This window comes from Catharus ustulatus, chromosome 3 (assembly GCF_009819885.2).
Source record: "Catharus ustulatus isolate bCatUst1 chromosome 3, bCatUst1.pri.v2, whole genome shotgun sequence".
In the NCBI taxonomy this organism is placed as follows: domain Eukaryota; kingdom Metazoa; phylum Chordata; class Aves; order Passeriformes; family Turdidae; genus Catharus; species Catharus ustulatus.
This window is the reverse complement of record NC_046223.1, coordinates 13,540,368-13,820,855: the sequence shown is the minus strand read 5'-3', so window position 1 is coordinate 13,820,855 and position 280,488 is coordinate 13,540,368. Positions and strand designations below refer to the sequence as shown.

General features: G+C 45.9%; 13 protein-coding genes and 1 non-coding gene across 27 annotated transcripts; 4 read left to right on the top strand and 10 right to left on the bottom strand.

Moving 5' to 3' along the window:
* Positions 1–64,210: 64,210 nt before the first annotated feature.
* On the bottom strand, positions 64,211–76,528 carry DTD1 (D-aminoacyl-tRNA deacylase 1). Its single transcript, XM_033054802.1, has 6 exons — positions 76,418–76,528; positions 74,528–74,618; positions 72,344–72,579; positions 68,807–68,904; positions 66,195–66,360; positions 64,211–64,821 (listed from the first exon to the last, which is right to left on the bottom strand). The coding sequence occupies exons 1-5, from the start codon at positions 76,458–76,460 to the stop codon at positions 66,205–66,207; spliced, it is 624 nt and encodes a 207-aa protein (XP_032910693.1). The 5' UTR covers positions 76,461–76,528; the 3' UTR covers positions 64,211–64,821; positions 66,195–66,204.
* Positions 76,529–77,445: 917 nt separating this feature from the next.
* On the bottom strand, positions 77,446–78,735 carry SMIM26 (small integral membrane protein 26). Its single transcript, XM_033054803.1, has 2 exons — positions 78,601–78,735; positions 77,446–77,917 (listed from the first exon to the last, which is right to left on the bottom strand). Exons 1-2 carry the CDS (start codon positions 78,716–78,718, stop codon positions 77,733–77,735), a joined length of 303 nt encoding a protein of 100 aa, XP_032910694.1. The 5' UTR covers positions 78,719–78,735; the 3' UTR covers positions 77,446–77,732.
* Positions 78,736–79,018: 283 nt separating this feature from the next.
* Positions 79,019–93,754, bottom strand: SEC23B (SEC23 homolog B, COPII coat complex component). Of its 4 annotated transcripts, none has more exons than XM_033055816.2 (20): positions 93,709–93,754; positions 91,405–91,684; positions 90,328–90,385; positions 89,655–89,741; positions 89,239–89,475; positions 88,815–88,900; positions 88,243–88,387; positions 87,557–87,715; positions 86,752–86,867; positions 85,713–85,836; positions 85,129–85,209; positions 84,723–84,812; positions 84,361–84,467; positions 84,073–84,226; positions 82,645–82,722; positions 82,193–82,354; positions 81,882–81,968; positions 80,706–80,861; positions 79,814–79,879; positions 79,019–79,272 (listed from the first exon to the last, which is right to left on the bottom strand). In XM_033055816.2, exons 2-20 carry the CDS (start codon positions 91,623–91,625, stop codon positions 79,183–79,185), a joined length of 2,304 nt encoding a protein of 767 aa, XP_032911707.1. In that variant the 5' UTR covers positions 91,626–91,684; positions 93,709–93,754; the 3' UTR covers positions 79,019–79,182. The 4 variants fall into 4 exon arrangements, with proteins under 4 accessions (XP_032911707.1, XP_032911706.1, XP_032911708.1 ...); XM_033055815.2 differs by lacking the exon at positions 93,709–93,754 and adding an exon at positions 93,421–93,525; XM_033055817.2 differs by lacking the exon at positions 93,709–93,754 and adding an exon at positions 93,480–93,502.
* A 4,900-nt stretch (positions 93,755–98,654) lies between these two features.
* Positions 98,655–105,023, bottom strand: POLR3F (RNA polymerase III subunit F). The gene is made up of 9 exons (XM_033056725.1): positions 104,955–105,023; positions 104,383–104,500; positions 103,496–103,563; positions 103,317–103,384; positions 102,956–103,068; positions 102,232–102,375; positions 100,796–100,903; positions 99,887–100,078; positions 98,655–99,324 (listed from the first exon to the last, which is right to left on the bottom strand). The coding sequence occupies exons 1-9, from the start codon at positions 105,008–105,010 to the stop codon at positions 99,247–99,249; spliced, it is 945 nt and encodes a 314-aa protein (XP_032912616.1). The 5' UTR covers positions 105,011–105,023; the 3' UTR covers positions 98,655–99,246.
* Positions 105,024–105,106: 83 nt separating this feature from the next.
* On the top strand, positions 105,107–125,220 carry DZANK1 (double zinc ribbon and ankyrin repeat domains 1). Of its 4 annotated transcripts, none has more exons than XM_033055635.1 (21): positions 105,107–105,160; positions 106,134–106,258; positions 106,517–106,670; positions 107,706–107,823; positions 108,198–108,294; positions 109,052–109,164; positions 109,714–109,799; positions 110,469–110,586; positions 111,212–111,325; positions 112,279–112,371; positions 114,341–114,463; positions 115,182–115,343; positions 115,958–116,186; positions 119,444–119,547; positions 120,728–120,799; positions 121,707–121,803; positions 122,586–122,674; positions 123,655–123,735; positions 124,270–124,397; positions 124,754–124,828; positions 124,998–125,220. In XM_033055635.1, exons 2-21 carry the CDS (start codon positions 106,150–106,152, stop codon positions 125,116–125,118), a joined length of 2,283 nt encoding a protein of 760 aa, XP_032911526.1. In that variant the 5' UTR covers positions 105,107–105,160; positions 106,134–106,149; the 3' UTR covers positions 125,119–125,220. The 4 variants fall into 4 exon arrangements, with proteins under 4 accessions (XP_032911526.1, XP_032911525.1, XP_032911527.1 ...); XM_033055634.1 differs by lacking the exon at positions 105,107–105,160 and adding an exon at positions 105,287–105,375; XM_033055636.1 differs by lacking the exons at positions 105,107–105,160; positions 114,341–114,463 and adding an exon at positions 105,287–105,375.
* A 349-nt stretch (positions 125,221–125,569) lies between these two features.
* Positions 125,570–127,040, bottom strand: LOC116994158 (baculoviral IAP repeat-containing protein 5-like). The gene is made up of 4 exons (XM_033055638.2): positions 126,897–127,040; positions 126,710–126,819; positions 126,459–126,576; positions 125,570–126,237 (listed from the first exon to the last, which is right to left on the bottom strand). The coding sequence occupies exons 1-4, from the start codon at positions 127,008–127,010 to the stop codon at positions 126,157–126,159; spliced, it is 423 nt and encodes a 140-aa protein (XP_032911529.1). The 5' UTR covers positions 127,011–127,040; the 3' UTR covers positions 125,570–126,156.
* Positions 127,041–127,774: 734 nt separating this feature from the next.
* KAT14 (lysine acetyltransferase 14) lies at positions 127,775–149,440 on the bottom strand. 2 transcript variants are annotated; one of them, XM_033055484.2, is made up of 10 exons: positions 148,935–149,440; positions 147,152–147,270; positions 142,112–142,233; positions 140,249–140,430; positions 139,304–139,720; positions 136,565–137,136; positions 135,926–136,062; positions 135,250–135,425; positions 132,027–132,217; positions 127,775–129,604 (listed from the first exon to the last, which is right to left on the bottom strand). In XM_033055484.2, the coding sequence occupies exons 1-10, from the start codon at positions 149,188–149,190 to the stop codon at positions 129,431–129,433; spliced, it is 2,346 nt and encodes a 781-aa protein (XP_032911375.1). In that variant the 5' UTR covers positions 149,191–149,440; the 3' UTR covers positions 127,775–129,430. The 2 variants fall into 2 exon arrangements, with proteins under 2 accessions (XP_032911375.1, XP_032911374.1); XM_033055483.1 differs by having other exon boundaries at positions 139,304–139,723; positions 148,935–149,439.
* Positions 132,378–132,540, bottom strand: LOC116994840. The gene has a single exon (XR_004417591.1). It is a non-coding gene; the product is annotated as a U1 spliceosomal RNA (small nuclear RNA).
* Positions 149,441–149,449: 9 nt separating the features above from the next.
* On the bottom strand, positions 149,450–153,135 carry LOC116994071 (protein PET117 homolog, mitochondrial). Its single transcript, XM_033055485.2, has 2 exons — positions 153,004–153,135; positions 149,450–149,610 (listed from the first exon to the last, which is right to left on the bottom strand). Exons 1-2 carry the CDS (start codon positions 153,097–153,099, stop codon positions 149,461–149,463), a joined length of 246 nt encoding a protein of 81 aa, XP_032911376.1. The 5' UTR covers positions 153,100–153,135; the 3' UTR covers positions 149,450–149,460.
* Positions 153,136–165,352: 12,217 nt separating this feature from the next.
* OVOL2 (ovo like zinc finger 2) lies at positions 165,353–171,492 on the top strand. The gene is made up of 4 exons (XM_033054983.2): positions 165,353–165,452; positions 166,103–166,293; positions 168,418–168,607; positions 171,182–171,492. Exons 1-4 carry the CDS (start codon positions 165,353–165,355, stop codon positions 171,490–171,492), a joined length of 792 nt encoding a protein of 263 aa, XP_032910874.1.
* Positions 171,493–173,503: 2,011 nt separating this feature from the next.
* On the bottom strand, positions 173,504–183,119 carry MGME1 (mitochondrial genome maintenance exonuclease 1). Of its 5 annotated transcripts, none has more exons than XM_033054981.2 (6): positions 182,985–183,119; positions 180,993–181,070; positions 178,327–178,920; positions 177,464–177,686; positions 176,906–177,038; positions 173,504–175,063 (listed from the first exon to the last, which is right to left on the bottom strand). In XM_033054981.2, the coding sequence occupies exons 3-6, from the start codon at positions 178,847–178,849 to the stop codon at positions 174,929–174,931; spliced, it is 1,014 nt and encodes a 337-aa protein (XP_032910872.1). In that variant the 5' UTR covers positions 178,850–178,920; positions 180,993–181,070; positions 182,985–183,119; the 3' UTR covers positions 173,504–174,928. The 5 variants fall into 5 exon arrangements, with proteins under 5 accessions (XP_032910872.1, XP_032910870.1, XP_032910871.1 ...); XM_033054979.2 differs by having other exon boundaries at positions 182,802–183,113; XM_033054980.2 differs by lacking the exon at positions 180,993–181,070.
* Positions 183,120–183,171: 52 nt separating this feature from the next.
* Positions 183,172–198,019, top strand: SNX5 (sorting nexin 5). 2 transcript variants are annotated; one of them, XM_033054976.1, is made up of 13 exons: positions 183,172–183,271; positions 189,980–190,084; positions 190,578–190,688; positions 191,244–191,365; positions 191,681–191,804; positions 192,415–192,510; positions 193,361–193,466; positions 193,546–193,621; positions 194,481–194,520; positions 194,629–194,715; positions 195,781–195,940; positions 196,658–196,743; positions 197,459–198,019. In XM_033054976.1, the coding sequence occupies exons 1-13, from the start codon at positions 183,173–183,175 to the stop codon at positions 197,504–197,506; spliced, it is 1,260 nt and encodes a 419-aa protein (XP_032910867.1). In that variant the 5' UTR covers position 183,172; the 3' UTR covers positions 197,507–198,019. The 2 variants fall into 2 exon arrangements, with proteins under 2 accessions (XP_032910867.1, XP_032910868.1); XM_033054977.1 differs by lacking the exon at positions 183,172–183,271 and adding an exon at positions 184,045–184,149.
* A 37,528-nt stretch (positions 198,020–235,547) lies between these two features.
* On the top strand, positions 235,548–258,140 carry RRBP1 (ribosome binding protein 1). The gene is made up of 22 exons (XM_033054765.1): positions 235,548–235,649; positions 241,032–241,733; positions 244,469–244,617; positions 244,814–244,936; positions 245,669–245,821; positions 246,312–246,430; positions 247,197–247,350; positions 249,028–249,166; positions 249,508–249,695; positions 249,857–249,894; positions 251,008–251,098; positions 251,709–251,801; positions 252,148–252,240; positions 252,343–252,423; positions 252,519–252,608; positions 252,987–253,079; positions 253,994–254,065; positions 254,243–254,338; positions 254,792–254,875; positions 256,148–256,231; positions 256,683–256,781; positions 257,588–258,140. Exons 2-22 carry the CDS (start codon positions 241,049–241,051, stop codon positions 257,624–257,626), a joined length of 2,763 nt encoding a protein of 920 aa, XP_032910656.1. The 5' UTR covers positions 235,548–235,649; positions 241,032–241,048; the 3' UTR covers positions 257,627–258,140.
* Positions 258,141–261,773: 3,633 nt separating this feature from the next.
* DSTN (destrin, actin depolymerizing factor) lies at positions 261,774–273,326 on the bottom strand. 2 transcript variants are annotated; one of them, XM_033054767.1, is made up of 4 exons: positions 273,142–273,326; positions 264,515–264,822; positions 264,202–264,278; positions 261,774–263,126 (listed from the first exon to the last, which is right to left on the bottom strand). In XM_033054767.1, exons 1-4 carry the CDS (start codon positions 273,142–273,144, stop codon positions 263,017–263,019), a joined length of 498 nt encoding a protein of 165 aa, XP_032910658.1. In that variant the 5' UTR covers positions 273,145–273,326; the 3' UTR covers positions 261,774–263,016. The 2 variants fall into 2 exon arrangements, with proteins under 2 accessions (XP_032910658.1, XP_032910659.1); XM_033054768.2 differs by lacking the exon at positions 273,142–273,326 and adding an exon at positions 272,274–272,292.
* Positions 273,327–280,488: the final 7,162 nt, after the last annotated feature.

Here is a 280,488-nt window from a genome sequence, read left to right as displayed (position 1 = left end):
CCTCTGTCTCTCAAGTCACCTTTCAGCAGATCAGCAAACAGGCAGTGACAGAGCTCAGAAGCATCCCAGCTCTCCTGTGCCAGAAGATAACGAGCACCAAGAGGGCAAAGAGACTGTGAAAACCTGCCAGCCAACCTTAGACACAAGAAATTCAGCTCAGCCTCCTATGCTTGGCATCGAGGATGTCTTGTTACTCAACAAATCAGAAACAGCTGCTACTCCTCATCACGTCCTCTCCACTTGCATGACCAGCAGCTGGTTATCTTCTCCCTATCTCAGGAGCAGGCAAACTCATCCTGCATCTTACAAAGTGATCTTAGACCCTACTGAATGGAGCATTCAATCTTATTTATCCTTACTCTATAACTGTCAGGGGCTTCCCCCACATGATGATCACCCAGGACCATCTTTCTTGATGAAGAAAGTCCTGAGAAAACTTTTCAAACTATGATCTTGCAGGTATTATCAACAAAGAGGAGGATGTTAGTTAATTGTTGCAATTTGCAGCCAAAGTCAGTCTGTACTGATACACTGCATTTGAACTCAGTTGACCAAGACAGGCTTCCCAGATGTGGCTCCAGGCCCTTTGGGATGGATCTGCCTACCCTGGAGAGAAGAGCACTGGATCAGCACTGGTGTAGAGGAGCATTGCCCTCAAGATAGCAGGAGCCACATTGAACCTTCCAGTTAATGAGTGTTTTCCAATTACAGTAATTTCACCACCATAAAGCGCACCAGACTATAAGGCGCACCCCCGGGTGATCAACTTTGTAGATCATATAAGGCACACCGGACTATAAGGCGCACTTTTTTTTTGCAGCGAGGATCCACCCCCAGCTCCCCCCATGCAGTTGCTGGCCGAGGCCCCGCCTCAACCCGGCAGCCATGGGCCCCCGGGCCCATCTGTACCCAGCTGGGCCAGGCCATGCCTACTGCCGCTCGGCGCTGCCTCCCGGGGCTGAGCTATGCCCGCCGCCACTCCGTGCCACCTCCCTGGGGCCGGGGCATGCCTGCTGGGGCGCCACAGGCCCCCAGGTCCCGTGGGTACCTGGCAGCTACTGCCCCGCGACCCCGCCTCCACCCCGCAGCTGCAGCCCTACCGGCTCCCCCCGTGGCTCGCGGCTCACACTTCGGGGTTGACAAATTTCCGAACTTTTGCCCATATATAAGGCGCACCGGACTACAAGGCGCACTTCCGGGTTTGGGTGAAAATTTTAGTCACAAGGGTGCGCCTTATAGTCGTGAAATTACTGTAAATACCTGCAGATTTTCCCAAGGCTGTGCTGTCTCCACCACCTGCACCAATCCACATCAGTGTTTAGTGCAACAGGCACATCTTTGCCTTTTTGGGTTTTCAGAATGACTCCATAATGGATGGGAAGAATGTCACAGCACTAAATCTGGCTTAGTCTGGGGTCGTTTCTGCTCAGCTTTCCCACTGCCCATCCCACGCCAATGATAAATGCAGAGTGCAGCTGCCATGGGGACAGCACGGTCGCTGCGTGGCACCACAGAGGGCTTGGAGGCTGCTGCCACTCTCACCACTGATGAGATCAGGCTTGTGAGTTTGCCCTCCTCTGATTTCAGAAAATGCTGAGGTGTCAGCCCTTCAGACTGTTCGGAACAACTCAGAAGACTGCCTGTGGTGGGGTAGGGAACTCTGGAATAAAATACAGTAATTTCATGCTTACAAGCCGCACTGAGTATAAGCCGCACTTCTGGGGTGTCGGCAACATTGAGGTCTTTGCCCATAAATAAGCTGCACCGGATTATTAGCCGCACTTTCGTTTGCAGCGAGGATCTGTGTGCAACTTTCACAAAGTTGCCAATTAGTAACAGAATCGTGGGATCACGGGGTTTACTGGCCCCGCCCTGCTCAGGGCGACTGCCAGGGAGTGGCCCCAGCCCTGCTCGCTGCTGCTGCCAGGAGGCAGGGGAGCGGCGTGCCCAGCTGCTGCCACCAGGAAGAGGGAGAGGGGCTTGCCCGGCCGGTGCCACCGCTGCGCCTCCCAGGGTCGGGCAGCACTGCTGCTGCGCTGCCACTGCCCTGCTGCCAGGGGCTGCTGCTGGTTTGGACTGCCAGGTTGGGAAATTTCCAAAATTTGTTCATATATAAGCCGCTCCTGAATGTAAGCCGCACTTCAGGTTTGGGAGCAAAATTTTAGTCAAAATGGTGCAGCTTATAATTGTGAAATTACTGTACTCTGCTGGCAGGACTCTGCAGACAGTAACTTCTGATGGAAGGCAGGTTATGAAGAGCATGAGCATAAAAATTAAACTTCCCTTCAGACAAGAAGAGACCCTTCGCCTCTCAGCTCTAAACAGAGAGATTAATTTCAGTTCTGATTGAAGACTGATGTTATGCTTTAACAGCCAGTGATCTCCGAGCAAAATAAAAACTGATTAGAAATCAAGAGCTGGGGACTGGCTTGAAGTTAATGAAGTCAATTTATTATAGATCCTGTTACAAGTAAAAATAACAGAGTGTGTCTCATGAAAGTCTGGGATAATGGTTTCTCCAACCCCAGTCAGCACTTCTAGAGAGAACAGCAAAATTAGTGATCAAGGAAATTAAATGTACACAATGATTTATATGCAGCCCTGGGTAATAACAGTGAAATTAGTGAAATTATCTCCAGGTATTATTTCTGCTCCTTAGGTAAACTTCTTGAAATACATTTCACTCAAAACCTAATTTTCATATTAACTGAAAGAGGCCTGAGTGAGAATGCATTTCCAGGTATGCAAACCTGTGGGGAAAGAAAAAAAATAAATAAATAAATAAATAATTGCAAAGAGAGACTAATGTATCATGATGGAAAAGTAAGGGAAATGGTCTAAAGAACATAACAGTTTTCACCATTAAGGATTTGTTAGAGAATTAACTAGATCATTAACTCAATAAGTTAATGTGCCTGAAGGAGACAGTGTAATAATGAAAGAAATGAATAATGAAAAAACACAATGCAGATATTGTATTTATAGAAATTACAAAAACCTAAGGGCCTCTAAGTCAGACAAGTGGCTTGCAAGTGCCATGAAAAAGTGGTTCTAGATCTTTTCATTTCCAGGTGGAAGCAGTTGTGAGCAGTGTGATCAGTCCATGCAGAGTAGTGGAGACAAACAGGAGTGGGAAGCTTCAGCTGAGTTACTCCTTTCCATTTTCCCATCCCAAAATATTTTTTTCTTTATCCTCATCTAGCCAACTCTCCCAAATAATCATCCCACATAAGTTTTCTTTCTAAGGCATGTAAGAATAAACTCATCTACTCAAATATCAGCAGCATATCTTCAGCTATGTGTACAACTGAACATCCTGCATCCAGTGCTGTATTAAGGAAGAATTATTATATTTCATAAGACAGGTCCTAAACATCACATCTCAAAAGTGCTGCTCTATTAAAGACAGGAGTGTCCTTCAAGTCCTTGAATGCATCTTGAAAAATACTCTCTAAGAACCAGAAAACTTAGAGAACTTAAGGGTTTTGACATTCATAGGGATGCTGAACATTAACTTAGGCCTTGTCTTAACCAGCTCTGACAAATTCCTTGGTTTCAAGCACCAACCACAGCAAATAGCACAGAATAAAAGTCAAATACTGTTCATGCAAAGGAGCTGACATCACAGGTGAGCAGAATAATGCATGTTCCCCCTGCTGAGAAGGGGAGAAGTGATCAAGAAGTGCCCTGACATAACACCTCCTGATTTCCCACTGTGTTGTTTCCAGCTAGTAACAGGTACGACCAGCAGCAGTGATGGGAAAGCTATAATTTTGGGAGGTGCAAACAAATTAAGGGACTGAAGTCAGACCTTGCTGCTTATTTTCCCCCCACTCTTGCTGTATCACATGCTGCTGCTTTCTTCCTGTCATGACATTACCCACCAGAAAGCAGGTGGCTGAAAGATCCAATGAACATTTTAGGAAGAGAAGCACAGTATGGCCAATGACAGAGGTTAAAACAGTAGGTGGCTCAGAGCTCTCCATTTTTTATAGACTAATCCATTCACAGGAGAGGGCTCTGACATGAAAAAGACTCAGAAAAAGGTGAGGGGATGGTACTTCCATAGTTTATAGTACAGTATAAAAGGCAGGAACCTGCCATATTTTTAGAGTTTAAAGGTGGGTTGCAAAATAAAAAGTCTTTTTTTTTTTTTTTTGTCTTTTTTTTTTCTTAAAACCATCCAGAATGCAAACTTTGCTGAACAAAGACTTTAGGACTACAGATCAAAGTCATCACATTTGCTCATCCTCCTGTATTCACCACTGTGGTTAAAGGCTCCTGCTAATATTTACACAGCTCCAGCCCAATGCTGATTCTGGGACCAGCAATCACTTTTCTACCCTTCATTCTCTCACTACCTGTTCCTATATCTTTCCTTCCTTGTGGTTCTGGACTGTGCTTCCTGCACTGAGCATCTTTTCTGAGGCCCATCACAGATCACCTTTTGCCACAATCCACATTAATATTCTTCTCCCATGACCCCTTTGGAAAGAACTACTGATTTTGGTGGATCGTCATTTTAAGAGTTTTGTGTTATCTAGATTCTGTCTCGCACAGCTGCATCCTCGTCTTTGGAAGTACCCTTTCCATATCCTTCATCCTTCCCTTTCTGTCACATACCAGCCTTTTTTTAAAGGCATCAAAACACTTCTAGCCCATATCTCATACTAAAATAGCTACTGTAAATCTATGTATCTATAAATACAGACAACATGCGAAAGAAACCACATTGCCACAAGTTTATTCCCTTTTTTTTTGTGGGACAAATAATCACTCTGGCACCATTTTCAGCACTGCGGATCTAATTTCCAAGTCAGAAACAATCCAATTTAGGACTGTAAGAATAAGGAATATGCAGTGATTCTGCAGAATTTCAGCTTTGAGCTGCTTCCTGCAGATTGGGCAGAATCACCAATATCCAATGTGATTTGCTGGAAGTGTGTGGCAACTCAAGCATGGCCCATCTGTAATTACAAAGCTTGTCCTGTCAGGGAGAAGAAGAACATTTGATACACACATCACTATCCCCTCTTACAAAAACTACCCCCTATTCATCCATGAATGAAATGGGAATTTTGGTTCAGTGCCCAGTTCAGGTGCCATGAAATACCTCCTATCTCTCTATCAGGGAAAGTACATCCTTCAGGCCATGCTCCATCTACCTGTAAAAACACGCTCTTACTTGTGCAGTGCTTCAGCTGAACTTCCACTATCAGTGTGGGGGCTCTACCATAAGGGAATAAATACCTAATAATTGCTTCTCTTCTCTCCATCTAGAGCAAAGATTTCAGCCCAGTCATATGACAGAAAAGTGTGGACAGCAAAACACCACAGATCTATTGCAAACAGATAAAATTCTCTGGATTACAGCCAGTAAATTCCCTTCTACAGGGTGGAAGGTTATCTCCTAGAAAATTTTTATAACCATCCAGATATCAACATATCCAAGCACACAAGTTTATTGTGCTAAAGGACCGATTCCTACAACCATCCTGGCAGTGCTCATTTATCAAGGCACTGTGAAAATATTCTATGTCCTCAGATCCACACCCTTAGGACTTCTAATTTAAAATATTTACCAGTGTGAGATTTTTTGGACACTTTTTCAAAAGCTTGTTTGGAGCATCTCTAGGTAACTGATTATTCAGGTTAAGAGCCCTTTATGTGGAACTAGGTTATCGTCATAAGTCACCAAAATAGCAGCACTCCACAGGAGTAAAAGCAAAAAAGATCAAAGTTTGGACTTTTAAGAGCAGACAATTCTCAGCTTTTAACTCTAGATATGACTCATTACCAGAAAAGCTGAAATGAGGGAAATCATGTCTTCTCTGAACATACTGTGTGACAAGTGTCCAGGGTTTTGAGTCATCTGTAAGGATGCAGCACAGATAATGCCCAAGTGTTCATAAAATCCTTCCTCCACAGAAGTACATTGCCACCATCAGCTTGGGAAGAAAAGTGTTTCTGAGAAAAGACAGAAGAATGGAGAGTTTAACCAAGAAAATATCAACAGACCACCAACTCCAAAGAAATGGATGCTAAATGTCTTGCATTTCACACACAGTAAGGAAATTGTAACCAGTGCAAAGGAACCAGGGAGAGATTTTAAGATACCACCACAGTAGTGGGCAGAGATTCTTACTCTGACATTTCAGGTTTTGATAGTATGAACACTGTTTGTCTTTCCACATCAAAACACACATTTTTGAATTTCTGACCTTCTTCAAGCTATTTGCAGAGTGAGGTTGAACCAATAGCTCTAACTAAGATCTAGACACACAGCCCCACATTTTGCCCTTCAGAATTTTCCCAGCTGGTCAGGAGATCCTCTGGCAACACTCAAATTGATATTACATCCAGAGCTTCCAAAAGAAACTTCCACCTGTGCTCCCAAGCCCATCTCTGGCACAGATTAAAGCCTGAACAGTTGTTCAGCAGCTCTGAACATAAGAGAATGAATTGGTTGAAAACTTGGTGTTATTCTGCTCCTAAATACAAGCACAGATCAGGGCGCTGCATCATTCCTTGCACACAGAATCCCAGAGCATCCACAGCAAGGGCCATTCCCATGAGAAACTGCAGTTCAAAGGAGATGAGGGCCAGGAAGAACAACTCAGGCAAGCTTTGTCCCCCCTGAACACATGAAAAAAAATCTTTTATCACCTCTGCCTGTCAACAAAAACACAGTTAATATCTATTTCTTTGTCTCTTTGATATTAACTAAAGAAATGAAATGTCTGTTGTGCCAAGAGTTCTCACACTTCTGTGCCTCCTGTATTTCTTTTTGAGATGTGCTGGTTCATTTGCTAATGCTAAAGGCTGACAAGGGTTCGTAAGTGATGGAGAAAGATGTTTTTCTGTTTGATAGAAAGACACTTCCATTGGAGCATCATGATTCTCTAAAGACATTTGTGGTCATGGGGCCTTTTTCATCAGTATAAAAATCCAAGTTGCAAAGATTGCATTTGAGATACTAAACCCTCCCTCTTATGTCTTTACTAATTTCAGCCAATAATAGTACAGTAAAACAGTATAATAGGATAATAAAAAGGCAAGCACATGTACTGTGAAATGAAGCCGAGAAATAGCTCAGAAAGGACTCACCAGATTTTCATTTGACCTTCAAATGGCTATAAAATATGGAATAAAAGGTGTGTATGTTCTTTACACCACATTTTAGCAGTTCATTTTAAAGATCTCAAATGAAATAGTGTGCCCTGTGAAATAGGCTCCAGTGTACAAGAGACAGAATTACAAACAGATCAGCAAGTCTAAGTATTATCTAGACATACAAAGCTGCCACTTCTTCACACAAGTAGACAGTCAAAAGCTGACAGTCAGTTAAAAAAAAAAAATCCAGCTCCTAACTATAGGCTAGAAGTTCCTGTCATGTCCACTCCCCAGCTAGAAAGTGTGATTTTTCTTTAACCTATTCATTCAAAGTTGTTCAATTTATCTCAGTCCAATTTTGTATCTAGTGATTATTTATTCCTATATTTGCTGTATATTTGTTGCTGTTTCATTTTTTAGTAAAATGTTATTTTTTTCACTTTAATCTTTTCAAATTTGTTTCTCCTTATTGGTGGAAAGGGGTTGGTTAAAACCAAGGCGAGGTGACTGATTTCAGAGTGTACCCCTTAAATTGTCTTAAACCAAGACACTTGCCTTCTAAATATATGTAATATAACTACTTTCAAAATATAACCACGAGCAATAAGCTGAGAGAAACTGTTCCAGGACCAAATCATTTGTCTTGACATCAAAAGTCTGCATACACAAGTGTGCTATTACAAACTTCTCATTTTTCAGTTAGCTGACCTTTTTATTTTGCCACTGGTTCACTCTCCCTCCCTTTCTTCTTTCTTCCTTTTTACCCCAGCCCTGAGCATCCTGGCTCCCAATCCCCACCATTCTCCATGCAGATATTCATCTTCCTCCTGTTTGCTATTCATCAGCAGCACACAGAGCTGTGCCTTTCCACTTCTAAGTTTCAGTGGTTTTATTTTTTAAAGCTGTGTTTTGTGAACACAGAGACTGAAGTGAAAAGGATTCATCATAGTCATCATTATTCCACATTTATCTACAGTGAACTATCTTTCTCATCTATTATGCTTTAAATGATCTAAAGCCTCCTATCTGCTGTGTTCCTCTTCATTACCTGCTGTTCCCGTCTCATCCATTTCTTACCAGCACTGTCTTTGTTCTCCTTCTTTCGTTCTCTGAGTCACATGTCAGTGCTGCTCGCCACGATCAAGAGGTTCACAGTGAGGAGTCACACAAATTATTTCCTAAGTGCCATGAGGATCACAAAAACTGATTTTATGCTGCACATTTGGACACTGTTGTTATTCAAACTGAAGTAAAATCACCCTGGCTACTCCCTTACCTTCCTTTTTTTTCTCAAAACCACTCAGAAAACAGCACTACTAGACTATAAATAATGATAGAGACTTTCATCCATTCCCACCATCATCTTTCACCTCCATATTTACTGCTAAATACACTTGACTTTTTGACTCTTTTTTATTTCATATGTTGCAAAGCACACATGCATTGGACTGATACACATTTCTCCATAGGCCAGACATCATCCATTAGCAGTGGCTGAATTACCATTGTCACACTTTTTTTAGCCTTTTAGAAGATGCTGCATAAACAGCTTTCTTAGACAGCTTTCAGCAAAGTAATTGCTGGGGGAAGTGACTGAACAAATCAAGTTATGCTGCATGAATTTCTGCTATTTCATAGCAAGGACTGCATGCAGCTGATCGGTCATCAGGGAGCTACAGGTGGCTTTTAGGCACCAAACAGAGCCAATCTGCCTCTCCACAACTTTGGAGGACAGGAATTTCTACCTCAGGATGTTGCTACTGGGATGGAAAGATTTCAGTGCTCCCTTTCTAATTATGTGTACAGCTGTGGATGAAATATAGTGTGAAGTACAACCCAACCCACAAGAGGAAAAGCATTAAGAATATGGCATAGGAAACCATGTTCTAGACAAAAAAAACAGCATTTCACTGCCTCTAATACTGGCTTCAGAGTCCATTGTTCCCATTCAGTCATACACAAGACACATTAATATTTTTAATACAGCAAACAGAGACCAATGCTGGCTGTTCACATGGCCAGGGAACTATGCAGCCCAGGTATTATTCCATCTGCATTTGGCAGACTGGACTGTTTGCTTCCCTTTTTTTACCTGCCTTTGTGTTTTTCACTCTGCAGTTCATGATTTCTGAACATTCCTGAAAACGTAATGCCAGTGACATCAAGGGAGTCTTAATGTCTTTTAAAAACCATTGTGACTGTGCTTGAAAAAATTTTCCTGTCCACAGGGAATTAGTTCAACTGATTGAAATGAAGAATTCTGGGTCCAGTCCTACCTTGCACCCAACCTTCCCAATGTTGGACAGGCAGGTGAAACGCTCCTGCGTGACCAGGCAGCGTTGGTCCAAAGGCTTTTTGCTTTGGAATTACCATGGTAATTTCAACACAGTTTCTTTGGAAAATCCTCTAGAACTTGTACGGAAATCTGCTTGCTGTCTGCTTTGGTTTTACCGAGAAGAGGGTCAGCACAAAGGGCAGAAGTGACACAGGCTCACACTCACTGCAGAGCTGCTGCAGACTGGTAATGGGGATTGCTGGAATCAACTGGGCAATGGGTTTTACTTGAACTATTCCCACCTTAAAGTTCACGAGGGCAAAAACTGGAGAAAAGTTTGAATAACAAGCTGAAATAACCCAGGCAAGTGGAAGAGATGACATTTTTTTCTCTCTCCTTTGTAAATTCATGGGACAGATAGGCAATTAATGGAAGTGAGGTGTTAAACCATGTATTGCTCTATAAAATCCAAAACAATACAAAAGATAGAGATTTGTTCCTTAGATTACTTGAGGATTTCTCAGTTGGAGCTGGTTTTTCTCAAAGGGAAAAAGTTGGATGGTTTTAGTTGTTGGATTTTTTTAAGTATTATTATTAAGTGAGAGAGACTGGCACATATGAGAATACAGTAAATTCACGAATACAAGCCGCACTGAGTATAAGCCGCATCTCTGGGTGTTGGCAAATATTTCGTTCTTTGTCCATAAATAAGCCACACCTGAATATAAGCCGCTCTGTCATTCACAGCGAGGACCTGCGTGCAATAAAGTTGCCAAATACTAACAGAACCGCGGCATGGCGGGGTTTACTGGCTCGGCTCGGGCTGTGCAGGCTCGGCCCGCTAGGGGCTGCTGACGGGGCCAGGTGGCCCAGCTCGGTGGTGCCGCTCGGGGCTGGCCGCCGCCTCTGGGTTCGCTCGCCCCGGCCCCGCTCCCGCCGCGGCACCGGCTGGGCACGGAGAGCGCGCCCCGCTCATACCGCGGCGGCGGAGGGCGGGGGCAGAGCCCCCCCCCCCCCCTCCCCAAGCCGCGGCAATGGCGGTGCGGGGTCCCCCATCTCTCCCCCGGGCTGTGGCAGAGGAGGGAAGAAGAGAGCTCTCCCGCCTCTCTCCCCGACCCCTGTGCTGCCTGCAGGGAGCCAGGGCAACAGAGTAACACTTTGTAACAATCGCGGAATGCCGGCTTTTACTGGCAGGTGCTTGGCTCGGCGCCCTGGCTGGCACGTCTGGGGTTGTAAATGTCAGAAAATTATTCACATATTAGCCGCCCCCGAGTATTAGCCGCACTTCCGGGTTTCCACCAAAATTTTTGTCAAATTGCTGCGGCTTGTATTCGTGAAATTACTGTAAATTAGATTGGATAAGCTTCTCTGAGTATCTTTTATTGTCCCACTTTTAAGGTTATAACCAAAGGTTGCCATGAGTTTATCTTAAAGGACATTTTAGCAGTTTAGTGTGTTTCTCTCTTTCCAGCTGGACCTGAATTCAGCCTGGCTCCTCTAAGTCTAGCTGTAAAACTCCAGAGAAAAAATTATTTATGTATAGCAACTCTCATGCAGTTTCCCAAGCACTTTCCTTACCCTTCAAAATTTTCTACTACCTCTTAACCGCACTTCCATAACTGTCAGTGGATCTACTTTAACATTTCCTTCCTGAAGATACTTCTTACCTTCATGTCAGCACAAGAAATGGAAGGGAAAATAGTTTCTTTTTCTCATCTTAGAGACTGTAAGGAGGGTTTGGGGGGTTTTTTGGTCTTGTCTTCATTTTGGTTTGGTTTTTGTTTGTTTGTTTGTTTAATTTTTATGGTTTTTGGTTGGTTGGTTTGTTTTTGTTTGGAGGTGATCAAACATAGGGATAGTTGTCCAAGAGATGTTTTAGATTCTCCATATGTGTTGCTGCTTGAAACTAAGATTCAAAAAAAATTGTATTCACCTTACGGAGTCAGATCTCTTGAATATTTAACAGCACAGCCCTACGGGTGTGGAGGCTCTGTATCTGTAGATTCAACAGCACGAACTCTCCCTGTGCAGGCTCACACGGCCGCACATCAGAGGTGATAAATAAAGACTTGCTGACTCGAGTACCTTTTGTTCATCTAAGAATTCATAAAGAATATTTGGAGCAATATTTTATCTCAGCATTCACCTCTGACTAGACTGTCTTGATTTTCTGCAGGAATACCTCTATAGGCATTTTTCCTGTTGGACAGCATGTTGTCAGATGAGCGTTCTCTGGGGACAAACCTCAGTGCTCAAAGTTTCTGAGTACCGATGATATTAAAAATTATCTCCCAACAAGTTCTCAGCTACTTTCATAGACATTAATTAACCATGTCATGTAAACTTCCTTTGACTTAACAAGAAAGGAAAAAAGCATAATATACAAGGAGTCATTTCAACAGCTAGAAACAGCTAGAAGTGTGAGGAAAGAACTGGAGTATCTATCTCCCATACAGGAAGAGGTTGAGAGAGCTGAGAGTGGAAAGCCTGGAGAAGAGGGAAGCAGGCTCTTGTCAGTGGTGTTCAGTGACAGGACAAGACAAAAGGGACACAAATTAAAAGACATGAAATTCCACCTAAAATCATGAATCAGGTTTTTACCGTGAGTAGTCAAGCAGTGGAGCAGATTGCCTAGAGATGCTGTGGAATCTCCTTCCTCAGAGATACTGAAGGCAAAATAAAAAGAAAAAAAATCTGTATGACAGCATATAGTGAGCAACAAGATCAAACCCAGTTTTAGCTGCCTGTAATGAAAGCACAATCCCATTTGCAAACAAGCGTACAGGGAAGCAGGACGAACAATCCTCAACTATAAGAAACTGCCCACGATAATTCATTCCCTTACTTTTGTTTTATATTGTACATCTCCTCCTGTGGGATCCATTCAAGGATGAGGTAATTTGACAGAGCTAGAACAGTGTTTTACTGAGTATTTTTTCACTGCATCAGTGTGCTGTCTGAAGAAGGCTGAGCTAAATGCCTGGAAATTAAATTGAGGGGGACAGGAGAAGCAATGTAGCATTTTATAGCCAGTAATTAATGAGTCAATCAGCTTGCAGACAAACATTTTGAATACTGATTGCAGCAGCCATCATTCCTCCACCCATCATTTACACCAGCAACAGCGTGACAGCAGCACAAGCTCTGTAATCCGCCAAAGCCTGAACTCATAACCTTGCTGAGTCACCTTACAGCTGCTGGAGAGAGAAAGAGTTAAAGGGCTCAGCAGGAAGGGATATGAAGGGCTCCCCTTAGGCATATTAATTGTTTAAATAGGACACCAAGATTATTCCAAATGATTACAGCAACCCACACTAGAGCTGCTCTTTGTCCTTCATTGCCAGGCCTGATTCAACATGAAACAACTATTTTGTCTGCTGGAAAGAAGTGCACAGATCCATAGAGTCATTTTCGGCTTTATCTTTTCCCCTATAATCAATGCTTCTTCTGTTCTTAATTTGCACACAGAACTTGACACAGGAAGGGAGTCTGATGCGGTTCAGAAACAGCCTTGGTGTGAAGCAGGAGACAAGCACTTGTTTATAATCTTTTAATATCAAGGAGCTGTTTTCCTCCAGGGTAATATTTTACTGCTCACCCTCCTTCCTCCCTGCCACCTTGCAGGAAATCTCTGCTCGTAGCAATGTGACAAACAGTTGGTTGTCACCACGGGGGTGTGCTGCACTAATCACCTAATGACAAATTATGCCATTAATATGTAATGGTTAGCACTCCCATACACAAGCTCCATCATCTCCACAAAGCTCTCTAAGGCCATTTTGCTGCAAGGTGAGAAATCTCATGAGCTTTACAGGAAGCTCAGATGTTCTTCAGCACCTGTTTGAAAGACATCTCACTTGACTGTTTTTAAAAAAATGCCAGATGTTGTGAGCAAGCTGCAGGCTTGTTGTACAGAACACACCTTTCCAAAGTCTCCAGTCCCGTTGTACACACGGATGTAAACATTTCTCATGGCAATTAAAAACGATGTCTTACTTGTCTGGCTGACTGCTTACCTGTTACCTGAATTACCCACTTCATTAGGAGGAATTACTGCTGACCTGCTCAGGCATGACACCCACTGAAGGCTCAGCACAAAATGCTGATGTCTGGATGAAGTGTGACCTAAATTTATTACATCTTAAGGTGTAGCTGTCCTGTTGTTTCTCCACTTTTAATTAAAAATTGACTTTTGCAGTGATTTTACATTAGCAATAGATGAGGATCAAATTATTTCTCACACCCAGAAGACCTAACGCTGCAGCACAATAGAGAAATGGGCTTGCATTAATCCTGCACATGCCTGTTAACAGTGTTCCATACCATGACAGTGAACAAAATGACAGCATCAGCCATGGGGAGGCAAGAAGTGAGGGTTAAATTAAATGAACAAAAGCCCAAGCAATTAGATTTGTAGACAGGTGCTGGTATATTTGAAACCCAAAGGAATACACATGTAAAACAAAAGCATTTTAAACACAAGTCTCATGATACTTTGTGTCTTTTTTTGAGGTCTGTTATCACAAATCTCACTCTTTTTTTTTTTTTTAATTAGGATTTTAAACCTCATTGTGGGGTAAAGGGTAAAAATTCAAATTAACCACTTGTTATGAAATTGCTTATGGGGGAAAAGCAAAAAAAGCCACAGCATATTATAAGCTAGTCCTGCAATTTGGGAAAGCCTGAGGTTGTCAGTACCATACTGATATTGAGGTAATCTGTTTGGTTTCCTCTATTACTCTTATGGGAGGGGCAAGCAGACATGGGTTAGACCTTGCATTTACCTATTGAATAGACATTCTCACACTTTGTGCCCAGAAGCAACAGTCCTCTTGGACAGGAAGAGTTTTTGGAAGCCCAAAACTCCTTCTAAGCTGGAAAAAATTGTTCTGGCTTATACTACTGCTTCCCTCATCTGCCTTTAGTGGTACAGAATACAGTTGCACAAATTTATTGCAGGAATAGCACATTACACATGCACATTACCTACATTGCACAACCTGGCTATGAAAACCTCATGTAAACACACTGTCAGATCTTTCAAAGGATTATGCAGCATGGGGAATAAAGAAAGAAAGAAAGAGTCCAATACCCAAGCTTCCAAAGGATCAGCTGTCTCTACCCTACCAGAAATAGGCCTAATGCTGCAGATAAAATTTAAAAAAAAAATTTTTAAAAAGAAAGAAAAATAGAAAAGAGGCAGATGAGACATCATTGCTTTGAGTGGGCAGTTTGGTTGAATATGCTCTTAAAAACCATCCAGCAACAGTGAAAAAGAACATACCAAAATAAATCTATCCATGGTGTTACAGTGTTGGAGTCAGTGAGCCAGGTCTCTCTCTGAATTCTTCAGAGAGAAATCAGAGTGCAAGGATTGAATTAAAGATTTTGGATGGATTGAAGTATGTTAAGTTACACGTGAAGTAGAGGTGTAAGCTTGAGTTTTAGCATAAGTAAGTGAGTCAGCAAGTTTCAGTGTGAGCTGTAGTGCTTTTAGTAAGTAAAAGTTTCGAGATGCCAAGTTCTAGTGAAGGTTAACAAACAAACATAATGTTTTCAGTAGAGGCTCCAGAAGCTCCTTGTTAGACCCTACTTGGACAAAATAGAACTTCAGTGAGAATATTGCTTACATTTTTCAGACAGAACAAGATAAATCGTATACATAGTTTGTACATATCCTAACGTGTTAAGAAATTAGAATTCTCATAAATTAAGTAGTAGTGGTTTGAGTTTATGTGTTAGCTTGTTAGAGAAATCCTATATCAGATTATGTATTAGGGAGAGTTATTGCTTTATGCCATTGCTTTTATGCCATTACTTTTATGCCATTGCTTTCTATTTAGCTATTGCTTTGTTTGCCAGCATCCTCATCACCTGAGAAGAAGATAGTAGCTGCTGCAGCAACATCAGCTCCCCAGGACCTTGACAGGAGCAGCTTCTGTTTCTATTGGGGACTCCAGTGTAACAAAACTTAGCATTGACTTTGATGACTGTGACTTTGCTTTTAAGACGGATTTGCTTTGTAATAAACAGCCTTTTAGCAACTATTAACTGCTTTAATCATTTAAGATAACCGGGCACAAGGGGCATTGAGAACACTGGAGGTCTGACCTCACATTAGCTGCTTTGCTTTATTAGAAAATAACCTGACATGAAGGGGGCGTTGAAAGCACCAGGGGTTTATAACCTCACATCTGGTGCCCTGTGTGAGGACACCTTGCTTTTAACTCGCTTTGCTAAAAACTTTAAGATATTGTCAGGTATTGTTGGGCCTCCCCAAAGGCCTCAAGTAAGTGTGGTCAGGAGAAAACTGGGAAAAAACCCTACCAACTGCTGGAAGAAGCAAGCACTGAAAACAGGTGGACAACTGGGGAAGAGATCCAGACTTCTCATCACCTATCTTATTTGAGGTGAGCCTTGGGGTAATCTAGCACATGAAAAGAATTCAAGTTAAGCTAAGTGTGTAGGTAAATCCTTAGAGATAGAGGAAAATATATCTAAAGAGTAAAAATAAGAGCATGGGAAAGGATCTAGAACTTATAATAATTTATTTAAAGTAAGCTAAGTGTTAAGGTAAATCTGTAGAGAATGGGGGAAAGTATATTTAAAGAGCAGAAATGAAGTTCCGGATAAAAATTTAATAGAGCTTTAATATATGATAGAAAGAATTTTCCGAATGTAGATCTCGATTCTGTTTTAAGTAAAACTTTCTGGGATCAAATTGGTCTCAAACTTATTGATGAGGTTTGTTTAGGAGAGAGAAAAGCCCCTGTGTTCTTACCATCTTGAGGATTGATAGCAAAATCTTTAAGTGAACCATTTACGAATTCTGAAAAGACATTAAGTTTGAATTTGCCTATATAGCTAGTTGTTTTTAAAACAGCAGCTCCTGAGTCTTTGTAATGTCCTCATTATGAATTGGTGAGTTCTGAATTTCTTTAAAGAAGAAACTTGCAAATTTATGCCTCGCAGATTTATTATCAGTATTTTAGCTTTCCCTTCAAACCAAATTGTAATAAATTTCTAGTTTACATTTCTCAAATGATCAGTGAAATGCTTCATGAGCACAAATCAGGATCACTTCTAGAGCCATCATTTAAACTGTAAGATTTAATTTGAGCTAAAATTTCCTCTATATATAATAGAAAGAACAGTATTTCTCTATAAGCTCGATTTTTAAGGCTCAAATTCAATTTCCATTTTTAATTTCAAAACTATTGTATTAAAAGTATGAATTATATAGTATAGAATGGTTTTAATTTCTATTTTGTGGTTTAACCTGAATTCTTTCAACATTCCAAGTAAAGTTTAGAAAACCTCCAAACATAGACCTGGATCAAATATATTAAGATAATCAGTTAAGTTGTAAATTTAATATTCCTTTCTTTGTTTTTTATTAATTCTCTCTCTATGACCTGACCCTGTGCTGTCTCATGATTTTAAATATTTTTCAGAGTTCCAAGAAAACTATCTGAGCTTCATTGAAAGTCTCTTCTGAATTGTTAGTCTTATGGTTTTCTCAGTTGTTACAGAAGCACCCCAGCAGCCTTCCAAGGCACCTCTATCCTAAGCAAAAACTTCAGAGAGAACAAGCTGCTGAAGGAATTTGATTTCTTTCTTACCCTGAAGTGTTTAATTGTAACTTTGTTATTAAGAGTATTGTATTTTAAAGAAAGATGTCAGAGTTCTCTTCCAATTAGAACTTAGACAGTGGCTAGGCCTTAATTCTACCTGAAAGGGAAACTGTGTAAACCCAGGTGTTTTCTGCATCAAAATAATACTCCAGTCGTTTTGACTTGTCAATTTGACCCTATCAATATAGCAGCTGAAGCTGATTTTGAAGTGAATTTGATGTTCATTGTCTGGAGATGATCATCTGATTCCTCACTGAATCAAAGCTGTCAGTTTTTGCAGACTCTGGGGTGATGACACAGTGTTTCAAGGATTGATAACTATCTAATTTTATAAATGTATGTCTATCATTTAAAGTATTGATAATTGTTGGATCTACAGTAAATTCACGAATACAAGCCGCACTGAGTATAAGCCGCATGGTCGGGTGTTGGCAAATATTTCGTTTTTTGTCCATACATAAGCCGCACCTGAATATAAGCTGCTCTGTGGTTCGCAGCAAGGACCCGTGTGCAACAAAGTTGCCAAATAGTAACGGAACCGCGGCAGGGCGGGGTTTACTGGCTCGGCTCGGGCTGTGCAGGCTCGGCCCACTAGGGGCTGCTGACGGGGCCAGGTGGCCCAGCTTGGTGGGGCCACTCGGCGAGGCCTCTCGGGGCTGGCCGCCGCCTCTGGGGTCGCTCGCCCCGGCCCCGCTCCCAACGTGGCGGCGGCGGGCGAGTACGGAGCGCGCCCCGCTCCCGCAGCGAGCGGGCACGGAGCACATGCCCTGGTCCCAGCGCGGTGGCGGCGGCGGGCGAGCGCGGAGAGCCCCCTACTCCTGCCGTGGCGGCAGAGAGTGGGGGTGGAGCCCCCTGCCTCCTCCCCGAGCCGTGGGGATAGCAGCACAGAGCCCCCTGCCTCTCCCCCACCTGAAGTAGGGAACTCCCCTGCCTCCCTCCCTCACTCCCTCCCCCCACGCTGCCGGCGCTGAGCTGGCCCCACCCGCCGCGCAACACAGTATCCAATTTGTAACAATCGCGAAATCCTGGGTTTTACTGGCAGGCGCTCGGCTCGGCACCCTGGTTGGCACTTCTGGGGTTGTAAATGTCAGAAAATTATTCACATATTAGCCGCTCCTGAATATTGGCCGCATTTCCGGTTTGGGAGCCAAATCGTAGTCAAAATGGTGCGGCTTGTATTTGTGAAATTACTGTACTTTATCCCTGATTGTAAGTTTCTGGTTTTACTACATATATTGTTGAAAGTCCATTTTCTTTAATAAGTGGGAGCAAAGTGTTTGTTTGTATTTTACAAGTGAATTCTAGCAAAGAATGTGAAACCCTATGTAAGAAATGTAACCCTAATGTAAGAACACAGTGATAATTTTATAAGAAAAGGTAGACACATAGATGTGAATTGCACAGGGACTTCAATTTGCACCTGATGTCTTGTGTTTTACCTGCAGAAAATTGTGAACTTCAGTTTTAAAAAAAAAAAAGTGGAGAAATCAGTAGCATTGTAGAATTTTTTGTTAGACAATAGTTTAAGAAAATATGAGGTTCAACTATATGTCATGCTTATGCTTTTGCTTTGCTTGCTTTTAGTAGTACAAATATGCCAATTAGCCAACTTAAAGTAAATGCTTAAGTAAATCTAGTTAATGTATTAAGTTTAAATACCATATGTCTGTCCTTGTAGTTATATTATTAATGTAAATCTGTGTGCTGTGCCATGATAGCCATTTGTTAGTAAATGAAATAGGTGAAGTTTGCTTTGATAACCAGGTAGAAGAAGCAGGGCTGGCCAAGACCCTCCTGAAATAGTCAAGGGCAAGACTGGGTTGGCCTCTGTGTTCGCCACCAAGAAGATTTTTAGCTCTGCTGCTGGTTGCAACCCAGTAGGCACTGAGCAGTGGAGACACATGCCATGCCAGACCTTGATGAAAAGGATGAAACTTCTCTGCTACCAGAGGACCATCCAGGAGGAGAAAATAGGCCAAGTAGCCTGCAAGTGATGTAAGTCACAAAATAGGTGAGTTTGAATGGTTTGTTTCATGGATGGAATTCAGCATCATGGGTGAAAAAGGGGGTTTTTTTGGTGCTAATAACGGTGCCTTGTTCCCCAATGCCTTTGATAGATGAATAATAAGTCTGTTAAGGGAATCTTTATGGTTTCAAGAAGAGGGGGAGATTATAGGTGCCAAATAAGCAAAGAATACAGTTCAAAAATCCACAAGATCCATTTTAAATAATTGTGAGGAATTATCTCAGAGCTCCTATGCTGCACATATACATGTTTTACATTTTCATCTTCCTTCATTGATAAGTACTAGAAAATTTTCATTTTAAGCACGCCTAGGATATTTTTCAGGGTCTTTTTAAATTATTACTTCAGTTTTAAGAAAGGATAGGGGTACAAATACTAAAACACGTGGTATAATTACACTATGGATAAGAGGAGTCAGATTCGCTTTGTTATCTGTGCAAGTGCAACTATCTCTCTAATTAAATAGATCCGAATTCCATAGAGAGGCCTGCATTTCTGGAGTCCAGCCACTGGCAGCACTGGCAAACAGCAGACCCTGTTGGCTCCAGCTGTGCCTGCTCTGATTTACCAAAATATGAGTATTGGTCTAGTACTGATACTCCACTGTGACGGACAAAAGACTCTCTAACAATTTAAAGTTAGAAAGGGTCTGTTTATTTAGTGCTGGGCAGCAGCGTGGGGTAGCCCCCCAATACACACTGCAAAACTCCAGGTGGTCACAGAGTCTATTTATTGACAAAGTTTCAAACAAATACATATTCATAATACCAGCCCCTCCCATTCCCCACTTCCTATGGTAATTAGCTTGAATATCTATTAAGCATGTGTGGTTGGCTTCTTGAATTAAGTCTGGGCTCGTTTCTGTGGGGAGAGGGGTCTTAAAAGGAGGAAGTAAGGCGAGTCTTCCTCACCCTGAACTCTCGACTTTTTCTATCAATGGCAATACAAATGGCTTTTGGGCAACTCCACCTTTCAAAGAATAAGTTTCTGGTTGCAATTGTTTGTGTTTCTTTGGACCTACCTACTAGTTTCATCTTTTCCCATTGCAAGCACAGCTGAGCAAACATAAAATGACGGGCAATTAATTATTTAAGTTTCAAATAACTATTTGAAGCCCAGTTTCTTCTAACTTTTAACTAAAATCCCGATTCCTCTAAGATTAGTGTTTGAGCTCAGTGCCAGTATCACTCACAGAGCCCCAGTGGCACGGCTGTGAAAGCCCTTCAGAGAGGCAGCAGTGGCAGTGTCACCTCAGGCAGCAGTACACGAATGCAAGCCCTTCTGGCAAGCCCTTCTGGGAGCATTAATAATGCAAGGGAGGCAGAGCACAAGCCTTGGCAGAGCTTCGTGTGTGCATTAGCTGAGGCACCCAGGACAAACAAGTTAAATACAACTGCAGGAGCCAGCAGCCTGCTGGATTCCTGGTACCCTTCCCCATCACCCTCAAGGGCTTAATGAATAAAGATAAGGACCACAAACACTCTCCATCCATTCTCTTTCCTCCAACACACTCCTATGTACAGTCTTAATAAACTTCCTTATCACTTTTGGTAGCAGTGACCTGAAAGATTAAACAAGACAAAGCCTGAATAATTTAATCATATCCAAACAAATAGCTGAGAAAGATGGTTAAGAGAATGCTTAGCTGGCGGTGGTGGATGAACTAAAACTTATCTTTAGCTGACAATGTGGTCAGTGTAAATAACAAACAAGTTATCTTGACATTTCTCACTGTCATTTGGTGATTTCAAGTTAAATGTCTGCAGCAAGGAGAGAGAAGAAAAAAAAAAAAAGGAAAACATTTGAATGTGTTATGGTTTTGTACTACGAGGTTCAGGTTTTGAAAAACCAATGGATTTTGGTATTGCATTAGATGTAAAGTCCTAAGCTCTTTCTGTTTTGGTTTTGGGGCTTATGAATAATTTCTATTTGACCGTCATACTACAGCAAGATAACACCCACTGTACTTCAGGAAAGAAAATTAAGAGATGCTATGCTTTTCTACAGAGTTACCACCCTGAGGCATATTTCTTTGATAGTCTTATTTACTTAGCTGCTCAGATTTCACAAATCCTGCTAAAATTAATGCAGCCTAAAAGTGTTTGGTGTCACTGAGCACTAATCACTGAGCAGCTGAGGCTCAAACTGCAGAGTTCTGCCTCTTGCTCTGTCACCTTGATTGTGCCAGCAAAGCCTTCTTAATGTGTAAAGCAGCTACATGAGGAAAAAGGAGATTCCACTTTTTGTTTAAAAATGCTGTATTCTTAACTCTACCATCTCACATGTCCTGGCTAAGGTTCAAGTTAAATTGGAGGAAGAGGTACTTACCAAACCAATATGGCATGCACACTTTTATTGGCATGAAAAACAGTTCAAATCACAGATAATGTGTCTGTAAAGGATCTTTGAGACTTGCTTCTCCACTTCTTTATCAACTCAGGATATCCCAATCCTTCTTGTTCTCTGAGCCACCTTTTATTAAAAACACCAATGACTTTTAATTCTCTGAAAGCTAAAGAAAGGTTCTAAAAACAGGTCAGTTACTTAAAAGTGTCACTTTGGCAGCTTTTGAAAAAAAAAGTGTCCAAGAAAGGAATTATTAGAAAATAGATGAGGACTTCTAAGAAAAGCAAGCAATAAATTCTCAACAACAGCAGAGAATTTAAAGCAAGTAGAAGAGCAAAATAAACCCTCTGGGAAAAGAAACGCAGTATATAAATTCTGGAAAGAACACTGGACTTTCCAGGTAGCACTGGGAAACTGCTGGAATTAAAAGAGAAAATTCCTTGAAAGCTCAGTAGGGAATTCCCTGCAAGCAGAGAGGAATTCCCATGTATGAGACTGAATTTATCAAAAAGAGGAGGCTTCCTAGAAGGCTAGAGGGAGTTATTAACAAAGCAAGGGACAGAAAGCAACTGGGGGATTTCCTGCAAAGATACGGAGGGAATCTGGAAAGCCAAACAGGGAATTGCCAGAAAGAAAATCAATATTTCCTCAAAAGGGACCATCCCCGGAAAAGCAAGGATAAACCTCTAGAAAGCAAATAAGGCAATTCTACAAAACAAATTAGGAACTGCTCTTAAAAAGTTCAGAGGACTTCTTTATATGTAGGCAGTACTAGAAAGCAATGAGGAATTGCTGGAAAGCAGAGCAGAAATTCACAAGCAGCAGGTTCAAAACACTCCTAGGAAATGGATAGGGAAAGAAGACATGGGGGTTTCCCAGAGACACGGGGAAATCAATCTGGAAAGTTCCTGGAGTGGGATGTCTGAGAGATTAAACTGGTGTGATCTCAGAAAATGTGGACAATTATTACAGATACATCCCAGGAATCCCAAATAACATAAACTATTCCCAGAAATCATCAGGGAGCAGTGCTAAAAAGCGGAATTTCTAGAAAGCAAACTGAATGAGTTCCTACAAATTGTGGAAAATTATGAGAAATCAAAAAGCAGGGGGAGAAGCTTAGAAAACAAAACCAAATGGAATCCTAGAAAGCATTAAAGGGTAAGCCCTAAAAACCTCTATAGGTTTCCTAGAAAGCAAATAGGGGAGGATTTGTAGAATGGAGAGGGTTATAGTCCTAAAAAGATCAAACTAAGGGCAAGCTTCCTGACATGCATTATGAAAGGAAACGTTAAAAGAAATCTTTATGAGGAAACCATCCTTGATTTTGAAGAAGAAGCAACATTTCATACTCAGAACAGGACTTTTCCACACTATGTGTGTCTCTCAGTTGCAGGCATGTACCAGAGACACTTCTGAAGAAAGTGTTTCAAAAAAGAATCAACAGAAAAATGTCTCCAGCTAAACCCCTAAATCTTTGAACTGCAAAAATCACTGAGCCTTGGAGAACTCCTGTTAGACAGAAGTTCAGAACATGAATACAGCTCTAAAGATAAAAAGGAAGTAAACAAAGCATAGCAAACTTTGGGAAGTTCACCACAGGACATTTTACCCGCACCAACAATTTCTTCTCCAACAATTGCATGGGCTTATCTCCAAACAATGGCAGTGCACTTTTAAACTTCAAGGAAATTGAAAAAGAACAGACTTTTATAGGAAAGTCAGAATTTATACACAGAGGGTTATTATCTTACAAGAGTTATCTGTGTGCCTGTGGGGGGATTACTCAGCAGCCCTCAGTGTCAACACGTGGGGTGATTTCTCCTTAGGGCCTTATTCCTGTTTTAATCTATATATTTTATGTAAACTACTACTCCAAGCTGCAACAGACAAAAGTAGCTACTGCCTCTTTTATCTCTAAATGGAAAACAGATAAGAGAAAAATATGTGATTCCTTATTGTCTGGGGGAAAGTTATTAATCATGGTTTTGGTTCCCTGAGCCACAAGCCAAACCTTTGCTGGAAATGTAATTGCCAAAGTATCCCAAGGCTTTGGTGCTGGTCCAGTAGGCTCATCCACGCCACCCCACCTATGAAAAGCAATTATAGATTGGCCACAAAACCTCCAGGAGAGCAGGATTAAGTACCTATTTTCTGTTTCATTAGCTGCCTTTGCTTCTGTTGACGTAGTGGCTGGCTTCTTTCCAAAGGAAATAACCACTTGTGAGCCATGATTTGACTCTCCCATCTTCCCCCTCCCGCACTTCTCTTTTATTTCAGGAATTATTGGATTGCCTTATATTCGAGGAAGACTCCATATAAATGCCATCTGTTTATTCATGGTCATACCCTATTGATCTTTCAGGCATGGTGACAGACTGACAAGGCAAAACCATGCATTTTTGAGCCCACCTGAATGCTCCTGCTTCAGGTGGCACGTAGGGAACAGGTCACAGCCATTGCTGGCAGGAGAACATCAGCCATGGAAATCTCCAAAATTGCCTCATTTTCATTCCCATCTTGGGTGTGAAGCACTGGAAAGCAAAATGGCATGCAAACAAGGGTAGTTTCAGGTGGGATTTAGCAAAAAGAGCGGGTATCACAACATAGGATCTTTTTAACCACAGTAGTTTGGGAAATGCAGGTAACACAACTTAAAGTGAGGTTGGTGCCCATTAATGTGCAATAACTGAGGCTACCTCAGACAGAACAGGAATGCCAAACAAGCTGCATTCAGCACTGAGTGAAGAGAGAACCCTGCTCCACAGAATTCTGTTCAGCATTTTAAAAACAGCACTGACTGCAAACAGCTAACTGGGCAGTTGCACCCTTTACAGCATCAAACCTCTAAAATCCCAAATAGAAATGGAAAACCACGCTTTATTTCACACTAAACATGTACTGTGGTGGAGGCTGTGCTCCATGCAAACAATATGTAAGGAATCAGAGGGGGGGAATGTGTTTAACAGAGTACAATGCTGAGCAAATGACTGTCTGCTTTTCTAGCATCAGAGGCTCTTTGAGAGTATCAGATATATGCAATGTGTGTGTCTGAAAGTGAGAAATAGTAACCTGAGAGTCAAGAAATTGCTCCCAAACTGATGGCCCAGTAAGATAAAATAATTGCTCAAACAGAATAAAGCAAGTAAGTGGAGTACTAATGGCTGTCTAAGAGCTACAGCCTGCTAGGTAAGCCTGTAAGTGGTTCACTCTGGTTTTTATGCTTATATGACAAAAAAAACCCCAATGAATCTTTTAATAGGTAAGTAGACAAAGAAAAGCAGAATTTTGTTCTCTTCTTTCACATGCTTTTTTTCAGTAATGCTTGACAAATTAGGGTGTCGAGCATAAAAGCCCCCTGTTTTCAAGAAGAAATCTCTGCCTCTGTCATAAAAGCAGCTTTTTCTAACAGAGGAGCATCCTCCATGCACCTGGAGATACAGCAAGGAGATGATGTTTCTCTTTTGCCCTGCTCAGGCAGGATTCAAGCCTTAAATCTGCTAAAAGAAAATAATTAAATGCATGCTCCACTGATGGGCCTATTGTACTGTCAGGCAGCAGCTGGGAGAGTCAACCTCAATCTGAAATCACCTTCAGCTCTTTGACAGAGAGGTGACACAGGCAGGAAGATCACCACAGACATTGGGCCTGCAGAGGTGTTAGCTATGAAGGGACAGCATTTTTGAGTTACAAAGGTTTGCAGTAAGCCCAACTGCAAATGCACAGTGCTCCATGGTGTCACCTAAAACTCCTTTCCCTGCAGATATTCCAGGTTCCATTGTTTTCTGTTAGCAGTTCTTTTCTCCTGCATTTCTTTTCCAGTGCAGATGAAGGTCAGAGGAGACCAAGGTGACCAGAAGTTCAGAGCTCACCTCACTGCACAGATGTAATCGAGGCATCAAACCTCAAGGACAGCCACCACTTTCCCCTTGCAATACGTGCCAGAGCCCATAAATCAAACCAGATGGTGAGCTACTCCCTTCCAAACATATTTCATTTGTCATGAAGTCTATTTCAAGCAATGCTGTGTGTCACCTGTCAGGGTAAATGTAGATGAGACTTTCCCAGATTTCAAATTCAAGTGGATGCATATTTCCTAAGCAGGGAGATATAAATGTAGTTTGGGGCATTTCCCAGCCAAAACGCCACAGGTTTAATGTGATGCACAATCACATCAGGGGGCCAGAGGAACCCAGGCTGTCAGGCAGTTATCAGGGTGTAAGTGTCCATACAAATCTGTGCACTTGCCATCTAAAATTCACACAGCAAGCAAGGTTGTGATGGCAAGCAGTAAATCCTTCATCTCCCTTTGCCTTTCTTCCCTCTTCCTAGCAGCGCTTTGGTCTGCCACTGCCTATACAAGGTTTCTGTTCCTTATAACTGTTGTGTGAGAGGGAGGCTCAGAGCTCTGGGCTCTCAGAGGACAAAAGAGACAAGGAGCAGCTGGTTTGGAGAGTGGAGGCCCTCCAGCATGGGAGCTCACAGCAGCAGGCAGAGATTTGGCTCATTGGGTCCCTGCCATGGTTTGCCCTCTCCCAGCACCTCACACATACTGAGCTCCACATGGGGTTTCCCACTGAGCTCTGCAAGCCTGTGCTTCCCTCTCCCAGCCCAGAAACCTTCTCCATAGAAAACAGGTCAAGGGAGGGATAAAAATCAGCCTGGGAAAAAAAAAACAAAAAACAAAAAACAAAAAACCCACTAACCTCACATCACTTTTCAAGACCAACCTAAATGAGATGAAGCATTAGGTCAGATAACAGATTTCAAGGATGTTTTTGCCACCATAGAAGGTCTAATATCTTAGCAAATTATCAGTGAAAGCAGACACAGCATCAGCAGGCCTTTGTTTTTCTTCCCCTGTGAGGGTTTTTTATTAACAGACTGCAGCTAAGGTTCCCAGGTGACAGATACCCCGATCTCCAGGTGCTGTGCAATGCCCTGAAGGTGTCACACCTTCACATTGAATGAGCCTCTTGCAACCAGGGGCTCTTAACTGCCTCAGAGGTCTTCAGGGGAGGCATCACACTCAAGCAGATTCTGTGTTTAGAAGCAAGCAACATCTCTGGCAGCTGGTATTGTGAATATTACTTAGAAATGACAGAAATATGTCATCTTATTTAACACCTTCACAATCCTCTGCTCGAGGGCCTGGAGTTCAAAACGTTTTGCAGACAGCCTAATTTTGAAAATTACCTTTGGCTTTTTTTTGAGCACATTTCTCCCACCAGTTTTAAAAATCTGACTCAGAACAGTTTCACTGGGCTTTCAGAGTGGGGCAGTAAAGCAAAGGATGAGATATACCAAGGGCAGTATGCATACATTCTTAAAATAGACACCTTCCATGCTAAAGAAACATTTAATCTATTTTCTTTGTACACAAAGAAATTGATTTATTACCCAACTTCTTTCAAGAAGCAAAGACAATCAACAGTATTATATAAATGACAAGCTGGGTTACTAATGAGAGCTGATGTAAGAACAGATAAAAATGCAGTCAGAAGCCCAGGTTAAAGTCAAAGAAAACTTATAATAAATTAAATTATAAATTTCACACATTACAACATTTAGCTCCATTTAGGGTTTGATAGTTTCTGCTTTAAATGTAGATAGACTATATTAAGTTAATATAATTACAATACAGAGTTGTCAGCATCTATGCTATTAACAAGAACAGATTTATAAATTAAATCTGAGGCAGAACAAGACTGAAATCCAGGACATTTCCATCTTCATATTTGTTTCTACCTAATCTGATTTACGAGATGCTGTGAAGCCTAATACCAAATATGAGATGAAACAGTAAGATTAAGTAGCATGAAAAACAGGCTTTAGAGTTCCCCATAAGAGATACCATTAAAGAATTAAAAACAGATATTGTTGTTGAGTTATAAAAAAAAAAAAAGAAAATAATCAAGTCCTCTTTTTTAAAAAAAGTACCAATTAAAAACAATTTCTTGTTGGCACTGGGATTTAGGGACACTAGAACAGGAAAACCCCACTCTAACACAAAGCTTGGGGAAAAAATCACAAAGTCAGCATCTTTGTGTGTTCTCATCCATAGAGAACAACTCCTGAGCATGGAGCATGTCAAGCTAAGCATGGCATGGCCCAAAATGCCCTGAGGAGCACCACAAGGCTGGGACAGTGACAGTACCCAAAAAACAGTGCTCCCCCTTCCCTCAGCCCTCTTCTTGCCCAACACATTGAATTCCCCCACAAAGGGGAGAAAGGGGGGAAGCTTGGCTTAGCCAAGCACAGGGGTGCAGCCACATCAGCCTGGGGAATAAAAGGGAGCTAATTTGCTCTCCCAATAAATCAGCCTATGAAGCTGGTGTTAAACCCTGGGTAACAGCCTCCCATTGCCTGGAAATCCTTCCAGTAGGACCCATGCACCTGGGAATGGTTACCCCTTGCTTTCTCCCCTCTGTACCTACCCGAAAAGATCCTTGATGGCCCCAATAACATTTTTCAAAAGTGTAGGGAAAGTGGAGTTCTGCAGTTTAAAAAATTGCTTTGAGGGGAACTTTGGTGGGTATTATCAGGGAAAGTTTAACTCACAGGAGCTGAAGGGCACACCTGGGTATGGTCTGGATTAACTCAAAATATAAAACAGGAAAGATTTTATTAAGGAAAAAATTGATGGTAAGCAGCAGGTTGATACTGCAATCTGAGTGTATATCTAATAAAGAGGGTCCTTCAGCCTGCTGGTTTGGCTGCAAAGACCCTGGATCAAAAGGCTAATGCTGGTATTTCCAGCAGTATTATATGGGCCACAGAGTTAAAATAAATAATAATAAATTATAAATTATAAATAATGAAGGGCCTTTCATCTTGCCTAAAGTACTAGACCCAGGACAGTGCCTTATTTCTGGAGTACTGGTTTTATATAATGCCACTCAGCTCCACAGGCACAGCATAAACATCCAGGCAGGCAGACTATAGGGACAAGCAATGTGATGCTTTAAAGCAAGAATTCCAGGAGCTATTTGAAAGAAACTCTTCCAGCATCTCAGTCTGCCTCAGAGCTGGGGTTTGCAGGGAGATGAAGCCATGTCAATGCCATGGAATTTCATCAGGCTATGGAACTATTTTAGTGGTCATTTAGTGCATTACCTGACAGGTAAGTCAAGGTAAGGAACAGTTTTGTTTTCTCATGAGCCAGAGTTGTCAGGATGAGATTTGCCCTGTTGTTTAGCTGACACTGGCTTAAATGTGGCTCTTTTTCTGTACTGGGTGTCTCACTCACACTGAAAACACCACACAGAAATTCTCAGCAGTGAGCACATAGTCAGGCTGATCATCCCAAAGGTGTTCCTAACACTCAGAGCACTGAGGGGCAGCTCAGGGTTCCTCTCTTGGTGAGAGCTGCCATCACCTCCAGTGCAAGAACAACCCTTCACAGTGCTGTGCTCTGTGAAGAAGAGTGCCAGGCACGGTGCTGACAGCAAGAAGGCTCATTAAGAGGCAGCTCTGACAGTTGTTTGTGAGATAATTACATCCAGAAAGAGAATACACTTTTGCAGATGGCTGGATATTGACACAGCCCTAAGCAGGAACTACAAGATCTGCTGTGATTTGTCTGATCATGTCATTGGAGAGAATAAACAAAGATATGACAGCTTAATATGGTAGAAATTACTAATTACTACTAATTATGGTAGATAAACACGTGGTGATTCCCTACCTGCCTTGCTTTAGCTGTAGGCTGACTGTATCTTTTCCTTTTGAACTGAATTCTCATCTTTGCAAATGGAGCAGTGGAACACAGAGCTTTTCCTTTTCATCCCTCACATGCACACAACACTTGAAAAGCAACAAATCACAACAAAGCAGAGTCATTCAAGGGAAGTCTTCTATGGCACTGCCTACCAGCTTTCATTCCAGTCCCATCGCAGTCACTCCAAAAACCAACCAAGAGAGGAATGGATGCAGGGGAAAAAAAATTTTAAAAATTTAAAAAAATTAAAAAGACAAAATAAGGGGACTATCTGAGAGGGACAAGGGACAAGGACAAGCAAGCTCTGAAATTAGTATCTGGGTGAAGAAGGAACCTCAAGGAACTTGGACTAAATGAAAGCAATTCAGTTCAGTCACAAATTGCTAAGCCTTTCCCAGACAACTTCTCACAAAACCAGGACAAAACTGAAACTTTACAAATTTCTTTGGAGGGAAAAATAATGCCCTGTTGGATGGATAAGAGGAATGAATAACCAGGGGTGGGACAAGCCAAAGGACACCACAGACCAGGACTACTGTTGAGTCCCTTATTCTCCAATTACCTGGCATAAACGGATGAGGAGAAGGAGAGAAAATAAAAAAAACAAAAAAAAAACCAAAACTCAGAGAGTTTCTCCATTAATCCCCATCTCTTCCTGACCTGTAATTAATAATTACTAAGCTATATTCATGGATGGTTTGTCAAGATTGTCTTGCGAGACAAATAGCTCTAGTAAGTTTTACACTGCCAAGAATATTTATTGGATATGAAACAGACTATTCCTGACAGCCAGGAGGATCCAAGGACCATCAGTAGGAAATTTACTTCCAGGAAAAACAGAGCAAAAGAGCAGCACCCCTCAGAAATATTAGCACAGGCTTTTAAACAAGCACTCAGCAAATAGCACATTTTTAAAAAGGAAAACCATTACCCCAGGTATATTTACTTCTCTATCAGCAGAGATGCCTTGACCCAAATGGATTAAATATCTATGGAGCCTTTCCTGACTCAAGGGAGAAACGGGTCAGGCAATCTGTCACTCAAAATTACTCATGTGAGACGATGTCAATCCATTAGCATTGTCTTAAATCTGAGTTAAACTGAAAATACACTGCATCCAGTGGTGTAGATGTCTTGAAACCACCAGAGGTAGAGTCTAAGTAAATAGTGTGCTGACTGATCAAATACATATGGAGCACACAGCAAAATAAAGCCCATATTAACTTGGGTAAATAATACTTTTGTCAAAATATCTCCTACAAATTTACACAAGTCTAAATGGTGTTTACCAAGAGTCCAGAATAACTCCCAAGCTACCACATTATTCTGCCCTTTCCCAGGTTAATTTAAGTGTTCACCACAGTTGATCCCTGTTGGTGGTGGACTACCATTTCCAAACAAAGCCGTCCACGGCTACAGAGGCAGTGCTGGATTCTTGGGGAATATTTACCCTGCCTGTCACACCTGGATGTGACACTGAAATGGGATGTGCATCCTGTTGTTCCCTGCATCCTGATACCCTCAACACAACCCTGCTTCTGAGAGTTTCATAATTGCATCAGCTAAAGTTTGTTTTATGCTAAATGCACATCTTTACTGCTTCTTGCTGCATCTTTTCTCTGCTCCCTGCTTTTGCAGCAAGCACTGCCCCTTCAGCAGCAAAGCTTGGGGCTTATTTCCTTCCTCACACATGCCAGCACCCCTGTAAAATTTTAGAGTGCCAGCAGGGTTCAGCAGATATTGGGGAGCTGAAAACAAGCAGTAACCTGTGTGGCAGTGACTGTGCAAAAGGACAGCAAGAAACAACACTTCACCCATTGCTGAAAATAGTTGATGAACCAAAAAAAAACCAAGGAAGTTGGCAGCAATCTGCAAGGGCCATTCCTTTGGGAATCAACCAAAACTGCTCATGGCAAGTGTTTGTGGTAACATAATCCCAAAATTCCTTCCTTTTCACTGCCTTTGGGTTTTGTTGTTACTCCTTCCCTCCAGAACCAGCTGCATGAGCACTAATCTCTTGAACTCTGCCTGCAGCTTGCTAATACAGCATTTAGTTCGAGCCATAAGAGAAGTAAGTGGAAACCAGTAATTATTTGCAGAAGGGATTACATTTTACCACTGAAAAGCAAAATGGCTTTGTTCCTTCCTTGTTTGTACTTATTTGCTTGAAAGGCCTTTAGATTACACAAGTACTTACAGTAATTTCAAGACTATAAAGTGCGCCCTTTTGACTAAAATTTTCGCCCAAACCCGGAAGTGCGCCTTATAGTCCAGTGCGCCTTATCTGATGGACAAAGTTTGGAAATTTGCCAACCCAGAAGTGTGAGCTGTGAGCCGTGGGGGGAGCCATCAGGGCCGCGGCTGCCGGGGAGAGGCGGGGCAGTGGGGCCAGGGCTGCTGGGTACAGGCAGGCCCAGGGGCCCGCAGCGTCCCGGTAGGCATGCCCCAGTCCCGTGGAGGTGGGCCCGAGCGGCGGAGGACGTGCCCCGGCCCCGAGGAGGCTGCACGGAGCGGCGGCGGGCATAGACCAGCCCCACCGGGTACAGAGGGGCCTGGAGGCCCATGGCTGCCGGGTTGAGGCGGGGCCTCGGCCAGCAACCGCGCAGAGGGAGCTGGGGGCGGAGCCTCGCTGCAAAAAAAAAGTGCGCCTTATAGTCCGGTGCGCCTTACCTGATCTACAAAGTTGCAAAATTTGCGAACTCCCGGGGGGTGCGCCTTATAGTCCAGTGTGCCTTGTGGTCGTGAAATTACTGTACTCATTCCATCGGGCTCCACTAAGGCCAAAGGAGGGCCCACTGCTCTAGTTGTGCAAAACAACTCAGAATTGTTAACCAGAGCTTGTCATTGCAAACAAACCAAACACCAGCATAAAATATACCCACTGTCATTACCAGCCAAATTAATACTGCTGCACTCAATACACCCTGCTTTTTCCACCTGGCTTCAAACACTGTTCCTTCACTCTGCTCAAGTGCTCCTTGAGCCAGCCAGGGAGTTTGGCGGCTGACCCATGGGCTTGGCAAGGTCCTACCTGGAGGGCAGGCAATGTGAGATCCCTGCTCCCTCTCTACTACACAGGGAGAAAGAGCCTGTGTCTCTTTAGGCCTTTTTAAGTTAATAGTCTTTCCCTAAAGGCAATCAGAAAATCAATCACAATTAATTGACCTAATGAATACATTTCCCTGTACACATGCACAGACACCCAGAGCACAATTAAACAGTGTCAGAGCCCTGAGTGCACTGAAAGGCTCTCAATCACCCTGACAATCCTCACAAGGCCTTCTGCACTGTGGCCTGCACCCAGCCAAACCTTTGGCCACAGTGCAGAAGATCTAAATAAATCCGGGCTGCACTTCCACTCCTCACTTGAGCTGGGTAATTGTTTTTATCCCTGTCTCCTGGCATAGACTCTGGACCTACCTTGTAGTTATCCATCAGCCCCTACAGAGATTATATCCCCTCCTCTAGAGGTCTTAGTTCAACCTCTGTAGATATTCAGGCATGCTGCACTTAAACCTAAGCCTAATTTCAGGAAGTAAATTAATCTGACATTTGAAAAAGATGGAAAACTCCTTTGGTCCCCAACAGGGTGGGACTAGATGTTTAAACAGCACAAGCATGACACATAATCTGCATTTCACAAAAGAGAAGCAATTTGTATATAGACCAGCCAGCAGCACCACCAGGAATGTGATAAAAATTATCCTTCCCCAAGTTTAAATTAAAAAATAATTCAGTTCCGTTAACTCTGCCTGCACATAGCCATGATTTTTTGCATCTATCATTAGGAAAAGTGAGAAAGAGGCTAAATATCCACTGGAGAAAGTTTGTTCCAAGGAAGGGCCCAAATTCAGACCAGGACCAGAGAGTTATAGCTTTTTGAAAGGCAAATTCAGTTAAATTAAGTTACTGTGCTTCAGATGCGACTGGAAGAAATGGATGGAAGTGAGGAGTAAATGAGGTAGAATCAGGAGTTCTGTTTAGATAAAATCAGTTCCACCATTGAAAAAATAAAATGTAGCAGCTGTAGCATTCAAAATAAAAGTTGTTTCCTAGAGTACAAGACAGATAATTCTAGCTGTAGAACTGTAAAGAAAACTAGATTGTCAAATTAGTGTAGACAAAAGGCTTACTGCTGCATTACATATGTATAGTCCCTGGAAACAAAAAAAATGAAAATTCAGGCACCACAATTTGGGAATCAGATATTACATCTCACTGATAACTAATAGCAACTTCTGAGTCCATCCCACTTTTGAGGGGGCTTTTGGGAAACACAAAGCAGTGCTTGAGGGAAGGAGTGGCAAATCACTCAGGAGATCAGAGAGATTTAGAGGAGTAGTTTATAATTACTGTTTGCCACTCCACTACTCACACAAATCAAAGATTTCCTACAGCATCCTCTCATTCCAGCCATTTGTTCCAGCACAGTCAGACCACAGATTGACCCGAAACCATCCCACCTCCAGTGGCTGCCCCCAGACTCCAGCACAACTTCCCATAGGAGACACACAGTCATGCAGACTCTCCAGCAATTCTTTCTAGCTTCTTCCCATTTCCCTCTTTTCTCCTTTCTCTCCCTTTTCTTCCACTGGTTTCTCCTGATTCACTTTCTTCTCAGTGCCTCTGCAGACAAAGGACACACATAACCATTTATCAAACTAGGACATCAAAAGTTGTCAAACACACTTCCCTTCTTTGCCCCATGTAAAAATTCTCTTCTGCTCTCAAGAATTTTTTTTTTCTTTTCTATAGCTGATAAAAAAAATTTGCCTGAAAGCAGAAGCTATAGAGCCAGGCAAGCAAACACATCCTCTCTCTAAATCCCAGGCTGTGCTTTGCTGCTAGCATCATACAGTGACCTGTCTGCATCTGGCCAGAGAAAAACCAGACTTCAAACTCTCCACACCCTTTGAGTTACACCCACCCACTTCTTGAAGCATCTCATATATGTAATTGCTCCCTACCTGAACTCTCATTTCCCTAGTGGCACTCACTCCCTGTTTTAGTCTTTGGTTAAAAAGAAAAGGATTTAAAACACGGAAAGACTTTCAAAGGTATTTGATAGAGCTAAAAAGAAATGACAGGAACACCCATTTTGTCCATGGCAGAGGGGTTGGAACTAGATGATCTTTAAAGTCCCTTCCAACCCCAACCATTCTATAAATCTCAGTTAGGATTGCACCAATTATCTGTTCATTAGCCCATTCAGGTTAGGGGGGATCTATCCTAGTCAAAAAGCAGAAGTAGACATTTAAAGTAATAACTTTCAGGGAGATTCTGATTTACGGACAGCAGTTAACATTCATGCCATGAACTATCCTTCAATCTGAATGCAGAATAAATTTTTTAAAAAAACTTGAAATGGGTGAGATGGCATAGCACAGTCTGGCTTACCAGTTTCCTCCTTGTTACTGTGAAATTTATATCCTTGTCTCAGTTAGTACCTGATGTCATTCAGATATTGAGAAACACTAGACTGCACCAGAGCTCCGCTTCTTTAAGACCTGTGGGTTTTTCTTGTCCTGTCACTGTTTTCCTGCAAAGTAATGTCCAAATGACATCTCTGACATTCCAAATCGACAGCAAACAGGCTGAGTAAGTACAGTAATTTCACAAATACAAGCCGCAGCAATTTGACAAAAATTTTGGTGGAAACCCGGAAGTGCAGCTAATACTCGGGGGCGGCTAATATGTGAATAATTTTCTGGCATTTACAACCCCAGACGTGCCAGCCAGGGCACCGAGCCAAGCACCTGCCAGTAAAAGCCGGCATTCCGCGATTGTTACAGTGTTACTCTGTTGCCCTGGCTCCCTGCAGGCAGCACGGGGGGCGGGGAGAGAGGCAGGAGAGCTCTCTTCTTCCCTCCTCTGCCGCAGCCCGGGGGAGAGACGGGGGGGCCCCGCGCCGCCATTGCCGCGGCTGGTGGGGGTGGGGGGGGCTCTGCCCCCACCCTCTGCTGCCGTGGCGGGAGCAGAGGGTGCTCCGTGCCTGGCCGGCACTGCGGCGTGAGCGGGGCGCGCTCTCCGTGCCCGGCCAGCACCATGGCGTGAGCGGGGCGTGCGCTCCGTGCCCGGCCGGCGCCGCGGCGGGAGCGGGGCCGGGGCGAGCGAACCCAGAGGCAGCGGCCAGCCCCGAGTGGCAGCGCCAGGCTGGGCCACCTGGCCCCGTCAGCAGCCCCTAGCAGGCTGAGCCTGCACAGCCCGAGCCGAGCCAGTAAACCCCCCGCCATGCCGCGGTTCTGTTAGTATTTGGCAACTTTGTTGCACGCGGGTCCTCGCTGCGAACAACAGAGCGGCTTATATTCAGGTGCGGCTTATTTATGGACAAAGAATGAAATAATTGCCAACACCCGGAGATGTGGCTTATACTCAGTGCAGCTTGTATTCGTGAATTTACTGTATATTCTCTGGAGGGGAAAACAAAAAAAGAAACCAACAATAGAAAAAGAAGGAATTAGTTTACGGCAGGGTAATGAATTCTCAGGGCTGGGCTAAGCAGACAAGCTGTTTATGAGAATCTGAGAGTTCTCACTTTGAAGGTTTGCCTGCTGAACAGTAATAGAGGGGGGTCCCATTAATCATTTTGTGTAAGGAAAGAAAAGGTGAAAAGCGAACTACAAAAATCCCTCTGGGAAATATATCTACCCCTTATTATAAATACTACTATCAAGTTTTCCAGTTAAACCTGGAATGGATCAGACATAAAAGTCAGCTATCTGTTTACAAATGAAAATAAGCACACAAAGTAGAGCAGTGCCTATACCAAGAAACCAAGAATCCTCCCAGGATGCTGGAAACCTGCAGAATCCATCAGGCCAGACACATAATAACTTCCAGCATTCTGGTATCTCATTTCAATAGGACATAAACTAATGACAGTGGGAAAACATGCTAAGTGCAAGAATGATACTTTGCTGCTCAGTAAGAATTTCTGAAGATCTGAAGTGCAGCAGTCTCTGGGCTATTATTCAGATACAGTGGATAAGGCAGCTTTGCACTGTCTGATAGAAGTGATTTGTGAACTAAAAAAGGAGCTAATTCTGTGGAAGGTTGAATGCCACAGCAATCCCTGTACATTAAAATGAGATGGATATAATGGATTTCACAGAGGGAACAAAGTACAGCCCTGCAGAATCACAGATATTCAGGGTGCTGTGTAAAATCACTGGTAAATAGAGCACTTCAGTCTTGATTGCAAATGGAATGGATACACACAATTAAATGTCATTTTAGGAAAATCAAGCGCCTTCTCCCTGCCAGTATGAGGCTGGCATTTGTCTTGACAGGAAAACAAGGAATGTAGGCACTGGCAGCCAGAGTTCACCTTGCACTTTCAAGCAAGGACCTGCCCTAACACAAATGGGGAGCACATCCACTGAGAACAGCCAGAACTGGGAAAACTGGAGGGAAGGCAGTTCTGTTTCCTGTGTATTTCAAGAGCACAGAATGCCAAGAAACCTGATAATAAATTACCCTACACTACAGCTTCAGGGGGTAAGCTGACAAATTGCATTTCTTCTGATTTACTCTTTCATAAGAAAATCATCATGCCTCCTGGAGATGCAGATATTGCTGTATCAGCTTGCTCTTTGCAAGATTATAAAAGGAGCACTGAAAAGCATTTTTAGCAATGGCTTTTCACAGGTGAAGAGATTTGCAGAAATACTGACTACTCACTCAATTTTATCTTTTCCTCCCCAGTACACACAGCAGATACACATCAAAACATCCCTTGAGCTAAAACATAGTGGAGTAAGGTTAGAATAAACTGAAATAAATAAAAATTAATTCATTTAATTTATAAATGAAATATTATTCTAACGGAAAGGTTCAATTTCAATTCCCACCCCAAGACAGTCCCCACAGCCTGTCACTTGATGTGCCAATCAACAGCCTCACAGAGGGGAGTTTCCAACAAATTACTGACAGCTGATGGAAAAACTGCTCTGAGAGTCATGCCTGGGGTCTTCTGCTAATTCTCAGCTCAGATAGTGCCTGCTTCTGAGATCACCTTTCACAAAAGATATACACTCTAGAGACTCCAAATAAGAGAGAACAAGGTTTTAGGAAACATGGTCTTATAGGATTTATCAGTGGATTAATGGACTTGGGTTTTAATGTTGAGAAGGTAGAAGAGAGCTCTGAAAGAGCCTTCCGGTATTCAAAAGGACACTGCAAAGGAAAACAGGATAAATTTCTCCCTGTGTTCCATGATGAGCGCAGGGAGTGGACAGGGATGATAGGAGCAAGCATTTCACCCAGGAGGAGATGACAGAGCAGCATAGCCAGAGGCTGGTAAGGACAACACAACCACACTAATCACAGACCACCTGGATGTCAAGAATTCATAAAAAGAAACATGCTGTCATAAGAGCCCAAATCCTGTTTGCTCTTGTTCCTCTTCATTTCCTTAGCCTGCACGAAGCCTTATGGCCATTTATGCGTACTCCAATCACTCAGGAATGAAGGGAATTTTATTCCATGGCTTTACACCAACTCTTTCTATCAACTAAGCCTCCCTAAAACCTCCTGATCATTGTTGCATGCTCAGAGTCCCAAGGGGTTAATCCCAGCACTGGCAGTACTGAAGGTAATAAAGGTTGGAGAGAAGTAATTCAAAAGACTGAAATACTGGTGAGGTTTTAAAGACCAGTTTCTACTAATTGTGTCTGAATTCTACACAGTGCCTACATAGGCATTGTAAAAATCCCTCTTCCCTTGGAAAGGACTGTAATTTGCTTTAACATTATGGCTTTGTGGACTTTCTTCACCTTCCCTCAGAGCGTTGGAACTTTTCTGTAAATTTCCTGACTTATTTTGCACATTAATTTGGGCTAATTCTCCCTATCCTGGCACTCTAAATACACTCAAGGAAAAGCAGCAGCTGAGGAGAGAATGCTGCTGCACTGCCAGGGCAGTGTCCACTGTCACTGGGAATAGGAGATAATGCACTGCAACTGCCAGGATGTATGGGATCTCACAGCTCTGACAGACCCCCAAAAACCCACTGGAGAGGGCCCTGCAAATGAAATGGAAGGTCCAGATATTGTAATCTTTTGGTCTCCAGACATTTCAAGTCTTGGGATAACTCATGGAGAAGAGGCAAATGCTGTTAAGTATCCCAAACAGTTCACCTGACATAATTTAAGGGGAGAAAAAATAGAAAAATAATTTAAAAATATGGTTGTGACATTTCTGGCTGCTTTGGGGGCAAACTACTAGAAAATAAGTGTTACATCAACATAAATGCTCACTTCAAGTACAATCCAGCATTTCCTATCAGCCAACAAACAGATTGTCACATTAGTCAACGTTGTTCTGATTCAGCATAATCATCCAAAAATCAATACCTCCCTTTGTGACAACCCAGCAATTCAAAAGTTGCATTTGAGTGCTGCCCACTTCTAGGCATTGCCAAATCTGACTCTGGTTCATAGATGTCACTGATTTTTAGGCCAGTTGTTCTTTCCTGTGGGCAATGGAGATCAACAGCTCAGCTGTACCCACACCAAACCAAAGATTATTCAGACCTCCCTTTATTTCCTCCACCATCCTAAAACTTGTAATCCAATTACATAAGGTTGCACATTGCTGTTGCTACTACTACTTCCTAAATGCAAACTGGTCAGACTCAGTTATGCTCTAAGCCCTGAAGCTGCAGACAATGAGGAGCAAAGGCTCTTTCCTCAGAGGAGAATAAAAGAAGTGTAAATGGACTGGCACAATTTTGAAGGTCAGTGGAAGTTCTTTCCACCTTGCTCCAAAATGTGCAACATACCTAAAATTACAAAATTCACTGCTGCAGGGGAGAGGGTGAAAAAGATCCCTGCACAGTAGTGTAATTGGGGACAAAAGTGCTCCTCGGAATAAATGCCCTAACAGGCCTCAGGGGAAAGGTGAGTGTAAAATCACCCTTGTTTGGACACCATCTGCCAAGATATTAAAAATGCGATTCCAGGCACAAAAAGAAGCATAATAAATTCAAGAACCTGCCAAGCACAAGGGTTCTGAAATCCTGGTTCTGAGAGACCAGGAAGAAAAGAACTGACAAGATGAGAAATGTGTTTCTTGCCACAGATGGTCACTGCATAAATGTCTATGGTTCAAAGAAGATAAGCCAGTACAAACAAGAGAGCATATCTGTACTTTTAAATCAGCACTAGAGCTAGGTTTGAAGTACTTGTACCTCAAAATTATTTACTGCATACTATTTTTCTGTATAGAGTGCCATTAGAATAGAATATTAGAATGTTATTATCTGTCATTATACTGTAAATATTTCAGTCCAAAAACACGTCCAAGCATTTACTCATGGCTGCTCCTGGCTGCTCTCACATGGAGTTATCTTCCTCAGAGACAACTCCACCCTGCACTTCAGACAAATGGTCAGTGTAAGGCACCACCAGCATGCCTGATTTCTGCATATTTAAAATTCAGTCCAAGACATCAAGCAGTGAGCTTCAGAAAGCAAACACAGTCCTGATACAGCTTTCCCTTCCTATTATTTGGGATTTAGAAATTATTCAGATTAAAATTTTCTTGTGAGCACTAAAGTCAGAGGATAAAATGCCAGCAGGCAGTTTACAGAAACTGATACCTCTGAAAGCCAGATTAAAAAAAAGGATGTCTGTCCCGTGCTAAGGCTGCTCTGGGGTTAATTGCACAGGAGTTTCCAAAGCAAGGATGGCAAAGCAAAAAAAAAAAAAAAAAAAAAAAAAAACACAAATAATAAAAAAAAAAAACCTTAAAGAAGAAGCTACAGGCCCCAAAATACATCTTCCCAGTACAAGGTATAGGATACAGATGCATTTGCTAACATACCAGAGTAATTTTTTCCCATGACTCTCCTATAAAGATGTCTGCAGACATTTATTATTCTTCGTTCTAAATCTCTGGGGAGGTTTCTTCCTCCTACCCTGCACTCCTCCTCCCCCAGCCTTCTGTAGAAGAAACTGTTAAGAAAATAAACCTTATTCCTTAATTTGGTATTTCAGCAAGTATTTCAGATGAGACAGGACTGTTGCCTTTGGTGAGCTCCTGGACTGCCAATAAGGCTTTTAATTAATCAATCACTAATCCATGTAACCTGAACAACAGATTCAGCCTGTGGCAGCAGCATCCTGAGAGAAGAGAGAAAACAGGGAGAGGAACTCATTTGCTCACACTCCCCCTGCCTGGTGAAGCTGTTCTCTATCCAGCTCCAGGTGGTGTCCTGTGTAATAACCATGTGCTCCTTGAAAAAGGAGTGGGTACCAGGCTTCATGCTGAGATAAGGCTCCACATTAAATTAGAGCACAGGGATTTGGTGCTAAACTGCCTCATCACTTGGGGGCTTAGCTGACCTCAGAACCTCAGCTTTCTGGGCTCAGAGATAAATGGCTTTAAATGTTTCACCCAAATTCCCTTCCAGGCATGCTAGGGCACATTTCACTGGTGTCTTTTCAGCTATGTCAGCAAGAAAATGGATTGTCCAGTTATCCAAGTACAGTCTGCAGCAGATGACCAACATTATAATGTCAGAGCACCTTCTCTTTATTACTTTCATCAGCAAATGAGTGGCTTTTGCTCTGCAATTGCAGAGGAGTAGCCAAGTCCCAGCATAGTGCCCTAAGTTTGGAGTCTTTGGAGTAGACACAGCTTTTTTTTGTTATTGTTTCCAAACATCCTGCCACTGCAGCAGGATCTTGTGGTGCTCAGGAGTGAAGTTCCAGATTATTGGTGCTGGACTCTTACCAAGCTTCTCTGAGGCTTTTCAAGCAGAGTATCAGAACTACCTCACTTCTGCTTGAAAAATGTCCGCTTCACCCCAATCTGCAGAGGCAGCAGAGCTCAGCCAACTCGGGAATCTTGAATTAACAGGGCCCTGGTGCTGACACAGATGCAAACAAAGCCCCTTTCAATAAGTGGGAAATGGGAGAAGTTGGAGGAAGCCCCTGGGTGACAATGCTCCTCACTGAGGAGCTCAGCTGACTTGGGCAGGTACATCCAGTGCAAATGCAGCTCTAAGTGAAGTGAGCAGTCAGTGCTGAGAGCTGCCAGCTTCAGTCAGCAACAGCCTGCAGGCAGAAATGATGGCTGGCCTAAAAATATGGGGGAAGATGGTGGTGGACACACCCAACAGATCAACAAAATCAGCAAAAATAAATTGTTCATATAAAACCACAAAGGTGGCTGGATGGTTAGAATCATTGTCAGCTGGGCTCCTGGGCTGTTGGATGACAGAGGAAAACAGGATGTGGTGCTGGCACTCCTAACATCTGCATGCAGAGCAGGGAACCCTCTAAAGCTGGTTTGTGGGAAAGTCTAAGCACTACCCTCTCCAGGGATTAATGTCCACATATTGCTGTAGAAATACAGACAAACAAGGCCAGATGAATTCCAGCCTAAGTCCTCCAAGCACAACTGGAGATCCCAGACAGGGCTGCACTGGTGTTTCTCATGGCACAGCTTCTGCAAATTTACAGGGCATGCTAATGAAAAAGTGGAATTTCTGTAACACACAGGCCGAAAGCTGTCAGAGCTGAGATTTACCATTGCAAAGCCTATTTTCCCCTCTGTTAAGACACTGGGCATGCTGCTATTTCAGGCACATATCCCAAAGATAATACTTTTTGTTCCAGCGTGTATTACTTCTCTCATGTCTATTTTGCATTCCTAATGAAAGATCTATTTGTTGCTCAGCTGAGTAAACCCTGATACCTTTTTTGCTGGGGAGTTGCTTGGATTTATTCGGGGCAAGGGGACAGCTCTGCCAGCCCTCGTCCCCTCCGCTGCTTGCTGAAGGCTGTTCTGTTCCATTCCTCTGTATCCACATCGGGCTGCTTTCAACCTGCCAGCATCTGCTCCTCCTCCCAGCCTCTCCTTCTGCCTCCTTGGATGTTTGCCAGTTCTGTTCTCCAGTTCCAATTCCCCAGCGCTCTCCCTCTGCAGCTCCCCCAGCCCCAGCCTTTTCTGCCTCCCTGCATGTTGTGCATTTCAGGAGAAAACAATGAGTTACTCAGACACAAAAATCTATACATCTTCTGGATTACATAAATACCAGGTCGTGTTTGACTCTGTGTAGAGAGGATGTATATATACCCTGAACTTTCTGTCTCTTTAATATGGTATCCTAGGCAACCTGGGGGTTTGTGTTGGAGATACAACTCTCCCAGCTTTTCTTCTTTTAATATAAAGATTAACCTTTGCACATCATCTGAAATTTTAAGAAAGTTCATAACCTGATTATGCCTAAACGCCATGAATTATTCATTTGTCTGCTAGTGAGATCAGATTTAATTACATTTGAGGGACATCTTGTATAGAATTAAATGTTGAAATCCTCATTTGCCTTCATTGCACCTTTAAACACAACACAGCCTTTAAGAGTATATACATATACATGGCATTAGTTTAAAATGAAAATAAATTTCAAATATACCAATATCTCATACAACTAAACAACAGGCATGTTTACTTAGGTTCTTTGTATATTAAACCCAACACAACTTTATCTCCATTACTACAAAATTAAACAAATTAATACTACCTATCCAGAATGTGGTCGTGAGTCATATAAAATATTTATGTGCTGTGGTAGATCAGTTTCTTAAACAGCTATAGGCTGATACCAGCCATCAAAGAACACGTATCAATAACAAAGTCACAGCCTCTTGTCATATTTGGCATGCCTTAAATTCGAATTCAAAAGAGAGACTTTAATTGTAATCAATATTAGTTGTCTGTGTAAGCACTTTACAGAACACTTACTCCGAAATACTGATGAAAAGCATCTTACAAGAGCTATAATAATAATAATATAAATGCTTCCATCCTTTCAAAGGAATTCATTGCCAAAACTTAAAATATAATCAAGGTTTTCACCCCACCAAAATTTATTTTAAGGATCTAAATTCATACACATGTGTAACCCAGAAGATTCTGGTGTAGCCATTTCCCAGTAAAACCATAGAACCATATCCCAGTTAAGCCACCCAATCATTTCTCTGTACTGAGAGCTTTAATTTTTGGGTTTATTTTATTTGGGACTGCTAATGCAAATCCAAATTTCCTGACAGCAAGCACTCTTGTTTGTAGGGCCTGATGAACAGGCTGCTTCCAAATGAGATACAGCCACCTTATCCCTCACCCCCACAGCCTGAGATGAGACTTGGCAGGGCAGGAATTTGCACTGCCTCTGTTTTTGTGACTAAAAGTTGATGACACAGATTTTATTTTTTTTTTCATACAGCATTTCAAGCCCTTCTGAGAACAGCCCTCTTTAAAAGGCTGCCAGTCTTAACTGCTTAGTGTAATTCTAAAGCCAAAAAGAGAGGTTGGTTTTCACTTGTATTTCCTGCTGATTTGATTTTGTTGGGGTTTTCCTGGGGTTTCTTTTGGTTTTGGCTTTGGTTTTTGTAAATGGACATAAGAATACCTTGTGTATATGTGAACTGGGTTTGTGTGGCCAGGTTTTGGTGGCAGGGTGAGTACAGGGGTGGCATGTCTGGTATCCAGCCAGGGTCAACCCACTACAGTCTGAAACTCTCCCTGAATATTTGCCTTTTCCAAGGCACACAGAAAGGATTTGGAGAGCAAGCTAAGCGCCCAATTCCTTCAAGCACCACCCCTTCAAAGCCTGCAGCTGCCTTAGTCCAAATTTACAGCTGCATTTTCAAAAACTCATTTGACTGGGAACCAAACATAACATTTGGTGATATATAAAGGATAAGGCTTCCCAAACCTCTGCATAAAGCCAGCAGCAGACCACTGGACCTGGCTGCCATAACCAGTGTGAACACACAAAAATCACCTGTCCTGGGTTTATCCTAGGTTACAGGGCATAGCTTAAATGTGCATGGCTGCAAAACTAGGACAGACCCCAAAAATTGCTCCCCTTCTCCTAGCCAGCATCTTTTTATACCAAAAAGATTTACATGTAAAGCAATTTTCAAGACTACCCTGGTGGTTTTTTCCTGTGAGACGCCTTCTTGTGGTTTGTTTCCCATTGCAAAACAATGAAATGGATAACATTATATTTTAATACTTTAATATACAACATTTTATTGTTTAGTGAAATATTAATGAGTCCTCAATGCATCCTTATATAACAACTGTAGGTGTCTAGACTGCCTGCTTACTTCAAAACTGCTACACTGCATAAACTCAGGGTTTCTGCTACTTTTCTAAATGCATCATTTTCTGATGGGAACTCCTTGCCTCTGATAAATAAAAAGATTTTATGGATTATTTTCTTCACATAGCAGCACTCTGAGCACAGGGGTCTTTGAGCCCAAAGTCTTGCAGGGATTCATAGAAGGATTTCAGGATGCACAAAGATTACCCTGACTCCTGCAGTATCCCAGTAAATGTTATGTTCCCTCCTTTCACAAATAAGGATGTTGCATTACACAAATATGTTTTTTCAGAGGCCACAACTCAAATATACATTTAGCCAGGCACTCCAGCAACAAATTTAGCACAAGCCAAAATCCCAGTGGTCCTGTATTTGTGCCAAAAATGAAGCCTCAACAGAACTTTACACATGTACTTGATGCTAAATCCGTGTCATGCCTGGCTGAACTGAGACAGGTTCAGACATGGGCATGGATGGGCTCTCACCAGATGTGGGGAGATTCAGCTTTTCCCTGCTGATATCAGGGAGAGACAAGAAAGGCACCTACAAAGGAATTGTATTATTAGAGCCAGAACGTGCAGCAGAGCAAGAGTTTCACTCTGGTTTGGGGTTTGCTTTTTTCTTTACTAAGAGCAGATAAGATTTTTTTCACATGGGAAAATTTAAATTTTCAAATTTATCTGTTTAAAAAGACTCTCCATTTGCTTGGTGTCTGATTTCCATTCCTTCCTTATTCCAAATCCCAAGATGTATTACTTTTCAGTGCACATGAAAATTTCACACCACAAGTTTTCTGAGATTTTGATGGTAAAGAGCATAAAGTTTGTTAACCACCCTACGAAAAGAAAGGCTGAAAACCAGCTACAAGACTTTAGAACTGAGGGGCCTTCCTAGATGCTGCTTACATCTTCTGGAGAAGCAGTACCTCTCAGGTCTTTCAGCTGGCTTTTTCTACAAAGAAAAGCTAAATTAGAGACATTTCTTGCCACCTTTCAGGGGCAGTTTTCTCCTGTGAGCAGCTGCCATGCTCCTTTAAGCTCCCTGAGCAAAGGATGCTCTGGTTTTGCACGTCCTTACTCACCACTATAACCTCAAGATATGTACAGCAAGGAACTCAGTGTCAGCTTAGTGAAGAAATCCTCTCCTGGTTTTAAAGCATGGGATTGTTACCAGGGGGCATTTGACACTCTGAAAAGTCAAACAATTTATTGATATCACCTGAAAATGGACCAAAAAATATTAAATAGGAGCCTCTGACCTCCATGATTTGTTCAAGATCATACAGCCAGAACTAGTAAAGCTATCTCCTCTTCAAAAACACTCCTGATATGATGAAATTGAAGTATTTGAAAGCACTGACCAGATCTGAGAGTAGCAAATTATGTCTAAAAATGTGCTTTTGTGAGCCCATCCAGCTCCTACAAAAATCAATAAGATCCTGCCCATGTTTAGCTCAAAGCCTGGAAGACAGATTACCTTCCTGGGAGTGATCCTTCACAACAGAGCTGCCTGAGCAAAGAGAAGGGAGAAATTATTTCCCAGAAGATGTGTTCCCTGGGCCAAATGCTCCAAGGTGCTCTCTGCCACACAGGCACAGTACAACTGCCCTGTTTTCCAAAAGCTTTGTGCAGGTATGTGGGCTGCAGGTTAGCACAGTTTCCACCCTGAGCCTGAAAAGCCTTCCTTCTCTAAAAATATGGAAAGTCAAGAAAGAGATTAAAAAAAAAAAAAAAATTGAATTAACCTGGCATAATTTAGGAAGAAAAAAAATAGCAGGAACTTAGAGTAATTTCAGATTTCACAGATAAGAAGAGTGAAAGGGATGCACAGCCATTCTCCTTAGACTTTTGCCCTCTCCTCTGAGCAGCTGCTAATTTTTTCTGTAAACACTGCTATTCTGTCTACCTCAGCAAGGAGCAATGCTGAGCTCCTCACTGTTTCTAGAATTAGCAGAGCTCATTGATGTCACCTGGAGTTAATGCTCCTGATTTTTAATCCCTTCTGATCTGTTTCAGAAGCACTAGTTGTGGTGGTATGAAAGTCACTGGAGCTCTGAGTTCACTTTTGTTGTATTTCTTTCCCCTGTGGAGAGACCTGCAGTGAACTCCAAGATCCCCGTGTGAGTGGCAATCCCTGGATTTTAACAGGGCTGAGTTTCCAATCAGGCCCTTCAGAAGGCACCTTTCTGTATGGCAAAACCTCTGCAGAATTCAGAGGCTTGAGCTGAGCCCTCACGCTCCTTGCTTCAGTCCCTCCCTATCTGCGGAAATTCCTTCCGTGAGATCTCGCTTTGTTTTGCATGATGCAGTTGGAGCACCACAGCTGAGGGCCCTACCAGCCTTTCTCTTCAGAGAATATTATACATTATATATTATATATTATTATATATTATATATTATTATATTATTATATTGCCAGTCATCAGAATTCAGCTTTGGAGCCATGACAAAGAACACACTGGAGATAGAAAATAAGGAAAAAAGGAAGATGGTGCTTCAATTCAGGAATCTGCGGCAGCCCCAAATCAGCTGGCACAATCCCACCTTTTGCAGGAACAGGGCTGAAGGCTGAAAAAATCCCCTCAGGATGGTCACAAGGATTAACAACAGACTCAGGTGGGGAGCTGGAGGCCCGCAAAGGGGTTTCAGTGGGAAGAGATTTTGCTTTTTGTTGACCCTGTAAGCCTGATATCATTCTTTGTGACATTGGGCTAGAAATTTTATTCACACCTCCTACCAATTCCTGTTATGCATGTTAATTTTGGTTGCCTGTAGTAGGGTGTCTTGTTGATGTTATTTGTTTTCTGCAGTGCCACTGCCTGTAAGCATTCTGTTGGAAACTCAGCTTCCAAAAGCTAAACAACCTGAGAAGGTAAATCCAGGAGACACAGATCAAAGACATGAAGTAGAACAATGCAGAATTTCCCCCAGTCTTAAGGTGTATTTAAATACCTTGAGGGAGGTGCTGCTTAAAGTGAGCCAGCAAAACCACGTGGCTGGAATATGAACAAAATTGCACCAAACCAACCTTGAAATAAAACTGCTCCTGTCATCAGTGGTATAGTAGAAATTAGAGACCGGGAAAGAGTATAAGGGGAAGCTTTAGAACCGTTCACTGGAGACATTAGGACAAGATTATCCCAATCTTCAATTGTAATATCTTCTTTAATGACAGAGGCAGTGAGATCAAATGTTTTAGCACATTCTTACCAATAAAAACAGGATTTCTTATGGTAGTCTCTAAAAAGCACTAAAACCTATTGCATTTTTGTAGCTGTGATGTTGTTTTCAAACAAAAAAGGCAGAGGCTTCCCAAATCTTGGCTCCAGCCTACTCCCTTAATTCTGCATTCAGCTTTATTCATTGCTTCCACAAAACATCATTCAGTCAAAAAACACATGAATAAAGGTTTTTTAAAGGGATGTTTGCTTCACTCAGTTCAATCCTAATACTCAGATGTTTTACAGTACCTTTGGGCTTCTAAAATGAAAGTCTTTCTTTGGACTGAAGCAGAATTCAGCTTGGGAAACTCTCCCATTGCACACTTGCTATTTCCTATCATAATATTAAATATGTCTTTGAACACAACTGCATATACATCAAGTCCCCAAACAGTTCTTTAAAGGCACAAAAGAAGCTGAGGGTTTCAGTGAAACTTTCAGATTTGTTATCAAACTTTAAATGTTTTGCAGCTCAGAAGTTATACTAAATATAAAGGTCAGAGAGACACCCTTTTGTCTTTCCTATAAAAACACAGCCTTCTCTTCCTAAAAAAGCTCTGAGCAGAGAAGAAAATTAACTCATTCTTCCGAGGATAATGGTGAGCAAAGTACAGCTCCTAGAAGACAGCATCTTCTTGAAGCAAAATTTTTTAAATTTTACAATATCGCAGGGGTCCAAAGAAAAAGCTTTACTAAAAAAAAAAGTTATTTCATTATGTCAGCTTTTACTCCCATATATGTGAAAAATAATGGTGGTTTCTGTTATAAAGGAGACGCAGTGGGCAGTAAATTCAGTGTGCCGGGGCAGATGTCAGCTGGAGGTGTGAACACCAGCTCTTGAACTTGCCAGCATGAACACTCCACTTTTAATTCCCCATGCTCAGCCGAGTGATGAGCTTAGCTCAGCTCAGGCTCTTAGTCCTGGTGGAGCAGGGAAGGCTATATCTCAGCAGAGCAGCTGCCCTCCCTACCTGCTGTTGATTAAGAGAATGAAAAAGGGAAGACTTGTGACTTTTTCTTCCCCTCCCTCTCTGGATCCTCTCTTTGTGTTTGGTCACTGGAAACCAAGCTCGCTGTGCAAGGACAGAGCTGCTCACCTGCTGTAAATTCAGTAAGACTACCAAGGATGCTTTCCAAAAGCCTGGGCAATTCAGCTGCCCATCACATCCTTGCTTCTCCTCACACACATTCCTTCAAAATGTTACTGACAGGCTCGCTGTCACAGCTTTTGTCCAGAGGCAGGCAACTTGCATACACATAAAAACAATGAAAGAAGGTAATCATGCTTTTCATATGTAAAGTTTCAAATGGAAGTGGAAACAAAGAAAGAACTGTAATTAAATTTCCCCAGGCAACCCCCTTTGTCATTCCAAAAAACTTATGCCAATTAATACTAAATAAAACATTCCAAAGAAATTCTAATAACATTAACACAGTTTTATCACCCTTCAAAGGAGAATTTTGTTAGATATGAGTCAGTACTGAAGGCATTTGAGCACAAGTTTACAAAAACAATATATATATTGTATCATAAATTCTATATACTAAATCTGGAGGGTGGCATTTGAAGACAGAGACATTGAATTTTTATATTTTGGTTGACCTTGTTTTGATTATAGAATTGACAATAAGCTGTAAACACTTATTATGATAATTTCTGTTGTTTGAATTTTAGTTGCTATAAAGTGCTAAGAAAGCAGGGTAGACACTTTGATATAAATACAAATCTAATTCCAAAACAAATAAACAAAGTCAGTAGGATATTGTCTAGAAAATGTAATCAAATAATACTCATTGTCATCCTCCAAATTTTCCAAGAGGCTGAACAAATCCTGCTAAGAAGGTGCAGTGCTCATTTACATTCCTTGCCCATACCTGGGTTTTCCCCACTTGAAATCCTCTACCCAGTTCCCAGAGAGAGTCCCAGCCCCCTTTGGGTATCAAAGACAGTCTCTAAAAGCATGGCCATGTCACCATCTGCCAATTTTTTCCCTCATTTCAGCTTGGAGCTGTTCTAGGAGCATAGATTGAGGTGTGTGCTCCCAGCATCACCTTGTCACATGTGCTGACAGCATCTCAGGGACCTTGTAGAGCACCCAACATGAGGCACACACTTTACTTGGAAGTGGATACATATCCAAAACACCTCCTTTAAACATGACATGTATGAAATAAACACCACAATCAGCAAAATGCACTCAAACATCATTTTTTCGGCAAAGGAGACTGTTTTCCCCCCCTCCCCATGTTCTGGATAATTACTATTAATTATTTGACATTCTGTTGCTTTTGGGTAGGAGCACAAAGAGCTGTTTCCCACTTAAGTTCTGGGAATTGGGGCATACAGAGGGGTTTTTGCCAATTGTACCACTCAACCCAGGCAGCTTCCTCTTCCTACTCTGAAAGGTTTTTCTCCACAGCTGCAGGGAGGCCCTCCCAGCTCACTAACTCCAAAAGGAAATTAAGGGCATTCTTATCCACAGGGTAAATCCTACAAAGCCAAACACTCCTCTAAAATTTTGACACAAAATTTTGCACATGATAGCGCTAAAATAATAAAGGAAACAATACACAGACGTCTTTGCTATTTTTTTACAAATCCTTGCCCTATTTGTAGCCTAAGGACAGTAAACCACCAAAGATAATTCTAAAGTCAATTTGTAAGTATTAGATATCCCTCTGGGTTTTTTTGAAAGGAAGTTAGGCTGGATAAAAGTGTACCTGCTTTCAAGGGGAATGCCTCAGCCTAGGCATCACCCTCCTCTGCAGCATTTTGCTATCCCACTTGTAATTCCAAGCTCTCCTGCTACCAGGGAGGCACTTTTGGAGAAGGAGAAGGAGGAAAAAAAACCCTCAGATGAAGTATATTTAGCTTTTGGGTTTGTTTGGGTTTTTTTGTCTTTAATAGAGAATTCACAATAATTTCAAACTCTCCTTTCACCAGAGAATGCATTCATACATATTCAAGAATTGGTCTAACTTGCATTTCAAATCTTTAGAGTGCTTAACTAAATTTTAACGATGACTTAATTGGGTAAGTAGGGAATGAGCAACTGTGGGTACGAGCAACTGTTATGGTGTTATATAGGATAAAAAGCCATGTCATTCCTGCCTAGATCTACAAACATTCCTGAATGTCCTTCTGAACAGAAAATTAAATGTGCTAAGTGAAGGGAAAGAACAAAAAAACCACAACTTTAATAATATGTTCATTTCCAAGAGATTTGTGTTAGAGGTTTTCTTGCATGCACTCCAGTGCAGGTTTTTTTAATTGTTTCCTCTTTCACATGAATGGACTTCAACCAGAAGAAAATAATTTTTTAAGTGATGACCAAAACATACACAGGAGAGAAACCCAAAAGCCCAGGCCTCTTTAAGAAAATATTGATTTTGCTTTGTCACTGGTAGCTGGTAAACTGCAAAGAACACCACATCAAACTCCTGTAAACACTTTTAAAAGTTACATTCAGCTAAAAAAAGTTTGACTGAAATACATTTTACATCTCAATGGTATCTAAAATATAAATCAATATTTAAAACAAAGTGAATCTTAAAACCTACACTTTTCATATAACTGAGTAATAATTTAAAATACATTGTAGAACTTAGATTATTTTGATAAAAACTCATTAATATGGATATCTAAGCTTCTTTTCATGGATTTTTTGTATTTTGTTGTTTTGTCTCACACAATCTCTAATTTAATCCATTTCCTTCCCTCCTAACCTTTAATTTCATCTCCTGTATCTTCAGGCCACTTTCTACACTTTTGAAGCTGTTCTTGTTGCTCAACAAAATCTAGGGTCTAATAGAAGATGTTTGATATAAGAATAGAGAAAAGGCTTGGTACTAAGTAAATTTTCTTTATGGTTTTCTTTCTATAGAGAGAGAAGCAATTAGTTTTACTGAATTCAGCTACCACACACTCACTTCATTTCAGATTTTCTATAACCCTCACTAAACCTGATCACAGTAATTACCATGAACCATCCTTTGAAAGCACATGTTGGGCTAGCCAGGCAGACCTTATTTCAATAACCAACACAGCATTATCTGCTTACCAGGCGCCCTGCACAGTAAATTCGCTGGATTAAAGCCACCTGACAGCACATAAGGCAGCTGACCCACATGCTGCTCATGTGCTTAAATAACTACATTACTCAAGAATCATCCAAACAAACTTCTCATGTTACGAGGTGTATCCTAAATTAACCCAAAATAGGGGGGTTGTTTTAGGAGTATATTTATTAAATCAAAACCCTAGAAACCTAGGGACAGACAACACCATGCCCACCTGCTTAGATTTCACCTTCAAGCTGTGCCACGTGAAATAACAAAGCACTGCATCTTAAATACAGGGACTATCCTAAGACTGGGAGCTGCTTTAGGATTTACATCCAGCTGTGCAGCTTTGGCTTCGTGCTCAGCATGGCACACAGAGAAAGTCAGTCGGTATTTTTCAGTAACCTATCCTTCCTGAATAGAATCTAACTAATTAAGAGTCAATTTGATTCAATTACAGCATCAAGCCAAGTTCCCAAAAGACAGAGATGAGGCTGATAAGGCCTTTTGAAAGCACAAAATCTAGACTGCAATTATGTTCTACAAGGCTCCTCTTCTAAGAGTTGAGCTTCCCAGAGGAGAAGGGGGCTTGGCATTTGCAGGTGGCCCCAGCCCCACACAACATCCAGGTATTAAAGGTGTAGCACTTCACCAGTATTAGCAACTCCAGATTACTTCAAACACTTCTGGAGTCACTAATTATCTGTGAGACATTATGGAACAACTACATTTTAAGGTTTTTTTTCTCATGGCTGAGATTGCTTTGAAGAATAGCATTTCTTATTCACTAATATTCTCATAACAATGTGCTCTTCAGCGCTGATTTACATGTCTGAGTGGCTGTGTAAATTACATTGCACAAAGAGGCTCAGGTGCCTCTAACACACTGTTTTCCATTATTCTGAGTAGCCAAGCAATAAAAGTGTTTTAATTGGAACCAGAAACAGATACTTGATATGACCCAACAGTCCCTTTCACAGAGATACTGGGTGCCCATGGTGTGCATTTTAGATCCAGGCTTCCCTGGAGTTTAGAGGTGAGCAGGTGAGCTGCAGCTAAAATTAATATTTCCTTCTTCTGAACACTGAGATATCGAAGCAGAAAACTAATCTTATTCCATAACTCACCCCTCTGACCTGAATCTTCCCCAGCTAATGAGGGTTGGGGGAGGGACACTGCTACTCATTTATTGATGCTGCTCAGAGATTGCAAACTTCATATTGTTGGAGAAGTTGCAAAGGCTGTTTTTGATTTAAAGACACTTCTGGTACTGGCAACTTTGCCAGCCCATCTTTCATTCAAGAAAAGTTTAAGGAAAACCCTTATCAGCCTGATAAAAGTCCTCAGTCTGACACGCAGCCTCAATGATAGGTCAGCCAAAGATCCCTTTTTTCCTAAGGGTTAAGATCAAGCATCTCCTCATTATTTTGCACTTTTAAATGTTTTTAATCTCTATTAAAAAATATCTTTTCTCCTAAATGCTGCCCATCAGATGCAAGTCATGGGATTCCTGGGTGACAGGGAATATTGCCTGCTAATAATGAAAAAATATTTAAGAAATGAAACTATAAACTATATTGATTGCTTATTATTTCTACAGTCCTACTTAAGTGTTACATTGTGGGAGTTGGGGGTCAACAACAAAGTGGCATCAATCTGAGACCATGGGGAACAGGATGCTAAGGAAGACATCTGGACAAGATATGGAGAGGAGGATGGAATTATGGGAATGGTTATGTTAATGTAGTAGAGTCAAGTAAGGTAATGTTCTTGGTTATTTTTTGGGACTGGATAGTGACATTTACATATAAGCTAATACAGTTGTTCATTGGTTCACTGCCCTACAGAAACTCTCCAACAAAGGTTCTATATTATCATGTTAACCCCATTGAAGGGCCTTCTGAGATTGTTCTACACTGTGTACATCTTCTTTTTTTGTTGGCACATTAATAAATTGTTCTCTGGCCACCCTCAGTCATTCCCATCTCTATTAAATTGCCACCCCAGCTGGTCCAAGGCAAGTCCCATCGCTGACACCATTACATGTGGTTTTCTACTCCTACTCCAAACGGTTTTGCACCTCCTTGCAACTAAAATTAGAGTGAAAACACTGAAATTGGACATTACAATGCCCAAAAGTACAATTAAACCTATAAAACTGTATCTGATGATAAATAAGTGAAAGTCTAAAAATCCAGGCTAAAGGAATGATGACCATTACCAAGGGGTAGAAATTTTCTTAAGTTCTGCTTCGCACATCAAGCAGTAACAAAGAAATGTGTTATTCAATATTATCCTCACATTCCTGAACTGCTCCTTTAATCCCCATTGTTTTGATTTTCTCAGTGTATCCATAAAAAAAAGTTTTTTTTTCCTTAAAAAATGCTGGAGAACTGATATAGACTATTCTTTCCCCACACATTACAAACAGAAATCAGAAAAAAAATGCAGTATATTCAGTACTGTAAATATAACCTGAAAAATTGGTGGTGGAACAAATTAGACAAATTTAATTTCATTTTTCACATTTGCTCATTTACCCAATAAACAGAAATGGAACTCAAATTAGCTCATTAGAACCACTAAGCCAATACATTTCTGTTCTGGAAACAGGCTGTATGTCTCACTTATAAAGAGTTATTAAATAGAAACCTTTCTCAAAAAAACTTCTTAACAGATTCCCTTCCCAAACATAACAAGTGAACTCATAAATAAACACAATATTCTAAAGAATTAGAAATACAAATACCTAAAGAATTATTGCTGCTTTAGTCTCAATGCATTCTTTCAGTGCATTCCAACTTCATTAGCATTCAGACTGCCTTATAGCTGGAAGGATAGAGCAGGAAAAAATAACCTAACAATGGAAAAACTGTACAAAATGTCACTCAGAATGTGGCACTACATGAAAATGAGGTGGTAGACTCCAAGGTTACCCAACACAAAGCCTGGGGCACAGAATTCTGTATCCAACATCCATGTTGGAACTGGCCAAAATGCCCATGTGCATTCCCTGTGTGCCTATTTTCAGCACCTTCAAGGCCAACAGGAAAAAAAAAGTCATTCTCATAAAGAAAATACAATTAAAAGATTCAGTGCATGACTCGATTTTTGCACAAAATTTTTACTACAATCATCAGAATTCTTTTGCTTCCCCCCACTCTCCCCCATCCCCCCAAGGCAAAACTAATTTGTCCTTAATGATCAACACAGTGCTGGTTACCACGTTTGTGGTCTGGTCTAAAAATCCAACATGCATCCCCTCCCTGACTTCTGCTGTGTTTCATGTCAAACAAATTCTTTGCAACGTTACTTAGGGACAGGACAAAATATTTCAGACTTGGAGACGAAAATAAAGGTGTAGCCAGTGATTAGAACAAAAACAAGCACATTCCCCTCCCTTCAGGAGGCACAGCAGTCGAAATCACAGATAAATTTGTCACTACCTGATTTCTTACCCCCAAAATTAGGGCACTTTATTTTAAATACAATCACTAAGCCCACACACACTGAAATATAGAAGTTACTACAAATAAGAAGAGTCAATCACTTGTGCAATGCAGTCAGGATTAACATTAAACTTACCATCTAATGATGTTTAGGAAGCACTTAGAACATCATTTTCCTGTGTGTTCACGAGAAAATGCTGGTTTTCTTATTAATTAGAATTTTATCAGATGGGTACAAAAGGTAATTTGAAGCTGTAGGAACTTTTTAGGCCTAGGCATGGGATATAATGGTCTGAGTATGGTGGGAAGTAACAATTTAGGTCACACAGATCTTGCCAGTGCAAACTCCAGGTTAACAAGGGGTTTTAGCTCTGATTTACACTGTAGGTGGTGAACAGAGAGTCACAGAAAATATTTCTTATTTACCTTTACCTTAAAGAGGATGCATAAAACATTCTTGCTGACACAAATCAAGATACAAATTAATGCATAAAAAACACCCACAAATTGTCAGGTCCCCAAAAAGCAATCCCTGAGCAGAATGAGAAACCCTTATTATCACAGAATCATTAAGGTTGGAGAAAATCTCCGAGATCACCAAGTCCAATGTTTGACCAAACACCACTCTGCCAATTAAACCATAGCACTGAATGTCACATCCAGTCATTTATTGAACACTTCCAGGAATGGTGACTCCACTACCTCCCTGGGCAGCCGATTCCAATGCTTGACAACCCTTTCCATGAAGAAATTATTCCTGATGTTTAATGTGAGCCTCCCTTGGCGCATCTTGAGGCTGTGTCTTCTTCTCCTGGTTGTATAGAAGAAGAGGTCAGTCCACCCCTGGCTGCACCCTCCTTCCAAGGATTTGTAGGGAGTGATAAGATCTCCCCTGAGCCTCCTTTTCTCCAGGCTGAACACTCCCAGCTCCCTCAGCCTCTCTTCACAGGACTTGCTCTCTAGATCCTTCACCAGTTTTGTTGTCCTTCTCTGGACATGCTCCAGTGTCTCAAAATCCTGTTAAAATAGTAGAAATGTAACTACAGTTTTGGTTTTCGTTTGGTGGGCTGTATTTCTGGAGTTTATATAAGCACATGTCTGGGGGAAAAAAAAAAAAAAAAAAGGAGAAAAAAACCCCAACCTACTACTAGAAGTGTTTATATCAGAAAAAAAAGTAAAATTCAAATTCAAAGTACTGGCAGCCAAAGCAAGAAGCAAGGAATTCACCTGAAATAGTCTGTGAGGGAAGTTAAGAACCATCTGCTTGGAAGAAATCTTTTAATTCCAGGAAGTCTCTAAGGTACTAAAGAAGGCTTAGGTTTCACTGCAAGATCAGCAAAGAATTAAAACAAAATACAAGTGTATGCATAACTGTCCAGAAATCACCAGAAGTAAAGTACTCTTGATGTAGCATTTCTCCTCCTTCCGTTTTGCTTCCAGGAGCTGACAGGTGTTCTAGCAAAGCTGCTCCCTCACAGGCTTTTGTTAAACACTTCTAAATTGGAAGACCAAATAAAGGAGGAGGGGATGAAAATAATAAGAAACCATGTCATTTCACCCAGCAGTTTGTCCAAATATGTGCCTTGTATAACACAAGGAGCATTAACAGCTGTGGATGGTTGACAGACTCCCCATTCCCACATCCATTTAAGCTCTCATGGACCTACTAGGAGAGATTAAACAGGCAAAATCTTGCAGCTGAGGAAGGGATCATTCTCAGCTGATAAGACCTCTCCCAGATACTGCCAGCTTTCCCAGAGACCAATAAAGATTATCACATGAAAATATCATGAAATGAAATCTTGCAAACTTCAATGTGCCCTGCACCCCTCAAGGAGACAAATTTGGGATGAAGGAAGAAGTAAAACTGCTTCAGTTATTGTGAAGCTTGTACAGCAACACCTAAAGGGCTTAAATATATTCCATATATTCCACTTTGTTACTGAAAAGGCTTTTCAAGATTTCTGTAAACAGGGCTTTTATGGGCGAGAACACAGGTCTAGACAAAATCTCATTAAGTATTGTTACACTATGTTTTATTATTCAGTAAATATATTTTATTCTTTTTGAGACTTGGATAAGATGAGGTAAATTGAAGCCAGTGGTCCCAAGAAATGAGCAGTACCCCTTCAGGAAAATACCCATGCTAAGCAACACATCTCAGGAGACTCCAGCAAGAGTAGAAGTAAATTGTCTCTGAGTGAGGATTTTGACAATCAAATCAGAGTGGAAAAACAGAACCACACAGAATTAGCCCACCCTTTGAAACAAAAACCTGCTGGGTCTGCTCATGTCCAAAGTTTAAGGTAACTTCAAGGTTGATCTTAATAATAAAGTATCAAGTATCCCTGGCTGGAAATGACAGATTATTGAGGGTAACCCCACTGTAGTCCATATTTCTTTGTGGCCAAAATTGTGACTTGTGTCTTTAAGACGCTGTAGGACACAGATGCATATGTTATATATGACATACATATATACATTTATATAGATGGCATATGCGTACATATAAATTTTAAAGTGGTACTTAACAAATTTTATTAGCGCATATATGTGTGTGTGTATATATATATATATATATATATATATATATATATATATGCATTTTCCAGCAAGATCTGGATTGAAGGAAAAAAGCTGGCAAATCTCAAACCAATCCAAAGGAGAAATGTTGAAACCCTCTTGCTTTGAGGACACAAAATACTTGTATTCAGTAATCCAAGCTGGCTTGACAACTTTCCTGAATATGCAGTTTCTGAATGATTCAGTTTCTCCAGTGTCTCTGGATTTTCCCATCAGAAACAGAATTTTCAGCTTATTTAAATTAATCCTCTGTCAACCCACAATCATGAACTAAACCTCCACTTTACTCAGATGCTGGTAATGTCAGAAAACTGAATTAAGTGAATCTGAGGACCAGACTGGCGAGCTGGACGTGAAAACCATCATCATACAAATAATGGTCCAAAAGGTCCTCCTCAGCATCTTATGTACATTCTGAATGGGGGACCAGTAGCAGAATCTGTCTGGGACTGTGTGGCACAGAGGTCAGGATGCCTGTGTTCCTCCCCAGCCCCCTGATTTTTGGCCTCCATAGGAAGCATCCTGTAGCAGGTCCAAAGTAAGGCTGTGGTTTGGTATAAAACAGACTGAACAGGAGCAGCAGAGAGAGGACAGTGGATGAACCTCAGAGCTCAAACACCACACTTCAGAGATGCACAGCTACGTGGAGATGGCTGGGAAATATTGTGTTACACCAGTGTAGAAGGCCAGAAAGATGCCAACAAATGATGCCCTAAATTCCTGCCTCATGTACATTTAGAGATGAACAGATGTTCAGCCTACAGGCTCCACTTCAGAGCTGTTCAGATTGCAGGTCAATGTATTTTATACTTTATTTACAACAGCATGGCAACACCACTGTGGTGCATTTAATTAATCTCCTGTGCATTTGTACTTGGTAATGCTGGGCACGCTGCCATCAGTGTAGAAACATCCAGTTCATACGTGAGGCATCTTTTACTCCACTTGGTTTGCTCCAAGAAAAAAACTCACAAATATAACTTGAGCTTCCAGCTGTTCCCCTTCCCCCTTACTCCCCATTTCCCCTCTGGGACCTCAAAGGGATTTATGCCTTGACAGGCAAACAGGTTTTTTCCCTTTTCACAATCTTTTATTTTATTTTTACACCCTTCTAAACATTTCCAAAATCAAAACAAAACCCACTTTGTAAGCTGTGCTGGAAATTTGACTTATGCAGGAACTCCAGGGGGAGGGCTCCTTTGTTCAACATGGGGTTACAATGAACAGATCAGCAGGAACTGATCAGCTTGATGATGGGGAAAGAAAGAATGCTGGAAGGCAAGATAAAATGTGATCAAAAGCAGTGCATCTGGCAACTTCCTTAGAAGGCACAAGGCAGGAACAGGAATTAAATGTATTCTGTGCTTATCTTTACAAACACATGTATTTCAGGTAGGAAATAATTGGGGAAAAAAAGGTAACTGACCTGGCATTGATATGCAAAAATCTTCCTGCCTTGTCTGGTGCAGACTGTAGGATCACCGACACCAGTATCCACATCAGGAGCAGCACAGCTTCTCCCAGCCTGAGATCTTATTCACCCTGAGAGATTCCTGGAGCTGGCCCAGATAAAAAAGCAAGTGAAAACATTAACACAAAGCACACTTTGAACACCAAAGCAGACAAGAGCAAACAAGATTTGAAGTTAAAGGGGTTGTAGCCAAAACTTCTGGACTAATTTGAAATCCTTTTTCCTAAACCACGTTGAACATAATCAGTTCCAGTTTCAATGTCAGCACTTTTATGCTTGCAAGAATGCCCTATGCTGCTCTTCAATATGGTTTTCTTATCAGCATGTGGCTGTATACGATTCCATGGATTTCTCAACAATACCTCCTGTTAGAAAGAGACAATACTCTGAATCTAAATACTCTGATCAATTTTCTGTATGGATTTTAATCCAGAATACATTATATTTCCCTGTAATTATTTGCAGGAACATTCTGGCTAGCTCAGTAAACCTTCACCACTGGAGCATAATGGAAGAAATACAATTTTGTCCTACCATCAGAAATATTTCCAATCAGTTTTACAGAAGAACAACATGGACTTCCCCAAAATAAAGGTGGGGAAATGGAAATTTATTCATAAAATGTTTTGTTAGATGTATTAAAAATATGTGTATGTTAAACTAACTGGAATAAAAGAGTTTCTCACCTCCCTCTTCTCCCCTGAAACACAGAGGGAGTTTTGCAGCAGGCACACAACAACTTTGTGGTTGCAGTGGATACGTCAACTTATGAAGCCTGCTGGCTATATTCCAATAAATTTCCTAAAACTTAAAGTTATCATTGTTATTCCTTTTAATCCATAAGAAACATCTCCATTGCCTCCATCCTCCCTCCCATTTCATCAAGTCCTCCCTATGCATTAGCAGATCATAAACTATTCTAGCAGGTTCAGGGGGGTTTGTTCAGGTTTCTTTTCTAATGACATTTATCAACCCCTTGGAAATTTTCCATGCTGGCCAGAAGTTTCTTGGCTGGGCATCACAAGGTTCCTGCCCATGCTGTTCCCCTTCCTAAAGCACACCAGAGAACGTTGCCTGGTTGGTTGGTTGTGCCTGCTTTAGGGACAGCAAGCCTCAGCACTGTGAGACCATGACACAATAATCAACTCTCCATAGGGAGAAATATTCCAGCTGCCCTTTTGAAGCATTACCCTGAAACAATAGCTTTTAGAATGTGAATATATTTTAGGATTGACAACAAATGCCTTTGCTCTTTTCGTTACTGTCTTGTGTTTCCCTAAGCCCAAACAAAGAAAAGCAATTAGAGAGAACATATTTGGAGCTATCAGAAGAAACAAATAAAAATCCATGGTACAATAAACAGTGTCTGGCTTCTGAGGAGCAAGAGTACTTCAAAGAAACAAACTCATGACACAAGGAAAGACATATTCATATTCTGATTCAAACTGCACAAGCAAAAACAACTTCCTGCACTAAAAGAGATCTTGTAGATACAAATGTGAGTAGGACCATACCCTAGTTTCCTTCAGAAGGCACCCATCAATTTCCATAGGTAGGTATTTGTCAGTCCTGAGGAGTGAATAGAGTACCTGTAAACATTAGACTCATTTCAGGAAATCCACCTCCTGCCTTGACACCCAGAGCACATCGATTGGTGCTGCCAAAATTGCAGTTGTGTAGCTTGACAGAAATGCTCTGAACCAAAGACAGCTCAGAGCCTGAGACTTCCAAAAGGCAGCACAGACAATGCTAACACCACCATAGGGCTGTGGTAACCAAGGGCTGCTGCTTCCCCTTGCAGCTTCTCTGCAGAGCTGAGGGGTTTGCACAGATCACTGGGTTCATATGCAGAAAAAATTATTGTATTGCACCGTTTTTGAACTGTGGAGAATGTAAATAATTATACAAAACACACTCTGAAGAAATGGCAGTGTCAATTATCACTAAAATGATAATTTTTCTTTGAGGAAGGAGACTTTAATGAAAACTACCTTAATCCACTGTAATGGTTTTCAGTTTCTTAGGTTCTGCTGACACCAGGTGGCACAAAGGAAAATAGTCTCAAAGCAATAAAAATCTCTGGTCCTGCTTCAGCAGCCAATGACACCTCACCCTGTCTGAGTCAAGACTTGCCATTTCTATTACTACAAAACAAATATACTCAAAGTTTTAGAAGAGATGCCATGGAAGGATTTACAGGTTAATAACATGTGCCATATGAACTATTCACCCCCAAGTACTCCAACCTTTTGCATACAGTTGTGTTAGTGCAGAAGGATTAGTAAAAAGACATACATATGCCCAAAACAGCCAGAGGCTTTTCAACCACCTGTACAATATGAGTCCCTGTTCTTAACAGGAAAAAAAATTCACCATCATACCTTATCTGGCACTGACCAACTTCCCCCACATAAGCTAAATACAAGAGAAAAAACCACTTCTGCATTAATAGCAAACTGCTCTCTTACACAAAGTGTAAATCTCCTCTCCTTAAGTCTAAAGCACATTCCCCATACATCAATATATTGACAATATGTTTATTAAAGCAATAATAATTTTTTGGCATGGAAATACAAGAGCAGCTCTAAAATATTGGGTATTAGGTTAAACTCACAAAGAACAAATACATATTCAGATACTGCTGGCTGCAAGTACTAAACTGTTTATTAAATCAGAGGAGCTCTCCAAAAGAAATCAGCAACACGAAATAAAATATTTGGACCATTCCCTAGTTCAGCCTGACCTTTTGAAGTACCTGGTGTTAATTGCCATTCCCAGGCAGCCCTTGACCAAAGATTAGTAGGTTATTGGTAACACCTATGGTGCAAGCAGAGCTGTTGAGACCCCACCATGCTGTGGGCTGTCTCCACCAAGGCTACGCTGCTCTGACCTCAGTCCCATTTACATCTCTGGCTTCCTATAATATCCCACACATCATGTGGGCATCATGTGATGAGGTTAGAAGAGAAATAGGGGGGTTTTAGATGGGTTTACACCTGCTCCATCAGCCCCTCCATGCTGAGTGTGGGGATCTACAGTCAGCCACAGCTCAGTATTCCCATGGTTTATTTTCAAAGACTGTTGTCAAAAACATCTCAAGCTTCAACCTGGCTCCTCATCCCTTTGAAACAGCTCAGCTTTGAGCCATTTATGCCAGGGTGAACAGGAGGACAGTTTTCATAAGGACTGGCAAATCATGGACTGGGGAGAGGACAGGGTGCTCTCCTCCTAAGGCATTGGGAATAGCATGACTTACAATAAAACTGAGGTTGGTATGAGAATGAATGTGTACTCCAGAATACAGAAAGGTGACCAAGCTCCATTGTATTTTCACAGCATCTGCTCTGATTCCTGCCAGGGCCCTGCCATCTCACTTCCACTGAGAATCAAATACATGCAAAGAGTTTAGGAATCTCTCTTTAAATTTTCAACAAACCTTTGCTGTCTGCACAGTCCATAGTTACATGCAGCTGAGCTGAGAACCATTTCTAAACACTCAGGTGAAAAATCAACCAAAAATGGGCATTTCTGAGAACACTGTGGGACTGCTGAGGGTGGACTGAGAAGGATGCAGAGAAGAGCAGACACTTAGCACCAGTTGAAAACCTGCTTGGGGGTCTCTGTCTGCCCTTTGCTGGGCAGGTACTGAAAGGAAAAAAACTCCACTAGTCAGAGTGGGGTGCTCCATGAATGAGCATCTCTGTAAATGAGAACATTTTTAATTAACTGTCCACACTAACTTCTAAACTATGAGCTTAGCTACTGTGTACTTACATCAATAGTCATGTTATTTTTACTTTGATTATTGTATTTACACCCCAAAATAAAATACTCTGGTAATTTTTCCAAACAGCTTTGTAGAAACATCACTTATTCTGACTGTTCCGTTCTTAAAATCCTATTTTTCAAGCTCTCATCCCCAGGAGTCAGTATCTGAATGGAGATGCTGGGAAATCACCTGCAAAAGTTTTTTAGTGCTATAATTGTATTTTCTGGTTTTTAGCAGTCCATGACAATTAGCAGCACATTTTCATTAGTGGTGTCTTCTGTTGAGAAAACATTTTTTCCTAAGAAATTTCAAACAGAGGAACAAAAGACAGGAATTCATGTCCCTCAGTTTTTGCTTGTAGCTCTCTACAAGCAGAAAAATCCATGGGATAAATACCCTATTTCAAAGCCATGTAACTGTACTTGGAAAAGTGGCCTTGCCCAAGATTTGCTGCTAGAGTAAGGGCAATAACTTTTTTTTTAAAGTAAACAGAACTTTTAAATAAAGTGGGCTTGGCTGGTTGGTGGTTTTTCTGAAACTAATTGTGATGCTTAAAAATACTCTGGGGACAGACAACATATACAGCTTTTCCTTATGTTGCATATAATGGTCAGATGGAAAATTATGTCCTTCTTAAAGGCAAGACTAAGTGTAACACTTCCACCTATCCTGCCCACTCACCATTTCTGTTCAAATGCCAGCTGCGTAGCTTGCCAAATTTTTACTTAAGCATCATGGTATCTAAAAAAACATGTCAGGGTGCAGTTCTAACTCTAGCACCTTGGTTTGGCTAGTACTTTACAATACAACCAGCCTACAAGTTAAAAAAAAATGAAAACCACAGTGGTTACACGATGTGCAGCATTGTAACTGTGATGTGCATTTGGATTAAAAACTCTTATCAGTGAGTTATCCCTACAATCAGGGAGAAAGTGTGCATTCTGGCTCCAATGGCAGGCACAATAGGTGCCGAGGGCAGACTGGAAGGGCCAGGCAGACCTGGGGAATAGCAAATATAAAAAGTGCCATCACCTCTGAAAGAAGTCAAAGTGTTACGACTTGAAGTCTTTTATTTCCCCTCAAAGCTTCCTTGGCAGTTTTGCAGCTTCTTCTCAGCTCTTGTGGTTGGCTGGCAGTTTCCAAATGCTCTTCTGCCTCCCATGATCTGACAGAAGTGTCAGCAGCCCTGGATGCAGTAGGTGGAGCAGCTGTGTGGCATTGACAGCCACCACAAAATAAATTACTTGGATGTGCTAGAAACAGCTAAGATTTCAGGTCAGCAGCCTGACTTCCAACCTTCCACAGGAAAGGCGGATGAGTTGAAGCAATAGGTGTCTTGGCCTACAACTTTAGCTCTGTATCCCCCCGCTTCATTACACCCAGGAGTGACTCAGGGAATGCAACCCACAAACACCAACAGGCACTCAAGCTGGCATCATTTGTTTAATAAAGTCTTTTCTGTTTTTAAAAAAGTTTACAAGACAGATGTGTTCCACATAAACAACTAGAGTCTGACCTTCCCTTTTAATAACTTAGTCCATGCAGAAAGACTGGACTGCCCAACTTGAGGTCAGGCAGCAGCTAACAATTTACCAAAATATGCACAGATCTGCACACTGCAATGGAAACAGGTAGCACATGACACCACAGAGTGACAATCAAAACACAAGCCTGCTCAGAGAATTTTCAGAATTCAAGTGTAAGTTTAAGGAAAAACCCTGATTTATTCTTTAAATGGAGCTTATGTACTGAGAGTGAAATGTTCTGCTACAATCTGCCTACAGTCACCCTTTAGTCAGCAGTCGTGTGAGAATGCATACACAGAAATGTCACAAGTCCTTTTCACTACTGACACTACACATTTACAACTGAATCTGATAGCATTGCTTTGGTTGGCTCAATACAGAATGATAGGTTTCTAATGTCTCAGCTCTGCTTTCCCATTTTCCATCCTTTTCCCAAGTCGTTGAGGAGTGTTGCTGAGGTGAATGTTGGGTCTTTCTTCAAGAATTCAGTGTAGCTTTTGTGTAAGAAACTGTGGAAGGCAAACAAACAGGAACATTACTGTAGGTAGAGCAGAAATACAGCAGGATTCCTTCAAATCCCATAGAGAAAAGAATCTCACTGTCACAGGATGTGACAATGTTAACACAATGAAAACTACTGTTAGGTTATCCATACACAACACATGAGAGAGGTTCAGCTCCTCAGAAATCCATGTTATCAGGAAGACTGGACTGACCAAAGCACTCTAGAAAGTCTGCAAACCCTCTAAAATGTTCTTATTTCAACACAACCCAGAAAAGGTGATTGGGAAACCTTGTATAGAACAGAAATCATTACCCAGTGTCTGACCACCTGGGAAATTCATGGATTTTAAAAAAGAAAAAAAAAAGTAAGGAACTTTGTGAGCAATGAATGATGCTGAATTATATAAATCACGGCCAGACTAAACTCTGGGGACTGGAAAATGAGAGAAAGGTTAAAACTTAATTTTGCAAAGCTGTTAATAACTAAACTGCACAGCCAGCTCACAGCTTCAGAGTGCAGATGAGAATAATAACACTTTCTTGAGAGCTTTGAAAAGTCAAAATCAGCAGTGTGGCTTTTTGGGGGCAGGCAGAGGGAGGGAAGGTAATGAAAGCTGTGTCCTGAAGGCTTAAAGCTGACTGGAAGAGTATGATAAACACATATCTACATAGGCAGATAATCCATGACAAAGGATTCAGGTCTATATTCAGTCTAATTCACTGATATCTAGGCATGTCCTGCAGGTCAAGTGTCTGAAGGGAGAGAACATCTGCTGCTAAGGCAAGCTTGGCTCTCAATGCCTACCCTAATGTCCTTATTAGATGGTGAAGGTCCATGAAACAGCTTGTGACTAACTAATCCTGGGAAAGAACAAACTGAGGAGGGGCAGGTAAGAACCATGAAAGGAAGCTGCAGTTCTGCCCTGTCTCCAGCTTCTGAGCTGTTTTCCACCTCCATTGCTGGGGACTGTGCTGTATTTGGGCTGTTCCAGAGTAAGCTCCCTGCTAGGTGAGGACAGACAGAAATACAACCCCAGATCTCCATGTATCTGAAGAACACATGGCAGGATTCTGAGTTAAGTTACTGCTTTATTACCAGATCAAACTTTCAGATTTCCTGAGTCAAGACGGAAACAGTCACAACCGGACCAGACCCACAACTCTAGCCAAGCACACAGCTGGGAAGAGGTTTTCACCCATCCCAACATTCTGGTGTGCAACTGTAGATGGGAGCAGAGGTTGTAAAATGTATAAAACCAGCAAGATCATAAAATTTCACCTTCCAGCACTTCTAATGCCACTCTCTGCATGTGCTGCTTCAGTAAAACAGGCAGGGGGCCAAGCATTACAGAGGAGAGAAGCCAAAAGTGAGGCCTGCCTTGGATGAGCTAAGGCTCTCTTTCCGAGGACACATCTCCTTCTGCTCCGCTGCTGGCACTGGGGTCATCCTTGTTTCGGGGGGCATTTCTTTCTCTACTTGACTCAGAGGGCACCTTGGTTCTGGTCTTCTCTTTTCTTTGTTGCTGTTTTTCAAGTTTTGTAAGCTATTCACAAAGTAAGGAAGAAAATACATCATGTAATAAAACTATTTCAGAAGTCTATTTCTACAAAATTGTAAATGTGAGCATTTGTATAAAACTTGCAACTTAAATTCATAACACCAATACATGTATTAACAAAACAAAACAAACAAAAAAAAAAGCTGAAGGCTGGGATTTTCAAAAATTTAGTAAAGACAGTGAATTATCACCATAAGGTAACATGATCACCCCAAGTATAAAAGAGAAGTGATTTATTTATATTCCTCTAGCACAAGGAATACAAAAAATACATTTGGACTGACTAATCCAAATGTACTTTTACTAATTACATTGCAAATGACTTATGAAGTTTGGATTACCAATTACAAACAGACAATTGCTCAGACAAAATGAGGTATTTCACTGTCACATCCAATGGCATAAAAGAGCTATTCATCAGCAATTATTTGTCTAATCTCTTCCTGCTAGCATCACATTAAACACTGCAGGATGGTTCAGTTAGCTCTTCTTGCTAAAGCTGAAAGCACAAATATAAAAACCACTCCATCCCTAAGCCTTAGATCCCAAGCTACAAACAAATCAACAGATTTTCGACAGCAAAAAAGAATGCAATGGGCAGGCAAGAGGAAAGAGAACAATTTAAATTGGCTCCTCCTCATCACACTTTGCATGATGCATGTCTTGACCCCACCTCCTCTTGGAATTTCTATCAGCTGAACATTGCTGAGACAGGAGTGTGAGCTACATTAGTTCTTTTCTGTATCTTTTCTGTCTCTTTCTTCTTGTAATTCCCTTTCCTCATAGTTTTGGATGGGTTTGGAGTTTGCAAGTTGGAATGGGTTAAGTCAGTGCTTTGTGAAATGTTTTGTGTTAATTGATGCTGCTCTAAATTTTTGCCAAAGTTATCAGATTTTCTGAAGGTTGCCAGTGAAGTTTTTGTTGTTTTGGCCTCTTGGTAATATATCCTGTTGGAATTTCTCCCTTGTGTCTAACTCAGGGAACATGAAAAAACCCTAAGTCTTTTTAAGAGGCTCATCAAGGGAGTTTTGGGCCTTACACCGCCAGAGAAAGTCTAAAAACCAGTATCCTTCCCTGTCTTCAGCTCTTGCTGTGGCCACCAGGAAGGTGTTGTCAGATGGGTAAAGCAGGCAGCCTTGAACTGTGAAGGCAAAACCCTTAAAAAAGCCAATATTCCCCAAGAAAGAAACAAAACCTTGCAGAATCCTACACACCTTGGTATTTTCTTGGTTATTTTACACCTACTCACAGGGCACCAGTTCTCACTCCAAAAAAAAAGAGCTCCTGCTGCTGCTAATTATGCATGGTTTGGCCTGAGAACTCTTTGGGCTAAAACTGTGAGGGTACAGAAAGAAACACTAGAAACAGAAGCAGATTTTTCAGGGGCCAAAGCATGACGCAAGAATCCAGAACAGAATTTGGAGGTAAAAACAAAACTGACTTCAAACCAAGCTATTTAAGGCAACACAGGGCACTTGTATTTGCTCATTTCATAGTTGTGTGACTTGTTGAGAAGGATGATATCAGGGACAGTATCAAAAGCTTTATAAAATCTAGAAAAACTAAATCCATCACCTTCCCTTCCTTCACTTGGCAAGTGACCTTATTGGAGAAGAGTATTAAATCAGTTAGAGAGGACTTTCCCTTTTGAATCCCTGTTGACAGTGCACTGTCCTTTAAATGCCTTTCAGCAGCACCCAGCATGATGTTCTTTACATTTTTTCCAAGCACTGAGGTTAGATTTACAGGCTTGTAGTCTCCAGGTTCTTCCCTCATGCCCTTTTTATAAACTGCAGTAACAATTTCACCAAGGCTAAGTGAAGCATTATACAAACAAGGTTGGTGTAGCCTTGCTGAAGCACAACAATCCCTTCCTCCATTCTTTCAGCCTAGAAAAGTTGGCCAGTGCTGTGTTTAGAAGATGAGGAAGACTCATCACTGCATTTGGTTTTCAGCACAGCTTTGTGCTGTTTCTCAGCAGAGCTAACTCATTCTCCTGTCCACTCCAGACTCAAATTTGGGATTGAATTCCCAAATTCTGCTATTCCTTGTTTCTGACAAAAGCTCTCCACTTTCATCCAGTCACCCACATGCACACAGTAAGAAATTTCACTAAAGGCAGGGGGGTGCTCCAGATTTATTAAAAACACTGTTAATGAGTCATGATTAAACAACAGCTTTAACGAGGAGGAGGAATAAAATGTGAAAAGCTGTTTCACATTACATACACACAACCCTTCCCAGGACAGCAGGTGGCCATCAACAGGCTAGGGAACTGAAGAAAACAATGCAATTATTTAACTGTTCAGAGGCTGCACAGGAAGGACAATGGAAGTACCTAATGGAAGCTGTACTGCTGCATAACAGGAATGCTACAGATTTGCAGAGTATACACATCATCCTTTCCAGACAGACCTTAGGGGTCACTTACCTGTTTAGGATCAACAGTGGCTGCTGGGGACTCCAGTTCTATTGTTACAGGACCATCATTCTGGATGTGGACCTGCATGTAAGCACCAAACTTGCCATCTGAAAAGGGGAGAGACAACAAGTGCTCAGGGCCCTTGGGAGGATAACACACACCAAAGCTCTTACCAACTGTGATACCAAAAAGAAATAAAAAATACATAAAAGGACAGACAACTACTGAACTGCAGAAAGCTACTAAGAAAAAAACAGGGTATGTGCACCCAGCTATGTTGTAGCCTGACACTCAGAGAGGATAAATACAAAGCTAAGTAGAGAAACATGCACAAAACAAACCAAGTCTACAGGTAATCACAGTTCAGGATAGGCAGGATAGCTCTCATTGGCAGGAAATGACATTTTAAAGGATGTAACAGCTCAACCGAGGCATCCAGTTGATGTTTTGTAGGAACTTTGTATTTAGGCAAAAGGTAAGAAGACCTGTCACCTACTCTGAAGCATTTGACAACTGAATACTGTAGAGCAGTAGACACAGGGGTGCAGCTCAGTCCCAGTCTGCTACAGCCATTTCTACAGTCCTGCTGGTAACTCAGGCTGGTCTTTGAGAGTTACACAGATGTAACCTACACCCTGTGACCACAAAACCCTGTCAAAACTAATGTATCTTGCTTTAATAAAATAACAAACAAAGAATATTATCTTAACCTTTATTAGTGGGAGCACAACTTTTCAAATTGCTCTCTACAATCATCCCATCCCTCTGCTGTACTTTACTTACAAAAAGGGTTGATCTTTTCCATTTTCTTGTATGTATCTAAAAAAAAAACTCCACAAGCCCTTTTTTCCAGAGGCTAATAAAAGTGGTCAAATAAACACTCCAAGTACTACCATGTCATAAGCACTTTCTATCTTGTTTTGGCACCAGAACTACTGTCAAGGAATATCTTTCTCTAACAGTTCCCTCCCATTCTCCTCACACATTTAAATTTCTAGTTACTGCTCTTCATCTTTCCCAATTTTAAGACTTCTGGATGGATCAATTCATCTTGCAACATCTTCTGCAATAAAATAGGATCCTAGAAGTATTACTAAAGTGACAAGTTCATTCTGCTGGACACCCATCTCTCCAAATTCCTTGCCTCTAAAAACCCAGCACACATGCCTTCCTCAGATGAAAGATCTTCACCTGACATGAGTCAGAGAAGCCACATCTGAGCCATAAAGACTTGAAAAAGAGGTATCATTTACTTCCAGAATACTTTTGTACATATTTCAAGCCTTATGACCTAGAAATTTCACATTGGTTTTATACTTCTAAGCTTGTCTGCTTGGAAAGTTATTCTTAATTAACCTCACATGAATACTGTTGCTCCAGATAAGAGCATTTATTCTGAAGTGACAACACTCACAAAGGGCATTAACCAGGGAGAATAATTTCAACTTGTACCAAACTTTGAGTTAAACTCTTCCTTGTGGATCAATCCTCTCATATCTTACTACTAAGGGAGTAAGACATTTCACACTCCTTACCATGTTAATCTTTACTACCTCAGAAGACTAAATCCACACTCAAGACAGAGAGCAAAGGCCCTGAAACACGAGGAGGAGCCTTGGTATGTCTGGTATTAGTTTGTACAACACAGGAGTGCTCAGGCACCAGCTCTGCTCTGCAGAGGGGAGTGAGATGTTTAAGAACACAAGAAAGCACTGAAGCACAACAAGCAAGGACTTCTGATGCAGCCTTTTATTTCCTAGATGTGGCTGTCCATGTGTTAAACTGTGCTAAACTAGGAACCATGGCTCTGAACCTCCTCCAAGGTTTTGTATGTCAAGTGTCCCACTGCTCTTGGTGTGAAAGAATGGTTCTCTCTGATGAACACTTACCACTCTTGAGCTCCTAGCCAGGCAGACCAGAGAGCCGAGAGGAGCTGCCTGCCAAGCACCTACAACTTCCAACAGCCAAATTCTCTACTGAACACAAACAGGAACCCAAAAACACAAGGCTCTTACGAGACAGGACAAGACCTTTACTGATCTGTCTTTGCCTCAGCTACACAAATTTCACTTTCAGTGATTAAATTACTCCTCTAAAATGCATTAAGCAATTTGTAGGATCGAAAGGGGAGGGCACCTACAGCAACCCAGAGAATCCAGCTCTAATCTCCCAATAACTACAACTGTTGTGTGTGTGCCTGTGTGTATGTAGGGGCACATGTGAGTACAGATTTTCCAGACAGCAAAGAAGCAAAAAACCACATTGGCAAAGCAATCAGCACAGCAGAAACTTCAACCTAAGAGAATCTTAACAGACTTGGGTGCAACACACCATAGCTGGCACAGCTTAATAAGAAAGGAAAATGATAAATTGACAGGTAGTTCTAGTGCTGCCAGCAGCTTTAAATGTTATGACACAATAGCACTCTTAGGTTTCCAAATCTGTGCTTTTAGTACAGAAAAAGCAGAAGTGAAAGCTCGTTTTGCAGAAAAGTGCCAAAATAAGGGCACTTAATATTCATTTCAGGTACCCAACTGCTATTCACTGAGAGAAGGAATTCAAAAAGCTGCAGTCAAAATATAAACTGATTGAACGGGTACCAGAAATGCACTCCTTATCAGGAACAAATGTTGGAAGAACATATCAAGCTAGAAAAGATTGAAAAATGGGCATTTTTGGACACATGGACATGTGTGCATTTCACTGTGCCTCCTTGGAAAGTATTGGAGTAATTACCCTAACCTAGAGTCAATATCAAAATTAGCCTCTAAAACTTTCCCCAGCTATCAGTTTTCTGTCTTTTTTTACTTTTTTACTCACAAGGAAAGTAAGGCAAACCATTATCTATTAACAGACACCATTTTAAAAACAGTATTTTCTAGAAACTTGTCTTCTGTCAAGTGTAGCAAAAAGTCAATCTGAATAAGAAAATGGACAGAAAGCACTCAGAAAACCAAACCGAAAAGACTAAATGTGGACAGAGCACAAATGCACATGGAAGCCAGGCATTTTCTGGTAAAGAGAAAACTGTTCCACACATGACACAGAGTTGAGGAGAGAGAGTCTAAACCAGAAGCTGTTCTCAAGTAGCACATTACACCTCCCACTGTCACAATTCCATTTAACAGGATGTAGAAGTGACAGATGGAACTGTGCTGTCCATCACATGCTGGTGACACCTTTGAGCCTTACTAAAACACACTTCTCAAAAAAATGCTCCTCTTGGGTTAATCTATCTGTACAGCACAAAACATCCAGCCTTTGAGGGAGCCTGACCTCAGAGCTTGTTCTCAAGGCTGTAGCCTCTCTGGTCTGCTCATATTGTGCAGCCAAAGGAATACAAGAATATCATCCAGAGCAAGGCCAGGAAATGGCTTGACTAGAGGAAGACTGGAGTGATCACCCTGACAGGTTCTAGTGAAAATATTGTTAACATACCCTCAGCTACAGAAAATTACAGAATAAAGAAAGCAACAATTAGGAAAGAACACACACAAGAAATGTCCACTGGTCACAGCAAGGACCTTACCAACCTTCCATCCTTACCTTTAACAAGCTCTGGTTTGTAGGCTTTTCTTAGCTGCTCTAGGAAGTTGTTATAAAAAGACTCTGCCTGCTCCGTGGGCATTGCCATGTGATAGTCAGGCTTGTTTCCCTTCAGGATGCACTGGAGAGTAAATTGGCTCACACACAACACTTCATACTGTTTATCCATCACACTTTTGGACCAGTGCTTCCCACTTTCATCTTCGAAGACTCGCAAGTTCAAGATCTTTCGAACCCTAGAAGGAGGAGAAGATCATTCCTAAATTGTCCCATGTAGGATCAACAGGTACCATACAGAATGAGGTAACAGTTGGGTATTCAGCCTGCCTTCACATAACCTTCATTCCCAGCCATGGGTATCTCATCACATTAGGCAGAGCCTTAACCAAGAGAGCCCTTATACAGCTACACAACAGTGTCAGGTCATTAATCCACATTTCAGAGTGTGGTACCAGGACAGAATAACCATATGTTACACAGAGACATAAAGATGGCACAGGAAGTAAGAAAGCTCACTCTTTACTATCTGCTTTTATGTGTTACAACATTATTTAACATGTGAACAGCTTTGGGAATTTTAATCCTCCCACTGCACCAGGAAACTGCACTCAGTACAAAATGAGATCATCCTCAACAGCGTTTAAAACTGTGGAGTTTTGTTTTCAATCATGATTCACATATACTCCTCCTGCTTTGTCACTTCCTAGCACTATTCCCAAACCAGGCCCCACAAGCCAGATGACGACAACACTTTTTCATCAGGATGAGATGAGGAATCCAGGGAACAGGGTAGAACTGCAGCTGGCAGCAAAATGGTTTGAATTTTGGGCCAATTTTCTAGAGATAGGGGACAGAACTGACTGGCTCAAGACAACAAAGGGACCTTCACAAGTGGATCCTGAAAAGTAGCAGGCACCTGCAATCCAGTCCATGTCAGGACTTTGACTGATTACAGGACTGCATCCAAGCCACTCTCCTGTCTTTGGTTTCTTCTGGTTTCTCCACACCTGCAGCATCAAGGGAGCCTATCAAATGCAAAGGGTTTCAACTGCAGTCACCAGCCAGGCATTTTGCACTGCACCAGAGGTGAGACAGTCACTGTAAGGCAAAACTGAGACTTTGTTATGGTCTAGCTTCAGGGCTTTGCCATCACTAAGGCACAGTCACAAGAACATCCTTGCCAACTTGTGTGTGTCAACAAAAAACAGAATTAACTCCTGAATGAAGTGGATTGTTGAAAGCATCCACTGGAAGGACCCAGCAGAAGGTTTAAGTCATCATCATGCTCTGTTTTCTTCATAGAGATGTTTGTTGTTTCATTTACAGGATTAATAAAGTTTCCTTTAATAGGACCTGAAAAGCCTAGTTAAGCTGCTCTCTCTCACTGCTTTTGCCCAGATGCTGGCTTCCTGCCCTTCCTGTGTCAGCCATCCCAACAACCTGGAGCTGAGAGCAGGGTAGCTACACATCTCCTGCCTGTGAAATTCAGAAGCAGCTTCCACATGCACCAAGGTAGGGGTGGGAAGCGATGGCAGAGCATATGTTACACACTGAGGGAGGCAAACAGTGAGGCAAACCAATGGAGCATGTGAGAATAAAAACCCCTTCTTCTTGACATCAGTCAGCTCCATTACCTATTCCTTTTTTGCCTTTGCAAGGACTGAGGTCAGCCCTAGAGCAATAACCAGTGCAAAAAGAGACACAAGAAGCCCCTGGAGAGCTCTGTCTTGCATGTGTTTGCTGCCTGAATCCCGCTATTCTGTGGCCATGGAACAGATGGCCAGAGCCAGTCCCTCACGCTGCCAAAACTGATTCCTGTTTGCAGACAAACAACTGACAAGACTACCCTGCCTTTATGAAGAACAAATCTCACCTGCAAGCTGAAAGGAAAGTTTGAGGATTCTCATAAATCCCATCTTTGAAGGATGGATTTCTTTTCAACTCAAAAAGGACAGACACCTAAAAGAGTCTGCTCTTGATAAAGCACACATAGCAGAAAATGGGAACAGATTTTTCTCAATGGAACATGAAGAGAAAACTCTAAGAAACCTGTCTTCAAGGTAAAATCTGAAGAGGAATTAACAGGCAAACCTGAATTTCCCAATAGGAATAGCTGATCTGTTTGGCTACTGCACAGGTACCAGCAATGCACAAATGGAAGGCAAAAGGAAGGGAGTGACTTACATGTGCTCCAGCTCTCTTTGTGTATCTTCCAAAGAAATGCCCAGCAGCACACACAGGCCTCGTCCTATTGAACTAATCTGTTCACCACCCACTGCAGAAAGAAGAGAGGGATAAGAACATTAAGACTAAATGTACTGCCATGTTTTATGGCACAAGTTAGGACTGGTTTCAGCTGTCCAACCACTAAAGAAAACAGTATTCCAAACCGTGTTTCCTCTGTCTTAAGTTTGTAGATTTGAAAGATTACACAGAAGCATTCTTTCAAAAGCATTCCAATGCCACCACTTCTTTATGAGATTGGGTTACTTACTCCAGCATTTAAAAACACTGTATAAAGATTTTTATACTACAATTGGATCAGTTGTCCTAAACTGGAAAGGTGGTAAAACCTTCCCCAATCCTTGAAAAATTATCCACCTGGTTGATGCCACTAAGTGCTCTCAATTTCTCTATTTCACCATTCCCTTCATACTTTGCATTATTTTTAATGATAAGAATCTGATAAGAATACCATTGATTTTTTGAAACATGACTTTTAATAACCCAAAAATTCAGCCCTCCCAATTGGGAAAGCAACCCCTTTAATAACATTTACAGTAAAACACAAACTATCATAGATCTGTTGTGTTTTCCTAAGAAGTATCTTAAATTATCTTAATTTAATTATCTTAATGTGGTTGACCCTGAGATCACTGTAGTAAGAATAAATGTGGTATTAAAACTGAGATAAGCACCAGTTACCCAGCTGTTAAAACTGCATCCAGGCTCATGACTGGGACAAAAAGCTCCAAACATCCCACAAAATGAAAGGAGATCAGGCTTCCAGTGAAAGCTGAAAGTGTCTGTGCACTAGTGGCTGGATCAGAGTGAGTCCTTCAGTCCAGAAATTTAATCTGCTAAGTACAGCACTGTCTCCCAAACTCTTCAACAGCCAGAAACAGTTTAAATTCCCACCAGAAAAGTGATACTAAGCCAGCAAGAAGCCCAGTACTGACAGGGTGTGACAGCTGTGGCACAGTCCCAGCTGCGCACAAAAGCTGTGCCCTCACAGGCGCATCTGCCAGCGCTGACACACAGAGGCTGTGTGACACCGAAGACTCCCACAGCGGGCACTCACTGCCTCACGGGCAAACTTGTTGGGAATCTGAAGCACCCTGAGCACAGCAGGTCCAAAGCAGTGCAACAGCAGGGACATTCCATCGGGACACACCGCTCCCGTCGGAACCCAGGGGAGCAGTGCCTGCTGGCAGCTGGGACAGCACCACTGACATGTACGAGCAGCGCAAAAGGATGAGCCAGGCTGCACTGCCAACATGCCTGCGATGCACGGAGGTGGCTGTGACTCGTGCCAGCGCATGCAAGCCACGGGAGAAGGACATGGAAAAGGCTGGCACCAGGCACGGCCGTGACCATGGCAGCCCCACCGACAGCACGGCGGTGTGACAGCACCGAGCCCGCCGGAGCCCAGGCAGCGTTCGGACAGTGTGTGACTCCTGGGGATGTCCTGCGCACGCCCAAGAGTGCTGTGATCCCTGCGGGTCCCTTCCCACTCGGAATGCTCCGTGATTCCGTGAACGCGAGCGCAGCAAGATGACTGCGACCGTGCTGCCGACACAAAGGCGCTCCGGGAGGCGACGGCAGCGTGAGTGCCACCTCCGCCTGCCAGGCGGGGCTGCACACAGACCCCACGGACACCCCACGGACACCCCACGGACACCCCACGGACACCCCACACACGCACCCACGGGGGCCGGGCCCCGGGGCAGCCGCGAGCGAGCGACCCACGCCAAACCATGCGGGGGAGCAAGAGGGGAGCGCCCGCACACGCCCCCACACACCCAGAGACACACACAGAGCCGGCCCCGCGGCCCCAGGCTCGGGCACACTGACCTGTCACGCTGGCCTGGGCAACCCGCTGCACGATGGCCTTCATGGCGCAGCGCAGCTCAGCGTGGCCGGCGCCAGCGGGGACAGCGGCGGCGCCCTGCAGCGGCGGCCGCTCCCCGCGAACAGCGCCCCCTGCCGCTCCGGAGGTGCCGCCGCAGCCCCGGCACCGCCGCCGGAGGGAATTCCACGGGAGACGAACAGGTGCCCACGGGACAGGTGTGCCCACGGGACAGGTGTGCCCACGGGACAGGTTGGGACTGCCTCTTATTGCCTACAGAGATTTTGGGGGATGCCTACGAAAAGGAGAATGTGCACGTAAGCAGAACGGCTCTAGGGATGCAGCGGGGTGCCTGTAAAAATTAGGCACTGGGAAAGGACCTGAGGAGTCCATGCGGAATGCTGGGTCTGTAGGTGCACGGGCTGTAAAATTTCCCACAGAATCAAAGATGCAGGTTGGAAGGGCACTTTGCACTAGGTCAGGTTGCACAAGGTCTTATCCAAAACCTGGCCTTAAACACTTCTACAGCTGGGGCATCCAAACTCTCCCTGCAATACCTTTTCCAGTGCCTCACCACTGTCACAGTCAAGAATTTCTTCCTTATACCCAGCCCAAATTTCCCTCCTTTTTATTTGTACCAATTCCCCCTTGAAATATCACCTCGGTTCCTGACGAAGAGCCCCTCTCCCTACAGCATCCCAGGAACTGGAAGCTGAGGTGTGTGGGCAGAGGAGATAGAGAGAGCTTTCCACACAGCAAGGTGGGAAACCTTGGAGACCCATGGGGGGCAGGGCAAGATGTGTCCTAAAAAGGCTGGAGGGAGAGCCCAAATAGAAACAGGGAAGGTGATGTCCGTAAGGACTAGGGAAAACCCTACAGAATGAACATTAGTTCTGGCCACAGAGTTGAGGGACAGTACCCTACAAGGGGATACAGCATCTGCAAAGATCAGGAAAACCCCTAAGGAAACAAGAATCTGGAGAAGAACATTCAGGAGATTTTTAGCTTACAGAAACATTTCTGCACTTGTAACTCATCTCTTGTGAGCTTTTATTTGAAGGACCGTTATGAACTCTCACATCAAAACATGAAACCACATTCCTTCCCATCTACTAATCACTCCTAAAGTATCCATTTCAGATAGGAGCCATCCTGGGTACATCCTGGACACCCAGGTACATCCTGCACATTAGCTGGGAAAGCAACTTCGCACCAGCTGGGCAGAGCTGCTGTTTCAGCAATGCAAGGGACAGTTTTCCAGCAGTGGTCTGGGATGATGTTCTCAGAGGTCCAGCACAATGTTCTGAGCTTCTCAACAGCTCACTTTTCGGAAGGAGGGCTGTCATCAGGAACAAAGAATGATACCACACGCCTGAGCAGTCGCGTAATAGGAGGCTGTTCCTCTCTGTATGTTATTTCTGTTCTCACTGTCAATCCAAAAGGATACTCCTTAACGCGTACTTCTTTGCGGATCCCTTCGTTTGCAGCAGGATCATTTTCACCCTCTAAGGAATAGAAAAGATGATGGGTTGGGGGCGGGGGGGAGACAAAAAAGAGCACAGCGATAAAAATGCTTTATCCCTTTATCACGGCAGCCACACGAGCATTCAGTATTCTTTTTCCTTTTCCTTGCATTCTGAGGGCCAGATAGCAAAGACCTGTTAACTGTAGCCAGAAAATGTCATTTACTAGGGTAGGTCAGATACCTGCACTGATACTGGAGAATTATCAATACTACAGAACAGTAACAACAGGCTTCCCAAGCTATCCACATTAAAGCCAGCCCAAGCAGCCCGGTGCAAACCCCTGCTCATTCCACTCTCTGATCACCACTAAAGAAAGTCCTTCAGGAAGGACTGCCGGGGCCGGGCCAGGCGGACACCGGGCTCACTCAGCCGGCCCGAGGGGAGGCTGCGCTCCGGCAACCGCACAGCCCCAGGGGCGGGCGGGCGGGCAACCCCCAGGGTTATCTTCCCCGGCCGGGGAAAGGGTGCGAGCGGGCCCGGGGGAATCCCGGCGCTGCCCTGGAAGCCAGCAGAGCGCACGGCCCGCCCGCGGCCGGGCTCCCCGTCACAAAAGCCCCGCCCCGGACACGACGGGCACCGACCGGGCCCTGCCTCCGTGAAACCGCGGTCGCGTCCCTCCCGCCCCAGGCCCCGGCGGTGCCCGCAGGCCCCGCTGCCGGTACCGGTGCTGGCTTTTTCCATGCGGCTGTAGTAGATGAGGCCGCCCAGCGCGGTCCAGCCGCCCAGCGAGTAGAGCAGCGCGGCCCTCGCGTTCCACACGGCCGCGCGCGCCGGCTTCATCGCCGCCCGCGCGGAGCGCCCCGCCCACAACCGGGCACGCGCGGGGGGCGGGGCCGAGAGAGGGGGCGGGGCAAAAGGCGCCAAGCCCCGCCCATGGCACCAACAGCGGGATTTGGGGACACACGAAGGAGCAGCTCTCCTACCCCGTTTTGTTTCTCGTTAATACAGCCCTCTATTTGCTGGGACACCTCTTAAGAACGTTAAAAGTCAAAATCTCTGCTGGCTAAAACACCTTTCAACTCTCATTACTCTGCACTCTCCACACACCATAAACAGAATATAGACAAACAGGAATACAAATAAATTAGAAGGGAGAAGTAAAAAACCCTCCCGGAATGTTTATTTAGTGTAACAGTTAAAATCTCTAGTTTAAAAGAGAGAAAGGGAAACGTTAATAAATTGCTCCACTTCTATCATCAACAAGATCCATGTAAATAGTCTGCTTCTGCTGCTCAGTTTGTCGGTCACGATGCACTCGAAACTGCCAGCTTTTTAAGGTGGTCCATGAAGACCTGAAGACTCACATCATCTGTCAAGATTGGAGCTCCTGATTCCTGCAGTAAAAATAAAGAAATAAAGAGCCTAAAATACTGTTGCTAACACAGGGGACGAAGCGAAAGCAAATCAAATGTTAGCACTCTGAACTAATTGCCTGCTAAAACCACCACCTTTTTCTCCTCTAAAAGACACAGATGCTACTCTTTGGCAACAGCCCTGACATTATCCTCTCATACAATCTGAACTGCTGGAGGGATGTCTCTTCTTCCTGAAGCACTAGGAATTTTGGTGCCCAAAGCTCTACAAAGCAAGGTAAGCAAAGAGGATATAAAAGTCTAGCATTCCCAGCTAAATAAGATCTGTATGTATCCCTATGCTAGCTGCTTTTTCCAGAATACTCGAAATCCATGACATCCAGGCTTGAAAACTCCAATCTGATCATCCAGTGCTGCTTATCTCATCAACAACCATGGCAGGGACCCAAAGACAAATGTAACACTCTTTGTGTTAGTGAGACAGGATGGCTACTGCACACACAAACACAGCCATGTGTATTTTACAGCATTCCCAACCACGTGCAGCTCTTCCATTGCTTACCTGGCCCCAGGCATAGAGGTTATTGTGGGTCTGAGAAGGATTCACTTTAGATAGGAGGAACCGGGCCTATAAAGACAAAACAAGAGGAGTTTGGTAAAATGAGAGATCTGTCTGCTCCCTCAGGCTTCATCTCACCTTAGATGCATGACCAGCAATGTTTCTCTGCTTTTGCAAGGTACTAATTTAACTTAAGCAGGTTTCAAGTCCAGAAATCCCTGCTCCACAGACAACTTGTCTCCCAGGGGCACTTAGTGCCCTGCTACAGCAGGCTGTGCTCGCCTGGCAGGGCAGCTCTGATTCCATGAGGAAGGAATCCATGGCACAGGAGACACCAGCTCTGTTCCTCTCCCCATGCCACATCTGCTCTTCTGAAAAGGGCTCAGTGTTAGACCAGTGTAACAGGGTCAAGTTAAAAATCAACACCAAATCTTTGGTTTGGAGCATCAGTTCCTGCCTCTTCCCTGCTATAAACAAGCATAGCACACTGCAATTCCAGGAAAAGCAAAAATAAAAACAAATTTACATCCTCATTCAGTGTTTGAGGACAAAGAAACAGACAGTCAATCATTCAGCATTATTGTCCTAGCAAGCTAACTATGGGCACATAAGCAAATCACTAATTTCCCACCTTTTTGCTGGGGAATAAAAACATATTTAATTCAGCTTTTCCATTTTTTTCCACCCTCAGATTTCATAAGCATATTCAGCAAGTGATCAGCTTATTAAAAGAGAGAGTTGTAAAAGCTAATGATAAAATATGCAAGCTCTGTACTTTGAAGAGTAAATTTCACTTCTGGTAGCATTTGACTACTAGAACCATCCTTTCAGAAAAGCAGAATGAGCTGTTTGCTCTAGGCAACAACAGAATGAGTTCCTCCAGGTTCCTCCTTACCTGACTGCCCCCATGCTCAGTGTGGACATAACGTGGCATTGGGAATCTGGTCTGCAATATTTCCTGGGCATCATCCAGTGGGGCTTGCAGGAGGTGCTTAAAGTTTTCATATTCAGGCATGTCTTGGTATCCAGCTTTCTGCCACTGTGCAATGGTCTATTGATGGGACAGAGAGGAAATTGGAGCAAAGATGTCTACAAGCCTCCCCTTTTTACCTTGCATGTCTTAAGGGAGCAGAACACTACATGTGCTTCTGCTTATGCTGCAAACACACACCTTCACTACTCTGGCTACAACATTACTTTCTGTCCCTGAATTTAAGCACAGGCATCCAACACAAAAGCTGGCAGCAACTTGTGCAGCGCCAGAGCAATTTGTTGAAAATCTTCAATATGTTTCAGTCTGTGCCAAGACAGAAATGAAGCATTTATAAATAACTGACATTTTGAATCTGACTTGGCCTTACAGTATTTTCAGGGTACCTACTGCATGTACCACATGCATGCAGCAATTCCTCTATATATACACAGGTCAGACACTCAGCTCTTCCCTTGTCTGAATTTTACCTAGCTGCTTGAGTGTCTTGCTCTGCAACAGAAAACAGAAACTCTTTAAGGTAACTCCAGGAGATTTTTAGAAAGGGGCAGTATCTAAACACTTCCCTCAGTCACGAGGGAAGGAATATAGTAGCAGCTTCCAAAAATATTTAAAAGCAAAAACTGGAAAACTGCCTGATTTCTTTAAGAGCTGCAATACTTAAGCACGAAAACCCTTCAAGCTGAAAGCTATCCTTCTCTGAAAATACTTGGAACTATGTTAAAATATGTATCATCTTATAACTCTGGCCTGCTTCATTTCCAGTTTTTCTGGCCTTTTCCACGCATGATAAGGGATCACCTTTGTGGCCAAGCTAACAACAGCTGCTTCTCAGTGCAGAACATAGCCTTAGTGATTCCAGTATTATTTTTACACTGACAGTGGTGGGAATTGTATTCCAACAGGCAGTGTGTACATGACATGGTCATTATGTTGTGTGTGCTTTGCAAGAAGTTAGTTTGTTAATATTTCATACCACCAGCAAAACCACTGTCATACCATAATATTTCATACCACTGTCCACATGCATGGCAGGAGGGAAGAAGCACAGAGAAAGAGAACAAACATGTTTCACCATACCTCACCAAGGTAGATAACTATCTGGAAGAAAGTATCCATCAGTAGGATTCTGTCAGGAAGAATACTACTGCTATCCAAAAGCACTGGCTGGGGAAAACAAAGAACAAAGGCACTCCTAAGCCCTTGGATCTCAATATGCCAGAGAGCAATTTCTATGCCCAAGTGTAAGGTGATATGATCTTGAACAAAAGTATATTTTCCTTTAATAATTTTTTTAAAAAATCTATAGGGGAAATAGTGTTACTGAAATAGTGTTACTTCAACTCATTATTTTGGGTTGATTCACCTCTCCCTGGAAAACACAGACTCACCTCAGGAGGCCCATGGAAAGAATAAGCATAAAGGATGGGCTGGATCATAATGAGGGACTGGGTCAGATCCTGTCTGGCAAAGTGGTGCCGGTAATAGGAAGATTCATCTGGACTGTTATTGAAGACCTGCAGGAATGGGGAGCGTCGCAGGTGGAAGATGAACTGCACCAGAAAGAGGAGTGAGACAAATGTTAACCAAAGTTGCCAAACTTCTGCACCCAAGTCCAGTATTTTCAAACAGCAAATTTTTTGGAAAGAAGTCTACCCCATATTAACTCAGACTTCCTCTCTTACCAGTCTCTTGCAGCACTGAACTACAAGACCAGCCCATTAAATTTAAAAAACATCTGTTCCTCCCAGCCTGAATCTGATCAATAGTACAAGATGTTTTATCATTGTTCCCACTCACTCCTGCACACTTTTCCCATGGCTGTGGGAAGTGACATTCTTACCTGAGGATACAAAGAAAATGATTCTGACAGCCTAAAGGAGTTGGGATCATCTTTGTTGTATTGTCCAAATTTCTGACACTGTTGGGAGCAAAACAGGATTCTTTGGTTATCTCTCTCTTTCTTTCTATTTTATTTTTTAATAATAGAATTTACATCTCTTTTTTTCTACAGGGTGTTCTTCTGTAAATTTTTAAACAATCAAGGCATGAACCTGACAAGAACAAAGTACTAAAACACTTACAGGCTCTTTTTCTTTAAGTCAGTGGTATCTCTGTCTTACTGGAATGAGAATGAAGATAAAATCTATTTTGATATATATAAATCTTGATTTGAAATTATCCAAGAATGAAAGTAATGGTGCCTCTACAGCACCATCCATTTTCTTCCATTAATTCAGGGCTATTACACCAAAACTGTTCTGTACACTATAGAACACTTCTTGCAGAACAGCAGCAAATCAGTATTTCACTGTTTCACTGAAAATAAGTATCAGTGGTTTTAGAAATTATACTCTAAATGATCCCACTGTCATTTCAGCACACAGCTTGCCCCTGCTTGTGCTCCAATCTCTATTTGACTAGCCCTGGTTTTTTAGGGACTGATGTGCCATAGTGTGTTAGTAGCAACCCCACATGGGTGTCTGGACAAGACCAACACTGATTTAGACATTTTGGGCTTGTGAAATTCGAAGCAAGAGACAGTAGGAGGTTGCAGAATTAATTCAGATTACTGTTCAGAACACTATCCTGAACTTGGCCCACATCTGAATGCTGTGGCCAGCTCTGGGCTCTCCAGTGAAAGACAGACACGGATATACTGGACTGGGTGTAGCAGAGGCCACCAAGTTAGTCAGAGGTTGGAGCATCTTATGAAGAAAATGAAGCTGAAGAAGCTGGGTGTTCAGCCTGGTGAAGAGTGGGATCAGGGGAGTCAACTTACTGTCTACCTGACTGGTAAATGGGGAAATGGAAATCCTGGTTGAGAGATAGAGGCAGGGGAGAGAGAAAAAAAAAAAAAAGGAACAGTGACTGTGATCAGACATTGGAACAGGCTGTCACGAGAAGCATAAGAAATCCCATCTTAGGAGAGCTTCAAAACACAACAAAACCTGGAACGACCTGCTCTAAACTTCAAAGCTGGCCCTACTTTAAGCAGGAGGGATGAACCAGCGACCATCCCACCTGTGTTACTTTGTGTTTCACTATCCCTTATTCAGTATCAGGTTTAACCCTTTCAGCATGATGGGAAGTTCACCTATCCCATCCTAAATTTGCTGATTACACTGGGTTTTGAGTTATTCCATGCTATACAGCTATATGACCATGATCTGAGTACAAACAAAGCAAGTAAATCTGAAAAGATATTGCTGTTATCGCTTCCATTTTTCTAAAATCAAGAATGCCCCCAAGCTCAGTGTCTTGGTCTTACCAGCCTGATGAGCTGCCTGTCCAGCCAACGCAGAACATCAGGTCCCTCCTCAGACTCAGCCCTGTACACTCCCAGCCGTGCCATGAGCACGGCAGCTGCCTCCTGGTCAAACGCAGCCTCGATGTGCTGGAGCTGAGTCTGTGCATCTGCCCAGCTGCAGGGTTAGCAAAGGGTTAGTGCCACGTGCATCCATGTGTGCCAATGCATGCAACAAAAAGCCAGGAACCCAGCGCAGACTGGAGCTGAAGCTGCTGCCACTCTGCCAGAGCACTGGCACGGGGTACTCACTTTCTGGCTATGGTGGTGACACGGATGCGCCTCTGGGTGCTGGAATGTTGATACTGAGTGACAAACTGCACTGCCCCTCTGCCTCCCTGAGGGATGGGTGCATTGTGCTGCAAATGAAACAAGGCCAGCCTTCAAAACATGATGGCTTTTCCACAACTCTTCCCAGCTGTACCAAGCCCCCACAGCACGTTAGACAAAGAGACACATACAAAAATTTCTGAAATTATTTCCCCATGACACATTACTTGGCTGCTTTGCAACCATCCACCTGCAACACAGGGTGTGCCACTGCATTATCTGGACCTGTAACAAGTAGTTTGATGAGTAAAAATTATGATTAAAAAAGAGAAGCCAGGACTGACCTGATTTACCACTTCAAAGTAAATGGCCAGAGTTGTACTGGGATCCAGACTACATATTTTCCATTGAGATGTCCCTCCAACTCCAAGTTCCTGCACAGAATCAAAAAGAAAGCCACAATTTTCCTCCAGCAGCAGGAAAGGCAAGCTTATTTTAAATTCTGATCAGAGGTACAAGTAATGGTAGGCTTTCTAGATTCCTTATCTTTTGGCTGTGAATTAAGTTACTGAAGGCCATACAGTTAAAAGAAAGCCTTAGGAAGCAAGAATTTAGTCTAGAAAAGGCTGCAATTTCCTAGGGATGTTTCCTGGAAAACTCTGACATTCTAGTTCAACTGTAAGCTTAGACAGAAACTTTGCATTGTATATCTACTTCTTTATTAAAGGTTTTTCCATGTCAGAAACTTACATTTTCAGAGACACATGGCCCTTTAGCATTCAGGGATATACATGGTCCAATGGCTCCTGCAATTTTCAGCTCCCTGGAGGTCTTTAACAAGGTAAAAAAAAAAAAAAAAAAAAAAAAGTGATTGCTTTTTCTTTTCCATGAAGTCAGTAAAATAGAATACACACAGTTTAAATTAGCTGCTCAGCTTTAATGAGATGGTATTTTTCCAGACCATCCACTGCTACAATTAGCGAAACTAAGAGAATCTACAGAGCCACATTTTAAAAATGAAGATGTATTTATAGGGATGAAATAGTATGAACTGTTCTTTGTTGAGTGAGGAGAGGCTGCTTTAAAATAAAAAAAAACCAAACTAACCAAACAAAACAAAAAAATCCCAAACAAGAACAAAACAAAAACAACCTCAAAAATTACTAAGCTGCCAAATAAATATCCCTCCAGTAGAGTGCTTCTTTCAAAGAAGCACTACAGCTTACTTCAAACATGTAGACATTCCTATACCCCAGACACCCCAGAGACTTAATTTTTCATCAATAGCACTTGTATTTCCCCATTAGTGTCACCTAATCAAACTCATCTCTCACCTTCACATCCAGATGTGCGCCAAAAGCCATCCGAAATTCCCCATTGTAGCCTTTGCTAAACACCCGCTGGAAGGTCTGCTTGAAGAGAGAAGTGTTGAAGGAGTCTCCCATCACCATGTGTCCTCTGGGAAAGAAAAAAAAAAAGGAACTGAAGAAATTGGGAACTAGAACTACAAAGAATACATCCCTGAACCTCTGACACGTGCAAACACATGCAGTTACTGCTTTAGAGCATGCCTTTGCATAGGCAGGATTCAAACCAGGAAGCGCAGATTCATGGGTGCCTCCTATAAAGCCACACAGGTTAGTGTAATGCCTTTGTCAGTTTGCTTTCTCAATTCTATTCCTTCCCATTGCTTCAGCTGTCTTCAAAACCTTTGTGTTTCAACCCTGGAAAGCTCTTTGCTCAGTCTGCTTTCCCTGAGCACGGCTGGACCCACCCACACCACGCCAGAGGTGGCTGCACCAGTGAAGCACAAGGAAGGTGCTGGGCCTCCCCTAAGCACTGTGACCAGATGCAACTCAGTAACCCAGCTAAAGGGTCGGTCTCTCTTCTCCCTGCTGAGCAATGAGGGGTTCTTTACAAACACCTTGCACTTCAGACATGCCAAGTCCCTAAAAGGCCTGGGTTAACACAAAGTCTTCCTCACAGGGACAATTTCCAGCAGTATGGAACACAGATATTCACCCCTTAGAAATGTCACTTAAAACTGCACCCAGGGGAGTCAAGAATTACTGGAGAAAGCAAAAGCGAACTGTTAAGCAGAGAAAATCCAGCCACACAAGTGGAAATGTGTTCTACCCACCACTGAGTTTTCTAACAGCAGTGCTAATTCACATGCTGCTTTGAGACTCCAGGAATGTGGACTGGGATCAGGTGAGGCTTGCCATATAATTCCTGGCAAATTCAAACCACAGTTTAGAACAGAACAATGTCTGCCCTGACAGCACACTTAACTGCTTCCTGAACTACTTTCCCCCTCCAAAAAAACCCCCACAAAGCAGGTGCCAGCTGTGTGCTGCCCTGCTGTGAACATACCCAGTGAGGTTTGCACAGCACTTCATCTCCAGCAGCCCCGTCTGGTCCAGGGCACAGGCGTAGATGTCGATGCAGTGCCCATTGGTCGCAGAGCGGTTGGCCAGAGTCTCGTAGTGCTGGGAACACACACCCGAGGGTTAGGAGGCTGCAGTGTGCAATTTCTGCTGCTCCCCACCTCAGGCCAACACAAGGTACAGATGGGGCAACCACCAGTGCTGTGGTAACTAAAGATATGCTGGCTGCAGCACACTGCTCCCTTCTAGGATAAGGGATGCATCTGGATGAGCCTGAGTTTATTGCCTCAAATACAAAAAGCGCATAAATGACATGGGATCATCTAGTCTGTGATGACTTGGTGGGAACTCAAAGATATCCAGCTGACAGTTAAGAGAACAGCTGTCATCCTGCTTTCTCTAAGCTGACAGGCATTTCATATCTGACATTTTTATTATTTTAATGGGTTGTTTTATATGTCAAGAAGACAAAGGAGGCATTCTGGAAATAACCAGTTATTGGGAGAGATTTGTTCCTCTCCAGAAGAAGACACAATGATGTGGAAGAACAAATTCTCCACCCACCATTGTCTAAGAAACAACACTGAAATGCTTTCTTCTCTGAGAAGGCACGAGACCATGATGGAGAACTAACTAGAAAGAAGCTTTTTTATCCTTCCATTAACCATCCTCATAATTTAGCGTACACAAAGACTCAGATTATTTCAAGGACAACCATGCAACCTATGTAGTGTTCTGATACAACATTCAGTTTCAGCTTTTAAATACATCCATCAAGTCCTAGTACCTACTTTGGTGGCCTTCTTCATGAACCTTGCATTATCCTTCTCTATGTCATGCCAGGAACGGATGGGTGTTTTCAGTTCATCTCCCACCACCATGCCTGGCCCTTGTGTTGGTGGCCCACCTGTGAACAGCATTATCCGAGCCCCTGTGTTTGGAAATGTGCCCTAAAATAAAAACAAAGACTTGTATCAGAGAGGGGGATGAGGAAAAGAAAAAGGAAACTGATTAAATGGCAACAACACTTGCTTCTGCAATGTCAGTGGGGATCTGTCCCTGCTAGAGGCCATCTTGATAAATAGTGATGCATTTCCTGACAGTCACAGCACTCAGATAAAGTTTAAACTCAAACCATGTCAAGCTTTGTGTCTTCAAAACAGGAAGCAGGCAGTTTCTGTTCTCTTCACTTGTATCTTAGATTATACTCTTATAATTCCAGTGTATAGTATCACCTCTCGTATGGCAACACATACAAGAATCAGAGACCTTTAAACACCTGCAAATTTTACCTTTTAGATGGAACCTTCCAGCCCACTCTACATCAGCTGGTGCTAGCACAGCTCAAACATCAGTAGAGACAAATTGCACCTCTGCAACCCCCTGTAACCCAGTTGCACTGACACCTACACTCATCTCAGCAAGCACAGCCATGTGCTCACTGTGACCTGTTCATGTCAAAGAGCATTAAAAGTACCTCCAACAAGCCAACTGCAATTGAAAGAGCCACTCCAGTAGAACGTAAGGGTCTCTTTCCCTGGGTCACTGGCCATGGGTCCCTTTGCAGCTCTCCAAGCAGATCTGTTAAATTCATGTCAATCTTATGCACAGGCTGTAGGAACCTGCAAAAATTCAATTACAGTGTTTTCCTGCTTCGAAGTTCAGAGAAGAAAAGAAGTGCCTCTTTGTTCCTGGCACACATAAATTGCAATGAGACAGTAATCAGAAGTAAAGAGACATGCAGCAGGTTGTCCAAACCTGTGCAAAATAAAAAAATTGATCAAAGCAAGACATCAGGAACTGGCAAGAAGGCATAAAGAACAGGAAAGAAGTTCAAAGGTGAGTTTGTTAAAAGGCATGAGAGCTACTACTGAAAAAGAGAAGCTGAGAAAGAGAATACTGTTCAACACAGGTTGAGTAACTGTGACAAGATGATACCATTTAAATCTTCTTTCCCCTCTTGGGAAACCCAGGGTTAGAAGCATGACCTACAGGCATAAAGGGGCATCAAACACCTGCCCTGCTGTGTACTGTGCTGGTGAAGCTTACCTGCTGGAAATAACAGGTTGCTCTGGAGTTTGAAGAGGTCTTCCCTGTTGCATGGGGACAGCTGGCCTCGAAAGCCCAAGCATATCCTAGGAACAGTAAACACAAGACAGAGGAGATGTACTATTTAAACACTAAACATATTATTTATACTATTATTTAATCTACCCTGAGGTCTACAATACTGCATCATTAAATATACTTAAATCTGTAAAATTATTCATCTTTACACTGCCATTATGTGAGATACACAAACCCAATCTTGAACAAGAAATTCACAAAGGCAAAAGGACAGGACAGATAGCAGGAGGGCAACAGGCTCACAGTTGAGAGCACTAACCCTCCTTTCTACCAGAGAGCCCTGTGCTTGAGAGTCCAACAGAGCTGAGAGGTACAAGCCCCTGGCCTGAGGTATGACAGAGCACACCTGTATTTGCTTGGCTGTCAGGTCCTTGGTGCCCCGGAACACGTAGCTCTTGGAAATCCCTTCGCAGCTCAGCTCGTGAACCTGGACCATCCTGCCGAACGTGATGAGCCCTACTAGGGCATCAGGAGGCAGCAGGCTCAGGGACATCTGCAGGGATTCCTTCAGGGCCTGCAAATCCTCCTCTTCCAAGCACGTGTCCACAATATACAGGAAGACCAATGGCGTCTGTGGACCTCGCTGATGTGGGAAGAAATTACATTTTATGAAGTCTCCAGCCAAGGAATAAAATGAGTCCCTTTTTAAGCACCTCACAGACATGGCATTTATTTGCATTATCTTAAGAAAATTTTACACATATATCATTTGTCACAAACAAGACAATTCTGGGAGCTTCAACTCGCCTGTGGTTCATTTACCTGTACTATATATTCAATTGTTGAAAACTGAGGCATAAGTTCTGCTGGCTGATTGACTTCAGAAATGCCTGCATATGCTGGGGGAAACTGAAAAAGAGAACAAAAAATTAGGACAAGGAAATTGCAGGGCAAAAATGTAGGGCTCTTCTCTGCAGCACAGAGCTTGCCCTGCTGATGATGTGGTTATTCAACTTTTTATTTACTGCCACTGCACCAACCTGATTAATTCAGGACAAAAAACCCACAGTGCTTTTCATAAGCACAGACAACAAGTGGCCAGCAGGATGGACAGCTGCTCAATCCAGTGTAAATAAAAGATAAGGCTACAGCAGCAACAATGTATTAGTTGAAATTCTTTTAGCCATATTTTCTGAAGGCAAAAGTCTACTCAAATCTAATTAATTCCATATTCTGCAGGAATAGTAAATATCAAATGCAAAAAACACACTGGGACACATGGAACAAAACAGCATTTTTATCTCCTTCAATGCTCTGCATGCCAGTAAAATTGCTGACAAGATGTCAGGTAAAGCAGACGGTACTCTGGCCTGGGTTCAGCAAGAGAAGAAGGCCAGGAGAAGGGATCCAGAGAAGCAGAATTTATGTTTAATGTCCAGAGAAGGCCATCAACAAAGTGTTCACTGAAAAGGTGGAAGTGCTTTTTCCAACTTACCTGGTTTCTCTGAAAACAGAAGTTACAAGCCCAAAGCTTGGCCCGATAGTCAACTTGGCTGCAAGGGAAAGATGAGGCACTGGTGAGACTTCAGGAAAAATTTTACAGCACAGCTTCACAATTAATTCAGTAAGCCATGTTGATTCACAGCACTGAGGAAGAAATAGACACTCCAGCTAGAACAGCAAGTGTTTTAGGGACTCAGACTCTTGTTCAACTACTAAGAAGTTCATTAGTTAATCCAGCCCTGATGTTCATTAGCTAATTCAGCCCTGATGTTTTCAGGCTTGTCAGCATGAGGGACTACTGACAGCTCTCTGATCGCTCTCAGCCCTTGGCAAACACTGACTTGGGTCTAATAATTCTTTCACTGCACTTAGGTTCATCCCATTGTGTTAATGTTTGTGCAGCTGTAGCACACAAGTGCTCCAGTCTCAGAGCAGCAGGAGCCATCCACCCAGATCTTGTGCAAACACAGAACAAACAGGCTGTTCCCTGTCCCACAGAGTTTACTCTCCTCAACCCAGTACATCCTGCTAGTGCCTCACCACGTTCTCATTCCGTGGCTTTGATCTCATTTCACTTCCTCTTACTGGCATTCCCTGCTTTTTCTCAGCCCAACATCATGCACTCCAAGTATGCATGATCATCACATGATTATGGGACCCAAATATTCCTCCAAAATTATTTCATTATGCTGATACTGGAACTGATCTACAAGCAGCAGGATGTGTAGGAAGCAGGGAAACAAGTGAACATGACATTCCAGAGCACAATATCAATATAATGGGCACCTTTGTCTATTATGAGTTTCCTCATTCACCACGAAATTCTCTGGGATGGTGAGAGGACCCTCTGCCTTAACAGAGTCCCCAAAGACCCTCCTGTCTCCTCTGCTCTTGCCAGTTGTAGTAACAGGCATGTTGATGTATGGATTTTAACAAACTCACCCCATCTAAATGAAAGAGGCTGCCAGGCATTGGGCAAAATAAAAGGGGAACAAGGAAGCAGGGAAATTCAGTTGAAAACTAGGTACTATCCAACCACTTCCAACATCCCCAGCTGAGCAATTCCTACCAGAGTGGGTTGAGCACAGCTTTGCAGGTTGGCCTGCTGCACAGCACTGGCTCGTACTGCACGGGGGGCAGGTCCAGACGCTCCTTCAGTGGGGTCAGGAGACAGGCCAGGGGCACAACCATCCTTGTGGCCTCCAGCCTGCTGGAGGGCCACACGTTCCAGCTGAAGCGCACTCCATCACGCTCCTCATTCTGCTGGATGAACTCCAGGTACGTTGCCATGGCCCTGCAGAAGCTCTGGAAGGACGCTCAGGCAGCAGCCACTTCTGTGGACACCAGGCCTGCAAAGGAGATCAACCTCAGGTGGGGGCACAAAACACTACAGGACAAAGCCAATACATGACAGTGAATTAATCCCATTACCAAATGAATCATGTGACTCCATTAATCTACTCTGTCCAGTGCTTCCATCAACATTACAGCAAACTGAAACACCACCAAATCCAACAAAGAAACAAGGAAAGTGGACACTCAAAGTCAGAATGCAAGACGGTTTTTGTTTTTTCCTTATGATTCACATTTACAATCTCAAAATGCAATCAGCTCCATGCTGGCCTCAAGGTAATCCTGCCTGACTGGGTTAGTGAAAAAAAACAGGCCAGTTTTGCAACACATCCCGAATCCTTCAGCTGAAACATTGCACGGAGAAAAGGAGGCCAAGTCTGAGACCAAAACACCACGAATGTCACCAAACTGCTAGCCTGACCCACTCACAAAGGTAAAGGAGTACAAAATGTCAAAAAGGTGTTTTGGACACCCACTCTGCATGGCATCACTATCCCACTGCCAGTAAGGAAGGAACTGAGAGTCCAGCGGGCTTCAGAAAACATCAAGGAAGAATATCACCAACACAACACAGGAGTCATTCTCTGTGTTGCCTTACTAAACTCTTCAAAACAAGCCACGAACAAGAGCTTCCAGGCCTTCACTACTTTTGATTTCTCTGAGAAAGACAAGGACAAGCCTACCAAAAAACTTACTTGTCAAAATCCAGACCACAAACACCACACAGCACTTGCGGCAACTCACGAAGCCAAAAGCAGCAGCTCCACAACTTGTTTCAGATAAGGAAACTCAGAGGTTCACCTACAGCTGCAGATGCTCCAGGAATACCTTACTACTGGGGTGTTCACTGCAGGTGGGATATTCAGGACGGCCACATACGAGAAATTGGAAGCAACACCTCACCTCAGGGGAGGGGAAGTTTTGGTCTAACATTTTCCTAGAGAACTCCAAATTCACGGACGTTTTCCTCTTCCTTGCTATTAAGGATGTAAATCAAGCTTAGGGAGAATTCCCCCTTGTTTCCACCCCTGTCACTGGATGGACAAACAGAAGGCTTCACAACACATCCCCACCACAAACAGGTCTGTCAAGGTGAAAGTCAGAGCTAAGTCTACCTGTAAAAGATCCTGCCCATCAGAACAGCAATACAAACATCTGACATCTCAGGTATGCAGCACAGCCACAGGGCAAATTTATTCCATGTTTCTCCAGCTGTAGCCCAGCACCACTTCCCTGCCGCAGGCAGAGCCCGGACTGCCAGGCTGGGTTTGCCATGGGCTGTGGCTCCGCTTTGGGGCCAGCTCAGCGGCAGGACAGGTGCAATCTCGCAGCCGCTGCCCTTGGCATGGCTGTGGGGACACCGCAGAGTCCCGGTACAGCCACAGGTGCCACCTCCGCCCCCACAGCACCAATGCCCAGCACGGCCACGGGGCAAAGCACGGACCCGCTGCACTGCTAGGGCGGCACTGCTGATCCTGCACAGAGTCCTGCCCTGGGGGACACCGCCGACCCTCAGCCCGGCCAAAGCCAACACCGCCGAGCCCGTGCCGCTCTGTGGGACACCGCCGAACCCCATGGAAGCGCCCCTTTCGGGGAACGCCGCTGACCGCCCCTCCAGACCCTCCTGTAGGGGACCCCACCGGCCCGCCGTCACGGACCGCCTCCCACCGCCTCCGTTCAGGGGACACCGACGCCCTCCATTCCCATTCCCCCCGAGCTCCGCCGCTCCCACCTGCCCGCGCCGCTCGCGCCGCTCCCTCCCGGCACACCCCGCGCGCACGGCAAAGCCACCTCAGCGGTACGCGCTGCCCTCAGCCAAGATGGCGGCGGCTGCGGCACACCCGCCCCGCTCCGCTGAGGCTCCGCCGCCATCTTGGCTGAGGGCACGCTACGCTGCCTTTCGGAAGGAGGGGAAAGGCGTGACCCTGCCAAACATGGCGGGGTGGCTGCAGGCTCCGCCTTGGAATAGCAACGGACGGGGTGTTCCTGTTAAATGTGGGGTGCGCTGTCGCGTTCCTACCGTGGCACGGCCTGAGGGAAGCGGCTCTGCTGTCAAGGGGCTCCGCTGCTTGGGAGCGCGCTGTTGTGTTCAGCAGGGGGCGTAGAGCTTCCTGGATAACACTCCACTAATAACACAGATACACTTTTTAAAGAAATAAACTGCGAGCCCCAGACAGTCTCACCTTTGTCTCAGTTCCCGGCTCCTCTCTCGGGCCGAAGGTTCTGACCCCAGGCACACACTGGGCAAAGTGGCGAGGCCATCCAGCCCAGCAGCAAGGTAGCGACAGTCTATGAAATTTTCCTCCTGCTCTGTTCCCTGGCCGAGCTTTTCCCCCACATTGAGGCCACAGTGGTTAATCATTCTGCCAGGAAATCTGAACCCCAGCCTATTGGGGGGACCCCCGCAGCGCCCAGGCCCTCTGGAGAGGAGAGATCCAGGGATGGACACAATTTTGAGGGAGCACGTGGATATGAAGTAAAGGTTTGCCACACCTGACTTTGCCTGAGGAATTTGTCTCTGCCTTGAAATTAGGCAAATATGTTCCCTCTTTCATTGCTTCCATCTTGTGTTGCTTCCCAGACTCCCTTCCAAAGCCAAGGAGGTAAGGCCTTTTCCTAGCGAGCTCAAGACAGGAATCCTCCCCTGCAGCTTTGTGTGATGCCATGCAAGTAGTGTTTGTCCTCTCTGAATGCATGGATGCAAATCCATTCCTGAATCCTGCAGACTTTCACACATATTGCAAAGGCAATGCGGTGAAATGCCTCAATTTGCTTGTAATAGTTTGAGTGTTTGTCTTACATTCATGCAGTGGTCAGCTTACAAATGTCCCCCAGGCTTCCGTGTGGGCACCACTCCTCATTGCTTAAAGGAAATTATCACCCTGTGATCAAGTCTACTCATCCATGCACTGTCCAGCTCTGGTTTTCTGTTTGTTTTTTTCCCCTGTTTTCTTTCTTTTAAATGCAACTATGTTTGGAATGTGCAGAGTACAGCTCCAGGTCCAAAACAAAGCAAAATGAAATGCTGTCCGAGGTGAACATTCATTTTGCCTTCCCAGCTTCCTGACAATCCCTGATACAGTGGGAATAAAAAAGTAGAAGCATATTACTGATGTGTGTATGCTAAAGTGAAATTCTAATTACTGGTATTGCTAACATTCTTAGACCCAGGACTGAGGAGGAAGCAAAACAAATCTGCTTTTCTGAAACTGCCTGTTTGTTTACATCTTCCTCCCACTGCCACATCAATGGGCTTCCATTGCCCATCTCAACAGCAAAGAGCCTTACCAGGATTCAGGACTTCAAGGCCATAATGCAACCCCCTGCAAACATTAGATTAACTAAAATATGGAGCAACTATTGTGAGTTTGTGTCCTGCTTTCAAATTTCAGAGTTAATTTTCCTCCCTCAGAGCTGGTTTAGTGCTGCATTTTTGATTTAGGATTAGGAAGATGTTGATAACACCCTGATAATTTAGTTCTTGCTGAGCAGTTCTTATGCTAAGTCAAGGAATTTTCAGATTCTCATGCTGCTCTGCCAGCCAGGAAGCTGGTGGTGCATGAGAATTTGGAAGGAGACAAAGGCAGGATAACTGATCCAAAGTGGCTCAAGGGATTTTCCTTATTCCTTATCATATGGTGTCATGCTGAGTAATAAAACTGGGGAGAATTGGCTGCTGGTTTCCAGCCCACTGCTCTGGCACTTCTTGGGCAACAGTCAGCAGAGGAGGAGCAACTGAATTGTTCATCTCTTGATTTATATGATCTCTTACCATTATTTTCTCTTCCTTTCCTGCCGTGTTAAAGTGTCTTTATCCAAATCTACACATTTTACTCTTTTTGTCTCAATTGTCTCCTCCATCCCACTGAGGAGGAAATAAAAGAACACCTGTGTGGTGTTCACCTGTCTGCCGAGTTAAACCAAAGCAGTTTGGAAGAGGAGCACAATCCTAAAGCCCCGTGTCTGTGGGCCAAATAACCCAAGTAAAAGCTTTCCCAAGTGCATTTCCTGAAAGAATCACAAGCTTGCTCAAAAAGTAGGAGAAAGAAAAAACACCACAGGCTGCCTACACTAGCCCCAGCTTGGTTTGTTTTTAACAGCTGAAGGAGAGAGCTTTGAGCTCTGGTTCCTGTCCTCCCCATTCCACAGATCTCCCAAAGAGTGAGCAAAGTGCAGTGACCAACTTTCTCATGTTAGAAGTGAACATTTTCAACGAGAACTAGGACACCATTTGTGAAGCTTGTCACAATACCTTTTAGTCTCTTCCAGGTTCGAGCTAAGCTGTGTTCAGTGTGGCTGAGGAGGGCCTAGCCAGGTGAAAGGACAGAAAGTCCCAGCCAAGCAGAAGAAGAAGAGGTAAAGGTGGTCTGTGTGTGGCAGAGGACAGCTCTGTTTGAGGTGTCTGTACCCTGTTTCAAAGCATCAAATGTTTAGCAGAAAGCAGACCCAGTTGTCGCCACTCACTACAGTTTCTTCCCAAAATCTGCTCTGCCGGTGGAGGCAAAAGAGAAACCAGTGTGGCTTAAGACCAAGCTTTTTCCCTGTTGGAGTGCTGGGGGAGCCATCCCAGGAAGAGACAGGAGATGGTGCTATAACAGCACCAGAGGAACAACAATTACCCATCACACCTCCAACGGGTCACTTGCCATCAAAGTAAAAATAAAAAACCCCAACCAACCAAGCAACAAACCAACCAACCTCAAGAAAAAACGAAACAGCCACTCAGCCACAGGGTAAATGTTTTCACTACCAAAGCTTCAAGCTTGCCATTCATCCTAATGTTTTAAACTTTGGAGTGTAAAGGCTACACACGCCAGGCAATACCTGCCAGCTGTACACCATCAGTTCACAATGCAGCCAGCTACCATGTTTCTCTTGGAATTAAAAAAGCAATTTTGCACTTGATTCCAAGAGAAAATGGCATCTGGGTGTGCCCACCCTCCAATTTGCCTTTGGACAGTTGGGTACTACTAGTGAGGGAACCACTCAAAAGAGGCTCATGGGTTGACGGCAGGATCAGGGCTCATGAAAACAAGGATGAGTTCTCTCCAGCTAAGGAGGGTTCTCATGGTCCTGCAGCAGCTGAACTCTGACCTCTTGTATGAGGCCTGCAAAAATAAATGAGCAGATCATGCTTCCAATTTGTCATCCATGTTTTAAGGGATAATTCTGCTTTCTACACATAAGTATGTTCATATTGAGTACTGGAGCTACTATAGTACCTTCCTCAAAACATTACATTTCATACCAGTTTAGAATAAGGACAGCTTTGCCAGGGAGAAGATTGACAAAACTCAGGACACTACTAATGCTACCTTTTAGCATTTACTCCCTTTTCAGATAAGAATGTCAGGCTGATAGATCAGCCAGGTTCATGAAGAACCAGAGTGACAGAAATATCATTTCTCTGATTCATACAGAAATAGATGAGACAGATTCCTTATCTGTAAGAAACAAAATTGAAATTACTTTTCAAAATCTGAGAAGTCTTGTTGCAACTTCAACACTAAGAATTTTCAGATACCACAAAGGTCATCTAAGCCAGATAAACCCAATTCAAAAATTTAACAAGCTTAATAAACCATGTATGTACTTCCTAAAGCTGTTCACTGAGGAGACACTTTCTCTCCTTTTTCTCATTGCCAATGAATGTGATTACAGAGCATAAAGTGACTTACCTGCATGATAAAGTCCTATTGCTTCCCCACAAGTTATCTTCCAGCTGCAGTAGAGCACAAATCTGTGTTGTCTCTGCAGCAGCAGAGACGTTGTCAGGTCCCCTTTGAAGACAGGAAGACAAAGGCAACCCCAGCCCCACATCTCAATGAAATTACTTTGGGTGGAATAAAGGATTTCAGATCCAAGGCTCCCTTCAGGGAAGAGAGCAGCATTTTCCCCTTGACTTTTCTGTCCTGACTGTTAAAGGGGGCAGAGGAAGAACAAAGCTCCAACCATTTGACACCCACATCTCTTTTGTAAGAGCTCTTCAGCCTCTGTAGAGATGTGCATCCCTTTCACCTGGAGACAACACTGCAGCAAAAGGAGAGCCTGCTGGAGGTGCTCACCTCGCTGGGACAGTCGAAGTCCTTGCATGGACTTGCTACCTTATCAGTGCTCATTGTTTGCTCCAGTACACACCTAACTGCTCCCACAGAAGGAGCCTTTGCCTCTGCATCGACACCCTCCCTGCATGGGACAGGAACCATGGGAGGTTTTTATGTTCTTTGTACAGCATTTATCCCCATTAGCCTCTGTCCCCCATCAATGCTCTAGGAAGGAAAATGGAAATCAAGTAAGATTTGAACACTTCCATACATGATCCAGACTGCTTTTAGAAAGTGCAGACTCTTGGGCAGTACTGAAAATGCTCATGTAGTCTCTTACCCTTATGAGGTAAACTGTTCCAAAATCTATGTTAACCTTCTGTCAGATTACCCAGAATGCTGCTAACTCAGCCACAGTGGTGCCTTCCCACCACAGTGTCCAAAGGGCTTCTTTTCAGCCAGGCACATTTGAAAATCACCAGGTGCAACAAGCCCTGTGTTGTGCTTGACCTCCTGATTGTTCCCCACTGCTGGAAGACCACTGTGAAGATACTGAATAATTGTGGAGAGATCCAGCCTGGCAAGAGCCAGCTGGAGCCACAGGCAGCAAGTGGTACAGGGGCCAGACTGTCTGTGCACAGCCCCTGTGCATTCCACCCTGCCTCCCAGTGTGTCATTCCAGCCCTCTGCTACTCTGGATGCTGGAATCTATAAAAATGTTCTCTGTATCATCAGGCCAGAGGAAACCTTTCTCTTGTGGAAAACATACCTTCCCAGAACATCTCTATTTAGAATTGCAGTGGAGATACCCATGTAGGTGATGCAGCTGCAGAACACACCACCAGAAATTTGATGATGAAGGAATAAATACAACAGATGCAGGCACCAGGCAGTAATACAGGAAATGAAGCACAGATGTACATAAGAAAAATCAGGGGTTTAATGATAAATTAGCAGGTAAGAAAGATAATAAAAAACCAGAAAGTGTTTCACATAGTCTGTGTCTGACATATTCAGAATCTTTCCCACATCAGATTGATAGTCTTCAGTTAGATGGAAGCTATCATGGGAGAAAAGTGTCAGCTTTAGAACTTAGGCATCCATCAGTAGCATTAATCTGAAAGTAAAATCTGGGATCTCATTCTTGGTTCGACTTGTTGGCAAGTTTTTCTCATCAGCTGTGAGGGACTGATAAATGTTAAGACTAAAATGTCAAAACCTTGCTTGAACTCCGTTTTGAACTGTTGCTTAGAAATCCTTTTTAACATCAATCATCTTAGTTGCCATCTCCAATTTCGGTTCAAGAATGGATCTATATTTCCACTTCAGCCTTTACCTTCAGCACTGACTCCACTTCCAGTCCATTCCCAGGATAGTTCACACAACTTACATGTGGCTGTTTTGTCACTCCATGTCCTGAAGTTGCTTACAAATTTAGAAGTCTGCCTTTAAAAAAAGCAAGCTGCTTCAGCAAGTTGCTGAAGGATGAATCCAGTTTACAGTTTTCTTTCACTTTAAAACTCCAACCACTCTGTCATATAAATACAGTTTGATGGAGAAATCTCACCACCTTCATGACAATCATCAAAAACCTGCAAAAGAAAGCCCTGTGTCAGCAGAGCAATTACTTCCAGTTGGATGGTGCTTGCTGTGTGTAACACGCTCCCATGTTTTCTGCTTCTTTCCCAGTACAGCAGCATTAGTCTATCAGAGGCTTAAACCTAGGAAGGCTTATGGCAACTCTGGTAGAGAAAAACAGATCCCACCACAAAAGGACATGCTGGCAAGTTTTACCTACAAACCAGTTCATGATCCAGGGAGGAGAGACCAAAAGCTAGACAGAAATAATTTAGCCTGGTAAAAACACAGGCAAACCTGGGATCAGAAATATAATAATGTAATTTGGAACAGGCTACACTTGACAGCATCCTTTCACATACAGTCCAGTAGAGACTGGAAGTGGGAAACATCTGGCAGAGCAGGTGTTTAGACCAACTACAGAACCTGTTATACCACAGCTAAGGCTTTTAGGCACAGCTGGCTTAGTCTCTAGGCTGACTTGTGGGCAGAACCTGCCATGTGCCATCTGGCCATTGCAGGCCTGTGTCCAAGAGCTGCCTGCACCACTAATGATACACAGAATTAGTTACTCACAGGGCAGAGTCCACAGGGTGTCCTGACCAATCCAGTGGGCTGGATGAGAGGACTAACAGCTCTGTACAGCCTCATCTGCCCATCCACACTGCCCACTGTCCCCTCCTTGGCAGCAATAATGGTCATCTCCACTTTGCCATCATAGATCAGAGTATTCAAAATGGTCTCGATGTCTTCCATTGACAATTCTACCTAAGAAACAATTTGTGAAATCGATTTTAGGAAAGATGTGTGCCAGCGAGTCCTGCAAGGAGGAAATGAACAAATACCACAAGTAACAAATCCACAGAGTTCTAACCTAGTCCAGAAAAAGACACCAGTCTCACTGGGAACTTTATGGAGCTGTGCAGATGCAAAAAGAAAAGCAAATACTAATACCTCCTACCTCCTGAGCACTTTTGATCTGCACCAGCCTTGATCTTACCAAAAAGAGCTTCCCTATGCACCTGAGATGTCTCCATCATCCTAGCACAATACAGTTCCAGTTTTGCAGGAAAACAATTGTGAAAGAAGAAAAAGACAAGACTGCTAAAGATACACTTGCTGATGGTGACCAGTAATGGTGAGGAATTTTTCCCCTTCTTTTTTTCCCCTCCCCTAAAATTCCTTGAAGTGCACTTAAGAGAACTTAAGAGAAATGATGAAACCTAAACCAGCTGAGACAGTAAACAAGTTAATGCTAATTCTTTGACACATTTTTGAAAAGCCACATGCACAAGCTATCCTGGAATGCCAGGCAGTGTCAATGACCCTCCCCAAAAAGCAGCGAAGCCACAACCCTCACCTCCACTATGCAAGCTGTGGGGTACTAAGACATTTATGAGACCTTCAGCAAGTTTGCAGTACTCAGCTCCTACAGCTAATCATGCACTGACAGTCTGAAGAGTAGTGAGATCAATCTGTTCTGACCTTACTGATGCCCAGTTCACAGATGTATTTCCACACCTCATGGGATGAGGCAAACGAGCTGTTCCTCTGTATCATAGGGTTCTGTTTGCTGTCCCGAGCTGCCTCTGCCTGAGAAAAAGGAAAGGTTAGTTATAGTCAGCACTCACTGCCAAGAGTCTCCTTCATGGTTCAGTTTCAGGCAGACTCAAAAACAAAACTTGTTTTCCATTTCTGGGACATGTTTAGAATTTAAATCTATATTCTTAATACTGGTGTATGTGAGACAATGCAGTGCACAATCAAATGTAATTTATAATAAATGACATAAAATTTACACTGTAATTCAGATTAATATAAAGGAATACCAGCATTTGGCATTTTGTTGACCAAAAAAAAGAGCCAGTTAAAAATTTACTGTAACGGAATAGACAAATGCTACAATCTGCTGACATATTTAATGAACCAGGGACAGTTTAGACTAGGGGCAATCATCTTCTAGGCAGAGCTACCTGCCTGACTGCTACCTTACACCCTCTCAGAAATGAGGTGCTCTGCAGAAACCACAGTGAGTTTTCCTAGGTTTTTTGGTCCTGTGCTCTTTGCTGCTGATTTGTGTCTTCGTTTAAGACAATTATATGGGATGGAGACTCCAAAATTAGTTACCTCCCCTTTAGTTTTAACCAATCTCCTTTCCCCATAAAAAGGGAGACAAAATGGAAGAAGACAGAAGGGAAAAATATCAAATAAAAGATAACAGCCTCCACGGTTCCAGAACTTCTACAAGCAACAATCAGAAGGGGACAAGGACAAAACAGAACCTGGACAAACAATTTTTGGCCAAAAAGCTCCAATGCTGCCAAAAACGTTGGAAAAAACCTCCCGGCTGGTTGCAGGGTCCGCCCTACCCTCGAGACACAGCAGGTGGCTGGAAAGTCCTGGAGAGAGGGTCTGACTCCTCCTTGGCTGTCCCAAGCAGCAGGAAAAGGTATTGCAAAATTTCCTGGGTCTGGATTGCAAAATGCAGCTTCTCGGGTTGCAACTTGGAGACCTGCCCCATGCAATCCCCTCAGGTGCCCAGGGAGAAAAAAGCACTCCCCTCATGTAGTTTCCCATTTTAAAAGGGATCCTGGATAAAACACACAAGTTCCTCTTTCCTGGGTTGCTGGGTCTTAGGGACGAGAATACACTTGGGCAGGCTGGCATATGGAAGATAAGGAATACACAATTTTGGGTCACCTGGGACAGCTTGGATCTCCAAGATAAAAGGCTTCCCTCCTTGTCCAGGGTGTAAAAATATCCATCATTAAAATATAACGCCATCACACTTACTGTGACAAAAATAATACTTCAGTGCAGATTTGCCAATCTCGCTGCAATAATGGCCAACTCTGATGGAAAACCTAAGCCTTGCCTGGCACCTGCTTACCAAATAAATGGCAGGTGACTTTGGCACTCACCTTACTCTGCAGAAACTTAAAACACTGTTGGTTTAACACCTCCACAAACTCAGACTCGAAGTCCTGGTCGCTGTACCAGGCCCCCCCAGTGACGGAGCGGTCAGGCTGCAGGTTGTACAGCATATACACCTTCTTCTTGGATGCCTGTTGGAGGGAAATGTACAGTTCTCAACAGCTGAAAGCCTTCACAAGGAACGAACATTTAAGCAGATAATCTGCATTTTATTACTATAAAATAGATAAATCCTATTTTATTACTCCTCTATTACTCCTATTTATTACTACCTAAGGCACAGCAATCCACCTCACTCAAGCTACCCTCAACCTGTCTGACCCTCAGGTAACACAGAGATAAAGAGAACCCATTTCAATTCCTAATCATTTTATAACAGTGTTGGAAGATTAGATGAAGCCAGCATCTTCCACATGAAAACAAAAAAGCTACTGCTTTTCTATGTCCAACTTCTCTGCCTTCACCTGCTTTACCAAAGCCCAGTGTGAACCAGGTAACTGAAGAGAGACAGCAGAGAAGCTGACCTGTGGACCCAATATCTGTTCCATCTCAAACCTGCACACTAAAGACAGGGAGTCAAACACTGGTGCATAGTCAAAGAGAAAGCTGGAGGCAAAATGAGGTTTCTTTTCCCCCAGGTCCCTGTTAAAAGAGTACAAAGCATGCAGCAGATGTTTGAAATTGTAAAAAAAAAAGTCACAAAATACTCACTGCCACAGATTTAACTGCTTTAATTAGCTTCTTGCTTTCCAAGTTTTTCAGTATCTTGTTGATCTCTGTTAAAGGCAGATTACTTTTATACCTAATGTCCCTGCTCCAAATACCTGGTAAAAACAGAGAAGTGAACAGAAATAAATAGAAGAAACCATTTGTTTCTGTACATACCAACCAAAAGTCACATCAGAACACTGCTTGGGTTGCTTGCCTGCCACTCCCAACAAAAGAGAAGGAATGGAAAAAAGGGATTGGGGAAAAACAAGTAGGTATAGGGGTATTAGATTTTATATTTCTATTGTCTGGGCAAACATAAGTAAACAGAGTTAGTACCATTCACAGTCATAATTTAAAGTACCTTTGTTGCCTGCATCCTCTATGATTTGGTAAACCAGCTTCTCTTGATTGTCAGAGCCTTTCATTTTACTGTAAAACAAGACAGACATCAGGATTTTTGAAAGGTCCGAAATTTGAAAGAAGTTGGATTCAAACAAGAATTGTGTTCCAAATATATTTACCCAGCAAACACAGGCTTACCTCGCATTTTGGGAATCTTTGATTCTGTACAGGAGACCCGTACTGCTCCTCAGAAGGTCCAGCTGCCCCTAGGAGAGATGGGCACAATGCATTTACTTTCCTTCAAACAGCTTGTTTCAGAAGGTGCTTTAGAAGAATATTATGAAATTCTACAATAACAACCTCATTTAATGTCAACTAAATAAAGAAAAATGAAAACCACTGGAAACAATAACAGCCTTGAGGATATTTTTCCCCCTGACAAGTTTCCACTTATCATCAGCTATCAGAAATAACAAACAGTTCCTGACCCTTCCCACAACATCTACACAATTCCTATTATTTCTCCTGACTTTCATATGGTACAAGGGACATCGAGTTCTTGTGTACTTTGCTCTGTTTCCACCAAAGCACTCATTTGCACAGAAATCATGGTGGAGATCTGGAACAATTCCAAATTCCAGTAGCGAAGTTCTACTTTTTACTAAGTTGCCATCACTGGGAAGCTGCTGGCTTTGATGGGCAGTCACTCTTAGAGGCAAATTACTGGCATCTCTCATACACACATGTTCTGCCCTGCATGTTTATTTCTTGTTTTGAAGAGGAAAGCAATTAGACAAGCCTAAGAGTAAAAGTGTGTATAACAGCATTAATTAACATTCACTCTGTCATTACTAGCTGGTCCTTACAGTCATAGCCTTGGTTCTTACAGATTTGGCAAGTTTCACCTGTGTGCCATCACAGCAATCCACAAGCTTGGGATTTTGTGAGGGGTTCAGAGAACATCTTCACACATGACAGCATGGGCTAACATCCATCCTTTTCTCTACAGCTAATTAATTCCCCACCCATAATGGGCCTTGGTTATGTGTGTGCTGAGGAAGATGAGGAAGGTGGGCTGTCCTTACCATGGAGAGCAGCCTGTTGATGGCCACAGCTCTCTGCTGGGCTTCCATGTGAGGCATGTCATTCTGGATCACCTGGTCTGTGATGCCGTGAGGGAATTGGTGGCACAGCTCAATGATCCTGCAGGAGGAGAGAAGCACTTTAAAAGTCATGTTCTGCTGCATCCAAAACCAAATCCAATCAGTACTCGAGTCAGGACGGAAAAGAGCGACAAGAGCAACTCAGGGGAAAAGTATCCATCAATTACTTCCCGAGGGAACTCGGCACCAACTCCCTGTGCACCATTTCCCTTTCCAAGATCAGAAAAACTCCAGGACAGCCAAAAGTGACCTGACCCAACCCACACTGCCCCTAAGCACCTCCCAGCACGAAACTCTCAGTGCCTCCAACAACCCTCTCCTCCAGCACCTATTTTCTCATTAACACTCAGGCGTCGAACCACCCACCTCAGGCCTTGAACGACAAGTCCCCGCCACGCCTGCTGCCCCTCGCCCCAAAACACATCCTTCGTGGCCTCCACACATCCTTCCCCCGTTCGGCAGCCCCCATGCCTGCCTGCGGGCGCCCGCAGCACCTGTTCTCGATGTCCATGGGGTCGGGCACCTCCGGCTTCACCTTCACGTCCGCCATAGCGCGGGGCTCGGGCGCGGCAATGACGTCAGAGGCGCGCGCCGGAGGGGGCGGGCGGGCTCGGTTGCTACGCAACGGCCAATGGGCGGCGGGTGCGCGGCGTCCCTGGAAACACGGGGGGAAGGACGGGATCCAGCGGGATCCGCCGCGGTGAGCAGGGCCTAGACAGCAGGGGTGGAGCGGGGCGAGCTGTGAGGACCAAGCCGTGGCGGGGCGGGGAGCGGGACGTGGCCGCGCCGGGCTGCGTGCGTCCCGCCAGGGATGCTGTCCCAAAAGTCTGGAGCGGAGCCCCGCGTGCCTCTGGTGCAGGTGTGCCAAGAGCAGGGGGGATCGTGAGGGAAAGGCTGTCAGCCCCCCTAGGGCAGGTGAGGATCTGATCCGCCCGTGGCTGGTGGGTGTGTGCGAGAGGATGGGCCAGGCTCGGCTCGGTGCTGCCCAAAAATGGGACAAGAAGCAACAGAGGGAATCCGCGAGACGGGAAGTTCCACCTCACTGCTTCCCTGCGAGGGTGACTGAGCACCGGGACGGATTGCCCTGAGAGGGCGGGGGGTGTCCCTCACTGCCTGCATGGATGAGCAGCACAAGAGCTGTTTCTGGAGCGCTGCAGGGCTGGTTACCAAACCAAATCCTTGTAGCACAGACGGGTTTCCTGCATCAATTCCCAATATCTGGAATACATCTCTCTTTTGTAAAATGTCATCATATCCAAATGCAATTTGTCATTCTTGAGTTACATGACATGATAATAACTATGTACATCAGGATAAATCGGCTTTGGCACCTGTTTTATGGATATTTTCTTGATTCACACAATAACTGGCATAAGCTTAAGAAATAGCTTTTTTCCTTTAGTCCTTTTCAGGGTATCTGGCACTTATCCTGGTGGCCATAGTGGGACGAGGCTGGTTTCACATCTGACATGATTAGGGTATCACTGACAGGTGGTGTTAAAGCTGTTCTAGCTCAAACACACAGAATCACAGTCACAGGATGGTTTACAGAATCCAGTGTTCTTCTTTTAAGAGAAACAAAGACAAGGAGGCATGCTAAAAGACTGTATTTCTCAGTGCATTATTCTTTCTAGGAAAATTATTGTCTGCCTTTTTACTTTTCTATTTTAAAGATCACGGCTGAGAAAAATGACAGCTGGCTCTGTCTTAGTTCCTCAGATCATCCCACTTCGAATCCCACCTCCAGGGAAAGCTCAACGGGAAATAGACACAAATACTCTCATAGAAATAAAATCAGGTATGAACAAGCTTTAACTCCATCTCCAACCTTTACTTATGTGTCCATCTGAAACATTTGGTCTTTATACTTTTTCGCATTTAATTACTGTTTTTGAAGTGTTAATTATCAAATTAACCAATGAGTTTGAGGTACCAAACATATTTGCATGTAATTTTATGCATGCAAACAATATTACTGACATAAAAGTTATATGTGTTAGCAGTCTTAATTGCTTCCAAGGCCAGTCTGAGGAATTACTTTTTCTGTTTCTTTCAGATACACCCGGGGCCTCTATTTATTACACTTTAGATGGAAGTAAACCAGAACTCGTTTGGAAACCTGGCTATGGGATATGCAACACATTGGAGTATAAGGGTCCCATCACGTTACCAGTGGGGAAAATAATGGTCAAGGCCCTGGCAGTTACAAAGTGAGTACCCTGTTTTGTTTTATTTTAGTCCTGTTTTGGCAAGGGACAGACATAGCTTGTGTTGTCTAAAACACTCCATACCCTGCAGGTGAGAGATGAGCCTTTCCCCGAGCAGTTTGCCATCTAAATAATCCCCATGAATAGCACTGACTGGGCTTTCTCAAGATGATTTTTATCCATCAAGTGTTTGTGTGGTAGGATTAACTCTTGGATGTTATCTCCTGGGCTGTGGCTGTCCAATGTTCCTGGGAGCTGTGGGTGAGAAGCTGATGTACTGTCCTGAGAGCTCATCCTTTGGAGTGAGAAACCAGGGTGGTGTTTTCTGGGGTCATCCAGTGGTTCAGTGGATTTATAGAAGCTGGTCTTCCCAGGAATTTGCTTTGTTTCTCCCAAAGGATCACAGAATGCTGAACCTCACAGCTTAGGTACAACATTGGGTGAAGCAAAAGTACAATACATAGAAAGAAAACTGGGGTTTGCTGCATAGCCATTGACTTTGTCCAAACTAACTTCATGCTTTGAGGCAGAGAGAGGACACATAAAGTCTCCGTCTGTACTGTGTTGCATTATCTTTTATTTCCAAGGGAGCAGAACCTTCCACTAGAAGATTTGTGTTTGCTGTTCCCTGTTAGCAGCACCAGCAGCCAACCTGTGCTTGTGTCTGCACTGGAATGTAACAACATTATATAACACACAAAACCTAGGCCAATGTTTATTTTCTTGCTATCATTACCCAAATTAACACTTTTTTTTCAGTCTGTTTTTCTTAAGACATTTTCAGAGATTCACTATAATGACAATAAATAATGAAAGAGTGGTTTGGACATTTACAGCAATTTCAATCCACTGTTATAATTTAATAGGTACTAGAGAATAACAGTTGTTTATAAAAAATATTGCTCAGGATCCTGCCACAATAATGACTGGCAAGCTTGGAAGAGATGTTCCACCTAATAAGCCACATCCATCAGTGTTTTTTTGTTGCAGCACACAGGTCTGTGGCAGGTTCTTAGCTTTGTGAATATTGATTTTCAGGGACTACAGGGAGAGTTCAATTGTGACAAAGGTGTTTGTGGTAGAGTACCAGCAACCAAAAACCTTTTTACCCGTGGAAGATGATGACAATAATTTCCTAAGAGACATAGTTGCACAGGTAAGTTTTAGAAATTATAACCTCTTGTGCGAGTATAAAATGTTTTATATATGATATTATACAGAGATTAAGCTTTGATTGCCAGTTTTGTTCACATAACTTATTTTCTCTGTTTGCCCATCTTTGCTGCTTTGGTCCTTTTTTGTAATATTAAAATTTCAAGGGGACACTCCCCCCTCATCCCCCCAGTAGTATTTTATGACTGAGGTCACATAGTTTAATAATACATTTATAAGTTAAGTTTTTCAAATGCTTCCATTGAAAATAAATACCTTAAGCATGTACTTTTAAAATTTTAACAAATAACTATAGCAAGAGAGGATTAGAGAAAAACCAAAAATTTTATTTGGAATTCAAATGGAATTACATTTTAGAATAAGGAAGATGGAACATTTGATACAAAACCTAGGAAGAATAGACTGAATGTGGAAACCAAACCTGCCTGGGATGAAACACCCCAAGACCTTCAAGGTACAGTATCTCTTCATATCTGAGATAGTCTTCTGTTCTAGCAGAAAATAGTGTAGAGTTTTCCTCTTTTATCACTTGTAAAATGTGGGTAATTTTAAAACCCTCTCAGAAGACAGAACAACTTCTGGAAATTCCAGTTTTAATTGCTCAACACTGCAAATAGAGAACAAAATTTACCTTCCATATATTTCACATGACTTCTTAAAAATGTATTAAAACATCATTCATTTCTCAGCAACACAACAAGGCCCTGTCTGTGTTTTCCTTTGTGCCAGAAAATGCTGTTAAATTGATGGGATGACAAACCCTTTACAGAGTTTCTTTACTGATGTTTGCTTGCAGTAAGATTCCAAAATAAATACACTAAGCAGAAATGAAAGCTTCACCCAGATTTTCTCTGTAGATAAAGCCTCTTCTTCCATGGCAACAGCAGTGGGATTGTTTTAGAGCAGGAAATTGTATCAATGTTTACTCACTAATTTACTTGTAGGAGCCGGGGGTTTTTGAGCATGCAGGAAGGAAGAAAACTGTAAATAAATTAAAACACAAAAGTAAGCTCTGTCAGAGAGATGTGGGGTTTCTTCTAGTTTAATTCCCTGTAATTCCATGCAGCTTATTTGAACCCAAAATGTGGATGCCAAATATGTTTTTAATTATGCTTAGCAAGAGTGTGTAACATTCATGTTCAGATATATATTAACTGCATGAAGTGAGTGACACTGGAATAACAGGATTGTAATTTTAATCTTGGAAACAGACAGAAAGCCTTCTCACAGGTCACCTCAAGGACCTCAGCTCCTTGCCAGTCATTTAGGAGCCACAGAGCACAGAGAGGAATCCACCTCAGCACAACCAATTGAGTCATTGCAGGTGAGCAAAGGGGTAGGCTGAAGAAAACCATACAAAGCCATCTTCAGGACAGGTCTAAAAAACGAGGAGGTGAAGATTTGTGATCTCTCTCAGCTATTAATGCCTTTGCCTGCATTCTACAGTCCTGATTTAAATGTAATGGTAATGATGCACTGGAATAGGAGTGCCCTATAGGAGTTGTCAGTATGGACAAAACCAGGCAAAGGAAATCAACACTGACTGCATTCCTACTAATTATCTTCTAATACATTCCTGAATCTGCAGTTAGCAAATACTTACTGCTGTTTGTTGGTAAGTTAATATTTAAAACTCAGTATTCAATAATGCTGTGGTATAAGTATATGTAGCAAGGCATTGATTTTTATTTTTATCAGAAGCCACCGTGGGTCCTTAATGCAGCTAGTAGGGGAATCAAGGATAGTAAGTACCCCTCAAACAGTGCATTTCAGTGCAGTTCATTTCAAATTACATCTGTAGCTAATTTTTTTATCTTTATATGCATTTTGCAAAATTTCCTTACTAAAGCCTAAAGGATTACCTCTATTTCAGTTTGCAAGTTCTTCTGCAGTGACTAGCCAGAAAAGCTTAGCAAGCACACAGGTGTCAAGGATCTGGAGCAAAACAGATTTCCTTAAGTAAGTGACTTCTTTTAATATATTTGTCCTTTGGAAAGCATCTGAGCCTTTTGCAACCAAGCTGATAACATCGTGGGCTGCTATAAAAATTAGGAAGGCAAAGACAGACATTGGCTTATAACTGGAGAGTATAATCTAGGAAGGACTTTGAAAATTCTGTTTCTCAAATGTAGTTTTCAGCTGTCAGTTATCAGCTGTTTTATCATCCCTTAGAAAGACTCCTAACACCCATAAGATCACAGGATAAACTCTTTTCAAATTACAGTACACGTTCAGTGCTGTAGGTGAACACTGCTTGCTGGAGAGTCCCACAGAACACTAATACTTACCTGTATTGAAGAGGTTCTGTGATCTGCATCAGTGGCTGCCCATGGTGCAGCACTGAGGCCTGACACAGACTGCCTGTCAGGAAACCTGTTTGCCTCCCATGATGAGGAGGAAAGTTTGAAACTCCATGGTAGCCAGAGGGCTTTCTACCTTGCAAAGCTATGCGGAGTTCAGAACTCCGTATCATGGACATTGGGGCATGGTCTGGTGTTCCACCACAGCTTGGAAACCACAACTGAGAAATCAGTAGCCTAAGTTCTGTCACAGCAAGTTCTAGATAATTCATTACTATGCTGCAGTGCAATACTGAACCAAGCTCAGCCAGTTTACTCTTGTTTTCAGATGTGCACATTGTTCTGCTCCTCGCCTGTCCGAGCCCTTGGCGCACTTCTGCCAGAAATGTGGATCTCCTATCCCCCCTGTGCCAGTCCAGTGCTTCCCACTCCCTGAAGGAACACAGGTCAGCAAAACAACATAGCAATCCACACATCATCCTTGGACAGAACAACAGCCTCTGCAAGTTACACAGTCAGTGCTGGCAAATGTGTTACCTACCCACACTTTCATTTGAAAGTTTTGCTGTATTTTCTTTATTCTGCTCATTACCTTTAGCAGTGGACCCTTTATCATCCGAAAGTTGTCTGGTCTGGGCAAGATTCATCACCCCTTTAGATTAGGTTCATAATTAGGAAAATTTCAACTACCTGTATGAAGTGGGTGACAGTGGAATAACAGGATTGTCATTTTAGTCTTGGAAACAGAAAGGAAGCCTTCTCACAGGTCCCCTCAAGGACCACAGCGACTGCCAGTCCTACTATATTTTATATTGTATAGTAGCATTTTAATTTTATTGAAAATTACCTTAATACCTTTCTGGCACGCTCTTTCCAAATATATTAATATTTTCTCAATATGATTCTTCAAGCTTTAAGGATCAATATCAGCATCGGTTGCTGTCAATTGCTGTGTTTCCAGTGACCTTGCTGCTGATGTAGACTCCAGCTAGGAAAATAATGAAATCTCATGATAACCTTAATGATCTCATTGTGGTCCTTAACATAAACGTAATGTGGCTTTCCCCTTAGATGGCACCGTGCCTTGAATGCAGACATCTTGTGCCAATGAATACACCCACTTGCATCATCTGTGAGTCACCAATAGCTCCACAGCTGCAGCCCCAAAACAGCATCTGTATAAAGGTAATTGAGAATAAGTAAAACAAAATATTTAACTCCAGGTGTGCATTTTTCTTGCAGATGACTTCATTACAAATATTTTGATCCAACCTGGCTTTGTATAACTACATTATGGACAGCTTTAAGAGTTAGATTAAAAACAGCTTGGATGGAAAAAGGGATTAAAGGTTCCCCAGTAGAAGAAAGACATGGACACACTTCCCTTAAGAAGGAAGGAGCAGCAGAGGCAATGCGTGATGAGCTAACTATAAGCCCCATTTCCCTGTGCTGCTGAGGAGGGCAGGAAACAGAGAATCAAGAGAGAAATTAAGTCCAGGAGGGAGGGAAGGGTGGGGGGAAGATGTTTTTTGAGATTTGGTTTGATTCCTAATTTTCCTACTCTGATTTGATAGTAATAAATTCAGTGACTTTGCCCAAGATGAGTCTGTTTTTCCCCTGACAGTAATCAGTGAGTGATCTCTCCCTGCCCTTAAACTCATGAGCCATTAATTGTATTTTCTCTCATCTGTCTAGCTGAGGAGGGGAGTAATAGAACAGCTTTGGTGGGGGCACCTGGTCTTCAGCCAGGGTCAACTCACCACCAGAGGTCTTTTAAGGCACCTCATAGTTTTATGGTATTATATTATTGTTAATAATTGTCTATGCAGATACTGGGCTGTCTGATTTTGTAAGTATAGTGACTAAGCAAACTGAAACCAGAGTATACAAAGACCTGGAGATATTGATACTGAATCTCCTGAGGAAACTATACCATAATTTAAAAAAAAAAAATAGTCCCCATGTGATAAGCAGGCAACATGGCCTAACCAAAGTGTGAAACAGCCAAGACTTGAATGATATGTTCTATCTGCAGGGCTGAATAACCACAGCACTTTGTAAGATCAAGTCTTCTTCTTTGTCTCTTTGTTGACAGTTTTCAAATACTATGTGAAATGCATTTTCTCTCTGTTTAAAAGGGCAAACTCATTTGTCAGGTGTGTGGCACAGGAAATCCTCTTCACCATAAACACTGTGCAACTTGTGAGAGCAAGCTGCCTGAAGTACAGATGGTAAGACTTCAATCACACTGGGTGAATCAAACCACAGCAGAACATCCTTTCTCTTTGGAAAACTGAAGACATGTCCCCTTGTCCCTGTACTACCAAAGCAGAGATTTTCTCCCCAATATCATATTTAAGCCCAGTTCTCCCACAGAAACTCTACCCCATATGCCCAACTAAACAGAAGTGTCTCATATACCTTCAAATTTCTGACATGGAAGTCAGGATTGTGAATGCCATTGAGAAAGCTCAGAAGGCTCTTAGAAAATGAGTAGTCTTGACTCCAAGGGAATCTTGTTTGTGTCCGGATTACTTTCAATTGCAATAGAAAAGTTGAGTATATACATAGGAACATCATTCATACTGATTTCAGTTATTTTCTGAAAATAGAATACACTTTTGCATTATTTTTCATATCTCCACTTTTACATTATTTTTCTTATCTCCACTTGCTGCTTTTTCTACATGCACACAGCTAGCAGGCTTGTATTTGGCTGTGACTCTTCACAGAGGTGAGAAAACCACTAAAATATTACCCCTAAAATTTCTGTTTCAACTCCCGGTTTAGACTGGTTCCTTAGAAGAATTTTATTTTCAGTTCTGAAAAGTCCTATATGAAAAATGAAAAATTCTCCAGGTTGTAGTAAATACAAAAATAATGGTTTGAAAGTTAAAGTCTTCTGATTATGATGATTAACAGGCTGAGCTCTAAAACTGGCTATAGCTAGAGGCTAAAGTCTTGTGTAGCCACATAAGTGCCATTTAAAAGTGAATTTCAGTAGGATTCTGTACTTACCTAAGATAAATATGTTTGGCTGCTTCACTGAATGCAGACATGTGTGTAGATAATATGTAGCTGCATAGGTTGTTAGGCATGTGACTTGAATGTGAGACCTGTATTAGCTGAGAAAGTTAAATGCTTAATAAGAATTATTAATCAGAAAATTTACTAATAATAGTGATTAATAAGTGATAATAGTATTGACAGTGTTCTAGGTTTGTTCTTTGTAATACTGTATTTCTATTTTAATTTCCCTAGTAAAGAACTGTTATTCCTATTTCCCATATCTTTGCCTGAGAGCCCCTTAATTTCAAAATTATAATGATTTGGAGGGAGGGGGTTTACGTTCTCCATTTCAAACAGAGGCTCCTGCCTTTCTTAGCCAACACCTGTCCTCTAAACCAGGACTGCAGGCCACAAATTCAAACAGGGCTATTTTGTGTTTGCTTACTTGCTCTTATGGTGTAATCAAAATGATTTTCTGGGTTCTGTCCCTTATCCATATGCCTGACTTGTAGAGAAAATAAACTGCATAAACCTTAAGGCAAAGCTAAACATAACATTCTTAAGTCCTATGTGCCGTAACTGGGATCTGTACTTAAGGTCTAGAAGTTTCAGATGAAAAACCTGTTTTCTTTTGCTTACTCAGATAAGTTAGTTGTAGAAAAGCTGGGTAATATATAATTTGCACAAGGCAGAAGAGTGAAAAAAAAAATTATGCAGCAAATTCCAAAGTGTGAGGGAACTCCTTGCCTGAACACATTCCCTCTGCCATACCACCAAAAAGAAAGGTACAAAGAAAATTGTGTGCTGGATTTGAAAATGCAAGTTTGTCAGGAGAGGAGCCTCCATCTTAATTTCATCTGTACTTATACATAGGGCTCCATTAATAAATACTTAGTTTAAAAGCACACCATTGAAAAGAATTTTTGTTGTTGCTAGTTCTGCTAAAAATATTTTCAAATTAATTAATGATACATTTTACCATGGTTTTGTAATGAAAAACAAAATTAGATCCAAGTCACTCTCTTGCTCATTCTAAACTGCAATAATTCTTTTAGGCTGACTATTACTTTATGTTGTCAGAGCAGCTTGCTTTCCTCTTTCCCGTTATTAGGCTTGTTGTTATTAGGCCCCATATTAGGACCTTCCTTCATGAGGAGCATTTTTTCCCAAATGCTTATTTTGTTTTATCAGCCTGTGTTTGGAGGAGACTCCTGCCCACCTCTGCAGGGCCAGCAAAGGAAGGCAGCTCGGTGCTCAAAATGCAACGGTGTGAACGAGAGCGACGCCTGCTTCTGTGCTTGGTGTGGGGCCAAGGCACGTGCTCCTGCTGTCTCTGGAGGCAAACCTGCTGCTGCTTCTCTGCAGCAATGTCACACTTCTCTGGGCAAAACTCCTGTCAGTCAGCAAACACTGTTATTATCAAGATACTCGCTTAGAGCACAGAGGAATATGTATGGAAAAATAAACAGCTTAGAAGACCCTACATCAGTCAGTGACCCAAAGGTTTAGAGTTGCAAACAAATGGGTCAACAAGCACCAGATCATTGCATCAGCTGAGATGCAACAGCCCTGTGCTCAGGCAAAGTAACTTTACCATCAAAGGTTAAAGTATAGGCTGACCCAATGCAAGTTTTCCCCATAACAACTCTGGGCTCTAATCACCTATACAGGTAATTGCCAGATATGATACAAAACAAGCAATTGTTTAGACTGTATGCTTCCTTAACTTCAGTAAGGACAAGTACTTTAGTGCTGCTCAGTAGAGTTACAATCAATGTAAACAATTTCTCCTTGTACAGTGCTTCTACCTAAGATCACAATCAAGGAGAATTTATTCTCTGTGAGCTGCATGCACATAAAATTTTAAACACTCCTATAAGCATAAATAACCATTAGTCCTGTACTACACTGGAGCACTTGGGGTGGTACTTTACTTCCTTTTATTTCATTTCTCTGCTCTTATCATTCCTGAGTCATTCATCCTGTGCTTCTCTAGTGAGAAACGTTGTGTTGATTGTGTTGACCTTTCCAGCCTGGACCTCCTCCATCCTACTTTACTTGTTCCAAGTGTGGTACCAGCAACCAGCCCTATGCTCGCTTCTGCGTTTGTTGTGGTGTCTACATAGAGCCCCCATCCAGACAGAGCTCTGCTGGCAGTCCCATGGATCATGGGGACTCACTGGCATCCTCTGAGGTAGGACATACAGTGTTACAAACCCCAGCTTGAGCTCAGTTCAGAGGCTTCTCCATTGAGGGTATGGATCAGCACAGCTCCATTCATTTCCTTGGGACAATGCTGTGGGCTGGGAGCACAAGGAGGGCAAAAATGTTTGTTTTGCGTTTTGCTGAAAAGCAGCTTCTGCCCAAGGCCTTGATCCAGCCTCTTTCTAGATGGCAAAGTGAGAAACAATCAGCCTTACAGAAGTCTTAGCTCTTTAAGTACTTTTGTCTTTTTGGCTGGGAATTATTTGTGGTCTGCTGATACAAGGTGTTCTTTGACAAAAATGTAGTAGTTTTTTAAAAACTGTTTCAAGAAAGAGTCCAATACTTAGCAAGGCCAGCTTTTGCTCTCGGAAAGCATACACATCCCCTGTCAATCATGAAGAATTTAGATTTTGCTTGAATATTTGTGATACGTTGCATTGTTGTTACAGACTAGTAATTAAAATTGTGAAAATTGTTAATTATTCTTCCTGTTAGCTTTTTAATTCCCTTACAATTTGGTGTGCTGTTCTGGTCAGTTATGCTTGTAAGCATTGAATTATATCTATATTACTTACATTTTCCCTTCTCCTCCACTCCCCACAGGCAAAACAATTACAGGCTCAAGTTGCCTGGTTACCTTCTCCTGTTTCCTTACCCAAATCAAGGGCAGAACTAACAGAAAGAAAAGATAAAGGAACCCAAACCACTGGACTTTTTTACCCATCCAGCAAACTGTTGGAAAAAAAGGCGCTTGAGCTGATTTCACAAAAAGAAAAGCTGGAGAAGATGAGTGATCATAAGCCTCTCCTGACAGCCATTAGTCCTGGAAAAGGTTAGTAGTTCTGATTTTATGATTTCTAAACAATTTATGACCTTGCTTTTTTTCTTGAAAATATTATAGCTTATGGAATGTGGCATCAGTAGGACACTGATTTCCATAGATTTACACAGACTTTACAAGTCTGTGTTTCCACCAGTCGCTTGTAAATGCGCTGCCTTAGAATTCAATCACTGATCTCCACCAATAGCTAAAAGAAAGCTTTAAGCAGTATCAAAATTGGGCAGCCTTACTAATTTGGTAGCAGTTTGGTTTCTTCAAATCCCACAAGACTGGAGGCAGGTGTCCTGTATTTGAATTGGAAACCAGTGAACAGCTCCCAGTTCCCAGCACCCTCCCCAGCCCCTGCCATGTGAAGTTCAGGTAGAGCTGTGATGGCACCTGCAAGGATATTGATAAAAAAAAACTCTGAAACAAAGGTGATCAGCGCTATTGAAAATATGATGGAACTGTGTCTACATGAGGAACTTGTTTGGGGTGCTGTTGTGGAATAAATTATAGAAGCTTCAGAAGCAAAAAAAAACTAAACTAGAGGAAGGGATTCTTAATAGCATTATGAAGACATCACTCATTGAAGAGTGTTTCACAGAGTACAGTAGGAGCAGTAACATTACAGCAGACAACTTCCTCTCACAGTGAGTTTTGTGGTCACTTTGTTCTTTGTGGAATCACTTGACTGTTTGCTGTCATTAAATGCTTGCCATTTTTACAGGTTTTAGTTTTACTATCCTGAGAAATCTTCAGCTGATCTGGATCCCAAACCCTTGAAGACAGTCCATCAGTATTAATTAGGAATCTAATAAATGGCTGAGTGGACAAAATTGTCTTTAATCTCACAGGACAGTCCAGCTGGGCAATCCATAGAATGACTTAATTTTAAATCATTACAGTACCAAACCCTGGTTTGGAGGAGCAGTTACTCTTTTAGATCCACTTTCTCATCTAGCTCTCTTCAGCAATCAGATGGTCAACTCCTCAGGCTGTTATCAGAATTAATTTTCTATTGAGTAGTAAAGGTTGCTAATGAATGTTAGAATTTCCTCTTTTGACTCTGTGTATCTGTATTCAGATGGACTCTGATTTTTAAAATAATCACTGGGGAAATCTGTTTTCCTTCTCCCTTCCTCTGAAACGTGACATGTTCTCTTAGGCATCACTGTAGGAAATACAACACTTGACTCAACATGTCAGGGACGTTCTCAATTTAGTCAGAGATAAAAAAGGATTGGCCCCTAATAGTGCTAAGAAAAAAACCAAAGTAACACAGAAGTACAGTTCTTGACTTATGAATAAGAACCGCCATCACTGGGAAAGGTTGAGAAGAAATTTTGAGCTGCTTTTGAATTCTTCTCACTTTTATCCACTTAGCAGAGGTAATTTTGTTAAGTTGCACTGTGTAATGTATTCTGGACTGAGGAACTTATTTCATTCCATAAATCAATAAATGTCTCGTACAGTCAGTTCATGCTGAGTTGGGTACGTGGCTTGAAACTATCTGTATCAACAAGACCACGCACTCAGGAAAATCTTGTCTATATATGCCAAATATGACCATTATTTCTTCAATCGAAACAGGATTAGACATTTGATATTAAAGTTTTTTAGTACAAGTGATTAAATAAAATGGTGGACATTATTATTTATTGACAATGTCAACTATTAACTAACCTTCTTTTCATGTGTGAAGATTAAAAAAAAAATACTAAACAGTTAAGAGAGGAGCAAACAACAGCAGCACCAAAACACTAATCCTGTGGTGTGTACTGTTTCTTTTTTTGCTGTACTTTCAGTCTGTTTTAAACAAGAGGCAAGACATTTACCAGGTAAATTTTACAAAGAAGAATTTTCCTTTTCTACTGTAACAAAGGTTAAATCAGTATAATACAGGTGTAGTCTGCTATTGGCAGCATGGATTCAAATATTCCATCAATGGGTTTGCCAAAAATCCTCTGAGATCTAATAAAACATCAACCATGTAAGAGTATGTACTTGATCATCTGAATTTTTTTCAAATAAAATCTGGGGATCTGGGCTAGTTATGAACCACTTTATTGCATGTAATACTGATTTCTATGGAGAGATCACTCACCAAATACTCTATTTTAGATGTTTTAAACACTACTTTCAATTTGTATTAGTTTTTGCATATGAGACCACAGCAGGGAACAATTTATGTTGTTTTGTGGATCCTTCTTTTTCTATTCATTTAAAGCTGCTTAACAAGTAAGATTTGTTGGTTTAGTTTGTCATACCAGTTCAACCTTGAGTCTTCTAAGCACAAAACTCTTTGTGCCCTTGCTTTGTCTTTTAAAAGCCAGAGCAGCACTTTTCTTCTGGCTTGGTCTCTTTTCTCTGTTTTAAGCTTCACTTAACATGAAGGAAAGGATAAGGTCAGAGCAGCTGCATTGTGTAAGTTAAATGAGGTTGTCAAGCCTACATAATTTATTTACAACAAAATGAATCATGCTCTGTACTTCCCATGTGGATGCTAAAAAAGAAAATTAGCCAGATCCTGAAAACAATCAGTTAAAAATGAGAACAAGTCCTTTTATTTTTTTCTCAGTTTAAAACAAAATGTAGTTCTGGAATTGCCGGGAGAGGAGGTGCAAAAGCTCTCAATGGCTTAAAATGAATTTTTAATCCAGGCACATTCAGCCTCTCATGTTTTGTGCCCTGTATCAGCATAAGGAATGCTGACTCTTGCCCAGAGATCCTGACAGGCAAAAGAGCAGGAATGCTTAAGCTTTTAATATGCTCTCACTCATATAATTGAAAGGAATTTATTTGGAGGATAATTTACACAGACCAGAATGGGTATCCTGAGTTTGGGTGTTTGCAGTTTTCAGATTTGGCTTGTTGCCCTGTCAGTTATCCCAAATCCACTGAGCTCAATAATACATAATTGCTTAACTGTAATATTTTACTATTTTCTTTTCTTATGATCTGGAATAGTGTGAGATTTTCCCTTTACATAGGATCAGTTTTGACTCCTAAGGATCATTCTAAGACATGGCTTTGTTGTGAATAGAGGGCCCTAAGGATGAATTATAACTATGGATAAAACAGTGTTTCAACTGGCTTTTTAGGGTGTAACTTCCTTCTCATTTTCTTGATAAGAAGAATTTTCTACAGCATATTTTGGTTTTTTATCTCAGTGAAATTATGTTATCTTTGAATCTTCCATCACTTGACTAGAAGGAATGTTAATCACATTTTAAGGATTTTTCTCCTGCTCAACTCCCTATGAACAGGTTGCTGGAGAAAACAGCTGGATCATGTTTGTGCTCATGTTAGAAGCTATGCCCAGAACAACCTTGAATTCAGAACACTGATTGGAGAACCTCATATGGGAAAGGTAGGAAGGAGCTTGTGAGTAATATCTTCCTATGGAGAGTCATGAAAAATAAATTGTGGCTGCTACATAAACACTGGAAAAATAAATGCCTCCCTTTTCTTTAGATGTTGACCTGTTTGTATATGTCATTTGTCTTGTTTGGTAGTTTCATTTTTTGGTCAGCCTTTTCCTGGAGAATTTTTTCTGCTTTTTTTCCAATGGCAATTCCTACTCTCTCACCTAAGAGTTATAAGGGGAGTAAGAAAACCTTTGCTCAGCTGCTTTTATACAGTAAGAAAGTAAAAACCTTCTAGGACTCCTTCTTAAGTAGCAGACACTCCAGTAGATATTTTGTACCTGATTTCTATATCCACTGAGACCTACTGTCCACCAGGATCTTCAGAAGCTGCAGTGCAACTGTAAGAGAATATCTGCTTAATGGAGTTGAAGTACAGTCCATTGCAACTTGTTTCCTCTGCTAGAGGATTCAAAAGGATAGGCCTGAAATATATAAAGTTGCCTAGGGAAGGCTATTCCTGCTTCTTCTTGGCCTTTTGTCAGTTTATTGTCTTAAAAATCAATGCCCCCCAAAAGTAACAGAAATGGTTCAAAGCAGATGCCAGCCATCTGGGTTTAATTCTGCTTTTTCAGTTTTTCATGTGGATTAGAAATATAATCAACCTTACCTCAAAATTCTCAACCAGCTGCAATATAATCTTCATTCCACTTCTTTATGATCCCCCATGCACTCATTTTTGTATGACTTCCATAGACTTTTTACCTCAAGGAATTGATACACAAAGGTACCAAAGTTTTAATACTGACTGTGCTTCCCCAGACTGGTGTCACTAAAGCAGCTACCAGTTCTCCTAGATCTGGGAGTCCCAAGAACAACACAGCCTTTAATGCAGCTACAAAATCTCAGTGGAGAACAACTGAACTTCCTTGAAATGCAGCCTCATTACAGTTTGGGATTAATTTGGCATTTCAGTTGTTGTGAAATTTCCAGTTACTCAAAAAAACACCTGCCCCTTTCTCATTGACATGGGAAGTGTTGGCACAATACCACAAGTATGCAAAGGCTACACGTGTGATTTTGTGCGTTGGCTGCACAAGAAACACCATCAGCAAGACTTACTCTGAAAAGTTCTTCTGTGGGTTTTTTTGCTGAGACATACTAATGGCTGCTCTTTCTTTCAAGATTAATTATGCTACCATCTCTGAAGATGACTATGAAGTCACTATTACATTGAATTTTGCTGCTATAAACAAGGTCAGTTCATGGGATGGGGCCTGTTGAGAGGCAGCTGGTCTAAAGCTTCACTAGAGCAGTGTAATGCTGATATATTTTAAATTCAGGTCTAAACAAGAAATGCTTTTGTTCAGAGTGTGTTAACTTATCACTTCAGAGAAAAGAATCTTTCTTCCTCTGTTGGAGCTGGATGAACAGGTATCCTTACCTGATTAAGCCAGACTTCATGGTTATGGTGCTATCATCTCACATTTTGTTAGTTTGCTATTTGTATTAACTTTCTTCTTTCAGCTGATGTTGTTTGATGATTCTAGCATGCCTTAGCTTTTGATCTCAGATCCTGCTTTTCTTCAGCCTGCAAACTGTGTTCTTAAATACTAAGCTTAGTAATTTTCAATAGTTTGGAGATAACTTTCATCAGAGCTCCTGTTAACTCTATTCAAAATCTGGAATCTCTACTTCAATAATTACCATCTTCCAAAAACCACAACATATACGTTTCCAGCTTTTCAAAGATGAAAAGCTGTCATTTCAAAAATCCAAAATTCAGACTGTGTCTCTTGTGTGGAATCTTGGAAAGCTTACCTTGCCATGTGAGGCCTGAAAAGCCGTATCACATCATTTCAGAAGTGAAATTTCTCAAGTGGTAGGAACTTTGATTTGGATGAAAATCTTCATTTCATTAAGTGACATTGTATCACATTTTTTTTCTAAATCAAAAGAAATACCTAACACAAGGTTCAGAAAAAATTGCTACACAATTTTGCCTCAAATCAGAGTTCAATTACCTGTGATAATGTCTTGTGGTAATCTGACACTGATATTCAAAGCCTATATATCTTCTCATATGCAACAGCATTGTGCCACTAAGATTATAGCAGCATTATATAAAAATATTAATAACTGCCTGCATTTGATGATTCTACAGGATACTCATCCTAACAAAGCAGTGAAGTTCAGCAATGATTACCTGAGTGCTGGAAGAGAAGTCACAGATGGACAGGATAGCAGTCAGACTAATTTTGGTGAGATTTTCCCTGTCTTTACAGTAGACCATAAATACAGCAGTCAGGAATACAGAAGTAGTGCTTGGAAGCTTAGAGACCGAGGCAGGCAAACAGTCTGTGCCTATTTAAGTTGATCTTTTAAGTCTCAAAATGTGTCTGAGTTGAGATTTAAGCAATATACAGACTCTTTCAAAAACTCCTGGGAATACTTCATCCCTGGAATGTTGAGAAGACCAATGAACTGCAGCCACAGTTCACAGCAGTATTTTCATTATAGCACTAAAACTTTTGATGCTTCACATACTCTTTTACAATAGGGACTATAAATATCAATATTATCAATATGCCAGGGACTGCTAGCTCTGGTGTATTTGGCAAAGATGAGAAATTACAAAATACATCCATGCACAAATGTTGTTTAACTGCAATCTCCCACTGGTGTCAGCATTTTGGGCATCTCATATTGGACTTAGGTTTTCATTAAATCAACCAGTTGTAAAGTCATCATTACAATTCAGGAATTCCTACAGCATCATTTGATATACTTAATTCACATTTAAGTTTCATCCACTTTGTGCTTCCAGTTTGAGGCTTGGCAAGAGGCAGTTACTGCACTGGGAGCCATGCAAAGCTTTTGTTAAAACCAGTATGAACTACAACAAGTATTTCATCACTGTCTCATGTGGAAAACTGATAAATACTGCTTCGATTGTGGATAAATTATTTCCAGATTTCTCCTCCAAGTTCTAGTTAGGATACTGACCTTGCTTTGAATTAACATTTGTTTTCCTTTCTGGTAGGCAGAGATGATCGTAATCTCTTCTATTCAAGAGGCAAAATAAAGAGAACCAAGTCAAGAACACTCATGGGACAGGAAGATAAGCTCTCTGTAAGTATCTTCTGCAAATACAGGAAAAAAGATTTATATAGAGCAGTAATACATGAAGGAGGACATCTGGGCACTAAAATAGAAAGGTCTTAACCCTGACTAGGGGCATGGGATAAAAGTCCAACGTAATATAAAACCTGAGCATTGGTAACTGACACTTAGTTCAGAACTGAAAGTAAGTAATTTGCTTTTCTACTAAGAGTTTAATTAGATTTTTTTCCTCTCATTTTGAACCCATTCAATTTTGACACTGCATTAGACCTAAGGACTGTTGCAATGATTCTCTTAAAAGATTTTTTTGAAAGCAACATCATACTCAGATATTGTCATCTTCCCTTGACTTTACAACATTTGACTCAACAGAGGCCTAGTTTAATTAAAGAAGCAAGATTTACTTCCAGTAGAGACCAAATTTCTTGAAAGAACAGTCTACTAAAGGGATTGTCAGTAATGACATGGAAAAATTCAAATGGGAAATGTCCATATCACATTTCAAAATGAGAAAAGGTTGAAATCTGGAAGGAAATAAAAGGAAAAGGTTTAAAGTTTTATTGTTTGTTTGTTAAGATTTAGTAAACTAATTTAATTTCACTGAGGCAAAAACATACACATTTTTAAAAGAAAATTGTTCCACAGGTTCTGGAAGCTTCAAACTTTACTCCTAAACATGTACCTATGTTTAATTTTAGTATACTGAGCAGATCTTTGTACAGCCCTGAAGACCTGCATTGATGTAAAGTGAATCATTTGCAGACACGTTTGCTGAATGAAGACCTCAGCAGTGAGATATTAGCCAGGATAACCCAACGCTTGCTCAGGTTAAGAAAGACATTCCCAAAGAAGTCAGGGATTAGTAACAATGAGACTCAGAAACATTGAATTCATACCACTGTGTGCATTTTGCACTTTAATTCCAAGGCAGAATCTGACCCACCTACTTGTATTTTCCCTGCGTGAAATGTTCCTGGCTGTCTCCACAGCCGGAGTCCAGACAGCTGCTGGATGAACTGGGTCAGACTGGGAAAGGAAGAATCACCTTCATAGAACAATTGCTCAGTGATGTAAGTTACACTTGCTGAAATTTCCTTTTTCAACTCTTTGGCTGCTTATTGCACGAATATTAGCCTGGAATGCACTTCAGCTTGATGATTAGGAAGCAACAGCCTTGCAATATCACTCTTAAGATTGAAAGAGCGTTTTAGAGAACACAGAGCCTGTTTTACATTTACAGATGTTCTCCCCACATTTCTATTTGGTCGGTGCATAAGGCAGTCTTCTCTGGGTTTGTTAAAAGACAAAAAAAAATGTATTCGTTTTAGAATTTAGGATCAAGTCCTCTGTATAGCAAAAGCAAGCATAAACTCTGTATTCTGCTCTGGGATTTCATTTGGCTCCTGTTACACACATTTACTCTGGCTTTCAGCTAGAGAATTACAAACATTTTCAGAAGAAAGCAAAACAACACACTTCTAACCTCTCTCTGTCTTGAGCATGAAGCCCATTTGCCAACTTGAATTGGCACAATACAAAAGCAAGGTGGAAGCTGAAGAATCTGTTTGGTTTTACCAGCCCCCTTTGCTTCTGTTCTGTTCCAGGGAGCTGACCCCAATTCCCTGAGCGAGGAGGAGCGCCCTGCCCTCACAGTTGCTGTCCTGAACAAGCACACAGGAGCCATCTCCCCTCTGGTGCAGAAAGGGGCTGACATTGACCAGCAGTCAGGGCCGTAAGTGAGCTCCGATCCTCTGCCTTGGCTCTTTCCAAGTTTTACCAAATAAAAATCACACGTGCTCCAGTTTTAGAGAGAACTAAACCCCGCCTTCTCCTCCACAAATCTGCCCCTTTCAATGACAGTATCCATACTCCCTCTTCCAGTTGCCAGCTTTGAAGATTTCTCATAACTTCTGCTATAAAAGCTGCCGTTCTATTTAGTTCCCTTCCCCATCCACTTCAGCTTAATATGATGAACCCCACCAAAGCCTACCACACTTCTTGTGTGTTCTGTATCCTCCTATTCATTTTCCTAAGCCTTATTTGCAGTTTCCTCAGGTACTAAGTGCATTGCTCATTGCTCCTGTGCAGACACAGCAACACAGCTCTCCATGAGGCAGTTCTGCTGGGACTGGAGGGAGAGGAGTGCATCCGAGCCCTGTTAGGGTAGGTACCACTTGGGGGCCAGAGCCTGCCCCGTGTCCCTGCGGGAAGGAGCAGCCAGAAATTCCAAAGTTACTCCACATCAACATTCACCTACAAGCCACTCCATCACTAAGTGCAGTCACTTGCAATGAATTTAAGCAGTTTAAACCAATGTGTTCTGTATTTACAGCTGCAATGCAAGCGTGCAAAAGAAGAATGCAGCAGGGCACTCAGCATTGGATTTGGCCATTGCAGCTGGAGATAATAAGGTTATTTCACTGCTCCAAGTAAGTCTGGATAGAGAACATTGAACAAACTTATGAGACACAGGAACATTGTTCTCATCAGTGTGTTATTACAACAAACTTTTTCCCAAATAAAGCTGAAGGTTCTTTGACTTTGGGAGCACCTGATCACATGTGTCCAGTTCTGTCTGCAGAATCCACGACCCTGTGTGATTGCCTTGGGCCTTGTAACAGTCAAATATTGTCTCCAAGACTGCCCCATTCCTTTTTGGCAGTTCAGAGCACAATTCCCCTCTGACTGCACTCTATTCTGCAAATTTTCTTTTCCTTTCCAAACAAAGGGACAAACCAAACCTTCCCAGGCACAGATAAATTTCAGTGTCTCTGAAATGTCTATAATGCCCGATGAACACTGCTTATGAGAGTTTGACATGTGAGCAACAACACTGCAAGCTGTAACTGATGAGCTTATTTTCTTTTTTCATGTTAAAATCAGAGCAGTCCACTAGAGTAAAGGTCAGATTCTTATCGTCCAGAAAATTGAACAGAACTACTTTTTTGTTCTGCCTTCAACTTTTATTTATAAATGCATCAACATGAGGAAGCAGCCAACTACAAACACAAGTTTACAAGAACACCACGCACACTGAGATGTGGTATAGCTCAGTGTTATTAGCCACAATCCTAAATCCCTGAAGTATTTTTAAAACTCCTTCTCCTTTCTATGTCCCAAAGTATCTAAAAGCACAGGTATTCCATACAAAAATGGAAATGCATGTCAACTCCTATCAGAAATACAAGTTTTAGCACCAGAGTTACCAGTATGAGACAGCAATATCGCTAAACAGATGGATTTAAAAAAAAAACCAAACAAGCAAACCCACAAATAATAATCCTTAAAAAAGCAGCAGGAAAATCAGGAGACTCCCTGCAGAAAAAGATTATGTATGCAATGCATCAAACCTCAGGTACTTCCCAGGCAGACTCAGAAGAGTGAAGCAGAATTCCCTCTGCTTCTCAGGGATATCAGTCTGGAAGCAGCCTCAGGAAACACGGCCATTCAGTCACAGGGGCAGTGCCGCAGCATATGGACAAGACAGCAGTCTAGGCCAGATTCTTTATACCACAACGCTGGATCTTGGCTTTATCTTCAACCTTGGTCACCATCTGAGAAATCTCTTTTTTCTGCAAAGAGTAAAAATAATATGTTACTGTCTACCACCGAGTATCGTGCAGCTTCAAGGGGAAAGTGGGATACATCCTGCCTAAGGCATGGCTGAGAACCAGGAAAGGGCACACCGGCTGGTCCAGCCCGAGCCTGGATGCAACAAAGCGCTCTGCACAAAGCCTTGTGGTAAGGAACGAGGCCAGCTTAACAATCCAAACAAAAGATGCCGTGTACGTACAAGTGCCTTCCTCATTCGCATTTTGTCCAGCTTCAGGAACTCCTGCACCGTCAGGTTAGCAGGTTCTTTCTGAAGAGAAAGAAAACCACAGTCCGCGGAGTGCTTTTTGTGTTCCTCCCTGAAAAGAGGCGGAAAGAAAGTGAAAACAGAGGCGAAGGCAGCAGCGCCCAAGGAGCCACACGCAGCCGCTCTCCCGCAGGCCGGGGCGGCGTCGATGGGGACAGAGGCCGAGGGATCCCCCCGCTACTCACAGGGGGTCATCGTCGGGCTCCCAGCCCTCCAGCTCCTTGAGGCAGAAGAAGCACTGCGCCACGTCGGGGCTGTTCTCGCTGGGGCAATGCACGAAGCCCGCCGCCGCCATCTGTAGGCACAGGGGAGGCCGTCAGCGCCCGCTCCCGGTCCCGCTCCCACCCCCCACCTCTCCGGCCCCGCGCTCACCCGCTCGGGCGTGCAGGCGCAGCCCTCGGTGAAGGGCCAGTTGCGGAAGGTGGCGGCGCGGACGGAGGGGAAGTAGAGCCGCCACACGTCGGGCAGCGCCGCCAGCCCCTCCATGGCCGCGTTCAAACGGCGGCGCGCGCGGGGCAGGGCGGGAGCGGGGCGGGCCCGCCGCCCTCACGGCGCCCGAGCCGCCGCCCACAGGGCCGCCTTCGCCTTGGCAGCGGCGAATCAAAGCTCGGGGAAACACTCGGGCTTCGCTGCCCCATTTGCAAAGGGGGAGGTTTCGCCTTTATCATCCTTTGTTCGGCTGCCTTTGGCTCTTCCTCTCGGTGCTGCGGTCGCATCCGGGCTCCCCACGCTCGAGGAGGGAAACAGAGGGCTGAGAGCACCGTCTGCTTCCTTCACTACGCCCATTAGAAGAACCTCACTCTTTGCAAAGCCGTGGCTCCCACCCTGAGATCCCTTCGTGGCCTTTGAGGATCTGGGGTTAAATGAAGGAGCTGGATAAAACAAGCTGTCTGCAGCACAGCAGGTGTCACAGGGCTGTTGGAACAGCGTCATCACTTGGGAGTCCCTGAGGGACAAAGCCACAGAGCAAGATGGTCCTCAAATCCTTCATGCTCACCTTTAAGAAGACAATGCAGAACTGGTCATCTTCTTCAGACCACTTTATATCTCCTAATTCCGTCTGGAAAGGAAGAGCCTGCTAAGGCCTTGCCTGTAAGCGCCTGCTATGGGCGTGCCTGCAGGGACATGAGGAAGTCCTTGTCTGGGTCAGTGGCCCACACACATCCTCTTAGGGCCATACTGGAACTCGCTAGATTCCAATGAAATAAGATAATGGAGAGACACCTTAACAAACACCATGACTACAGACAGGTTTTTCCAAGGAAAGGGCTTTAATTCCATTCATAAAGACATATATTTCTTTCCTTTCAAAGTCCAGCTAACTCAAAACATTAAGAACATTGAAAATTTTCACATAGTCATGAAACAGGCAGAAATGTGCATGGACATTCGGACACACAACCCTTGGCTGGGCTGCTTTCCCCTCCCACTGCCACTGGTTTTGTGTTGGTAGTGATGGACATTGGCTACACAAAAACACATTTTGTGTCCCTTTCTCTTCTGTTACCAAAATGAAGACTCCACTAGGGCAACTACTGCTGTAGTCAAGTAGCCAACAGGTACACACAGTACATTTATGACAAAAAAGTCACGTTTGGTATGCAGCTCTCTGTGGGCTTGCTATGAAAGGACCATCCCAGTGGATGTTAAAATGCACAGCCTGACTTTTGGTCAGTGCAGCTTTCTCTTCATCTGCACTGAGTCAGGGAAGGAAAAAAGCTGCTACACTGTGGAAAAGGACAAGAGCCACTACCATAAAAACTGTTTGGGTTGTATTTTCTAATTCTTGAGTATTTCTGTTTATTCTTTGCTCTCCTCTTTACTGATACTTAGAGCCTAGGTGCTTCCAAGAACTGGACCTGGGCCACCTCTGCCCTCTTCTCCCTCCAAGCTGTGAGCAGACTGCTTCCACAAATCAGAGCCCGCATTTCAAACATCCCCGCTGACTTTTGCTCTGAGTTTCCTCCAGCCAGAGCACCTGTAGCAGGAGGAGGTGGGTGCTGGAGACTGTGAGGCTGCTCTGTGGTTAGAGGTGTGCCCAAAGGGCTGGTCTGCCGGCCAAGAACCGGCAGAGAGGTGGAAAGATTCCAAAGACTTGATGTGGCAGCTGTGGTGCCCTGCCTTGCCTAGACGCAAACCCACCTGACACCGTTGCTGAACACAAAACACTGCGTACTACGAGAACTTCACACTGAGCGTGGGGCAAACGAGAAGGGAAGGCAGCAGGGAAGGAGCAAAACGAAGGTGTCTCCTCTGAGCCTTGTACTGGGGACAACAGGAATCTGAATGCTTTTCAGTATTCCTGAAACATGGTTCCAGGACTACTCATCTGGCATGTGTAGAACTTTCCTAAAGTTAACATCCAGCTACAGGCACCAATACCTTATTTCCCTTCACAGACTCAAGACAGTTCCTAACAAAGCAATCAAACCACAGAAACACTGAATGGTTTAAGTTTAGGTGTTCATTTTTGCCCATAAACAAAAACAAAGACAAAAAACCTGCAACATTTTTTGGACAGGTTTCAAAACTTGAAATCCATGGGGCCCCTCTGAAGTGAGAAACACTTTTTTTGTTTGGTATTTCTGTTTGTTTGCTAATGAGGCTCTCCAAAGTAACAGTGGCAGGAAAATACCCCATACGGAATTTCAATTTTCCAGTAGTTTGAGTATCCCAGTTGGCATTTCCAGGCCTCTCCCCTTGGAACACAGTAATCAATCCTCTTGGATTGTATTTTCCACATACAACGTCTCACTGTTGACATCTAAAGTCCTAGGGGTAAACACATCAGCCTGTTCCAGCTCTGCTGTGGCAGCCAACGTCCTCCACCTGGGGTAGTTGGGAAAGCTGGGGGAGTTTTTTGGATGGATTGGGCTTTTCCCAGCTCCCCAGACCCCTCCGGCAGCTCAGCGTCGCAGCCTGAGGAAGAAGGCGTGCTTGCACTCCTTGCTGTCCAAGGGGTAATACTTGTCATAAAAATCCAAAATGTACTCCTCGGTCTTAAATCCAAACTTCTGGTAGAGCAGCATAGCAGGGTTGCTTGCAGAGACGTGAAGGGTGACGTCCTTGCCCATGCAGGTCTGCCGAGGGAGGGGGAGAGGAAAAAAAAGGAGGTATCACTGCAAGAGAACGAGCCTCTGGGGGAATGCGGAGGTGAGGAGATTCATCAGCTCAAGGATCCAAGGTACTGAGGAAATGTGAGAAAAATTACAGGCCCTGGCCCAGGAGTTACCACACATAGCAACAGCAAAGGCACCACTGCTGCTGCTCCTCCAAGCCCTTGTTTCTGTGAAACATGGATTCTCTGACACTGAAAGCAGGTTTCAGGATTATAATTTGTCATCTTTCCATTGTCAATTGCTAAAGTAATTGTTAATTCAAAATAATTTTGGTGTACAGCCCTGATCTCAAATACAATGGCCTGAAGAAAAGACAAAACGTGCCAGAAGATCAGGCTCTGCACTCCTCCCTGTCAGCAAACAGAGCTGAGCTCTCTGAGACTGCCTGAGCACCTCTGTGCTGTCACACTGGAATTCCTGCCTATCCCACCCAGCTCCTCTCCCATCCTTCAGGGCACAGCACTCACCTCCTGAGAAGGCAGGAAATTCAGTTCAGACAGCAAATAATAACATGGCTGAAGTTACCTTGAAGATCCTAAATTCTAACCAGCAACACTCTGATTAAGATGCTTTCATCAAGAGTTTTAATAGCATTCCATGCATATTGAGTGTATTGTAACTCTTAAGTGGGAACAGTAATACCCTCTGGAAATCTCCAAGATAGAACATTCAAGGGGAAAACTCCCAGGAATTTAAGGAGGGAAAGAAAAAAAGAAATAATTGGAAGCCATTTTGGGGAAAAAAAATTTGAATGAGATCATTAAGAAAATGCAGTTTAGTCCTCTGGGACAGATGAATAAGAAGATACATTTTGACAGCAAAACCAGCCACCACCATTTGCATCAAAACATTTTCCTGTTAAGTTATGCTGCTCCCGAGAATTCAGCCCCAAACTCAGCACACTGTCCAAAGTCAGCAACCTACTCCTAATCCAAACAGCATCAGTGTCTCAAGCTACAAAGACCCCAAGCCCAAGCAGCTGCAAAGCAGCACCTGGAGACAAAGCAACATTATTCTACAGGACTAAACTCCTTCTAGCACTGTCAGAAAGTCAGCAACAGCAAAATAAACCTAATGTGACCTAAACATACAGTGCTGATGTCTCATTGCTAGTGTGCCTAATCAGATCAAATCTGTCATATCTGCTTGCCTTTCTTCAACAGGGAATTTCATGCAAGCAGGATTAGGTTAGTTGATGTGATACATCCTACAAAAGGGCGTGAGGATTTTCTGTGGCTGACTTGCCAACTCCAGCATCCCAGCTCTGCTGGAGAGAGAAGTTACTGAGAGTCCACCTGCTGGATCCCTGCAAACCTTGGCGCCTGTTCCCACTGGGTGTTGACATACCACATCAACAGACTGGGCTGAGGGCAATTTCCTTCAACACTTCACAAAGAGCTTCCTGGGAAATGCAAGGGGTGAGTTTAAAGAATATTGATTAGAGGCCTGTGTCAACACTGCAGAGAACTGTGCGGAGTTACCCTTGGGCGGCACAGGAGCAGAAAGTGCTTTTCCAAACCATGGATCAGTTTCCCCAAGGCTCTGCCAGTATTCTCTATCTTTCTTCAGCCAAATAAGAAAGAAGATAAAACAGTTTCAGTGGTGAGTTTTTTTGTTAGTGAAGCTCACCTTGACTACAACAAATGAAGAAATGTTTCCCATCGGCAGCTCTGCCAAGAGAGTTCAGGGAGTGGTAAAACTGTGGAGTTGGGCTCTGTAAAGCACACATATCTGCATATATACTCACAATTAAGCTGCCTTTCCTGCAATTTAATTAAAGAAAATCAATGGAATTAAGGCCACTTGAATAACAGTATTCATTCAGAGATTTAATGAAGTTTAACTCCTTTAACTCGCCCGTTCAGTTAGCTGAGATGAATTTTCCCAAGTACTCCTGTGGAACAAGGACCACTGCAAGCCAGTTTAAATAATGAGGTTGCAAACACTTTAACTCAGCTGTATTTGAACCAGAGTATAAAAGTGAAAGTGAGTGATTGAAATCAGTAAGTGATTTAATGCATGGAATAAACCTCAGGTGTAGTCAAGAAAGCTGCAATAATTCTAATTGACCCTGCCTACTCTTACTTCATTTTCTCCTTTAAACTCCCCATTTGCAGTATCCCTTTTACACAAATTACTGACCACTGAAGAACACAGAGTTAATCCCAAGACAGATGAAGTGTGCAGCATCCCTGTAATTCTGAGGACATGACCAGAAATGGTTGTTTTCCTAAACACATTTTAACTTCCAAAGCAGGAGCTACTTCCTCCCATAAACATTCACAAAAAGGGTTCTTACTCTCTAATATCTGCACGTGTGCACACAAGGAAGAAGTGAGAGCTGGTTCTTTGGCAGATTCACAGGATGATTTCATTTCATTACCTGGATAAGATGGTAAATCATGAAGGTCGCAATCCCAGCTCTTCTCCACTCAGGATGCACCAACAGGAAAGAGATGTAAGCTTCGTTGTACTTCACATCTGGCACCATAAAGCCAAAGGCAATGATAACTTTTTTGTAAAGGACAACAACACTGAAGTCTGGATACTGCAGGCACTCTGACAAATCAATTCCTAGGAAGAAAGGGAGAAACAGCAGTTGTAAGCATTGCAAACCAAAAGAAAAGTGTCATTGAAATCCAGGGGTTTAAGGCTTTTTAGAAACACTCCATCCCTTATTTCTACCTTTATTTCAAATTTATGATAGCAAGAGATCACAGCATCACAGAATAGTCCAAGGCCTCTGCTGGAGCAGTCCTCTGTTACTACTAATATCCAGCCAAATTTCCCACATTTTGGGAAATCCCAGGGGTCAGGACACCCAGAGTGCAGGGGATGAACCCTGCCTTGGGAAAACCAGTCGCCTGACCCTGGTGTCTCCCCTGCCAGGTAAGGATGAAGGGAAAAGATTATACAACAAAGCAGACAAAACAAGATCTGCTTAGCAGGGAAGCTTGTGTGGAAAAACTGACAAAACTGATTTCCTTTCAAATGACTCAAGGATGAAACTGAAAATCAAAACTCAACTCTCTTCAGAAGGAGCACACATGAAACTGGGCTTCAGCTTTGGTAGCATTGCCTGCTATGGAGTCTTTCTCCTGCCTGGAGCTCTTACTGCTCTTTCGTGCTCACTCAGCTGGTTGTGGAGCTGCACTGTGTGAGCCTGACCACAGCTTCCAAGGCTATCAAAACACCTGCTTTTAGCATGCAAATTCTCTAACCTGAGGGACAAAGTAGCCTCTCAGGTAGCGATGCTTCTGTGAGTCAGACTCTGGACACATAGAGGCTGGGAGATTGTTCCCTTGTCTAATCACTCTGCTCTGCAGTCCTAGAGCATCCACACAGCCCGTCAGCACCAAGCAGTGCAGCTCGAGGCACTGAACACCAACTGCTGGGTTATTTGTGTGGACAGATCCTAAATGAGATGCAAGACAGGAGATGTTTGCTCCAGCCTCAAGTTGGCAATTGCAGTAAGTTTGTAACATGGGGTAACAAAACTGCAGAGTATGTTTTCTAGTAATCACTCCTGATGAGATGCAAGACTTCATAAGGCACCAGGCCCCAAGAAGGGGGTAAGTTATTTTCTTGCTCGAGAGTAAGCTGGGTGGAGCAAGACGTGGGAGGGATCAATTGGCAATAGGGAGTGTGTTGCCTGTGGAGTGCCTTGCAGCGTGTCTGGACAGGAACACTCATTGCCCCAGGTGCTGGCATCTCTGCAAAGGTGCAGTTTTTCCTGTAGGAAGATGCTTAGCTCAGGATGGTTTACCACTGGAGACGCTTCCCACTAGGGAGAGGTTTCCCGTTAGGGCACCAAGGCACTGTGAGAAACAACACCGGGGAATGTCTCTTCCACCAGCTCATTTGCAGTCACTACCTGGAAATGCAGTTCTGCCTTGGGAGAAGCAAGAACAGCTCTGAAAGGAAAGACTTGGAAGGACAGAAGAACTAAATGCTGGCTTAATTATGCTTACCCAGTTGCATAACTCTGCCTCCCACCCCCAAGCTGTACCAGCTAAACTCTTTGCATCCAGGCTTTACCTCTCAAGCATAACTTACTCACTTCCCTCTTCTGCTAAAACAGAACTAAGGTGTAACAATCACATCCCAGCCTCAGAATTTTTTCACCATGGAAAAGATTTGGATTCCTGTTTGGAGACTGATGGTAGTGTCAGCTTTCTGATTTAATGATTTAATTCACAGTTGGGTGAAACACACCCATGCTCCTTATGTTAAATAAAACAGAGGAGTCCTGAAGAACTTATTGAAGGTACAACCCAGCTTAGCCAGAACTTCAAATGCATTATCAGGAGAGAAGAGACTATGACAAAGCGGTTCAGCCTCTGCTGGGATTGCAAGCGTCTCTCACAAGGTCCAAAACAGCTTGTAAAAGGAAAGGTGTGGCAGGTTATTTCCCCACACTGTACAATTTGCATAATGAATAGCAAAAAGAGCTCCTGCAGCATATAGGCACTGCTGAGCTACAGCCCTGCTGAATCACCATTGGCAAATCAAAACACAAAGCAAACAGTTACCTGGAATAAAGGCGTGTACTGTTTGTACTGGGCTTTTCTAAATTAGTCTACTGTGCTGTTCAATGATTAGAAACTGATGCATGCAGCAGATGAACATCCCTGTTATTATTTCACAAGAACTAAGGACTGCAGGCTCATAACTGCCCCCAGAAAGGGCAGCCATTATCCCTAAAGAACCTGCAGTTCCAGAAATGGCACAGAAAAATACAACCTAATCTTTCCCACACCTTGTAAATACTGAGGCTTGAAGAAATAAACAACATCACAGCAGAGTCTACAGTTCTAAAAGCAATTCATTGAATCACAAAATAAGCTGAGTTGGAAAGGACCCTCAAGGATTATCGAGTCCAACTCCTGGCCCTGCACAGGACAAGCCCAACAATCACACCATGTGCTGGAGAGCATTGTCCAAACTCCTCTTGGGCAGGCTTGGTGCTGTGACACTGCCTGGGGAGCTGTTCCAGTGCCCAGCCACCCTCTGGGTGAAAAGCCTTCTCCTGATATCCAACCTAAACCTCCTCTGACACAGCTTCAGAGTCATTCTACTGGGTCCTGTAATCACAGAAGAGATTGGTGCCTGCCCCTCTGCTTCCCCTCTGAGGAAGCTGCAGACCATGATGAGGTCTCCCCTCAGCCTCCTCCTCTCCAGGCTGAACAGACCAAGTGACCTCAGCCACTCCTCTTCTGACTTCCCAACTTTCCCTCTGACATAGCCAGCTTATGGCTATCAGGAAGAGACCTTCTCACAAAGGTAATGAACAGTAATCTCTGGTATAAAGCTGTTTATTTCAACCCCTGATTCTGCAAAGCATTTCACTGGATGCTTAAGTTTTGTTAACTACTAAATTAATTGGCATGTATTTTTTAAGTGCTGTGCTAATTAGGGTCTAATTGCCCAGTTCTAGTTCATCTCAAGAGACAAAGACACCAAACCCATGTCTCCACCTCAAATGCTTTCCTGTGACATCAGAGAATGGGTTTCTTCAACTGAAGAAAAATTTGGCCCAAGATCATGTTTTTTTTCTGACCAATACCACTTTTTTCTTGGAAACCCAAGCACTGGAGGAATCTTACCAGGCCAGAAGAATTCATGGCACATGGAGTTTATAGTGGGGATGTGATTAGGGCGAACATAGCAGTAATCAATGGGTGCTTCTGGCTCAGCCTTCCAGTTGAGATCATTTTTGTGTGGATTCGCCCGGATTTCTGCCAGCAGCCTGAGTTTTGGGGGCTTTGTCTCATAGTCACGTCTGCCAGGAACATGAGAAGGAAACACAAAAAGCAAGTGAGCAACAATAACTGCCACTGCAGCTAAATGGGTACTGCCCATGAAATATCTTCTGACATGCTCAACTTTAGAAAAAAAAAAAAAGGTCTTCCATTCACACAGAGAAACAGCTCAGCAAAAACACCCTTGTGCCAGAGGCCAGGACACTTCCCAGACCCACAGCATGTCCAGCCAGTCTTTCCTTACAGCATGAAGAAGAAAATTGCGGTTCAGACACAAGAGCAGGTGCAACTTGCATTAAATGGCTACAGCAATGCTCCCTTGGCCCTTGCCCCCTCTAGGAGATTCCCCTTCCCAATGCAATCTGCTTCACTACTCAGCTACATCAAACACTATCCCTTCAGGGTTACCATGGTGCACTGGGTTGTACTTTGAGGAGGAGTGAGGAGCACTGCCCAAGAAAGGTGTCCTCTCCATGGGCTGGCGGTGCACAAGCCAAGAGCAAGCTCAGACCCTCTGTACCTGATGTAAGGTTTAAGGACACGGGAGGTGTAAGGGCTGACAATACTGTGGTCTGTCAGCAGGTCTTCTGAGCCTACCAGGCGGTACAGAAACTTGGTTGTCTGCTGGCGATATCCCTTCGTGGCGGGCAGCATTGTCTGGATGCACAAAAAAATGCACAACAATTGCAGGAAGGTCAGTCATTGACTTAACAAGGGAATCATATGGAGGGAGAGTAAGGACCTTTCAGTGTGACAGGGCGGACTGGACCATGGTGGTCCCACCTTTGGACTCTGCTGGGCACTCCCAAATTTGGTGCCCAAACCTAGAAGTGCTGCAAGTCCTACACACATGAAAGAGTACCTGCCTGTTTAGGTACTTCCAGGCATCCACCACCAGCATTTGGGGAGGGCTGGAATACAAATACATCAACACTTGTGGTGCTGACACTGACAGACAGCAGTGCTGAACCAGCATGTCCCAAGAAGAAAGGGACTGAGGAGAGCATTGGTGGGGACAGAGCCCCAAGCCAAAATGAGTCTTGTTCACACAATCCTTTTCATTTTAGGAGTCAGATAACCTCAATGTGACACTGCTGGCTGCAGCAAAAGCTTTAAAATAACCAGTGCCAAAAACCAACTTAGATTCGGGAACACCCACCTGGTATCTGTCCAAGATCCTGAAGTCCTGACTAGTAGTTCTGTATGTTGCTTGCCCTACTGGGGACCTGGAGACACCACCTTCTTTGGCTCCATAAATCCCATCAACCAAGAGCAGTGCAGCATTCACAACCTGGTCCAAGTCAAAGAGTGGGAGTCCTCTTTCCCTCTTGGCCTGCCTGACCAGCAGCTTGCGCCTCAGCCTCCGGGCCTCCGGGGTCATGCTCAAAGCATTGGGACAAGCTTCCAGTCTCTTCAGCAGCAGCTTTTCTTCATAGATGCTAACTGAGGTGTGCTTGGGAACTCTGGGTTTGGTATCCTTCTCCAGCTGTGACTTCCCCTTGTCTCGTCCTCTCACCTGCAAGGGTGTGTTTGACTCTTCAGGATCTTCACTGTCACCTTCCATCCGTTCTGTTTTTTCTTCTTCACTCTCCACCTCTTGCTTGATCTGCTCAGCTGTCTTCACTTTTTTTCTGCTTGCTATCATGGTGCCAGCTCCAGTTGTCCCACTGGGAGGGGGCACATACTCTATTCCTGGGTCTATGACTCCATCTCCTTCCATCTCCTCATCATCTGTGGAACGTATCAAAATAATCCAGGGGGAAAGAAAAAATAATTTAAACATTGAAGCCCCATTTCAAAAATAGTTGTCACAGCATTTTTCTGCTAAGGAACAATAATGTGGGTTTACCCAACACGCTTCATTTTCTTATTTACTCCCCAACCTCCTGATTTTGGACAGGAGATGCTAAAAAGAGTCAAGACATAGAATCAATCCTGCTCCTAAAGTGTCTTGTAGTTTGGCATCTGGAAACAGTGCCCTCCTGGGCTGCAAGCACATGTTCATTGAGGAACGCTAAGCTGCTGAAAATCCCCAAAGACTGGGGATCAAAAAGTCAAGCTGGTGAGCTGTATCTTCCGCTAGCATACCCTGGAGGGTTCTGTCCCCTACAGAACCTCACTATTCTCCCTATCACCCAGAAGACTGGCTCCTTAAGGAACTAAGAGAATTCAGCCTGCATCACTGCTTTGCAATCTCACTGATATTTAGCATCCATGAATCAGCACAATCAAACTTATAAAATATCGGGACATTGTGGAAACTCTGAAAGACATTTCCAATTAGGGAAAATGAGAGGCCTTTCTCACTGCCTTCTCTTGAGAACAATCCTGTTCTATCCGGCCAAAGCAGCTCCTGTTCTGTTCCCGGGGTCAGCCCAGTGCCCCTCTCCCTGTCCCTCAGTCTCTGGTCACTCCCACCCTGTTTCCCTGTTGGCCCTTTGCCCTAAATCCACCCTTGAGACATCCCCATGTCCCCTGGTAATTGTTCTGATGCCTCTTCCCCACCCTGCTCATCCCATGTACTTAACCTGGACCCTCACAAAGTACCTTGCCTTTGTTCTCTGAACCATGGATGATGCCCACGCGTGGCTGCAATAAACATCTCTGTGAAACCCCTGCACAGGCCCTTCCCACTTCTTTACTTGCTATCCCCACAAGCAACTACCAAATGCAACAGAACATTACCATGGGAATAAAATTTCTCCCATGAATAACATTTGAGACAAAACTAGACCTGCTAGGTAACAGTGTACAGTAATTTCACAACCATAAGGTGCACCAGATTATAAGGCGCACCCCCGGGAATCGACAAACTTCCGAACTTTGTCCACATGTAAGGCGCACCGGACTATAAGACACACTTTTTTTTTGCAGCGAGGATCTGCATGCAACAAAGTAATAATGAATTAGCAACAATCACACCAGCCGTGCTGTCTTGGGCTACAATACAGGATGTGATCAAAGTTTCTATTCTATCACCATCTGTTGTGACCAGGTGGGGCAGTGATCCTTATCTCCGTGGGAGATATTCTGCTAATGGACCATCCATTGAAACCAGGCAGGGCATTGTTCTTTATCTTTGCACCCCCCCATTCTTCCTCCAGGCAGTTATCTTCTGCTAATGGCCCATTGAGTCCCACTGTGTGACTGATAAAATTCCTTCATCCAATTAAGAGTTGCTCCAGCCAGGGGGGAGAGCCCGGCCTTTCCTACCTAGATAAAAACTAAAATTCTGGGACACCAGGGAGGGAAGGATGAGTTGTGAAAAGATAAAGAACAATGCCCTACTGGTTTCAATGGATGGCCCATTAGCAGAATGTCTCCCATAGAGATAAAGATCACTGCCCCACCTAGTCACAACAGATGGTGATAGAATCAATACTTTGATCACATCCTGTATTGTAACCCAAGACACTTTGTCAGTGTTTGGGGTTTGTTTCGGCTGCAGTTCGGCTCGCAGGTCACACTTCCAGGTTGGCAAATTTCCGAACTTTGTCCATATATAAGGCGCTCCGGAGTATAAGGCGCACTTCCGGGTTCGGACCAAAATTTTAGTCAAAAGGGTGCACCTTATAGTTGTGAAATTACTGTAATCTGTGTTGCAATGAAATGCTTATGTTGAGCGGTCCAGCAGTTGCTGTGTGAAGTCTACCCGCTGTTTATTCAGGGTCTCTCAGAAAACAATAATGGGGGTTTCTTCTGGCCTTAGAACCTGGTGATAAAACTATGGAAAACCAGTCAATTCTCATACTCAACTAAGACAACAGAACATTGCCAGTTACTTTTCAGCTTATCCTGAAAGGATCCTGCAGCTCATTGGGAGCTTCTTTTTAAAAAAAATATTCCTAGAAAACTTGACCCGGTTTATCACTAACCTTCACCCCATTGTGGCTCTTACCATGGAACAGTGCCTGTGGAGGCATGACATCCGGGATGAGATCTGCTTCTGAGAGCAGACTGGGAGTGGCCGAGTGCGAGGCGGGAGTGCCGGGAGCAGAGAAGTCCAGGGATGGGGACGGAGAGGGGCTGGTCAGAGGCGTGCGGTCGGATGAGCTCAGGGAGGAGAAGTCAATGACCTCTCCTTTCTCCAGGACAATGTCGGGCCGGCGGCAGCGGCTGCTGAACTTCACGGGAGTGGAGGAAGTGCTGCGGTCCAGGAACCCAGCTGCTTCCTTCTGGGCTCTCCGAATGTCCTTGGCTTCCTGAGTGCGGGACCGCTTCTCCTTCAGCTCCATAGCTGACTCCACTGGATTGCGGCTCACCCGCTTCCGAAGCCCTTCCACAGTAATGATGGGATCTAGCGGGGGCTTGGAAGCTGCTAAAGAAAGAGTTTGCTCATTCTGAGCTCCTGCAGTCACTGGGTTTAGACTACACAATCAAAACCACACTGACTACAAAGCTTAAAAGATGGGTTTTTCAATGTGTACAAGAAATTCACTCTGGGACATGTAGGATTAAGGCAGTGTATGACTAAAGCCTCATTAAAGCCCAAATTTTGTTCCTCCACACAGAGGAGAATTAGCATCAAGTGACAAAAGATAAAAGACATTCCCCATGGTAAAGAGAAGTGGGAAAATTGTGGATTTCAGCTAAAAGAACCCAACCAAAACCATTCTGCACAAGCCTCAAAACGCTGTAAATCAGCACAATGGAAAAAGGTAATAAAATATAACAGGCTTCTCACACTACAGTGTATGCAGCATAGTTCTCTTCAGTCAATCATTACAGCAGAACAAAACTAAGGAACTGTCCATGCACACGAACTGGTTTCCACTGAACTTTTCCTCACGTCTCCCAGCTCTGGCCCAGCTAGGAATCTACACACTACTGGGGACAGAGTTACCTTTTGCCTTCAGTGCAGATGTTGACAGCTTCTCTCCTTCAGGTTTCAGTGTTGGGGGTTTGTTATGTACCAGCTTCCACCATCCTGGTTCTCCAAATTCCTGTGCCCCTGAACGGAAAAACAAGGGGCTCCCCACAGAAAGACAGCCAGCAACTGTGCTCCACCATGTTGAGGTCTTTTTCCTATGGTGAGAGAGAGGAATACAAGGGTCAGATCCCCAGTCACAAGCTGTGCTTCCATCCTGGACAGAGTGTTTCTGCCAGTGGTACTGACACACACTCACTGAACTACTCCTGAAGCACTTTTTTGGCCCCTTGGAGGCAGGGAGTTGCGTTTAAGCCTTTCCCTCTGCTGGGTAGTGCACTCTTACTGGGCATCTGAGCATTTTTTGTTCCTTTAGTAACAGGTCACAGGGCTAACTAAGATGTCACTTAGGGAGGAGGTAACAAGAAATAATGAAGAATTGCCCTTGTAGCCAATAACTGAGGTACTCCCTTGGACTCTGGATAATCAGGTTCATGCTGCAGAGTCTAACCTCAATTGCCCAGAATCTCAGGATTTCTTCTTGCCTTTGCACACCCCCCCATCAGAAACAACTGCACTTGCCAAGGCTCAGCTGAGTTGGTGTTCACTGCTGCCCAGGTGCTGCCCTTACACACCTTGGGGTACTGAACCTCAAAGGTAGGAGATCAAACCCAGCTGCCGCAGCCCAAAGTCTGGAGTGTTATAGTAAACCTGGATAAGCTGCACTTCAATAAGCCAAGGAAGATGATCATTGCACGGCTTTTACTGCTACACACACAATTCAGCTGTCTCTGTTCCATCAGTGGCTTGTCCAGGCAAGCGGGAAGGCTGTGTCTGAGGCCAGGAATCACCCTCTGAATTTTAATCAGAACAGGGAGCGCCCAGTTCCCAGGGCAAGTCTCAAAAGGTAGCAGCAAACCCTGGGAGACATCAGCTCCCTGAATGAAGGACAATGGGCCACCAGCTGCCCTCCTGTCAGGGTCCCTGTGGCTTCCAGGGAGTACAAAAGCTAACATTTCTGAGAAGAGAGCAAGGAGGCACAGACAAGCACTGACAGCAAAGCCAAAGACCAAATCTGGTTAGGAAGAAAGGCCAGATCTTACAACAGAGAAATCCCTGGGGAAGAAAAGAAGTCAATCAAATCTACAACTTCCAAGGATTGCTCAGTTCCTTTCCTGCCTCCACAGCACATGCATTAACAGTGAGGCTTGGGTTTGACAGCTTCAGCAGCTCAGAAAAAATGTGCTGATCACCTGGAAACGAAGGTTGCCCTTAAGGAGAGGGGCTCCTACTCTAAGAGTGCCTTTACACATAATAAAATGTTTCAATTGTTTTAACACCTACTATGTAAAAGCCATTTCCTTAAGATCCAAAACAATCAAAAAGGTGAGGCTCAGCTCTTCTTGAAGAACTTGGTCCTCTCGAACCTATGTTCCTTGCACTTTGCTGGGTCACATTTTTGTCCCTAAAGTTTGGCAATACCAGGATCAGCCCATCCATTGTGACTGTTTAGAAAAACTCTGTTCTTTGCAGGTTCACATGTTGTCTAAAGGAAGATAAGAAATAATCCCAAATACATTACTTTCCTGGGGTTGTTCTTCCCCAGGAAGAAATGCTGACTCTTTCTCAAGTGTACCCATCATGCCTGCATTCATATTCTCAATATTAAATCCTCCCATTTTATCACTTGTAAGGCTCAATAGAGATGTCACTAAATTAACCAGGATTCCTGTCCATCTGTACACAGGTAATTAATTAATTAATTAATTAATTTATTTATTTATTTATTTATTCCTTTGGCTTACCAGCCAGACCCTGAGGGAAACAGCATGTCTTTACCTGTTCCCTAATAAGAAATTCCAGTGTTTCTCAATAAAAGCACAAATGTCTTCTTTCCATCTGAAGTACCCCTGACGGCCTGTTCCTTCCAGAGACAAGTTGTACATTGCCAACATGACAACCTGCAACAGAAAGTGTTGGACACAAGTTAATCCCTTCTGCTTTTTCTGCTGAAAAGAACCCCACAGCTGCCACACACACACATAAATCTTTGCTCCCTCACAGATATCTTATTTTTGCAACATCTCATAGGCAACTTCTGCAATCCATCTTCTTCCTGGTTATGTGCTGCCCATTCATGTCTTTCTATTGTTAGATGCACATTCTTCCAGAGATTTCTCCATCCCAGGGGAATAACAAGCTGCCTAGTTATGCAGGTTTGTGCTGAGACACAAGAATTGTGCAGCTGTTATATAAATGAATTACAGTACAGCTGGGGTCTGAATGTAATGTGGCCGTAGGGAAACAGTCTTTCAAATTAAAAAAAAAAAAAAAGTCACAAGTAATGGCACAATCCAATACATCAGAAACAGTGTGACAATAGCCTTTCACACACTTCACAACCAAATTCACCCAGACCTGTTACATACCCGAACTAAAGGGCAGGTGAAAAGATGCTGAATAATATCTCACCTCCTTCAAGTCAATCTTGGGTTACAATACAGAGTGTGATAAAAGGTATCTGTTCTATCACCATCTGTTGAGGGTGGGGGCAGTGATCCTTATCTCAATGGCAGATATTCTGCTAATGGGCCATCCATTGAAACCAGGCGGGGCATTGTTCTTTATCTTTTCACAACCCATCCTTCCTCCAGCGAGTCATTTCCTGCTAATGGCCCATTGAGTCCCACTGTGGGACTGATAAAATTACTGCATCCCACTGGAAGTTGCTCCAGCCAGGGGGAAGAGCCCAGCATTTCTTACCAAGATAAAAACAGAGGTTTTGGCACACTAAGGGAGTCCCTTTCTCCACTGGACTCCAGAGGAAAACCGGATTTCTCCACATCACCACCGGACCTTTAGAGGCAAACTACACCTTCTACAGGAGCACTGCTCCAACTGAATCACATCTGTCACTGCAGGAGGATGCAGCCACCATGGAATGGGACTGCTACCAACACCCTGCCTGACAGGGTGTCAGGTTGTACTCTGACTTTGTCAGGGTTTGGAGTTTGTTTCTTTGTAGTACTGTATTTCTATTTTAATTTCCCTAGTAAAGAACTGTTATTCCTAATTCCCGTATCTTTGCCTGAGAGCCCCTTGATTTCAAAATTACAATAATTTGGAGGGAGGGGGTTTACATTCTCCATTTTCAAAGAGAGGTTCCTGCCTTTCTTAGCAGACATCTGTCCTCCAAACATTTACAAAATCCTAGGTGACCAACTATTAATTACACTTACTTAAATAATTTCAATTAATTTATTAGAACAAAACTAAAGTCAGCTAGGCTGACATCTTTCAACAATCACACAGCCTTGGTTTGGCAGTACAGTAATTTCACGACCATAAGGCGCACTGGACTATAAGGCGCACCTCCGGGAGTTAGCAAATTTCGCAACTTTGTACATTATATAAGGCACTGGACTATAAGGCGCACTTTTTTTTTGCCTCGAGGATCTGTGTCATGTGCAACAAAGTAACAAATTAGTAACAGAATCGGGCGATCGTGGGGTTTATTGGCAGGTGCTCAATTTGCAAACATTTTTTACAGACTGGAGTAGCCTTTAAACGCAGCCCCAGGCACCCTACTCATGTGTGGGCCCCGGCACTCCTGCCCACCCCCAGCTGGCGAGGCGGGGCTCAGGGCAGCCGTGGCTCGGGACTGCTTGGGACCGCTGTGGCGTGGCAGCAGCTTGCACTTCTGGCTTGGTTCAGGGTGGCCGCGGCTCATGGCTTCTGCGGCAGCCCGCTCCCTCCCTCCCCGCGCTGCCCCGGCGCTCCGGCAGCTCCGTGCAGCTCCGGGAGCCCCCCGCCCCCCTGGCGCTCCAAGTGCCCCATGCCATGCCGGGAGCCCCGCCCCTCTCCCTGGGCTTTTCCCCCGCACCGGCGCAGCCCCGATGCCAGCGCAGCCCCAATACCGGCGAGCTCGCCTCGCACCGGCGCTACCCCAATGCTGCCGGCTTTCCCCTCCCGCCCGGGCTGTGCTGCCGTGCTTTCCCCCCCATGCCCGGGCTGCTCCACCACTGCCAGGCTTGCCCTGTGCTGGCGCTGCCCCAGCCCTGCCCCGATGCCGCCGGGCTTGCCCCGCGCCAGCACTGCCCCAGTCACCAGGCTTGCCCCAGCCTGGCGCTGACCCAATGCCGCCGCCAGGTGGGCTCTGCTTGGGGCTGTTGCGGACTCGCACTTCCGGGTTGGCAAATTTCCGAACTTTGTCCATATATAAGGCGCACCGGACTATAAGGCGCACTTCTGGGTTCAGACCAAAATTTTAGTCAAAAGGGCGTGCCTTATAGTCGTGAAATTACTGTACTTCCAATAACAACTTGCATTTCACCCTCAGAGAAGTTCTGAAATCTGCTTTTCTTACGGAGATGGGTCTCCTCACAGTGGACCTTGGCTTTCCGGGATGCGCTGTCAAAGATGTAAAAATGAGGAAATATCGACAGCTTAAATGTCACCTTCAACCTATTTCTACCTCACAACCCCTCTCAGTTTGATAACTAATATTTTGTGGGTTTTAAAGTCATGTGGGACACTGTCTCAGGATGTCAAAAATAATTCTCTTTTCAACTGGCCAAAGATACGGATCTGAAAAAACACATACTCTGAAAAAAATCCAGAAATCACTGTCCCCATTCTTCCGGCTTCAGGTAAGTTAGTTTGACCACTTCTCTCAATTCCACTTATCCAGAAGCAGCAGCAGCCCTGGCTGGTGGAAGCCCAGGGAGGTGGTCACAGCTTTCCTCCTCACCCATTTTCATTTTGTCTGCCCCATCCCCATGGCACTCTGAAGAGACCTGGGCAATGCCAGCAACCTTTGCTTTCCCAGTCTGGAACTTGGTGAAACTCTGCCAGTCTGCCAGCACAGACCCCTGCCTACACCAACCCTTCTCCCTGCACCAGCCACCACAAGAAAGCAGTGCAGGCGTTACAATCAGTGTTTCAAATGACTTTACATGACGATAAGGCGGAGTGCCTTATGGGTAAGAATCAAGGAAAAGCCAACAAGGCTTAGATTTTCAACAATCTGACAGCTTGTCCTCAGGAAAAGTGGCCTCCTGAGCTGGTAGATGATGACAGGGAGCAGAATACCCATCCTGTTACTCAGGAGGAAGCAGCTGGTGACCTGTTGAGCCTCTTAGATGCTCACAAGTCTGTGGGACCAGATGGGATCCATCCCAGGGTGCCCAGGCAGCTCACCATGCTGCTCTCCCATCATTTACCATCAGTCCTGGCTCACAGGGAGGTATCTGATGACTGAAGGTTGGCCAGTGTGACACCCATCTGTAAGAAGGGCTGGAAAGAGGATCCAGGGAGCTCCAGGCCTGTCAGCCTGACCTCGGTGCATGGCAAAGTTATGGAACAGATCATCCTGAGTGCCATCACTTGGCACCTACAGCATGGATTTAGGAGGGGCAGGTCCTGCCTGACCAGCCTGATCTCCTTTTATGACCAGGTGACCTGCCTGGTGGATCCAGGGAAGGCTGTGGATTTTGTCTACCTGGACTCCAGCAAAGCCTTTGACACCATCTAGAGGGGCCTGGACAGGCTGGATCCAAGGGTGAAGTCCAACAATAGGAGGTTTAACAGGACCAGGTGCTGAGTCCTGCACTTTTGGCCACATCAACCCCCTGAAGTGCTGCCAGGGTGGGGACGGAGCAGCTGGAGAGAGGCCAGGCAGAAAGGGACCTGTGGCCACTGACTGATGGCAGACTGGACACGAGCCAGCAGTGTGCCCAGATGGCCAAGAAGGCCAATGGCATCCTGGCTTGGATCAGGAATCATGGCCACCAGGACCAGGGTAGTGATTCTTCCCCTACACTTGGCACTGGTAAGGCTGCAGCTCAAGCCTTGTGTCCAGTTCTGGGCCCTTCAATTTAGGAAGGATGCTGACGTGCTGGGGCACATCCAGAGAAGGGCAACAAGGCTGGTGAAGGATCTGGAGTGCAGATCCTATGAGGAACAGCTGAGGGAGTTGAAGGTGTTTAGGCTGAGAGGAGGATGCTCAGAGAACACCTTATCACTCTACAGCTCCTTGACAGGAGGGTGCAGCCAGATGGAGGGTCAGCCTCTTCCCCCAGGCAACAAGTGACAGAATGAGAGGACACTTCTTAGGCTGCACCAGGGTAGTTTTAGGCTGGACATTAGGAAGAATTTCTTCACAGAAAGAGTGACTGGGCATTGGAGTGGGCTGCCCAGGGAGGTGGTGGAGTCACCATCCCTGGAGGTGTTTAAGGAAAGTCTGGATGTGGCACTCAGTGCCATCATCTGGTTGACCATGTGGTGTAAGGTTACAGATTGGACCTGATCTCAAAGGTCTTTTCCATCCTAGCTGATCCTGTGATTCTGTGATATTCTATGAGACAACACACCACTAAGGGCCCAAAGGATACAAACAGATGTTATTTTGATTGTTCAGGTGTGCAAATGATTGGTACAGCGAATTCCAGCAAGGACTGATGCTAGTCCATAGGCAGTCAGGTTGGAGCTTTGTACCCAGGGAGCTGGCAAGCTTTCTGTTTCTATGCTGCCACCTCACCAGTTTTACATTTTCTTAGATACAAAAAACTGCTCATGGCTAGAAGGCAAATGGCTTTTATTTTGCTTTTCCAAACCTACTTGAAGCCATGAATTCATAAGCAACATAAGGGGAAGAAAAAAATAATAAAAGGAATGTGGTTTGTATGATTATCTGTTGATTTCCCTGCCAAATGCTGAAGTTCTCATGTGTAGGCAATCCTCAACTAATTAATTTCTGAAATTCATGCAAATGCTCCTTTGCCCAATACCTGAGCCTCCTTTTCTAGGTAGCATACACACAACAACCAACAATTTCAGGAAGTCCCACAGTTGTTCCTCTGGCACAAACATTTCACTTACTTGTTGCCATGTTAATCTCAGACGTTCAAATTGCTCCTTCCCATCTTCTGAGCAATCAGAGCAAGTAAATCTGAAAAAGTTATCTCCTTTGAGGTAGCTGAGCTGTTCTCTCAGTTGACCTAAAATGAAAAGGTAAAAATCAATTTTTTCACTCTTTTATAGGAAAAAGTACTGCAAAGGAAATTTGGATTTCTTCCAAGATCAGGTTTGTCTGAACAGAAATGGCAGAAGCACTGTAAAACCCCATGCCCCCGATGTCACAGGCTCTAATTCTGTTTTACTACAGCAGAGGAAAAAAGATCATATGAATCAGGGCTTCTAAACTCACCAGGAGTTAATTTACACAAACATGAACAATTGAAAAATTACACTGGAGCACAGGGAAACTGCTAAGACTACAGTGTCTCTGGAAAGTCACACTAAAAAGATTTTCACTACAAGGATGTCATCTCTTTACTCTGTAATGACACCAGATCAAGCATGTTTAACATATGGATACTCAGCTTCCATACTGAATTGCAGAATTCAAGTTGCAACTGTGTCTGATGGGAGAAAACCCTTCCACACTTGGTAGATTAAGAGAATTTCTAAATGACAATTCAATGTAGAAAAGTGATTATTTGCCTAAGCACTTTGGCTATTTTCACAAATGACAACTGAACTCCCTAGAACTGAATGATTATGAAAAAGCACAGTATCTCCCTCTGACAGCTCATTTATTCTGTACATTTGTATGTGGCTACTGTTGCTTTGCAGCTGGCCTTTTCTGCTCCTTGGATTTGTTCCACAACTGCAGAGAGGAACCTATTTGTAAAATAAAACAAGTTGAGTGTTGAATCAAGTGCTCCAGCATGAGACAGCTCATGCTACCTTTAACCCTGCTTCATTTCTTTTAATTAATACATTTCAAGTAAATATTTCCCTTTACTGCATAGTAATTTAATAGTCTGGTGCTGGTTTCATTACATTAACACCTAAACATTCACTAACACACCTTGAGAGGAGATTTTTACACTATAACTTTTGGCAAATTCTAAGAAGGCAAAAAGGGCACCTAAACAGTTCTAACCACAAACAAACAAACAACAAAAAACACCCTACAAAACCCCCACACCAAACAAAAAACCCCCACCAAAGCCAACCAATGTTTAGCAATATCTGGCTTTTGGATGTAATAACAGACCAGATAATCCAGAATTTAGAAAGTAAAGTTGTCTTTTGCCCTGCTAACAGCATATATGTTATGTCAAGTGCCAGAAGAGAGGCATCAAATTCTGCAGCTTGCTCCTAACACCCCCCAGAGTTGACTGCTGAAGGCTGGGCATGTTTCTAAGCCAACTTAAATTCACATTATCGGGAAAACATTAAGGTCGAGATTTAGCCATATGCTCCACACATGCAACAAATCAACAAGGATGGAAAAAAAGTAACACACAAAGTCATTTTCCTCCCCAGAGCTTTACAGCAAGCGTCATTATCTGAGTGAGCAGAGGTCAGGTCGCTTGGCCCAAGCCCCTAAAGAGCTGCAAGAATTGTGAGGGTGGGCACATTTCTGAACTTTAATGTCCCCTACTAATTGAAGAAGACTTGCTTAGAAAGAGCACCATCTCTGGACAGACACAGTTCCTGGAATTAAGTGTCCAACACAGCCCCTCCCAGCAGGCATCACCCACCAGGACAGAATGGGGCACAGCCTAAGGAGCTGTGAAACAGGAACCCAGGACAGCACCAACACCTTGCAAACACCCACCACGGCCAGGCACAATACAACTGGCAGCCTTACTTGCTGGGATCCACTTCTGGCACTTCTCACAGTAATAGGACATCTCCTCCATCCAGGACACTTCACCCTCGTCGCTGTTCAGGGAGTCCCCGCTCTGGTCGTGCGATAAATCCACGGACGCCTGGTCCTCGGACTCCACGATCAGGAGCGTCTCCCCTTCCACCTCACCCTCCTCCAGGCCCTCGGAGGTGGAGGTCCTGGTGGCTTCATCGTCGTGGCGGCTGAGCAGCCCACTCATGTGAACGTTGTTGGCCATCCCAGAGGGATCTTTAGAGGGAGCTTGCACAACGAGAGGTTCCTCCCCACCTTCAGTCCAGATGTGCCAGCCAAGTCTCCACAGTCCAAGTACCAAGCACAGAGGAAATGGGCTTTTGTCTGCCCTAAAGCTTTAGAGGCTGGGTTGTAACTCATACAATATAACCAGTCTTTCACAGATTACCTCTGTTTGTTAAAAAACCTGCAAGAAGTGAGATGCAAACGACCTTCAAACCTTTTTAATCAAACTTCTGAGGAGCCAGACCTTTGTCTAAGACTGCTGGGAACGTCTTTCCATTAGCGCCTTGTCTCTCTCTTCCATCAGCTGCTTTGTCAGAGCAATCTGCTCTTCTAACAGGCGGACATTCTCTCTCTTCTGATTCTGACGCTCAAGATCTCTGACAACGCCACTTCGCAGCCTCTGAAAGCACAAGGGACAGGATTTGTCACAGCCCGGGGGATGCTGATAGGGATCAACCCCATCCAGGCTCTACCCCCCTGTAAGGCTGTTCCCTCTGCTGCCTTCAGAGTCTTTGCCACAGCAACTCAATGCAGGAATCACCAGGAGACAATATCCAATATTACTGTACCAAAAAGTGCTTCATTTGCACTCACTTCAGATGGTTGGGCTTACTAAGTGGCAAAGCTATTGAGCAAATAAGTGCTAGAAGCCTGTAATTCCCATGCCATGCAGGATGGATGTGATCTAAAAAATCCTTTATCTCTGACCTAAATCTTCACCAAATCAGAAAAAGCTCCTCAAAACTTCTCTGCTTGGAGGCAATTTTGTGACAAATTGGAAACTATTTTAAGAAAAACTGGCATGTGTCTTCATTTGATTCTTTCTGCTAAAAAAAATTCTTTCTTTATTTATAAATATATAGAGATAATCTACATTTTTAAAAAAATATATATATTTTAAAATATATATATTTTTTAAAAATAAACATATACCCACAGACTGCTTATGCCAAGCTCTTGAATAAGCAAGGCACTTGCTTAAAAATATCCCCTTTATCTAAAATGTTCATTATAAATCATGTAAATATATGACCTAAAATGTTCGTTATAAATCACGTAAATATATGACATATATATATATATATATATAAATAAATACATAATGTGCAAAACAATACCAGCAGCTTTCAACCTGGGGTGCAACCCCTCAAAAGGCTGTAAAAAGCCCTAAGAAAATCCTAGCTGCTCTTTGCTTCCTCTATATGCTTCTCTCTCTCTCCTAGACATTTTTACTCACATCGATACTTTGATAATTAGGTGAAAGATCAATAATTTATTTGACCCATTTGAATGATGCCAAAATGCACCTGAAAATTATTTGAAAGCTGACCCTGAAGTCACTTGAGAGAATATTTGTGGCTATTATTTGACAAGACATCACAGGGTTTAATTCCTCACCTAGCATGCCAATGACTGCACACTTCAAATGCAATCATTTCTCCTGCAAGGATCAAAACAGAAAGGTTTTGTTTAAGAAATAATTTTCTCTTGTTTAGAAAATGCACAGACACATGTGTCAGCCAGTAATCAAAACTCTCTCCAGAAATTAATCTAATCAAACCAGTTCCTAACCACCAGCTTCCATCAACTGAACGCAGGCTGCAAATCAGTAATTTGAAACTAAACACAAAATTCATAAATGTATTATTACACTACCATTAGTTAATAACAATAAAGCTGTGGGGAGATACAAGATCAATTGCACCAAGGATATAATCCCTTTTCCTTCACAAAACACAAAATCTTTCAGATGATAGATGCAATTATTTTGAAAACGCACACTTTGCAAAAGACACCTTTATCATTTGAGTGTCACAAGTGACAAAGACCTATGAAAAAGTTAATCTTCTCATCTTCCTCTATTCTTGGAAGTTAGCTCTGATTGTCTTCTGCAGGAATGAAAAGCACGGGCAAGCTCAAGTCACTCTGGGCCTGGCACATCAATTTATAAAAGTCAAAAGTTTATTAATCTGCATAAAGAAAAACTTAAAATAATCTCTATGCCAGGACTGCAAAATACCCACGTTATTTATTTCCATTATGTTACCTAAGTAACTGGATCTGTTGAACATGAAGCCACTACTGCTTGACTTGGCCATGAAGAATTACAAAGAGAAAAATCTCAGATTTAATTTATAAAACATAAGCGTTGAGCCTTGGCCCTTCTCAATAGGTATTAGCCAAGGATTTTGGTCAAAATGTTCCATGAAGTTTAGGTGTCCCATGGAAACACCCAAGGGTGATGTTTATTCTGCAGCACATGTTCAAAGTACAACTGCCATTAATTGCAGCTGCAGTTCAGTTTAGGAGAGTTAGTAGATACTCCTGCCAGATCCCCAGTGGATCAAGGCAGGCACACTGACTTAGAGAGCAGTCAGCTACAAAAATGTGATCTACCCAGCAACCCATCTGGCAAGTGCACAGCCATGGCTGGTTGCCACTCCAGGATCCCAACTTTCCTCTCCTTGCTACTGCCTGTGCCATTCAGAGTGTTCTCCAACTCCTGCTCATACAAATCTGCCTCTTTCCTTATCCAGTCTCATCCTCCAAATTCCATCACTCTCAAGCACTGACAATCTCTTGAGGGGAAGAAAATAAAATCCTCTGCTTACAGAATGTATCATAAAGCTCAAGCAACAGCCAGCTCAGCTGGGCTATGGATTGGGAATTTGATCTCTGGTGTTCTGTAACTTCTGACTGCTTCAGTGTCGTTTAACACAGGCTTTTTCTGTGTGCATTTTCTAGATTTTTTTGTGTGTAAGTGGAGAAGGATCAGAGGTGTGCCCTCATATAACCCTGGGCTCATCAGCAGGGTCCAAACCAGCACACTCACTGCCCACAGAGCACACCTTTACCCCACCACACAGCTTTCAGTCCCAGGCAGGATTGCTCTGTGTTAGGACTCACCATGGTCAGACCTGATACCTTTTGGCTGTGGGCTCTCTGGCACACAGGCTGCCTGCCAGGAATTCCCTGATTTTTAAATGTGGCACAGAGAACCGCCCTTTTCAATCACCACGTGGTGTTTCTGACAGCTTGCACCGCGCCTGCCTTGGCAGAACAAGAAGGGAGCAGGAGCATGGCACAGGACAGTGCTGTCTGTCCTTCAGCAGGGTGCAGTTCTGGGGCTGAGCAAAACCAGGGCACCCCAGTGGGACAACACAGCCAGACAGGGGAGAGCACCGGGAACACTGCCAAGGGGGTGGCCTCGGCCTAGAGGCTGCAGGATCACATCCTCCCTGCAGCTGGCTGCTGGGAGGGAGGGAAGCACCTGCACGGAGACTCACCTGGAGCTCCTCAATGCTATCTGCCCCCGAAGGAAAACGCACAGGGCAGCATTAGGGAGCTGCTGCAGCTAAAAGAGCATGGAAAGCGCCAAGGCAGGAAAACGCAGGGAAGGGGCAGCTTGTGGGGAGAGCACTATCAGGGGCAGGGCAGCCAAGGCAGCACTGGGCAGGGGCAGCTCTGGCCTCTGGGAGCCGGCCTGGGCACACGCAGCGCCTGCAGTAACTTAGGCGCGGGCAGGGAAGAGACATGGGGATGGATGGATGGATGGATGGATGGAGGGATGGATGGAGGGATGGATGGATGGACACGTGGGCTCAGGTGCGGGGCGGCAGGGCGTGGTGGGCGTGGCCAGCGGTGGGCGTGGCTCAGCGCTGTCCGCAAGTGGGGGCGGTCCGGCCGCCAGGTGAGGGGGCGTGGCCTATCCGGTCGCTGGGCGGGGCCGCAGTGAGGGCCGGGCCGGGCCCCGCTCGCCGCCTCCCCCCTGCGGCCCGCGGCGCGCACTCACCTCCAGCTCCCGGCGCTGCTGGACGTGCACGGCCGCCACGACGGCGGCGGAGAACAAGGCGGAGACGGCCAGCGCCAGGCGGGAGCCCCGCGACATGGCGGGGGGGCGGCGCAGGGCCGCGGCAGGGGAAGCGCGGGCGGGGGTGCCGGAGAGCGTAGGGCGGCGCGGCCCGGCCGAGCGCCGAGCGCAGCGAGCCAGGCCCGAGCAGCCGAGCGCCGATGCGGGGCGGGGCGCGGCGCAGGGAGGCGGGGCGCGGCGCAGGGAGGCGGGGCGCGGCGCAGGGAGGCGGGGCCGGGCGAGCGGCTCTGGCGCGGGGCTGGGCATTCGCGCCCTCCTGGCCAGAATCTCTGCCGTGAGGCGCTAGAAATGAGCCTTTGTTCCACCAGCGCCGCTGGGGATTGGGTGCCCAGCTGTGCTGCTGTCTCCCGGGGCTGTTCGCCGGAGCTTCCTGCCGGAGAACACAAACAAAAGGAGATTTCTTCTGGCTGCAAGAAACATTTCTGGTTTTGTCGAGTGAAGACCACCAGTTCTGCGCCCAGAAATCCCGAGTTGCATGAGAGAAGCAGCTGGGGAAAGCTACCCTTCAGTTGTTTGGTTTCGTCTCATTGTTAGTGTGTGGCCCTGAGGCCTCATGTTTGCTGGTTTTTCATGCTCTGAAGACAGAATTATTCCATCTGCAGCCCTGTTTGGAATCCAAACACGGCAGGCTGATTCCTCCTCGTTGTAATCTTTTTCATCTCTGTGCTGAATGAATATGATTAAAATGAAAGGTGAAATTAGTGGGAATGATAATATTTCAATGGAGTCTAATGACTGTGCTCACGTTGCTGTGTTTACTGTTATTAGGGCTGTGCATAAGTGCTTGTAACGTGTCCAAGGCCACTGGAGTGCCAAGAACAGGGTCGAGCCAGGAGCCTGCTGGATGGGAGCCAGCACAGCACCCTCGGCACTGGGGAAGGGTGCAGCTCCCCCCAAGTGCCTCTGCCCAGCCCTGTCATAAATCACTAGAGGGGCTAAAATCCCCAGGCAGGAAGCATTCTGACTGCACTTTCACCATCTCAGTTCCTGCCCTGGTGCTTCAGGTGTTCCTGTGCTCCTCCCTTTCTTCCAAGGTCTGGGACCCGCTGAAGGGCTCAGCTCCCCCACCCTGACCCTGCTCTTCTGCTCTGCCCCCTTTCCATGCTCTGGGATGAGAGGGAACATTTTCCAAGCCCAGATTAGCAGCGGGTTTGGTTTAAAACCTTGCAGCAGCCACAAAGTGGAAAAGCCCGTTTTCCTTTCTCGGAGCCCGGCTGCAGGGGCTGGGAAGTGGTGTGATGGAGGTAGGAGGGCAGGAGCGCCCAATGGGGATGCTGCTGAGGAAAACTTTCCAGCTGGTGGCGGGCACAAGGACACAAGAGAAGATTTCACCCCAACAAACACAAGTCTGGTTGCCGTGTCCATGAGACTCCCAAACGGAGAGGCAGAGAATGGACTTGAGCTGAGGGAGAGGTGGATCAGGAGGGTTTCTCTGCTGGTGAAACCTGTGCTGTGCTCATAGCTTTGGTGCCCTCTTTCCTATGCCTGGTTCCTCCTTTGTTGGCCTGGGAATAGCGGTGCAGCCACGGCCATTAGCAGGCGGGTAGGGGTTGGGTCACACCTCTGGAAGACTGGAAAGCTCAAGGCCATTTTCTCCCTGGGCAAACAGCTCAGATCTGGATAATGATCTTGGGTAGCATCTGCAGTCCATCCTTAGGGGGCGTTTTCATCCTGGATTTCAAAGAAAACTCAGCTTGTGCAACCCCTGTGCCTCATCCACCCTCCACTGTCTTTCACAAGCATTCGGCACCCTCTTTGATAAGGATGCACCGCAGGCCCTGTCTCACTAAGACTTCCATATTTATTTCCCAATGGTTCCAACCATTCTGATGGATGAGGAGGAGTTCTGGCTAGGCATAGTGTCGTGGGTGGTTACTCCGGGTAGCATCCTGTGAGGAGAAGGGGTGGCAGTGTCAGCTCCACCCTGTATAAGCCACTAGAGAATCTGGAAAACAAGCTGCTCAGTTGTGACTTACTTTAGCAAAAGAAAAAGGACTGAAGCCTAAGGAAACCCCCGCGAGATATGGAAGGAGAGAGAGAAAAGTTCGAATATAACCCATTTCCAGGCTCATGTCCTGAGCCACAGCCCCCTCCTGCTCCATTTGTCCTGTGTAACGTGATCAACCAACCTCTCTTATCAAAGTGCAAACTAAGAAAAAGTAATAATAATTTTAAAAATCATCCTAAAGGTATGTTTTCACAAAGTTTTCTCGGTTTCCCCCAGGGCTGTGGTGAGCTTCTGGCTGTCCTTCCCTCTTTGCAGTGTGTGTGTGTGTGAGTGTGAGATTGCGTGTGTGAGTGCAGAGGGAGGACTTTGCACACAACCAGAGCTCTCAACTGCGACACACGGGCTTGGCTGCCTCAATGGCAAAGAAGACAAAAAACCCCCAAACCTGAATTCAGCCTAACCCAAGCTTCCATTTGCCCTGTGAAGCTGAGTGTGGCTGAGTGTGGGTGTGGGCGCCTACACGGCTTTGCCAAGGTCTAGGGTAGAGGCAGAGCTGAGGAGAGGAGCAGGCTGTTCCTGCTGCTGTTAGCATTGATTTTCTCCTTATGGCTGTGCTAATTATAGCAGCAAAAATAACTAATTGTTGTGTTGTAGGCACTTTTATCTCACTGTGATACCTTTATCCCTTTGAGAAATGGAATCATTCCTGTCCCCCCACAATAGGGACAGACCCAGCTGTGGCAGTGTAGGCATTGATGGTCCAAGTGCAGCCACCTTGACCCTGTAGGAAATGTTTCTGTAGGATTTTCTGGCAGGGTCTTGTTGTTGGTATTCAAAAGTGCATTATGCAGAAGAAAAAATTGTGATGTGTAACTTTTTGTGTTCCTCCTCTGTAATTCAGAGGGGTGACTGAGGGTTTCTCCGTGCCCAGAAACTCCAAAAATAGTTTTAATTCATGAAATGTAGGTATTAAAAAGACTTTATTTTGTCCAGATCAGCCTCCTTTCCAGGCAGGTGGAGGTGTGCCTGGCTTGGGTGAGTTTTAATTTTTGATGGGCATGAATGAAGTAAAAGCCGTTGTAACTCATCCCCTCAGCATTTGTATAGAAAGAAGCTCTGTTCTCACCAGGAATTTGGATGAATTTTGTACTCCTCTCATTCAGACAAGCCCCAGGGCCCTCTGATATTTTTTCCCAGGGAGCTGGAGGGAAGCAAATCTCATTGTCCTGAGATTTGAATGATGGAGTAAAGATAGACTAGGGGGGAAGATGGCAGAATTCTTTACCAGCAAGGAGCACAGAAACTTTACTTCCATTTGGAAAGCAGCCTGTGAAACAGTTACTTTGGATTTTAAATTCCCCATGTACTTCCTCCTTCCAGCAGTGTGGGCAGGAGCTCTGGACAGCTGCTACTGGAGCCCTGCTAGTTTTATAGCCCGGCTTGTGTGATTACACGTTAGCCAGCCAGCCCCAAGGACGCTGGTGGGTCACCTCCAGCTCAATCAGCCCAGGTGTGGGGCTACCACCAGGCACCAATACCTCAAACTGCCCTGGCCAGAGCAGGGAGAAGGGGCCCCCTGTGACCCCAGACACCCAGAGCTCCTTCCCTGGTATCACCAGCATGAGGGAGTGAGGAGGAGGGTCTGGATGCTGCCTCCCCACCATCTCTCTCCCTGTTTTCCCCATGGCATGCTTGGTCCCTGCCCCTCGTTTTGGGGTGCTGCAGAGGGTACCCAACCCAGGGAGTGCAGCTTATCTCTGTCCTGCAAGTGTTTCTCCTGGGAGCAGGATGAAATGCAGGCAGAGGCCAAAGTCTACCTGCTCTGCAGCAGGGAGAGGATGTGATCCCAGCACGTAATAATTATATTGGTGGCAATTGTACAGACCCTTGCCCGCAGCCGGCGGGAGGCGGGAGCTGCGGCAGTGCTGCTGAGAACTGAGGGCAGGGGTGCTTACTGCCTTAGGGTTGGGCTTTTTCTTTCCTGGAAATGGTTGTAAAAGGCACTGGGAGATCAAAACCATTGTGCATGGAACCCCAGAGTGCTGGCAGGGTAATTCTGCAGTCACCCTGAAGCTTTCAGGGTCGCTGCAAGGAAGGTGAGGGGGGTCCTGGCCTCCAAAACAGGGTGAGCTGCACCCCCCAGCTCACACCTTCCCGGGGTTCTCCCATGACGAGGAGGGATCCTTGGGCTGCAGCCATGAAGGCAGCAGGGAGAGGAGGGCTCATTTGGGTGTGGAGGGGCCAGAGGCACCCATGGGTTCTGCAGCCAGCACTGGACTCCCTCAGTGGTCAAACCAGAGCTGTGAGGAAAGGGGCCCAGCTGGAAGCGGTGCCACTGAGCTCCCTAGGCAATTCCACAGGCAGCGGGTGTGTATCCTGGTGTTTCACTCATCCTGGGCATGTTGGAGCATATGCTCTACTGTAGCACAGGCAGGACAGGCAGGGAGTCTCCAGCAACAGCACTGGATCCCCGGTGGGAAGCAGCTGTCCCCCTGCAGCAGGAAAAGGTGCATCTCTAACATGGCAGTGTCCGAACAGGGGTTGGGACATCCTGTCCTGTCCCCTGGCCCTGCCTGGAGCCGTTTTGTGCCCAGGCTGGCATCACCACTGTGAGTGGCCAAGCCTGTCCTGATGGTCTTCCTTGTTAGGGAGGAGCTGAGAGGAGTGTAGCAGAACCACGTTCTCTTTCTCCTGCTGCCAAAACCTCAGGGAACTGCACTGCCAGAGTGCTTGGCCAGGGGTCCAGCAATGGGATTGTCCCAGAGCATCCAGCTGGGGACAGTTATTCCTTTCTTCAACTGACCTTCTCTGCCCTTATCACTTCTTTCTCACTCCAATAATCCTGCAAAAGGAGACAGATGGCAGGGACAGCACCTAGCTCCTCCTGGAGATTTTTGAAATGGTAAAGAAATGCCTGAACTCCATATGCATACAATGGGATTTATGGCAGCCGTCATCCGGCAGGAATGAGGAAGCCTTGAGGGGGCCCCAGAGGTGCCATTTGTCCTTGGGGAGGGGATAGGGGATTTTCTACCACCGAGGTTTGAGCTTGGAGGGGGATGGCAGAGATGGCAGGGCTTGTGGGAGAGGGGAAGCACAGCTTATCATGCTGTGCCAGCTGCGGGAAGCATGGGTTTCAAAGGCATGTTCCTTACTTCTAGGAACGTGGAAAGAGACTGACTGAATCAGCCCCTAGCTGTGGGTCATCCAGCTTTTTCCACCAGTTTTTTGCAGAGACCTTTCCCCCTGTCTCCCCAAACCTCGACAAATGCTTGTCATCTCAGTCAGCTAATGGACTTCACATTCCTTTCTTGAGCTCTCAGCCTCCATGACCACATCCTGATATGCAGTGCATCCCAACAACAGTGCATCCCAGTGTCAGGGAAAACGTGTCTTTTCCAGGGCAATACCTCCCATCTGCATGGGAAGCAGACTCCATCCAGTTGGGCAGCAAAATGGGAACAGGGAGATGTGGTGATGATGAGTTGGGCATAATGCAAGGAGGGAAAATGCCTCTCACAAGGATTAAGCCAGGGAGTGGGGTGTCAGCAGACCACCTGTGGAATCCTTTTCACTGTATTCCAGCAGCCCCCTCCAGAGACTGAATTGGGAAGCTGCTCATATGGCCAAGCCCGCCTGGCTGAAGTTTCCTGTGACCTGCCAGAGAGAATCCAAAATCCAAACAACTGAGCAAGAAGGGTGAGAGGCTGGTGCCCCATCTCCTCACTGTTCACACAGCTGTTGGGTTTGGTGCATAGAGATGTCTCTTGTGAAAATATCAGTGAAGCACAGGGCATTGGGGGCCACCACCAGTAATGACTGATTACAGTAATTTCACGACCATAAGGCGCACCGGACTATAAGGCGCACCCCTCGGGAGCCGGCACATTTTGCAACTTTGTAGATCAGATAAGGCGCACCGGACTATAAGGCGCACCTTTTTTTTGCAGCGAGGCTCCGCCCCCAGCTACCCCCGCGCGCTTCCTGGCCGAGGCCCCACCTCAACCCGGCAGCCATTGGCTCCCGGGCCTGCCTGTACCCGGCAGGGCCGGGCTATGCCCACCGCCGCTCCGTGCAGCATCCCCAGGGCCCCGCTGTTCCGGGAGTTCCCTGGCACTCTGGGTGACCCAATGCTGGCAGGCTTGCCCCTGCCGCCGCTGCCCTGATTCCAGCTGCTTGCTCCCTTCCCGCGCGGCGGTCGCTGTGATTCCGGCGGCTTTCCCCCTTCCCGCGTGGCAGCCGATCTGAGTCCGGCTTTCGCCCCCACCGCGCGGCAGCCGCTGTGATTCCGGCGGCTTTCACCCCCCCCCCGTGCGGCGGCCACTGTGATTCTGGCGGCTTTTGCCCTCCCCGCACGGGGGCCGTCCCGATGTCGGCGGCGAGGCCCTGATGCCGGCGGGGGACGCCCCGATGCCGGTGGGCCGGCCCCACGCGGGGGACGCTCCGATGCTGGCAGGCCCGCCCCGCGCAGGGGAGGCCCTGATGCCGGCGGGGACGCCCCGATGCTGGCGGGCCCGCCCCGCGCGGGGGACGCCCCGATGCCGGTGGGCCGACCCCTCGCGTGGGCCGTCCCGATGCTGGCGGGCTCGCACTTCCGGGGTGGCAAATGTCGCAACTTTGTAGATCAGATAAGGAGCACCGGACTATAAGGCGCACTTCCGGTTTTGGGGGGAGATTTTAGTCAAAAGGGTGCGCCTTATAGTCGTGAAATTACTGTACTGGAAGAGGCTGGAGGGGTTCTGACTTGTGTGGAAGTTTTTGGACATTAGAGCCCATGTGGATTTGCAGGTGTCTGTTGAAGGTGATGTATTTTGAAGCACAGCAGAAAAGTTCAGAGGGAGTAGCTTTCTGTCCACTATTCAGCTACTTATTTGCAGGATACTCCAGGGATTTCACTGCCTTTGAAACCTTTGCTGCTGGATCAGGCTGGTAGGAGCACATTGAAATTCCCAGGGAGGAAAGACTGACCAGTAGGATTGCAGGAAACCAAGCAACAACAACAACAACAACAAAAAAACCAAAACCAAAAAACTAAACCAAACCAGAACAAACAAATAAAAAGCTAAAAAAAAAAAAAAAAAAAAAAAAACCAACACCAAAAAACCACACAAGCTAGACAGTGCAGGCAAAACTGGCAAGGGGCTTTCTGATCTCTGGATCTCCAAAGACAGATGCTCATTTACCTCCATGTCAGTCTGAGAGCTCAAGGCTCTCGAGGAGGGTCTCTGTCCTCCCAGACTGGTGCTGGAGCATGTGTAGGGGATGTGAGGCACACAAGATCCTCCAGCAGCCTCTTCCCCCAAGCCATGGATACCACCGGGGAGGATGCTTAGGGGAGGCTGCTGGGGTTTAATACTCACAGGGAGGCTGTTTGCACAGGGAGTGGGACCTGTAGGCTCGGTGGGAACCTATGGTGATGCTGGGTGCCCCGAGGAAGCAGAGCCACAGTGAATGGGCAGCCAGAGAGACAGCGCTGAGCCGGCTGGGGCGAGTGGGAAGGAAGTGGAGCTATAGGTCGAGAAAGACAGGGAGACGCCGGGAGTGGCAGGGGACGTGGGAGGCAGGGAGACAGGAGCCCGGTGAGTCAGCCTGGTGGGGTGCTTTGAAACGCGGCAGGGAAGCACAGGCATGGCAGGTTCTGCCGTAGCCTGAGGAGCCATCTCCCCCCAGCTGGCACTTTCTCCATCCCTCCCTGCTCAGTCAAGGAAAGCAGATTGCCCTCCAAACTGGGGCAGCCTGCAGAGCCACTGCTCCCTCCTTCCAAGATAATGCTGGCGTGGAGCCACTGCGGTGAGGTGTTTCCTCATCTAAGCCAAAACCTGGCTTGGAATCAGGGCTTTGCAGTGGCCAAGCTCGGCCCCAGAGCTGGCACAGAGGGTGACCAGAGCTTTGCTCCGCCAACCCGTGCCACCCCAACAATGCTCACATCCCCCTGACCCCCGCGGCCCGGTGTTCTCCCAAAGGCCGTGCTTTGGGTGGGAAGCTGCCCTCGGAGACAGGAGCAGCCCCCCGGGCAAGGCACGGTGTGTGCGTGCAGGCGGCTGCCGAAACCCGGCTGAGTCACCGCCGTGCCGCGGGCGTGCGGTGGGGAGCGGGCAGGACCGGAGCATCTCCGGAGCACCTCGGCTCTTCACAGACAGATGCTGAGCTGCAGCACAGAGACAACCGGGTGGGAGGAAAGCCGGGGCTGGAAGCAGCATGTGTCCAAGGAGAGGATTTCTTCCAGAGCAGGGGGACACTGTGCTTTTCTGTGGGCTTTCAAGACACAGTCCTCAGAGGTCCTCACAATCCTGCCTGAAAGACCCTATAGCATGCTTGACCTCCACTGAGTAATCCAAGGCGTCAGGAGGTTGGAAAAGCCTGCACAGGAGATACTCTCCCTTGCTCTAATCTTGCCTTGGTTGTGTGAGAATACTTTCCTTCCATGAACCTCTCTCTGTGACACGGCTGGGCTGTGACCCCAGGGCTCCTTGTGGCCTGGCAGTGCCCGCTCCTGGGTGCTGCACTGGGCTTTGTGCTCACCATCCCACCTCGGATGGGGACACATGGAGCACTTCAGGGAAGGGATGTGTCCTGCAGAGGTCTGGGCGGTGTTTTGACACCCAGACTCCTCCCCATCTCTCCTGAAATGGAGAGCAGCATGGGGGCTCACCAGCCAAGGGGGTGTCAGCTGGGTTTTTGGTGACTTGCAGCAGCCCAGGTGTCCCAGCCCTGGTGTGTCAAGAGCACTTACAGACCCTGAAGATGAGGGTTCATCTTCCCAAGGGTACGAAGCTGTGGCGTCTCCTGCATGGTCAGTAAACTTGTGTAAATCTCCTTACCCGAGTTCTGCTGGGAGACAGAAACAAAAGGTTGCACTCTTGCATTGGCAAGCTGCTGTACCAGCCAGGTTCTCATCTCTGTCTGGCCTGGTTGGGCTCAAAATCGTGAGAAATGGCCAGAAATTGGGTCCTGGGTGACTGCTCTCAGCCTTGTGGGCAGAGCACTCCTAGCAGGTGGACCTGCTGGACTGCCTCCATTCCCATGCCAGAGGAGTGATGGCTGGGGACAAGATACCACTGGGGGTTTTGGCATTCCATGCTAAAAGGCACTTCTGAGGGACTGTACCTTTCAACAATGCTCAGCTCTGACAGGCTGTGCAATCAAACCCTCATCCCTGCCCAGGCCACATCCCTTTGCAACCTCATCGTGCTGACTGTGGTGAAAAGTAGCCCAGGCAAGAACAGACAGAGCTCCCTGGGATCATAGGTGAAATATCCCCTGTTCACAGATCAAACTGAGTCACTGTCCCCTGAGCAGTGCCTTCCTTACACCTCCTCTCCCGAGCATCTCTCCCTCTGCTCTGCTCAAGCCCAGCTCCTTCCCTTGCTCCCTACACCCAGGTCCTTGCCCCCAAGCAGCTGTCCCTGCTCCATCCTGAGTGCCACATCAACAGGGTGATGCTGGCAGTGACGTGGGGTCCTCCAGAACGAGGGGAATGGGTTAGTTTGGGAAGGGGTGGGATGTGATTGAGACAGCGACACACAGCTGGTTCTTTCTTTGTTCCCATCTCTCCCTCCTCACTCCCAAATGATCTGAATGAAATGAAACACATTTTAGTAGTCAAATCCATAAGGGTGGACCCCACTTTGCTTTGACCCTACAGGGCATTTTGTACGTTTAATTTGATTTACACCTGAAATATCAATTTAACATGCTAGATTTTCTCCCACACTCAAGTAATGCCAAAAAATTAAACAAGATCCTACATAAATTTTTGCGCCATTACCTCGTTAGCATCATTATTTATCATGTGCAATTACAGTGCTGAAGCTGTACATACAACATTACTCCAGTGGGAGTATGGAGAAGGACATGACCATCCAGTGATATGTCTGTGGGCTGTCTTGCTGAAGACAAGGATCCCACTTCATGGAGATCCTGCTTCATGCTGTGAGCACGCTCCTCAGCTCCTCCAGGTTACAAAACACCGAGGAATGGAATTTGTAGGAAAGGCAGTATGGTTTTCCTATGGGCTCTGCCCAAGAAACAGCAACAGTAAACAGTCTGCATTTCCACCTGGTAGCTCAGCAAGTAGGCAGCCCACTACCACTAGAATGCTCTCCTTCATGGAGCTGGTGCCTCTCCAGCCAGCTCCTCTTGCCTTGCCAGAGGCTGCAGGACTTTCTCTCCACTGTGTGTCTCCAGTGGTGCTGGGCACACCTCAGCCCTCACCACTCATGTCAGGGTTCCAGTGCTGCTGATATTATTATTATTATTATTATTATTATTATTATTATTATTATTATTGTTGTTGTTGTTGTTGTTGTTGTTGTTGTTGTTGTTGTTGTTGTTGTTGTTGTTACTGTTATTATTCTTGATTCACCCATGCTTGTAACTGCATGTCTGACTTGGAGCACCCAGTGGAAGTGAAGTGTATGCTCCAGGACCTCATTAAATGAGAACCTCAAAGCAGGATTTGAGAAATCCCAGATAACAGTGAAGCCATCTCAGTAAGCTCTTGGCTTGGGAGCACTCAGAATAATGTCATTTGTTACCTCTTTCAGCTTCAAAGACAAAGAGTCATTAAAACAAAAGAAACCTCAAGTTGAAAGCACGTGGAAAAAAAAAAAGAAATCAATTAAGCCCCACATAGCTGTATTTTGTCCTGGAGCAAAATCTCAGACATAACAGAGAAAATACATAGCCTGAAAGAGAAAGGGAGAAAGGGTGGGTTTTATGTGCGGTCTTGCTGAGGTATTGCCTGAAGCCATGTTGAGGTGACTTCTCACCTGGTACCTGCGGAAACTGTAAACTCCACACAGGAGTAGGGGGAGCAAAAAGGTGCTGGGATACCCTGGTGGACATACAGATCGCTGGAGGAGCCCTCTGACAGCGATAACCTGATGTGGGGCTGGAGCTTTACCCCTGGGGCTTCAGACTGTCCCACGCCCCCAGTCTCAGACCCCCACAAGAGTTCACACCCAGAAGATTTAACGGGGACACGCATCCAGCAGAGCTCTTTCATTTGGCCGCGATATTTGAAGGCGTGTTCCTTCAGGTCCGGTCCCTGAAGTTAAATCTTGGTCTCAATGAAACCGACAGTGAAACTCCCATCGATTTCCCCTGCTCTGTGCTCTGCCCTGTGGGAGGAAAGCGGCACCCTCAGAGAGGAGTGACTTCGTTTGAAAGGCTTCTTCCTTCATGTGGGGAAACAGCTCCTGGTGCTCATTCCCGCAACTGCTCCAGCCCGGTCCCATCTCTGCCGCAGGGATGAGCTTCAGGAGGGAGGCACCAAATGTGTTTCCACTGCTTTTAATAAAAAAGCAGATTGAACAGGAGGCGGGAGAAGGAATCCCTGAATGTTGTTAAACACCCCCAAGGCCACGCTAGTCACGGGCTCGGCTCTGCTCGCAGACTTCTTGTGGGTTTTCTTCTGTTTCTTTTGCTTCCTTCCCCAATACCCTGACCTCTTATCTTTGTTTCATTTCCACTTTGGGAAGAGGGGGAAGACGACAAGAGGTAAATTTAAAAATAAATAAATTTTAAAAAAAGGGGCGGTAGAGGAAAGGCTGTGACAAGCTTTAATTTTAAATCAATGACTGAAAAAGAATTTTTTTTTTTTTTTTCTGAGCAGAAGAAAGGCTAGTCATTAAGAAAAATAATAACAACTTTCTCTTCCTGCTGCTGCCCCGAGGACAGCTCGGCCTCTTTCCCGGCGCCTCGGTAAGTCTTCCCTTCGACGGGCGGTCCCGGGGGGGTCTTCGCTCAGCCCCCCGTGGGCGGCGGGATCCGCACTCGCCAACGGGGAGCATCCCCGGCCCCCATCCCCGGTGCGTCGGCGGAGAGAGGGGCAGCGGGTCCGGCCCGGCGGGGGCTCCGCCGGAGTTTGGGTTTTTGGTTTGGTTTGTGGGATGGGTTTTTTTTTTTTTGGTTTTTCTTTTTTTTTGTTGTTGTTTTTGTTGTTTTTTTTTTTTTTTTAATTTTCAGACGTTAAATTCTTCTGCAAACATTCATGCCTTAGGAAGGGCTGGAACAAAGCTCAGCTGCTCCAACCGGTCGGACAGGTAAGCAGACTTGTTGACACCGTTATGTTTGCAGCACGCATGCTCCTTCCCAAGTTTCCTGGTGCATTTTTCTATTCCACCTTATGAAACTTTCCTTCCACCCCCCACCCTCTCCCCTCTCCTCCCCTCCCCTTCCCCTCCCCGCTCCTCAGCGGCTCTGCCCGGTGCGTGCGGTCCCGCTCCCCCGGACGGCAGCGCAGCCCCGCTGGGCTGCGGGCGGGCGGCGGGGCTGAAGGGCCGCTCCGCTCCGTGCCCAGCCCTGTCCCCTGCCCTCGCCATGCCCAGAGCTTTCCTGGTGAAGCGCCGGAGCCCGCAGCCGGCGCTGCGCAGCTGGGATGAGCTGCCCGACGAGGAGAGAGCCGACACCTACATCCCAGGTACGGCCGCGCCCCGCGCCCGGCGCCGCCGGCAGGAACGGAGGGAGCGAGGTCCCGCGGTCCCGGAGGGAGCGACCTGGGGAGGGGGCTTTGCTGGGCCGGGGGAGCCCCGAGGGGGCGGGCGGCGCTCAGACGGAGCTGTGCGAAGCGCGGTGGAGGGGACACGGACAAGGCTCGGAGCAATTCCCCGGGCAGCGGCAGGGGTGCCAGCGCTGCCCGGCCGTGCCGCCCCCAGGCACGGCAGCGTCTCCCACACCGGGGAGCCCCCGGGGATGGCGGGGCGGGGAGCTGGAGGGGAGTACGTCTGTGTGCGTTCGGGAAGGTGGGAAACCTCGTTTGCATGAGAAAGGTGGCTGGGGGAGGACAAGGAAGGACCCAGGGCGGGGGGGATGATGTACTCCTGGCCTCCCCCTCTCCTCCTGCCCTTGCCCGGGGTATAACGGGAAGGCGGCGGAGCTGGCTTGTTTGAACTTTGGGACCGTTCGTGTTTGAGTTTCCGATTGCAGCGTGAGCCGGGGATCCTCCCCCGCCGGCAGCGGCCCGCCCGCAGGTTAAACACCGGGGCCCGCCGGCTCCCGCCCGCACCGCCCTCCCTGCCCTGCCCGCGGCTCCAGGGTCCCCCGCTTTATCGCATCCCCATCCCGTTGCAGGCGGGATCGGCTGCGTGCTGCTGGGCTATGAAGACAGCTGCAGCCTGGAGAGCAGCGGCAGCAGCGGGATCCGGGACGCCGAGCCTAGCGACCCCGCGCCGCCCCAGCCCGCCCTCGGCGAGCAGGGCACGGGAGGGGGGATGCTGCTGGACCTGGCCGTCAAGCGCCCCATGGTCAGGTCAAAAATCAAGGTAACCGCCCGCACCCCGACCGTCTCTTCTCTGGCAATGCGGTGACCCCAGTTCAAGGTCAAGGCCTGGCTGCTGCCCGGGGACACCAGGTGACAACAGTCTCTTGGGCTCTCTTTGCTAGTGGTGACAGCGCCTGCCCTGCACACCGAGGTGGGGGCCGGCGAGAGCAGCCGGCCGACCTTAGGATGGCAGCAGCAGGAAAGCCTCATGAGCGATGTGCCGTAATCTTCCAGTGCCCTTTGCCTTCTCTTATCCTTGCCTGGGACGTGCTGCCCCTGACCTGCTTGGCTCGGGTCCTGCAGGAGCTCTGAACCCAGCCAGGAAGGACCAGCCCTGGCAGCTAGGAGTCATGCCCCATAGTGCGTGGGTGGATCTTGTTCCTTAGCATGGGGCCCGCTTAAAAGCCTTCTAGGTTGTACTCAAGCCTTCACCAAGAAAGGCTGGGATGACTCTTCATGCTGCTCCCCCCCACCTTGACCTATCAAGAAAGGGGGTAAAGGTTCTCCATTGTTGTGAAAGACCATTGCCATCTTGAGGTCGACCTGCAGGCTTGAGTGAAATGAAGCAATCATCTGTCCAGTGTCTGCCGTAGAGCTCTCTGCTGCAAGGGCAGGAGCTCTGGCTGGCTGGGTGTTTCCTGGGCAGAACCAGAAGAGCCGCGCAGTGATTCCCCTCCCACCGCTGAGAAGGCAAATTGCTCACGATGCCTCAGGTCCTCTTAAGAACTCAACACCGAGCTCCCAAACAGCGCCGCATGTCTCTCTGAGCATCCAGGGTCCCCTCAGCAGAGGTGGAGCCAGGCCACCCTAGGCTAGGCAGAAGGAGATGTGTTTACCATTGGTTAACACCTCGTTAAACCCTGGCTGTTCTTTGCTGGATGGAACTGTAAAAATTACCATTGTCTGTGCCGGGCCGACAGCTTTACAGCCACTGTGTTGTTAAGTCTTATGATTGGGTTTCACCCTGGTTATATGCAGCGGCTTGAGGTGGAGTCATTGCCCTGTTGCCCAACAGATTCTTCTCAGATGGCTCCCCCTCCAGTTTCACACCTTGTGGTTTCACAGCTGCCGTGTTCCTTAATCATTCTTTCCAATTTCAAGTAGCATTTCTTCAGTAGTAAGCAGAGGAGGAGGACCGGGAAAAATAACTTTCAGGAAAAAGAAACCCCAGACGTATTCCTGTCTTTGTGAAAAGCCTGCCCTGCTCCTGTTTGACTTTAACCTACTTTGTACAATTTAACCTGGGCTATCCGTGACTGTCACGGCAAAACCTTGTTTCAGCAGAGGGTGCGTGTGGTCCTGTCTGCTCTGCTGGCTTTCCCTCATCCCGGGCACATCTGTGTGTTCCACCAGGAATAATTAAACCAACAGTGCAGTATTTACATTTTCCAGACATTAAGCCTTCCCTCTGAGGAATGATCTTCCCAGGAGCTGAATCACCAGTGTCGTTTTTAGTCAAGTTATGTCATGATGTTGGCACAATGCTTTTGGTGCTAGGAGCGGGAATGAGATTACCCCCTAATGTCACTTTGCTGTTAATTAACAAGCCGGTGACACCAACGGGGGATGATTAGGGCCATTGTTTCAGTCTCTGCTGAGACAGCACAATGTCCCAAACCATCTTTTTTATCACTGCTGGCTGTTTTTTGAGGGACTTGGAGCAGTTGGAGGCATGACTAGCACATAAAAGAACTCTCTTGCACCAGAGGAATTCCCTTGTCCATCCAGGGTATCAGCTGAGTGCAGGAGCAAACACATGTGTGGTCCCACAGAAAGGTGCTCATAGCCTGAACCCTAGTATTCATGGATGTAGCCAGATAATGGTTGCTAGTCCTGGAAGTAAACCACTACGCAGAATTTATTTTAATCCCTGAATCCAAGCCGGTCAGAGATGCCTCAGTCCCAAACTGTGCACATAAAGTCCCCCACCTGATTGCAAGGAAAGCGTGAAGGTTTTACCCCGCAGGAAAATCTTAAATGTTTTCACTTTTCATTTTTAATATATCTCCCCCACACACCTTTATTTTTAAATGCCACAATAAGCCCTGCCTTGTTTTGCTTTATTTCTTCTGTTGGTCCTCTATTATTCATCGCAATGCTCACGCAGTCCTCTCCCACTGCTCAGTTCACCACTGGCACCTGCAGTGACACTGCCCTGCATAGCTGTGAGCTGTGTGGCAAAGGCTTTCGCCTGCAGAGGATGCTCAACCGTCACATCAAGTGCCACAGCCAGGTGAAGAGACACTTGTGCACCTTCTGTGGGAAAGGATTCAACGACACCTTTGATCTGAAAAGGCATGTCCGGACCCATACTGGTGAGAATGCGTTCCCTGGGGAGCTGTGGGAGGCTCTGGGGAGAAGGGGTGGGATGGAACAAGGACAAGGAGAGGGTGGCAAGACCATGACACAAAGCCCTGGTTAACAACATTTGAGGAAAATAGTGGGGATGCAGTGGAGAAAAAGGGAAGATGTGAGTGTGGACAGAGAAGAGTCCTGGGAATTATGAAATGTGAGAAGAACTATTGCAATCCATGTGAAGCAGTGAGGGTGCAGGACCTGCCATCCACACCTCGTGTAGGCACAACCCCGTGCTGCCATGCCTGGGGCAGCGAGGCTGGGATAACCCGCCAGGATAACCTGCCTGGGATAGCCCCCCAGGGACAGCAAATCACTGCAGCTATCCATGCGCAGCGATGAGTGGAGGCAGCAGCTCCATGAAAACGCTTTGCCCTCTAGAGGCAACCAACAGCAATTTCCTGGGGATTTTGCTTATGAGAGCCTTTCCAGCGATTGCTGTGCAGGATGGGGTTCTGGCTTGATTTGGGAAATGTCTGAAGGAACCGTAGTGTGGTTCATGCTGTGCTTGCCCCAGGCTGGAGGATGTGCTATCTGTGATCACTCTGCAGTGGGGCCGCTTCCTGAGTCCATCCCAAATAGCAGTGGTTGAGTTTCTGTTGCCTCAAATCCAGCTTACTTTTCCCACAAGTTCTTACCCCAGCCTGGAGCAGGGAGAAGGCTGCCAGTTTGATTGGCTATTTTTTTTTCCTTGGTGGAAGCAATGGCTTAAGTAAATATCAACCCCATCCTCACCAAGGGCAATGCTTCCTGGTGGGCCAAGCTGGCTGTTCTCAGCAGGCTTTGACTTTGCTCTGTTGGGCAGACAGTAGGTGCATCCTCCACATCTCACAAGCACATCCCATCTCTCCACATGTGTGGTCACCAAATGGGAGCTGGGGATTATTTGGGCTTGCTCTGCAGAGCCCCATTAAGCAGGTGAACTGCTAGAAGTGCCACAAGGATGTTGGTAGGCAGGAGCTGTTTCTTATAGAGTCCCCCAAAACAATGACACCTGTTTGGATAGGAAGGCATTGCCTGGAGCCAATGTTTTGGACTGTTTGGGTTTGTTCGCAAAGCTTTCATGTGGGAAGGAGAGCTGCCACACTGGTGCACGCTGAAAAGTGGAGTCAGTGCTTCCAAAAGAAGTGATTTTTCAAGCTGTCTCTTCATCAGAGAATCAGAAAAGAAATCCAAGAGAGTGTCTGGTCAGAATAATTTAAAATGATCCCTAAATAATTTAAAATTATTCCTAAGTGATGAAGAGGTTCTCATAGCCCTGATGGGCTGTGCCATCCTGGCACCACCATTTCTGTATTTGTGTTCCTGCCTGTGGAGTGCTGGAGCAGGCACCAAGGACAGTGGAAGTTTAAATTGCCTTCAAATGAGCATGAAACTGCTTTTTGTGTGTGAATTATAATGAAGGTTTGGGCTGTCTCTCCAACTACAGCTTAATGAAAATGAAGCCATTTCACAGCAGCGGGCATTAGGAAACTTTTGTCTTGATAGTTTAATCTGGTGCACTGGGACAACCTCTTTAAACAAAAATGCAGTTGAGATGCTGCTTATTGGAACTTCTAATTAGCTTGGATTTTTTGGTAGAAAGATCAGCTGACTGGTAACTTAATGCAATCACAAAATTACAACTGTCTGAACAGACCAATCTGGTTTACCCATTTCTGCCTGGCTCACCATAGGTCTGACCTTCCAGACCCTGGCATTCCACCTTTCCTGGGGAAAAGAGGGGGTTAGGTGACTCTTTATGTCAGTTTTAAGGGTGGTCTTTGCTTGGAAACTTACTGATCTAGTCTAGTAAGTAGAATTCCTGCTGGTTTAGGTTCTTTCAAGTGTTGCTAAATCCTTAGCTCTTTAAGCACTGGGTGATGGGGGAGGGTTTGCTGTTAAATCAGTGTTGATTGGTGATAAAATTGATTTTTGTGATGTTGGTTGTCTGGGCTTTCAAATCACAAGTCAGTTGCTCCTTCCTCCTCTGGAAACACAGAGTTATTTCTTTCATCTTCCTGCACTTCTCTAGAATTTGTAATGTCAGCCATCAAATCTGTGTTGTATGAAAGCACTTGGGATCGCTGGATGTTCACTGCTGTTCACTGAAGCCTCATTAAACCAAAAGAGAAAAATTAAAATCTTACCAAGACAGATGTTTTCATTCATTATAAAAGCTGAAACTGATAGTTTTTCCTAATCACAGGATTTCAAATAGTCAGGGGTCTAAAATAAGTTTTGCAGGAGTTGATAATGGCTGCCTTAGGTAGGACCAAACCACTGATGGGCATCTATTACCCTCATCACCTGCCTGCACCTTCTCAAAACATTCCTAGGTTTTCTATGCCTAAATATATCAACCCATTCCTGAAAACCTTAGCCTGAAAGTATGATGTTTTGTGCAGAGAGGGAGCTCCTTGAGCTGCTGGATACATTCTCAGCAGCTGATGTGCTCTTAGCTGGCTGTAGGAAAAAGGACTCGGAATACAGGTGAAACAAGGACTCAGGATACAGGTGACATAACAGGTAACCGCTGTCTCTTCCCGCCGCAGGCATTCGTCCTTACAAGTGCGAGGTTTGCAACAAGGCCTTCACGCAGCGCTGCTCCCTGGAGTCGCACCTGAAGAAGATCCACGGCGTGCAGCAGCAGTACGCCTACAAGCAGAGGAGGGACAAGCTGTACGTGTGCGAGGACTGCGGCTACACGGGCCCCACGCAGGAGGACCTGTACCTGCACGTCAGCGGCGTCCACCCCGGCAGCGCCTTCCTGAAGAAAACCTCCAAAAAACTCGCTGCTGTTCTGCAAACCAAACTGAGCCCTGTCCTGCAGAGGAACTCCAAAGAGGATGGCAAGGACGAGTGACACAGGGGCTTACAGTGCTCTCCAGGAATGAAGTTTACATGTAGGACTACAGATATTATTTTTTTAAGAACAATTTTTGAAAGAAACACCTGAAATTAAAGGAATGCTTTTGTTAACGGGACTCTCTTGATGTTGGTAAAACCTCAGCTTGACAGAAATATTCCCATTTGTGATGGAAATATCAGACTTTTTTTATCTGGCCAATAAAAATGGAATGCTTGCAAAGGCTGTCACCTCTTGGATGGAGTATTTACTGAGCTGACATTTGGGCAACCTATTTTCTGTTTCAGCTCTACCACAGGTCTGAACACCCCCGACAAATGAGTTCACCTTTCCCCAGTGTATTTTGTAAAGTTAATAACTGTTACCTCCCATGTGAATTACTTATCAGAGGTTTGGGTGAAAAAGTGTTGGGTGAGAGTGCTACTGGTACATGGTTCTATGCAACATTAATTAAAGTGCCTTAAGAACAGGAGTGCATTGTATCAGCAAATGAGTTAAAATGTGCAAATACCCTTAGCTCTGCTCCCTGTGCAGTCTGCTAAATTTATGGGAGTGTGATCCAAGGTGAGTTGAAACTCTTCCCAAAGGATGCAGAACATTTTCTTCCCAAAGTTTCTCTACTAGCAAATTGCATTTTTCTAGGGCAGACCTTTGGTTGTGTTAAGTACTTGAAGCCATGAACTTACTTTTATCATGTCGATGTACAAGTGAAACCTTAGCTCTGCTGTTCCCGGACTTGCTGTGCTCACTCTGAGGATTATTACCACATCCTTTTAACATACACCAATAGCAACCCAGAAACCCAAAGAAAGCACTGTAATGACTTGAAAATAAGTATTTCCTGTCATGATGAAATGCAATTTTGTGCATATTCTATGGTATGAGTGTGTGTTTGGGGATTTTTTTCCCCCTCTTTTATATTCAAATGCCTGTTCATTAATACAATGCAGTGGAAAGAGGGATTGAACCTGTGTCTGCTTCAGATCAGTGCAAAACTGCAGGCACCAATCTGGGTGCTCCTCTGTAACCACTATCAGTGTAGAAGGTTCCTCCCACCTAAAATACAAAGTCAGGCTCAGCCAGGACTTTCAGTCATTGCTGCTAAAATGAGACATTTCGAGAAACTTTGCAAGAATTGTAAAAAAATCTTTTCAACTTGCTTCAGTTTTGTACAAGTACTTGCTTGGGGTTTTGTGGGGAAAAGATTCTAGGGGTCTTAAAGCATTCCTAAGGATATTAATACTTTATTCAGCACAACTGCTGGTGCTTGACACCTTGAAAACAAAGACAATAAAGTGATGCTACCGTGTTAAGAAACTTATCCTATGTAACAGGAAAGTTTGTAGAATACTTTAATAAATGGGAAGTTGCTGGGGAAAAAAAAAGCATGTGAGGTAATTTAGGAGATCCTGACTTGGCAGAAAGAGCTAAAGCTTGTGCACTGACCCCCAGGTCTTAAAACTGAGCAGTGTAAAGGGAAGGTTGCTCACTCTGCAATGGGATTAATGTTCACCTGACTGCATGGGATTTGTGTGCTCAGCTCTGCTGAGACCTCAGCCCTTCCCCTGGCACAGCAGAGCTGGGGCTGAAACCCTTCTTCTCCAGCCAGAGACATGTTCTGTGTCTGTACCTGTGTGCAGGGGTTGGTTTTTTAGCCCTCCTGCTCCATGTGTAGCTTTTGCTCTCCCTCCAGTATCACTGCCACAGCACATCCCTGCTGACAGAACCACAGACACAATGAGGTGGGCACAGAGAGGATTCACAACAAAAGAGAAAGGGAGCAGGCCACAGGGAAAAGCCCATCCTGGGTGGACAGCAGAGCTCTGGGAAGCTAGATGGCAGAGGTGAAGTAACTGCCCTGGCTGCCCAGCAGGTTTTTCTGCAGAGGACAGACAGTGCCTGCAGCAGTGCCCTGGGCACATTAACTTTAACAGTCTGGTCACAAAGTGTGCTTATGGGACACTGGTGACAGCCACCTGCCAGCCCTGTTACAGGACAAACCAGCTTGTGCTGCTACAGAAATGCTCCACAGCTCAGCCAAGGATGCCCAAGGCAGCAGCCAGGCCTTCAGAAGTGTCAGATGAGAGTGAGTCCCACTGATGCTGTCTTTTGAAGGCTGTCTGTCTCCTCCCGGCTCTCTGAGGTACAGACTCAGCTGGGACTTAGGTTTACAAAGTGGCTTTTTTGGCAGCCTTCCTCAGGCATGGGGTTGTAGCTGATTTTCTTGAAGCTTAGGGGTTGTCATAATTTTATTCGTAAGCTGCAGTGTAATTGTGAAAACTCATACATACAATTCATAGAAGACAAACAAAATGAGGAAAAAAGCTTTCCAGAGCAATACTGCCTGACATGATCAACACTTATTCTCTGCTTTCCAGACTTGATTTTATAGGCTTCAAAAGTAAAAGTTCTGTTTCAAAACATTTATTCACAAACTTATTTGAAAAAAAACAAAAACAAAGAGAAACCCATAACAAACATCCCCCAAAAAACAACCAGCAGCTCTTCACCCATTGGAAGGCCCAGCTTCATAGCCACAGGGCTGCTTTGATACAGAACTCACTCACATGACATTGGGGATCGTTCCACGGGGTGGGACCTTTGTTGGCTCAGACCCACACCAGAGTCAGAAGAGCTCAAGGCAGGGGCAGCACAGAGCTCCCAAGCCAAGGCACAGAGCCTGTTTCAGAGTGCTTTCCTGTGAGATCTGTTAAAAAACCTGCAGGAGGAGCCACAAGCAGCAGCCAACATTCCCACCTCTCAGAACACTTGCTGGAAATTTCTGTGAGTGTTGTTCCAATTCTGCTCCCCTCTTGCTGAACCAGTTCTCTTAAGTGGTGACTTTGACTATTCTAAATAAGAACTAATGAGGACTTTCATTATAACTCTCAGCACAGGTTGTCCAGTTGTAGCTGTAAGGAAAACCACAAATAACAAGCCTAATGATGGCATGAGCAAGAACTGACTGAAATCCAATCTGCTATATCCATTTCTTTATCATTTGCATTTCTCTCAGCTCATACATTGTGCATGTTGTTTTGCTTTAGTTCACCAACTTAATTTTCAAAGACTCAGTTCTGCAACATTTTTTTCCCTCAAAAATCACAAAAGAAAGATGATTTGATCAAGCAGTTTGACTTGATAGTAGAAACTTTTCTATCAATCTCAGGCTGTATAAACTGTGTGGGATACAAAAAACAGTCTAAATAAGTCGGCTTTTGTTCTGTCTGGACCACTGAGGCCACTTACAAAATAAGCAAATAGATATTCCCCATTTGAAAGTTAGTTGCATTTTTGGGAGGGGAGAGAGAGGAGCCCTGCTAGTAAGAAATTAGTCAAAGTTACTCAAAAAAGAATATAAAAGCAGTACATTTAAACGAAGAGTTCTTCCTTTGTCTCTGTGCTCAGACCACTTGTTTGTGGTTAGTCTGGGTCAGTTTTTGTCCATGTACTCCTCCAGGCGCAAGAGCCACTTATTCCAGTACTGAGAGCACAGGTCAGGATCCATGAAATGCGGATGTGCCGGAGAGCCATTCTTGTAGGCGACCACGATGAGCCCACAGTGAACCTGCAGCACAAACAGGGGGCTGTCACAAATCCAACATTTGTGTGCAACCCCAAGAGCTAAACCTCACTGCAAAACACCTTCCTAATGTACACATCTCACATAAGAAATGGGGAATAAAAAGGGGCAATAGCTTACCATAAAACACTTGAGGACTTAACATTCAAATGATCCAAAAACCCAGAGCCCAAAGCTCTGAGTAACTCCAGTGAAAACCAGGGGACATGAACTCTGAGGATGAGTGATACTTAAGCCCTGCAGATGCCAGGAAAATTGCCAGAGACAGACGAGTTTTTGCCTGGGGCCATACAACCAGACTGATGCCACCCTCCAGCCTCAGTCTGGATAGAAATGATCACTTAGATATGTTCTGACATCTTTCATACCTGACAAATCCCAAATCCCTAACAGTCACTGGCAGTAGGGGGCAGGAAGCTACTAGCAGAATTCCAGCCCACATTTCACTCTGTAAGGATCATGTCTGTCGAGTGCTTGTGTTCACTGATTGTTGGGAAAGAAGAATCAGGAAAACTTTATAAATATGACTGCTTAGCAAAAGATTTTGAGAATATGGAAACTACAAGCGAGATTGAAATGAAAGCTATCTTTGAGACACCAAACTTTAGTTACTAAATAACTAGAAGATAATAGAATGGCTAGCTGAAAGTAATTTCTTCTTGATAGAACAATGCTTTTTGCTGGAGTGCAGGTTTAAAGGTTAGAGAAGACCTTGCTAGCTTGGCAGAAGGGGTCTAAAGAGTAGTTTAAAGTGTAACATAGCATGGTAATGTAATAATTTTTATAGGCTGTATGTAAATGCTATAAAATTTGTATTTTGTATTAGATTGGTTAGTGAAAATTAGAATATTTAACACAAGAAAATTTATTGCATCGTAACGGGAACTTCACTTTCTTACTTCCTGCTCTTAGTTCCTGCTCTTAGCTCTTAGTTCTTACTCTTAGCTTTTCCTCTTACCACCTTCCTACCCCTTGCTTTATTACTCTTTACTTTCTCACTGCCCTGCTCCGAGCTGTGACTGGCAGCTCCAAGCAGGGCCCCTTCACCCACGCCCTTTTGCAATAAACCACAAGTTCAAAGACCAGCCTACAGAAATCTCTCCGTCTGTCCCAACCCTCCAGCCCACCGGCGCTTCCTACAGTCACATACAGTCCTCTGCAGTATTCTAGAAAATCCTTTGCATAGCATACAAATTAACCTGCACTCTTCTGCTTCATGTTTTCCCCTTTCAATATCTGTATGGAGGTAAAAATCCTTCAGGCCAAGCAGGCAGACTAGAATTGCTTTTGGAGTCTTTAAAAACCTTATTCCACAGTCTTTTGATGAAGTGTTCACAACACACCGCTTTTCCCTGAGAAAACACAGTACAGCTTCCAGACACCACATCCATCACTTAGTCCCTCATTTGCTAGTGGGACACAGCAAGACAGGATGCAGGCACAGCCCTTCCATACCATTTTCTTGTTTGCAGGTTCTTTTGCTTTATTTCCTCTCCTGCCCCTTCCTACTCTTGACACAAGCAAAAACCACACAGGACAGAGCACAGGGCATTGCCCAGTTTCCATGTCCCTGGGAGCTCATCTGAGCATCCCTTGGTGCCACTGAGCACTTCCTTAAAGCCACTGAAGATTCATTACTGGTAGCCAAGGGCAGCAGGATTAGTGGAATTATTTCACAGTATGACATCTTAACCTGATCTCAGACTGGGCTCCTTTGTTACAAACCCTACCAACACTTCCACAATGGGCACCAGGTTCTAAAGGCAGAAAGAAATGAAGATAACACAGGCATTGCTGCTTGTCTTGGCATGCAGCAGGCCTACTGACCTGGAAGTCATAATTGGCATCATGATTTATGGCTCCAATATATGCCGCAACCTGTAATGGATTGTCATAAGTATTCTGCAGAAATGGCTTTGGCTTCTCTGACGTTTTCCAGTCAATCACACACAATTGGCCCCTGCACAGGAGAACAAGATAAGACAATGGTTTAAACTTAAGTTTAGTCACAAGTAAGAAATAAGGGATGAGACAGCACATAAAGACTTTTCACTCTCAGCCTGTTTCCCCCTGATGTCACACTGCTCATTATTATGTCCAAACAAGTCTCTTTCACACTGGCACTTTAGATCCTAAAAACCAAACTAAAACTAACTTACTAAAACCTGCTGCAGTTCCTGGAAAATGCTGATTGCTTAAACCTGTCCCTTCTCCAGTAAGGAACTCCCCACGAGGAAAAACAGCAATTCTGCCATGAGGATCATCCAGGAGAGTTCCTCTGTTCTCCAGTCCAGGGGGGATCTGTCCAGCTTCTCCCAGCCACTCAATTACACCCTGGTTTCCATGGGATCACATTACAGGAGCATTAGGGGAAAGGCACCTCACCGATACTTGGCCACACAGTCGACCAGGCCCAGGTACTGCAGGGTCTCATGCTGAACTCCACTTTCCAGAGCCTTCACCTCGCTGATGTCTTCCAAGACGTGTTCCACACTGGATAAGTAGCCAGCCACAACACCATCTTCACCCTGGTCCCTGGCTGACACCTCTTCAGACAGGAATATTGATTCCAAAGCTGAATGGAAGAGCTCTCCTTGGAGAAAAAGATCTAAAAAAAATGGGAAAACCCCCTCACATTTTAGACACTACTTTAGATTTGTATCATACGTCTTACAAGGTATCTCTTAAACCAGCCCTGGGTTTTGTACTGAAAACTTGAGGGTGTGGGGAGAAGGGAAAGAAACAAAAAAGAAATTCTCAGTAGTGAAACTGGTATCCCTTATATTAAGGCTTACTTTACTTTTTTAGTGTCACTGATTACTCACTCATACATACACTGGATAAACTAGTTACTGAAAACCTCACCATAAACAGCAGAACACATTGTTTTTTAAATACCTATTTCCACCTTGTTACAAAGTAGCTTTGTAACTGCAAAGAGGCTCAGTAACATCATCTGGAAAACACCAATTTCTGAATAGATACTGGTAAATAGAGAACTACAGCAGTCAGACAGGATTGAGCAAAGTATGTCTACAGTCTGATCCAATTTTCCACAAATATCTAAATCCATTTTAGCGGTTCCAGAACAAAGACCAGAGCTTAGCTTGTTGGTAACAGGTGCACTCACAACATACTCTCATGAAATGGAAACAACTTCATGGATTCCCAAACCACTTGCTCTAACGTACCTGCCAGCAATCCAGACTACTGCTTCTACTCTGAAATCACACTGTGGCTACACTTACTTTTGGTATACTCCTCAAATCCCTCTTTTCCAAGCTCCTCTATCATTTTCTGCTTCCATCTTTCCAGATAAAAGACTTGCTGCGGAGAGAGGGTTTGTTGAAGGATGCGGGTAACACTGGGCATCTTAGTTCTTTGTAACCCAATTTTCATGGGGACATTGGAATCACTGCTGGCAGGAAGAATTCTCTTGCTGGGGTTTATTAAAGGAACCCAGTTCTTCGGAGTTTTTGTCCCGGCTTTAACTGGAGGTCTGTGTTTAGCTGGTGGCCCATATAACAAGCTGTCTTCCTCAAGGATTGTCTCTGGTGTTTGGGCACTGGTTTTGTAAGATATAACAGAGTGGACCAAATTATTGTATTTTTCTTGGTCAACTTGTTCATAACTGTTTCCTTTTTTCTTTTTGCTATAAGCACATGCAGAGGTAGACAGACAGGTATATGGGAATTGCTTTTGGCAAAACGGTATTTGAAAAAGCACTTCCAGGCTCCCCGCTTTCCTGGACAGGATCTGTAGGAATTGCATGTTGACTGTGAGCAGTTAGAGTTTTCTTCCTTCTGTCAGCAACAGTCTGTGGCTTACCATACTTTTTCCTCCTGTGGAAAAAGAAATTTGTGGTTTACAGTCATAAAACTCTGCCACCATCCTATTCTTGCCCTTTGCCAAACAAAGAATTGCTACGGCCAAAGTGTCTTCATTCACCTTGTACCACCCTTATTCTTCATATAAATAAGAGAAAAAAACAATGAGCAAGGAAAAGAGGAAATGCTCCTGAAAAGAACAGCTGCTGTCCTGCCAAATCTGAAATCTGAAACACTTGAAGATTTGTTGCAAGTAGCAAAAGTTGCATCACCGGACATCCCTATAGGAACAGTATCAGAGCTGCCATGGAAGTAGGCACAAAAACCAGATCTGCCACCAACAGCCCCCAAAAGGGGAAAAAAAGCTAGAGGACATTGAAACAAATCCATTGCTGTGAGTTTTAAGTTTATAGTGAATGACCAACTAAAGTGGATTGTGGAGACAAGGTACCTTATGGGGTATAAACCCATATTTTTCTTTTGTATCCCTAGGAAAAAGCAGACAGCAGCAGCATGTACCGTTGTGAGACTTGAAGCTAGAAAAGGCAAAGAGAAACCGGATGCACTGCAGATATTTCCAGATTCAAAGAATTTTTTTTGACGTTCAGAATAAAATATAAATGTATTTTTTCCAAATCAAGCTTCAAACATAGTTGTGCGCAAAGACACTTACAAAATTTAAATGCAAGAATAGCACATAAGCAACACCATTCTCAGCACACTTTTCAGAGCTGCATTGGAAGCCCCAGGGAGTTTTTTGAACATGGATAAAATGTAACACTTCCATAATGGCATTTCCCACGCAGAACTGAGGCTCCTTCCTACTCGAGTAACCTGTTTACCATGGCAAAGCTCCCTCCCTACAGTGGGAACACAGAACCCCTGCTCACTGCCAGCCAACAGCAGCATTCTGCTCCTGACAGTCCTTCGTGCTGCTCTCCTCCTTCCCCACGCTCCTCACACAGCACTTCCCACACTGCCTGAGCCCTGGGAGCCATGGGAAACAAAACCATAGGGAGCTCCTCGGTGTGGACAGATCACACAGCTGCAGTGGGCAGGGGTGAGCATCTGTCACACACAACAGTTCCCAAAAATGGGGCAGCTGATTAGAACAAGGCACCTCACAGCAGCAGGCTCAGACCTTGGACTAGGGATCCATAAATAATGTCCTTCATCAGTGAAGAAAAAATAAATCCTTTTCCCTTGTGACTTACCTCTAAACAGAGGTGCCAGAGCTGGGATTTAAAATAAAAGAGGAAAAACATATTCTTGTTCCCGTGTAACAGTATCCAAGCTTGTGGATTCTCAAGCTGCTGTTTGATGATTATTAACAGGCTCATTAATGGTCAGTGTGGACATGCACTAATCAGAACAGAGCAAATGTTGGGCCAGTGGCTCTGGCTTTGTTACATAAAGCCACAGCACAAAAGAAAAAGTTTATTCTGGCTTTGTGCCACTGCAGGAAGCAAGAAGATGCCTGATTCAGCATAAATGTACTTGTAGTGAGCTGCGCCCTAAATATTTTCCAAGGAATAAATTCATACCAGATCAGTGTTTTGAATCAAGGAATATGAAATATGGAATATGACAAGCTCCAGAGTTAAATTTAGTGCAACACAATGCTTCAGTGAATAGTATGAATTTTGATTTAACAGCCTATGTTGGGCTGGGGAATATACCTGTGGAATTTCCAGTACCTGCAGAAATATTTGTGCAGCATGAAAACTGAATCACCAGGAAAGGCAGAGTTTGCCAGCTGTTGTCCTGTTTTACGAAAGGAAAGAGGTTCTAGGATTGTTGAGAAATAAGGAACCCTTGTGTCCAGCTGAATAAAGAATCATGTGTTTTTCAATAAATGACAGTGGTATGGCGCAGATAACTTACAAGAAAGAAATGGAGTGGTTGGAATCTACTCTCGTACACAAAGAACAAAACTGAATTGAGATTTCCCTCTGGGGAGACACTCTGAAAGCATTTGTCGTTGAGGACTGACAGAATTGCTTCAAGTGTTGAACGATGAGCCACACTGGAGAATTGAAAAAAATTAAATAACTTGGAGGCAAAAAAAACAAAATGAGAGGACTTAACTTTCCCAAGCAAGTTGACTTTGCAGCTCCAACACCTGAGGAAGTCTTTTTTCTCCAGTATAGGAATGAGTGGCTTAACTGAAGGAACAAGAAAGGATTACAGTAATTTCACGATTATAAACCGCACTGAGTATAAGCCGCAATTCTGGGTGTCAGCAACTTTTTGTTTTTTTGTCCATACATAAGCTGCACCTGATTATAAGCCGCATGTTACAATACAGAGTGTGATAAAAGGTATCTGTTCTATCACCATCTGTTGAGAGTGGGGACAGTGATCCTTATCTCAATGGCAGATAATCTGCTAATGGGCCATCCATTGAAACCAGTCAGGGCATTGTTCTTTATCTTTTCACAACCCATCCTTCCTCCAGCGAGTCATTTTCTGCTAATGGCCCATTGAGTCCCACTGTGGGACTGATAAAATTACTGCATCCCATTGGAAGTTGCTCCAGCCAGGGGGAAGAGCCCAACATTTCTTACCAAGATAAAAACAGAGGTTTTGGGATACTAAGGGAGCCCCTTTCTCCACTGGACTCCGGAGGAAAACCGGATTTCTCCACATCACCACTGGACCTCCGGAGGGAAACTGCACCTTCTACAGGAGCACTGCTCCAACTGAATCACATCTGTCACTGCAGGAGGATGCAGCCACCATTTAATGGGACTGCTGCCAACACCCTGCCTGATGGGGTGTCAGGTTGTACTCTGACTCTGTCAGGGTTTGGAGTTTGTTTCTTTGTAGTACTGTATTTCTATTTTGATTTCCCTAGAAAAGAACTGTTATTCCTAATTTCCATATTTTTGCCTGAAAGCCCCTTGATTTCCAAATTATAATAATTTGGAGGGAGGGGGTTTACATTCTCCATTTCAAAGAGAAGTTCCTGCCTTTCTCAGCAGACACCTGTCCTCCAAACTAAAACAGCAACTTTTTGTTCTTTGTCCATATATAAGCTGCACCTGATTATAAGCCGCACTTTGGGTTTGGACCAAAATTTTAGTCAAAATGGTGCGGCTTATAATAGTGAAATTACTGTACTTAAGGAAATATTAACATCTGTAAAAACCTTCCTCCAGCTGTGGCTTCGGATAATAACTGCTATGGCTTCTTCTCCACAGCCACCTATCCAGCCAAAAAAAACCCACTGGCTTACTTCGGAGATAACAAAAAAGAGCACTCTAAACACACCTACAGCCTTGCTGCCCCTTGTCCCTAATTTGAGGAGAACAAATCCACTGATGAAGGTATAACTGTGAGCTCCCTGCAGTTTGCAAAATATATTATTGAACCTATCCAGGTTAAAAATACACCTCCCTCGTTTGGGATGCTTAGAGCACAAAGGGAGACAATTTAGCAACCCCTTTAAAGCACCTGAACCAAAGGATAGATTCAACAAGCTTCAGTTCCCAGATCAGCAGGATTCCAAGATCTGCACTGGGAATGGAATTATAGTGGGGAATAGCGCTGTAACACGAAAGAGTAGGGTGAACACCAGTGACCACCAAGTGCCCTCAGGCAAATAAACTTTCTGCATGGGCACCAGGTGTCTGGAAACCCCAGCGCCGGACCGCCCGCCCGGTGCAGAGGGGGACAAACCAGGGGACAAACCAGGGGACAAGAGGCCCCGCCGGACGCGGGCATACCCAGCCACGGCAGCCCGGCCATGCGGCCGCTAGCTGATGGACCCAGGGGCAGTGGGGGCAGTGTGGGCTGTGTGGGCAGTGTGGACCAGCCTCTTTCCCCTTCCCTTGGCCTTCCCTCGCCCCGGCCCGCGCGGCCCGCAGCGCTCCCGACCCGCGGCCCCGCGTTACCTCAGCCGCGCTTCCCGCCACCGCCGCGGGCACCAGCGCGGGACCGCCCCGCCCGCAGCCTCTCTGCACTCACTGCGCCTGCGCCGCCCGCTGCATCATGGGACTTCTAGTTTTCCCGCACTGCCAGCTCCCGGCCCTTTCCCTTTCGCTGAAGTGCCCCAAAAGGCGGTGGGAGCGGCGTACCTGCTCCATCTCGCGGTCTTCTGGTGTTTTTTGAAAGGCCGTAAGGAAAACAACCCAAATCTTTGAATGCAAGCCGAAAAATAAAGCGTTGTGGTGCCATCTTGGATGAAGGCAAGCAGCGCGCTGCCTTCACCAAAGATGGCGAGTGCCCCTCAGGGGGTGTGGCAGCGGCGGCTCCGCCCGGTTATATGAGGAGGAGGTGGCGGGGGGAGGAGAAAGAGAAAGGTGCGGGGTGGTTGTCTGTGCTCGGAGGTATGGCTGGGCTCCGTGGGGACGCGCAGGACAAGGTGAGGGCGGCGGCCCCGCTCCGGCTGGCGCGGGCGGTGAGGGCGCAGCCGAGTTGGCCCCGCGGCGTGAGAGGGAGCCCTGTGCCCCCGGCAGCACTGGGACAGTGACAGGTTTTGTGGGTTTGCTCTGATTAGGGGTTATTTTTTAAGATCTGAGTCACCGTAGTTGTCGTGCCTTTGGCGCACCGAGGTGCCCTGAGCGCAGGCGGTCGGGGCGAGCGCGGGAAGCAGCGCTGAGGGGAGCGGTGCCCGGGGAGCGATAAGGGAGTGGGGAGGGTACGGAGCGGCAAGGAGGGGGAGGAAGGAAGGGCTGTGCAGCCGCCGTGAGCCCGTGTGGGCTGCACTCGGTGCTGGGGCGGCAGCAGAGTGCTCACCGGGGCCCTGGAGCTGCGGGAGCTGGGCCTGGCAGGTGATGCCGGAGCAGGACCTGTCCCCGGGCACTGCGGGCCGAGAGCCGTAGGGATTGTGCTGCGGGGGGTTCAGCTTGCTCTGCCCCGTGGGTCAGCTGCCCTGCGGTGTCTGCGAGCGGCTTTCCCGGCTCTGTGCTCTGCGGTGATTAGGGTGTCAGCTGTCGCTTCACCTGAGGTGCCCCTTTCCCTTGTTGTCACATCAGCAGCTCTCTCGGGTCTCCTTTCTCCGGAAAAGTGCCGGGGAGCTTCAGGTCTTCCCTTTAAAACAACACAGGATGTTCCCTAAATGTTAACACTCAGCTTCTCAGGGGAAATGCAAGTGAAATGCTAAAAGAGGAACTTCGTGAATTAATGTTTATGTAGTGTAGACAGTGATTGGAATTCTCTCTTCTACTGGACGAGCTGCTTGGGTAAACCTGCCTAAACTCCCTGCTTTAATAACCACCCTCAACACACCTTGAAAAGAAGGTAAGGCAGCCTTGTAAGAGTCAGCAAGTTGCCTATTTGCCTTTCATATTGTCACATCTGCATGTGGTTTTGCATTGTGACTAAGCTCCACTGGCAAGAAGATGACTTTGCTTTAAGCTGTTAGGTGTGCTGAAGGTCTCTTCAGTCTGTGTTTTCTCCAGCTTTTTGGAACATGTATATTGAAAAACTTGAGGGCTAGAAATATACTGGCCTTTATTGACTTCTGGATAATTTCCTTTCTCTGCTTCTTTCCTATATTAATCTTGTTTTGAAACAATCCTTCAGTAAGATGGGCAAGAGTTTGTGGAAGAAGCATTTTCTGGTAGTTTGCTTTGAGCTGTGAGCTGCCAGTGCTTTAACTCTTTTCTGCAGCATGTGAAACACTTTAATATAAAGTGTTTGCCCTTGGAGAATACTGGAGGGGAAGGTCAAATATGAACTCTCTTGCAGCAGTTGGTAACTTTATGTGAATATTTATGTGCCTTTCTAACTCTGACAGGAATATTGGGGGAAGATGTTCTTGTGGGGGGAGCTGGAGTAGCTTTAAACTCTGATGCTCAGTGGACAAAGATTAGCTTGTTTTAGATTGTAGGGCTGTCTTGGGATTCCAGCAGCATGGGGGAGGATAGAAACGCTCCTATCTTGTCTGTTCCTGTTTAGGCAAAGAAACAGCAGCATGGAACTGGTATGTGACCAACAGATAAAACTCATGCCTGTAAAGAAAACTTCATTAGGTATTAAATAGGAGCCACTGTTAAGTATGAACTAAAAACTGACCCTGAGGTGGCAAAGCAGGAGAGGATCAGGAAGAGGAAGGGGGGATAGGATAAAGGTGATTGGAAGTGCAGCAGGAAATAAAGTGTAAACTGTCATGAGGGAGGAAAAGGCACTTCAGAATTTGACGTGAGTGGTGGGACTTCCAAGCTAAACTTGAGTAAAGCTTGGTATTTCTTCATGTCAGTGGCTTCATGGTATGTTGGGGCTTCAGTCTGCAGTTAAAATGTTCTAGATCAAAATACTGAGAGCATGTATTGTAGCTGCTTTTCCTCAGAGCAATCAGTAGAAGACAAAATGTGGTGTCATGGCCTGTGACTTGCTGTTATCACTCACAAATGGTGACTCTGCTGGACAAGTTCTGCTGCACTTTCTGGAAGGAATGAGACCATACTTGCCTGTGCTTGACAAAAAAGCTCCTTCTGCATGCTGCTGAGCCTGAAATCAAGCAGGGAGGTGAGCTACCTGCAAGGTGACAGCTCCTGGATGGGAATAATGCATTCTCAAGGACATGCAGCCTCCATGAAGCTGGCCCCGCAGTTTGGGCTAGCCGAAGGTGAAGCCAGCATGGTGAGGCCTGTTCCTGAGACTCCCTGCCACCAGCTGCAGGAGGTCAGCTCCTCACTGCAGGAGCTCAGCAAAGCATTCTCAGGGATGCTGGCACATCGAGGGCTTGCCCTGCATGGCCAAAGCTGTGCTTGACCTCTCCAGCTGAGAAAGCCATGGCTTGGGTTGAGGTGTCCTGTGTGCTGCTGGTGGGAACAGGGTGAGCCAGCCAGGCTTTTGCTTGGAATGTGGCACCCTTGAATGTTTATAGGATGCTTTTCTCTGTCAGGAGGTGTGTGACCTGCATGTTTCTGCAGAGAGTGATGCAGAGATCCCTCTGGCAGGAGAGGGCCAGTTTATTGCACAGCCAGAGGCAACAGGTGCTCTGAGCCTTCTGCTTCCTTGGCAGGCACTGCACTTGCTGAGGAATGCCATTTCAGTGTGACTACACTGAGCTGTTATTCCCTCTTTATCAGTGTTTTAAGCAAAATAATTAAACCTTTGCATCACTGGATTTCTCCAGTTTGAAGTCACAAATCTGGGGAAGCATTTTCCATGGCATAAGTAAGCACTGGTTCAATTTTCCTGGTGGTGTGTAACCAGACCACTTCAGGGCTGTTCAGCTCAGTGCCAGGGCAGTGACAACAAAACTTCCACAAAGGCTGCAAAATCCAAGCTTCACGTGAGCTCTGTAGTGCTGCATGCTTGCAGTGCACTTTCAGATGTTCTTTTAGTATCTTGAGTAAAGGGAAACTTAAGCTGCTTGTGCTGAATATGACTAAAATGTAGCTCCAGCAGCTAATGCCGCTCGTATCTGCTGGCCAGATCCTCTGATTGTTCACTCCTGTGTGTCAAAACAAGGCCCTCTGGAACTCAGGGCTCTGTCTAAACTGCCAGAAAACATAATGATCTTTTAGTGCTCTCTGGAGAGCATCTAAACAGCTTTAGTTAGAAAGCCCGCTCTGTAAAAAGTAATGGATTTTAGGTAGTGTCAGATGTAATTACTACTCAAGTCTTGTTTATGGGCTGTTGTTTGAATGACAGCAGGGAGGTGATCAGTAAGGGGAGAAGGTTTTTAAAAGGTAGCTGACAATTAGCAGAAAACTTTGGCATGTGAGCAGTTGTGGAAGGGTTCCTTGCTCCTTTCAAGAGCCTGGCTCTGTGGAAAAACCCTGGATTAATCTGTCTTTGAGAACAAATACACGTTTCACTAGTACTCAGAAGTTGTACACGCTTGCACTGGCAGTTTCTTTTGTTAGAATGCAGAAGTGACACCAAGTCATCCAGAGCTGATGCTAAAACTGCAGAGGGTGTTACTGTAAAAGCAGCAGCTCAGGCCTCTCATCAGAACTAAGAGACTTCAGTCGCTGAGGGCATTTCCTCCTGCTGGGTGTCTGTAAGCATCAAGATGTGTTTGCCTTTGGGTGAGGCCTGATCAGAAGTGTAATGTTTGTCAGGCAGAAGTCTGGGGAGCTGATGATCATTACTGCTTTGTATTTAAGTGAGCCCTTTTCCCTAGCATCTCTAAAAAATGGGGGAAAAAGCACATGTTCTAAAATTCTGCCTGTATTGGGCACAGTAATGATCTCTGCTGTTTCCTGGGATTTTAGATCACATGTTTATCATGGTGTCCTAATTAATACCATATTACCTACTTTTAGTCTTCTGGTCCTGAAACCGAGAAATGTTGACTAGTATTATGTCTGTTATTGTGAAGGGGTCTGCTTTGTTTTGGGTTTACCAGTTGGACATGTGAACAGTATCTGTACTGAACAGGGAGTAGTTTTGCTTGAATCCTCAAGAAACCCCAGGAATCCTGAAACAAGTCTCTGACGAGTCCTGAGTCTGGAAGTGGGAGGTGTCAGAGAAGCTGTAACAGTTTCTGGAGTCGTTGCAAACCAGAGGCTGCTTCTGAGAAAGAGAAATGAGAGTTACGAGTACTGTGCTGACTTCGGGTGAGTGTTTCAGTTTGCAGCCCAACACAGCTGTTTCCTCTCTGTGGCCTCTGTACCTATTTGAGCATCTGCTACAAGTGAGGAATAATCCCTTCCCAGTTGCTGAGTTTGGGTTATATCCCTTGAGGGTATGGAGTAACAGTCTGGTTTCTGGTAACTGGGTGGGGAACCTTCAGTTCTCTTGCTCCACTGCTTGGAGTCCAGGGAGGAAGCAGTGACATCCTAGCAGAGAAATGCCTCTGGATATGAAGGAGCTGCCAGAGAGTTAAGATGGAGGGAAGACCTGGGAAAGCCTGCTGAGGTACAAGGACAAGCCTGGGGCCTGGAGATGGATGTTTAATTCCTTTGCTCTTGCATAGTCTTCATGTGACCATGAGGAGGTTGGTCCCTATTCCTGCTGGTAGGATGGTGTAGGAGAGATGGTGGCATGAAAGGTCCTTTTTGCAGAGCTGCTGGTGCTGCAGAGCAGGTGCTCATGTGGGTCAGGGGTTGGTGTGAGACATCTGCTGTGGGTGCTCACTGAGTTAGTGTTTTACAGAGGTGTGCTGATAGGAGTGGGGTTTCCTGCTTCCCCCCATTTGGGGGACAAATGCTACGCCAGCACTTTCTGTCGGGAAACACTCCCTCCTCCTCAAGTCAGACAGTGTGAATGTTCCCTTTGCAGTCTGAGCCATGATTCTATAATCCAAAAAGTCTCTGGCCTGAAGTTAGGAGCCCACAGTGACCTACACAGGAGCAGACCAGGGGTCTTAAAATCCTTGGTTTCATATAGCTCCACGTCCTATTTGCAGTTTGTGCAGGGTGCCAGGAGACACATGCTTGTGACATGTTAACTGCATTAATCTGACCAAGCAGGACCACCTTATGTTTATGCTTATCTGTCTTCTGTGTCGGCAACTACTAGGCAGCATCTAATCATGGGTTACTTTCTCCACAAGACTTAGTAACAAAGCTCACAAATTCAGGACTGTCTGATTTGTCTAATGCTTTCCTTAGTTTAGCTGAGAGGAAACGGTTTCCTTTGGTTTATCATATTTTCCAGACTCAGCAGTTCATATTGTTAGCACTGCTGATCCTGTTTGGACAGCAAATAGAAGTAAGCAGCATGTAAAACGTTGTGGTCTGCATCTTGCTGGTTGGGAAATGGGAAACACCAACCAGCTTGCCTTTCATTTGGCCGTGCTCACAGTGAAACTATTGCCTGATTGGTGGCCTTCTACCTGTCCTTGTTGCAGTGCCTGAGTGGGGCAGCTTCTGCCCAAACCCATGTCAGTGACCTCTGAGCTGTGCACCTCTGTTTGGCCTGTTCCCTCTGAGCAAGGACCAGAACTGCCTGCCTGTATGGGAACATGATAGTTTTTTCTAAGTGATGACTGAAGGGAAGTGATTGCTGTTGGAGTCCAGCCATGTCCTGTGGGATGTGAACAGTGCCTGGGACCGCTAGGAATTGTGCTCCAGGGCATGCTCTCTAACTGTGCTCACTTTAGCCAGGATGGGCTAAAAGGCTTCTGTGTTTCCCATCTTCTGGGAAGCTTAATGTGCTGCATGCAAGGTTGTTCCATAGTTGTAAGGCTTAAAAAGTTTTATCTATTACTTGCCGCCTTTTAATTCTAGCTAACGGTGAGGATGCAGCAGATAGAAATGTTTTTAGCATGGCTGGAGGGTGCAGTGGCTGGGGTGTCCCTCACTTATGCACAGGCAGTCTGATCGTAGGGGAGAGCAGTGGAAGGGGCAAATGCTTCCTGTCCTGGCAACTCTGCCCTCTGCAGGCAGCCAGAGAGACTTGTCACGTACCAGGTCTGGGCTGCAGATCGCCAACCTAGGGGGAGGCAGCTTCAGGAGCCTTTTGGAAGTAAAGTCACCTTATCATCAGTTCTTAGGCAGCTTTACAGGGGCTTGAGGCAGCATTTAGCCATCTGTGATAGGATTGCTCAGATCCTGGCACCACTGTGGGCTTGGGTGCTGAAACTTAGTGTACACAGCATTTGTAGGAGCAGGCTCCTGGCTGGTGTGGTCTGTGCTGCAGAGTGGTGAGGTAGCAGTCCTGGTGCAGTTCTCTAGCCTGTTTTTCTGAGAAGGCCTTCAGAATTATCTCCAAAGGATAACCTCAGCATTCCTGTCTCTGACTGTTGTTCTTCAGCAACAAATTTCCTGTGTTGTGACCTTGATCTCTGGTGGTTTTTCCCTTATGCAGAAAACAGCAATGATCTATTAGGCTGCAGCAAGGGAGGGCCTCTTGGAAGACAGTCTTCATGTGTAAGCTGGCAGATCTTTTACTGAGAAGGCTATTCCACTGCTCTTTATAAGTTTGAGTATGCTTGAAATTATGTTCTGGGTCTAGGCTGTTGGAATGAATGAAGAAATAAGCCCCCAGAGGAAGATGCCAGCTCAGTTTAAGGCTCTTTGAAGCACTGGGAAAGGAATTCTGGTCAGATGTGTGTATCTGAAGGCAGGGGTGTAGTGCAGTGATGTTCTTGTTCACAACTGATGATCAGCCAGCTTCACTAAACCTACTTGATGCTCAATGAAGGATTATTCTGTGAATTGTCTTGCAGCTGAGGTCTGTATCTGTAGACCTGAATGTTGATCCTTCTCTCCAAATTGATATCCCCGATGCCCTAAGTGAAAAGGACAGAGTGAAGTTCACTGTGCACACTAAGGTAAGGTCATGGGCAAAAAGAGGCTGTACAAGTAACAGATGTATTTGCAGTACACATACCTGCAAAGATGGGCTTGGCAATGAAAAAAATCTAATTAGATGGAGATTTTCTACTTGAAGGTGGCCTGAGGGTGTGTATATATATGCAGAAACTTCAGATTTTCTAGGATTTGAACTCTCTAAACAGAGACAAGTAGCTGATGGTTAGGTTGGCTTTGCTAAGGAGTCCTAGCTAGACACCAGAAGGCTGGGGGGCGGGTAGGAAGTGACCTACTGTGTAATGTCACAAAAAAAAAGAACATTAATACTGTTCTACAACAGTACTTTTTTTTCTAACAGTGTCCTTAGTGGTGCTGTTGAATAAGTGCCAGCTCAGCTAAAAGGGAGTGGGCAAGGCTCTTAGTAAGCAGAATAGCTTCCTTTGGAAATGGACAGAACTGTTTCTAAAAGCCCTGATTTACAAAACAGTAGAGCTTCTATATATTCTCTTCCAGACTACACTGCCAGCTTTTCAAAGCCCTGAGTTTTCAGTTACAAGGCAGCATGAAGACTTTTTGTGGTTACATGATACCCTCACTGAAACTGAAGAGTATGCAGGACTCATTGTAAGTACTTCCTAAAGAATGTGATCCTAAGTGAAAAACTCTAGCAATCTAAAGTGCCTACTAATAAGGGCATGAAGTATATTTTACCAGTATTACTGGTGTTTTGTGACTTAGGTGTTCACTGTGCTTCCTCTTGCCTTAATTCCTAAACACCTTGGGTGGTATGGCATTTGTGTTAACTTTCCATATTGCTTAGAGCAGCAAAAGATGCTGTGAGTGTCCTTGACTCTGTGGTGCTATTAGTATCTGCCTGAAGATGGCACACTGGAATAATCTATAAAGCGTGAGCTTTCCTTCCTATCATGATTCTTTAGGAGATGATTGGCAATGGGATGGATTACAGAAGCTGTTTCACGGGTTTGTTTCCTGCCTGGGGCAGGGATAACACAAACCAGGGATCTAGATGTCAATGTGCCTCTAGAATTCCTGCATCGTGCACTCTTTACCACAATTTCCTATGACCAGGCAAAAGAACCTCCTTCTAGAGAGAAGGGTAGAAGTAATATTGGAAAACTTTATTTGCTAATATCTATGACTAACCAATTCTCTGCCTAGATACCTCCAGCACCTTCAAAGCCTGACTTTGATAGTCCCAGAGAGAAGATGCAGAAGCTGGGGGAAGGAGAAGTGTCCATGACAAAAGAAGAGTTTGCCAAAATGAAGCAAGAGCTGGAAGCGTAAGTAAGATGAGTCTACTGCCAAAAGCTGTGTTTAGAGAAGCCTCCTGGGAGAGCAACTCATTTGGTGATAACTGATCCTGAGTGTCACTGTTTTGAAGGGTGTCTTGGAAATCCTGGGGCTGGGGAGTTGCCCAGCTTTTCCAGCTTTCGACCTGATAAACTTCCTAGCTAAAGAGGTTAAAAGTAGCTTCACTATTGCGAGCTGGCTATTTCAGAAGTCTGCAGTTGAATATTTTCATGGGATAAACTTACAGCAGTTATTTGTATGCTGAAGAAGTACAAAGAGGATCTCAGTCTGTTGTTTCATTGCAGTGAATACCTCGCTGTCTTCAAGAAGACTGTCTCGTCACATGAGATCTTCCTGCAGCGGATTGCTTCTCATCCTGTGCTCAGCAAAGATCGCAATTTCCATGTTTTCCTGGAGTATGACCAGGATGTGAGACCTTTTTCCTTGTTTCCCTTTTCAAGCAAGGCACACTGTTAGGAGTGCTGTTGTTTTTGCTGGACATAGAATGTTCTGTGGATCTATGTGCAGCATCGGCAAGTAGATATTGCAAGTATTTCTGAGATGATTGAAGGGTGAAAGCCTGCCTTTAGACTTTTCTGTTATAAATCTCACATTCCTTCTAAATCCTTGTCAAGTTAGTTAGGAAGCCACCTTTGTATGTCTTTATCTTGGGAAGATGTATGGCTCAGGTGTACCTGTGTTGCATGGTCCTAAAACGGAGGAATGGAGGTGTATTGAAGTCATTCCTGCATCTATTTCGTCACACCTAATTATGGGTGATAGATGCTGATCCAAGAGATGCGAGGAGAAATTGAGCTGTTTATGGGAATTGGAAAAATCTGTGGCAGAGAACAGTAGAACTACTTGTAGCCAAGCCATGTGTTACATTTTTATATGGGTATTATGGAGGGCTTGGAAATCAACCTGCTCTGACATATGCTAAGTGTAAAGGGTGTTACTACATTTCAAGTGTCAAGACAGTTACTGGCTGCCCCACCCCTGGTATAACTTTAAAGCTGTTTTCACCTCTGTATTACAGCTAAGTGTTCGGAGGAAAAACACTAAAGAGATGTTTGGTGGCTTTTTAAAAAGTGTAGTAAAGAGTGCTGATGAGGTCCTCTTCTCTGGAGTCAAGGTAAGGTTGTTGCTTTCTCTTACCCTAATCTTGATTGTTTCTTGCTTCCTGCTCCTGTCTGCTTCAGTCTTGCTGGGCATGAGGCTCAGCTACTGACACTGACCTGCTCTGTTACTGCTCTCCCAGTTGAGAAGGGTAGCCTGTATTAATTCTGATTTCTATGGAAATAAGAGATTGTAGCTTTGGGCTGTTCAATTTCAGTGTATAATTGAAGTTTCTGGATGCAGAAGACCTGCTTTAATACCTGATACTGGTGGAGAAGAAGGAATAATGCCTTCAGGAAATGTACTTGTAGCTTTTTGTCTACTTTTAGCTCTGAAGAGCCATGGGTTTCTGTCTAAACAGACAGATTTATGGATTTCTGCTTATACTAGACAAGATCAAATACCAAAGACTCCTGTAACTGGTGTTGCTCCAGTTTTTGTGTTGTGTTGCCGTGGTAGCACTTCCCAATAAACTTGTTGTCCTATACATAATGCCATGAAACATTGCAATATATATCATATTTGGTGCTTAGTCCTTAGCTACAGCGTTGCAGCAGACCTAGAAAATAAATTCCGACAGTTGGGAGTCCTGAGGGCTGTCCCATACCAACTTACTGGCTGCTTCAGAAAACATGCATCAGTATTTGAGGGTCAACTTCATCTTCACTGGATAGTGAGGAAGAAGTTTGGCAAATGGCTTGGGATGTCAAACCCTTGGCTGACATCTTGTCTTGAACAGTTTTTCCATAGGGATAGATGGGCCTCAAGCTGAGGCCCAGACTATGGTTGTTTCTTTGGTCCTTCCTAAAATAGGGAAGAGCTTTTATTCTGCAGTTACTGACTTAACAGGTCATATTCTTTTTCAGGAAGTAGAAGATTTTTTTGAACAAGAGAAGACTTTTCTTGTGAACTACTACAACAGAATCAAGGATGCATGTGCAAAAGCAGATAAGATGACAAGATCTCATAAAAGTGAATCTTTTCAAAGCCCTTTCGAGTGATCATGCAGTTTTGCTGATTTCAGCCTGAAAACCTTGTCTTGTTCTTGCAGATGTTGCAGATGACTATATTTATACTTCAGTTTGTTTGAACAGCCTGGCATTAGAAGAGCCTACAGTTATCAAAAAGTGAGCAATTCTAACTGTTCATAAACATATCCTGAGTCTGGGAATATCAAATTTATTCTGTAAAATCCAGAGGATTGAGTCATAGGGTGGTTTGAGTTTTTGAATTGCAATCAAGTAGCATTAAAACTTTCTCTCTTTTCTGGCACTCCTGCTGTGGCAGACCCAATATTATCAATTGCACCTAACTCTGAACTAGTTGATCAGTTGATCACTTGCCAGTTGTGGCCTAGAGGTTACTTGTGCTGGTCATCAAAGTCCTTCTAAACAGGGATCTCCTTAATTCTCTTCAGGTCACAAACTGCTAGAGGCCTCTGAAGAAAGGGTTTGTGTGTGTGTGTGTGTTCTAATGTGCTGTTATATAAAACTGCACTAGGTCTGCTTACACGAGGTCTGTACTATCTTCTGGACCTTTGCACTTCCAGAATAGTAGGGGATTTTTAAGCTGGGGAACCCAGTTATCTTTTTTGAGGTGACTTCTTCCACTTTTTGACTTTGCTATCAATTTACCAAGACCTTATTAAAAGGGAGTGTATAGCTGAATAAACAAGTCATCCCATCCCCCTTGGATACCAGCAGGGAAATTCTCCACAAGACCTTTATGCTCTGCAGATCAGCACTGCTACATTAAGTGGTGTTGAGCTGCTCAGCTGTACCACTCTGGTAGGCTGGAATCCAGCATATTCAACCTTTTGTCTTGGTCTTTGCCTAAATGAGTTTTTTTTGAGTCCTTGTTTGAGTCTGTATACAAGAGTAAATGCCAGCCTTCAGCTTTCTAGTTTCCTGCCAATTTTTCCTGGCATTTAACAGACTAAGAGAAGTATCTCAAACTTACTTATACCATTTTTTTTTCCCTCACTAGGTACTTGTTGAAAGTTGCAGAGCTCTTTGAGAAACTCAGGGTAAGAGAAGCTTTGCTGGGGGCAGGTGTGGGGAAGAATCTCTGACTCTGGATGTTGCTGTTCTGTTACACACCAACTGTTTTCTCGGGGTTTTTTCCCTGTCTGCAGAAGGTAGAGGGTAGAGTTTCATCTGATGAAGACCTAAAGCTCTCTGAACTGTTGAGATACTACATGCTCAATATAGAAGCTGCTAAGGTGAGAACAGTTTAGTTTTTGAAGCTTAGTTTTGCTGTGGGCAGCATGACTTACTCATTGTATTCCTTGTGCTTTAAGAAGACAGGAAAGTGGATCCTTGTTTTGCCTAAGAAACCTGAGTCTCAAACCACAGCAGAATATAGAAGCTATATATTAGCTAGCTGGAGCCCAACTACTTACAGAACACCTTGGACCAATTTTTCTTTGGCATGTAAAGTGGAAGAACTCTTTAAATTTCTGTAAGTTAGAGCAAACTGAATTTAAGTCTGCAGCAGTTTGTTTCCTGTCCCCTGCCTGAGTACTCATGGGCTTGCCAATAAAATCAGTAATAATTAGTAGCTGGGATTGACTTCAGGATTTTTAGAGTACCTTAGCACAAATATGTGGTAACTTGTCAAGGCTATTGGAGTCTGAACTTCCAAGAGGGCTTTAGTAGATTGATGTGACTGCAAAAGCCTTGCTGGCAACTCTTTTCTAATCAAAACTTGATTTGATAGGGGATGACTATGCTGCAAAAAGGTGTCTAGGTACAACCTACTGGACCTCTTCATCTAGTCTCTACCCATAATGTCAGGTACCCCAGAACATCCCCCACAGCCTCCCTCACTGGGGTGTGCTGTTATTTAGACATCACAACTATACTCCTAATGCATTAGGAAGGGATTGGCTCAGAGACCTGTACTACTTCTCCTGTCTAGTGCAGTGCTTCAGCCAGACTGTCAGATCCCCAACAAATTAAATGTCTGCTGGCAGTAGGCTGAGAATTCATAAAGTGCTTTTCATTCTTAGTGGAGAGATGCACCTTACAGCAGGATAAACTGCATTAAGGGAAGAAACTATGCCTATAGTAGTCCTTAGACTTCTTTCACTAAGGCATAACTTAATCTGTCCTGGAAATGTAGTGCTGCATTGTGAAAGGCTGCCAAGAGCAGGCTGTAATAGCTTGTTGGAAAAAGCAGAATCTGGTGCTGAAAGAAGTGAAACCTCCTGCTACTAAGGTGGTTGTAACCTCACTTTGAGAAGTAGTCTTGCTAAGGCTCTGGTGTGCTATTTCTGTCTATCCAGGATCTTCTGTACAGACGAACCAGGGCTCTTGTTGACTATGAGAACTCGAACAAAGCTCTAGACAAAGCCAGACTAAAGAGCAAAGATGTCAGGCTGGCTGAGGCACATCAACAGGATTGCTGTCAGAAGTTTGAAAAGATTTCAGAATCTGCTAAACAAGGTAAAACAGGCTTTGCTGTACTGATGCTTAAAGGAGAGCTTAATGCAGTCAAGGTCTCCATCTGACCTTCAGTTACCAAAGGCTCCTGGACAAATGGTCTGGACATCCCAAGGACAGTAGAGATAGAGGCAGTAAAACTAAAGCAGCTAAACATTTTAAAAACCAATTCTCTGTAGCAGAGCTATGTCAGTACTACACCAACCTTATTTATTAACCCCTAGTATTTGCTTTCTGGACTGAACTCAGCCTCCATGTGAATGCAACTACTAGAAGGTAACTAATTATCTCAAACAGGCTTTTGCTCTGTACAGCTGACTGCCTTATACAGAGTTTCAAACACAGGTTCTTAATAGAAGAGTATGTGTGTGTGTATATATATATATATTTGGACAATATAAAGCAGGGGAAATGTGCTTTCATGGTATACATGCTGTTCCTTCAGTGTATCTGGCTTTTATATGTTCTGGGTTCTCACAGAGCTTGTGTGGCTTATTTCTGATTTATTCCAGCTGCCTTCCTACAAAGCTTTTATGTCTTAAGCTGTCTGTGTGTCACATGATGACTGCATCTGTGTCTAAAAACAGCATGACTATCTCTTGAACTTTTTTTGATCAAATTCTGTAATCTGAGCTGCACAACAGAACTCCTGAAAGGGGCATTACTCAAACTTGTCACACTTTGTATATCTCTTACCTTTGTTTTTTCCCTTCTCCACAGAACTGATGAGCTTCAAACAGAAGAGAATAGCAGCATTCCGCAAAAACTTAATTGAAATGGCAGAACTGGAAATAAAGCATGCAAAGGTATGTTCTCTTTGGAATTTAACAGGCATGGGTTGAGAGAAGTGAGTATTATGTAACTGGGAGGATTTGCTGGGTCATCTGACTTTCCATCAGGCAGCCTCATCTGTGGGGTTTGACCCCTACTGTGTCTAGAGGCAGCTGCTGCTTCCAGTGCTCCTGAGTGCTGGGATAGGAGCACATCCTGCATCCTGCATTGTGATCAGGCTGTCAATCCTTGTCACTTGGCGTGTCAGTGGAGGGGACACTTTAATAGCAGTCTCTGCCAAGCTTTGCTAGGCAGGCTTGAAGGGTCTGTTAACTCAGTATAGAGAGCAATCAGTAACTGTGCATCCTCAGCTTCCTTTGAAGAAGGAAAGTGTAACATCCCACTCCCTGAGAGTACTGGACTTCACCACAGGCAGCTGCTTCAGTGCTGAACTGAAGTGTGACACAAAGGCCTTGAGAGCACTGCTCAGTTTGCCCCACTTCCTGTTGGCTATTGCCCCCCTCCTTACCACAATCTGAGTCATGGCTGCAGGCCTGCAGGAAGAGGCAGATTGCAGAATGTGTGATCTGGTTTTGGTTCTTTGCTACTTGAATGCTTGTCTTTGCAGTAGGAGATCTTTAGCATCAAGATCCTGTGACAGACCCATGATTTGGGAAGCTACTTCATTGTGAAAGGCAGGATTTGAACGATCAGTCATCCTCATCTGAAAATAATTCTCTTCCTTTGCAGAACAATGTGTCTCTCCTGCAGAGCTGTATTGACTTGTTCAAGAACTGAAGAGTCTCACTCTGAAAATGTGACAAAAGCATCAATTGCACTCAATAGCCAGGGGCAACTTATTGGCTTAACTTCATTAGCTTAAAATAAATATTGTCACTGAGATTGTTTCACTAATACTTAAGTATGTTGATAGTGATGCATTGACTTTATTGGTGAAAATGGGAGCTGAATTGTGTATGAATTGTCTGGATGTAGCTAACATCCTGTAGGCTGATAACTCAAAATGAGTCAAATGTAAGAAATTAAGTTGCTGTTGACTGACTTCATCTAGCAGAAAAAGTTTACTGAGAATTCCTTTTTTGCAGGATCATAATCTGTCTCTTCATGGCCCTGATATATTTAAAACTTGCCAAGTGAGAGTAACTTAAGGGTAATAATTTTATAAAGTGAATATCTTAGCATTCCACTTCCCAGACAGATTTCTACTACAATATATTTTGAATTTCTATAACTACATTCACTATTTGTACACTTGGGCAACAAAGCAAATAAAGATGTCTGACACAACAAGCTGTTGTATGGCAAGAATTTGTGTGGGATGTAAAGTAACAAAGAGGCTTCAGACACAAAACTATCACAAATTACTCATCACCTGGAGCTCTTCAGAGCACTAGAGAGAAATATTTGACTCAGGAGGATCATTCTTGGAATGGGTATTGAAATGAAATGTGTGGACTTCAAGTCATGTTGCTGTTCGAGTGGCTGTCTGCAACTTCCACCATGCTGCATGCACAGCATTGTAAAGTAGTTTTGCACATCCTACTAGCAGCAAGAGACTGGTTTAAATCTTCAGGGCTTCTGGAAGCACAGGCCTGGACAGTCTTCTGTGAGGTATAAACCTCTTGAAACAGCTGAGCTCACTCTGCTGTAGCTGAGGTGGCTCAGCCTGTAAACCCCAGGGCTATCGTTAAACAGTTTACTATCAGTTGGCATATATGGCTATAGGTCAGTGAGTCACACCCTCCTAAAGGCAGCTTTTGGGTGAGATGAGTGTCTCAGCCTTGCTTAATTTCATGTGACTGAACTTCTAATCATGCTCAAAGTGGGCTCTCTGGCTATGCTCTGGGCAGACTGCCTGAAGCAGCTTCAGCCACAGAAGCTCTGAGAATGGGCAGCTTGGTAGCAGTTTCTAAGGGTTTACTTTCTGGTGATGTACTGCTTTTTCTTCTTGATACTTCATGAAAACTGAGCAGCTTGTGCCAGCCACACCATGCTGCAGCAGAGTAGCTGAAGAATGTGTGAACTCCTTTTTCCTTTGTTTGGCAGGAATAGTTTCAGCCTGAGGTTGTTTGCTTATAAGCACATTGTTTGTGCTTATGTGGCCTCTATACAGCTGATAGATGACAGTGGTGCTTCCTATGACAGATGTCAGGTAAGCTCCTAGCACTTGTCGTGGGGCCATTAGTGGTCCCAAATGGCATGGTTCATGCTGACAAATCTTTGGTTTTGCCTAAAAAAAGCATACTCTTTGTCTTAAACTAGTTCAATCTGGCTCAAAGGATCTTCTTATTTTCTCCAGAGAAAGAGTGCAGTTCTTTTTGCCATGGTAGGCAATGCTCTATGTCCCAATTGTAGAGGTGGCCCAGACTATGGTGGGTTTCATGCACTGCCAGTAGCAGTGTTTGAACCTGAGAGACCCTTTTTCCGTTTCAAATACCCTTTGGGGGCTTTTCCACAAGATCTTCATTCTTGTGTGGTTGGCACTCTAAATTCTTGACATAACTTAATCCAAGTCAAGATATTAATGTGAATCGATTCAAAGCAAGTTAAACGGCTGTAATTATGGCTTTATTCTGATGTTGCAGTTATTGTAATTACAGTTAATTTACAATAACTGCAAGAAAGCTGTAAAGGGGTCTCTGCCAATGCTGCTGTTGCTCTGGAAGAAACTGCTGTGTCAGCTGCTGCCACCAGAGTGCATTGCAGTCAGCTTTCAGCGGGGTGACTTGGAAAATAAGCCAGCACAGCTCATACCTCTGGAGGCCAGTGGGTGGCAGGCTGCAACAGCCACTGGTTACCTGCTTCCATCTCCCCTCAGGCTGAGTTGAGATGGAGTCCCGGAAAGTCTGCTGCATCCCCCAGTTTCTTACCTGGTAGCTGTACAGAGAAATTAGTTGTGTTTGTAGGCAGACTGCTCATAAGGAAGGACAGAAATATTCCTTTAAGGCATGGAATATCACTGGAGCTAACTTTTTCTAATAGCAGGGCCTTGAATAAGGCCTTAGTAGAATGAAGATTAGCAGAGGAAAATCTACTGTTTGGTCAAGTTTATTAAGGTGTGTTAAACATCCAGCTGTAGAAAAACTGCAAATGGGAACCAAGCCGGTCCGATAAGAGAGGCTCAAACACGTGTCCTCTTCTACAAGGCTGTGATTCCAGCTGCTGCAATAAAATGGGTTTGTAGCCATAGAAAGGGAATGATTAAGGATTAAATGTACTTCAGGAAGGAACTGGTTTGCCCTGACATATGCAAATAGTCATGAGTCTAGGAAGACTCATCACTGATGCTGAGGCTGGTAAACAAAACAGAGAACACTTTGTGGGCCTTTGGGATACATAAAGCCTGGAAGAGCTGTAGGCATGTACTCTTTATTCTCTTTATCCAAATTTCTCCATTCTATCCTCTTTCTTCTGGGTTGCACAGTCTGCAGGGGAGCTCTGGTCTGAGGCTCTGCTTTGTGCTGCACTTATGATAGCAAACGTGAATTTCTCAAAACGTGGGCTTGGGAAGGTTTTCTCAGCAGGTGTTAAGTTTCTGACTTGCCATCTCTTTCAACAGATTGGGAGAAGCTGCTTGTTTGTTCTGTGAAGCAGAGCTCTACGGAGTTCCTGTTCTAGATGAAGTTTTCAGTTCTTCCCTGTTTTCCCAGCACTTGCTGCTGTGCTTGAGAGCACAGTTAAGAGTGATTTCAGTTTGTCCTCCTAAACACCTGTGTCATTGATTGGTGACAGTGAAATATCTGAAATGGGTTTGAAGTCAGCCCATTGGCAGATCACTGTTCACCAGTGAAAGAGTGCAGGCACTGGTGATTCATGTAATCCCTCAGATTATTGCCTGGCTGCAGCTTTGGATCTGCAGCTCACTGTTTACCAAAAGTTGTATTTCATCTGCTATCAAAATGCTGCCCGGTGGCTGAGCTCTGGTGTGGGGTCAGCTTTGCTTTTTGTTTACTTTTAATGTTACAAAGCCAATGAGAAGGCCCATCTGAGATCAGAGTCCAGCTCAGCTGGGTTTTTATGCTTGCATGCTAAAAATAATCCCTGCTAGGAGTGCTTTGTAACTTAAACAGACCAGCAGGAACGGTGCCTGTTTTGCAGGACAGGGAATTCAGGTGGTGTGTGGAAAAGGAGACTTGCCTGTGGTTCCATGGGGAGTTTTTGTCAGATCCAGGAAATTAACTTGAATCTGAAATTCCATTCCAGGGCTCCTGCTGTCTTGATCAGCTGCTCTTGGAAGCAGTCAAATGAGTGCTGGTGGTTTTGAGTTTGGCTGTCCCCTGGCTGTGATTTGCTGCTCTTCTGTGCAGATGTGGCAACTGTTCTGCCTCCGCTCCAATGCAGTGAAACATTTCAGTCAGCTTAAGTGACTTTCGGTGCTCTCTTCTGTGGGTCTGTTTTATTTGGCAGTAGAATTGCAAGGTCACTTTCTGCAAGAGAGGCTGATGGGGTCCTGGGTAGGTAGAAATTCTGAGAGCTCCTGTGCTGGTGTTTTGGCTTCTTGTCAGCACTCAAAGCTAGAGAGCAGTGGATTGTGTGCACTTACTGCTTGCAGCACCTCAACCTCTTTCAGGTAAGACTGTAGAAGTCTTCCCTATCAGTTAAGGGATTCTCAGTCCCTTTTTGTTCCTTGTGTTTAATGTTGCTTTGCTGTTGCTCAAAAACCTTCCTGTTCCGTGTGAGGGAAAGGCCCCTGAGAGTCTGACTCACTGAAATAAAGCAGGAGTAAAAGAGAACTTTAAGGTTCCTGTTTAATGCTAGTCTACTGCCTGCTTTGAAAACAATGTCCTGCTTTATTATGTCTGGTTTAGTTAGGATCAAGTTTGTTCTGCTCCCTTGCCAAGGAATTTTAAAATAAAAAAGTAGAAAGAAGGAAGCTTGACTCTGAAACAGCACAGGCTTAGATTGCACCTGTGGCTCAGCCCAAAAATGGACCCCAGGTTTAGTATAATTTAGTCAGGAGTTTCCAGCTCCTCCTTGAAGGCCTTGCTAAACAAAACCTCTTTAAGCATAAGGGGTTAATGAGAGATGTTCTAGTACAGTAAAACTTGAGACATCAATGGATGTAGTTTCATCATGAGCTCACTGTCACTGAAAGGGATTGGCCTCACTTCCCCTCCTATTTTGTTTTTATTGCATGCCTTGGGCTGGTCCTGATGTTCTGTGGCCTCAGGCCAAGCTGATGTAACTCGCTAAAATGGCAGTGAGATGGGCCAAAACAAAACAAAGGCTTTTTGCCCAGTCACTGCACTGAATCTGTGTCCCTGGAGCTGAGAAGCACACAGACCTGTGCAAGGGGATGGAGAAGGACTCCTTGCTGGGGAGACTTAGTTTGGTTCAGCTGTGTTTTGGAACTGTTGGACCAGCACCGGTCCATGAGTGCTTCCCTTCCAGGAAAGAGTGGCAAGATTACTTCTAAACCTGTAAAAGGAAGACCTGGGCCATCTGAGTCCAGGGCTGTCTTCATGACAGAGACTGTGTTCAAACTGAGAGCTGTGCCTTGCTGGAAAAAGCAAAAACCTTGTCCTGTGGATGGTGCACAGACAGCTCTTGCTGGGAGGTGCTGGTGGTTGGTGACTTCTTCAGAAAGACTTGTCACCAGTGCTTGAGAAACTCCCTCTGCGTGGGCAGTGCAGCACTGGAGAATTGCCCCCCCTGGCAAAACTTTTAAGGAGGGTAGAAGAATGGAGTGGAACCATGGGTATGGAAAACATGAGCACGTTAAAGCCAGGAGCTAACAGGCAGTGCCACTTTAAAATTTTTCATTCTGCTCTGGAGATTATTGGCACAGCCTCCTTCAGTAAATGCAAAGTGGTTGCCATGGAGGACAGGAAATCCCTCGTCTGCACAGAGAAAGAAAACATTGGAAACTGTCCTACTGTAAAGCACAGCTGCTTCTCTGCTGGGAGAGGGGTGCTTGCTTCTACGGAGTGTTTTCCAAAGGTCTCTGTTTTTGTCTGCAAATCTTTGCACATATTTGCTTTGTTTCTTAGCGGGCTGCTTGTGCATTTAAGAAGAGCTGGGCAAAGGAAGTAGGAGCAGCTGGTTAGGGCTAGTTTTAAGTGCCCTGATTAATGTGAGAAGCAGAAAGGATTTTCACTTGGAAGTAAGATACTTAGCAAACTTTCAGTATATGCCTCTCCATTTAAGTCTGCAACTCTTCTCATTCCTCTTTCCTTCTACCTTCCGTCTCTGCTTTTTCTTGCCTTGAAGCTCTTGGAGCTGCAGGCCTCTTGTGCTGTGCTGGTTCTGTGTTCTGTATCAGGAATCTTTAACATATCCTGGCTGCTGCTGCTGGAGTTGGGAACACCAGTCTGGGCCACACGTGCAGATTGATCACCATCTGTTCCTGCAAATACCCAGATGTTTAGAGCTGGCCTGTCTTTCTGAGATGGGTAAGAGGCAAGACTCGAGGCAGATCTTTCAGGACATGCTGGTACCCCCTTTCCACTGCAGGCTCTGTGGGAGGATCCAGTTCTCTCAGGAGCTGGGACTGCATAAGCCTATGGTGGGCTAAGTAACTTTGTCAAGCTGTCACTGTTAATTAACATCATCAAGCTATATAAAGGCTGAGCTGCCTGGATGCTGCCAACCCATGAATGCCTCACCCATCACCAGGATTGTTGTTCTTGCTTATGGACTTCTTCAGAGGCTAGATAAGCAGGTTACCACTGATGCACAGCAGTGATTATTGATCACCTGTAGATACTGATCATTACTGGATCAGGAATTTCCCTTTTTCCAGAGACAGGTTTGTCAGGTATGTAGTTCAGGTCTGGTTCTGTCCCACTGCTGTCCACACCACTGCAACCCCAAGTTGTGTTTGGAACAGAACAAGAGAGGGCCATGTCTGACTTGGTGAGCTTTAGCCTTTGCTTGGCAGTGTCTTCTGTGTCAAGTTTTTAAGCTGATGCTCATGAAACTGGACTCGTTTCAAGGCTCCTCCTGCAAGTAGACTGTGGTGTTCTGGGAGGTGTTCTGGCTGGAGAGGAAAGAGAGCTGTGCTCGTCAGCTTCTCATTGTACACTGGTCACTGCCTTCAACATGATGTGTTAAATCAGCAGCAATGTCTCTGGGGGTCTTTCTTGGAATTGTTCATAGTGACACTGTGGGTGAATTTGGCACCCAGTGTGGTGGGAATGGTGTCAAAATCCCAGAACTCCTGTATCCTTCCTGAATCTACTCCAGAATTTCCCTTGCAGCTGTTCCTAGCCTTGCCACAGCCCCGCTTTGATGCAGTGCAGAATGTTCAAACAACCCTCTTGCTGTGCTGCTTCTCACGTTGGGAGAGACTCTTTTGACATCACCTGGCATGGCTGTGTTGACTTGAGTCAATGCAAGACTGATTTACACCAGCAGGGCTCCCTGGCTGTGTTTGCCCAGCCCTGAAAAAGGCAGGTTGTGACGTCTGTCTGGAGTCAACATGAGGCCAGCTGATCCATGTCCTCCTTTTATGGCTGACCACAAAGTGCCACCTCCTCCTTTCTACCACCAGCCCTCCCTAGGTATATTTGCACAAGTCAAGTCCTACACTCTGTGCTGCTTTATTTTCCCATCAATAGCTGGAAATCCTGTGTGTTTTAGGTATCTTCACCTTGCTGGGATGGGATTCCTCTTCCCTGATGTGAGGCTGGGCTTTTTAAGCTTCACCATCTCTTGTAGAATGCCTGCTTAACCCTAGGCACAGCATTCTGGGGCTGGAATGGCACCATTTGGCCCATTGGTGTAGGGCCTGGCTGGGTTTCTTTAGGGCTATCTGATTCTCAGAGTGTTTCTAGTCCTTTGGCCTGTAAAATGTGTGAGGTGACACAGAAACCACTCACTGATGTCAACAAGACCCCATGAAAAAGCAATGCCCTGCCTGCCCCTTAGGTGTGTACAAAAGGAGGAATAAAAGACAGTAAATGAAAACAGAGATGGTCTTGCTCATCTTCAGTTTGGTTGCCAATGACAACCATTCTGGAAACGGTGTTCTTTTAATTTTCTAGAGGACCAGAACATCCTTTTGTTAAAAGGAGAGGCTAAAGAAGGAGGATAAACAAATCTCTTGCATTAGACCTCATGACAAAATCTTCTTCCTTTGTAGCACAAAGGACATCCAAGAGCTTGGTGTTCTGCAGGAGAAAGGCAGGAGGCAATGCTAATGGAACCCATGCTGGGTGGTTCTGTGCCTATCTTTTGCATTTTGGATATGCACACCACCTCTTTAAGTCAGACATTTCAAGGGGCTCTGGAGAGGATGACTTAGAAAATCCTTTGGGCTGCAAACAACCAAGTGCAAAATGTAATGTGGCCTCTAGGTTGCTGTGCGTGGCTCAGCCTTCTGTAGAGTAGAAGAGGGGGAAATGAACGATTTATTTGCTCTCCTTGGGACTGTGCACATAGTATTTGTGTGCTTGAGTGAAATGGCAAGCCAGAGGATGTGCTCTGGAGGGAAAAACACGATGCTTGGCTGAAAAGCTTTCCTCAGGCAGGATAATTTAGTCTACAGAAACTGGTTAATGATAAAAGCCATGCGGTGTGTGAGGACACAAGGATTAAACTGCCAGAGCTTCCTTGGTGCATACAACGAGCAGGGAGAGGTACAATGCAAACAGGGAATTGTCTGTGGGAGACAGACATCCCTGTGTCTTCACGGAGAAATCTTTGCAAATAAACCGCCCGGCTCTGTTTGGTTACTGAGCAGCTAAAAAAGGAGCAAGGACACTGGGAGAACACTGCTGACTGATGGCTGGTGAGAGATAGATTGCTTTGGGGAAAGATGGAGGTGGTGACAGCTTCCTGCCCTCTTTCCTCCCCCAACTTCAGCCACAGCAGGAAGGATGTAGGAATCGTGTTATTGCACGTTGGCATTGTGCTGTTGAATATTCCTGCTTGGTGTTCAGTAACCTGCTCCAGAGTGGGTGGTGCAGATAAGAAAAGAAGGGGCCTGTAAGTGTGGCTGGGGGAGCAGGCTCAGCAGATAGCCCCAGATCCATTCCTTGCTCCTGGAACAATGGATCTGGGGTCTTCTGTGGGCTGCACAGCTAGAGCACTTCTGGGGACACTGCTGGAGGTATAAAAAGGGACAATTTATTTTAAAAACACAACAGAGAGAAGGAAATGGGAGCTCTGAGTGTACCTCCTGTCCTCTGCCTGCCCCTCTGTGCCAGTGTGTGCATATCCTGTGCCTACCAAAGCCACAAGATAAGGCAGCCCTGAAAGGAGACTTGTTTTCTGGGTGAGTGACTGAGCTCTGGCCTGAAATTACACAATCCTTGTTTAAGTGGCCATCCTGCAGCTCTGCAAAGGCCTGACAAAGCAGGCAGGGGAGAGGTAGGGAGATGTCTGTCCCCCAGGAGGTTGCAAAGGGAGAGCTAGCATGGTGGGATGCTGATTCCTTACTAATTTGGCCAGAGGTGTGGCCCAGCTCCAGCACTCCCCAGCAGCATTCTCTGTGACTTTTCAGTGCTCAGAGATGGTTTCTCTTGCTCTCCCAAGAAGGTGAGGAAGATGCTGTGTTGGATGGACACATGTTGGAGCTGCTTTGTCCATGGCATGCCATGGGGAGTCAGTCAGCAAGTCAATCGATGCCCTGGGCTGCACAGTGGGTTTGGGAGCAGGTCAAGTCCTGCTGAGCTCTCTGAAAGAGGCATTTTCTGCCCCAGTAATGTCAGCCTGGATGAACTGCAGAGCATGGATACATCATGGGTACACTGGCTTTACAGAAAGCTGTTTCTCAGCTGCAAAGCTGCTCAAGACAGGACCTTTGGTAGTGTTTGTGTAACACCTTGTGAACAGGAGTCCCAATCCCAGCTCTAAGTGATCACCCCAGGTGCAGGTGCTTCCTGAGCCCTCTGAACCTTTGGGGCTCTTTGCTCTGAAAAGCTGGACCTGAGAAAATGGGTCCATCCTCTTGGCTTGGAATTATAGGAATGCTTAAAGAGAAGAGTTGTAGTGCTGTAGTGAACAGATTGAAGGGGGGATAATGGAGGGGAGAAACAGTGTCACCTACAATGCTGGAATAAATCAAGGCTGCAGGAATAATGTGTCTTCATTGTTCTCATCCAATCACAGAGAGGTTTATCCCTCCACATCCATGGCTGTTGTGTTGGCTGATGGGGAGTGTCCATGGGCCAGCCACTCGGTTCCCAGATGGAGGACAAGCTGTTTGCCTGGTAGAAGGAGAGGGTAAAGAAGACCTTTGCTCTGCCTTGAACCTCCCTATGGGCTCCACCATTCCTTATATCCCTGCCTGGCCACTCCATTAGGCCTCCTGTGCCTCCTGGCTAGACTATGCAGGGTGTGTTCCAGCCATATGGGCGTTTTTGCCGTGAATGATGGAGCCCAGAAATCTGATATATGAAAGCAATATCACGGCTGATTTCCTAGAGCCAGTAAGGACAGGGATTGGAAAAACAACTTGGCATGTTTCATTGAGGTACTTCTTGTGTTGTAGCACTAGGCTGGGGAACAAACAGCAGAAAGTTGAGAGTGATGACCTGTGACAAGGACACCACTGCAGGTAGGGGGCAGAGGGGCTTTTTCCATGTGTGTGTTTTCATACTGCAGGGTCCTGCTGCAAATTTGGGAGGAATATGCTCTTCCACTGAGGCAAGGCTGAGTGAAAATCTCCCTGATAAGTATCAAAGGCAGGCTGTGTTTCCCTGGCAAGTGCAACTTGCTTTCCAGCCTCAGGAAAAGGAGAAACTCCAGGAAAATGGCCTTGGATGGCTGCAAAGGTCAGATCAAAGAGGAATCCATAAATGTCCTTGCAAAAACTAGAATGAGAGAGATTCCACCCACTCCAGGGTGCTTGTACTTACGTGTCCAAATGGGGAAAGGGACATGCAGGGGGCTACACTGCTGTAGAGAAGTTAAAGGTGTGTAAGGGTGTTTTGTGGTCAAGCCTGGCCAAGTCTGTGTGTTATTAAATTACATCCCTGCTGCTGCTGGAAGTGCTGTCTGACCCGTGCTGTATTCCAAATCATGGATACCTGCAGAATGAAGCTCCTTAACATGGGCTGAAGACACACCAGGGACCATCCTAACAGTCCATGGTTCCTCCCAGCCAATCCAGAATCTGCCTCCTCTTCACTTTGATCCAGTGGGAGACTGGTTTGTCCCAGTTGATCTGGTGAGGACAGGGGAATATTCAAGCTCAGGATTACCTGGACAAGAAGAAGATTGAACTAAAGGAGGGTCTTTTGGGGCATTTGTTGGAAGGTGGTGGTGGGATTCCTGTGGCTGCTCATCTTTCTTGCAATGGTGCCAGCCTTTCTGGCTGGGCAGCAGGCTCCTTGTGGCCCCAGCTCCTCATGTGGGATGTTGTGGTGAGGTTCCTGTGCTGGAGAACCTTGTTTATCACTGGGGCCTGTCATTGTTTGGCACATTAATGGGATTGTTTTCCCTCTTCAGCTGTATTTAGATCAGCATCCAAGCTTTAAACCAAATGCTCTGAAATCATTCCAAGGACAGAATATTTGTTGCTGACTTTGGGGTTTGCCAGCTCTGTCTGTGCAGCAGGCACAGGCCACAGGTACCCTGTCAGCTCTGTTTGCTGCCCAGCTGCAGCCACAGGCACAATGTGTGGCAGAGTTCCCACCCTCACCTTGTCTGTAAATATTTGTATCCTTCCCTGGTCGATCAGCAGCCTGGTATTTGCACAGGGAGAAGGCAACAGATATCTGAAGAATTAATTTCCTGTGCAACCTGTTCACAGGAGCTGTGCAGGAAGGATTCTTGGTGGGACTGTGGGATAACAAAGCAGAGGGAACTGCAATGATTCCTTCTGCTGTGTGATGATGCCAAGGGGCACAGTCTCAACAACATTCCTTTGGGGATTTATGGAGCACTGAGCTTATCACCTGCCTTCAAAACAGGAGGTGCTTTAGGCTTGAAGCACCGGGGTTTGTAGGCAGCTGTAAAGAACAGGACTCTTGCTAATGACGTGTCTAATCACTTACCTCCTGGTGCTTTCCTGAGTCAGCCAGTCCCACTGGTTACAGATTTACAGTTTATTTTTCTGAGCCTCACCACGAGTCTGTGGTAGCCCAGCTGCCCAGGGGCAGGACAAGGTGGGCAGGCGGCCCTTGCCAGCATTCCTGCAGAGCCATGGCCCCTCTAAGATCAGCACCATTCTCAGTGCTATGGGCAGCTTTCTGCTGCCATCTGGAGCAAAGGAAGATGTGGAGTTCTGATTTGAGGCTCAGCAGCCTTAACTTTGTGGGAGCCTTGCTTGGCAGTTCTTGCCTGATACCCCCCTCCCTTCCATGTGCATGGATAAATCAGCCTTGCTCTGGATCCACATCATGAGGGTTGTCACCCATGTGATTTCCTTCCCAGCCTTGCCCCATTGGTGGCTGTATAGTGGATCGGAGCAGGGATCTGCTCCAGTTTAAAACTGTCTTCCCTCCTGATGGATCATTTATCATCCTCACAAAACCCAGACGTACCTTGTTCCATCCTACCAAAAAAGTGTCTGATAGTTTTCAAACTGTCATGGTGTCTTGATCCCACTCAGAGATGAAAGAAGGGAGAGGGATGAGGAAACAAGACAGACACAATGAAAATCATTACCTGAATTTTCTTCATCTCTGAACTGCTGCAACAACTGTAGAAGGTGTAACATGGACTTTCAGGGCACATCTCCATTGCAGCCTTTGGTCTGTGGATTGGTGTGTGGACTGCTAATGCCACCCATGCAGCAGCCTGGAACATGGCAGGCATCCCAACCAGGATGGCTGCTCCTGTGAGGAAGCAAAGGGAAGCATCCCTGGGTGTTCATGTACTGCTCACCTCTGCTGGAGTCAAGATTTCATTTCCAGCCTTTCTCCTGGTGCTGTTCAGGAATACCCACCCTCTCCCCGCTCAAACAAAATAAGCTCTTTGGGAAAGATTTGCCAAATGTTTCTCTTTGCAGCAACACAATCTTAACTCCTTCTTGCCTCACCTGTTATCCACAACATCAGGTTGTAAAACAGGAGTAAAACGGTACAGGGAAATAATCCAGGCTAAAAAGAATCTGGTGAAACTGGTCGCTTATGTGTCACTCCACCTGAGAGATTGTGGCCATGGTCAGAGATATTAAGTGGACTTCCTAAGAACTGCTGTAGGGTTTTGGGTACCGGCATATTTCTGCCTGAAAAGCCACAAAACTGGTCGCAGAGAAGAGTTTGGAGAAATCTGCAGCTGTCTCTATTTGCATGTCAGCTTTTGAAGGTAGTGACAGCATATCTCAGGGCAAAAAATCCCCAAGCCTTAATTACACCCAGAACTGGCAAAAATGAGTGTGAATGATGCACCGGATGGAATCTGACATGGTTCCATTTTCTCATTGTCTTGTTGGGCAGATGTTTGCCCTGGATAGCAGGGTACGACACTGGCAGAGTCAAAAGCTCTATTTTGACCTAGTGAAGGGGAAAGCAGCAGGAGAAGGGGTTGGCCTGTGAGGAGGCAAGGAGGCAGCTGGTGGTTTTACTGGTAAGTCTCTGCCTCCTCCACTTGCATGTTTTCACACAGTGTATTCCCACTTCCTCATCAAGTGCTCATTCTTTTGAGCATAGTACAAGTTTTATTAATGGCTTTTCTGGGTTGAAAGGAGGGATGCTGCTCTTTCAGAAATGGCTTGCCACCTTTTTTTGCTTGCTGCAGAACAGCTGATGGCCCCTTCTTGGTAAGACCCCCACAGGGCACTGGGAGGAAGACTTCTTAGGGTTTTTAATTTTAGTTCTCCCCATTTGTCACCTTCCTTCTGGGTTAACCTTGGGGTGACCCAGGTGAGGAGCCTGAGTGTGAGCAGGGACAGCCTGGCCTGCGGGAGGAAGGTCAGCTCTGCATGTCCTGCTAAATGAGGCAAGGCCAGCCCTTCTCCAGCCTGGCTGCCCATGTGGCTTGGTTTGCAGCCCAGTGAAGCCCAGCAGTGCTGTCCCAGACACAGCTGGGAAGTGGCTGGAAGTGGTGGCGTGCAGCAGGCTGCTCAGGGAAGGGGCACGTGTGTGACAGCCACAGGGTCACAACCACCCCGCACTAGGGCAAGCAAACCTGCCTGCCAGAAGGGCTGCAGCCTTCAGATGATTTGAGGAGTGGGTGATTAGGGCCACAGCAGCACAGTGAGGGACTCAGGGCAATTCCTGCCTCTGGAACATGATGCAGCTACAGCCACATCTCTGCCTCTGCCAGAGATTGGTCTCCAGCCTCTCTTTATTTAGAACCTAATGAAGTGTGGAAACCCCTCAGAAGAGCTGCAAGTGCTGCTGTTGTTCTCTAGCAAGTTTTTCTCTTCCAGAAGAGATTCCAGAGTATGCTGGAGGGAACATTTCCTCTTGTTCTCCTTGGTTGCTGGGTGCCCATCCTTGAAAAATAGTGGTGACTGGGGAGGTACAAATCTGTTGGGTACTTGCATCTCACGTCACTGGTTCAGTGTTTATAGGGCACCTGCTTTATTCTTGAAAGGGAAAGGGCTGGGAAAGCCCCTTCCCTCAGCATGCCACACTTCAGTGTCCCTTCAGAGAAGGAGTCCTGCCTTGGCCTGATGAGGCTGTTAAGGGAAACAGAATATTCTTGTCCTTTTGGCCACCTGCAGAAACCATCACAACTGCACAAGTTTGGTCAGCTTAGAAGTATTTTGCACAGCTGCTGTCCTGTCATTTTGGGTATCTCTAACCTTGTAAGTATTTTTTCCTGCCTTTTTTTTTTTTTTTCTGTTTTCAGTTTCTTAGGGTCTTCTGAAAGCATGTTGGAGGAGCTGAAATTTGGTTGTTCATCTGTGCAGTCCTTCCACAACTGTATTCCAAGGCTCTGCTCTCCAGAATTAAGCGAGGACAGCAGTGCTGTTTTGTCACATGGTGAATCCTGTGCCACCTCCTGTCCTTTGCCATGCTCCTTCCCTGGGCTGCAGGCTGTGGCTTCAAAGCTCCTGGGAGCTGCATCAGGAAATATCCCAGCCCCATGATGCAAGGCACTAATGACCCGTGCAAACTCACTTTTATGGTTCAGGTTTGTTAAATATTTTTGCCTGACTGGAAGGCCCTGTGCCACATCAGGAGCTGCCTGTCTCTGTGTCCCACTGACTGCACGTTGGACCATGAACTGCCTGTTTTTCTGCACAGAGACAACATAAACTCCATCAACCATGGCTAATTGAGTAGAAATTAGATGTTCTGCTTATGCAAAACTGAGATGAAACGTATGCTGTTGAGAGGACTGGAGCACAGATGCTGTGTTCCTGATGGTGGACATTCAGCCCTGGCACTTGGATGCTCTCCCTGAGCCTAGGCACATGCTGGGATGGGAGACTGGTTGTGACTGTGTCTCACAGCTGGCAGTGCTGCTCCATTCCTGGGTCTTCCCCACTGCAGGTGCAGATGCTGATGTGGCACAGCTGAGATGTAAGAATTCTTTAAGTCACACAGCTTGCAGCATCTGAAATCAATTGTTTCTTTCACTGTAAAGTTGTTGTTACACAATTTCACATCACAGCCTTTCAAACAGGCACAGCTGTCAGATTTTCATGTTGTCAGTGCTTTGTCACATGGGATTTTCTATTAAGAGCAGGGCTTTTACCAAACAAGCATCTCAATCACCATCTCTGTTAAAAAAGTACATCTTGGGGTCAGCTTACCTGAAGTTGTCCTGGGGAATGCTTTAACTTAGGGATGGTGTACAACCCCTCAGAATCTATGATTATAGAATGTAGCCAGCTTTTGTCACTCTTCAGGCTCTGGCAGAGAGATGTGATCTGCTTAATTTTCATCCTTAATTTTGCTTGTATGGATAATTTAACATCTACTCAAACATGTATATTACTCAAAAAATTATATAGGATGCCTGCTGTATATACATAAAATTAGAGTCCCACAACTGGTGCTCTGCCCTTCCCTGTGCTCTCCAGCCCAGAGATTTGGCATGGGACACCCTCCCATGAGAGTGTGAGGAGGAAAAGAGGGCGAGTGAATTTCTTAGTAATGCTGTGGTCATCAGAAAGTCGGTCTCTGCAGCCAAACTTACACTCAGCTCATTGCCAGCCATGTGGGCAGGCTTAAAGCCTGGGTCATGTGGCATGGATGCAAATTTAGTGGTCTTGAAAACCGAGCTAAACCTGAGGGCTCCGCATTAAGCCCGTGGAGAGCAGCTGATGTGGCAGCACACAAATGAGTGGGAAGGGAAAAACATTCTTTCCTTGTTTCAGAGAGAGAAGAATCTCTCTTGCCTGGGGCCCTGCTGTGCAAGGAACTTCATGTCAGGCTGTGGTTTGAATGGCAGGATCAAGGTGGGGACAACTGTCTTGGCTACAGACCTGCAAGGATGGAAAACCCCAAGCCTTTGTTTCCCAGGGTACCTCAGGTATGCCAGGCTTTCAGACCAGGAGGAAAAGGGACAGCCAGGGCTCCAGTGCCATCAGAGCAGCAGCTGAGGACTCCTAGGACATAGGAAGAGTTAAGCAGTCTGGACACGAGGAATGAGCTGTGGTGCTCCTTCTGTGATTTAAAGAGGGAAAAATGTGCCCTCCCTCTCAGATGCTTTCTTCTGTCCAAAAAAGGCTAAATCAGCTGAGTGAAAAAACAGCAGAGGCATTCCTCATACTCTCTGGAGTAACTGGATGTAAAAGCCTGGATTTAAAGGGGTAGCTTGCAGCAGATTAAATGCAACTCTGAAAGGAATTCACCTTCTGCAGGAAAGCTGGCTGTGGTTTCCATAGGGAAGGATGAGCTGGGTGCAAGCGAGAGAAAGATCAGTCTGTGTATAAGATGGGTCTTAACAAACACAGATGATTCATGAGTCACCACAGATTATTAAACACAGGTGGCCAGTTTGTCTTCTTTATTTTATTAGGGACAGCTTCCATGCACAATAATAACCCCAGGACTCAGCTGTGCTCAGCAGCTACCAAACACCCTAGTTAATGGAATTAACCCTGATCCAAACCCTTTTCATGTCAATGGGGGGACTCTCTCCTGACTTTGAACATGCTTTGGAGCAAAATGAGTTTAATGAGCATTTCCAATATATTCTGTCATCCTTCTGCAGCCAAATAGGCTGTGCTGTCCTCTCTGGGCCAGGACTGCAGGCACTTACTGCACTCTTTGCTGGTGGCTGTTGGCCACTTGCAAAATGTGTGTGAGGGCTGGTTTGCAAAATGACCTCCATGCAGAAAAAAGCCATGTCTTGCACCCAGCAATGAGTCACAGAGGAAATCTGGGGCCTCAAGGAGGGGCAGGGAAGGGAATGAGAAAAATCTTTACAAGTGAAAGGAAAATTAAATAGAGGGAAGAGAGGCTGAGGATGATTGCCAATGTCAGTGTGATGGGGAAGGGCAGGATCTCTGGCAGACAGACAGTGTGGTCTGTCCTCCCCATCTCCAGCCAGTAAGAGATGGGAGCAGCATGGGGCACGTTTTAGTGGTGGGTGGATCATTGTCTCACCCTCTTGACTGGATCACAGCTGGAGAGAGGTCCACCCTCCTCTGCTCATTGCACAAAGCAGGATTTCAAGGAGGATTTCCTTGTCCTAGGGGATGAGCAGGAAGGTATCTGTAGGCCAAGGATCCTCATCAGGCAACACATACAAGCTACTCTGAAAAACACTGAACTCCTGCCCCATCAGACTCCACACCCCTGTGAGGGGCTTGTGGCTTCTTTTTAGATCCAGGTCCTGTTTCAGGTGGAGTTTCCCACTCTCATGAGAGTGGTTAGCCTGAGCATCCCTAGTGAGCATGGTTAGACAATGTGAAAAGTGAAGGTTAGGGGATAATGTGTGGGAAGAAGGAAAACCATTGATATGGGGGGTGGAGGAGGGGATGTGGAAGAATGTTTCAGTCACTTTGGGTGGCAGTTTCTTATCTCCCTTGGGCAGAATTTCTGGGACTTTCTGCAACTCTCTGAGTGAGTGAGATGCAGAAGATGAAGTTTCTTCATCCCTAATGTCAGGGCTGGCTTTGCTTGGACTTTTATATCAGGGAAAGAGCTTGGGGAAAGTCTCCTGAAGAGAGACCGGGGAGGCAGCAGGGTGGAGCAGTGTCACTCCTCAGCTGATAGCTGCCTTTATAGGGCAAGGATTAAGCTCTTCACCTCAGTGATGCCTTCTGCAAATGCCAAGTCTGGGCAGCTCATTCTCTTGCAGTGCCTCAAAAGAAATTTTGCAGTTTCTCCAAATCATACCTGTGCCAGGCTCTTACCCTACAGAACTCAGTCATGTGTGGGAAGCCAAGCTGCAGGTCCTTGCCCACTGCCTGCTGGCAAAGTACAGCTTTTAGGGGGGTGTGATAGGGCAGGATCTTGCTGAAGGGTTCCTACTGGAGCCCTGCCAGGGTAACAGTCCCTTTGCAGGTGCCTTGGAAGCAGACTGCATCCACCCCTCTGGGGAGTACTCTCTGCCCTGGCTGCTGCACGCTCACTAATTGGTCCTGACACCCTGACAAGGACCTTGTGCAGGGCTGTCAGGAGCAGTTTCTGGTGCTTGGCAGTGGTTCCATGCAGGTGCTGGATGAAGGCTGCGGGTCAGGCCCTCACCAGGGGGCTCAGCCAGGCGAGGGCATTCTGCACATCAGTGCATGGAAGTTCCCTGAGCAGGTTCCAGTCTGATCTGTGTGATATTGTGTGCCTGAAATGGAATACATATTCAAGTTCTTTTCTAGGGAGAGGTGTTAAAAGCTACTGCCGTGAGCAGCAGGGTTGGCTTCACTTTTTATGGCCGGGGAAATGAAAGGATTGCCACCAAAATCAAGTAGCTTTTAATGTAAACTTGATGGCCAAGTGCTGACCTGCAGCAAGCTGGCAGCAACTGAGAAAGCACCCTCTGTCCCTCTCTTTTTCTCTCTTCCCTACCAAGTGTCTGGCTCTAAGTAGCACAGACCACCCCACAAAATCTCAGTCTCCTGTTGGGTGAAGCATTGCCCAGAGGTGGGAATACCCACGGGATTTTCTGTGGAGCACAGACAGCTACAACAAGTTATGAAGTATAACAGGAGTGTGTTTAAAGGAAGGGAGAGGATATGGTTTGCCTGGGCTTTTCCTTGAAAGGAAATGCCCTTTGAGAGGAGGCCTGGGAGAGGGGCATGCCAGGGCTCAGGGAGCAGGATGCCATGACTTCTAGAAGCTGCAGAGGGGGAAGGACTGCAGTGAGGTTAATTTGGATCTCTGGCAAAGTGAGGGTGGCAGGGAGTGACTCAGCTGATTGCTTTTCTGTGCACTGTCTGCAACACTTTGCAGTGTTGTTGAAGAAGCCCATTGAATGGGAAATCCAACTTTGGTCCACCTGAAATGATCCAGCTTGGATTTGCCAGATGTGTTTCGGGGGAGACCATTCCTGGCTGGCTGTGATGGAAGGGCTAAGGGATCTTCAGGCAGATTTGTTGGCATGGCTGCAGCTTAAGATTCCCAGCCACGGCCAGAATCCCCAGGGGCTCTAAGCAGAGAGTGGAGCTGGGGGCTGGGAAGGGACAGCTAAGCCAAGAGCTGCTGAGTCTTGGATGGTCCAGCGGCTTCACAGCCCTCCCTCCCCACTGTGCCTCAGGGCTCCAGAGCACTGTGGGCTTCGTGGGCAGAGCATCTTCCTGGGAGGAGGGAACTGCTGACTTGGGGAAGCAAAGGAAAGCCTGGTTTAAAATAGCTTTGTTGGTGAGTTCTATTCCAGCCTCTCTCTCTGCAAAATCGGTTAAAAATCAGTTAATTCAGTTAAGAATACAGGAAAGGGGTGTGTGTGCGTGTGGGGGTGTGAGTGAAGGCTGATCTACCTCCTGTGACCAGGGAGGTCAACACTAAAATCTGTGATTCCTGTAAGAAGAACAGGACCTGTGCTTGAGTCCAGAAAGGGTCATGGCATCAGACAAACCCCCACTTCTTAGTCAGAGAACACCCATGATATCTGTGAACCCAGAAATGGTGTGGATTTGAAAGCTGCATAGGGCAGAGTGTGGGAAGCCTTCATCAGCTCGTGCAGCACTGATGACAATTTATAAATTGGTCCTTGATGCTTGCCTTGCCTTCAGATTTTCAGAAGGACATTGGGGTGATGCGGACAGAGGCTCTCCTGTCTTAAATGACTTGGAAGAGAAAGAGAGAGGAAAGGCAGAATCAGGAAGACAAAACATAAATGGAGAGGATGAATCTCCTGCCTGTCTTTGAGTCTCTTGTTTTACTGTGCTGAAGTAACTTTCTTTCAATTTGCAGACTTCTAAGCTGCTCGGCTTGTCTCTCCCCTCACCTTTAGCTTTCAATTCTTTGATCTGAAAAGGCAATTACTCAGTGAAACCAGGCAGTTGGGACTTTCTTAGGAGTGTGACTCAGCCTTTGCAACAGAGTGCCCAAGGCTTCCAGCTGCTGAGTTTGCACAGCTGGGCAAAGGTGAGGTGTTCAAGGAGTTTATTTTTATCTCTCCAAGTCTCTTATTTCCCTCAATTTAAATTGGCTGCTGCACTTTCCTGCTGTTTCTGACTGCCCTTTAAGGGACTGTGTACCTGGATTGCAGGCACGGGAGGGTAAAGGAGTCAGGAGTGCATTTCTCCAACACACCTCAAATTGCTGGCCCTGAGCAGGATCCTTTTCCCATCTTTATCCTGCCTTTTCAATATTTCTAAGACTTAACAGCAGATTGAAATCACAGTGTATATCTCTAGCTCTGCTTCCTGTCTGCTCATGATAGGCATCACATTTCTACAGAGGTCTCCATCTACCCTTAAGGAGCCAGACTTTCCTTTTTGAGAGAGCTAAAGAACCTTGATTCCTTGGGCACCAGTAAAATCCCTGACCTGGGAGATTTCTTGCCAGTTCAGAATGTCATAAAAACGACAGAGTCAAGAAAGTGCTTTAAAAATTTGAAAGAGTGCTGAGATCCATCTTTTAACCATTTTTTCTCTGTGGGCAGAAGACTGTGTGTCTCTTGTGTTGCTTTAGACAACATCAGAGATTTTTTGCAATGCTGTCTCTGGTCTTTGAGGAAGAAGCCCACACCACAAGACCCCTGAGTCTTGCAAGCTGGAAAATATCTCCAAATTTCCCTCTCTTGCCTTGTAAAAGGACACAGGTAGAAACCTGCATGTCTTTCCTTGTGTCGAAAAGAGCATTGGAAGAGATTTGTGGTGGAAAACACAAACCTAAGTAAGATTCCACATGACCTCTTCCCCATGGATGACCCCCCTTCCACGTCACTGCTCCTTTCCCCAGGTCTTTTCCATAAGATTTCCTATTTGCACCTATTTTGAGGCGCAGGTTTTGGCTGTCACAACAGGGAGTGGGGCAGGTTTGCCAGCCCTCGCCCTCCCTCCAGTGCTGGGCTGGCAGCACCATGGCAGGGCAATGACTCAGTGCCTGGCAGAGGCAGGGAGGGGAGGCAGCAGCCCCCACCCTGCAGCTGAACAGGCTCAGCTTTGTGCTGGACATCTTAAAAGGAGCTTTATGACTTGTCTCAGTGCAGCATGAGCCCCAGCTCCTGCACAGGCCCTTCTTTGTGGATGGTGACGTGGGCCTGGCGTGGAGGCAAAGCCAAGCAGGAGCTGTGGAACAGCACTGCTGGCAGGGTCCCTTGAAGGGACTGGGACTGGGAGAGGGTAAGAGCCAGGACAGGGAAGCAGTGCCTAATTCTGATCAATCCAGAGGGGAGTAAGTGTGCCAGGGGTCTGACTCAGCCCTGAGTCGACAGTGGTCCCTGGATGTCACTTAGAGTCACAAAAGCATAGTTGGCTGCTGAGGACTGCAACTCTTGCAAGCTGGTGTCAGAGGTCTCAGGAAAGATGAGGGAATAGTTAGAGAGGCACACCTTGTATATTGAATTTGTGTAAATATGCAAAATCTCAGCTGTGCGAGGTCTTGATTTGCACTTCCTCCGCTTGGTTTCAGGTAAAAAAACCCCACCAAACCTTCTGCAGCTGCCTTCTCTCTTGGTCACAAGGACAACTGGATGCACAATTGCTTTCACAATCTGTCTCTCAAAATATCAATTTTCATTTGGCTTGAGCTAAATGGTTCTCACCCATTTCTCACACATTTCCATCAGTGGATAACAAGAGCAGGGGATGTTCTCAGCTCTCTGCTGCTGCCTCTGCCTGGGTGACAGGGTGCACATGTTCATGCAAGGTGTGTTGCTGGGAAACCCAGTGGCCAGAGTCCCCCTTGCTGCCTTCCCCTGGCCCTGAGCACATTAATCTCTGCCTCAGACTCAGCAGACAGACATCTGCTGCTGTTTTTCCAGACAGTGCCATGCTGGGGTGACAAAACATGGAGGCAGCTTCTACAGCTAAGCTGCCTCTTAACACCACCTAAGACCTAAGCCCACCACCAGAGTGGGGTTACAGAGGCAAAGGCTGAGACCCACCTTGCACAGTGCCAGAGAGTCTCCAGGAGGGGAGTCACTCCACATTTCTGCTGCTCCATGTCAGGGTGATTCCCCCGGGGGGGTTTATTGCAGAGAAGGGCTGGGAAATGTCCCTTCTGCAGATGTTGTTTGATTTTGCTTGAATTCCACTAAGTTACACAAGAACTCCTAGGCAAGGAGCTAAAATACAAGAACGTTAAAACACTGTTTGCAGCCAGGCCCGTGCCCTTGATGCACGACTCCAGCTGAAGTGCTCCATCACTTCTGTGGTATCACCTCAGGAACTGCAGGGCATTGCCATGCCACAAATCCTGGAGTGATGCAGGATGAACTCTGCCTAAATGTGCAGAAACAGCTGAGACTGAATAACGTGTCTTCTAGGTGTGTCAGTGACCCTGAGGATGGGGCTGCCAAGTGCTGTGACAAGTTGTGTGACAGCAATTCTCACAGCAGCTGTGCAGAAGCTGCTGGTGCTGAGCTGGTGCCCAGCTGGGTGTGGGATGTGCTGGTTTTCTGCAGGCTGGGATACTCCTGCTCCCAAATCCAGCCCCTGAGCCAGGTTTCACATGCTCCCTGTGCCCTGCAGTTGGGTGCATCAAACTTTGGCTGGACCACTCAGTACACGCAGGTGAGGGAAACCTGGGAATTCCTTCTCTCTCAGTCAGTCCTGCTGGTTTTGGGCTGGACAGGGTCCATAAGTGAAAGGTTTGCTCCAAACCCAGATGGGAGGCACCAGCCCCAGAGGCTGGCAGGTTGGGATGACACCCATTTTTCGGCAGGAAATCCTGGTGCTGGGCTGCCCACTGGAATTTTTGAGAAGCTTTCAAGAAAAACAGTTATTATGCCTCTGCCCAGAAACCCATGGAGCTGTATGGCTTGGAGAACCTGGATCACCTGAAACTGCTGCAGAAGAGCAGGATGTTTTTATAAATGGACCCCATATCACAGGTTACAAACTAATACCAAAAGTGAAAAAAGATAGACGAGAACACGCCTCTTCAGAGTGGGAAATAGCTCCTTGCAGACATACGAGGATGCTAAAGCCAGGCAACAGGTGAATTAACAGAACTACTAGCCACTTTTTTCATTTCTTGAAAGTGCCAAGGTGTATTTTTAGCACCAGAATTTTTGGTGGTTTAGATCTGAAACCACCTCAAAGTCAAGCCTGCTTTACTGAGCCCCACAGCTGTGCTTGGGCAGCCAGGCATTAAACGAGAAAAAGCCACGTAGCAGAAGAATTCAAACACAATCTGTTGCAAACCTGGTTTGCTGGGAAGATGAGGCAGGGCTAGGGGAAAAACTGGTCCAAGGGGCGTTTTGTTGCTTTTGCATCTCTGTGCTGAGGAGGGTTTAGAGGGGATTTAGTGAGAATAAATGGCTAGGTCCTGCAGCAAGGGGTATTACAACCTCAGGCTGATGTCTGAGGTGCAGATATCAGTTAAACTAATCCTCTAAAAATGCTGTAACATCCTCTTAATTCCTTTTAAACTGGACTTTGCTCAGGGTAGCTGCAGCAGAACCCTGAGTCTGTGGTGTGGTTGGATGAGCTGTGTTGAGGTGAGGAGCTGGAGGAAGCTGGTGGGTCTCATTCTCTCCACACTGTGAGGGGGCAATAAATTTGGCTGGAGGGCCTGTGGGATGGCCAGGCTTATTTTTCTATATGAAAATTTACAAAGAACAGAGAGTAAGGAAACCCTAAAATTTCCCTCTCTTAGCTATCCACAAAACTCCCAGCAGAGAAAGCAGTTGCTTGAGGCACATCCACACTTGGGTTCACCCAAGTTTTCCAGAGTCAGGAAACAAGATACAAACTCCATCCCACCAAGTCTCTTCTTTCAGGAAAATGCTTTCTTCTTCTTCTTCTTCTTCTTCTTCTTCATGTCATGAAGGAGGTTTCCCTCATGAGAGAACACTGTGACATACAATTTGTAGGCCTCCCACAACAAAATTTAGAGGGGAGGAAAACTTTCCCCATTTTGCAGGAGGGAGCAAAAGGCCTGCATCCAAAGCAGGACCAAAGCTGCAGGTTTTCCTTGGAGCTGGCTGAAAGAAATCCCACTGAAATGGGAAGGAGACAAGAGAGGGAAGAGTCAAAGCAAAGATGGAGAGAGACAGAGAGTTGGATACAAGGAGAGACTGAGGTTACAGGTTATTGAGCATGTCAAAATCACGTTTCTTGGCATCTTGTACCAACCTCCATGACTTCAGAGGGATAAAATTTATGTTTTTCAGCAACAATAGTTCAAGTACAACCCTGACACTGCTCTGGAGCTTCATACATCTGTGAGCAGTCTCATGCATCCTGAGGGCAAAGTCACACGTGCTCCAGCATGGCAGACTGGTCAAAGCAAGGCTGCTGCGTTTTTCCCCTCAATGCCCTTCAGATACTCTCAGGACCTGGGCTGTGGCTGGTCAGGCTCGGAAGGAGGGTTGGAAAGAAGGTGGCCAGGTGGGTTTCTGGTGGTCAGAGTGGGTAAAACTTTGGTCAGATGATCCCAGGAGAAGGTGAGCTGAGAAGGGAAAGGTCACCCACTCAAGCCCAGGAGGAAGGCGGCTCCTCCAGGTACAGAGAAGAGACACAATAGAAGTATTTGGGGACACTTTGTCTCCTGGTAATTCATGTCGCTGATTCCTGCTCATTGAGCCCAGACAGGGCTTCCCAGGGGAAGTCTAAACATTAACAAGGTGGTGTGCACACAGCAGGGCAGCTCAAACACGGTGTGGGTGGTTTGCTGGAGGGCATTCGCTCTCAGCCATGGTGCAGGGGGTCCTCCCAATGCTGGACATGCACTGGTCAAGGCTGCATTTTATCAACTCATCAAATATTTGTTTGCATCTGTGACCTTCAGAATTTCCAATCATGGGCATGATTTTGGCTGCAGGTTTTCTGGCAACCACTTGGACTTCCAGTATGGGCCAAGAGCAGGACAGGATGGAAGAGCTCCTTGCTCACCCCTCTCCTGGGGGCAAGGCTTTTACCAGCACTCTTTCCTTTCTGAAGATTTGTTTTGAGAAAAGGTGGTGCCAAGGAAACCTCTGAGTGATCTGGGGTTGGCCATCTCTGTTGCCAGCTGCAGAAATGACAGTCACTCTGAACAGCAGTGGGGAGCAGTGGTTTATCCCTGCTGCGGACACCCTCTTTCTGCAAGCAAGCAGAGACTGGACTCTCCTTACTGAAGCCAAAGTCATCTTTGCCATTCCAGTGAAGGAAAAGCACAAATGTCTTGATGCTCTGTGTGAACACCTCTGTTCCCTTCAGACATCTTGCTCATCCCTCAGGGGGAATTTGGGGTGAGCAGGGTGGAACTGTCACAGTAAAGGTCCCTTTTCCTGAAAGGTAGCTACCTTCAGACAGATTTCTGTGCTTTTAGAAGGGGAGTCTGAGGCTTCCACACATCAGGGATGTGGCCCCACTCTGCACAGGTTGTGGTGAGGTACAGGACAGGCTTTTCTCAGCAGTGGCTTCTCATGTGTGAGTGTGTCTGTTTCCTTTTGAGTTTATCAAATGTAACCTGCAATTCTTATTAATTATGGGAATGCTCACAGCTGCTTATGGCTATTTGGGCAGCACCATTTCTGTGCTTTTCCCTGGCTAAATGCTGCACTGCTGACTGGACTCTTTCCTGATAATGTTTTTTTTCTGTGTTTCTGAGGAACCTTCCCCTTATCCCAGACCTCTCTTCTTCCTAGCTCAGGACTCCCTTCCCCAGCCTGACTTGCTTTTGTTCGTGGGCAGGGTGCCACAGTTCTGCTGCAGGGTGCCTTGCTGATCTGGGAATCTGCTTGCTCACAGGCTTTTCTGAATTTGGTCCTGGCTTCCTTGGCCACTCTGGGTGTGCATGTTCCTTTGAGGCAGAGAAGGAGAATGAGCTCTTCATGAGGCAGAGAAGGAGAATGAGCTCTTCAGGTGCTGGTGGCTGCAGCTACCAGCAGTTCTTGTGTCAGCTCCTGTTTCCTCTTTCCAGAAAGGCAAATTACTATCACTGAGCTGTCAATGATATGGACAGAGACCAGGATTTGGGCTGATGTGAAGGCTCTTGCTTCATGTGCCAGTTGGGAATTACCAGCAACAGTGGTAACACATTTCTGGTGGTCAAGGCTTTTGGCAGTACTGACAGGAATTCTGCTGGGTTTATGCTCTGCTGTTGAGGTGCTGCTTTCATACACACACCCTTCCCAACCCCAGAGGGTGCATCTTTTCCCCAGGATTTTTTTAATATAGGAACATGTTGGAGAAAGGGGCAGCAATGCTCTGCAGTATTTTCTGGTGTATCTACATGAACAGCTGGGCTCAGGCTGGATGTGAGTGAGAAGAACCTGCTACAGGACCTTTGGATGTGATTGGTTTCAGACAATGGCTTAAATAATGTAATTTAACACAGCAATGTGAAGTCCACAGACCACTAATTCTCTATATTTGAAAATACAGATTCTTCTTCTTCTCCTGTTCCCCATCTTAAGCTCTGTGCTGCAGCTTGACCTCAGTCAGTCCCTTGCTTTTGTATACTCTGGGTGGCCACTGAAATTTTTTTTTGAACTCTGAACAGTGTCTGCTTGATGGACCTTAAGCTCAGCCTTTCAAAATACTTCTGTGCTCCAAAAGTCTCTTTCCACATGCTGGAAACACAAATGAAATGGAGCACCAGGGAGCAGCCATAACTGGTCTTTATTGCCAACTCCTCTTGGCTAGTTGGTGAGGAGGAAAGGACGTTTCTCTCAGGCCTTTTTTACATCCCTGTCCTGATTCATCCAGTAGGAAATTGTGAGCACATGAGCTCAGCAGACAGCCCCAGGGAATGGGAATCTCCATAGGGACATAAGGGCAATAATAATCCAATATTATTAATGACAGTCAGAACAGATACCACATAATTTAGCCCACAAGTGTTCTGTAAAGGAATTACTCTTGGGTGTTGAGCTTCCCAAGGATGGGGGAAAACATTATTTTGTGTAGAGAAAAAAATTCCTGATGCTTCAAAATCCTATAGGAAAGAGGAAATAACTGTAAGAAAACAGAGCAAACTAGGTCTTCCTCAGTGATCTGCTGCATGAGCAGAAGCACATCAGCTTATAGAGAGGCAGAGATGTGGCTGCAGGTGGTCTGGCCCAAGGATTTTTAGCACCTACTGGTGTGGCTCTCTGAGATGCTGCAAGGAGCTGGAAACCTTGGTGTTCAAGCAGGAATGTGCTCAGAAAGCAAGAGTGAGCCCAGGACTCCATCAAGGAAGCATCAAAGCTGAACATCTGTAAATGTGAGCTGCCTCTGGGGGTGGTTACAACAGAAAATGTCAGCCTAGAAAGCTGAAGGAGATGCCATGTCAGCTCTTCTGGCAAGGAATCGTAGTAACCTCCTTCAGGGATGGGGCCCTTTGGTCTTGGCCTTCAGAGAAGTTCTGGCAGGCACAAGGTCTGAGCTGCTGCTGAGGTTGGAGACAAACAGCAGCCTCACTGATATCCAGGTGCTGTTGATGGAGAGCACTGAACACTGAAACAAGGCAGACCTGCCCAGAGCAAGTGAGATCTGGTCTGCTGCCCCTGATTTGGTGAGGGGTGAACTGTGGTGGAGGAGCTGTGTGTGGAGGAACTCACATCCTCTTCACATCAGCAGCCAGGAGTGGTTACCCCCAGACAGGGCAAAGCATCTGCCAGGGCTTTCCCTGCTGCCAGCCAAGGAGTGCTTTCCATGATGGGCAAATATGAGCAAGCAGGATGAGACTGGTTCAGCTGTGAGGTTGAAGTGTGATGGGTGGGAAGCACGTGGGTTGCAAACCACTGCCTGCCTCATTCACTGGGGATCTGACCTCCAGAGAGTCTGTGGCAGTCATGGAAAACCTGAGGCACCTCTACCTTGAAGCAGGCTTAACTTTCCTTGATCACACACTGACCTTCCACTGGGTCTTGTGGTAATCAAAGTGTGCCATGCTGGATGCCCTCTCAACCCAGCTGCCTCTCTGGTTGGAAGAGAAGGCTTTGTAGGAGCTCTTCTTCAGAGTCCTTCCCCCAGAAAACTCTATCACTCTTTAAAAATTTGTTTGAAAGGGATAAAATGTTAAAAGAGGGGGAATGCTGAGCAGATGCAGCTCTTGATTTGGTTTTAATAGCCTTAAGAAACCACACTAGAAAAAAAAAGAAGTTGTTTCCAGGAGAAGTTTTCCAATGTCTCAACTTGATTTCCTTTCTAGTGTCATAAAAGCTGTTCTTTGATAAAGACTGTCATTAAAAAACCCAGCAGTCTCATCTTTTCTCTAATTAATTTTAATGCTATAAATTGAGACGAGGAAGGGGACTTTGCTTAAAAAGCAAATCTCTGTATTTTCTCATATAAACATATTGTTCTCAGGAAGACACTTTCTTATTTGACAAGGGTCTTTCTGTTGGAAAACCATTGCTTGTCAGCATGAAGAAACTGAGAGGCCAGGCTGGAGCTGGATAATGTTGGTATTAAGAGGGCAATTGTCTTTCTAATTTGGCTGTGCCAAGCAATCCCCTCCCATTCTCCTGATCCCCCCTTCAGAGCTCCAAGACAGCTGCTAGCTTGTGGCACATTTCTTTTCCTAGATGTCACCTTGGGGTTTTTTCTCCCTTCCTTCCTTGATTAATAGGATGCTTGAACTAATTTCTGACTGTGGTATTGCAGATGTGGATGGGCTGGGCTACATTTTTAGGGTTCAAAGCTGCTGGTTCGAAGTCCACTGAAGGCAGGAACAATTTGCTGTTGATGTCAGTGGTCTCTGGAGCAGGCACTGTGTAACTGCTAATTTTTATTCCAGGCAATTGCAGTTAAAAGGAGGGAAGTATTACCCCCAGATTTTACTTTAAAAGTGCTCAGCCAGGTCCACTGGCTGCTGAGCAGCCAAAACAAGGATCCTACTTAAGCCAGGGTTTTGCACCCTGGTGCCAAGTGTGCCTTCTTCAGCCTGGCAACTCTGTCTGCTCCTGTCCTGTGTCCTCTCTGTGCTGTGGGATGCTGGTCCCCACTGTGTGACCCATGGATCCCACATCCTGGTCTGGAGCACTGTGCAGTTACCTGGAAATGTGCTGCTTTTGGGGTTGCTCAGGGGCTTTTTTCCTGCCTTTAGAAATCTTTTAATACCCTTGTAACTACAGGAAGCTCAAAGAGAAGCACCAAATGCTCAGTTTTGTGACAAAGTCACAGATACCAGAGAGCTGCCAGGGAGCAGGACCCAGGAGCAGTTTGTGAGCAAAAAAAGTTTGTATAGGTGTATACATGAGTACAAATTCCCATTGTGGGGGGCAAGCTGCAAGGGAGGAACTGCCAGGGAAAGTGTGTGAGATTTGAGTGGCTGTTTCATTGGGAAGAATTACAGACTCATTGGGACCAGACCTCTTATTTGACTTTCCTTGCGCTTCATCTAAAAGCTAACAGGATTTTCTTTTCCACCAGCTTCCGTGGGCTTTGGATCAGGATCTTTGCGCCTGCAGGGTTATCTCAGTTTCCTGGAACTCTTTCACTGTTTGAATTTGCTAAGTGTATTTACTGCCAGGCTGCTTTCTTCTTTAACTCCCGCTGGCCAATTGCAAAAACTTTTTGTTCCTGGCAGCTGCTGGTGCAGGAGCAGTGTAGCTCTCTCAAAATTGGCTGTGCACGTCCCTGGGTGTCCCCTTCTCCAGCTGGCCCCACGTAAATCTTGAAACTTCACAAGACCCACTATGGACTTGCCCCTTGCAAATTATTTGGTGCATTTAGAGAAGGTTCAGGAGCATCAGGCAGCACTATTAATGTTTTTCCTTTCTTTTTGAGCCTCAGACAGCCTTTCACAAAGACATGGGCTCTCTGGAAGAGGTGTTTGCTGTAAGTTCATTCCCTGTTTATTTGTTTGGTCACATGAAGAAGACAGAACATTCACCTGGCTGAATTAACAAATGTAGCCTCAATACACTAAATGAATAAATAAGCATGGGTAAGTCAAATGTTCTGGTTGGCTATTATTAAATGAGGAAAATTTTTAGTGAAAGCCTTGGCTGTAGGTGTTCAGTACCTTCTGAAGAACAGAAGAACGTGGCCTGACATTAAACAACAGAGGAACCTAGAGTGAGGGGATAGTTTGGAGGCTGATGCAGGGATAGGTCTGAGCCACTGTGGAGCCTGTGGATCCTCCTCCTTGGATCCCCATCAGATGATGGAGAGCCGTCACTGGAAGCACCAACCTTCCAAGTGGCAGCACAGGGGCTGATGGTTGAGCAAGGCTTTGATGATCGTGAGAGTGCCCTCAGCAATACCTACAGCCTTAGATATTGGAAAAAAGTCTGTGACTTCCTTTTCCATTTGAACTAGGACAGGTTGACAAGTACCTGTTCTTGTTTTTATAGGCATTGATGGAAACATGACACTTTTAGGAGAATGCATCTCATCCAGGAGTCAAGACAGGTCTTTTAAACACAAATAGAGTGGAGGCTGCAATGCAGACAAGCTTTACATTGTATTTCTCTCGAGTACACAGAGTCAAAGTACAGCTTGCAGTATAAATATACATGTCTGTGTCTAACCAGGACGGCTGAGAAAAAGTCTGAACAGTGTAACTCCCTGCCCTCTGTTAAGTTTTAAGCATGTGCTGCTATGTTACAGAGACCCCAAAATGTGTTATTTGAAAAGATTCACTGCAGGGGCTTTTAAAGATAATCTTGGCACCTATGGGACATCTAAACGTTTGGATTTTACAACCTTGCTCTTTATAAGCCATTCCCAGGGGTTAATTAAGCTCTGTGAAGAATTTACAAGGGTCTCTCCCCCTGGCAGTGGAAATGGGAAGCACTTCTGCTGGCTGGGAGGGATCCATGCTCAGCTCCCAGGAGGAATGAGCTCGCCAAAGGCCATTGTCTACGGGACGGCTCTGCTGTGTCAGAGCACTTCAAACTGACCAGAGTCATGGTGACCTGATTCCCAGCTTTCCCATTCAACCTTCCTTGCTCCAGTTTTGCTTTTAAGGCCCTTGTCAAATACCAAATAACACTGACCCTTGCCAAGGCAACTGCTGGCTGAAAGTCCTTTTTTAATGTGAGCTGAAGGTTTTCCAGTGCTCAGGGCCATGCTGGGAGAGCAGAGCCCAAGCTGAGTGGCTGGGGATGTGCCTTCCCCTCCAAGGCAGGCGCTGTCTCAGGAGATAGCAGCGTGGTGTCACACCAGGATGGAGTCACTGGTGTGTGAGGTGGTGCAGGAGTATCCAGAGAACTTAAAATGTGAGGAGCAAATGAACCAAGCACAAGGATGGCACAAGCAACCACCCTGGAGCGTCAATTCTCCTGTGCCATAGTGGGGGGAAAACAGAGACACCTCTGGCAAACCTGAGACTGGACTTTGAATTCCTCCCACAACTTCCAGCTTCCTCCTGCACACCCAGAGACCTTTCCCCAGTCCTGAACAGCATGTTTTGACACTCCAGCATGAGCCTTCACGTTGTGCCACTGTAGCAAGATTTGGGGCTTGCTATGACCCACATTCAGCAACAGGTTCAAGCCCCTCACCTGGCAAAAACGTCAGCCTGGTACCTGGGTATAATTGTACACGAATATGGAGAGGAGTTGTTGGTTTTTGGGGACTTTTTTTTTTTTTTTTTTTAATTTGCTTATATAAAAATCTGTTTTCTGCTCTGAGACAGGATTCTGAGTACAAAGTGTTGCGTGAAGCCAGAGAGCACAGCATGTTCCTGGACAGCTATGTGCAGGTACACAATTCTGCTCTAAGGAGACTAATTCAGAGCTAGGATTTACCTTGGCATTATTCAGTGGCACCTCACACGCAGATTTTAACCCCAAGCCTGAGGTTTCCAGCTACATCTTTTGGAAGAGAAACTGCTTTAAAAATTACAATGTAAAATTTTCTTCTCCTTTCGTTTCTTTTTTCCTTCTTTTTCTCCTGCTCCTCTGCATAGATAACCATGCCTAGCTGTGTTTGTTTTAGAGACCTTCTGATACGTGGCAGATCCCAGGACACTTAAAGTAAGTTGTTTTTTTTCTGCAGAGACTGAGAGGGGTTGCTGGCCCTTTGCAAAGTCCTCTTTGCAACAGTGGGTGTGAGTTGGATGCCTGTACCCAGCAAGAGAAATTCACTCTAAGATTCATGCGGAGCAGAGGGGGCTTAAAGTGACATGGAAATAAAGAGGTTAACAAAATGCAGGGGGAGGGCTTGGCTGCTTTTTACTGGAGCAGAGGAATGGTTGGTGGGGTGGGAGCTATGTTAGCCTAGGTAGTGTTGAGCTCTGAGAGTGAAGGTTTCTGTCCTCTCCATCAGACCAGAGGGATGGCTTCCCACCTCCCCTCCACTGCTGTCTCACAGATCAGTGCCACCTTCCATGGGTGTCCCTTTGGTGTCTGTGGGCAAGAGAAATATTCAAAGGACAAAGGGGAAAAAATTGCAAGTTATTTCTTTTTTTCCCACATAAAATTTGGAGTGATTAAGGGAGAAGAAAATTCCATATTCTACGAAGGGTAGAAAAATATGCCTCTTATAAAGTGTATTTTTTTTATGGAACAGAAGAAAAATTCCTTCAGCTCTTGGCTTTCCCTTCATGGCTCTTGTGCCGGTATTTTGCAATCCCTCCAAGTCAATCCAAACCTCTGGACGTGGCTCAGACTTTTTCCCTGTTGGCTCCTTGCTTCAGCCAGGGGAGAAAAGGCATTGGACAGGTTTCACTTGGAGGTGTGGGGGCAATAGAGCCTTGGGAACGTGGGAGAGCCTCTACCAGGGAAGCCTGTCTTAAGCTGAGGTGTGTTTCTTCTAAGCCAGAGGCACTTTGAAGTTTTTATTGAATGGTGAAAGTGCACTGTTGTCTTCTACTCATGCTTTGTAGTACTAGCATCCCCAAAACACCTTTAATTCTCTCTCTGGGGTCATGCCCTGGGATTTCTCAAAGCTGGGAGCTGTGCTTGTTCCTGGCCTGTTAGGAGAGCCTTCCTGGGCTGTTTTCAGTTGGATTACAATTTCCAGATGTTGAGTCAGGCAATGAGCATGAACGCTGCTAAGATCATCCATGGGACATGGGAAGAGTTCCCTTGACAGAGCCAGTGATTGCCCCATCCTGCTCTGCTGGCAGTGGAGCAAGACAGGCTGCACGTCCCTGAACTGCTTCAACCCTTCTCGGCTGATTTTCCAAATTCTTATGAAGTTTCTTGCTAAACTCCTGAGTCACGTAAGTCTGTGTCCACCCAAACTTTGAAGAGAAGCAAATTTTTCTGGACCTAAAGCCAGTTTGGGTATGAGAAGAGGACTCTCCTCCATCCAATAAGGATGGAGAGGGTCTGAAGCAGAGAGGTCCCAGGGTTTTTTCCTTGCCCAGATGGAAATGCCCTTTCTTCCAAGATGTGCATAGCCCTGGTCCTTCAGCCTGGAAACAGGGACACCAGTCTGCACATCGAAGGATTAGGTAATTTCCTTCCCTTCTCCTCTGGAAGGTGTTTTGATTAGCATAACCATTGTGTTCCCAAATTAGCTTGCTTCCCGCTTTGCCCTCAGGCTGGCTTTTCCTCTTAACAAGCCTGCCCTGGCACAGGGATACAGTTTTCCACTGCAGCATCACAGCTCACATCTGGACAGATCCAGCCACCCTCAGTCCACCAGCTGCCCTTTCTGAGTAACCTTAGGCTGATGCTGAGGCGACAGAGAGCTGGTCCTACAGCCCTGCAGGTCACCAGTGTAAGGAAAACCCTAAATAGCCCAAAATGTTTTTGTGAGGTTTGGGGGGACCGTGGTATGTGCTGGATGGAGACCAGCAGCAGGCAGGACACAGGTGCATCTGCTCACTGTCATCGTGGCAGAGGGAATGTTAACTTCTGGCACAGGCTGAGGTGCACATCCTGAACATCCCTGGAACCTCAAGCCATGCTAAAGGGGGTCTGAGCCTGTCCAGCACATCCTCTGCCAGTCACTCACCTTTTCCTGCTTTCCTCCTGCCAGGAATTGTTCCCAGCTGAAACAATGCAAAGTTATGGGAAAGAATTAACAGGAGAATGCAAAATATTTTCCAAGTGCCAGCAAGACAGACACAGACACACACAGAGAAAATAATCAGGGATCCCTGATTTAATGGCTCTTGAGTGCCATGAAGAGCAGGAGATGCAAGCAAGCATGAAGCTATTGGTTGGCAGATATCTTTGGTGTTAAGCCTTCTCCACAGAAGGTACATCTGAGGGTCTGAAATCAGATGGTTTTAACAGTCCTTCACTGCTGGCTGAGCCACACGGGGTGGTGTAGCTTCACAACCTTCCCTCTGTGGACATGAAGCTGTTTAAATAAATCCTCTCAGAGAACAGGTTTAAGTTCTGCTTAAAACATCTCCACTGAGGGGTGGAAGAACAAATAAAGCACATGGATATTTGACCTCGCCCCATAACAAACCACATTTGTCATCATGCCTTTCAGATGGCCCAGAGCAATATTCCACCAGTATTAGATGGGATTCCACCTGAATGGGAGCTCAGTTATGGCTACAGGCCAGAAGGAAGGATGCCACGATGAGGCCGGTGGGCAACACGGGAAGTAGGTAGGGAGGGAAGAAAGAGTTTCCATTCTCAAACCCTTCATCAGCTGATTTAACTCCAAGCTCCTTACCAATCTACTTCTCTAACAATACTTTGACTGTTGGTGGACCCAAAGACTAACTCATTGAACTTTTGGCTTCTGGTGACTGCCTGACTTGTAGTCCTCCTGCCAGCATTTGGGGCACCTCACACAGCAGAGCTGTCAGGACAGGGGAAGAGCAGAGCAGAGATCTAAGGCGTGAACACCAGGAGTGCTCCTGGAAAAATGTTATTTTACAAACACCCAAGGCAAAATCCCAGCTACTGAGACACAGGGATTTAGTGTCTGCTGGGAACTGGGCTCTGGCTGCTAGCCTACTGATGTGGGGTCATCCTGCAGGTCCTGGTTCATATTTCATATTCCAGTGGTATTTTCCAGTGCCATGTGGAGTTAGGTGGAAAACAAGGAGGCCGTGCAGGAGGTACACCCTGCTCCAGAAGCAAGTCCAGCTGTGGCACAGTGCATTTCCTAAGGCAGGCCTTGGCTGCACCATTGCAGAAACATGGCTGAGGAGGGAATCCAGAAGCTCTTGCCACCGTGTCCCTGCACTTTGCTCTGCTGCAGCATCTACCTCTAATTTCCATCCCTGGAGCAGAGCCACTGCTTATTAAACCCAGACCAGCAAGGGCTTAGCAAGGCACACAGGCTGGGGAGGAACCACCAGGGAGCCAAGGGGAGGCCAGACAGACTGATTCCTTCTTTTATGAAAAAGGGGAGGGTGCTTCCAGAGTCTTTATAAAGATCAAGAGTGGATGTAGTGCTGCCTGGAGGATCAGCCTGGCCAAGAGACAACACAGCATCATGTCCACAGAGCAGGCAGCAGCCGAGTCTGGAGCAAGGGGCTGCTCTGCTCTTGTTTCTCCCAGCTTTTTGGTGAATTTCTGCAGCAGGACGTATTCCATGGAGGGAGTGATGGGGGGCAAGCACCTCCACTCCTCCATGAAGGCACCACCAAGGCCAGGCAGAGCTCCCTTCTCTCTGTAAGAAAGCACAAGCTGTGCCTATCCGTGTGCTTGGCCACAGCCTGGATGTGGATCTCATGGGGATGGCACAAAACACTTGGTCACAGTCCTAGATGGCTTCCCAGGTGGGATTTCATGGTCGTCTCTGCACAACTGAGCCTGGAACTTCAGCAGGAGCTGGGCTGCAGGGGACCTCAGGGAGTCCTGCAGACCTTGTGGCAGTGTTTGTTTGATGACTGCTGTGCAGAGCTAAAAATACTCCAGCTATGGTTAGGAGTTCAGGATAACTAATACACCCAGTGGAAAGATTTGGAGACACTCCAGGGCTAAACAACAGCTTCTTCACCAACAGCCAAAGACTTGTGGATGCAAAAAATAACTAGAAACTGAAAGACTTGAGCTGGAGCAAGAAATTTTCAAACTGAACAAAAAAAAAAAAAACAAACTAACAAACTTCCTAGCAGTGAAGACGATCATGGAAAATTGTCAACACTTTGGTTGTTTTAACAACAGAGTACACAGACCTCTGGATTTAGGTTGGATTCTGCCTCTGGAATTCTGCCTCTCAGGAGCTGGGAGAATTTAAGGAGAATTTAGTATTTAAGGAGAATGCCTTCTTTATGAAGGTGAAATCAAATTACACTGATAACATGTTATCCCAGTGGTCTGGATGAACAGCATTCGTGCAGAGGGAAACACCATGATGGGAGGTATCCACTTGATGTCTTATAAAGTGAGGGGAAAGACCCAAGAACAGACCAACGGTGACTGTGGGTGCTGGGAAAAAGGCTGTGGAATGAGACAGCTTCCAGCCACACAGGGGTAGGGCAACAGAGGCCAAGCAAGGATTTCAGAAATCTGTCTACAGACCCCAAACACAGCTGGGGAAGCAGCAGAGGGAGCGGCCCCCTTAGCACATCTGTGCCGTGGTGGCAGAGGACACCCAGGCTCACATCTCTGCCTGGGGTTTCACCCCACATTGTGCATTTCCCCATTGCTCTGCCCTCATTATTGCTCCATGCTGAAGCAGACTCAATTGTTCCTTTGGGTGAAGGTGGTGAGTGTGAGCCCAGCTCCCCATGGGCCGGGTGCTTGGCTGGGGCTGTGCATGCCCATCCCTGCCCCAGTGAAGTACTCAGTGCCTTGCTAAGAAAGCTTGAGAGAGCCCAGCCTCAGGTTTCTCACACCCAGCAGGCATGAGAGAACACCTTGGTACACCAGGATGCTCATGGCAAGGCAGGGAGCTGGAAGGGGTGCCTGGCTGCATGCTCTGCCACAAATGTAGCCAGGGAAATGAGGACTCCCAGGGCTCAGTGATGTTCAGCCCCTGCATTCCTGCATCCGAGTGCTTTGGTTTAGAGAAGGTCACTGGGGAGTCTAATGAGCTGATGATCCCAGGTGGACTGAGGCAGGGATGGATCCCAAACCTTTATGCCTTTGCCTGGAGGTGTCATGGACACCACAGGTTTTCCCAGCCCAGGTCCTGCTCAAAGTAGGGAGCCCTGCCCTGCTCCCGAAAAAACCCCAAAAGTCTCCAAGGCCTCACATGAGCGCCAAGAAGTGTTTGTGACCATTCCAGGTCCCCTTGCAGAAGCTGTTTTCATAATTAGCTGAAATGTTTCTCCAGTAGGCATAGTTTTTCTCTTCTCCCACCACATCAGCCCTCATGAAACAGTCACTTATTTTCCCCTTGCTCTTGTGTCAAGATGTGCCAGGCTGCGGGCAGGAGCTGCTGCCCTCCCCAGCCTGGCCTCAATAGCACAGCTTGTTCTTCATGCAGGGGGTGACAATCCAGTGGCAGGTGATCCCAGGAACAGCACTGAGAGCAACCCCAATGGCCACCCCCTGAGAAGATCTGGCCACTGAAATACAATAATGTTGATGTGCCAAACCAGGAGGCTGGAAGGTCCCAACAGCCTGTGGGATGTGATGGTGTACTATCACTCCCTCACAGACACATTTTTAATAGATTCCTCTCTTACTCCACAGCCAGTGCAGAAGCTTGGTTGAGCACCTCAATGTGGCCAAGGAGAATGCAGAGCAGGGAAAGTGATGACTCTGAGCTTGGCTAAAGGTATGGAGGCATGGGAGACATATTCCCACAAGACCAGACCTTTTGTCTGTTTTGGGATAAAAAGTGTAAAAGCCACCTGTGTGTTACAGAGTAGGCAGCAAACCTCTGCTCTGTCAGACCAGCCCTTTTTGCTAACCCTCACACTCCCGCTTGGTTGGGTGTTGGGGTGTTGGTTGGTTTTGGAGACATATTCCTGGGGAGATGGGGCTGAGATGAGTTCTCATGTTTTTATAGCAGGCTGGCAGGGTGCAGCATCTCCTGAAGATGCTCTGGCTCTTCTCCAATGGTTCAGCCTAGTGGTTGGTTCTGACGTGAAAGGAGTCCCTTCTTGACCCATTTCCAGATAGAAAACTGCCTCTGGTGTGAACAGGCACTTGACTGATAGATCTCGCCATAGGAGGTCACAACCAGGCCAGGAGACACACGGAAGGCATGTGCCAAGAGGACAGCCACCATCCTGCGTGGCACTGGCCACCGGCCATGGCTTTCTCCCTGTCCTTGGACCTGCTGGGTGATGGACCAGCCCCAGCGCTGCTTAACCACACAACCTTTGCAAACCCTGCCAAAAGGCTCCCGCTTGGGCTAGGCACCTTTCGGCCCAGTCTGCTCACACCCAGCCCTTGAGGAGGGTCCCCGGCATGGAGTAGCCCCCTACCGCTGGTCCCCCACCCACCCTCTTCCCTCTGCCCCGGGAATGACGCTGACACCCCGGGCAAGGCTGGCGCACAGCCACGGCCGGCGCACACCGATCCCCGGCAGCTCAGCCCGGGGGCAAAGCTCCACAGGGCTCCCTCTGGCCCAGCGGAGGGACCGTGCGGGAGAGCGGAGCAGCCGCGTTCCCCGCGGGGAGGGCCCGGCCCGGCCCGGCCCCGCCCCGCCCCGCCCGGCCCGGCCCGGCCCGGCCCGGCCCGGCCCGGCGCGCTGAGTGGGCCCCGCGGCGCGGCGCGGAGCGGCGGGCGGGACGCCACGGGGCGGGGCGGGACGCGGCGGCCGAGCCCGGGGAGACAGCGGCGGAAAGTGCCACGACTCCACACGACCGCGGCGGCGAGGAGGGACCCGGCACGGGTGGGTAGGGGCGGCGGCAGCCTTTCCTTTCCCCCGGCCCCTTCCCCGGCCACCGCTTCCGCGATCCCCCTGCGCCGGCACCGCGCTGCCAGCGGGACCCCCTGCCCGGCGCTGTCCCGGGCCGGGCGCTCGGCGCGCTCGGAGCGGGCTGGGACCCCGAGCCGCGGCCGGAGCCGTGTCCCGCGGGGAGGATCCCGGCCCGGGGTCCGGTCCGAGCGGCGGGGGCCGGGCGGATGAATGGCCCTGAGCGCGGAATGGCGGCGTGTGCGGGCAGGGCGAGGTCCGGGCCCCGCGCTGCCCCTGGCCCCGAGCGCCGCCGTCCTGCCCCGGCGCCGGCCGGATGACAATTACTAATCTGATTAACCGCGTTTACAGAAGGTCCCGGCGCTCGGGCCGCTGTCCCTTTTCCTTCCTTAATTAAGCCTCCCCGACAAAACTCTGCTGGCACCCGGAGTCCCCCGGCGTCGCGGAGCTTTTAGACGGAGGCATCGACCCCATAAGCGGAGCCTCCCCCGCCCACCGTGGGGTCTGTGCAGCCCTGCCGCGGGTCTGCCCCGCTCCTCGCCCTGCCGGGGACGCGGTCCGGCGGAAGAGCGTGTGCTGCACACGTGGCTGAGCGGGATGGAGTGTCCGCGCTTGGAATGCCAGCTCTCACCTCTGTCGAAGCCCCCCATCAGCGGGAAATGGCTGGGAGGAGTCGGGGCTACCTGGGATGTGAGCCCCAGGGAGGAGCTGATGGGGACCGGCAGTGAATTGCCTCTTCGGTCCAGGGAGGGGAGAGAAAATTTCTAATAGCCGCTGCGGCGTTTAGTCAAGCTGCAGCTGTGCTATTACACTCTTCTCCTATATATACATGTATTTTCTGCCTGTTTTCTCTCTCCTGGGCTGAGGAAGGGAGCTGGCAAGCACAAGCCACCCGACTGCTGCTGCCAGAGCTAATGGAGCACTAAGACATGTTCAATTAAGTCGAGCTGTAACTGTTGAAGATGGGCTGATTGGAGTTGCTGCGTGAAGTAGCACATGCTGCTGGGGGGCTGGAAATGCACAGTCACACAGAAAATGTATTTAAACAGAGGCTGCTGGCAACATGGGCAGGATCTGCTCATGGCATGCAGCCTTTTCTCATTTGTTTTTAATTTTTGTCTCTCTCTATTGCCACAGGGTGGAGAGAAATACTCCAGGAGGAGTATCTGGTGATTGTTTTTTTTATCTGCTGGCGGTGCTGTTGCTTTCTCCTGCTGGTGGGCTACCCTGCTGTTCACAGGATCAAGCCTTCCCAGTTCCCTCATCCTTGTCCTTTCCCTCCTTTTTTGTTTTTAAGCTGCTGGGATCTGTAGAAAAAAAGATGCTGCAGGTGCTTCACAGGCAGACATTTCTATGGGTTATGCAGAGCATGTCTGTGTGAACCCAGTTCTCTCTCTGCCCTCTGACCCCTCATCACCCCTCCTGCACTGCTTTAAACTGAGATGCCACCTTGACACTGTGGCAAAATGGAAGCCTGGGATTGCAGGGGCGACAGTGTCCTGCTTGGAATGAGCATCTTTTCCTGTCTGCAGCACTTGTCAACACCAGGAGGAGATAACATGTGTTTTCCTTTGGCTGTGGGAAGAAATAAGGTTTCTGTAGTTAATGCACAACCAGTCTCTTCCATTGCTCCTGCCCACCTGTTGTGTGGTCTGGGTGTTTTAAACTAGGCTTGGTGGAGGGCTGGGTCTTAAAGATGCTGAATTCCCATGGATTTCATGTATGGTCACAGAAGGGAGGACAGGCTGAACAGGTGGCATGCTTCCAGCCTGGTTTTTGGCACAGCTGTCAGTGACAAATGTGACCACAAGTCATTGAACATGGCCCCGGTGCTGTCAGGTCATGTTGTCTGTGAGTTGGCTCATCCTGGGAATTGTTTAATGCTGAAAAACCAGCAAGGCTGAGTGCTCTTCTGGTTCTTCTTCCTTAGGGCAAGTTGGATTCTTGCTCAGGTCAAACAGAGGTGTCTGCCTGTGTAGGGAGGTGAGGGAGGTCAGGTTTCTTGGGCTGTTATCTGGGATTTTGGGAAGTTTGATGTATAGCAAGAAGAACACACAGGAGTGGAAGAGTCCAAGCACAGCATTTCAGCCAGCTCCTTTGCATGAGAAGGCCAACTGAAATACCAACTGTCCATCTTACTCCTGTTCTGAAGTTGGGGAAAAGCTTTTATGTGGACAAACTGTTTTGGGGAAGGAGTTTGTGTATGGAGGGATTGATGATTTCTGCTGTTTTGGCTGGGAGAGGAGTGAAGGATGCTCCAGAAGCTTCATGGAAATCAATGTACTCAGTGTTGGATGTGAACTTGATTTTTTGAGCATGGACTCTGATAACTGCTAGTGCCCATTCACTTCTTGGGCACACAGCCCTCTCCCAAGGAGATGGAAAAATGCCATTGTAGGAGTGACATCCCGTGGAGGACCAGAAGCTGCAGAAGGGAGGATCCTGAAGTTTTTGAGCCTCTTCAATGTGTGGCTGTCAAGCTGAACATGTGAGAGACTACCTTTGGTGCTGTATTTTGCCATGTCCTGGCTAAGGCTTTGTCCCATTGGGAAGCATGGAGGGCTTTCCTGCCAAAGGGCACACGTCTTTGTAAGGGGGATGGTGTCTTGTTGTGCAAATCCTGGAATAAACCTCCAGCCCTTGGAAGGGCAAAGGTGTCAAGGTCAGGAAACGTCAAAGCAGAGCTTCTCCCCTGGGTGCTAACCATTTATGCACCAGGAAGTTCCTGTAGGAAGACTTTTCCTTATCCCCCAAATGCCAAGGCCAGCCTGGCTTGATTTAAGCATGTGTGGCTGTCTCTGCACCATTGGAGAGATGGTCTCTTCCCTGAACAAGTTGTTGGGCTGGTTGTGTCAAGTCCCAACCACAGGAGGAACCCTACAGGTAGAACTTGCTCCTCGAAGTCAGCACCAGGGCTGCAGGGCGTGAGCATTGGGACAGGACCAAGGTTTGCCATGAGAGTGCATCGTTGCTGGCAGTGATTGTTTCCTGGCTGGCACCTCTCACTCCTTCCTGTGGATTTTCTGTCAGCACATCTGTCCTTGGGAACAGCTTGGGGTTCCCCTGGTTGAGCAGTGGGAGCTTGGGATGGCCTCTCTGAGCGTCTTGGCTGCTTTCAGGAGCTCTGACAGCTGCCATGGCTCTTTTGCAGGTCCACAGCTCCTCAGTGCTCTCAGCTGCTTTCTTCCTGTATTGCTTTTGGTCTGGAGGGGGTTGTTGGGGTGCTTCAGTTTCTCTAGGAAGGACTTTAGTGCTCATTTACATCCTTATCTCACCCTGGCTTTAAAGCAGGAGGCAAGGTACAGGCAGCTTTTACTGCAGCCTGTGGAGCTGGGTGAAGCTCTCTGTGAGAGAGAGGGTATGGGGCTCTGGAAGGGCTTCTAGGGGACAGTCCTGTGGGGTGAGGTGTGGGGCAGGCACATGGCTCTGATGCTGTGATGCTACATCCAGCCCTGCCATCTCACCCACCTCACCACCCTGTCTTTGTCCTCTCATGCATCCTCTGTAGTGGAGATTGGGATTTCTTCCCCCATTCCCATCTCCTGTCAAACTGCTTTTGGAGAGGGATTGGAGCGCATTTGTCAGTGCGTGGGAATGCCCTTGCCCCAAGCTGGAGCAGCAGATTTTTATCTAGATTTGAAATTGTGGTGCTGTGAGGTCAAGAAAGGCTTATTTTTATAAATATATTGGGGTTGCTGGGTGAGGAATGTAGGTCACCTTGTTCTGCCCCTGGAACAGCTCCTGGGTGCTTTGGTATAGCCCTAAACCTGGCACAAGATTGTGGGTATGTGCTCTCCAGCCCTACTTTTTATTTACTGTCAGGGAGAGGAAATCCTGTCCTTTTCACCCCGTTGGTTAGGAATTATCTGTCTGTCCTGGTTGGGACCATCCCAAAGCAGTGCTCCCTAGCCAGGAGGCAATGACTTGGCACCAGATGGGAGTGGGCTGAGGCTATTCAAGTGCAAAATGGCCACGGTAGATGTGAAATAGTAATAAGTGATGCCTGAAGTATCAGCTGAGATCTCCAGCAGTGCCCTGGGGTAGAAAATTGGCCCTGACAGGGCTGGCTGGTTCCAGCTGGCATGGAGAGCCCTCCTGCCTGCCAGCTTCTGTCTCTGCTGCTTTACCTGGGGTGCTTGGAGAGGTGGGCAGGGAGAGCTGGAGCTGCTGGTTAGAACATTTCCCAGGCAGATTTGGTATCTCCAGTGGGAGATTTGCAGTTTCTCCCAGCTCTGCACCCCCTGCTTGGGTGCTGGAGATGAGTTTTCACTACGCTGTCCCCACGTCAAGCAGCTTTGAGCTGCAGGTTGATGTTTTCTGTGCCAGGTCTTAGAAAGGAAGGGCCTCCAAAGTGTCACCTGGCAATCACCGAGGTTTGAAAAGATGCTGATCTCCTTAATGTTATTCTTATTTTTGCCTCCTCCCCTTCCAGCCCCTCTCTCCCTCCCTCCTCAACCCACAACCTCTTAAAGAGGAAATTCGATAATGTCAACAGTTAAGCGTGGGGATGAGAACTCCTGGTAGCTGAGGACTTTCTGCATTTTGCTCGTTCTGTTTTGATTAACAATGATGTGGAACCACAGCCGTGGCAACTCCTGGAACGTGTCCCTTCCCAGATGAACTGCCTGACATCTAGGGGATTGTGAACTGCCTCAGAGCCACGTGGAAGTGACGCCATGGTAGATGAAACACGTGGATGGGCCAGCAAAAATTGGCTTTGAAACCAGGGCAGGTTCAAATTGCCATTAAGAGGAGTGGAGGTGGCAGCATCTTTCCCCAGGTGTGGCTGAACCCTGCTTGCCAGACCTCAGAGCAGGCAGTGTGGTCTCTGCTGTTGCTCAGCAGCAGTGTACAGCTGGAAAAGGGAAGGGCTGCTGCAAAGCTTTCTCCTCCCAGGGGTATATTTTATTCCAAAGATGACACTTAGATATGCATCTGGGTGCAGTGAAAAAGCCAGGTGCTCCAGGGAAAGCCCAGATTTTGGTCAGCCTGCTCCCTGCAGTCTGAAAGTGGACTCTTAACTGCTGCAGTATGGCTTAGGGTCATACAAAACCACCCCACTGGACACAGAATGAGGCTTATGACTGTCTCTGATTGCATTCCTGTTTATAATTCCTTCTCTTTGGTTCTGCTGGAGATGAGATTTAGTCACTGAGGTACAACTGGAGCCCTGTGCATGGGCAGTGTAGCAGAGGAGCACAAATTTGGGCGTGTGCAGATCAACCTGAGCTGAATCCGGAGTGTTCTTCTTCCCAGTGCATGGTGCTGTTGGAAGGCATAGATGCCCATGTGAAGATCCTTCTCAGAAAAGCCATTGCATTTCTTTCCTCCCCTAACTGTTGTCCTGGTGTGTTACAGGCACAGAAGAGTGAGGTATGATGGATGTGTACGACCCTCAGACCCTGGGTGTTATGGTCTTTGGAGGCTTCATGGTGATCTCAGCCATCGGGATCTTCCTGGTGTCCACCTTCTCCATGAAGGAGACATCTTACGAGGAAGCCTTGGCCAAGCAACGCAAGGAGCTTGAGAAGGCCCAGCAGCAGAAATTAGAGAAAAAGAAGAAAGAGAAGCCAGTTGAGAAAAAAGGAAAAGCAAAGAAAAAGGAAGAGAAAGCGAATGGAAAGATCCCGGAGCAGCAGCTTACTCAGGAAGTGACGGACCCTCCCAAGGAGGTGGTTCCTGAGCCTGCTGTGGTGCCTGAGCCTGTAACAGTCAAAACCCCAATTGCAGCAGTGGCAATTGTCCCCCAGGAAAAGGAGAAACCTGTTCCATCACCTAAGGAGAAGAGGAAGAAGGAGAAGAAGGTGGCAAAGGTAGAGCCTGCTCCTAGCCCAGTGTTGGCTCCACCCCCTGTCAGCATCCCCAAAAGTTCTCCTGTCCGGGAAGTGGCCCCTAAGGAGGTGCCTGTTGTGGCAGTGCCCCCAGTTGGCACTCAGCAAAGTGCTCCAGTCATCAGCTCTGTTGCTGTCAGGAAAATCGAGGCTCTTCCCACCCAGGAGGATCAGAAACATGATGCACCTGCCAAGAAAAAGGGTACATCCAAGAAAAAGAGTGAGCCAGGTAAGGCCAAATTCCTCTGCCTCTATCTCTTTAGTCATTGGAGAGTTACAGGTTCCTCTGGGATTTGCTGTTGTGTTGGGGGATCTGCACATGGGAATGAATGAGAGGTGCATGTCCCTGTCCTGGGGGAGGGGCAGCTGCCAAGGTGCTGCACATCTGGGTGGAAAGCCAGGATGAGGTGTTTTCCCCATAGAACCCTGACTGTTAAAAGTACAGAGGGGCTCTCCCACACTTCTTCATGGAGCTGGGTCACTGCTAACATTTCTTCCTCCTCTGGTGGAGGTGAAGAAGGATTCTTCAAGCAGAGAGGATCGATGGAGTTTTATACTGCAAGGGATTGATTGTGGAGTAAGTAGAGGGAAGTGACTTTGGGTGTCTCACAGTGAAGGGAAAGCTTGCCCATCATCAGTCATGCCTCACTTGATTGACTCAGAGATGGAAAAGATCAGGTGGTCCGGACCTTGCAGAGTATAAAAAGCTGTAGGGAGGGGAAAATCAGCTCTCTAGCTGGATTGTTGCCTCTCATTGTACTAGTGGGAAAAGTTTGGGATTTATTTTTGGTTAAGTGATAATTACAGGCACTAAAAAGTGAGTGCTTTCAGACCTGTGGAAGGACTCCCATGTGGGCACATAGGAGAAATCTCTCAGGTGTTTTCAAAGATGTCATGTGATGTGCAAAGGTCCCATTTCTTTCTTTCTTTCTTTCTTTACAAAAAAAGATCCCCAACTCACCAAACTAAAAGACAACCCTTCTTGCTGCCCTTCTGCAGCACATCCAAACCTGTTCAGACTGGCAGTTTCCACATACACATTTTGGAAGAGGGCCTGCTACTCAGCAGGGCATTTGCAGCTGCTGGGTTTCAAAGATGGGTTAAATCCCTTGAAGCTGCTCTTCTGAGGGAAGGATTTTACTTAAGGCCATCTCCACACAGTGATGGGATTTGGAATGATCGGAGGAGCTGCTCCTGGAGGATATTGCAGGGATAGTGTTGGGGAAACTGGAGGTGACTAGTTTGTGGCATGCACCCATGTGGAAATCACAGCCCTAACTCCAAGCTGTAAAAGCAGAGGGAATGTGGCTGGGAGATGAACTTTTAGCGTTTGTTAAGTTGGGAGGATTTTGGGTGAAGTGCCAATCCTGCATGTCCTGGAAGCAAAGAGCGATGTCTTAGTTGCTCCTGTGGGATTTTGCAAAAGAAAGCTTTTGGTAGGATTTGTGCCATGAAGCCAACTGCAGTTTGACCAACGTGTTTTGAGCAGCTGTGGTCTCTCCTCAAATGCAAAGGAGCAAATTATCCTGTGGCAGATAAAAATGGGTGTTCAAGGACACATCCTCAGCACTGAAATAGTTGGCAAAACGGATAGGAATGGGTTGGGGTATTTTTCTCCCGCGACTCCACCTGAAGAGAGGCAGAATTCTGCTTTGTGTGTCCCTGCGTGCAGCAGGACTGAGCCAGGGGATGCCGTGTGCTGTCCTGCAGTTGCCAGCATGAGTAAAGTGTGAGCCAGCCCTGGGCCCTGGTTGCACAAGGGGGTGGAGCTGCCCCGGCTGTGCTGCTGGGAAGTGCCTGTGGCTGGGGACACAGACTTGGCTGCTGCCAGAGCTTGGCGCTGCCATCTGAAATGTGTCTACCAGAGATCATTTAGCAGTTACTGTCACTGGCCAAGCAGACTCGACTTGGGGGAAACTAATTTATTCCGCATTAAAATAGATGAGAAACAGAGATTTATTTTTTTTTTTTAGAAATCAAAACAATGCCTTTCCCCCTGCCCTTATACCCAGGCTCAACTTCACTCCTTCCCTCTTGACTCTTGTACCTCCCATCCCTGAGTGGTGCAGGAGGATGGGGACTGTGCTCAGTTTGTTACAGCCACTCTGCAGCTCCTCACACCTTTCCCTTGCTCCAGTGTGGGGCCTTCCATGGGCTGCAGTCCTTTGGGAGGAACCTGTTCCAGCACTCTCTAGAGCAGAATCTCTGCTCCAACACCTGCAGCACCTCCTCCTCCTTCTTTTTTGAGCCTTGCTGCTTGGGGCATCCAAAGCTTTGTATTCAAGAGACTCTGGTGTTAATGATTTCAGGGTCTCTGGAACTGCTGGACTCCAGACTGCTTTTCCTTCTGTGGTCTTCTAGGAAAATGAGCCCACTGGGCCATAGATACATGCAGGAGCCTCTAAACCACTGCCTGCCATCCTCTGTGTATCGTGACCATGTGCAATGAGGTGCTACAACAGCATCGTGGTCCCTGATATCCCCTGGCTTTCCTAGGTTAGCAGGGGAAGGGGTTGGAGTCATGTTGCTCTCTTGGCAAAGAGCCGGAAAAAATTTGGCTGGTGAAAGCTGGGAGATGACCTCGCTGTCACTGGCACCACTGTGGAGTGACATCCTTCAGCAAGGCTGTATTTTGGTGTGGTCCACCTTCTGATGCCCAAAATGTCTGAGCCCCCTGGCATTGGCAAGGCACTCCCAGGTCCTGCTGAGAATCTCTTGGTTTGGTAGAGGGTGTGGCAGGTGCTAGGACCAGTTGTTGAGCTGGGCAGAGGTGACAGCTGACTCAAGGAACAGGTGTGTGATTATCATCTCCATCTTTTCCTGCTGAGGTACCAAATGTGAGTCTGGAAATCTGGGTGGATAATGGTTTGAGATGGCAGCTGTGGAGGGTTGAAGCCAGCTGAGATGATACAATATTTCTGGTATTGTCCCCAGAAGTCACAATCCTGCCTCTCTCTTCCCTAGCACCTACAGATTCAGATGGGGCCCTGTACCTGCCCTACAAGACACTTGTGTCCACAGTCAGCAGCATGGTGTTCAGCGAGGGGGAGGCCCAGCAGCTCATCGAGATCCTGACAGAGAAAGCAGGAATCATCCAGGACATCTGGCACACGGTAGGGCTCTGCTGAGCCTCAGCAAGTGCAAGGGGAGGGAAGGCACCCCATTTTCAGGCAGGCTGGCCCTGAGGGTGTCTGGGAGAGTAGAGCCAAACTTTTCCCTGGAGCAGAGGGTGGGATGTCATGCAGGTGGGGTGGAGGAGATGAGTCTGAAGGTGGTGGTCCCCAGTGATGTGCCACCCCATGCTGACAGGCCACGCAGAAGGGTGACCCAGTTGCTGTCCTGAAACGCCAACTGGAAGAGAAGGAGAAGCTGCTCTCTGCTGAGCAGGAGGATTCAGCTGCTGCCAGGAACAAACTGCGGGAGCTGGGCAAGGTAAGTCTTGCGTGGCCCTCCTGGCATCCCCGGTGTGGCCTCTGCTCATGTACCTCCTGCTCCCCATATCTCAGCCCTGATGGGGCTCTTTGGACCCTTCATCTGTTGGCTGTTTTCTTCCCAAAAAGGGAGGAGATCTGCCCCCTGCCCTCCTCTCTTGGGCCTGCTCCAGTTTATGGAGGTGGGAGCCCAAAGAACTGCAGGGTAGCGCCCACTGTCAGCCCTGGGAAAAACAGAGGAAAACCCTTTCTGTAAGAGATTGCAGCTTTCTTCTCCTTCAGGGAGAAAAGCAAATCCTTCCTCATTTCAGCTCCCCTGAGCCTTTGTAAGGAACCCAATCCTATTTGCAGTGCCCTTCCCTGACTCAGCCCCCTGCCTCCACCTCTTTTTGGGTGTTGGAGGCAGAACTTGCGGCTGTCAAGTCCATCTGCTTGATTTTTCTGCTTTGCCCCAAATGTTGTGTGATGTTATTTGTCCTGGGGGAGGAAAATAAAATTCCAGGCTGTCTTACTCCTTTCTCTTAGCTGGCCCCACATGGAACAGCAGTGGCATCCAGTGGCCACAGAGCCCAAAACAAAATGCAGGAGGAAATGTAAGTGCTAAATGTACCTGGGCATGGGGGCAGCAATGAAAGGGCTAAACTTTGTAGTTTGCTGAGCTAGGAGGCCACATCCTTTTAAAATGGGGAAACTTGTGCTCTGAGGACTAACTGAGGGCCTCCTTTCCTGACAGGAGCTGGCAGCTGAGCGGGCCAAGGCGGTGGCCGTGGAGGGCAAGCTGAAGGAGCAGCTGCTGGCTCGCGAGCGGGAGATCGTGGCAGTGCAGGCACGGATGCAGGCCAGCTACCAGGACCATGTCAGCGAGACCCAGCAGCTCCAGGGCAAGGTGAGCCCCACGCTGTGCTCTGCACCTGCCTCCTTTCTCTGCCAGGTGGCTGCTGGTGGCAGATGTGTGACCTGGAGAAGGCTGAGCTGATGGAGGGGGCAGGAGCCTTGGGGAGGGGCAAGACCCTGCAGTGCTCCCGGGCTGTGGTGCCCAAGTTCCCTGCCAACCCCTTTAAGCCCCCCCATAAACACCCCTTAAACTCCCCCAAATCCCTTCCTGAACCCCTTCAGATCCCCTCCTACACCCCTCTAGGACCCATTTAATACCCCCCAAACTCCACAAATAACCTCCCCAATCCCCTAAGTCCCCTCCAGACCTTGTTGGAGAAGGGGCACATTGAAGCATCTTCATGGGATGTCACATCCCTGAGGGCTGTCAGCATCAGCAGACACTCCCCTGCATTGCCAGTCTCTCCTGCTCATCTCCTGGGCTTCAACAGGGGGCAGCAAAAGGGCTGGTGGTGGCATTAACCCCTGTTGGGCTCCTCTAGATCCGGACCCTGCAGGAACAGCTGGAGAATGGCCCCAACACGCAGCTGGCTCGCTTGCAGCAGGAGAACTCCATCCTGAGGGATGCTCTCAACCAGGCTACCAGCCAGATGGAAAGCAAGTAAGGCTGGGGTGAGGTGCAGAGCCTGGGGCAGACCTTGGCTTGACCACCCCCTTTCCCAAAGGTACTCCTACTGACACCCCAACTAGCTGGAGGTAGAGGAGGCAATGAGAGAGGAAGAGCTTGTTAAATGGCTTTTGGGGATGAGCCGGGAGAAACAAGAATGTTCTTCCCAAATGAAAGGGAAGGGAATCTTTCTCTTCTTTGGGGTCACCTGTGCTGATGCCAGAACCAACAAACAGTGGAGGAGGGAGAAGGGATTAGAAGGCACTGTGGTGTTTTTCCCCCATAGGGGAGCTCATACTCTCAAACTTGAGAAAAAATGCAGCTGGCTCTTTGACGGGGGTGATGCTGCAGAGAACAGACCCCAGCCCAGTGTGTACAGAACAAATAGGAGCTAGGTAGAAGAATTTCATGCTCCTTTTTATAGACAGTCTGAAATGACTGGTGATTAACAGCAGGCAAGTAACTACAGAGTGGACTCTAGCTGTAATGCTTCCTCTTGTGTCTGGGAACACAGATCCATGTCTCCTCTACTTCATAAGAAAGGAATGTCTCCTGTGACTGAAACAGGACTTTTAAAAAGTGATTTGTTGGCTCTTTCTACCCCCTCCCTGAAGGACCAGGAGTGTCCTAGAAACAGGCAAACAAAGTTCACAATTTCAAGTCCTGTATAAGGCCCACAGGAGGATGTGTTTCCCCCAACCAGCACCAGAGAGGCTTGGCTGGCCTGTGGGCTGAAGCAACCCTGCTTCTGTTGCTGCAGGCAAAATGCTGAGCTGGCCAAGTTGAGACAGGAGTGCAGCAAGCTGATGAAAGAGCTGTCTGAGAAGTCGGAGGTGCTGCAGCAAGAGGAGCAGCAGAGGAAGAGCTGGGAGATCAAAGCAGCGACCTCGGAGAAGCGAATTGAGCAGCTGCAGGTCAGGCAGGCGCTGGCAAACCCTCTCCCCTTGCAGAGATGGGTGGCTAAATGGCAGGGGATCCATGCACTTGGCCATGGAAGGGCTAGGAGGGAGATGAATGTCCATGATTGGGAAAGAAGCTGCCTGGCAGGCTTCCTAGTTGCTCTCCCCCCATTAGCTTGTCACATTCTGTGTGCCCCTTGTGTAGCATCACCATCAGAGCCCAGGGAGCAGGATACCCTGGCTGAAGCCATTCTTCTGCAGGTGCTCTCTCTCTCTCAAACTCAGATGGTTTTAAGCTTGTTGCTCTCTCTCCTTAGTGTAGGAGATGGAGCTTGTGGCTTTTTTGGTTTCCAGCAGGGAGTGGCTGGGTTTGGGGTTTTTAGGGGTGTTAAAAGGATGCCTCCCCAGCAGAGCCTCTGAGCACACAGAGGTTGCTGTCAGGCAGGCTTTACTCACACAAGGAAGAGCATCTTCTTGGGCTATTGGCAGTGCTCCTGCTGGGATCCTGCTGAGATGTTGCTAAGCTGTGTGCTGGGAGCATTAATCCTGGTCTAGCAGACAGAGTGAGGGATGTCCCTCAGGAATGTGCTGTGGTCTCTGAATTGCTCTGGCCTCCTCAAGAAGGGGCTGTGGTGGAGACCTTTGCACATGCCACAATAGTTTTGTAGAGGAGTTCCTAGTGCAAGAGGCCTTCTATATCCTTGCTCTTAATTTTTTGTGTGCCTGAGGATGTGGTTCTCCTTTTGGTAGGCTGCATTTGGCTCCTGCTGCTTTTGCAAGTGAGGAGCAAGGAGGGTGATGTGAGCACACAGCTGGTGTGATCGCAGGAGATGCCTTCCTGCCTCAAAGCAGGAACTCCTAGACATACTTCTGTGAGAACTCTGGGGTTGTCAGCTTACTGCACACCTTAATGCTAATTAAATAAATCACTCTAGCTGGAAGACTCTAAAGTCAGGGATGTGCTTAAGCTGCTGGAGAAAATGTGTTCCACAGTAACACCTGGAGCTCTGAGCTGAGGATATTGAGTCAAATCCTCAAAAACCAGAGCAACTCCACTTTCCTGGTGTTGCTGAAAGCATCCTTTGGACAGAGACAGGCCTGCTGGTTTACCTTTTCTTGTCCCCACCATGCAAAACAATTTTTCTCCCTCTGCAAGGGTGCCACTTGTAGCTATAAAGCTGCAATTCATCCTTCTCCTCTTCCTCCTCCTCCTCCTTTGCCTTCCCTCTCAAAGTGCCTGCCCTGGCCAGGCCTCTTCCTTGCTGCTTTCTATGATGGAAAATAAAAAGTGTTCAATGGCACAGAAAATTCCTCCATGTGTGGAAATGTGGTTGGGTGTCTCTGACCTGCAAAGTCCCATGCCAGCACCTCTCTCTGCTGGGCTGGGGCGGTTTGAACCAGGGCTCTCAGAGGTTTTTCAGAATTCTCCAGAGAGGAGGTTGGCCATGGAATTGGCCCAGACAATACCCAAGACATTTGGGTATTGTCTGCTTCCCAATATGAGGGCTGGCACAGGATAAAATGTGAGCACAATGCAGGGTGCTTGGTGCACAGGGGGAGTTTGGTGGGAGGATGACTGTAATCCCCCAAAACACAGCTTAAAAATAAGAATATATGACACATGCAGCTTTGCTTCAAACTGGCTGGGGTGTCTGTCACGGCTCCAGGAAATCTTCTCTTCCTGCCATGCAGGCTTACCAACGGGAGGCAGAGGCAATGCTGCAGAAGAGGCTGGATGAGGTCAGTGACGAGCTCCGCAAAACCCAGAGCAGCTACAAGAGCCTGTTGGCAGATGCAGAAAAGACCAAAGGGCAGCAGCAGAGTATTGCTGGTGAGGAACTGGGATCAGCATGGGGAGGGCTGTAGGGCAGACTGAAGACTTGGAGAGTTTGGAGGAGCCAGTTGGGGCAGGACAGGTAGATCCAGGGATGAGTTAGGTTGCATGGTGTTGGTATGAGTGACATGGGCTGGTCTGTTGTTCTATCCCAGGATGTTACTCCAACACCCCTCTCCTGTGCTGTCCTGCATCCCTGCCTGCCCTTTCTGTACCTCCTCAAAGCATCCATGGCCAAGGCTTCTTTGGCTAAGATCCTGTGTGGACAGAGCAGGGTGGGGAGTCTCCAGGTCTGTTTGCACCTGCCCTACCGTGTTTGTCACCCTTCCCTCCATCAGAACTGCAGGCCAAGCTGCTGAGCTCCGAGGCAGAGGTTAAAAGTAAGCTGCTGGAGTTGGACAGTATGAAGGGGCGAATGCAGGATGTCAGCTTGGAGAATACAAAGCTTCTGGAGAGGATCAAGTCCATCGAAGCTCTGTTGGAGGCAGGGAAGATGCAGGAGGCAGAAAAAGACAGAGACCTGCAGGTTGTGTGCTCGTATAATTGGGATGGGAGGAGGGGAGTGGGTGACATTGCTTACACAATCCCTGATTTATCTTTGCTCGGGATCCTCTCTGGGATGCCATGTAAAGGGCTGACCTTATCACATGCCTGGGGCAGGTAATCAAAGTGCTTTCTCTCTTCCAGGCAGCCAATGAAGCAGAAATGAAGCAGCTGCAGTCAAGGTGGGTTCAGGTGCACATCTTGCAGTGGCACCTCCAGCTTGCTGTCCATGTGTCCCAGGCTTCCTCGAGCACTGAGCCTGTGGTTGAGGGCTTCCTGCCTTCCAGGCAGTTTTGGGGCTGCCCAGCTGGGAAGTCAAGGTCAATCCTAGCCAGCTAACAGTGCTGTTTTAAATATTAATTAGCTCTGGTGCTGGCCCCATATAACAGCCAGTCCATTCTGAAGTAGAGCTGAACTGATGGCAGGCACATGAAGTCTGACCACTGTTCTGCTGGTTTTGGTGCTGGATGTGGGATGTCTCTGGTCCAAGTCCCTGCTCAAGGCTGGGCCAACCAGAGGAAGGTTTTTTCAGATGTTTCCAGGTATCTCCAAGGATGGAAATTTACCACCACTCTGAGTCCCTGTTCCAGTGTTTGATAACCTCTTCCCCCACCATCCAGCACAGAAAGATTTCCTGGCATTTAACTGGAGTTTCCTATGTCATGAGTCCTGCCTGTTGTTCCATGTCCATGTGCTGGGCACCTCCAGGCTCTGCATGGGGGGAAGATTTCTCAGATGCCCCCATTGCCAGCAAGCATCCAGCATCCCTCTAAAGGAAGGCAGCTGTTGAGTTGTCCTGAGGCCCCAAGAGAGTTGTATAGTTCTTCTCAAGGACCTGAACCTTGGTTTGCTCAAACTGAGGGTCCCTTCAGGGCAGATGGGGGATCTGAGGGTGTGGAGGGAACCTGCAGCTTTCTGCTGTCTAGTTGGTAGCCCTGATAGAGGGATGATACTTTGAAAATGCAGAGTTTGGGCACTCTCAGCCTAATGAACCACGGATAGAAGCACTCCCAGTTGTGCAAGCTGGAATTCCTGGTCTTAGCATCAGGTTGCTTCTTCCTCTTTTTGTGTATGTACAGCTGGCCAGTTACTTGATTGCTTTTTATTGCTGGTAAGGGGGTAGAAAATCAGATCCCACTCAAGTATTGCCATAGCTGTTGTTTTTAGTCCTCCTTCCTGTTTGTGTAGATCCTAGAACAGACCAGGATAGGAAGGGCTGTGGTCTCCATCTCAGGAGCTTGCTGCCTGTGAGGGAGGCGACTGCTTAGGCTCACTCTTGCATCCTGCCCTTCCAGACTCCAGGAGAAGACAGACCAGCTCTCAGCCTTGGAAAGGGAGGCTACACAGCTGCGGGAGGCAGTGGAGCAACAGAAGGTGAAAAACAATGTACGTGAGTGACAGACAACCCAGCCCATCATGGTCACCTGGCTGATGGCTCCAGGGTGTGACCAGAGACTCTTCCAGCCCCATGGAGGCCTGGAGGCATTGCCTTATCTACCAGAGAGCAGGAACACCCCTGTCAGGCTGTGCAGCTGTAGCTGGTGGGCTGCCTAAGGTGACATGTCTGTCCCTTGTTCTCTTGGAAGGTTTAGGACCTGGTAAGCCAGAGAGATCCTACCCTGGTAGGGCCAAGGTAATGTCTGAGAAGGCTCCTTCACACCTTCCTACTCCTCGACTCCTTATCCCTCTACTGCAAGGTGGTGTCATTTGTATGGAGGCTACTTGCATCCCTGTGCTTTGCCTGTGTCCCCTGCAGGCATCCTGAGCGTGCTTCTGGAGCTCCTGCCCCATCCAGGGCACTGCCAGAGCAATGGGGTGTGTGGAGCCACTGGAAAGACTGGGGAGAAAGGAATGCTGGGGGACATGGGATGGAAAACTCCTGACCAAACCCAATTCCCTAAGCAGAGGCTTTGAAATTCCCTGCAGTGCCAGCAAGCAGCTTTGTGGCTCTTGGCACGGCGTGTGGCTTATTGCCCTCTCTGTGTGGTCTCTGCAGGACCTTCGGGAAAAGAACTGGAAGGCAATGGAAGCACTGACCACGGTGGAGAAGGCGTGTGAGGAAAAGCTGCTTGCTGCTACAAAAGAGAAGGTGAGCCTGGCATTTTCCTGATGTTGGAAGGGAAACATTTCAGCTTCCCCAAGCCACCAGAGAGGTCTGCCCACCAGAGGGTTGCCTGCCTGCTTAGGAACAGTGCTGGCCCAACTCTTCTACAAGCTTCTCCAAAATTTTTCTTGAGGGCGGTGTACTGGTCATGGTTGGGGAACCAGAGAGATGGCTGAACTGGAAGTGATGTTTTTGTGATTCCCAACATCAGCAGTTTTCTGTGTTGGCTGGTTTCCCCAGCCCTGTAGGCACAGAAAAGCAGGACCAATGTTGTCAGCCTGGCCAGCAGGTGCCCAGGACCTCCATCCATTGCAGTTTGTCCCTATTTCAGGAAGAGCTGGCCCAACAGCTGGACTCACTCCAGACTCGAACCAAGCAGACGCTGCTCTCCGCCCTCCCAGGAGTAACTGTGTCCTCACAGCAGGTGGGACAGATTTCATCAGCCCCCCCTAGAGCCTTTTCCACATGAGAAGGAGAGGTGTCTAAGCATGCTCCTTCTTTCTTGTTCTCTTTTTTCCAAACTCAGGATTATGACACATGGCTACAGGAGTTTAAGGAGAAGACTGTGGGTGTGCTAAAGCAGCAGATGATCACAACAGAGCCACCAGTAAGTGAAGGCTGGAAAGTGAAGGGGCGAGGGTGTGCTGGAGGGTCACATGTTTCTTCTTCTCATCTGTCTCTTTCCCCTCCTTCTCCTTTTAGGATTCAGCTCTGAAATTAAAAGAGGCAGAGGAAGCGCAAAGCACTTTACAAGCTGAATGTGAGCAGTACAGAACGATCCTTGCAGAGACAGTAAGTTCCTGTCCTTTTCATTGTCTTGGCTGCCCACTAGAAATCCCTCTGGAGAGGTCTCCATGAGCATCCCTTGGTGTGTTGGGGGGGTTGCCCTGTCATAGAGTATTTGTCAGTGAGACAGAGGAACAGGATAAAGGTGAATTCCTAGAGCTCTTCAGCCTAATTGTGTTGGAAACCTGGCTGGTTGTGATGGGATGAGGCACAGCAAGGGCTCTCAGAATAGGGATTAGGAGCCCCTAGCCCCAGCTGATTCTGTCAGCTGTTTGGCCCAAATCCTTGGAGAGGCTTTGAGTATGCCAAGGCTTCCAGCCTTGACACTGCTCAGCCTGGTGGGGGCTGGAGGAGGTTTGGGCTCAGCTGAGGCTTTGCCCACAGGAAGGGATGCTGCGAAACCTGCAGAAGAGCGTGGAGGAGGAGGAGCAGGTGTGGAAGGCAAAGCTCGCAGCGTCTGAAGAGGAGCTCCAAAAGGTGCGTGTTGGTGACACACCTGAGTTTGGTGCTCCTGGAGCTGGATTTCCAGGAGAAGGGGATCTGTTGGCTATAAATTGTTTGGTGACCCTCAGTGTTCTTGCCAGTGGTGAACACCAAGACACAGGAACTTTCTTTTCTCCCCAGATCTACCCCTCCTGTCACCAAGCCAGCTGACAAAAAGCCCACCTCATGTAGAATCTTTCCTCTTGAATGCAGAACTGAGATTGAGCTGTTTTCCATTGTCTGGCTGCTCCTCACCCATCATACGGGGTTTTGGAGTTAACTGGGACTGCAGGGAGGTGGGGGAAGCTGTTGTACAAGAGATGTTTGATTTCTCAGCCCTCTGCTGGCTCCTGCAGCGCCAGCACTGCTGACGGCTGGTGTAGGATTGCACATGGTGATGTGGCTGATGATGGTATCCATAATGGGAAGAACATCTGGTGCCTAGGGCAGCTCCCAGAGCAATCCTGCCTCTCAGTGGAGAGGAGGTGAATTCCTCCTTTCCAGAGACTTCAGCATCTGTGGAGTCTTCTTCAAAAACCAGCTTGGCTTTAAGTGCTTTTTCCAGTAGCTTGGCCTCTTAATAATGAAGTCCATGCCATTTCATTGGAAAACTGCTGCTTTCAAACCAAAAAATGCTTTCAGCAGGAAGCTTGTGCTGAGTCTGGTGCTGGTTTGTTGTGTGTTGAAACCTGACTGCTGCCACCTGAAAGGCTGCAGGCAAGAACTGTTGCCTTGCTCCACCATTTATGGCCTGTGTGTGTTAGACTTGTTCTCCCTGGAAGGAGAGCTCCTATCTGGAGCTCTCCTTGGATAGGTACAGGATGAAGTGAGAAAGGTGGGAGTCAAACAGCAGCCAGTTTTTGATTGAGCCAAAGGTACTCAGTGTCCTCTGATCCTTTCTGCTTCAGTCACACCTGCAGCTGAAATCCCTGGAAGGCGTGGTGGAGAAGCTGAAGGCAGATCTGGAAAGCACAGATCAGGTGAGGTGTTTTGGGGAAGGGAGGTCTCTGCACGGGTGCCAGACAGGCACATGCTATGCTTGGGTTGGCTTCATCTCCTGACTTGGCTTGGGGAAGGCAGGCTTTACCATAGGATATTTGGGATGTATTGGACCTCAATCAACCCACCCCTTCCTGCTTTCCTCTCTTTTAATGCAGCTAAAGGAATACACCTCTCTTCTGGAAACACAACTGGAAAATCACTTGGAGACAGCCAGCTCAGAGCGCCAGAACTACACAAAAGAAGTTGAAGCTGTAAGTGTGGAGGCTGCTGCCTTCTTCACCTTCTTCTTACCCTGCCTGCCTACCCATGCAGGTTTTGAGGATTTGAGGAGTGCCCTGGGCATCTGGGATCCACGGCTTTGCAAAGAAGGAGAATGCAGATGGAGATGGTTGCTCCAATCTGGGTTTTAGGCTCCTAAAGCCAAGAGTCATGGGCAAAGGTGATGGGTCAGGGAGATCTCTATGGAGATGCTGTCTGCTGCTCCTGGGGGCCTTGTGTGGTTTCTGTGGCTCAGGTGAGACAGACCTGTCCCATGGCTGTCTCTGCTTGAGCAGGCGTCAGCAGGCAGGTCAGCATGTGATGGCACCAGGACCTCTTTGGAAAGGTGTTGCATCATAAAAAAGCTTCCTTAGGCCAAAGAGTACAAAAACCAAGTGCATAAAAGGAGTTGTTTTTTTTTTCTCCTTTCTTTTTCTCCTTGACAGTTGAGGCAGCTCTTGTCACAGTCCCAGGAGCAGGTGGAGGCAGCAAAGACTGAAATGCAGAAGCAGAGCAAGGAGCTGGCCCTGGTAAGGAGGGACCCTGGGAGATGCTCTGCTGGGTCCTTGGGGCTGGTTTGCAAAGCAGTTGTGGGGTCAGCGCCCTTCCTTGTGTAGAGGGAGGTCAGAAAGGCACAGCCATTGCATGGGCAAACCTGATGCTGCTGGGGACCACACATTCAGAGGCGATTACTGGGACCCAGCAGGAGATTTTTGTTTGCCTGTCTTTCTTCCTGTGATGGGGGTGGGAAGGAAGGGAGAGCAGCAAGGCTTGCTCAAGCTGGTGTGTAGCAGAAAAACCCAGCTGCCCCACCACTGGACACTTGTCACCACACCACCACCCTGGGGCAGAGGTTTGCATGTCCATCCGTCCATCCATCCATCCATGACCAGGCTGAGGGAGAACCATTTGCTCTACACCCCTGGGAGCTGTTAAGCCTCCAGCTGCCCAGGTTAGATACCACTGTCCTGCTCTGGCAGAAACCGAGGTGGTTTTCCAAGCATTCCAGCTCGTGTGCAAGCCATAAAGCTGGCAGGCTTTATCTGTAGGCCCCTATGGGTCATGTGCAGGCTGTGGCATAGGAATATGTCACTGAGCCAGGCTTGCTGATCATCCCTCAGCTCAGGCAGCAGCCCAGCACCCACCCCCCCATTAACCATGTATCCACAGGGAACATAGCAGTTGGCTTTCACCAGGCTGTTCCCCTTGGGATCCCTATGTCCTGACATCAGGCTGGCAAGCTTTGGGAGATGCAGGTGGGACATGCTGCGAGCCCTTGGACAGCACTGCCATGTGACAGTACCCTATGGGGTTCAGAGTCTCCTCAGAGGAAGGGGACAACACCCTGACAAAGCTGTGCTGGGATCCCTTCCCAGCCAAAGAGAATTAGGATTACAGAGGCTTCATAAATCTTGCTGGAGCTGGGCTGAGGACATTAGCAGCAGCTGTTCCCTTCCAGGCTGACACCCCTCACCAGTGGCAGTGCTCTGTCACTCTCTAATCCTGTTAAGAGTGGAGCCTTCTCTTAGTCTTGGCAGGGGGTCTTGCCAGGCACATCTTTCTCTGTGGGATGCCTCTCATCTCACATTCCAGCTGGAGCTGCCTAAGGAGCAAGCAAAATTGGGCAGTGCTAAGCTAGGCCCCAGGCTCACCATCAGCAATCTCCCAGCAGAGGGGGGATACTGGTACCTACTGCCCTTTGGTGCCGTGGGGAAAGCTTCTGCATTGATGTCCCTGCTAGCTCATTTCTTGAGTCTTATTAAAATTTTATTTCTGGATGTTTTCCCCTCTTCTCAACGCAGTTGAAAACCCAGCTGGAGCAGAACGAAACACTGGCAGAGAAGGAGCAAATGCTGCGGCAAAAGCTGGCACGGGAGCTGGAGGAGGTGGGTGTGGGTGAGGAGGATACCAGGATTCTTGGCTGCTAATGAAGCCCAAGAATTATTTTGAATTAATCTGAGGGCTTTACCCCATCACTGTCCACACCTCGGACATCACTGTGAGACGTTCCCTCCCACATCTGAAGAACCTTCTTACAGCAGCTGTGCTAAAGTCTTGTGGCATCACTGGCCCCTCAAATTCAGCTCTCTGAGTCCCCCCATGTCTTGTGCCAGCTTTTTCCCTTAAAGGGTGACGGGCCTTAGCTGGATTTCCTGCTGCTCCAAGTGAGAAATGCCATCTCCCTGGTGGATGCTGGATCAGCACAAGCAATGTGTCTGTACCACCCAACTGTTCAGCAGGACACATCCAGTGGGCACTCAGGGATGGCTGAAGCAGGATCTGTGGGAGATGCTGGCACCCTTGGTTTCTGTGCTTACTAAATGTGTCCCTTTCCAGGCCCAGAGCTTAGCACGCGGCTTGCAAGCAGAGCTGGAAAAGCTGAGACTGGCTGAACATGCAGCAGCGTCAGACAAGGAGGAGGCCCAGCATCTCAAGGTGAGTTGGCTGTGCCACGGCAGCAAAAGTCACTTCCAAGCAAGACTATGGGCATGATTTATCATTTCTGAGGACTGGGGAGCAAGGCCCATGGTTACCCTGCAGGAGAGGGCTGAGAGCTCCACCGTGGCTGAAGGACAGCAGGGCCACAGCCACTGCATCCCTGCAGGCCAGGATCAGTGTGATGTCCTTAGCAAACACAGGCTGGGCTTTTCACACACTGGGAAACCATCCAGTCCTAGCCCATAGCATCTCCAGGGAGCCAGAGAAGAGCTTTGGGGGGTGCTTGTTCTCCCTGTTGAGGTGGGAACTAGGTGTTCCCCTGGCCTGTGGTCACTTGAGACAGCTTGATGCAGACCCGAGGTGGCCTGAGGTGTTTTGAAGGAGAGGTTCAGGCAGATGCCTTCTTTTTGACTGCCATGTGGAAAAGACTTGAAAAAGAAAAAAAATTAACAAAGGACCTGTGCTAGGCAGCAACCGAACTACAGGAGCTACTGAAGGTTACTCAGGACGAACTGGCCAAAGAGAGAAATGGTGAAGAAGTTGAACAGCTTCAGGAAATGGTACTGATCCTTCCCTGCTGGTGGAGGCCCTGGGGCAGTGTGCAGCAGCAGGGCTTTAATAGCGGAGGCAAGGTGGTCCTTCCTGCCAGAAACCATTTGGGTGGCTTTTGGGAAACTCTGAGACTACATGAGATGGTGGCCAAGGTCCTCCCTGCCCCCAGGGAAATGCTTTGGGCCTTGAGCTGCCATGAAAATAAGGGTGAGGCCTAGCTGAGTAACTCACTTCTTTTTTTCATTCTCCAGGAGAAGGAGGACAGTTCGAAGGAAGGGACTTCAGTTTGATGAGTCTTCACCCTGGACCTTACAGTTAACTTACCAAAATGCCTTACACATTCCTAAAAATAAAAATTTATGCTAAATTTACTGTAGATAAAAGAGACAAACCATTAGTGACCCAAAACATAGTTTTGAAACTTCTGGGTTTTTTTAATGTTTTCTTTTAAAACAAAAAACCAACCAGTAAACACTGCAGTTTGTAAGAAAATCTTCATACTGTTTTGTACAACTCTTCATTTCCTGGGAAGCTACTGTGGCCACACCAGGCACATGCTGGGGCTTCACCCTCCTATTCCAGCAGAACCCACCAATGTGTGAAAAGGGAAGACTGTGTACATCAACCAGTGCAATTATAATTATATATTTTTTGCTTTTTTTGTTTTCTTTTTTTTTTTTTTGAGTGAAAGGAGTGTGAAAGTAAGACCCAACATGGAAGGATGCCCTCTCTTGGATGGGTGGCTCTTGGCACGTGTATTTCTGGGTGTTGATGCAATTAAAATGATGTAGTGAAGAGAGCTTATCCTTGCTTTATTTTTCTTTGAGGTTTGTTTTTGTTGGGTTTTTTAAGTTTCAAACCAGGTAGGGCTTTGGGGTTGCTGGAGAAGGACTCTGCTTTGGCCAGGAGCATATTCTTTATTTCCCCTTTGCTGGCTGTGTCACAGAAATCATTCCCTGGTTTTGATCCACTACAAGCAATGGAGAGACAAAATTTGTTCCCACTGTGTTTTTCCACTGCTAGCCCAGGGCTGGCCTCCCTGTGTGGGGTTTGGCAGAGGGATTGACACTTTTGCCATGGCAGTAGGGGTATGCTGGGGACAGGGACCATTCTTCCTGCTTCCTTTACACCTTAGTGCTCCCCTGTAATCTGTGCCTGTGGGTGCTGTGTGGTGGTGGCTGCCTTCACTTCACTGTCAGGCTCTCCCTGCTTTCCCTTGTTGCTTTCCTTTTTTTTTTTTCAATTGTTCTTTCATTTTTCTCTTTTCATTTCTTTTTCATTTTCAAGCTGGTTTCTTAGGAAATGGCAGAGGCCATGTGACAGCCTGTCTCCCCACAATAAAGCTGCTGAGCCCAGTGCTAGTATCAGTACATTTTGGGAGAGGAGGAGTCCCTCCAGTGTGTGCCAAGAGCAAGGCCAGGAAGGAGGATGAGGGGCAGGCCTGCTTCCATTTTGTTCCTGGAGAAGGCCTGTACTGCACACCAGAGCCTCCGCAGGATTGGCACATCCTGTCCCTCCCTCAGCACTGTAGCTTTGGGGACGTGATGAAGGGTGGGGGAGAACTGTGTGACTCAGCTGGGACCAGGTAAGAAAAAGGGCCAAGAAGGTGGGAAGCTGAGAGCCACTCCCTGTCCCAGCCCAGGTGGCAGATGGGGCTGCTCTCCCCATCCCAGAGGGACAAATTCCTGAAGTAGACCTTTGTCCAACAGCCAGGATTAGCCTGTGGTTTATCTTCCTGGACTTTGTAGCACATGTAGAGGAACACAAGTCAAGGGCCATGGTGCCTCAACCTGTCAGCACTATCACTTGTCCCGGCCCAGCATGCCTGACCTGTTGGATTGAAGCTCTCCAGAAGTGAGGGAATGCCTGCATCGTATCAGGATTGCACAAAACCCCCACCCAACCCCCAGGATGGAGGGAGCTATCGAGCTTGGCAGGGTGGCTCTCACCACGGGGAGACAGGGCCCTGCAGCCACAGGTGCCGGGAAGTGACACAGTTCCTTTGGTTTTACACTTTTTTGCTTTTGCAACAATTCTTTATTGTGAGTTCCTGTGCACAGACAGCAGACACGCACACTTGCCCACAGAAGCAGTAACAGCCAGAGAAGGAAGGGAGTCAGTGTTTCCAAATGCCCCACGGAGCAGACTGGCCCCAGTGGAGCTCCAAGGCCACCCCAGAGCAGGTCCAGTGTCCCCTGCCCCAGGGCACGATACCCTTCTGACACACAACACCAAGCTGCTGTTTTAGGAAGAAAGAGAAGGGCTGTCCTTGTGAAGCATAGCTGAAATAAAATAACTTTTTGGGGAAAAGAAATTTAGGTTTTTTTACACCTGGAATGGTACTGTTGCCATTTTTTAATTCCCTTGGGGCCATGATGGAAGGGGAAGGACATCCTGAGGGACCAGGAGAAAGACATGCCTTGCACTAAGGCACATGGAGCTGAGGCCTGGCCAGCCCCTCCTCTCCCCACAGCTGGTGGGATTTTGCCACGTGCCCACCCAGCGTCACCTCCTTTCCTCCAGGAAAGCCACCCAGGCTTGGTGCTTTCAACCCATGACTCACAGCAGCCCCAGCACTGCAGGCATGTACCTTTATTGATAAAGATCAAGAAGTTGCTCAGCTGGAGAGACTTGGAATAAGAACACTGTATCCTGCTGATTCAGCTGTGCCTGGAATTACCTTTCAGCCTGGGTACCTAGGCTTAGGAAGGCACAGTTGAAGACATTCAATTTAACCTTTGTTGTAAATTATATTTACTCTGCCAACTGTTTACACTTAGGCCTGAATTATCAGTCTCCATTTCCTGTTCTCATCTTCTCACAGGCCAAATGGACAAAAATGGCTTTTGGGAAACCACTACCTGCATGAGGACTTCAAAATGTTTGCACTACCTGGGCAAGTCCTGCTGAGCTTGTGTGACTGAGCTGCCTCCCTCACCTGAACTCTTTCACCTTTTTCTTCATGTAACAGGGGTTAGGAAGTTATTTCTCCCACCAGAAACCAGCCAAGTTGTAGGAAGCATTCACCATGTTGTCACTCCCTGTTTGCCTTCTGCCTTTTCAGGTCTGGGTGATTTGGGAGAAAAAATCAGTCACAAGAGTTTCAACCCCTCGAAAAGCAGGACAAACAACCCTGAGAGGGGAGGCAAACCCCACAGCACCACAGCTCTGAGGATTAAGAGTTGCTGTTAGATCAATACACTTTGGGACTTCTTTTGAGGGTCCCAAAAGCAGCCAGACTTATCAAGCAGCTGAAGCTATGGCACCACACCCAGCCAAGGCCCAAAGTGTCACCCCTTATCACTCAGTTCTGGGACTAAGGTACTTTGAACCCGAGTCCTTGATCCAAGGGCTTTCACATTGTAGGAAATGTTCTTCTACCTCACAGGTCTGACATCCTTCCTCTTTTGCAGTGTCTCCTGCTCCATTTTGTGACCAAGGAAGAAAATCCCAGGGAGAAGTGACCACAGTATCACCTGGGTTTGATAAAGATGCCTGCAGGCACGGGCTATCAGCTGGATCTTGGCTAGGAGTTGCCCATTTGTCAGGCAGCACCACTCCCAGTATGTCACACCGGTTTCCTTATCTCCCCGTGGACTTTGGACAGGGATCAGTGCTGCAGCCACCTGGGTGAGGAGGAGCTGTTTATGAGGATCATTACACACTTGGGCAAGCCCCAGCTTGACTGAAAGACAGGCTAGAAGCCCTAGCAGAATCTAGGCCAGTTTGCTTTGCTCAGAATCAGGAAACTGCACTCCAGTGGTTCCTGTTGCATCAGAAAACCTTGTGGTCCCAGCCCAGGGACCCACATGGGTGCCAAGTCACAGCAATCAGTCAATGCCTGTCTTTAATGAAGGGTTTTAACCACACAGCCTGGCCAGAGAGGGCACAGGCTGAGTTAGTAATGGCCCCAGTTCCCCTGGTCCCCAGACACAGCAGCACAGGAGTTGAGGAGACACTGCAGCTTTCTGTCCCTGCACAGCTGGGAACGGCCCAGGAAGGAAGGGCCATCCTGTGACTGCCCGGGCTCCATGGGCCAGGCCAGAGGAAGCTCCCTCAGTCCTCACAGGGAAGGCAGAACAGAACAACCAACACATGGTTGGGCTCCTGCTGCTCAGACTGCAAACAGGGAGATGGCTCCCAGGATGGCCCCCAGCCAATGTGGGAATTTGGGGCCAAAGCCTAAAAGGCAGAAAGAGGTGCCTGCAGAATGCAGAGCCAAAGAGAGGAGCACATTCCTTTTCCCCCAGATCCCTCCAGCTTCTCCAGCAATTCCTTCCAGCCTGTTTCCTCCCATTCCTGCTCTCGAGAGCAGGGCAGGGCAGTCGCTGCAGAAGGCACAGCAGGTTCCTTAGTGCTTACCCAGATCCAGCAGTGCCAGCCCCACTGCAGGAGGGCTGATCCCGAGGCTGGAGAGCAATCAGTCACTGACCCAGGGGAGGGAAAGCCCATTTATTTAGGCTGTTCAAATTTGGCACACACAGAACATACCACAGTAATGCACTGGAGGCTAAGGGTTTTGTTTGTTTTTTTTCTTTTTCTCTACAGACATACAAGAAAACTCTATGCAACTCCCATGTACACATTACACAAAGGAAACAGCTTTAATCAACCACTGATGAAACATGGAAGCTTTTAAGATCTCTGCAGCTGGCACAGGAATGTTCTCTACCCCCCATACAAAAGGCATTTCAGGTCAAACTTTCTAGTAGGTGATATTTCCATGCATTTCTACAGAATTAAAGAAGCTAACAGACAAAAAGCCCAGATCAAGCCATATTAGTCAGGCTGATTGGTTCTACTAAGTTAAATCAATAGTAATTATGGACAAATGGACCAAGAGACCAAAGACTGGGGCTGAAAATACCATTTTTAAAATTGTGGTTCCTTTTCATTTTACTACCCATAACTGGAGAGCTCTGATATAAGAATCTGCGTTTATAAGAGCCTCAGAAGCATCTGATCCATTAGTAAGTGTTTATTAGAGAAAGGTAGTTCTAAATCCAACTATGTTCAACAGAAAAAACAATTTCTATAGAATTACTCAGGAGGAAAGAGATCTCAAGACACTTCATAACAAGAAAATTGAACCTACAGAACAAGTGAACCTTTAAATATTATTACTGCACCGTGAGTTTACAGGAGAGCAGATTAGGACTATTTCTCCAGAAAAATTGTCTGTTTTATGTCTAGCTTCATAATTAGGATTTTTTAGTACAGCTCTGCAACTGCAAGCACTAAGAATTTAACCCAGTTTTGGTGCTAACAGGTTGCTTTAGCTGACGTTAAACTACAGGTTTTACATTTTGTCTTAAATGGTTACAGGGGAAAGTTTTTGAATTTCACTTGTTAGTATTTAGAAAAGCAAGAACAGGAACCAGATCGTTCTCACCTCTCCACCTTTCATGATACACTGCTCAAAATTTTGGAGACCTTTAGTGTTAATCCATTGGGGACAGTACTGGGCTGGACAACCAATGCAAATATTAATACACCAAGATAAATCCTTAATTTCATTTATTTAGGGTCATTTGTACATACAAGCTACATCTCCAAAATCTAATTTGTTCTACAAGACAGCTTCCCTACTGTTAGTGAAACCCTTACCTAGAATGTTTGCTTTATATAACTGATCTAGTAAAACATGGAATGCTTGTAGAGTTGTGGCACTGTATGACATCTACACAGGACTTCCTTCAAAAGCTACGACTAGGGAGCCTCCTAGCTTCTCAGCAATGCAAGCTCGGTTCAGGTCCTCTGGCCCATTTGCTTGGCATTCATGCTTTATGCCTAAAAAAAGGAGGCAAAACACACAATAATGCAGTATTTCAACATGCTGGTAAGCAATCAAAGAAACATACCTGGTAGTAATATTAGAAGAAGCAATCCAATCACTCAAGCAGACAAGTCCTGCCTCAGTTTAGGGAACTTGACGGTTTTTCCCTGACACATCCCAGGAGACATCTGGCTGCACACCAAATGTCACTGAAGGGACATGTAGGGAGAAATTTGTCACTAGCTCAGTGCTCAGACTGTTGGCCTTTCATGGCAAGCTCTTAGAGTGAATCCCTCATTTCTTGTGCTGCCCTGGATACAGCAGGGGAGGGAGCTCCAGGCAAGCACACAGAGAGGGATCACTCAGCTCCTGCTGGCTCTGCAGAGGTGGCTGAAAGCATCACACTGTGACCCTGAGAGGCACAGAGTGAGAGCTGGGCTAAGCAATCAACAGCGCTTTCTTTTGGCTGGAGAGCCCAACCCGTGTCTGCCTTATATGGTGAAAAGCAGAATTTCCTCATGATTTATTTTTCTCAACTTCCACATGTGCAGCACACAACATTCTCCCATAGCAGTCCCAGTCCCTGGGTAAGCCATCCTGTGAAGGCTGGCACTGCTGCACAACAATCCTGTCAGTCTTACACCCTGCAAGACTTCAGCCCAGTGCAGCCTGATCAGCTGAAAAGTGCTACCTGGCTATCAGCCAGACTGACTCACTACAGCATAGTAAGTTTTTAACAGACACAGGTATGAAAGTGCTTCTGCCACTGAGGCAGCTCTGCACAAAATCCAGCACTGTGCTATGAATCTAACAGTTTCTAGCCCGTGTGGTGCAAATGTGCTTCTCCATATGGTCCATCACACATTGCAAAACTTGCTCTTGTCCTGAGCACTGTCCTAGAGCCTCTCTAATTTTGTCAGACAATGTAAATTTGAGCCAGAGCTCACTTTTAGCTCTGTCACATGACACTTCACTTCTCACCAGTATCTCAGAAAAACAACAAAAAAAGCCCCAAATCCTAAACTAATTAAGCCATGCAGCATACTCAAGGGACACAGCAGAGTTAGGAGCATTAATTGTATCACATACCTTGAAACTTCTTTTTGATTGCATCCTTGGAGCTTGCGTAGATCATCTTACTTTTGAGAGGTGCTTGTTCTGGTGCCCTAGTGAGAGACACCAGAGTGAAATTATGACACTGATTATCCATCCCAGACAGAAGCAGTATCCTACCCACCACGGACAAACAAAACATCTCATGGCTCCAGAATACAGGCACCAGGCTGCCCAGCTCACTTTAAGCATGCCATTTTCCCAGCCTGGGCAATACAAACTCTCAGAGACCTCCCCCACAGAGTCTGGACTAAATGTTAGGAATGAGAGAGTTGGGAAGGTGGCTTACCACAAGAAAAACATCAGCTCTTCTTTTTTGGACTCCTTGGTCTCAAAGCTTGCATCATACAAGGCATAGCGGCAATCCTTCTCCGGAAGCATCTGCACAAAGTGCTTGAAAGGGTCGGTGACTGTCACTCCAACATCTCCCACCAGAATCTCTTTGCCTTCCTCCACAATAATGCACTTTTTGTCTGGACTGAGGCAGAAGATGACAGCCTTCTTCCTCTTCTTGATTTCCTCCGGCGTGGAGCACTTCCTCACTTTCATGTCATAGAAGATACGGCACACCTCATCAGCCACTTGTACTCCGGAGGCCTGCAAAGACCACAGCAAACAGCTTCAGGCCTTCCACCTCTAATTTTCCCAACTACATTATGGCACTGCCTTAAATCCAAGGCTAGAAGACAATAGACTCTTGCAATAGTTGCTTGTGGCAGAAAAGGCTGCAGACCCCCTTTTCCAAAGCCAAGCAAAGAATCTCGAGTCTCGCTGCTGCCCACAGTCATCTGCCAAACCAAAAACCATTCCAAAGAAGGCACAATCCCACTTACACATTGTTTTGGGGGAGTTTTACAGGCATGCCAACCCCTTGTTCTCTGAGATTCAGTTGTGGCAGATCCTCTGGCATTACAGCAGCTTTATTTTCTTCCCTGTTTCAGGCTGGCTGGACAAGCCCACAAGGATCTTCTGTTCAAAGTTTCCCAGCCATTTCCAGCATGCTTGCTAGCTGCTTTAGGAACAGAGGTAAAACTGGCCAAATTCCATACTTGTCACATGAACTTAGAGATCAAGGGAAATGTAGTGGATACTGGAATTGCAGTGGTAGTTTTTAGCTGAACAAACCAACTTTGGGAAGTTGCTCTGAATTCAGTATTTCAAAAGAGAACTTGCAAGTCTTAACAGTTAAAGTCTCTACCTCTCAGCACCTACTCCACCTGCACCTGCTTTTAAAGCAACCTCGACCCTTCTCACCATGTCTCCCCCATCCTGGAGTCAGCTGGGAAATTGTAGTGAGTTGGTATCGTATTCCCCTGTGTAACTTGGAACAAGAGGTGCACATGCAGCATTATCAATCTGATGTTAAAGGCAGCTGCACAGAATAAAGAGGAAAAGACCTGGCAAGAACGACAAAAGGCTGAACAGCATTTTCAGTCTGATGCTTTTCTGGGAATGAGACAGAAAAAAAAAAACTGGGAAGTAGAAGCATTTATGTCTGAGTTTTGTTCTCAGACTGCACCAAGTCTGAGAGACTTGTATGGAGAGCTTAAAAGCAGCTGTGCAAGAGTGAGTACTGCAAATGTGGAAAGCTAGCAGGCACTGCTGGAAGGACATCGTGGCCAGAGCAGTAAAGACCAAACTGAAGCCCGTCCAGTACACCTCCATCTGTTCAAAGTGCTACATACAGTATAAAGAATGAGATTCCTTTAGAATCCTGCTTCCCCCCTCGCTGTTTTTTTTGTCTTCCAAATTCAAATGCCATTACACATATCCATCTATCAGAAGGAAAACTGCCTCCTTCTGTGTAAACCATGACACGCCACTGCTATGAGCAGTTAGCAGTACAACAGTCAGGTACAGCAGCAGGTGAGATACACAACTGAAAAAGATTAGAAGCTAGGTTTTTGTTTTTTTTTAAACTTATCTTCAGACCCAAAATAGGAGCTCAAGAGATTTCTTTTGCATTTTGAAGAAACAGCAACCGGGGACAGAGGTGCAGGGGAACAGCTCAGTGCTCAGGCTGTCCTTGAGGTTCGTTATGGACAGGACACCTTTAATGTGTGGGGTTTTTTAAAGCCTTGACCAGCACCTACCACAGAGGACTTCAGATGAGCCCAGATTCTCCTCTTTCTACCAACATCCCTCCTCCTGTAACTCTGGGTGGCTGGCATAGCACTGTTAACCCAGTGAGGAGAGGTGGCACAGCTGGCAGAATCTACTACCATGGAGTTTAGTATCTAAACCTCCTAAGTGCTGGTTGCAGAAAACCAGGGTAATCTCATACATCAGCAATCTGAGACAGCTTTTCTTCAAGGTGGAGAACAGTGCTTTTTCAGGTTTTACCTAAATACAAGAGGACCTCCCTCAAGATTTACAATGCATAGTCAATTTGTAAGCGGTAATCTATGCAGAACTGCTTGCACTTTGGGACAGGAAAAGAGCAATTCCGTCACAGTGCCTCAGCTGTGTGGCAGGCAGCCATCCTTCTGCCTATCACCAATAAGGTGAGGAAAGTACATGGAGAAAGCCTGTTTCAGGATAAATTCAAGCAACAGTGCAAACATGGACTCAAAGTGACTCATTCCTCTGTCACCTCCTCCATACAGAGACATTGTACTTTGTCAGTGTGACTGAGAGCTAATGAGGAATAAAGGTCTTTCTTCTCCTGTCTCTGTGCTTGGTATGGGCAAGAGCCTCTTTGGAAGACTCTAAATAACACAAAGTTAACCTAATAAAACAAACAAGTGCAGCAACTACAGCTATTTTATCATTCACTAAGGACAAATCCACAGTGAATTCAAGAGAACCCTTTTCCTCCATGAGATTTATCTTCTAACTAATGGTACTTCAGTACAGTGGCAAGACTCTGGTTTTAGTCACAAACCCCCTCAAGATTCTTAGAAAATGCACAGAAAGTCTGAACTGGCATGGAAATGAGGTTATTTATCATGGAAAAGCAGTTCATGCCACCTACTTCTACCTCTGTCAATTCTTGAGCTTTGCTCAAACACTACAACAAATAATTCCCTTGCACCAAGCCATGCTAACTTGGAAAGCAGAGGTTAATGCTCAGCTTGAGAGCCAGAAGCAGGAGCAATAGACCTGCAGGTTGATGCAAACTGTACAGGTATGTGCATTTGCTTGTGCTACTACACTGCCAGAAACATGTCTCCAGGTCAGGAGACAAGTTGTTTCTTTAAAAAGAATCTAAGCTCCACTGGCAAGTCAGTTTAGATTCCAAAAATGTTGAAAGTATTTAGTTTAGAAACTCAAAATTCACTGTAAAACTTCAGTTGATAACTGGGACTGACCAGAAGCTGAAGAGCCAATAGTGACAACTGGATTTTTTCACTCTCCAAAGCAAAAGACTGTTAGTAGCTTGTGCTACTCCTTTTCACAGTTGCTGTACAACCCCTGGATTCATCACACAAGCTGACAGCAGCAGCCATTTTGTTGCCAGGAACAATGCAGATTTGTTCCATCTGAGAACACCCTATAGCTGTGTTACAGTATGGGCTGACACAAGACAGTGCAACAAACCAATTCCCTCTGAAAAGAGGATCTACTGTCATAACTGTGCTGGGCCCGTACCAGCCTCAAATGGCTTCACAAACATACTTAAAAAGGAAAAAACTCAAACCCGAGGCAGCTTTTGTTTTAAGGTAGTTACAACCACTCTGTAGAATAGCAACTGCTAAGAGCACTGGAACAAGAAAAAATTCCAGACTCTAAATACATGTCCTCAAGCAACATTTTAACCTCATCTCTGCTGTCTTGTCCAGAAGAAGAGCTGTTGAGAAGCCTCCACCCTCCCAGTAATGACAGGGTAAACACTTGTTAGTCTGGATTTTCCCTCTTTGGCCAGATATGGCTCTGCTCAGAGGATTCAATACAGCACATTGGTCATTATTTTGTGCATTGTGGCTTGAACAGTGTAAAGCTCCAGCAGCCAGCCTGGTCCTGCTCATTTTCCAGGATGGAAGCAGTTATCCAGCTCTGGACTGGCACATGGGGGTTGCTTCAGTGAGCAGCACATACTGCAGGCACTTGTGGGATCCAGGACCATCAGCCAGCTGGTGACATTTGACTGTAGGGGACAGACCCTTAACTGCAACAAGACAGCAGCAAGCAGGCAGGCCACCTAATTCCCAGACGGGAAAATGATGCCATGACAGCACATTCAGGGAGACATTCAAGAAAGGAGAGACAGAACAAGTTTCTCTGAGTAAATCAGCACAACTGAGTTGTCCCCCAGCACCCCCCTGCAACTGCTGAAGACACAGCACGTGCTGGGGGCTGAGCCACTCACACACTATCCCGTGGCACTTCTGGCAGTATCCCCACTGGATCTCACAGGGCCTGCTGTAGGCACCTGAGGCAGGCACTGCATTGTGTGCCTTGTCAGCAGCACTGCAGGAACACAGCGGCTCTTGTTCATAGAGCCTCGCTCTTGCCTGAAGTGTAAAGCTCTGCACAAGTCTTGGGAGAGCACAATGCCCTCCCTCCACCGGGCAGCCCAAAGCCCTTCTGTCCAGGCTTCCAGCAAGTTCCTACCGGCAGGAACTGGACCCAGCTGCCTCCACTAAGAGCTCCCAACAGTTTGCCTTCATGGCCAAGTAGCCTAACTGAAATTTAATCTAAATTGGAGAAGACAGAAGAATAATCCAAAGATTTCTCAATAAAATCCCCACATACAGAAATGTTACTTTGGGAGTGAGAGACATGCCAGACACCTGATAAACTAGATTTGTAGCAAGCCAGCACAAAAACACAACTAGGACACCATGAAATTCAACTTTTGTTTTGCTAGGAAGTGCTGTGAGCTCCACTATTTTTCTTGAATACTTAAAATATTTTACCCAAGAAGAATCTTTGTTTTCCTCAACTCTAAGACAGCTAGCAACACCTTGAACTAATGACTTAGTTTGCCTCAAGACAAGTTTGAAGGACTAAATTTGGTTTTAAGTCTTGAGAATTTCAGACTGTTGGTTTTCCCTCCTGCGCTCAGAGCCCAAGAATTGTCCACAGTTGTGCCTCCGCATGCATTATCTCCAGAGACATTCCAAGATACAGTTCTTGATTTGTTTTGTCTGGGAACCATGCACACACATTGTACACACCACGGTGAACTATCCACAGCTACTCAAGTGGAAACTTCTGCTTCTGGGAAAAGCATAATCATTTTTTTCCAGAATCTGACACCGAGAATGCATTAAAGCACACCTTGCAAGGGCAGATTTGAGAACACTGTGCTCTCATGTTTGCTGGTCACATTATTGGCATGTACTTGGTTCTCAGTTTCTTCAGCAAACCCTGTTTTCCCCATGCCTGGCTCTTCCTCCATCCTATCTACCTCCAAAATTCCCTGCCACTGCCAGAGCTGCCTGTGGAGCCATGTAGCATTTCCCTGTGACTCATGAATGTGTCATAGTACATCTCTGCAATAAATACTTTTCCAATTTAACCTATTTCCACCAGCACCCTTCAGGGACAGAGCTGTCCCTTGCACTGCCCTTGCACACAATGGCATGTCCCGGGCCATCACCAGCAAGTTGAGAGAAAACTAAACCAAGGTAGCTGTGGGAGACTTACCAGAAAGGGAAGGTAACAGCCTGGCTGAAAGAAAGTTTTGCCAAATCAGGCCTCTAGAAAGGTGTCACCTAAGGTCAACAAGCCAACTGAAAATGTAGATGGTCAAAACCATAAAGATAGTAAATATTGTTTGTCTTTTAATCTGCTATTTGTGCACTCAAGAAAACACATCTGATACTAACATCCCCACTTTACTGAGCAGGACAGGTAGCAATGCAAGGAGGAAATGAAAAGAGCAGCTACTTCAACTTCATCCCAGAGACCAGCAACAGTGTGGGAACACCAGTGACTTCAGGAATCTGGAAATGCCCACATTCCCTGCCTACCTATGGCTGGACAGAGAGACACCTCCATTTACAGGGGACTGACTGCCTGTACATTTGAAAGGCCAAGGCTTCAACTCAGATCTGAAGCCTGACAGGAAACAGAACTAACAGCCTTTTACTGCTCTTGTATAAGAGGCCATTATTTGCAAACCATAAACCAGCAAAAAGTACAGTCATCTGCGTGTCACTTACAGACAGATCTTGCCAGCTAGACTCAAGTTTTTATTTCGCATCATTTGGTTTCTTTTGGCAGGGGGAAGGTGTGGGGGAAGAAATTGAAACTCCATTCAGCTTTTATTCCCCCCCGTCCTAGGAGAAAGGTCATTGACAAAAAAGGAGATGAGTAGGAAAACAATTATTTTAAAAACAAACAAATAAACAAACAAATAAATATCCTTTGAATTCCTGAAGGTAATTTCTTCAGTTTTTAGCCAAAGAGGAAATTATCTCCTTCTCTGAGCCACCAAGAAGTTCACTCCTGATTTAATTAGTGAGGTAGGCAGAACAAGCAATACCTACAAAAGGCAATCCCAGCAACAGTACTGAAAAACAGGAACTGCAGTGGCCAGTAGTAGCAGGGCAGAAGTTTTGAGCAGCACACATTCCTGTGTGGAAATATCCTTGTTTTTAGGTAATGCGGGTGGAAGCTGGTGTTTAACAAGACTCTTGCAAAAAAATCAAAGCTTCTCAGAAACACATTCAGCAGACAAATCAGCTATTATGAACTTAAATGCCTATAAGAATTTTCCTGTGGCCTTACAGCAACCTAAAGGTTAAACGTCACCCTCAAAACCAGGTTTTGAAGGCCAGCTCTGGGCATCCCTGATACTTGTTACTGAGGGATCTTCCTCTCCCAAGGAGATTGCTGTGAATACCGAACAACCAGGTAAGGAAAAGGCCAAGAACAACTTCACAAGCAAGTCCTGGATGTATTCAGGCTCTCTCACATGGCATTGCTTAGGTCATTGCTTGTGCCCAGCAGGAGCCTCTTGATAGTGATTCTGACAAGGATGGTAGGGACATGCCAGACACCGACAGCATCAATTGTCATGAGGCTGTTATCTTGTGTATGAGACACATGTACCTTGTAATTACACAGATCTGGGAACAGCACTGAATAACAACGAAGGAACATAATTTGCACGGTCGTCCGAAGACCTTGGACTCATTTAATCCAGTAGTAAAGGAAACCGAACATTGTGGCAAGACACAAAAGCTGAAAATCCAAGCGCTTTTGATAGCAAAGGATGCCCTCCTGCTGGCACTACGGTACTTTGCCAGAAGGCCTTCACTCTTCCCAACAATTGCAGCCTCTCAAAAAAGTCAATCTAAAGCCTGTTGCAAAAAGGAGTTCGCTATGAAAAATAGTAGTTTTGACTGACTTGGGAATTCCCTGGTTCTGAAGCAGGATAAAGCCTGACACACTGAGTAGTCACACTTAACTAGGTTTGCATACTGCAGAGGTGGAAGCTGGCTTGTTGAGACAAGTCTCTTTTAAACAAGAGCTGCGAGTCTCATCAGACTCTTTAGCAGCTTTATCTGCAACTCCCATCAGCTCTGCTCCACGCTGCACACCAGCCACAGATGCTCCAGAGCTTGGGTGTTAGAGAGAGCAGGGACATTAGTAGTACATCCTGCCTGCCAGCCCTACGGACCAAAAATTAATTTCCCAGATACACCACATGTTCAATGAACTACTGGTAAATACCAAGGGTATTTAACACCTCTAATACAAGTAAATAACTCAGGCAAGTGTGTGTTGCTGGACAAGTGCTTGTGCATGACTCAAGCAAAAACAGGGCAGCAGTTAAAATTACATGAGCTAATAATTGAGGCAAATTTGCCAACCTCCGTCTCCCGAGTTAAACAGGGATGCAAACTTTGAGAATGGGCAAAGCAAACAGAACGAGCCACCATGAAATCGTTTTGGTCTATTCTGCGCCATTTATGCAAGGAGAGCCTTGACACTTTTTTTTTTTTTTTTGAAAACCGGGAAACACAAGCAAATCAGTACAGATATAAAATATACTTGTTTCTTTGCTTCCAGAGTTATGCCTTGGACAAATGTTTCCATCACTGTGCGGAGAAGCAAAACAGGGAAAAAAAAACCCAAATCCTTGCAACAACTACCTCAAAATTTCAGCTTCCTCGAGCGGCTGCTGCGACACCTTGTTTTTTACCATCAGCGATTCCCCTCCGCGGGTTCCGCTTCCCCCTTTTGTCCGCCACCAGCGCTGTGGGCTGCGGCGGGGCCCGGGGGAGGGGGGCCCGGGCCGGCCCTGGGAGGGCCCGTGCTGGCCCCGGCTGCCCGCGGAGCCGCCGCCGGTTTCTGGGCAGGCCCGAACACCTCGGCCGTGGGAAGATGGCTCCCGCCGGGACCCAGGCGGCAGTCGCGCTTCCTCCCGAGCAGAGCAGCCCCCGGCCTCGGGGGAAGGGCGAGCTCCTTCCAACACCGGCTGCGACCCCTTCCCACCCAGCCCCTCACGTGCAGCGGCGGGGCCGCCGCCTCCCCGTCCCCTCCCGGCCGCGCCCTGCGGCGCGGGGAAGGGCCGCGCGCAGCCCCCCCACCTACGGCCTTTTCCCGCCGCGCCCTCTCTCCTTACCACCTCCCCCCACCCCCCCCAGGGCCAAATGGACGCGCCCGCCCCCAGCGCCTGTGTGCGACGCGGAGCGTACCACTACCTTACGGCGAGGGTGAGGAAAAGGAGGGAGGACAATTCCATCGCTTCAAAGCGGGGTGTAACCTTCCGTCGCCTCATGGCGGGATGGGGGCGGGGGGGAAGGGAGGAGAACGGATCGGCCGCGTCAAGTTCAAAGGCGAACGAGAAGGACCGGAGAAAGGGAAGGAGAAGGAAAACGGGGAACTGCCAGGCAGAGCGGCGGCCGGGATGCGGCGGGCGGTACCGCCGCCCCCCTCCCCCCTTTTTCCCCCAGGGATGACGGCGGAGGCGGGAGACGGAGAAACCGAACACCCCCTCCGGCGGCGCGCGGTGCCTACCATGGCGTCGGCGGGGCGCGGCGGGCGGGCGGCAGAGCGCGGTACAGCGGCGGCGGCTCCCTCGGCTGTCTGGGCGCGGCGCGGGTTCCGGCGGCAGGAAGAGAAGCTGCGAGGGCGCGAGCCGGGCGGAAGCGCTCCGACGTCACGGCCGCCGTGCCCGGAGGAGGAGGAAGCGGTTGCTATGGTGGGAGCCCCGCGTGGCGACGCCCTTAGCCCCGTGCGCACGCGCGAGCGGGGCTGGGGGTGGGAGCCCCGGCCACCATGCACAGCCCCTTCCCTGACGAGTTAACCAATCACAGGGAGACTCCAGCTGATTGACGTGCCCGCCGGCCAATGGCCCGCGCCCTGGGCGAGGTGGGCGAGGTTACCTGCTCCAAGGTGTATCGGGGTGGGTGGTGGGGAAGATGCTGAGGGCAGGGCCGAGGGCTGGGGGAGATGTGAGGGAGAGCGCGGGGGGCACGAGGAGGATTTGGGCTGCTGGGAGTGAGGCTGGAAGCGACTGGTGCGGGCGTAAGGCTGTTGGGGAGTGGCCGAGGGGGTGGCCGTGGGGCGGGCGGGCAGTCTGCGGGAGGAGGCGGCCGCAGGAGCGGCTAGGGGCGGGCGGCTGGGCGGAAGTGTGGGAGGCTTTTTTTTTTTGTGGCTTCTTTTTTTTTTTTTTTTTTTTTTTTTCCAGCCTCCGAGGGCTTTTCACTACCTACTTTGGTGCGATCTGAGGCAGGCGGTGCTGATTGGCTCGGGCTGCTGCGGCAGGAGCCTGGTGCTTCCCGCCGGCACCCGCGGGTTCCGGATCCCGGCGCTGCCGCATCCCGGCGGCCCCAACAACGAGCGGCTTGTGCTCGGGACAAAGGCGGCCCTGAGGAAACGCTGCGGCGCTCAGAGAAGCTGCTGTTCCGTGTTCATGGCAGTCCTGCTTGCCCTGACGAAAATGCTCATTCCTGAATGTTCCAGCCAGTGAGGCTCAGGCTGCTTGTAATCAGAGCACAAAGGCATCTGCTGATGGTACAAAATTTATAGAAAGTTAGGGTTTAATCACCGAATCCTGACTGCAGTGATGTTCCAGGCTTGAGTCGATGAGCGAAAAGCCCCCAACATCCAAAGCTTATTTGTCGAGTCTGTGCCTCCCTGTAAGCAGGAAACAAAAACAAGGCTTGATGGCGGCATTTTCAGGGCTGGGGTATGAGACAACAATATTTCATTACAACCATCATGAAGCTTCACTATTAAAGGTGTGAGCAATGCTCACCTTACAATTTTCATCCCAGTTGCTGTTCTAGATAAAGGGCTTCCATTTTTATTTGATTTTTCCCCTCTTTGCAGGCTACCCTAGTAGATGCTCTTTGTAGATGTTTTTAGGCCTGTTTACATGAAAGAGAAGTTGCTGAAAGATGGATGCATTGAAAAAGCCATCCTGTTTCATTAGGCTCTTGTGCTGGTTGACTTACTCCTGCCAGGGGTTCCTTTTAGCAACAGCTCTTGCATCAGATTTGTAATAAAACTAGCAAAAAACCTACCAGCATGACTCAGACTTTAATCAGCCTGAGTGGATAGCTCTTCTCTAGGCCCATTTCTGATATATTTAATCAAGGAATGCTTAAATTTGACCCCAAATCTTGACTTTCTTTGGAAGTATTAACAAGAATGAACGAGGTCAGGGTTGATTATTTTTTCCCTTTTGAAATGTAGTTCTAAAACAAGTCAGATAAAGTGCCCGTGTAGTAGGGAGAGCTGCAGTCCTGTGAGTAAGTTTCTCTGGACAACTTCTGGTCCTGCCTCCCTGCTGTGGCTGTGGCTTGGAGAGGAAATCAAGGCAGTGCTGCTCAGTGCTGTGTGCCAGTGCTACAGCAGACCTCCATCTCCAGTGGCGTGTAGCAGAAACCTGGGGTAACTGTGCTTTCTAGTCGTAATTGATGTGGGCAATTTGTCTGTTACTGTTCCAGGCTTGCTCTTCAGACATGGCTTTCACTCTGACAGAGGAGTACAGAAGTGAAACATCCTGGGGAGGAGATGATGCAAGGCTGGGACTGTTTAGTGCTGTGTACTTATAAGGGCAAATGAGGTGGAACTGGCCTCCTGGCCAGTCTGTTCTGAGAGGTGGTTTTAGAAAGGTTGCAGGAGGTTGAGAAAGTATGTAACTGGTTAAATGAAATTCAGTGGGGACAAGAACTCCTTCATCAGCAGAGTAAGAGAAAACTCTCACTTTTTCCTGCCTCCTGAGATGTGCCTGCTCCAGGAAGAGCACTTACTCACCAACAACCACTCAACAACTACAACATTTTTTTAAATTTTCATTCCCCAAATGACAAAATAGCATAGCCCAGTGAAGCTAAACATAGCGGATGTGCTGCTTTGAGGCAGAAATATACCAAAATACATGGACAAGTGTGTGGTTATGGTGGTACCAGCCTGCCTTAGCCCAGGGTTCCACAGCCCCTGCACTGCTGTTCCAGCACGAGCACTGCAGACTCCAGCCCTGCCCCAGAGCTGCCTGCTGGGGATGAACAGTGTGTATGGCAGGTTGGGAACCCCTGCTTGCATGCCAGTCCTGTGCTGCTGTTTGTGCAGGGAGAGAGCCTGTTTCTCCAGCCTTGTGCTGCTCCCTGACCTGACAGCCCTCTCCTCCTGTGCCTGTCACCTTAAGCATCGCCCCAACCCTTTGTAGTGCTGGGGTTCCCTCAGCCCAGACTTGGAGCAGGGTCCTGTCAAAGCCGTTCTGCAGCTCTTGCCTTGGTCCCTGAACCCAAGGGCAGCTCCCTGGTTTGGGGAGGGCAGGAGGAAATTTTGTTTCTGTTTCTGAGTTCTCTCTCTCAGTGCCAGCCTTTGGATAGGACAAGGACCTGGGCAGAGGTGAGGAAGTTACTGCCACTCTGACACCAACACCTCTGGCTTGGTGTGTTGCACACCCTGTTACAGCTGTTCTGCTGGGTGGTGAGTGAGGCTAAAGCCTTCTTGGGGTGAGACTCTTGTCCCCAGCCTCTCAGTGCAGTACGAGGCTGTCACAGTGACTACATGATTGCTGTGAATTGCACTGTGGAGAAGAGTTTTTTTTTTACTAGCTCTTCTGCTTTTCAACACTGAACCAGCTTTGCCCTTTTCTTCCCCATAGTGTTAGTGCTATAAATAAGCTAGGCTGGAAGCACAGGCTGTACGTTTGGATGAACCATCATGAAAGGTGAATCCCTCTTCCCTCTCTTAAGGCAAATGGTGTTTGCAATCAGCCTGAAACTTCCCCCCACACACACCTCAAAAATATCCATCCTTCAGCCAGGGGGAAGAGATTCCAGCAATCCTGTAGCTGGTGGTAACCACTTTAGATCCAGTCAGAAACACTGGTGTGAACTGCAGCTGGCAAATGTCTGCCCAGTGAAGGATAGCTTCAAAATCCAGCCCTGTCAATACAAAATGTCACCCGTGGACTCCATTTTTGAATGAGACTCTACCTCAACAAAACCCTGAGATCAATACATCCACTTTGCTGACTTTGTAGCTTTTGAGATGGTGACTACTTGCTTACTTTATATGCCTCAGCTATTTGAACTCCCCCTCCCGTCCTCCAAGGTACTGACTCATTTCCTCCTCTAAAACCTTCCTTTTTTAGCCTTTCGCTCTGAAGTATTTGGTGTCTGTTTTGAGCTGCATGCTCTATGCCTTACTTAGACAAACTCCTGCATCACAGCCCTGCAAGCCATGCTTTTGTACCATGGAAATGGTTTGTTTTCCCTGGTATTTTCAGTCTGAGGAGCAGCCTTGGCGACTGACTATGCTCGTCGGCAAATTGCTGCCTTGCTGTTGGAAATCAGGGAGGCAGACAATCGGCAAAGCGGCTGGTGAGCTGAGGCTGCCGCTGCCTGTGCTAGTTTGCTGTTGCCTCCCTCTTAGCCCCTCTTCCCCCATCTGCCTGCATCCACCTGCTGTCTTTCCATCCACTTCTGTCCTGATCTCGCATTTGGAGCAGGGATCACAGAGGCTCCTGTTTGGCTGAACAACCACAGAGCATCCAGACTCTGACTCTCTGTGCTGCCTGATGTAGCAAAGGAATAGGCAGTGCTCCCTTGTGCACGGTGGTGACCCCGAGTTTGGTCGTGGCTGATGGATGCTGCTGTAACAACATTAGCTGAGTGTGCCTGAAATACCATGCCTTTTTCTCAGGGCTTGTGGAATATTTGCTCTGTGGTCTTGGCGTCGCAAGAATCAGCAAAGATAATTTTAGACAGGAACAGAAAGTCTCTGTAAACCTTACAGTCATAGCTATTTCACTGGCAGAAGAAAACCCCACGAGGAGACCATGGCTGTGCATTGCTGAAACATTCTGCTTAGCAGGTGCGCTGGAGTATAAATTTAAAGGGAAATTTGGGGACAGGAGAATCTAAGGGTGATTCCCAGAAACTGCTGTGATGCTCCATCCCTTTTCTGAGGAGGTGGTGCAGCAGACAGGATGCAGGAACCAGAGCTTGGTATTTGGTCCAAAGCCCTATCCTAGTCCATGGCATGAGTCTAAACAATCTGCTTTTCCCCTTTATATTAATTTCCTGGTTTTGGGGTGTTGCTGTTGTTCCTGCTTTTTTTTTTGTATTGCAATTGGAGATTTAGTGCAGATCAGAGCTAGATGTTCTTTATCAATACTTAATGTTTTTACAGTAATGAAAAGGCTGTTCTTAAATTGCTACAGATTAATGCCAGAACTCGTATTCCCTTTAATTTGTTATCAACTTCCACAATTGCTGCAGGTTGCAATCCTTCTGACTTCCGCATGGTAAAAACTGCAGGCTATAAGCAACCAGACTAAAATTTGACCCTGCTTGCTGTGGTAAAACTGGGTGAATTTTATCAGCCTCATCAGAATTGGTCTGGACTGAGTGGGATGGGGAAGTTAGCTCAGTGCTTCATTACCTCCAGGGCATTTTCTCCACTAGAAAGACAAAGCAGGAAATAACACAAGAAGGCAGCTCAGCAGTGGAACAGCTTCTTGTTAATTTAAGTAAGCAAGAATGTCATCAAGATACTCTCCTACCTGGCTTTTTAAATTTCCCTTTCATTTTGTTGCCACTAAAACCTGTCTGAAGTACTTTTTATGATGAGAATGAAATGCATCTTGCTTCAGAATGAGCTTAAGGGCTGGCCACTGCTCAACTCTTGCTTAAATCCTCAAAACAGGGCAACGTACAAAACTTAAATAATGTGTTTTCCCTGCCTACACGGGAATTGGATCTTAAATCCCTGTCAGTCTGAGAATGGAGGCTCGTGTTGAGTACAGTGAGGCCTTGAACCAGTGGGTAAAGCTTTAAGCAACATCTCTGCCTGCATTACCCGAATGCTTTGCAGCATTCCCTGGGACTGTGCTCCAGACCTTTTGCTGTGAGACAGGGCTGTGTGTGCAGCCTGTTTTATAGAGGGAGAGGGCTGAGCTCAGAGAGGCTGCACGGCTCTCACAGCCTCGGGCAGGAAATTTGTGGTGGGTGTGATGAATTCTTCACTACCTTTACAGGGTAACACATGACCCCTCGGGCCAGCTCTGCTCTGCGCATGTAAGATGATAGTGCTGCTACAACAAATGCGGCACGACTGCAGGGATTTCTTTCTTTCTTGGAGAATAAGCATTTGTGTCTTATGTGGCTTTGTTCCAGGTGTGGAGGTGGTTGCTGCTGATGCCATTAGTAATTGCTATCTGCAATGCCATTAATAATTATTTTATTTCCTGAATTATGAACCCCCACTCCTCACCCTCTGTAACCCAGACAGAAGGTTGTCATGGCAGTTTTCTTATGACAGGGTTTGTGCTCAGCTGCATCAGAATAATGAAACCTTTTTGGAGATGTGTTGCTCATGCAGGATGGCCCTTTGTTTTGGCTTGGGAACTGCAGGCCTGTCTGTGTTTGTCAGGGCTGTGGCCACTTACTGAACCTGCTCTCTGGAATGGGGGGAGCTTGGCTCTTGTTAAAATTGGGAGTTCCTTTTATGGAAGGCTTCTGTGGGTAAGATTAGATGGGAGGTGAATTAGCACTACCCCATGTGTAGGGCAAGGTGATGTACAGGCATAGACTGGAAAATCCTCATCCCTAATCTGCTTATTATTTAACCATAAGAAATGCATGGGATAATGAAAAAGGAAGCAATGAGACATATTAGTCAGCATGATGGATGTTCATCAACAGCAGCCTTATAGCTGCAGAGGATTTGCTAGAGGGTAGAGTGAAAGACCCTTCAAAACTGCAAAAAGATAATTAAGTAGCATTGACTATGATTTCTGGGGAATGCTCTGAGAATTTAGGGTGGTTGCTGGAGGCCTGAGTTGCAGAGGTGGGTATGGAGAGGTAAGCACTCATCTCCCAACAACAGCCATGGCTGCTGTAACACTGGAGAGAAGCCACAGCACTGGCAGTGCCTGTGGAGCACAACTTGCATGGGCTGCAGGACAAATCTGCCCACAGCCTGGGTCTGGATGGGTCTGAGTGCCATGGGAGCTGGCTGTACGTGATATGGGTGTGCTGGGGAGAGCAATCACATCAGTTTTTTGCCTTCCAGTGTGTCAGGTAGTCTCAAAAAATGCTTTGCTTTCCTGGTGAACCTGTGCTTCACACATAGATGGATAACACTCCTACCACTACTGCCACTTGGGCTCTGCCAGGTGAGGTGGAGGAGTAGAAGGACATTGCCGAGAGACACACTGGGAAAGAAGAGGGTCTTGCTGTGTTTGCTGTGAGTGTGCAGTGGATGGGAATCTCTGACAGTTCTCTTTACCTCTCTCCTATCTGTGTTGTGGGCTTGCAGGATGTGGACAGATTATGAATGGAGTTAAGAGTGGCTTGATAGCTGTATCTCTGCTCTAGCTATATTTATAGCTCTGAGTTGACAGCTGGGTCATGGTGAGCTATATATACCTGCTGTGGTTGGGCTTGTCCAGGGAAGTGGCTGTGGGAAGTCTCCACTGAAAAACAGGGTAGTGTGAGTGGAGCATTCCTTTCCCACCAGCCTGTTTAGATCTACTCTGTGTGCCTGAATCTGTACTGGTGGCCTGTGCTTGGCATGCTGGCTCTCTTCTGGCACATGGAATGTAGAAAGGCTGGCTGGTGTGGAGGCATGGACCAGCTGGGTGAGCCCAGCTGTGTATTCCCAGGCTTCAGCAGCAGCGGTCTCCTTCTAAGCATTTGCATTCCCTGAGTGGCACAGCCCACATCTCTGGATGGGTGGTCATCCAACAAGCTGCATGTGGGTGCTGGGAAGGAGCATGGTTGCAGCTGCATTTCTGAAGGGGGCCAGGAAGCACAGTTTGCCAGTCGATGGTATATGGGCTGAATCTGGCCTGCCAGAGCAACCTCTGCCCTGAGCAGGCTACCCTGTCATCCTTCCGTA

Bases quoted from the DNA above. Each gene is read 5' to 3' on its own strand.
- DTD1 (XM_033054802.1), bottom strand. From the start codon at position 76,460: ATGAAGGCCATCGTGCAGCGGGTTGCCCAGGCCAGCGTGACAG. The intron at 74,619-76,417 runs GTCAGTGTGCCC...TTCTTTCTGCAG, and splicing joins TGCCCAGGCCAGCGTGACAG to TGGGTGGTGAACAGATTAGT. The intron at 68,905-72,343 runs GTAAGGATGGAA...TCCCCTTTTCAG, and splicing joins CAAACCAGAGCTTGTTAAAG to ATGGCAAGTTTGGTGCTTAC.
- SMIM26 (XM_033054803.1), bottom strand. From the start codon at position 78,718: ATGAAGCCGGCGCGCGCGGCCGTGTGGAACGCGAGGGCCGCGCTGCTC. The intron at 77,918-78,600 runs GTACCGGCAGCG...TCTATTCCTTAG, and splicing joins CATGGAAAAAGCCAGCACCG to AGGGTGAAAATGATCCTGCT.
- SEC23B (XM_033055816.2), bottom strand. From the start codon at position 91,625: ATGGCAACGTACCTGGAGTTCATCCAGCAGAATGAGGAGCGTGATGGA. The intron at 84,227-84,360 runs GTGAGTACCCCG...CTAACCCTGCAG, and splicing joins GTCACCACCATAGCCAGAAA to CTGGGCAGATGCACAGACTC. The intron at 79,880-80,705 runs GTAAGGAGGAAC...TTGTCTTTATAG, and splicing joins CTGAGCATGGGGGCAGTCAG to GCCCGGTTCCTCCTATCTAA.
- POLR3F (XM_033056725.1), bottom strand. From the start codon at position 105,010: ATGGCGGACGTGAAGGTGAAGCCGGAGGTGCCCGACCCCATGGACATC. The intron at 104,501-104,954 runs GTGCTGCGGGCG...CTCCTCCTGCAG, and splicing joins CCCATGGACATCGAGAACAG to GATCATTGAGCTGTGCCACC. The intron at 103,069-103,316 runs GTACTTTAAATT...TGTTTTTACCAG, and splicing joins AGAGGATGCAGGCAACAAAG to GTATTTGGAGCAGGGACATT.
- DZANK1 (XM_033055635.1), top strand. From the start codon at position 106,150: ATGACAGCTGGCTCTGTCTTAGTTCCTCAGATCATCCCACTTCGAATC. The intron at 107,824-108,197 runs GTAAGTTTTAGA...ATTACATTTTAG, and splicing joins TAAGAGACATAGTTGCACAG to AATAAGGAAGATGGAACATT. The intron at 109,165-109,713 runs GTGAGCAAAGGG...CCTCTATTTCAG, and splicing joins AACCAATTGAGTCATTGCAG to TTTGCAAGTTCTTCTGCAGT.
- LOC116994158 (XM_033055638.2), bottom strand. From the start codon at position 127,010: ATGGAGGGGCTGGCGGCGCTGCCCGACGTGTGGCGGCTCTACTTCCCC. The intron at 126,820-126,896 runs GTGAGCGCGGGG...CTGTGCCTACAG, and splicing joins GCGCCTGCACGCCCGAGCGG to ATGGCGGCGGCGGGCTTCGT. The intron at 126,238-126,458 runs GTACGTACACGG...TACTCTTTGCAG, and splicing joins TGCGAATGAGGAAGGCACTT to AAAAAAGAGATTTCTCAGAT.
- KAT14 (XM_033055483.1), bottom strand. From the start codon at position 149,190: ATGGCCAACAACGTTCACATGAGTGGGCTGCTCAGCCGCCACGACGAT. The intron at 142,234-147,151 runs GTAAGTGAAATG...TTTCTGTTGCAG, and splicing joins TGAGATTAACATGGCAACAA to GTTGTCATGTTGGCAATGTA. The intron at 129,605-132,026 runs GTAATGAAATGA...CTCCCTCGGCAG, and splicing joins TGATTTACCATCTTATCCAG to ACCTGCATGGGCAAGGACGT.
- LOC116994071 (XM_033055485.2), bottom strand. From the start codon at position 153,099: ATGTCGCGGGGCTCCCGCCTGGCGCTGGCCGTCTCCGCCTTGTTCTCC. The intron at 149,611-153,003 runs GTGAGTGCGCGC...TTGTGCTTTCAG, and splicing joins AGCAGCGCCGGGAGCTGGAG to AGGCTGCGAAGTGGCGTTGT.
- OVOL2 (XM_033054983.2), top strand. From the start codon at position 165,353: ATGCCCAGAGCTTTCCTGGTGAAGCGCCGGAGCCCGCAGCCGGCGCTG. The intron at 166,294-168,417 runs GTAACCGCCCGC...CCCACTGCTCAG, and splicing joins TGGTCAGGTCAAAAATCAAG to TTCACCACTGGCACCTGCAG. The intron at 168,608-171,181 runs GTGAGAATGCGT...TTCCCGCCGCAG, and splicing joins GCATGTCCGGACCCATACTG to GCATTCGTCCTTACAAGTGC.
- MGME1 (XM_033054981.2), bottom strand. From the start codon at position 178,849: ATGCAATTCCTACAGATCCTGTCCAGGAAAGCGGGGAGCCTGGAAGTG. The intron at 177,039-177,463 runs GTGAGGTGCCTT...TCTCCTGTGCAG, and splicing joins GACTGTGTGGCCAAGTATCG to GGGCCAATTGTGTGTGATTG. The intron at 175,064-176,905 runs GTCAGTAGGCCT...TTTGTGCTGCAG, and splicing joins ATGCCAATTATGACTTCCAG to GTTCACTGTGGGCTCATCGT.
- SNX5 (XM_033054976.1), top strand. From the start codon at position 183,173: ATGAGGAGGAGGTGGCGGGGGGAGGAGAAAGAGAAAGGTGCGGGGTGG. The intron at 190,085-190,577 runs GTAAGGTCATGG...ATTCTCTTCCAG, and splicing joins AGTTCACTGTGCACACTAAG to ACTACACTGCCAGCTTTTCA. The intron at 194,521-194,628 runs GTAAGAGAAGCT...CCCTGTCTGCAG, and splicing joins AGCTCTTTGAGAAACTCAGG to AAGGTAGAGGGTAGAGTTTC.
- RRBP1 (XM_033054765.1), top strand. From the start codon at position 241,049: ATGATGGATGTGTACGACCCTCAGACCCTGGGTGTTATGGTCTTTGGA. The intron at 251,802-252,147 runs GTGAGCCTGGCA...TCCCTATTTCAG, and splicing joins TTGCTGCTACAAAAGAGAAG to GAAGAGCTGGCCCAACAGCT. The intron at 252,424-252,518 runs GTAAGTGAAGGC...TTCTCCTTTTAG, and splicing joins TGATCACAACAGAGCCACCA to GATTCAGCTCTGAAATTAAA.
- DSTN (XM_033054767.1), bottom strand. The intron at 264,279-264,514 runs GTAAGCCACCTT...GTCTCTCACTAG, and splicing joins GAGCTGATGTTTTTCTTGTG to GGCACCAGAACAAGCACCTC. The intron at 263,127-264,201 runs GTATGTGATACA...TCCTTTTTTTAG, and splicing joins AATCAAAAAGAAGTTTCAAG to GCATAAAGCATGAATGCCAA.